Genomic DNA, 235,959 nt, shown 5'->3' on the forward strand with positions numbered 1-235,959 from the left:
TATGATCAGTGTCAGACTGATGGACCTGCAGTTCCCTGGCTCTGATTTGTCCCCTTTTTTTGAAAATCTGAACTACCTGAGCTATCTAAGGGAACAATGCCTGACTCTATTGAGCTATTGAAGATACAAGCAAGGGGCTCACATCCGTCCCATCTCTTTACATCCTCGGGTGGATGTCATCTAGACCTGGAGTCCGATCTATTTTGAGATTTCCTATTCTATCCAAGATTATATACCTATCTATTCTAATATTTATATTATCTATAGCACATCCCAAAGCTGGAATCTGAGCATCATCCATAGGAGTGTAGTTGATGTGAAATCATCATTTAACAGCTCTGCCATAGCCTGGGAATCTGTCCGGAACAGTCTTTTAGTTTGAATCTATTCTCAACTGTCTTTCAGTGTCTTAATGTGGCATATCATTCCAGTGGTCCACAGAATTACTGTGGGATTGCAGCCCTACTTGTAATTTTAAAACATGTTTAGTTACTAGCTTAGGCTGCTGATTTTTTTTAAAAAAAGAAACATTTTTAAATAAACTTTTTGCATCTTTCATTGCCTCCCTCTTTCTTCCCTCTACCCACCCCAAATGAGTCTTTTCATTCCATTTTATACACAGATGTGAAGCCTTCAGCATGTTGGCTAGCCGCTCTCCAGAGGTTAAGCGGAAGGCAATTTTTGTCCCCATTTGCAAGAGATTTCCTCTTTATAAATGTATTTGCATCCATCTCCACTTTAATGCACACTGAGTGAAACTCAGCAATACTACTATACAGTGTCTCCACAGCAATGGTATGCACTCATCAGTTACTGATTTTTAAAAAATTACAATGTATGATTTATGGAAACAGACCAAAGTCCAAAGTCTTATCCAATTTAAGACAGCAGAGTGTGGTACCTAACAACTTGGAATTTGCAGCATATTTAAAAGTTAATTCAATCCACTTCCAACTACTGTCTTAAGCAGAGTCTGTAATCCACCAGAATAAATGATTTACCACCATTTTAAAATTCAAGTCCACCTAAAGTAGCTTTAACATAGAATGCAAGTCTATGCTTGGACATAAATTAGTGACAGCCACTATATCGCCTCAAGGTTTAAAGTTTGATTATGAATATGCAGCATAGTTTTAGTCTCCTTGTAGGAGTTTTAATAACATCTCAACAGAATTGGGATGTGAGCTTGGTAACCCTCATTGGGCTACAGGGGTCAACCCTCCCCCACCTTCAAAACACCCTCTACATGAATGCATTAATGACAACAGGGTAAAAGAGCATCATGCTGAAGGCTTCACATCTGTGAATGAAATGGATTGAAGACTCGCTTCTGGGAGGTGGGGGCAAGGGAGTAAGGTGCAATACTGGAGGGCAAGAGCCAATCCTGATTGAGCAACGTGCATTAGCTCTGAAAGTTAACTAATGTATGCATTTTTAGATGATGCATAAATGTCAACTAAAAGAAAGTACATAATCTCATTATAGATTACCTGTAACTCATTTTGAAAGAATTTTTCACTAGCATGAGCCGAAATACATGAAGATCTGAGCAAGTGAATTGAATTTCAATAGGAAATCTGTAGTTCGCTATCTATAACCAAAGACACTCTTATCTCCACACCCATCTCAAATTGTACAGCACAAAAACAGCCTATTTTTCCTCAACATCCAATAATCACAGACAAATGCATGGCCATGTAGAAAACCACAATTAACATTTGAGCATTCATACTCAAAATTTTATTTCAGCAACAGATGCAATGCATCACATACAACAGGGTACGCCAACAAACAAGTGTTGCATCACACCAGTTAGTAGCAACTGTATTATATACTATCACAGTACACAGAAGTTAAAGGAATGCGTTTCTCAAGTTGTACAAAGCAAAGTAACTACAACATAAAAAATGTTTAGATGCTATATACATTTGGGACACAAAAGATGTTGATTTCAGATTTAATGTGGTACAAAAAAGTCCCAAAAGGGAAACAAAGATGCTTTCAGGTTTAACATTTCCTCTTGACATGCTCTTCTGCTACACTGATGTTTATACCTCCGTTTCTCCACCTAGGAGAGAGTACAAATGTTTTAGAACAGGAAAGAAGTTCACAAAGTTTCACACAAGATTATAACACACACTGGCCAATACTTCAAGGTGCTGCACTGGAAAGCATTTTACTGCAGCAGATCTAGTGACATCAGACCTGGTTTTATCAAGTCTGACACATTTAACCCAGTCAAACCAAAATATACTACAGCTTGCTTGATGTTGTTTGGTTATCATTTGTAGTTTTCACTACTGAGCAACAAAGAAAAAAAAAACAAGCATTAACATTTAACTTTTTAAGTAAAAAAATTACCACACTGAAGATCCATAACTGAAATACAAGATGTTACCAAATAAAGAATACTGAATTAATTATGCAGTAAGAAGTCATTATACATTAAAAAACAAATGCCTGTAAGAAATGTTTATCCAATGTTATATATATATGCAAAGATGATTGAAGACAAAGGCTGAAGTTTTCCAGTTTATCTTTAACGTTGATACATGATGTTGGAAGAGACCATACCACAGGGCAGCATTTTCACGAGCACACCTCACGTTCTGTCCGCAATGCGCGGCCCCAAGAGAATCGTGTGGTCAGGGTGACACGTGTCCTGCAATGAAGTTCCCGCTGGCGGGTACAAACAAGGTATAATGTCAGAGTTAGAAGGCAACTTTTTCTTTCGTCTTGCTGGGTCCTTTATTTGCACCCATTAGCAGTACTTTACCTGTTAAATTTACAGACTTGTTAAAAAGTGTTAATCCCTCAGACCTTTAACACCTCCTGTTACAAAAAGCTGCAAATCACTTGAAGTGAAAACTCTAAGGTTACCTGATGTTCAGTGCTTAAAGCAAAATTTAAAATTACAAAATCTGGCATTTTACATTATTAAAAACATACACTGGCAAATTATTTAAGTGTTTTTTCCTCCATTAGCTGCAACAAGATTTGTTACATACCTGCAGTGAAATAACTATATCAATTTTTCTTTAGTATGGTTGGTAGTTATTCTGGTGACTGCCTGCACCTCTAGATGCCTTTCCATAGCTGCTCTGCTGACCTGTCAAAGCGATTGGATTTTACAAGTTTAACATGCAATTTGTATATCTACATATACACAAAATTACAAAACATACCAACAAAGTGGCCCATTTACAAATTTAATCATTACATCTTTGGCCTAACTTAGTAATACCTGGACAAAAATAAGAGTTCCAGTACCAAAATTTGATTCTCTGCAGGTTGCAGAAAATGGGCAAAAGCTCATTTTGATTTACGGCTTATCCTATTCTCTTCTTTCACCCCTATAATTTTACCCACCTGGCCACTTGCCTCTAAACAGCCTCCTTCAGCAGAGAGGGTGAGGCAGTCCAGGCCGCAGACTTCTCCACGACCATCAATGCCGCTCCTTGATTGACCATCAGGAGGCACATTTGCTACGAGGAGATATGAGTAATGTTAGTTTTTCCTCCTCTCCAAGATGGAACGCTCTGTTACCTGGACAAAAGCTGGCTAAACACTCCCCTTATCACGGGTAATAACAAAAAGCCTCCAAACATAAAACAAGCTGGTTCCACTACCTTAATCCTTTACAGAAGTTTAGGTCCAAAAGTTTTCTGGCCAATTCAATCTATCTATAGATGAAGCACCTTGAAGGACACCAATGTGGTGTCATCAGAAATAACATGCAGACTTCATGTAGTTAAATAAACAGCAAAGCTAAAATGGTGCTTAACTAACAGCACCGAGGGAAACAGAAGAGACATCAGAGGGGCTACAAAGCTTTAACACCCCTCCCACAAAAGTTTTCTTCTTTAAAATCTTTGTTACAATACTTTCAGCAAATAAATACACCTTCTGAGGCCTTTCGGCAGTTTACTAACATGTCTCCGAAACCTTACCGCTTCACAAAAAGTGTATTACCAGCCAATTAGCCAAATGCTGCAACTTACTATTGTAGGTATCATATTCTGGAGCATATCCGTAGTTGTTGTAGTTATACCCAGAGTAATCATAACCTCCATATCCATTGTAACCTGGATTGCTATAGCCATTGTTGTAACTACTATAACCTTGATTCCAGTAGCTGTTGTATCCCTGGTTCCAGTTCTGATTTTGTCCTAAGAAAAGATAGCAATACAAACAACTTTGGAGTTTGTTCTAAGGCACGCCATAACCCAGAATGTCTGCAAGAGGAAACCTGAGACCAAGAACCATCACAAGTGAAAGAAAGCCTACATCACACTACTCATTATATCCTATGCTAAAACCCAGAAAACCTGCTGGAGATTTCTACTGTATCATACACAGAAATAGAAAGCTTGTGTATAAAAATCCAATGCTACCACATGGTTTGTGTACGCAATAAATCCAGTTTACACTACAACTAGTTCACATAACAGTGCCACTTGTCAATGCCAAGATGTTTAAATATGAAGGCGTACTTCCATACTTCCTACAAGAGCCTCTCAAACATTTATAGAACTACATAGCCAGCTTCTATTTAGGGAGAATGTTAGAGGATACATTACAAAAATCTAGGTACCTACTTGAGAAATAGTGAAACCATTTCAATTCCAGCAACATTTTTGGTAAATCTGTATTTGAAACTTGTATAGTGACCATAAAGTGTTTTAATTATAATCTGACAGATGAATGCATCTTGGAATTGTGGAAAATACTTGTTTCTTTTATTAAAAGGGAGAGAGTTCCCACCTTTTCTTCTGATGTAATTTTACTCTACTATTATGAAAAAGTAACCCCGCTAAGTTACTATGCAGGTTCAAGATCGTTACAATTATATTCCACTGTTAGGTTAATCTACTTCCCATCACCAACTAACCCTAAACCAGAGTATTAAAAAAAAGAAAAAGAGCAGAGACAGCCTTGGGTTATGTAGAGAAAAACTGTGCGAGGATCATTGCCGTGCGTCGGGTCAATAATCAATGGGCATAACAATTACCTGAAGTACCACTCACTGCCCAGTGATTCAAGTCTTTTCCATTACTGCAATTTTACATAAGATGGGGAAAAGGGAATTCCAATGTGATGGCCTTTTATTTGTCCTGTTCCTTGTATACAGGAGCCTTGCAAGACAGATTTGGTGTACAGACAATACCTTTTAGCATACTCCTCCAATAACTAGAACTTTTGTGAACAAAGTGCTGTATACATTACCTGATATGGATTCTTCATATTGTTAAATTTTCTATTTAAAATTCAGCTTAAAAAGGATATGGATCAAGACCTCTTCGTAGCCATATTATTTAACCATTGTTTAATGCCACACCATTCTTCCTCAAGACCATGCATATTAACCCTTTCCCACCCAACAGTCAGAACCAGACTGAATCCCCCATTGAACAAGTGGGAAAAGGTTAACCGGATAAACCGATAATTACCTAGCCATGCATTCCTTTACTTTTCCAGTAAAGAAACCATTTCATGTTCAAAACCCACTCGTCAGGAAATTAACTTACCCCCTCTACCACGACCTCTTCCACCAAACCCACCTCCACCTCTGCCTCCTCGTTGCTGTTGTTGCCTGTAGACTTCCTTGGGTTGTGCCACTTTGATTTCACACTGTTAAAAGTGCAAAAGTATTAGGTTAAAAGAATTCACAAAGTAAATGTTACTAAAACGTAAGTCACAGTAAAATGCTTACATACAGTACATTTTAAGCAGTAGGGAATACAAGAGATAAACATACATCCTCAAGCACGTGCAAGGATTTCAAACAGAATTAACTACATAAATGGTATGGTTCTTATAGTATACCTGCCACATGTGTCAGTTACATTTAACACAGAAAATTTAAGGCAAGGACAAACAGGCCCTACATCATTAAAGAGGCAGGCCATTTCAGAAAAATGCATGATTTATTAAAAACATTTAATACTGGGTGACAGTCATATATACATAGAAATTACAACATGGAAACAGACAATTTGATCCAATCAGACCATATCAGTGCTTATCCTCCACAGGTGCAAATAGTTCTAATCACATTTACTATGTTCCAAATCTCTTGCAATTAATCCTGTAACTATGGCCCAGCAACTACCGGAAACAGCCTGCTTCTATCTTCCCTGTCCCGTCCGTTCATAATTTTAAACATTTCTGATAATAGAACGCCGTAATCTGTATTGTTCTAATGAAGAGGCCCTATTTTTCAAGTCTTTGTATTTTTATTTCCTCACACCAGGCAGCATCCCAGCGAATCTGTGTCATAACCTCAATAAACCCTCAATATCGTTCCTATCGCATGGAACCCCAAAGGCTTTACATAGGCTTATCGTTGGTTTTTATATTCTATTGGTTCTTTTTTTAAAACAAATATATCGTCATATCAACATTAGGTGTTGCCTTTAATATTCTGTGAACCTGTACCCCAAATCCTTCTGCTCTTCCACAGCACCGAGGGTGTTTCCATTCAGAGTATAATTACTGTTATTTTTTTTAACCAAAATGCATCTCACACTTAGACACTGAATTTCATCTGCCACTTTTTAAGCCCGTTCCCTTCTTATTACTATCCCATTTCAGTTTCCTTTGGTCTTCTAAAGAATTAACCTCCTACTTTGATACCATCTGCAAATTTCAACACCACTCCCTCTAGGCCTATATCCAAATCACTGATATACACAGTAAACATAAGTGACCACAGAACTGAAGCCTGAAGGAAATCACTATCCACTGCTAACCACTGGGGGGGGGGGGGGGGTTAGGGGAGCAGGAAGAGACTATACCGAGACTCATTCTAACTGATTGCAGTTAGGACCCTCACAGTCAGCAGAGAAAGTAGATTCTCAACCCAGCAGTCTTGGTTTTGGCACCTGGGATCTAGTGCCAAAAGGTCCTGTGTCTAACTCAATGCACCATCTAGCCAATCACCTATCTCACCCTCTAATCAGTGAGAAGCTAAGTCAAACAGACCATGTCTGTTCTGAATTAGCTAATGGAAACTGGTCCAGGAGCAGGGTCACCACAATTTGCCTCAGCAACGTTGCACACATGAGGACACAGGGTGAGGATCAGGCTTGGCTGTGATATCTCCAGTGACCAAATAGCTTCCCAACACTCACACTGAAGGCTCATATGAATTGCCACTTGAGTGAGCTATCAGAGGTTGTCTGTGGAATCATACCTCAAATAGCAAACATCTTAAGAGGAGAAACCTGACCTGGGGCAAAAACCCCAGAAGACAACGCAGGGAAAGCACCTAAATGGAACACCAATGATGTAAGTAAAAACAGGAAGTGTAAGTATTATAAATAATTATTCTGTGAGGCATTGAAATATTGTACACATAAAGTGATAGAAGAGATAATATTTGTGTCATGCCTCTTCTTTAAAAAAAAGCAAGAAAATCAGGCACAACTGTGGCTTTTTAAGAGGCATTGGCTGCAACTCAATTATTTTTTCTTAAGCCTGTAATACTGCCCAGGACGATCATCTTCTGTTCTTCTCACCAGAGAAGACCTTGGGAGGCAGGAAAAGGGGGTGGGGAGGCAGAAAATAAAGAACTTGCATTTATATGGTGCCTTTCATGACCTCAGGACTTCCAAAGCACTTCATTATCATTAAGCACTTTTGAATTGTAGTCAGTGTTATAATTTAGGAAATGCAGCAGCCAATTTATGCACAGCAAAAGTCCCAGGAACAGCAATGAGATAAATAATCTGTTTTGGTAGTATTGGTTGAGGGATAAATGTTGGTCAGGACTCTGGGAGAACTCCCCTGCTCTTTTGATTAACGCCATAGGATCTTGTAAATCCAGCTGAAAGGACAGACGGGTCCTCAGTTTAACATCTCATCCAAAGGATGGCACCTACTGCACTGAAGTGTCAGTCTAGATTATGTGCTCAAGTGTCTAGAGTGGGGCTTGAAACAATTACCCTCTAACTCTGATGCAAGAGTGCTTCCACTATGCCAAGGCTGACATCAAAGATCTAAAATCCCCTGACGTTACAGTTTGTGGTGGTCTATAACTCTGCTGTTGCTGATGACTCAAAGCTCCTCATTGGCTGCCTAGTTCTAGGCTGCTAGATCGGGCAGATAAGTGGAGTTGAGGTCGAAGATGAGCCATGATCTTATTAAATGGCAGAGCAGGCTCAAGGGGTGATCTACTCCTGCTCCTATTTCTTATGTTCCTTAACAGAGCATTAGTGCCATGATAAATAACAGGCTTAGCTCAGCAACCTCACCTCTGAGTAGGTTCACTAAAAAATTAAAACCCATGCTTCTAATGATCTCTGATAACAATGTTCATTTTTATTTGTCTTCACAGGCATACAAATCAGAACCATGGAGTCTTAGGAGCCATGTCTAAAGTTTGAATCCATACTTCCAGTTATTTGCATGTACCTCAAGTTGCTGATACCAACAGTCCCTGGTGTTTTGATATAAAAGTTAACCACTAATGGAGGCACTGCCAAATCACCAGGCCTACAAAATGCACGCAAGACAATCCAACACAAGAATTATAAATGCAAATATGACTGAGTTTCCTTGGCTTCTGAGGCCGAGTGGTCAGGGCTCCGGGCTATATGCAGCACATAAGCCACACGTTGGACATCTCTAAGCTACGGAAAGACTGGAAAAAAAACACTGCATATGATTCTGGAATGAGATTGATGGCAACATGCAGTACCACTGCTTCACTAAACAAACAGAAAAGGGCTCCACAGATGTGCCCTAAAATAGGATTAAAGATTTAAAAAAAAAATTTTGGAGATCTAGGATGTATTAACATTTACATTATTCTGCAACAAACAAAATGTCCCAGAATCAATTCCCAGTCTGTACTGAGTTAGCTACAGTGGCAGTAGGGTATGCTACAATCACCTCAGCACTCTGGGCTAAGGAGGTGAAACTCAGCAAGGATTCCAAATTGAACAAGGACAGGACTCAGGTGTGATGCCATCTAGCCTCAAAAAACTTGCCAACAGACAGCATCTAGACTCGCGCATGAAGAATGGTCACTCAGACCCCAGTCAATGACTTCAAGAGAAGGGGGAAAATTGGGAAAGAACATTCATTTTATTTCTCCAAACTTTTTTTTAATGCAAAGACACTCAATGAAATATGCACAAGAATTCTACTGCCTAGTTAACAAAGAGGGGTGAAACTGCATGGACTATTTCTTCAAAAGGAAAAGCACGGCAAGAGGCTAGATAAACAGATTTCATGAAAGCTCCAAGATATGGGCAGCATTACAAACTTCACAAAAGTTGTACTAAGTTATGTGGACACAGGGTTGCCTGCAGGGTGGACCCTTAAATCATCCCAACTTATCAATCATCAGCATGGCCTTGAGTTATCATATCAATGAAATTGCTGAGCTAGCATTAGACCTCAGAAGTAGGTCATCGGGGATCAGAACCAAAGAGGCATAGAAACATAGAAAATAGGAGCAGGAGTAGGCCATTCGGCCCTTCGAGCCTGCTCCGCCATTCAATATGATCATGGCTGATCCTCTATCTCAATACTATATTCCCGCTCTCTCTCTCCATACCCCTTGATGCCTTTTGTGTCTAGAAATCTATCTAGCTCCTTCTTAAATATATTCAGGTATAGGGTTGCCAAGGAACAGAGATAATAAGGGAAACCAAGGAAATGGGATATTGGACAAATAATGATCAGAAAAAGTAGCAGGAAAGGCAAGAAAGCTTGTGAAGATATTCAGATTACAAAAACAAATATCAGGCATGTCAAATAATGCCAATGAAAACAAAGGTCACAGAAGAAGAGGTAGCTAAAGAGAGAATATACCTGGTATAAATGAGCAGATTGGAGATTAGTCAGAACTCTTCAGGAAAGTGGAATGTGTCGTACTGATAGTATCTATAGAATGGCAAGTTGTCCAGCTGCAGCTAAAGGAGTACTTATGAAAGGTTAGAAGGGACACCAAAGAGTACATAGAGACCCAGTGGTAGTAGTCCGCATATGAAACAATATGGACAGACCTTAAAAGCCACATATGCAAGAACTGCCTCAAAGACAACAGATGCAAAATAATGTTCTCTAGTATACTTCCGTTTGCAAAAGGAGGGGTGTTCACCAAGAAAATTGAGGATGGAAATAAGTGGCTGGCAATCTGGTGTGGAAATATCAACACTAAACGCAGACATACATGAACCAGAGACAGCACAGGTAGATTCTGTGGGGCCAAAGGAAGCAAATCTACAATAAGTATATACATATAAACACTCCAGGCATTAGGAATAAAATGCAAGAATTGGGGGCTGTTGTGGCAGTAGGGAACTACGATGTAGTATGAATGTCAAAAGCATAGCTGATGGCATGACTAGAACATACAAGGTATAATGGGTTCAGAAAATAGAAGTGGATAGAAAGGGACACCTGGGAGATTAATGAAGTTAATACTGTGGGATGTGGAAAATTACACAATGAACCATTTGGTTAAATATATTTAATGCAAAAAGGACAAAACTAACACTCAGCATTTGCTATAGATTATCAGGAGGATGACTATTTGCTTTAGAAGGGTACGTGATAACGGGCAATTTCAACCAACCAAATATAAATTGGGAATACCCAAGTAGTTTGCAATTTGTGTAATGTATGACCCAGTGTGTCTGGGAGAGGCAATGCAGATCTTGTTTTGGTTATTGTTAAGTGACTCAGACAATATATAGGAAATGAAAGTCACGGGGATTGTGACCACAGAATGATCAAGTCTGACATGACCTGAGATTCAGAAATAGAGGACCAGGAGCCAGGTATAAACGGCCTAACTTCAAAGAAATGAGAGCCGCTTAAGCAAATTGATTAATGGTTTTGTTCAACAACACCTGAGTAGGTGATAATCTGAGCATGTCAAAATGCTGAGTGTGCATGAGAAATAATTAGAATCAGCAAGTGTGGACTAAACAAGCGTGAATTAACAAATTAAAATCAAAAATAAATAAGAAGGAAGAACTCCACAAATCCTGCAGGGACAATGGGGATGGGGTGATGAATACAGGAACATATAGAAATAAGTTAAAAGGTTTGTCAGAGAAGCAGAAACCTGGGAAAAAAACCATACTAGCACACAAAAACAAATTCTCAGTTCTTTAAGATGAGAAGGTGAAGATCTTAAATGTTTTCAACCAGGACTGGAACAGAGGATAATTAATATACAATAATTATTTTATCCAAGTATTCACAAAGTAAGATGACAAACATGTCCTCCCCTAAATAGAAATAATATAAGTAGCATTAAGAGAGCTCTGAAAAAATTAACCCCCAGGAAGGGTAGTATTTATCCCAGAGTTCTAAGAGAAACTAGGGAGATTTGTACAGCACTGACAGACATAATGAGGGAGTTACTGGATGCTGGAGGTACCAGTAGATTGGGCATCACATTAGCCTGTTCCCATTTTGAAAAAGGGTGACAGAGATCCATTATCATAATTCATTTATAAGGGAGAAAACAGAATGAGAGTAAACTAGCAAGAAATATAAAAACAGATTGTAAGAGCTTCTACAACTATGTAAAAAGGAAGAAATTAGCAAAAGTAAACGTGGGTCCCTTAGAGGCTGAGACAGGAGAAATTATAATGGGGAATAAGGAAATGGCAGAGACATTAAACAAATATTTTTTTATCTGTCTTCACAGTAGAAGACAGATACAAAAAGCATACCAAAAATAGTGGGGAACCAAGGGACAAATGAGTGATGAACTTAAAACAATTAATATCAGTAGAGAAAAAGTACTAGACAAACTAATGGGACGAAAAGCTGACCTGATGGCCTACATCCTAGGGTTCTAAAAGAGGTGGTTGCAGAGATAGTGGATGCATTGGTTGAGATCTTCCAAAATTCCCTAGATTCTAGAACGGACCCTGTTGATTGGAAGGTAGCAAATGTAACACTGCTATTCAAGAAAGGAGGGAAGAGAGAAAACAGGGAACTACAGGCCAGTTAGCCTGACATCAGTAGTTGGAAAAATGCTGGAATCCATTATTAAGGAAGTTGCAACAAGGCACTTAGAGAATCATAATATGATTAGGCAGAGTCAACGCGGTTTTATGAAAGAGAAATTCTGTTTGTCAAATTTATTAAGAGTTCTTTGAGGATGTAACTAGCAGGGTAGATAAAGCGGAAACAGTGGATGTAGTGTTTTTAGATTTCCAAAATGCATTCGATAAGGTGCCACACAAAAGGATGCTATGCAAGATATGGGCTCATGGGATTGGGAGTAATATATTAGTATGGATAGAGGATTGATTAACGGACAGAAAAGAGTAGGGATAAACAGGTCATTTTCACGTTGGCAGGCTGTAACTAGTGGGGTGCCACAAGGATCAGTGCTAGGGCTTCAGTTACTTACAATCTACATTAATGACTTAGGTGAAGGGACCGAGTGGAACGTATCCAAGTTTGCTGACGATATAAAAAGGTAGGTGGGAAAGTAAGCTGTGAGGACAGAGAGTCTGCAAAGGGATATAGACAGGTGAAGTGAGTGGGCAAGAACGTGGCAGATGGAGTATAATGTAGGGAAATGTGAAGTTATTCACTTAGGTAGGAAGAATAGAAAAACAGAATATTTTTGAAATGGTGAGAAACTATTGAATGTTGGTGTTCAGAGAGATCTGGGAGTCCTCATACAAGAGACAATGAAAGTTAGCATGCAGCTACAGCAAGCAATTAGGAAGGTAAATGGCATGTTGGCCTTTATTACAAGGGGGTTGGAGTACAAGAGTAAGGAAGTCTTGCTACAATTTTTACAGGGCTTTAGTAAGACCACACCTGGAGTACTGTGTACAGTTTTGGTCTCCTTATCTAAGGAAGGATGTACTTGCCTTGGAGGCGGTACAACAAAGATTCACTAGATTGATTCCTGGGATGTGAGGGTTGTCCTATGAGGAGAGATTAAGTAGAATGGGCCTATATTCTCTGGAGTTTAGAAGAATGAGAGGTGATCTCATTGAAACATACAAGATTCTGAGGGGCTTGACAGGGCAGATGCTGAGAGGTTGTTTCACCTGGCTGGCGAGTCCAGAAGTAGGGGGCATAGTCTCAGGATAAGGGGTCGGCCATTTAAGACTGAGATGAGGAGGCATTTCTTCACTCAAAGGGGTGTGAATCTTTGGAATTCTCTACCCCCGAGGGCTGTGGGTGCTGAGTCATTGAGTATAGTCAAGACAGAGAGAGATAGATTTTTGGACTCTAAGGGAATCAAGGGATATGGGGATCGAGTTGGAAAATGGAGTTGAGGCCAAAAATCAGCCATGATCTTAGTGAACGGCGGAGCAGGCTCGAATAGCTGTATGGCCTACTCTTGCTCCTATTTCTTATGTTCATATGTCTTATGTTCAATACCATGTAAAATATTGCAATTGATGCAAAGCATTGGTACACTGACATAGTAAACAGCAATCTACATGGATTCTGATGGGGAAGATCCTGCCTGACCAAGCTCAGTGACTTCTACGAGAAAATGACAATCCAAGTGGGCTATGGTATGCCCTACAACATGATGTACATTGACGTCCAAAATTTCCACACAAAAGGCTATCTGTTAAGCTCAAAGCAGTGGGGATTCAAGGTAAATCTTGGGAATGGATACGAAACTAACAAACGGGTACTTGTTAGGAGTCACGACAGGAGAGGGTTGTGGAGAGTTCCGGGTGGTCAAAGGAAACACTAGTTTATAATTTAGATGAATTAAGATCCAGAAACTCAGTGCAAACCAGTTGATACCAAACTAGAAGAACCAGTGGAATCTGAAGCAGCTCAGAAAATACAAAACAAGTTGGATAAAATATGCAAGTGGCAGATGAAATTTAATGCAGACAGGTATAAAGAATTGCACATTGCAAGAACAAATTGACAACATACATACTCCAAGAATGGTGTTGAGAGAGACCCAGGAGTAGATTTGATACGTCCAACCACTACATTAACAGCATCAACAAAGCAAATAAAATGCTGAATTATATAGCCAAAGTAGCAGAAAACAAGTCAGAGGGAGTCATAGAAAATTTACGGCACAGAAGGAAGCTATTCAGCCCATCGTGTCTGTGCCAGTCAACATAGAGCAACCCAGCCGAATCCCACTTTCCAGCATTTGGTCTGTAGCCTTGGATATGCACTTGAAGTGCCATAACCTACAAGTACTTTTTAAAATGTGATGAGGGCTTCTGCCTCTACCACCCTTTCAGGTAGTGAGTTCCAGACCCCTACCACCTTTCTGGGTGAAAAAATTGTTCCTCAGCTCCCCTCTAATCCTTCTACCAATTACTTTAAATCTATGCCCCCTGGTTATTGACTTCTCTGCTAAGGGAAATAGGTCCTTCCTGTCCACTCCGTCTAGGCCCCTCATAATTTTATACACCTCGATTAAATCACCCCTTAGCCTCCTCTGTTCTAATGAAAACAACCCCAGCCTATTCAATCTTTCCTCATAGCTAAAATTTTCCAGTCCTGGCAACATCCTTGTAAATCTCATCTGCATCCTCTCTAGTGCGATCACATCTTTCCTGTAATGTGGTGACCAGAACTGTACACAGTACTCAAGCTGTGGCCTAACTAGTGTTTTATACAGTTCTAGCATAACCTCCCTGCTCTTATATTCTAAGCCTCAGCTATCCAATATGCCTTCATAACCACCTTATTTACCTGTCCTGCTACCTTCAGGGATCCGGACATACATGCCAAGGTTCCTCACTTCTTCTACACCTCTCAGTATCCTCCCATTTATTGTGTATTCCCTTGCCTTGTTTGACCTCCTCAAATGCATTACCTCTCACTTTTCTGGATTGAATTCCATTTGCCACTTTTCTGCCCACCTGACCAGTCCATTGATAGCTTCCTGCAGTCTACAGCTTTCCTCCTCACTATCAACCACACAGCCAATTTTTGTATCATCTGCAAAACTGAAGTCAATGGGAATCAGGGGGAAAACTCTCCAGTGGCTGGAGTCATACCTAACAGAAAGGAAGATGGTAGTGGTTGTTGGAGGCCAATCATCTCAGCCCCAGGACATTGCTGCAGGAGTTCCTCAGGGCAGTGTTCTAGGCCCAACCATCTTCAGCTGCTTCATCAATGACCTTCCCTCCATCATAAGATCAGAAATGGGGATGTTCGCTGATGATTGCGCAGTGTTCAGTTCCATTCGCAACCCCTCAAATAATGAAGCAGTCCGAGCCCACATGCAGCAAGACCTGGACAACATCCAGGCTTGGGCTCATAAGTGGCAAGTAACATTCGCGCCAGGCAATGACCATCTCCAACAAGAGAGAGTCTAACCACCTCCCCTTGACATTCAACGGCATTACCATCGCCGAATCTCCCACCATCAACATCCTGGGGGTCACCATTGACCAGAAACTTAACTGGACCAGCCATATAAATACTGTGGCTATGAGAGCAGGTCAGAGGCTGGGTATTCTGCGGCGAGTGATTCACCTCCCGACTCCCCAAAGCCTTTCCACCATCTACAAGGCACAAGTAAGGAGTGTGATGGAATACTCTCCACTTGCTTGGATGAGTGCAGCTCCAACAACACTCAAGAAGCTCGACACCATCCAAGATAAAGCAGCCCGCTTGATTGGCACCCCATCCACCACCCTAAACATTCACTCCCTTCACCACCGGTGCACAGTGGCTGCAGTATGTACCATCCACAGGATGCACTGCAGCAACTCGCCAAGGCTTCTTCGACAGCACCTCCCAAACCCGCGACCTCTACCACCTAGAAGGACAAGAGCAGCAGGCAAATGGGAACAACACCACCTGCACGTTCCCCTCCAAGTCACACACCATCCCGACTTGGAAATTTATCGCCGTTCCTTCATTGTCGCTGGGTCAAAATCCTGGAACTCCCTTCCTAACAGCACTGTGGGAGAACAGTCACCACACGGACTGCAGCGGTTCAAGGCGGCGGCTCACCACCACCTTCTGAAGGGCAATTAGGGATGGGCAATAAATGTCGGCCTCGCCAGCGACGCCCACATCCCATGAACGAAAAAAAGTGTTAATCATGCCCTCCACCTTTAAGTCTAAATCATTAATATACATCACAAAAAGCAAGGGACCTAGTACTGAGCCCTGCGGAACCCTACTGGAAACCTCATGATCAAACTGTATATAGTGTTCTGGTCAGACCACACTGAGTACTGGGTCCAGTTCTGGTCAGAGACACAGGGAAGACAGTCAAATGTTGAAAACTGTTCAGTGAAGAGTCACAAAGCTAATCTCTAGTGCTAGAGGTCAACGCTATGCAGAAAGACTGGTAGAACTTAGGAGACAACTAAGAGGTGATCTTATTGAGATATACAAAATAGTAAATCGATATGGCAAATGTAAATCCAGAAAATTACTTCAAACTAAGTTTGAGTAGGAAATGGGGACACTGGTTCAAACTAGTAAAAGGAACATTTAGGACAGATACAAGGAAGCTGTTCTTCACACATGGGATGGTGAAAATCCTGCAATTATTTAAGAAACAGTTGGATGCTACAATGGGAGGACTGTGGGGTCTCTGGATGTATGAACTAAAATGGGCTGAATGGCCTTCCACATCTATCTTTATCTTGTGATTGGGTGTATTTCTAATTAGAAATATCAGGAGTTGCCATATGTCAGACACAACTGGTCCTTCCCCAAGATTCTGTGTTAACTATCAAATAGTGTTTAAAGGGTTTGGTCTTGTATTTGGCAAACTAGTTGAAGTGACATAGCACTGAGCCCACCATATGGATTTCCTTCTCAGTTCTGTCCCCATGTAAAAATGGAAGAGCTATTTTTAACTGGGCTTTTCTTCTTTCCTGAGGTGACATTCGCTTGTGGAGAATCTTGGGCCATTCAGCCTCGAGAAGAGGCCACTAAGGAGGTGATCTTAGAGGTTTATGAAATAGCAAACAGTATGGGAAAAAGAAAATACTTCTTTTGAAAAACCCTCAACATTGCAAAGTTGTCTTTTTTTAAAAAAAAGGAGGCACTCTGCATTGTTCAAGTGAAAAGGTTCCTGAAAAGACAATTTAAGCAAGAATGGTATGAATCTTCAAACTATGCAGTCTCCATAAACTTCAGCTCATCTAAAACTCTGCTGCCTGTATCCTATTCCAACTGTCCCACTCACCCCAGTTCACACTGATTCACATTGCTAGATTGGCTCTCAGCCCTTCCCCAAAGCCTCAAATTTAAAATTACATACAATGTACAGCACAGAAACAGGCCATTTGGCCCAACAGGTCCATGTCGGTGTTTACGCAAGCCTCCTCCCACTCAAATCAACATAACCTTCTATTCAATTCCCTCATGTGTTTTATCTAGCTTTCTCTTAAATGCTGTTCACCTCAACTGTTCCTTGTGGTAGTGAGTTCCACATTCTAACCACTCTGGGTAAAGAAGTTTCTCCTGAATTCCCTATTGGATTTATTGGCCTCCATTACAACTAGGGATTTATTGGCCCCTAGTTCTGGTCTCCCCCACAAGTGGAAACATTTTCCTTAAGTCTACCCTATCAAACCCTTTCATAATCTTAAAGACCTCCATCAGGTCACCCCTCAGCTTTCTCTTTTCTAGAGAAAAGAGACTTTCCTGATAGGTATAACCTCTCAGTTCTGGTATCATCCTTGTAAATCTTTTTTACACCTTCTCCAGTACCTCTATATCCTTTTTATAATATGGAGACCAGAACTGTTCACAGTACTCCAAGTGTGGTCTAACCAAGGTACTATATAAGTTTAACATAACTTCTCTGCTTTTCAATCCTATCCCTCCAGAAATTAACCCCAGTGCTTTGTTTTGCTTTTCTTATGGCCTCATAAGCCTGTGTTGCTACTTTTAGTGATTGGGGTATCTGTACCCCTAGATCCCTCTGCTCCTCTATCTCATTTAGATTCTTATTTTCCAAGAAGTATGTGGTCTCCTTATTCTTCCTACCAAAATGCACCACCTCACACTTAACTATATTGAAATTCATTTGCCTATTACACACCCATTCTACAAGTTTATTAATGTCTTCTTGTAATTTGTCAGTCTTCCTCAGTGTTAACTACACCCCCCCCAATTTCGTGTCATCCGCAAATTTTGCAATTGTTCTTCCGATTCCTGAATCCGAATTGTAAATACAATTCCTGTGGAATACCACTTCCCACCCTTTGCCAGTCTGAGTAGCTACCCTTAACCCGTAGTCTCTGTTTTTATTTTTGTAGCCAGCTTGCTATCCATTTTGCTACTTGTCCCAACTCCACATGTACTGACCTTAGTCAGGAGTCTACTATGCGGTACCTTATCGAAGACCGTTTTAAAATCCAAATATATTACATCGACTGCATTACCCTTGTCTACTCTTTCTGTTACTTCTTCAAAGAACTCAATAAGGTTGGTCAAGCATGACCTTCCCTTTTAAAATCAGTGCTGACTATTCTTTATTATATTTTCGGTTTCTGGATGTTTTCCATTTACATCTAAAGATCCTCTTATCTTTCCTACCACCAATGTTAAGCTAATTAAATAGTTCCCTCCTTTTTAAATATAGGAATCACATTGGCTGTCCGCCAGTCCTCTGGCACTATTTCCTTTTCTAATGAATATATAAAGATATATACGTAATAGTGCCCCTGCTATCTCCTCCCTGTTTTTGAGCAGAATATATTTCTTCTGGACGCTATTGATCATTTTAAATATTTCGTCCTGTTGTTCTCTCTCAGTTGTGTCAATTTTTTCCCCCAGTTTATTTTCCCTAGTTCTATTCTCATCCCCTCAAAATCAGCTTTTCTCCAATCTATTATTTTGGTGTTTGACTTACTTATGTCAGTGTCAATTTTTATCTTTAACCGTATCATGTTATGATCACTATTACCTAGTTATTCCCCTACTCTTACTTCCCTTATCTGCTCTGGTTCATTTCCCATTACTAGATCCAGCAGCGATTCCTCGGTTGCTGGACTTTTAACATACTGGGTAAGAAAGGAGTCCTGTACACACTAACAACTGTATTCTCTTTTTCCCTTTACCTATTTAAAATTCTCATCCTGGTGTTTAAATCCTTCCATGGACTCACCCTTCTCCATTTCTGTAAACTCCTCCAGCACTCGCCCAAACTGTCCGTTCCTGACTCTAGCCTATTGTGCTCACCCCCTTCTCTCTTCACCCCCCCCATTGGCTACTGTGCATGCAGCCATATATACCACATTCTCTGGAATTTCCATTCTAATGCCTTCTGCCTCTCTACTTTCTTCTCCTCCCTTAACACCCTCCTTAAAATGCACTTCTGACCAAGATTTTGGTCACCCCTTCCAACATCTCCTGTGGCTCAGCATCCTTTTCTCCCTCAGATTACTCCCCTGTGAAGCACTATGTGACTTTCTCCATGTTAAAGGCGCTATATAAATGCATGTTATTGTTGTTGGAAAACAAGTGTTTCACTCCCAAATGCATTACCTTTGAATTGTATTTAAAAACTTTTACTGGACATACCTTGCTAGATCCTATGTTATGATACTTGTTCTCTAACAGCCTTTTTACTGGTTCTTCCTCCTTGAATGTGATGAAGCAGAATCCTCTCCGTTCATTTGTCTTGTTGTCAATGGGAAGTTCAATGCCTTCAATCTACAAGGGAACCAGTTCAGGTACATTTCAAGTCTTTGTGCACAGTCCTGTTCCGTTCACTCGTTAAAGAAACAACTACAGTTTATTCCTAATAATTTGAAGTTGTTTTTTCCATTACAAAAATTGAATCAAACAATTCAAATTAAGCACCATAACATAGCAAAGTGATAATTTAGTGCTTAAAGATATTTGAATTATCAAATCATTTGAATTAAGCAACTTCACAATGAACATTTCATCCCGACCCCACAATAAAATTGGGAACATGAGAATTTTCCTTCCACACTAGAGAAGAAATGACGTCACTATGTACGTGTTTTTAAATGCTGACCTACTGACGAATTTTGAAGCAGGCTAGTGACATCTCAAAGCAGGACATATCTGTAATAATAGTCTTGTGTATAGCATGTATTTCATGTCCACATTACCTTTATTTCCAGTGTCACAATTTGAGTAAAGCTTCAATATTTACAAAGGAAAAATCCTAGGTCAACATTTCCCCAATGCATTTTAATACACAAAATATAACATTGCAGATTCCAGACCTGCACCCCTCCCCATTTTCTGCAACCTGCAGAACTCACATCTGCATAATATGTAAGGTAATGGCATAGCCCCATACATCGGGGAGGCCTGGGAGGTAAATGAAGCTGATCTAATAGAAGCAGAAAGCTATAATATAAATTACTCATTAGATGTCTCTAATGTAAACAATATCCAAGCTAATACTTGAGGTATGCTACAGATCACCAGATCAGCATAAGGGTGAGTTTGCTCTATGAAGAGATAGGAAGGGTATGCAAAACAGAAAGTTGACACAGTGTTCATCTTGACCTGGTATTAGTAAGTGACCTAGAAACATATTGGCCCATAATTTGCTGTTGAAATAACGACAAGACTAAATGTGCAAATGCTGCAGCTACTTCAGGCGAGGGCAGATGTGCAATTAAACATGGAAATCCAAAAGATGCTGTCAGAGATACGCCGTTCCACCGTTAGCTTTGCAAAAACAGCACCTCGCTGTCTGGCTCACCAGTGACATGCATTGAGCGGCGAGAAGTTGATGTAGTTGCACAGTAGATATGAATTAAACTCGCCAGAGAAAGTCAGAACTGGACTGAAGTGATGCAAGGTGCCTGTTTTGGAGCCATTTAAGCTCTGTGCATATTTAATTAAGCCTGGATTAACTGTCAGGGATTCTTTAAAAGATGTTCTAATTGTTCATTACTCCCAATGAACCTTTCTGGCACTGTAAATTAACTATTACAAGTGTGGAGTCTCATTCCTTCAGGCTTTATTGTTGGATATTTAAAAAATGTGAAATTTAAAAAATTTTTCCTTTGTCTTTTATCCTCTCAATTCAATCTCTTTATTTCTCTTTCTGTACTTGATTTGGCATTGAATTCACTCACTAAAATTTACACTTCCCTCTCCGTCCTTGTGCTGTTTATTTCACAATCCTTCAATTTGATTAGTTATGGAGATATACAGTTAATTGCCCCGTTCATTCAGTTCCCAGTTGTCCAGTTTCTCTCGCTGTGAATTTTTCAGCTTGCACTTCCAGCAACTTGCAGCGCAAAATATCATCGAGATTAAACAGGCAAGGGCAAGTCTAACTAACGGCAGACACCATTAGATTCTCTCCTATAGCAAATTATGGACCAATATAAAATGGAAGTCGTGACACACCTGGGGAACAGTGACCACCAAATGATCGCTGAGTAATGCTACGAGAGAAAGATATAGAACTGGTGTTTGCTAAAATCTGAAGTTTTAAAATTTATTGTATGTGCAGAGATATATATGCCTGTGAATGTCAGCAAAGTAGTATCCTTCTAAGTTACAGTGTTGGTTTATGACAGGCCTAAAAATAGAAGCTAGCTATATTTAGTACAAATGGTGGCTGTTTACAACAAAATCTTTCTGCGAATGAGGTTATGAATCACAACTTGCCTCTCCATATGCTCCAAAGTAGTCCTTAACCATTTCTTCTGGTACATCAGGACTTAGACCACCAACAAATACTTTCTTAGCTGGCTCCTTGCCTTTTATTGCCTTTGCTCTTTTAGGGTCAATGAGCCTCCCATCCAGCTTGTGTTCCTTCAGTTCCAATACCTAAAAGAGTTTAAGAACAGTTTCTGTACTAAAATTACAATTTTCAGAAGCTATACATAGGCATTCAATATCAAAATAAGAACTGACTCTGTATCTTATTTAAAAACTTTCAGGGATTGTTTGCTAATATTTTTGATAACAAAATGACAAGTAGAGGGGGAAAATGAACACTCAACCTCTGAAGCTGCAAGTTCTTCTATTCTGTTTAAGTCCTGGTTGTGAGTTCAGTGCACACTCGTCTATAGCAACACAAGCAGAAATACTGTCTGCGTTACTCCCCTAGCTCCAAAAGCATTTCTACAAAATCAAGGCTCCTTATGAAATGTAATATTTTATTAGCTCTTGACCAAATTATACTTTCTGGTAAGTTCATTGTTATTTAAGTGTACCCCAATCACATTAAGTAGGAACCAAAATAGTCACCTGATTTAAATACATTTCTGGTACCATAAGCTATGAAGATATTCAAACTTCTGCAGCAGAGGTCAAATTCAGGTGCACAGGAGAAGCTCCTACCTCAATCCAATATATTTTTCCCAGCGGGGATCAATATCAGAAAGCACATTTGTGTACTTAAAATGATCACATCCGCTCTTTACTCACCTAGCTTCCTGCCAATTAGAGTCATGACCTGGGGTGAAAAGCAGAGGTCAGTGCCACAAGAACACAAACTGCACGCTTCTTGGTATCATTCCCTGCTGACAACAAATATCTTCAAAAATGGATTGAGTTTTGAACAAAAATTCTCACAAGTAAACTATAGTTCATATATGCACAACATGGAAAAATTTAGGTATAAATCACTGCATTTTAACACTCATTTGAAGTAGCATTCTCCAAGTGAACATCCAAGGCAGCTTTCTGCAAGATAACTCTTGCATAGCCCCTACTAAAAACTCATTATAAAGTGATTTGTAATATGTAAAGCCCCCCGCCACCATCCCCCAACATGATAATCATGGACCACCCCTCAAGAAACAAAACAAATGAGGCAAATGAGACACCCCTCTTCCCCCCCCCCAATGGATGGGTTAACACTGTTGAGGTTACTTACACAAGGACATGAATCAAGCACCAGACTGATAGCACAGCTGAACTAGGACTTAGCAAATACTTATGAAAATAAACTACTGATTCCACTAAACACCAACCAAAAGAGGGAAACCAATTTCTACAACTCAGTAAGGTTGGTATTTTTAAATGTCACAACTGGATATTCAGATTTTCCAAGAGTTGATACCCATTTGTAACATGCTATTGTGAACATTTCCCATTACAACTTTTATCCACAGTGATCCATTTTGATGTGATTTGTAGCAGTATTAGAATTTTGATTTAATTTACCCTGTCCACGCTTGCAGGTTCTCTGAATAGTACAAAACCAAATCCTCTTGACCGCCCCGTCACTGCGTCCATCTTTATGGTACAGTCCACTACTTCACCAAACCTGGACAAGTAATCTGTCAAATCCTTCTTGCTTGTATCCCAGCTAAGACCCCCAATGAACATTTTTCTGTGAACAATAATACGTATAGAGTGAGCTTGGCAATGTTGGTGTTGTTTCAATGCAATGTTTATAATTAAACAGAAATACAATGCAAAAGTTATTAAACAATAAGTTATAACAGGATTTCATGCCTTGTAGTTACTCGTTTATATGTCTCTTTTGGGGAAGGCGTATTTTCATTTTTTAATGCTATATATTACTATTGCGTTAATATCTTATTAGAAAATGCAATACGTCTGCTTGGTTTCCCCGCCAAATATTTTCCCAAAATAAGTATCAAAATGAGGACACAGCTTTTTGTAACCATTTGAAAAATCACTTCCACGGGGTGAATAAATTAATCGACAGTCAAGATCTCGGGGAAGGCGATTAAAGAAAACCCCGCCCAGTTCAGTGGTGAAGCATCGAGGTCACATTTGTTCATTAATATTCTTCCACTGCAAGAAAAACCGAATCGCAAACAGAAACCAGACCGACTTGTAGAAACGGGGGAGGGAAGAGAGAGATACCGAAACTAGGTCACACACAGCATGGCGCCGAGTCATTGCGCCACGTATGGAGCCAAACAAACAACAAAAAAAGGAAAACCCAGAACAGATGTTGTTTAAAAAAAATAACAACCAGACCGAGGGCGCGAATCCGGGGCGGGTCTGTGATTTTCACACGCACACAAAAAAAAGCAAATTCAACGAAAACAAGGGGCGGGGCTTGCACCTGGACCTCGCGCTCCGGGCCCGGTATTCGGAGCACGCGGACAGTCTCGCACCGGGGCGGGGGAGGCGCCCCTCCCCCCTCGGCTCTTATTAACGGGGTGTCCGTCCTCCCTCCCCTGGTATTTAACGGGTCTTTGTCTGACAGGTTAATGGATGGTGCCCGGGGTGGTGGTGGTGGTGGTGGTGGTAGTAGGAGTTTGGGGACATGAAGACCGACTCCAGGCCGCAAGGACTCGCTCACCCTTCGTCCTCCTCGTTTTTGCTGGCGTTTATTTTGGCTCCTTCGGGGAACTCCTCGGACGCAGCCATGGTCTGCTCCATGAGGCCGGCAGACGGCGGGTTGTAACTATACTGGGGGTCCATCTGTGGGATCGATTCCTTTCGAGGTGCTGCGCCTGTCGGTCCCGCGGGCTGACGGCTGAAGGGTGGGGAAGAGGAGGAGGAGGAGGAGGATTATTGTTAATTATTATTATTACTGGACACGAACGCTGACGGCTCTGGCACGCTGCTGGGACCGAACTGGTGGCGCCGCCGCCGCGGCTGCTGCTCCTCTCACGCTACAAAATGGCGGTCGCAAAGAAAGGGGAAAAATCCGGGAACCCGGCCGGCGGCCTCTTATACCGAGCACGTGACCGCCCGCCGCCCAATCGCGCGAGACCCAGGCTCGGAGCCGCCGGCCTCCCTCCCCCTCTGTCCGTCTCCTGGGCGCCGAATGTGAGAGGGGCTCCGTCTGTCCGCTCGGCCCAGTAATCCTCTTCGCGGGGGGCGGGGGGGGGGAAGAGAGAGAGAGAGACACCAGTGGCTGCGAATCATAAGGCTCGAGGCCGGCTGTGGGCAACGACACCCGGTGGGTGGGGGGGTGGGGAGGAATGACACGCAAGCAACTGCGCAGACTCGACCCGACCCGACCGGGACCGGGGAAATAGAGCGAACAATCGAAGGTTCGACCGGTGGAATCCTGCCCCCGAGCCCGGCGGGGGTCAGGGGGCGGGGCGGGGCAGGGCAGGGTGGGACCCGGCAGTGGGTGGCGGAGGGCACCAGGTCAGTCAGGTCAACGGGCTTCTTGCAGGGGGTATACCTATTAATGGAGTGAGACAGGCTGTGGGCACCCGCTCGATTGGGTGCCCCAGTCGGTGGGGTGAGACAAGCTGGTTGGGGCGGTTCTGTGCCCGTCTGGTGGGGTGAGATGGGCTGAGGGAGCCTCTCTGGGGAGAAAGGTGTGCTGGGGCTTGGGGTAAGATGGTTTGAGTGCAGGGAGCCCCTGCCCTTTGGATGCGACAGGTTGGATAAGGGGGTTCCTCTTAATGGGGATTAGGTGTTGGGAGCGCACGATCCTTGGGTAAGGCGGACTGGCTGCAGAGGGGGCGGGACTGTTAGTGGAGTGAGGCGGAGAGTGGGTACACTTGTCCCGTATCACGAATGAGCGATGGGATGTGTGCTGAGTCCATAAATGAAAAAGACTTCCATTGAAATAGCCCTATCAAGTTTCAAAACCTTCACAGATGAAGCACAATGAGATCCCATAGGTAATAACAGGATGAGTGTGGAACAAGTATGGATATTTGGTGTGGTGTGCAGGGAGTGTGCGTGGGATATGTGCTTGGTGGAGTAAAGAAGTTGTATTTGGGAGTCATACAAAATGATTCTGCAGGAGGCTTTGTGTGAGACACACTGCATTATGTGAATTATGGAATTTGCACAATGCAGTGTGTGGACTGAAATACAAGAGGCATTCGGGTCTGTATAGAGTAGTACATTGGGTGATGTGACCTGGGTACATTTGGGGTTGTATACAATGACCATATGTGGAAACTTGTACACAGCAATATGTGGATGCACAATTTTTCCACTTTAGAAGCAATAGACATTTGTCCATTCATGCTACCTTCAGCTTATTAAATCCATTGTGGCACTAGGTGCACACTTGAGAGTCTGTTGTTAAAAAAGAGAAACTTTCCAGTATTCACTGTTATTGGTGTCAAGGGAAAAACACTACCATGCTTCATGTGTGATAACCTTAATTCATTACCTCAAATTGCACCCAGCACAATTACAAACGTAACTTCTAGTATTTCACCCCATCGTAGAATTTTACAGCACAGAAGGAAATCATTTGGCCTGTTATGCATGCAGCAACTCTGAGCCATCTATTTAGTCCTATTTCCCTGCCCTTTCCCCATACCTTTTATTGTTTTCAATATTTATCCATTACCCTTTTAAAAGATGTGGATTCTGCTTCTGCCCCTGTTTAAGGTTTAGGGCATTTATGTCCTAACAAGCCTCCATGTTTGTACAAAAAAATCCTAATCTCTCCCTTTTTGTTTTGATTATCTTAAATTTATGCCCTCTGTTACCAACCCACTGACCTATGGAAATAATTTTTCCCTCTTTACCTTATTAAAATCTCTTTCAGATCTCCTCTGAACCTTCTACATTCTAGTGAAAAGAGCCACAGTTTTCCAGTCTCTTGTAACTAAAGCCTCTCATCCCTGTTATCTTAATAAATCTCTTTTGTACCCTCTCCATGGCCTTGACATCTGGCCTAAAGTAGGGCACCCATAATGACACGATATTCCTGTCTGCCTATTTATAAAGCCTAGGATCTTAAAGTTTTTGCCGCCTTCTCAACGTGTGTTGTCACTTTGAAAGATTTGTGTATCTGACCTCCTGCCCCCCTAATTTTCTCTGCTTTTATCTTTTTAAAGTTTTATTCTTCCCAAAATATATCATCTCACATTCCTCTGCTTTGAATTTCATATTGACATCTATTTGCCTAAAATAAAAACAAAATGCTGGAAATACCCTGCAGGTCAGACAGCATCTGAGGAGAGAGAAAGTGGGTGAAGGGGTGATTTGGGGGGGAGGAAAGAACAAAAGGGAAGGTCTGTGATAGGGTGGAGGGCAGGACTCATTAAATGACAAAAGGAATGATGGTGCAAGGCAAAAGGGGTGGTAATGGGTCAAGTAAAGAAACAAAAGCTGGGTCTAGAGGAGCTGTAAATGGCAACAACAGAACCATTACCAGCACCCTCTGTCCAAAAAAATGGGAGCAGTGATTATGATCTGAAGTTGTTGAACTCAGTGTTGAGTCCAGCAGGTTGTAAAGTGCTGAACTGAAAGACGAGGTGCTGTTCCTCAAGCTTCTGTTGAGCTTCATTGGAACAGTGTAGGAGGATGAGGAGAGAGAATTTAAATGGCAAGCGACACAAGCTCAGTCCCGCTTGTGGACTGAGTGGAGGTGTTCAGCAAAGCAATCACCCAATCTGCATTTGGTCTCCCCAGTGTAGTGGAGACTGCGTCATAGGCAGCAAATACAGTATACTAAATTGAAAGAAGTAAAAGTAAATCGCTGTTTCACCTTGAAGGAGTATTTAGGGCCCTGGACGATAGGAAGAAAGGAAGTGAAGGGATAGGTGTTGCATCTCCTGCGCTTGCATGGGGTGGGGTACGGGTGTTGGGGATGATGGAAGAGTGGACCAGGATGTCGCGGAGGGAACGGTCCCTTTAGAATACTGAAAGGGGAGGGGAAGATGTGTTTGATGGTGGCATCGTGTTGGAAGTGGCGGAAATAGCTGAGGTTGATCCGTTGGATACGGAGGCTGGTGGGGTGGAAGGTGAGGATAAGGGGGACTCTATCGTGGTTCTGGGAGGGAGGGAAAGGGATGAGGGCAGAAGTGCAGGAAATGGGACAGACACAGTCGAGGGCCCTGTCAACCACAGTGGAGGGGAATCCTCGTTTGAAGAAAAAGGAAGACATATCACTGTTTACATCCCTCCTCGCTGAAGAACATCCATTAACCACCAGTTTCTGTTTTCTGTAATTCAGCCAACTTCCTATCCTTGCTGCCACATTTCTTTTAATAGCTTATATCACCTCAATTTTATCAGCAACTCTCCTATGCAACACCTGATCAAATGCCTTTTGAAAATCCATATACTAGCATCCACCACATTTCCTTTATCAGTACACTGCTATTTCTGAAAGAACACTATTAAATTTGTCAGACGTGACTTACCTTTTACAAATCCATGCTTGCTGTCCTTTAATTATCTTGCGTTAGCACTAAGCTTATTTATTTGGTAGAGGAGCTTTATAGGTGACAACGAGCGGAATTTTTTTACATTTGTACAGCACAGTAACAGGCCATTTGGCCCATCAGATCCATGCTGGTGTTTATGCTCCACACGAGCCTCCTCCTTAACCTTATTAGCATATCCTTTTATTCCTTTCTCCCTCTAGCTTCCCCTTAAGTGCATCTGTGCTAGTCGCCTCAACTACTTGACTACTTTTAGCATGTCAGTCTGGGTTTGATTCAAGTCCAGGCACAGAGGTATAATGCCAGTGTGTTAAACTGGTGTGCCACATTGCCTGTCTTCACTTTTAATCTGAAATTTACTATTGGCATACATACTACTTTGAAAGGAAAAAAAACACTACTTTTTGATTTGAATAATAACTCCCAAAAACAGAAAGGTACTGTACTTCATTATATCTGTGCTGCAAGTTTTAGATATGCTAAATATCACTTGATGTGAAATGTTTTATATTGTTCTTGCCATCTTTCTGAGAATGTCCAAAATTTCACTTTTTTCTCAATTTATTTTTTCACTGAGGTCATTAACTTGCACTGGAATAAGTATTATGGGCACAGATAATCTCTCATACTTTGCCCCAGTGGCCTTTCTTCATGTGTGATTCCAGATGGAGATTGTTGGAATGTAGTTTTGTGGGAAGGGCACCAAAGGCAATTAGATTTTGAACATTTTCAGAGAAATGGTAACAATATCTAGCAAAGCACTATGCTGGAAGCTTCACCTTGCAAAGTTACCTCTTTGTGGCATATATGGACACACATTGGTTTGCAGGGAGCAAGGGCTCACTTATGGGTCCTTGGCACTGATTATGAGAGAAATATCTATTGATGCCCTCAGAAGTTGTAGCGACTACCTCTAGCTGTAAAAGAACTTCTGACAAGCAATTTAATGAGCTTATCTATATGATAGTTCTTCTACATGTCCCAAATGATTGGGTATCTTTAATGTTAGTGGTGGTGAGAGCAGAGATGAAGTGTGTATCAATTCAAAGCACTATGTCCTCAAACATAATCATTAGCCACTTTCTGCCCTGCTGTCCTGTAAATTTAACTCCTGATTAGTGAAAGTGAAACTACTCACTGATTCTGGATGCAAAAGGTTTATGGATGTTATATTAGATGAAGAATTGTGCCTACACCACTTGAAAGATACAGATGGTTTGGCATTAGAATCTCCCCAGTTTCTGAGGAATTTCAGAGAAGGCTTTAAATCTGGAGGGAGTCGCTGTTGAGGTGGATGTCATTTTTTGTGTATGGTGTAGTATCACGATCGTAAATTGGAATCCCGACGCAGTGATGTTATCAAAAAGGTATCATACGGGACAAGAATAAAATTCAAGGAATGAGAAGGGAAATCCGTAAGTCATTGAATATCTGAAGATGTGACTAAAACTAGATCCTGCTAAAGTTGAAACAGTGCTTAAGAGGCTTTCTCCCACTGACAAATAAGATATCCAGAGAATTCTTGGAATAATGAATTATCTGCATCAGCTTGCTAAATTGTCAGCGATAACTGCTTCTTCATAAACTAGCAAAGAAAGAACACAACACGGGACTGTCATCATAAGTAAATGTCTGGATGAGGTAAAACATAGCAGCTCCAATTTTAATATAACCCGCCCGGCAGGATCAGGGTGGGTTTGGGTTGGATGTCTGTTAACACCCCATCCGATTTTGCTAAATCGGGCGGGCTGTAAAACGGGTGTCCAACCCTAACCCACCACATTCCTGCCAACAGGTTAGTTTAAAATCGGGGCTATCATCTCTGAAGGACCAGTTCTAAAGTACTTTGACATCAGTCAGGATGCGTACACATGTGTGCAATGTGACGCACCCGAAAGAGGTGCCCCTTCAAGCATGCCTTATGCAAGAAAGTCAGCCTTATGGTTTGAGATTTCTAAATGAAGTTCAGAGAAATTCTACTTGGCCATTGTTTTTGGCTTGGAGAAATGTGAGCAGTATGTCTTTGGGAAGAAAATTACTATGGAAAGTGATCACAAATTGCTTGAAGCATTTTTAAGAGTCTAATTAGTGTGCGCAAATGGGTCCAGAGAATGGTGTTACAGTTTTAAAAATATGAATATGATGCATTTCCGAATTTGGGTTCAGTGACATCAGTCATCCCCTTAAGTAGTCCGAGTATATTACTTTTATGGGATTGATGTGTACTGCCCTATATCTACTTGTACAATAGCATAATCTGGGGATGTAAAAATAGCATCCCCTTGTGATGTGCACTGAATGCTCAAGTCTTTTGCATGTGTATTTCATCAATTTCTCCCAACAGCAGACTGCATTAGCACTAGGTGAGGTGAAACTTGATATGAATCTTTAAGCTGCTTTATTTCACAGTATGATGGATATACAGAGTAATAATTATGATCAGAATCACTTATTTATTTTCACATGATATAAAAATAATGAACATGCTACCCCACATCAGTGGGTTGGCTTACTCAAACAGAATAACTCCTCTGCATTCTGTCCTATAGCTCAGCACAGAACTGCCTCTCCCTACAGTCTCTTGTTTTTAACTGAGTCTACCTTTTACTGCTTGACTGCCGGCACAACATTCTGTTTCTTTCAAAAGTTGACTGTCAACTTTTACGCAAACTGACTACCCCAGCCCCGAGAAGAATCTACTAACCTAACTTGCAATGATCCCCCGCTAAACTCAAATTAATAGTCATTGCAGGAGAAATTAGGGTGAATGATCATAAGAACATAATAGGAGCAGGAGTAGGCCTTCTGGCCCCTCGAGCCTGCTCCGCCATTCAATAAGATCATGGCTGATCTTCTGTCTCAACTCCACTTTCCTGCCCTTTCCCCATAGATGTGTTACTTTGACTGTATTCGTGTGATGTTACATGGATCTAACTGCAGGCGATTTAGTTTGACACTGGAATGTCAAGCTATCTTTCATTGTCTTAGGATGCTGGTTCGGACACACCATTTGAAAGCTAATCTACACCTACCAGCCCTGCTGTCCTGTGAATGTAACCCCTTGAGAACTAAGTTTAGCTCAGTGGTAGCATTTTTAACATTTATTATATTAAGGTTCCCCCCACCCTCATGAAGGCATAGTCTGAAATCCTGAAATGTGATAGATGTCTACAAGAAAATCATGAAGCTGTTTGAGTAGAGAATGCTTACCTAACATGGCCAGAAAGGTTGAAAATGAAGTCATCAATTGCACATTTCCAGAAGCATAAAAAAGACAGAAGACATCAATTTGCTGCAATATACCCCTGTTTGAGGATGGATTGACATGCAGAAGGCTAAAGGAATAGATGAAACCCTGAAATTGTTAAGAATGACAATATGCAAAATTTGGTCTCAGACACAAGTAGCGCTACCCCTAAATTGCTAAGTATTTCAATATTATAGAGGAACCGAGCATACTGGATGGATTGTTTTTTTTAATGATTCCAGCACAGAAGGAGGCCATTCGGCCCGTCAAGTCCGTGCAGCTCTCTGCAAGAGCAATCCAGCTAGTCCCACACCCCCATCCTTTCCCCATAGCCCTGCAATTTTTTTTCTTTCAAGTAGTTATCCAGTTCCCTTTTGAAAGCCACGATTGAATCTGCAACCTCTACTCTTTCAAGCAGTGTATTCCAGATCATAACCACTTGCTGCATAGAAATTTTTTTTCTCATGTCGCCTTTGTTTTTTTTGCCAATCACCTTAAATCTGTGTCCTCTGGTTCTCAACCCTTCCGCCAATGGGAACAGTTTCTTTCTATCCTGTCTAGACCCCTCATGATTTTGAACACCTCAATCAAATCTCCTCTCGGCCTTCTCTGCTCTAAGGAGAACAACCCCAGCTTCTCCAGTCTATGCACGTAACTGAAGTCCCTCATCCCTGGAATCTTTCTAGTAAATCTTTTCTGCACACTCTCCAAGGCCTTCACATCCTTCCTAAAGTACGGTGCCCAGAATTGGGCACAATACTCCAGTGTTTTATAAAGGTTCATCATAACCTCCTTGCTTTTGTACTCTATGCCTCTGTTTATAAAGCCCAAGATCGCATATGCTTTTTTAACTGCTTTCTCAACCTGCCCTGCCACCTTCAATGACCTATGCACATTTACCCCCAGTCTCCCTGTTCCTGCACCCCCTTTAGAATTGTACCCTTCAGTTTATATTGCCTCTCCTCATTCTTCCTACCAAAATCACTTGGCACTTCTCTGCATTAAATTTCATCTGCTGTGTGTCCACCCATTCCACCAGCCTGTCAATGTCCTCTTGAAATCTATCACTATCCTCCTCACTGTTCACTACACATCCAAGTTTTGTGTCATCTGCAAATTTTGAAATTGTGCCCTGTACACCCAAGTCCAAGTCAATATATATCAAAAAAAGCAGTGGTCCTAGTACCGACCCCTGGGGAACATCACACCTTCCTCTAGTCCGAAAAACAACCGTTCGCCACTACTCTGTTTCCTGTCTCTTAGCCAATTTCATATCCATGCTGCCACTGCCCCTTTTGTTCCATAGGCTTCAACTTTGCTGACAAGCCTATTATGTGGCACTTTATCAAATGCCTTCTGGAAGTCCATATACACCATATCAAACGCATTGCCCTCATCAAACCTCTCTATTACCTCATCAAAAAACTCAATCAGGTTAGTTAAACACGATTTGCCTTTAATTAATCTACGCTTGCCCATGTGACTGTTAATTTTGTCCTGGATTATTGTTTCTAAAAGCTTCCCCACCACCGAGGTTAAACTGACTGTCCTGTAGTTGCTGGGTTTACCTTTACACCCTTTTTTAAACAAGGGTAACATTTGCAATTCTCCAGTCCTCTGGCACCACCCCCATATCTAAGGATGATTGGAAGATTATGGCAAGTAGCTCTGCAATTTCCAACTTTACTTCCCTACAACCTAGGATGCATCCCATCCAGATCTGGGGACTTATCTACTTTAAGTACAGCCAGCCTTTCTAGTACCTTTATCAATTTTTAGCCCATCCAGTTTCTCAACTACCTCCTCTTTTACTGTGACTTTGGCAGCATCTTCTTCCTCAGTAAAGACAAATGCAAAGTACTCATTTAGTACTCCAGCCATGCCTTCTGCCTCCATGAGTAGGTCTCCATTTTGGTCCCTAATTGGCCCCACCCCTCCTCTTACTACCCATTTACTATTTATATATCTATAGGAGACTTTTGGGTTCCCTTTTATAATAATTGCCAGTCTATTCTCACACACTGTCTTTGCCCTTCTTATTTCCTTTTTCACTTTCTCTCTGAACTTTCTATATTCAGTCTGGTTCTCTCTTGTGTTATCAACCTGTCATTTGTCATACGTCCCCTTTTTCTGTTTCATTTTACTCTCTATCTCTTTCATCATCTAGCGAGCTCTGGCTTTAGTTGCCCTACCTTTCCCCCTCGTGGGAATCTACCTAGACTGTACCCGAACCATCTCCTCTTTAAAGGCTGCCCATTGTTCGATTACAGTTTTGCCTGCCAATCCTTGATTCCAATTTACCCGGGCCAGATCCGGGAGATTCAAGGGTGATCAAATAGTTATATTGGTTCTAATGAGAGAAGGTGTCTTTGGAGAGGTGAAGAAATGATTCGTTGGCTTCTGGTGGACAAAGGCAGGTGTGATATCACAAGCAGTTCCGATACGAACAGCAAACGTAACTGCTTGCTAGCCAGAAAGGCTTTGGGAGAAAATTGGGTATGATCTGTTTGAAGCAAATTGTAGAATTTATATCATATGTTCTATAACTCTGATTTCTTTGAAAGTGACAGACTGACTAATAAAAAAGGGAACGAAATCCTAGCCAAGATGAAAACTCATTTTGCATGTCACAGTATTCCATATAAGGTTATATCAGACAATGAAGTACCATTGGATTTGAAGGAATTACCACCAGTTTACCAAGGTATCCCTAGTTAAATAGCAAGGTGAGAACACTTAACATTTCAAAGACACTCCTGGAAAAAAGCAAACAAGGCTGACACTTGACTTTAACCTGCCCTCAACTAGTACAATATGCCGAGTATGATGCTGGAGAACTCATCATCTAAAAGTCTATCTGGCAGATAAACCAAGACACTCTTCCCCTACAGCTGGCTGACTTGTGAAACTGAGTGATATAAAAGAGAAGCTACACCTGAGAAAAACTAAACTGGCCCAACTCTACAATAATGGTACCTGAATTTGGTACACTTAGAGAAGGAAAAATTGTCAGAATTTAGCCAAGAGGAAAATGTTTGCTAGCAAAACTGCAACAGCAAGTAGATGTCAGATTTTACCACATCATTACATAGAAATAACAGCACAGAAACAGGCTGTTCAGTTTATGCTGGTTATGATCCACACAAGCCTCCTCCCACTCTATTACTTCATCTTACCCCATTGACATAACCTATTCCTTTCTCCCTTATGTACTTATCTGGTTTCCCCTTAAATGCATCTATGCTATTCGTCTCAACCTCACAATATGGTAATGAGTTCCACATTCTTACCACTCTCTGAGTAAAGATGTTTCTCCTGAATTCCTTATTAGATTTATTTGTGACCATCTTATATTTATGGCCCCTAGTTTTGGACTCCCCACAAGTGGAAACATCCTCTCTACGACTATCCTATCGAAACCCTTCATAATTTTAAAGACCTCTATCAGGCCACCTCTCAGTCTTCTTTTCTAGAGAAAAGAGCCCCAGGCTGTTTAGTCTTTCCTGATAGTTGTACCCTCTCAGTTCTGATATCATCCTTGTAAATCTTTTTTGCACCTTCTTCAGTGCCTCTATATCCTTTTTATGATATGGAGACCAGAACTATGTGCAGTGCTCCAAGTGTGGTCTAACCAAGGTTCTATATAAGTTTAACATAACTTCTCTGCTTTTGAAATCTATTCCTCTATAAATGAACATTATTGCTTATTTTCCAAGTAGTATGTGGCCTCCTTGTTCTTCCTACCAAAATATACCACCACACTCTTATCTATATTGAAATTCAGTTGCCAATTACATGCCCATTCTGCAATGTCTTCCTGTATTTTGTCGCAACCCTCCTCAGTATTAACTGTACACCGCAATTTGATGTTGTGCACTAATTTTAGAATTATACTTCTGATTCCCGAGTCCAACTCGTTTCTGTAAATGGTGAACAACAGTGGTCCCAGCACCCATCGTTTTGGAACACCACTTCCCATCTTTTGCCAGTCTGATTAACTGCTTTTAACCCCTACTTTCTTTTCTGTTTTGTAGCCAGCTTGCTATCCATTCTGCTACTTGTCCCCTGACTCCACATGCTCTGACCTTAGTCATTAGTCTACCATGTGGTACTTTATCAAAGGCCTCTTGAAAATCTAAATATATTACATCTCGAGTAAGGATTCCAATATCTTACCACTGATGTTAAACTAATTGGTATATAGTTCCCTAGATTTGTTCTTTCTCCCTTTTTAAATATAAAAATAACATTAGCTGTCCTCCAGTCCTCTGGCACTATTCCTTTTTCTGATGTATTTTTATATGAATGTAATAGTGCCTCTGCTATCTCTTCCCTAGGTTCTTTTAATATGCGTGGATGTAATCCATCCGGACCAGGGGCTTTATCCTCTCTAAATTTGATTAGTTTATTAATTATCTTTCCCCTTTCTATTTTAAATGTCTTTATATCTTTTTTGATCTCCTCCTCTAATGTCATGCCCACCACGTTACATTGAGTTACACTGAGTTTACAGCACAGAAACAGGCTATTCGGCCCAACTGATCTATGCCGGCATTTATGCTCCACACGAGCCTTATCCCTTCCTAATTCATCTACCCCTTCAACATACCCTTCTATTCCTTTCTCCTTCATGTGCTTATCTAGCTTCCCCTTAAATGCATCTATGCTATTTGCCTCAGCTACTCCTTGTGGTAGCGCATTCCACATTCTTACCACTCTTTGGGTAAAGACATTTCTCCTGAATTCCCTGTTGGATTTATTGGTGACTATCTTATATTTGTGACCTCTAGTTTTGGACTCCTCCACAAATGGAAACATTTTCTCTGCATCTGCCCTTTCATTATCTTAAAGATATCAGGTCACCCCTCAGCCTTCTCTTTTATAAGAACATAAGAAATAGGAGCAGGAGTAGGCTGACCTTCTACCTCAATGCCATTTTCCTTCACTATCCCCATATCCCTTGATGCCTTTAATATCTAGAAATCTATCGATCCCTCTTTTGAATGTACTCAATGACTAAGCCTCCACAGTCCTCTGGGGTAGAGCATTCCAAAGATTCACCACCCTCTGAGTGAAGAAATTTATCCTCATCTCAGTCCTGAATGGCCTACCCCTTATTCTGAGACTGTGGCCCCTGGTTCTAGACTCCTCAGCCAGGGGAAACATCCTCCCTGCATCTACCCTGTCGAGCTCTATAAGATTTTTGTAAGTTTCAATGAGATCACCTCTCATTCTTCTAAACTCTAGAGAATACAGGCCTAGTCTACTCAATCTCTCCTCATACAACAATCCTGCCAATCCCAGGAATCAGTCTGGTGAACCTTGGTTACACTCCCTCTATGGCAAGTATATCCTTTCTTAGGTAAAGAGACCAAAATTGTACACAATACACCAGGTGCAGTCTCACCAAGGTCCTATATTATTTCAGTAAGACATCTTTACTCCTGTACTCAAAACCTCTTGTAATAAAGGCCAACATACCATTTGCCTTCATAATTACTTGCTGCATCTGCGTGTTAGCTTTCAGTGACTCATTAACAAGGACACCCAGGTCCCTTTGAACATCAACATTTCCCAATCTCTCACCATTTAAAAAATACTTTCCTGTTTATCCTACCAAAGTGGATAACTTCACATTTTCCATTTTATATTCCATCTGCCATGTTCTTGCCCACTCACTTAGCCTGTCTATATCCCCTTGAAGCCTCTTTGCATCCTCCTCACAACTAACATTCCCACCTAGTTTTGTGTCATCAGCAAACATGGAAATATTACATTTGGTCCCCTCATCCAAATCACTGATATAGATTGTGAATAGCTGGGGCCCAAGCACCGATCCCTGCGGTACCCCACTAGTCACAGTCTGCTAACCTGAAAAAGACATGTTTATTCCTACTCTCTGTTTTCTCTCTGTTAACCAATTCTCAATCAATGCCAGTATATTACCCCCAATTCCATCTGCTCTAACTTTGTTCACCAACCTCCTGTGTGGGACCTTATCGAAAGCCTTCTGAAAATCCAAATACACCTCATCCATGGTTCTCCCTTATCTATTCTACTAGTTATACCCTCAAAGAACTCCAATACATTTGTCAAACATGATTTCTCTTTCATAAATCCATGTTGACTCTGCCAAATCCTATTATTATTTTCTAAGTGTCCTGTTATCACATCCTTTATAATAGATTCTAGCATCTTCCCTATTACTAACAGGTCTGTTTTCTCTCTCCCTCCTTTCTTAAATAGTGGGGTTACATTTGCTACCCTCCAATCTGCAGGACCCATTCCAGAATCTATAGAAGCTTGGAAGATGACAACAAATACATCCACTATATAGTCACCTCTTTCAAAACCTTGGGATGTAGATCATCAGATCCTTGGGATTTATCGACTTTCAGTCCCATTAATTTCTCTAGTACTATTTTTTTTACTAATACTAATTTCTTTCAATTCCTCATTCTCGCCAGACCCTTGATTCTCTAGTATTTCTGGGAGGTTTTTTGTGTCTTCTTCTGTGAAGACAGACACAAAGCATTTGTTTAATTTCTCTGCCATTTCCCTTATTCCACATTATAAATTCTTCCCTCTCTGTCTGCAAGGGATCCACACTTGCCTTTGCCAGTCTTTTCCTTTTTACATATCTATAGAAGCTTTTACAGTCCATTTATATGTTTCTCGCTAGTTTACTCTTATATTCTATTTTCCTTTTCTTTATCAATTTCTTGGTCCTCCTTTGCTGAATTCTAAAATGCTCCCAATCCTTAGGCTTACTGCTTTTTCTCGCAACTTTATATGCCTCTTCCTTTGATTTAATACTATCTATAATTCCTCTTATTAGCCACGGTTGGACCACTTTTCCTGTTAGGTTTCTGTGCCTTAAAGGAATATACATTTGTTGCAAATTATGTAGTAATTCTTTAAATGCTAGCCATTGCCTGTCTACTGTAATACCTTTTATTGTAGTTCCCCAATCAACCACAGCCAACTTGTGCCTCATACCTTCGTAGTTTCCTTTGTTTAGATTTAAGACCCTAGTTTTGGATTGAACTACGTCACTTTCAAACTTAATGAAGAATTCTGTCACATTATGGTCACTCTTCCCTAAGGGCTCCTTTGCAACAAGATTATTAATTAACCCCTTCTTATTGCACAATACTAGATCTAAAATAGCCTGTTCCCTAGTTGGTTCCTCAACATAATGATCTAGAAAACCATCTTGTATACATTCCAGGAATTTGTCCTCCACAGTATTAGTACTAATTTGGTTTGCCCAATCTATATGTAGATTAAAGTCCCCCATGATTTACTGTATTATCCTTGTTACATGCACTTCTAATTTTCTGCTTTATACCGTGCCTTACATTACCACTACTATTTGGTGGCCTGGAAACAACTCCCACCAATGTTTTCTGCCCCTTACTGTTTCTTAGCTGCACCCAAACTGATTCTACGGGGGTGATTTTAAACCCCAAGAACGGTGGGTTAGGGGTGGGTGGGAGTTGAAAGTAGTTGTTCTTTGGGTCGCGACCGCAACCCGGCTTTATTTCTGGGTTTAACATCAGCGCGTAAAATTACAGGCTTCCCACTGGGAATGCAAAGTCCGAAAATTTTGTGGTTGCAACCCAAAAAAACAACTATTTTCAACTCCCACCCGTTCTTGAGGTTTAAAATGACCCCCAACATCTTGATCTTCTGAGTCAAGATCCTTTCTCACTATTGTACTGATCACATCCTTTATTAACAGCGCTAACCCACCTCCTTTTTCTTTTTGCCTGTCCTTCCTAAACATCAAATATTCTTGAATATTCAGTTCCCAGCCTTGGTCACGTCTCCGTAATGGCAATTAGATCATACCCATTTACTTCTATTTGTGCCGTCAATTCATCTATCTTGTTGCGAATGCTGCTTGCATTCAGATAAATTGCCTTTAATTTTGCCTTTTTTTACATTTTTTCCTATTCTGACCTTATTTGCTGTTGGCCTTTGTTTCCGCTGCCTTCCAATTTCACTTACTACTTTTCGGCCTTCCATTTCCAGCTTTGTTACTTTCCCTTCTGAAATTCCTCTCAGGTTCCCATCCCCCTGCCAAGTTAGTTTAAACCCTCCCCAACAGCACTAGCAAATCTCTCTGCAAGGATATTATTCCCGGTCCTGTTGAGGTGCAACCCATCCGGCTTGTACATGTCCCACCTCCCCCAGAACTGGTCCCAATGCCCCAGGAATCTAAAGCCCTCCCTCCTGCACCATCTCTCCAGCCACACATTCATCTGCTCTATCCTCTTATTTCTATACTCACTAGCGCGAGGCACTGAGAGTAATCCGGAGATTACTATCCTAGTGAAAAGCGTGCTTAGTCTTTGCTGATAAGTATATCCTCTCAGATCTGGTATCATCCTTGCGAATCTTTTTTGCACCTTCTCCAATGCCTCTATATCCTTTTTATAATATGGAGACCAGAACTGTGCACAGTACTCCAAGTGCAGTCCAACCAAGGTTCTATACAAGTTTAACATAACTTCTCTGCTTTTCAATTCTATTCCTCGCTACTTTTAATGATTTGTGTATCTGTACCCTGAGATCACTTTACTCCTCTAACCCATTTAGACTTTTATTATCCAAGCAATATATGGCCTCCATATTCTTCCTACCAAAATGCACCACCTCATACTTATCTATATTGAAATTCAGTTGCCAATTACACGCCCATTCAGCAAGTTTATTAATGTCTTCTTTGCATTTTAACACATTCTTCCTTTGTATTAACTACACCCCCCAATTTCATGTCATCCACAAATTTTGAAATTGTACTTACGATTCCTGAGTCCAAATCGTTGATGTAAATTGTGAACAACAGTGGTCCCAGCACGATCCCTGTGGAACACCACTTCCCATCTTTTGCCTGTCTGAGTACCTATCCTTAATCCCAACTCTCTGTTTTGTAGCCAGCTTGCTATCCATTCTGCTACTTGTCCCCTGACTCCACATGCTCTAACCATAGTCATGAGTCTACAATGCAGTACCTTATCAAAGGCCTTTTGAAAATCCAAATATATTACATCTACTACATTACCCTTGTCTACTCTTTCTGTTACTTCTTCAAAGAATTCAATAAAGTTGGTCAAGCATGACTCTCTTCTGAAATCTGTGCTGACTACTCTATTTTCATTTTCTAGATGTTTTCCTATTACATCTTTGAGTAAGGGTTCCATTATCTTTCCTACCACTGACGTTACGCTAACTGGTCTATAGTTCCCTGGACTGGTTCTATCTCCCCTTTTAAATATAGGAATAACATTAGCTGTCCGCCTGTCTTCTGGCACTATTTCCTTTTCAAATGAATTTTTATATATTTGTAATAGTGCCTCTGCTAACTCCTCACTAATTTCTTTTAATATTCATGGATGCAATCCATCCGCACCAGGAGTTTTATCCTCCCTAAGTTTGATTAGTTTATCAATTATCTCCCCCTTTCTATTTTAAATGTCTTTATATCTTTTTTGATCTCTTCTTCTAATGTCATACCCACCTTGTTAGTCTCCCTGGTAAATATTGAGGCAAAGTATCAATTCAATACATAGAAACATAGAAAATAGGAACAGGAGTAGGCCATTCAGCCCTTCGAGCCTGCTCCGCCATTCAATATGATCATGGCTGATCCTCTATCTCAATACCGTGTTCCCGCTCTCTCCCCAAACCCCTTGATGCCTTTTGTGTCTAGAAATCTATCTAGCTCCTTAAATATATTCTGTGGTAGAGAATTCCACAGGTTTATCACCCTCTGAGTGAAGAAATTTCTCCTCATCTCAGTCCTAAATGTCCTACCCCATATCCTGAGACTGTGACCCCTCGTTCTGGACCATCCAGCCAGGGGAAACATCCTCCCTGCATCCAATCTGTCTAGCCTTGTCAGAATTTTATATGTTTCAATGAGATCCCCTCTCATTCTTCTAACCTCGAGTGAATACAAGCCAAGTCGACCCAATCTCTCCTCATACGACAATTCTGCCATCCCAGAAATCAGTCTGGTGAACCTTCGCTGCACTCCCTCTATGGCAAGTATATCCTTTCTTAGGTAAGGAGACCAAAACTGCACACAATACTCCAGGTGTGGTCTCACCAAGGCCCTGTATAACTGCAGTAAGACATTCTTGCTCCTATACTCAAATCCTCTTGCAATGAAGGCCAACATACCATTTGCCTTCCTAACTGCTTGCTGCATCTGCATGTTTGCTTTCAGTGACTGGTGTACAAGGACACCCAGGTCCCTTTGTACATCAACATTCCCCAATCTATCACCATTTAAATAATACTCTGCCTTTTTGTTTTTCCTTCTGAAGTGGATAACTTTATCCACATTTTACTGCATCTGCCATGTATTTGCCCACTCACTCAACTTGTCTAAATCGCCTTGCAGCCTCTTTGCATCCTCTTCACAACTCACAATCCCATCTAGTTTTGTGTCATCAGCAAACTTGGAAATATTACATTTGGTTCCCTCATCCAAATCATTGATATATATTGTGAATAGCTGGGGCCCAAGCACTGATTCCTGCGGTACCCCATTAGTCACCGCATGTCACCCCAAAAAAGACCCATTTATTCCTACTCTGTTTTCTGTCTGTTAACCAATTTTCAATCCATGCCAGTATATTACCCCCATTCCCATGTGTTTTAATTTTGTACACTAACCTCTTATGTGGGACTTTATCAAAGGCCTTCTGAAAATCCAAATAAACCACATCCACTGGTTCTCCCTTATCTATTCTACCAGTTACATCCTCAAAAAACTCCAGTAGGTTTGTCAAACATGATTTTCCTTTCATAAATCCATGTTGACTTTGTCTAATCCCGTTGATATTTTCTAAGTGTCCTGTTATCACATCCTTTATAATAGACTCTAGCATTTTCCCTACTACTGATATTAGGCTAACCGGTCTGTAATTCCCTGTTTTCTCTCTCCCTCCTTTTTTAAATAGTGGGGTTACATTTGCCACCCTCCAATCTGCAGGAACTGTTTCATAATCTATAGACTTTTGGAAGATGACAACTAATGCATCCACTATTTCCATGGCTACCTCTTTTAGTACGCTGGGATGCAGATTATCAGGTCCTGGGGATTTATCGGCTTTCAGTCCCATTAATTTCTCCAGCACTTTTTTTTTACTAATACTAATTCCCTTTAATTCCTCCTTCTCACTAGTCCGTTGGTTCCCTAGCATTTCTGGGAAGTTATACTTCTGCCATTTCGCTGTCATTACCTGCGAGTTTATCTTGTGCATCCCTTAGTGGCCCTATCCCTATCCTAATTTTTCTTTTGTTATTTATGTGTCTGTGGAATACTTTACTATTTCTTTTTATATTCCTTGATAATTTAATCTCGTAGTTCCGCTTTGCTTTCCTAATTTTTTTTCACATCCTTCCTAACCGCTTCATATTCCCCTTTGTCATCCCCTCCTTTATTGTCTATGTATTTAGTGTATGCCTTTTTTTAGTTTCAATTTTACCCTTACCTCTTTATTCATCCATGGTGTTTCATTACTGACTAGTTTGTTCTTGTTTTTTAGTGGTATATATTTCTCCTGGACTCTATTGATCACCGTTTCAAATATTTACCACTGCTGTTCTATCTCTGTCAATTTTTTTCCAGTTTACCTTCCCTATTTCCATGCTCATTCCCTCAAAATTAGCTTTTTACCAATCTATTACTTTGGTCTTTGTCTTACTTATGTCCTTCTCAATCATTATTTTAAACCTTATTATGTTATGATCGCTATTGCCTAGATGTTCCTCTACACTTACTGCTCTTACCTTCTTTGTTCATTTCCCATTACTAGATCCAGCAGTGATTCCTGTCTTGTTGGGCTTCTCACATACTGGGTAAAAAAGGAGTCATATATACACTGTAAAAACTCCATTCCCTTTTCCCTTTTGCCTACCTCTTCTTGCCAGTTAATTTGTGGTTAGTTGAAATCTCCCATGATTATTATTCAATTTTTAAAAACTCATTTCAAAGATTTGACTACACCTTTCTTCCTCCACTTCCCTTCCACTATTAGTTGATCTGTACAATAAGCCTATTGATGTGATCGATCCCTTCTTATCCTTTGTCTCAATCCATATGGATTGTTTCTATCTTAATATTACTTATGTCCCTTTTTTCTATTGCCATTATATTGTCTCTAATCTATAGAGCTACCCCACCCCTCATCTTCCTTCCTTATCCTTTCTAAATATGTTATATCCTGCAATATTTAACTGCCAGTCTTGTTCTTTATGTAATCATGTTTCAGTTCTCCTTACTACATCTGGCTCCTCACATGTTAGTCTCTATAGTAAATACTGAGGCAAAGTAATTATTTAATATTTCTGCCATTTAGCTGTCATTACCTGTGAGTTTATCGTGTGTATCCCTTAGTGGCCCCATCCCTATCCTGATTTTTCTTTTATTATTTGTGTCTGTTTTAATTTAATTTCTCTTTGCTTTCCTAATTTTTTTTACTTCTTTTCTAATCTTTTCGTACTCCCTTTTGTCTTCCTCTTCTTTGTTGTCCTACTTAGCGTATGCCTTTTTGTTTAATTTCAATTTTGCCCTTTTTTCTTTATTCATGCATGGTGTGTCATTACTGGGTAGTTTGTTTATGTTTTTTTAGTGGCATGTAATTCTCCTAGACTCTGTTGATCACCGTTTTAAATGTTTCCCACTGCTGTTCTATTTCTTTGTTTGTCAGTAAAATTTTCCAGTTTATTTTTCCCAGTTTCATTCTCATCCCCTTAAGATCAACTTTTTTTCCAATTTATGACTTTGGTCTTTGACATATTTATGTACATCTCAATCTTTATCATAAATCTTATTATGTTGCGATTGCTATTGCCTAGATGTTCCCTTACACTTACTTCTCTTAGCTGTTCTGGTTCATTTCCCATTACTAGATCCAGCAGTACTTCCTTTCTTGTTGGGCTTTTTACATACTGGGTAAATGAGGAGTCCTGCACACATTGTCAAAACTGCATTTCACGTTCCCCTTTGCCTACCTCTTCTTGCCAATTTATTTGGGGGTAGTTAAAATCTCCCATGAGAGTTATTCTATGTCCTTTACTCATTTCACATATTTGCCTAGATATTTCTTCCTTCACCTCCATTCTGCTATTAGGTGGTCTGTAGTATACCCCTATTAGCGTGATCGATCCCTTCTTATCTTTTATTTCAATCCAAATGGATTCTGTTTCTATCCTTCTGTTATGTCCCTCTTTTCTATTGCCATTATGTTATCTCTAATTAGTACAGCTACTCGACCCCCCTCTTCCTTCCTTATTCTTTTTGATTGTTATGGCCTGCAACATTTAGTTGCCAGCCCTGTTCTTTATGTAGCCATGTTTCAGTTATTCCTACTACATCTGATTCCTCGCTACAGATTACTGGCTGCACTACGGTTTTGATAGAGTAAGTAAGGAGAAATTGTTTCCGGTGGCAGAAGGGTTGGTAACCAGAGGACACAGATTTGAGGTAATTGGCATGGACTGTTTAATGGGGGAGGGTCTTCACCTTTTATATTGACAGTGCGTCCGATTACGTCACTTGCCGCGCATGCGCCGGGCTTTCCGACAAATCAACTCGCTGCCGTTCATGCTCACCTGGGTGAGCCAAGTCCAACGGGGGTCCTCTCTCTCCCCCCCCCCCCTCTTTCCATGACTACCTGTATCGGCTGCATTTTTGGCGCTTGGCCATCGGCCTCCGGTCCGCGCTTTTAGTGACCGGTAGCGATGGCAGTTGGTGACCTATAATGCGCATGCGCTCAACGGACTTTGGCCGCTATGGTGGTAACGGTGCTCCCTCCGGCCATCGGCGTGTTTTTGGTGGATATCGAGGGGACCACGACACCCATCTCCTTTGTAAAGGTAAAGGGGAGAAAGCCGGGGCAGCGGGCAACAGAGGCGTCCGTTTTTCGGGATATTTTCCCCGCTGTGAAGAGGCGCACGTCGGACATGATTTACTGAGCTGGAGCTGGAGCTGGAGCTCGAGTCGTTCCTCAGCTCCCCATCGTGTGCTGTTACAGCAAGGATTGGAGTCTGTCATCAAAAGCAAAATACTGCGGATGCTGGAAATCGTTCTGTTCTGTCGAATCGACCTGAAACGTTAACTCAGTTTCTCTCTCCACAGATGCTGCCTGGCCTGATGAGTGTTTCCAGCATTTTCTGTTTTCACTTCAGATTTCCAGCATCTGCAGTATTTTGCTCTTGTCTATCGTGGATTGCGTTGACAGCTACCGGTAATTGAAATTGTTAAAATAACTGAGGTTAACATCCCTAAAGATGAAGTTCCGGGGCAATAGTCAGAGGATATCCATAGTCCATGTGATGCAGTGCTACAGTGCCTTATAGGAGTCAAAGAAAAACAACTGCTGCATTTGCACTCTTAAAATTTGTGCAGATCTAATCAGTTTTTTCCCCTTTTTTCTAAGCTCCTAAATCTTGTGATTTTTTAAGGATTCCTGGTACCTTAGCTTAAATTCTACAGGATGTTAGTCACTTTCCCCTTTTCTCCGTTGTTGCTTATTAATCGAACAACGTGATTCTTTCCACTGCCAACCGCGGAGACCTGCCCGTGTTCACATTCCCTGTTGATTTTAACCCTGTATCAGGAATTGGGTGCATTCTAACTTGTCAAGAGATTTGGGTGTCCTGGTGGTGTATTTACCTGCCTTTTTGGCTACTAGTATTCCTAAATACCGACTGGACAAGGATCATTTTGTGGTAATATTAAAGAACAATAATTATATTTGTACACTGGCTGGAAGTGAGAATCAATTACTGTATCTCAAGTTACAGTTACTGGTTGAGCGCTCTGTCTACTACAGTACAGTTAACTTCATGGGACATATATATCCTTAAACTTTACAAGATGATCTTGTTCTGAACCCTCTAGATTCAGACAACGTAGAGTTCTAAATTATTTGAAGTTTGTGAGGGATAAAAGGATTGATGAGGGTTTTAGCAGAAGAGGGGCTTAGGTAAGTACATAAGCGAGCATTGTTCTGGAGATGGACAAAGGGGAACTTGGTGATAACCCATATGTGGAGTAGGAAGCTCCACTGAAGATTAAAGAATGCTGAGGTTGCACATCAGATTATTGTAAAATTCTGATTTCTGTAGTGTGCAGTGATTTGTAACTAAATCACTTTGTGAGTCATGACTGAAATTATTAAATCTCTTATTTATTTCTGTGTAAACTGGTATTCCTTGTGGTGTTTAAACTCATATCAATTGTATGTATTTTTAAAAATAGGATGTTTTGTTTACTTATGTCAAAGAAAATGTGAAGGAATACCTCCATGCACACTGGGAGGAGAAGGAGTGTCAGGAAGATGTGGAGCTTTTGAGAAAACAGGTAAATCTGATCAGTCAGATTGTTGCTTCTTAGCTTCCTGTTGTTTGAGCAAAAGTTTTGGCGGACTGAATAGGACAATGGTGAAATGTGTTGAGAATCTGGTGGATATGTTTCCAGTAATGCCCATTTTGTAATTTAAAAAATTACTTGATCTATGTACTAACAGGAGTGACTGCTTGACATTTTCAGCACTGTATCAATGTGAAAGTTGTACCCTTTGTGAGTTCAGAATTGTATTTGTATAGAGAATAAATGGATATTCCAGAGTGCTTACGAATCAGTAATCTCTGCTCGGGGTTTAGGTGCTACAATAGACTAGAATCATAGAATGATACAGCATAAAAAGAGGCCATTTGACCCATCGTGTCTGTGCCGGCTCTTTGGAAGAGCTCTCCAATTAGTCCCACTCCCCTGCTATTTCTCCATAGCACTTTAATTTTTTCCTCCAAGTATTTATCCAATCCGTTTTGAAAGTTATTATTGAATCTGCTTGCACCACTCTTTCAAGCAGTGCCTTCCAGATCATAACAATTTGCTGCGTAAAAATTATTTTCCCTTGTGTCGCCTCTGGTTCTTTTGCCAATCACCTTAAATCTGTGTCCTCTGGTTACCGACCCTTCTGCCACTGGAAACAGTTTCTCCTCATTTACTCTATCAAAACCCTTCATGATTTTGAACACCTCTATCAAGTCTTCCCATAACCTTCTCTGCTCAAAGGAAAGCAACCCCAGTTTCTCTGGTCTCTCCACATAACTTAACTCTTTCATCCCTAGTTCCATTCCAGCTAAACAAATAGTTTTAAATAATTGTTAGCTAACATGACAGGACAGCTGAGGCCCGTCGCATGCACATTCTGTGTCATATGGGAACTTGAGAACACTTTTTGTGTGTCCTGGAAAACCACATATGCAGGAAGTGCCACCAACTGCTTGAGCTCAATTTCTGAGCTTGAGGGGTGCCTGGCGTCACTACAGTGCAGATGAGAAACTGAGAGTTTTGTTGATAGCATGTTTGAGGAGGTGGTCACCCTGCGGCTATGTAGAGTTCAGGAAGAGAGGGGATGGGTGACCACCAGGCAGACTAGGAGGAGCAGGCAGTGCAGAAATCCCCTGGGAGTGTGGCACTCACAAACCGTATTCAGTGACGAATACCAGTTAGGGTGATGACACCTCGGGGGAGTCCAGTCAGAAGAAAATCCACGGCACCATGGGAGACTCGGCTGCACGGGGGGGGGGGCACAAGAAAGTGTAGAAATGCAGTTGTTCAATAGTCAGGGGGATAGACAGGCTTTTCTGCAACCACAGATGAGATCTGATTGTGTGTTGCATCCCTGGTGCCAAGGTAAAGGATATCACTGAATGGGTGCAGGACATTCTGCAAGGGGAAGGTGAACAGCCTGAAGTAGTGGTCCATGTTGCAACCAATGACATAAGTGGGAAAAGGGTTGTGGTCCTACAGGCAGAGTTTCAGGAGCTGGGAAAAAGATTAAAGAACAGGACCTCAAAGGTGGTAACCTCTGGATTACTCCCAGATCAATGTGCTAGTGAGTACAGAAACAGGAAGACAGTGCTGGCGAATGCATGGCTGGAAAATTGGTGCAGGAGGGAGGGCTTCAGATTTCTGGGGCAGTGGGACCAGTTCTGAGGCAAGAGGGGCCCATACAAGCTGGACGGTTTGCACCTGAACAGGGCTGGGACCAGTGTTCTTGCGGGGAGGATAACTGGTGCCGTGGGGGAGGTTTTAAACTAATTTGGCAGGGATGGGGAACCAGGACCCAGCAGCAGAGAGGAGAGACAAGGTGACTAGAAAACCAGGAGGGACAGACAGCAACAGAATAAAGAAAGAGCAGGAATTAGATGGAGGAATAAAGCAAAGTAGACCAGCACATTTTTGGAATGCATGTCTGTTAATGTGAGGAGTATTACAAATAAGGTTGATGAGCTGTAGGCACAAGTTGCCACATGGGGTTATGATATAGTGGCTATAATGGAGACCTGGCTTAAATATGGGCAGGAATGGGAGCTAAACATTCCTGGCGACAATGTATTCAGGAGGTACGGGGCGGGGGGTGGTTGGCAGTATTGATCAACGAACAGAAGAGGAGTGTTACATTGCTGAGTGTTTACTATAGACCCCCAAATAGTGAGAAGGCGATAGAGGAGCATAAGAAGCAGGAGTAGGCCATATGGCCCCTGGAGCCTGCTGCGCCATTCAGTATGATCGTGGATGATCTTCTACCTCAACTCTACTTTTCCTCCCATCCCCATATCCCTTGGTTGCCTTAGTCTCCAAAAATCTATCGATCTCAGTTTTTTTTTACTCAACAACTGAGCATCCACAGCCCTCTGGGGTAGAGAATTCCAAAGATTCACAACCATGAATGAAGAAATTTTTCCTCATCTCCGTCCAAAATGGCCAATGCCTTATCTTGAGACTATGACCCCTAGTTCTAGACTCTCCAACCAGGGGAAACAGCCTCTCAGCATCTACCCTGTCAAGCCCTCTAAGAATTTTATATGTTTCAATGAGATCTAAACAAATCTGTAGATAAATTTCAGAGAAATGTAAAAATAATAGAGCAGTAATAGTAGGGGACTTCAATTACCCTAATATAGATTGCGGAAAAAACAATGTAAAGAGCAAGGAGGGTGAAGAATTCCTAAAATGTGTACAGGAAAACTTTCTTAATCAGTATGTTTCTAACCCAACGAGGAAGGAAGCAGAGCTGGATCTAGTTCTAGGGAATGAAGTAGGGCAAGCGGAGTGTATTTCAGTGATAGAAACATCTGGGTAATAATGATCATAATATAATTAGGTTTAAAATAGTAATGGAAAGGGACAAAGAAAAATCAACAGTGAAAATACCCAACTGGAAGAGAGCCAGTTATGGTGATTTGAGAAGGGATCTAGCGCAGGTGGACTGGAAACCAAGATTGGCCAAAAAAACAGTAAATGAGCAATGGTAGGCCTTCAGGGTGGAGATAGTTTGGGTACAAACCAAGCATATTCCCATAAGGAGGAAAGAAAGGGCATCCAAAGCTAGAGCTCCCTGGATGACAAAGAAAATAGAGATTAAAATAAAACAGAAAAAGGAGGTTTATTGCAAATGTTAGGTACAGAATACAGTAGAAAACCAGGCAGAATACGGAGAGCGCAGGGGGAAATTGAAAAAGGATGTAAGAAGGGCAAAGCGAGGATGTGAGAAAAGATTAGTGGGTAACATAAAAGGGAACCCAGATATATTTTATAAACGTATTAAAAAGTAAAAGGATAGTTAACGGAATGGTGGGGCCGATTAGGGACATCTTGGGGAAGCAAAGAGCACGACTGAGGTACTGAATGAGTACTTTGCATCTGTCTTCACAATAACCTCATGGCCCGGCATATTCCTCACTCCACCATTACCAACAAGCCAGGGGATCAACCCTGGTTCAATGAGGAGTGTAGAAGAGCATGCCAGGAGCAGCACCAGGCGTACCGAAAAATGAGGTGCCAACCTGGTGAAGCTACAACTCGGGACTAAATGCATGCTAAACAGCGGAAGCAACATGCTATAGACAGAGCTAAGCGATTCCACAACCAGCGGATCAGATCAAAGCTCTGCAGTCCTGCCACATCCAGATGTGAATGGTGGTGGACAATTAAACAACAAATGGGAGGTGGAGGCTCTGTAAACATCCCCATCCTCAACGATGGCAGAGTCCAGTACGTGAGTGCAAAAGACAAGGCTGAAGCGTTTGCAACCATCTTCAGCCAGAAGTGCCGAGTGGATGATCGTTCTCGGCCTCCTCCCGATATCCCCACCATTACAGAAGCCAGTCTTCAGCCAATTCGATTCACTCCACGTGATATCCAGGCTTGGGCTCATAAGTGGCAAGTAACATTCGCGCCAGACAAGTGCCAGGCAATGACCATCTCCAACAAGAGAGAATCTGACCACCTCCCCTTGACATTCAATGGCATTACCATCGCCGAATCCCCCACCATCAACATCTTGGGGGTCACCATTGACCAGAAACTTAACTGGACCAGCCATATAAATACTGTGGCTACAAAAGCAGGGCAGAGGCTGGGTATTCTGCGACGAGTGATTCACCTCCTGACTCCCCAAAGCCTTTCCACCATCTACAAGGCACAAGTCAGGAGTGTGATGGAATACTCTCCACTTGCCTGGATGAGTGCAGCTCCAACAACACTCAAGAAGCTCGCCACCATTCAGGACAAAGCAGCCCGCTTGATTGGCACCCCATCCACCACCCTAAACATTCACTCCCTTCACTACCGGCGCACAGTGGCTGCAGTGTGTACCATCCACAGGATGCACTGCAGCAACTCGCCAAGGCTTCTTCGACAGCACCTCCCAAACCCGCGACCTCTACCACCTAGAAGGACAAGAGCAGCAGGTACATGGGAACAACACCACCTGCACGTTCCCCTCCAAGTCACACACCATCCCGACTTGGAAATATATCGCTGTTCCTTCATCGTCGCTGGGTCAAAATCCTGGAACTCCCTTCCTAACAGCACTGTGGGAGAACCTTCACCACACGGACTGCAGCGGTTCAAGAAGGCGGCTCACCACCACCTTCTCGAGGGCAATTAGGAATGGGCAATAAATGCCGGCCTCGCCAGCGACGCCCACATCCCATGAACGAATATTTTTTAAAAATCGAAGAGAATAAAGTTAATGTTGCAGTAGAGGAGGAGGGAGTAGAGATATTGGATAGGATAAAAATAGATATAAAGGAGGTGCTAAATAGGTTGGCATCACTCAAAGTTAATAAGTCACCTGGTCCAGATGGGATGCTGAGGGAAGCAAGGACGAAGCTCTGACCACAATTTTTCAGTCCTCCTTAGATATGGGAGTGGTGCCGGAGGACTGGAGGATTGTAATGGTTACACCCCTATTCAAAAAAGAGGGAGAGGGATAAACCTGGTAACTACAGGCCAGTCAGTCTAATGTCAGTGGTGAGAAAACTACTAGAGACCATTGTCAAGGACAAAATTAATTCTCACTTGGAGAAGCATGTGTTAAAAAGGGATAGCCAGCACGGATTTGTTAAAGGCAAGTCGTGTCTGACTAACCAGATTGAGTTCTTTGATGAGGTAACAGAGAGGGCTTATGAAGGTAATGCAGTAGATGTTGTATATATGGACTTTCAAAAGACATTTGATAAAGTACCACATAGCAGACTTATTCAGAAAATAGAAGCACATGGGATTAAAGGGATGGTGGTAACTTGGTTACATAATTGGCTAAGGGATAGGAGGCAGAGAGTGGTGGTGAACGGATGATTTTCTGACTGGAGAGAAGTTTGTAGTGGAGTCCCCCAGGGATCAGTATTGGGACCATTGCTTTTCTTGTCCTATATAAATGACCTGAACTTGGGTATAGGAAGTATAATTTCGAAGTTTGCGGATGATACAAAACTTGACAACGTAGTAAATAGTGGGGAGGATAGTAGCAGACCTCAGGAGGGAATGGGCAGACACATGGCAGATGCAATTTAATGCAGATAAGTGCGAAGTGATGCACTTTGGGAGGAACAACATGGAGAGGCAGTATAATCTAAATGGTACTATTTTGAAGGGGTGCAAGAGCAGAGGAACCTGGGGGTGCATATTCACAAATCTTTGAAGGTGGCAGGGCAAATTGATAAGGCAGTTAAGAAAGCATATGGGATATTTGGCTTTGTAAATAGGAGCATTGACTACAATAACAAGGAAGTTGTGCTAAACATTTACAAATCACTGGTTAGGCTTCAGCTGGAGTGTACAATTCTGGGCACCACATTTTGGGAAGGATGTCAAGGCCTTGGAGATTTACCAGGATGATACCAGGGATGAGGAACTTTAGTTATGTGGAGAGATTGGAGAAGCTGGGATTGTTCTCCTTAGAGCAGAGAAGGTTAAAGGGAGACCTAATAGAGGTATTCAGAATTGGGGGTTTTGATTGAGCAAGTAGGGAGAAACTCTTTCTTCCGGCAAGCGGATTGGTAACCAGCGGTCACAGATTTAAAATAATTGGCAACAGAACTAGAGGGAAAATCAGGAGAAATGTTTTCACACAGGGTTGTTAAGATCTGGAACACTCACTACCTGAAAGGGTGGTTGAAGCAGATTCCATAGGAACTTTCAAAAGGCAATTGGACATGTACTTGAAGAGGACTTAATTTGCAGGGTTATGGGGGAAAATCTGGGGTGTGAAACTAAATTGGACAGCTCTTTCAAAGAGCCGGCACAGGTACTACAGGCCAAACGGCCTCCTTCTGTGCTGTAAGATTCTATGACTCTATAAATCTCCACTGCACCCGCTCTAAGGCCTTGACATCCTTCCTAAAGTGTGGTGCCCAGAATTGGCCACAATACTCCAGCTGTGGCCTAACTTGTGTTTTATAAAGGTTTAGCATAACTTCCTTGCTTTTGTACTCTTTGCTTCTATTTATAAAGCGAAGGATCCCTTATGCCTTTTTAACAGCCTTCTCAACTTGAAGTTTGAGACTACCTGGAAACTACCCCCACATATCCATTTTTGTTTATAATACATACTACGGATTTAGTTTTGATAGTATGCAGATTTAGATTTTGCACCTTTTATTTTCAGTGGCAGGTATCATGGCGGTTATCAATGGTTAGGGAACTCCATACATTTGGTTTATGATGTCCTCACTGAAGGATTAATAACTGTGACATTAGGACACAAATTTAACAAGTTTTACTGCAACTGGAAAAAAGATGATAACACACTCTGTATATATTAGTTCTATTAGAGTAGCTGCATGCCTTATTTCTGGTTGAAGACTGGAATATTATTTTGAAAATTAGCTAATTTGTATAGCTGATTCTTAAAGATCTGCCATTTAAAAACTTTTGTGAATTTTGTACTCATCACAGTGTGGGATGTTGCTGCTGCTGTTGCAGGGGCGGAATGAGGCGTCAGCATCTGGTGCACTCAGGTCAGATACAGCATGTTAGATAGAAATGGTGAATAATCTGAATAAAGATCTTTCTGCTCAGCTCCAACAATTGCCTCAGCCTCAATCTCAAGAGTACCCCTAGTGCAGCAGTGTGACATTTTTCCATTTCTTACACAAGCTATCCTGTAGTGTCCTTGGGTGAAATTGACAATTTAGTCCTAAATTAGGGGCAGTTTTGTGATTGGGGCCCATGACCAAAAGGAACTATGATGTGGAGATGCCGGTGATGGACTGGGGTTGACAATTGTAAACAATTTTACAACACCAAGTTATAGTCCAGCAATTTTATTTTAAATTCACAAGCTTTCGGAGGCTACCTCCTTCCTCAGGTGAACGATGTGGAAATGAAATCCTCGAAATGAAGTCGCATTTAATGTTTTATGTTTCGATAATTGAGATCAATTATGTTTCAGCATTTTTTTATATGGATCAGTATTAGATAGCAGGTGTCCATGATAGAAGACAGTGACTTTAAACAACCATACCTAACCTTGGAGTGCCTGCAATGGAAAATTATTCCACTTCCAAGCAGTAACTTCTTCATAAACAAAAAAATAATGAAAACATATTAAATGCAATCCACTTCAATGAATAAGAAATGTAATAGGGCAGAAATCAGTATTCAGAGTATTGTGCAATTGGGTGAATTTTTGAAGTTTATTTGTTAATTCATTAAGGCAAAAGATGACAAGGAATTAGATGGAGCAGTGCTAATTCCAGAATCGTGCTCGGGAGACAATGCTGACAAGGAACAAGCAATCCAAACTGTGACAAACAACATCTTGTGGCAGATGTCCTGGGACAGGAAAACAACAGCTTTGAAACAGCTACAGGGTCACATGTGGAGGGAAGCCTATGAGCGTGGTGAAATAAAAGGAGAGTAAGTGATTTAAAATGTGTATATATCATGTACCAAAATGCATTTGATTCCACAATTAAATTCAGAATGTCCAAATTCATTGGTGTGAAGGCGAGTTGTATGGACCAAGGAAGTCCCAGTTTCTAGTCCGGGTTAGCTAATTTCAGCTCTGGCATTGGTAATACATTACAATTAATCTCAGTGCCTTGGGCTAAGGAAGGGAAACATAACTAGGACCCCTGCTATCCAGTGATTCCAGGAGGAAATGGTGTGTGTGTGTACATATGTATTTGGTGAGTACTGGATCATGCCTGGCTATGAAAACCTACCAGCTCTTGCTCTCTGGGATTGCAGATGAGGAAATGGCCACTTGGGCAAGGTACCAGAAGGCTGCCAGCACCCATGAAACCAGAAACCAGAACCCTGCAAGACTCAATGTCTTCAGGAGAAAGAAAATTGAATAGGAAAAAAAATCAGAAGAAAACAATGTCTTTTTTTATACATGTGGCAACCTAATAATAGTTGAGGTGAATTACCCTCATGTTTCAACATTTTTTTTACCGCGGGTCAGAGTATATGAAGATGTTGTTCCAGCTATTAAAGAATGGAGGAAGGCTTGCAAGAAGGTGTACATCTATTCCTCAGGCAGCGTGGAGGCTCAGAAACTGCTGTTTGAATATTCTGTTGAAGGAGACCTGTTGGAGGTAGGAAGCCATTGTTCGCTATGCCTGCCCATTTATGAACTGTTTATGAAAACCTCGGTTTCAGTAATGTAAAAATGTGCTTGCCTTGTTCGTACTGGAGACTGAGCCTGAAATCTGCTGAAATTCAGGCATTATGAGCCCTACTAACTCAATGGATAAATGTACTAGATGTGACACTGAGGCATATGGACTAGAAAGATCCCAGGTTCAATCCCTGGTCTGTGCTGAGAAAAGCTTGCACAGAGAGTTTACACTGTAGCACATTCGGGGAGCATAAAATCTTGTGGTGATAGCAGAAAAATGGACTAATTTGTTAAAAGTCTCACTGGAGACATGCGGCCAACACTGTCTTTATGATGCGGTAGAGTTGGAGGTGGTGCTGCTGCAGGAAATGCACCAAGGAGGATGTACTAAGTCAACGCAATTACCCAGGTCCCTCGTACTTTACTGGAAATAAGGAAAAGGGTTGCTGGTATTGGGAGAAAGGCAAAGGAGAGTGTTCTGTTCACTTTTCACAATTTTTGTGGGGCCCATGAAGCCACACCTTTTGGGAGGTACCATTTGAAACATTGTGTACAATCTTTGTACTTTTGCATGCACACTTGTTATGGCCAAGCTACATGACACACTCTTCTTAAAGGTGGAGGTGACAGCTGAAGAATGGCAAATAGATGTTGAAATATCCAGGTGGAGCTGCTCCTCAGCTATAAGGAGATTTCTCAGTGAGCTCAGTAGCCATGGATATAGCAGCTAGTCCTGTTCTCCAGTGTTTCCAAATACCACCTGAACATTAATTGAGTGCGCACCCTTAATCTTTGTGAAGGTCATGAGCTGATATGAAGAGCTCTGATATGCATATGGGTACCATGCGCAAAGCTGTCCACTTCAGTGAACCCTGCCACCCAGTGAAAGTTGTGCATTGTGTTCGGCTGATACCTCCATTGCACAGGAAAAGTGATGCTGTTTCCCTTGTAAAATAGTGCTTGCTTGATACATGTGTGTAGTGTAGATTTCCCTGATGTGGTAGATGTCTCCTTGGGTGGCTTGGAAGGATTCATGAGTATGAGAGCTTCCGGCTGTGGTAACCTTCATTTCTGTGGGAAGAGTTGTTCTTTTTCAGTTGTTGTACAGGTCCATTAGCAGAGGCAGTGAAGACAATTTTTCTGACACATGAAGGTATATATGGAAAGGTCTGTAAAGCAGGCTCTTAGGTAGTCAGGGCTGTAGCTGAAATGCTTCGGGTTATTGCACCTGCACTTGTTTGCCATCAAACTCCCCTTCTTCATTTCAGTTATGTAGCATGTTTATGTAGCAAATTTGTCCTGGGACCCTTTTCCATGGCATTTACATATTAAAAAAAAGAGCCCCGCATGCGCCCCCAAAAGCTCTGCAAATCAATTGCCTAATTGTCCAGCATTGCCGCAACTGATGGGGCGCTGGAGCTTCCATCAAAAATCTGCTGAAAGTTGACCTCTAACGATTAGGTGTGTAAACTCCGCATACTTCCAGTTTGTCTTGGTTATTACTTCAACTAAATGCAGGTGTATGGTTATGTGCGTGAGCTAGTGCTACAAACAGGGCAATAACACTCAAAATTGTAACTCATTTATTAATTTGGTATAGTTTTTTTAAAAAAAGAACTTGTTCTCCAATGGCTCAGTTGATAAAAGTTGCTTAATAAAGATTCTATGGCACTATTTCAAAGAAGAGCAGGGGAGTTGTGCTGGCTAATATTTATCTCTCAACCAGTACCTTTTGTAAAAAAACATTATCTGGTCATTATCACATTGCTGTTTGTGGGACCTTGCTGTGCACAAATTCCTGCCGCATTTCCTACATAACAACAGTGACTACACTTTTGAAGTACTTAATTGGCTGTAAAGTGTTTTGGGGCATCCTGAGGTCGTGAAAGGTGCTATGTAAAATAAGTCTGTCTTCCTTTTTAGTCATACTGATTCAATTCCGGATTCAATTCCCAATCTAGGATCAGTTAGCTCATCTCAGCTAGGGCAACGGTTGGAGTTCTCGGCACCCCTGGTTTAGGCAAGAGGAAATTGTTCAGGGGTTCTGACTCCTGAATACTAACCTGCAGCCTCGGCTGGGAGTCTGTGTTTGTGGACAACAGGTGAGGACTGGATCAGTGCCCAAGGAACAGTACCCCAGCAGGTGTCAATGCCCTCGAGAGAGAGGAGTAGAATAATCTGGCAAAAAAAAATCTCTCTGTTCCCCAATGCTATCATGACTGGTAGTGGCAGTAAGTTTATAAATTAAATGTAAAACAACACAACTGGGATCTGTGTTGTTTGGGAATGCAATAAGTCATTGATGTTCAATGGCATAGAGTGGTAGTGGGTTCAAAGTCTGAACTAAGTGTATGTACTGTGCAATGTCTGAAGGTGAAGGCGATGCACCTGTGTAAAATAGAAACTTGTTTACCCTCTCAGCTTTTTGATGGACATTTTGACACCAAGATTGGATACAAAGTAGAAATGGAAAGCTACAGAAGAATTGCTCAAAACATTGGTTGTTCCACGGAAAACATACTTTTCCTAACAGATGTGACTAAAGGTACAAATTTATTGAAATATTAATGGACTATTCATGCACCACAGTATTTCTGTGGGGGAAAAACAAGAGGATAAGAGATGCCTTAGAGTGTGATGATCTTGCCGAGGTACTGTCGAAGCAAAACTCGAGCGTTAAGGGAGCTCAAAGTGGCAGTCTTGGAATCAATCAAGACTACCTATTATTTTGTAATGATGGATTCTGGTAGTGACTTTAAAAAAGAGCTGGCCAAATATCTGGTTAGAGACTGGATTTTGGGCTAAAAGTAACATATGGAGTCAATGCACCACCTGGTGAGGTACAGAGCCATAGAGGCCTGGAATGTCTCCGGTTTGATCCAGTCCGCACCGATCTCCGCTGCAGTACCAGGAGAAGGAGTACTGTAACTGGCTTTGATGTCTAGGGTAGGGGCAAGAAAAATATGAAGCACTCCTGCTCCTGATGACTATTCATGTAGCAGTGCTGAGCACTAGGGCCAACAGAGATGACATTATCTTCTAGTCTGACCTCTTTATGTAGCATCTACATGGCTGAGGACCACAAGGTGCCCACCCCACTCTGGCAAAATTTTACAACACAAAAAGAAACGGGGTGGAGACCTAATGTAACTTTTCTTTTTAGTTTAAACTAGTCTTTTATTTTTTTGCAGCCTTCTGATCCTCTTCTAATTTCTGTGATCTGCACCTATTTTTAAATTAAATGTACTAGAATGTGGAATACAAGCTCACAACCCATTTCAAGCCATAAAATCCAATATATAATGTAAAATCAGCTCGCAGAAAGACACTCCAATAATTTTGGTTAAATTGTAAGCCAAATAATCCATTCAGTGTCTCAGAATCTCAATTCAGACACAGCTTGGAAATGGCATAACCATTGAGGAGGCTAGCTGTCCTGAGATATTTTAAATATTCTATAACAAGGATTTCAGAGTTTAAAAAAAATACACAAGAGTATATTTTGATCAGGAACATTTGAGGCTTTATTCTGAGCTACTTAACAGCAGTGTCATACTCCAAGGTCTCCACTAGTATCTCTCTCTATAGTCAATTACTCGGAGGTGCATAGGAGTGGCCTGGGGTGATGAACCCTCTAATGATCTCCTCTCTTCTGATGGGAAGCACGTGGCCTCCACTTGTGACCTTTCATTATTGGCATGGTCAAGACCAATAGCTCAGCGTTTGAAGAAATGGGATAGATTGTTAACTATGCATAGTGCAAGTGATTTGGCACATTGGAACCTCCCATGACAAACCGACAGATCAGATCAAAGCTCTGCAGTCCTGCCACATCCAGTCGTGAATGGTGGTGGACAGTTAAACAACTAACGGGAGGAGGAGGCTCTGTAAACATCCCCATCCTCAATACAGCACCTGAGTGCAAAAGACAAGGCTGAAGCGTTTGCAACTATCTTCAGCCAGAAGTGCCGAGTAGATGATCCATCTCGGCCTCCTCCCGATATCCCCACCATCACAGAAGTCTATGGGCCCCGACAACATCCCAGCTGTAGTGCTGAAGACTTGTGCTCCAGAACTAGCCGCGTCTCTAGCCAAACTGTTCCAGTACAGCTACAACATTGGCATCTACCCGACAATGTGGAAAATTGCCCAGGTATGTCCTGTCCACAAAAAGCAGGACAAATCCAATCCGGCCAATTACCACCCCATCAATCTACTCTCAATCATCAGCAAAGTGATGGAAGGTATCGTTGACAGTGCTATCAAGCAGCACTTACTCGCCAATAACCTGCTTACCGGTGCTCAGTTTGGGTTCCGCCAGGACCACTCGGCTCCAGACCTCATTACAGCCTTGGTCCAAACATGGACAAAAGAGCTGAATTCCAGAGGTGAGGTGAGGTGAGAGTGACTGCCCTTGACATCAAGGCAGCATTTGACCGAGTGTGGCACCAAGGAGCCCCAGTAAAATTGAAGTCAATGGGAATCAGGGGGAAAACTCTCCAGTGGTTGGAGTCATACCTGGCACAAAGGAAGATGGTTGTGGTTGTTGGAGGCCAATCATATCAGCCCCAGGACATTGCTGCAGGAGTTCCTCAGGGCGGTGTCCTAGGCCCAACCATCTTCAGCTGCTTCATCAATAACCTTCCCTCCATCATAAGGTCAGAAATGGGGATGTTCGCTGATGATTGCACAGTGTTCAGTTCCATTCGCAACCCCTCAGATAATGAAGCAGTCCGAGCCCGCATGCAACAAGACCTGGACAACAACCAGGCTTGGGCTCATAAGTGGCAAATAACATTTGCGCCAGACAAGTGCCAGGCATTGACCATCTCCAACAAGAGAGAATCTAACCACCTCCCCTTGACATTCAACGGCATTACCATCGCTGAATCCCCCACCATCAACATCTTGGGGGTCACCTTTGACCAGAAACTTAACTGGACCAGCCACATAAATACTGTGGCTAGAAGAGCAGGTCAGAGGCTGGGTATTCTGCAGCGAGTGACTCACCTCCTGACTCCCCAAAGCCATTCCACCATCTACAAGGCACAAGTCAGGAGTGTGATGGAATACTCTCCACTTGCCTGGATGAGTGCAGCTCCAACAACACTCAAGAACCATCCAGGACAAAGCAGCCCGCTTGATTGGCACCCCATCCACCACCCTAAACATTCACTCCCTCCACCACCGGCGCACAGTGGCTGCAGTGTGTACCATCCACAGGATGCACTGCAGCAACTCACCAAGGCTTCTTTGACAGCACCTCCCAAACCCGCGACGAGGACAGGGACAAGGGCAGCAAGCACGTGGGAACAACACCACCTGCACGTTCCCCTCCAAGTCACACACCATCCCGACTTGGAAATATATCGCCGTTCCTTCATCGTCGCTGGGTCAAAATCCTGGAACTCCCTTCCTAACAGCACTGTGGGAGAACCTTCACCACACGGACTGCAGCGGTTCAAGGAGGCAGCTCACCACCACCTTCTCAAGGGCAATTAGGGATGGGCAATAAATGCTGGCCTTGCCCATTGATGCCCACATACCATGAACGAATAAAATAAAAATATTAATAATTTCTACAGTTACCATGTAGAACATGATTTGCTATCCAATTGCCACATCTTACATTTATAAAGTCCTGGAGGCAGTGGAAATACTAGTTTCTGAGTCGATCTGAGTGATTTACAAATTAATCAGTAAACCATCTGATTCGGAAAGTTGTGGATTCAAGCCCCACTCCAGGATTTCGGGACATAATCTAGATTAACGCTCCAGTACAATACCTCAGTGAGTACTGCATCCTTCAGACGATGTTAAACCAAAGCGTTCTTTTTCTGTTCTGGTGGTTCAGATGGACAGTTAAGGGTATAACTATATAATTTCAAAGTTTGCAGATGACACAAAAGCCGGAAATGTAGTAAGCAATGTGGGGGATAATAACAGACTTCAGGAGGACATTGACAGCAAACTGGTGAAATGGACAGGCACACGGCCGATGAAATTTAACGCAGAGAAGTGTGAAGTGATGCGTTTTGATAAGAAGAATGAGGAGAGGCAATACAAACTAAATGGTACCATTTTAAAGGGGGTGCAGGAACAGGGAGACCTTGGGGTGCACATACACAAATCTTTGAAGGTGGCAGGACAAGTTGAGAAGGCTGCTTTTTTTAAAAAAAAGCATATGGGATTCTGGGCTTTATCAATAGAAGCATAGAGTACAAAAGTGCAGAAGTTACGCTAAACCTTTATAAAAACACTGGTTAGGCGTCAGCTGGAGTATTATTCAATTCTGGGCACCACACTTCAGGAAGGATGTCAAGGCATTAGAGAAGGTGCAGAAGAGATTTACTAGGATGGTGCCAGGGATGAGGGACTTTAGATATGTGGAGAAGCCGGGGTTGTTCTCCTTAGAACAGAGAAGGTTAAGGGGAGATTTGATAGAGGTGTTCAAAATTATGAATGGTTTTGACAGAGTAAATAAGGAGAAACTGTTTCCAGTGGCAGGTGGGTCGGTAACCAGAGGACACAGATTTAAGGTGATTGACAAAAGAGCCAGTGGCGACATGAGGAAACATTTTTTTACGCAGCGAGTTGTTATGATCTGGAATGCATTGCCTGAAAAGGTAGTGGAAGCAAATTCAATAATAACTTTCAAAAGCAAATTGGATAAATACTTGAAGAGAAAAAAATTGCAGGGCTATGGTGAAAGAGCAGGGGAATGGGACTAATTGGATAAATCTTTCAAAGAGCCAACACAGGCACGATGGGCTAAATGGCCGCCTCCTGTACTTACAGAGACATGGTTGCAAGGTGACCAAGGTTGGGAATTAAATCTTCCAGGGTACTTGATGTTTCAGAAAGACAGGCAGAATGGAAAAGGAGGGGAGGTTGCCCTGATAAAGGATGACATACCGACAGTTGTGAGAAAGGACCTTGGCACGTAAGATCAGGAAGTAGAATCTGTATGGGTGGAGATAATAAATAAGGGGCAGAAAACACTAATCGGAGTAGTTTATAGGCCCCCTCACAGTAGCTATACCGTTGGACAGAGTATTAATCAAGAAATATTAGGAGTTTGTAACAATGGTAATGCAATAATTGTGGGGGACTTTAATCTTCATATAGACGGGGCAAATCAAATTGGCAAAGGTAGTCTGGAGGACGAGTTTGTGGATTGCATTTGAGATAGTTTCCTAGAAAAATACGTTGTGGAACCAACCAGGGAGCAGGCTATTTTAGATCTCGTATTGTGTAATGAGACAGAGTCGATTAGTAATCTCATACTAAAGGATCCTCTGGGGAAGAGTGATCATAATATGATAGAATTTCACATTGAGTTTGAGTGTGACATACTTGAGTCCGAAACTAGAGTCTTAAACTTAAAGCCAATTACATAGGTATGAGGGGCGTGTTGGCTAAGGTAGATTGGGAAATTAGATTAAAAGGTATGACGGTAGATAAACAGTGGTAGACATTTAAAGAAATATTTCAAAATTCTCAACGAATATACATTCCATTGAGAAATAAAAACTCCACTGAAAAAGTGATCCATCTGTGCCCAGTCCATCACCGGCATCTCCACATCCTAACTAAAGAAGTTAAGGATAGTCTCAGAAATGATGAAAGATCTTCAACCTGAAACGTTAACAACATTTTTTCTTTCTCCACAGATGCTGCCTCCCTTACTGAGCTTTTCCAGCATTTTCTGTTCTTATTTCAGATTTCCAGCATCCGCAGTATTTTGCTTTTAAGTTAAGGATAGTATTAGATAAAAAGAGGCGTATAATGTTGCGAAGAATAGTAGTAAGCCTGAGGATTGGGAGAGTTTTAGAAACCAGCAAAGGATGACAAAAAAATTGATAAAAAGGGAGAAATTAGAATGAGAATAAACTAGCAAGAAATATAAAAACAGATTGTAAGAGCTTCTACAAGTATGTAAAGAGAAAGGGAGTAGCAAGAACATAAGAAATAGGAACATGAGTAGGCCATACGGACCCTCGAGCCTGCTCCGCCATTCAGTCAGATCATGGCTGATTTTCAACCTCAACTCCACTTACCTGCCTGATCCCCAGATCCCTTAATTCCCCTAGAGCCCAAACATCTATCTATCTCAGCCTTGAATATACTCAACGACTCAGCATCCACAGCCCTCTGGGGTAGAGAATTCCAAAGATTCACAACCCTCTGAGTGAAGAAATTCCTCCTCATCTCAGTCTTAAATGGCTGACCCCTTATCCTGCGACTACGCCAAAGTAAACGTTGGTCCCTTTAGAGGCTGAGACAGGAGAAATTATAATGGGGAATAAGGAAATGGCAGACACATTAAACAAATATTTTGTATCTGTCTTCACAGTAGACACAAAAAGCATACCAAAAATAGTGGGGAACCAATGGGATAGTGAGAGTGAGGAACTTAAAGCAATTAATATCAGTAGGGAAAAAGTACTAGAGAAACTAATGGGACCAAAAGCCGACAAATCCCCTGGAACTGATGGCTCTAAAAGAGGTGGCTGCAGAGATAGTGGATGCATTGGTTATGATCTTCCAGAATTCCCTAGATTCTAGAACGGTCCCAGTAGATTGGAAGGTAGCAAATGTAACTCTGTTATTCTAGAAAGGATGAGAGCGAAAACACAGAATTTTTTTTTTATTCGTCCATGGGATGTGGGCATCACTGGCGAGGCCAGCATTTATTGCCCATCCCTAATTGCCCTCGAGAAGGTGGTGGTGAGCCTTGAACTGCTGCAGTCCGTGTGGTGAAGGTTCTCCCACAGTGCTGTTAGGAAGGGAGTTCCAGGATTTTGAGCCAGCGACGATGAAGGAACGGCGATATATTTCCAAGTCAGGATGATGTGTGACTTGGAGGGGAACGTGCAGGTGATGGTGTTCCCATGTGCCTGCTGCTTTTGTCCTTCTAGGTGGTAGAGGTCGCAGGTTTGGGAGGTGCTGTCAAAGAAGCTTTGGCGAGTTGCTGCAGTGCATCCTGTGGATGGTACACACTGCAGCCATGGTGCGCCGGTGGTGAAGGGAGTGAACGTTTAGGGTGGTGGATGGGGTGCCAACCAAGCGGGATGCTTTGTCCTGGACGCTGTCGAGCTTCTTGAGTGTTGTTGGAGCTGCACTCATCCAGGCAAGTGGAGAATATTTCATCTCACTCCTGACTTGTGCCTTGTAGATGGTGGAAAGGCTTTGAGGAGTCAGGAGGTGAGTCACTGGCCGCAGAATGCCCAGCCTCTGACCTGCTCTTGTAGCCACAGTATTTATATGGCTGGTCCAGTTAAGTTTCTAGTCAATGGTGACCCCCAGGATGTTGATGGTGGGGGATTCGGCGATGTTAGCCTGACATCAGTCATTGGGAAAATGCTGGAATCCATTATTAAGGAAGTGATAACAGTGCATTTAGAAAATCATAATATGATTAGGTAGAGTCAACATGGTTTTATGAAACGGAAATTGTGTTTAACAAATTTATTAGAGTCGTTTGAGGATGTAACTAGCAGGGTAGATAAAGGGGAACCAGTCGATGTAGAATATTTGGTTTTTCAAAAGGCATTCGATAAGGTGCCACATAAAAGGTTGTTACGCAAGGTAAGGGCTCATGGGGTTGGGGGTAATATATTAGCATGGATAGAGGATTGGTCAGTGGATAGAAAACAGAGAGTAGAGGTGAATGGGTCATTTTCAGATTGGCAGGCTGTAACTAGTGGGATGCCTTAAGGATCGGTGCATGGGCCTCAGCTATTTACAGTCTATATTAATGACTTAGACGAAGGGACCGAGTGTAATATATCCAAGTTTGCTGACGATATAAATCTAGGTGGGAAAGTAAGCTGTGAGGAGGACACAAGGAGTCTGCAAAGGGATATAGTCAGGTTAAACGAGTGGGTAAGAAGGTGGCAGATGGAGTATACTGTGGGGAAATGTGAGGTTATTCACTTAGGTAGGAAGAATAGAAAAACAGAATATTTTTTAAATGGTGAGAAAGTATTAAATGTTGGTGTTGAGAGAGATCTGGGAGTCCTCATACAAGTAACACAGAAAGTTAGCATGCTGGTACAGCAAGCAATTAGGAAGGCAGATAGCATGTTGGCCTTTATTGCAAGGGGGTTGGAGTACAAGAGTAAGGGAATCTTGCTACAACTGTACAGGGCTTTGGTGAGACCACACCAGGAGTATTGTGCACAGTTCTGGTCTCCTCATCTAAGGAAGGATGTACTTGCTTTAGAGGCAGTCCAACGAAGGTTCACTAGATTAATTCCTGGGATGAGAGCGTTGTCCTATGAGGAGAGAGTGAGTAAAATGGGCCTATATTCTGTGCAGTTTAGAAGAATGAGAGGTGATCTCATTGAAACACACAAGATTCTGAGGGGGCTTGACAGGGTTGATGCTGAGAGGTTGTTTCCCCTGGCTGGAGAGACTAAAACTAGGGGGCATAGTCTCAGGATAAGGGGTTGGTCATTTAAGACTGATATAGAGAGGAATTTCTTCACTGAGGGTTATGAATCTTTGGAATTCTCTTCCCCAGAGGGCTGTGGCTGCTGAGTCATTGAGTATATTCAAGGCTGAGATAGATAGATTTTTGGACTCTAGGGGAATCCAGGGATATGGGGATCGGGTAGGAAAGTGGAGTTGAGGTCAAAGATCAGCCATGATCTCATTGAATGGCGGAGCAGGCTCGAGGGGCCGTATGGCCTACTCCTGCTCCTATTTCTTATGCTTCTTACCTATTATGAACTATCCATTGGCAATATTTGAAGTGCAGGGATTTCTTTGTGTCCTGCCCAACATCTTTCCCTCAACTAGAACCACCAAAAACAGATTAACCGCTCATTCATTTCATTGCTGTTTGTGGGATCTTTGTGTGCAAAGTGGCCATCATGTTTGCCTACATAACAGTTACTGCACTTCAAGAATCATTCATTGTATGTGATGTGGTGATATGTAAATTCAAGCCTTTCATTTCACTTGCAACAACAAATTGCTTGTTCTAAGTATACAATCAACAGGCCACACTCTATTTTAACTTTTGTTTAGTGAATGGTGATGATAGTTGTGATTTTTTTGCACAATTACAAAATTGTATTTGTCTTGCAGTTTCAAGGCAGAAAGGCTTCATCAGGAACCTTCTGGAATATCATTCACTTCATGCACTAAAGATTAAAGGGATATTCTCATTATTGAGGAGTGATGGCAAATCTTTTTTTTGTGTTTACAAACAAAATACTGGTGACCTTATCTGCAACTTTGACATCCTTCTCATGTCATTGCTTTGCATCTTGTCCTCTCATGCCCTGTGGCTCATTGCAATTATGTGCATTTATTTGCAAACATATGAAAAAGTTTGTCATCATTTTTCCATGAAGACAGTGCCCTGTTTATTATTTTTTTTGTAATCAGACTTGCCCTGTAACTTTTTTCCTTTTTTAAAATTCTATCAGAGGCAAGAGCTGCAGAACAGGCAGGAGTTCAGGTGACTATTGTGGTGAGGCCTGGAAATGCAGAGCTGACAGAAGAAGAAAGATCTCATTCTATCACCTCCTTCAGTGAACTGTTACTGTCTGGTCATAAATGAAAACTGAACAGCTTCAAAAAGCAAGAGCAGATGCAACAAACCAAACTGTTTTTCTGTAGTCGAATTTACTAAAGTCACTTTCCCACAAGGATTTTCAATAAATACGTTGTAATCATGAGCTGGTGTTCACAGCAAGTTGTTTTGCACCAAGGTACTTCACCAAGCACCAGTGAGACGTGGATTTATTTTGAACTTTCTCTTGCATATTAAGTTCCTGATCTCAATCCTGGTGCCATGGAAAGGTGCTGACCAGAAGCCGGGAACTTACTCAAGTGAACAAGAAAATTCAGAGTGGCAGTCATCCCAGGCTGCTATCACTCAACTTTTAGAAGCCAGTTTGTGTGGCATTGGTATGGAACTAGATCACCTGCCCTCTCTGCCATACATGGGGCAGTCACTAGGAATTTAGGTCATGTTCAATGGTGGGAAGTGTGAAATTTGCATAGCCACTTGAACTGTGAACACCTAGTTATACAATCAGATTTTGTACTTTTAAACTTAGTTGTGGCTGGAAAAGGCATTTTGAGCTGTATAATAGGGTGAAGCTCCAGTGATTACAGGCCTTTCACTAGTAGTGGTTGTCGTGGGAATAATTTAATATACTGAACTAAGTATGACACTTTGCCCTACAGTATTTTGGAAGAAAATATATTTAATTAAACTCTTGTTTTTAGCAAAGTGCATTTAAATTATTTTACTTTAATAAGTCAGCTCTCCGCTCTTTTCCCCCCGGCTTCAGGCAGGTCATGCCATGAACCTCACCATGCGCCAAATCACTTCACCTTTATATTGAATAACACAAGATGTACTTTGCAGTTCAGGACAGGATAAATCTTATTTTGTTAGTGTCAGCCTTGGCTCAGTATTAGCACTCTCTGAGTTAGAAGGTGTGGTTTCAAGCCCCATTCCAGAGACTTCAGCACATAATCCAGGCTAACATTTCAGTCCAGTGATGTTGGAAGTGCTGCCTTTCAGATAAAGCTTTAAACCAAGGCTTCTCTCAGGTGAAGGTAATAGAACCTATGGCACTATTTCAAAGAAGAGCAGTGGAGTTCTCAGTGTCCTGGCCAATATTTAACCACCAACCATTATATCACTAAAAGCAGATTATCTGGTCGTTTGTTTCACTGCTGTTTGTGGGACCTTACTATGTGCAAACTGGCTGCTGTGTGCCTTCGATTAGAAGAGGTGAGTACACTTCAGAAGTACTTAGTTGGCTGTGAAGTGCATTGGAACATCCTGAGATTGTGAAATGTGTTAGATAAATGCAAGTTTTCTTGCCAAAGCAAATTGCTTTGAGGAGCTCCACCTTGTGGCCTAATGAAGTTGCAACAGAAGTCCCTAAGAATATACTGTAAATCCGGAAATCATAGTGCGACATTTAACAGAGGTAAACTTAAATGAGCGAATATAACAAAACTTTTGTGAACATTTTACATTTATTTATATTTATATATACATATATGTATAATTTTTTTGAAGAAAATAATTCTCAGCTCCCTGCAGTGTTCATGGATGGTGGCCTAGAAATTGGATTGCGCCTGAATCGGGGTGCGATCCCGGTGCTGCGCATGCCTAAAGCGGCCAATGGCAGGACCACAGGAGATTGGTACACTGGCTTAATTTGTTCATTACCTGCTGCAGGTGCCAATCGCAGCCCCAGAGGCAACTTGCCAGTCCCTGGAAGTACATAAGGATGGTGTGTGGGGAGGCAATTGGGGAAGGGGAACAAGTGGTGGCGAACTTAACGTGGAGCTGGGAGGGTAACAACTGCTCCTTCTGGCTCCACAATAAGGTAAGTATAAAAATTAAAACTTTCCTAACTTTTCAGAGACAGCCTCCCGCAGACCTTTAAGGTCTGCTGGTTCAGCTGCTGAGCGCCTGAAAAAACTGACCGCAGGATGCATAGCGCTAAAGGGATCAAGGGATATGGGGAAAAAGCGGGAACAGGGTACTGAGTTAGACGATGGCGGAGCAGGCCCGAAGGGCCGAATAGCCTACTCTTGCTCCTATTTTCTATGTTTCTATGCATGCTGTGGTCAGTCGCAAATGAATTTTGCAAAGGTAGCCTCAAACAGGCGCTAGGCCCTTTGCATTTGCAAATAGGAGGCCTAACACCTGTTTCAGGTGCACGTGCTGGGTGCCCATGCAGAAACCTTTACCAATATGGCGCGGTATGAGTGCACAAACGCTGCCCGCCATACTGATCTTTAGGCGCCCATTTTATGCTTGTAAAACAGATGTGCAATTCGATTTCTAAGCCGATGACTTTTACCCGAGTCATAGGAATGTCCCTGGTTCAATTCCTCGTGTGTACTGAGTTTGCAGATTTTAGCTGGCACCGTCAGTAGGGGCACTCCAATTGGCCACAGCTTATACAGTGTGTGAAAGCAATAGCCCATTAATCTAAATGGCCACCTGTTAGAGTTCCATTCAGGGAAGGGGAAATAAGTAGAGGATCCAATGGGCTCCCTAAGTATGGCAAATCAACTCGTCAAGTTACAATACAAAACCTTTAGCCAATTAGCGATTAGGTCTTTTTTCCAGACATTTCATTATGTTAATTGAGCTTATTGTGCATAGCGAGGGCTTTGAACAGGTAAGAAAAAGATGTTTCACATAAATCTGATATCAACTAATTCTCCAAAAGCCCCACAAGGAATACTTCAGTAAGAATGGTGACCATTTTGGTGCCTTTTTTTTTTCCTTAACAAACAACTTGGCAGCTTCTGCACTCAGATTTGTTGCCACAAATAAGTATCCACCATCCTCCATCTCTAATCCCCTTCCCTCTTTTTTCATCACTGCCTACCCATAGTGACAGTAGGTGGAGCTCACACTTACAGCATGCCTAGTACATGCACTGCACAAACTCATGAAACCAGGTAATTCAGTATAGAACAGTTAGGTTGTAACCTCACTGAATGGTTGACATGTTGTTCTGCTGTCCTGTTAGTGAACATAAGAACAGGAGTAGGCCATTCAGCCCCTCAAGCCTGTTCCACTATTCTATTAGATCATGCCTGGAATGTACCTCAACTCCATTTACCCATCTTGGTGTCATCTCCCTTGATACCTAATGAAAATCTATCTATCGCTTGAAAATTTCAATTGACCCAGCATATACTTTTGGGTTGGCCCATTAATAGCCTGTGCTGCAATGGCTGATTTACCACTCATCTGAAGGAGGTTGCAGGTAAAAGACCAAAGTGGTGATGTGGAGGCAAAAGAAAACACAATTTAAAACAAAACTCTTTTTGCACAGTGAAAAACTGATAATCCATTGGAAATTCAGATTTAATGTAATTGCACTGCTACAACCAGAAGATCAAGAAGCAGCTGTCCCCATTTGGAGTTTCTGGCCAAACAGCTCTCTGGCTGAAAATGGTTAGTTGTGAAGTGCAACTTTCTTCAATAAAGCAGAAATGTCGTCATAATGTGCCAAATAAAGGGCCTAAGAAACACAAGGATAGAAATTCCAGTCTGCACAGGTGATCTGCAGCATAATCCTGGCAGGACCAGGATCCATTGGGTTTCTGCCCTCACAACTTGCTTCCCAGCAAATTGCACTCGGGGTGGGAGGAGGGGAGGCAAGCACTGTGCATAACACTGCACTTGTCCACAGTAAATGACATCTGTCCATTTACCTAACTTGTTTAAGTTGACCTGCCCCATATTGATTTGGTTGGAATTGCATTTTTGTATCAACAAAATTAAGAATGATTCTATGAAGCCCTTTTCTAAATCATTGATGAAAATGATGACAACCTTGATCTCAATACAGAACCTTGTGGAACTCCACTTGTGACCAGGCACCAATTAGATCCACTCCCATTCACATTCATTATGTGTTGGCTCAGTGATAGCATTCTCGACTCTGCCTTAGAAGGTTGTGGGTTCACTGCAGAAAATGGGTAACATAATTTAGGCTGACATTTCAGTGCAGTACTAAAACGGTACCTCAGTACTAAGAGACTGAACGTGTCATCTTTCAACTGAGATGGTAAAGCAAGACCCTGCCTTCCCTCTCAGATAGAGGTAAATGATCCCATGGCACAATTCAAAGAAGAGCTGGTGTCCTGGCCAATATTTATCCCACAACCAACACCACCAAAGCAGATTATCTAGTTATTTATCTCATTGTTATTTGTGGGATTTAATATGTGTGAATTGGCTGCTGCATTTCCCTACAACAGTGACTCACTTCAAAAGTACTTAATTTACTGTGAAGCACTTTGGGACAGCCTGAGGTCATGAAAGGCTCTATGTAAATGCAAGCTCTTTTTTTCTCATTAATTAGTTTAAAGCTCTGTAACTCACTCCCAGAGCTACTTTTCTCTACATCACAAAGGACTACATAGATTACCTATAATATATTAAAAATGCTGAGGGGGTGAAAATTCTAATGAAAATGCACCAGAAGGTTGCACCATAAGTGCACAATCACGTGACAAACTGATTACAAGTGGGTCAGATCTAACGTTATGTGACGCCCACCATGCAAACAGCCAAGAACAATCGCCACCCACTTGGATAAAAATCCCAACCTGTAGCTGCTGTCTTTTTCCCCTAGTCACCCCCACCCCCAGCCCATACCAAACAATATTTTGGAAAATTAACCAGACCTCAACCCCAGTGAGCATAATTTTGGCCTTAACTCCTCCCCATTGAGCAGCATTTTACCCCAAGGCCCCCCTCACTGAGCAACATTTCGACCCTTCACCCCATCACCAAGCAAGATTTCACCTCTCCCTGATTAACAAGATTTTGCCCACCTGCCCCTAATGAGCAAGATTTTGGCATCTTCCCCCTCCCCACTGACTGCATTTACAATTCCAATTCACCCACTGGTTGCCAAACCTCTCTATGCCAACCCCCCACTGGGTGCAGTTGAATAACCTCCCCCTTAACTGCATTTCCCATCCAGAGCACTCCCCCCCCCCCCCCCCCACCCCTCCAGTGGATGGCCATATCATACCACAATTCCCCCTACCCTGCTGATCTGAATTCGCCTTAGCATTCCCTTCCTCACCCCTCCTCCTTTCCTCCTCTCTCCCTCTTATTTGCCCCTCTTTCCCTTTCCTTCCTCCCTGTTACCCCACATTGGTTCCATTATCCCCCACCTGCCAACTCTGCTTGACCTAAACAAAAATTTTAATTGGTTTTGACTACCCAGGTGCAACACCACAGGGGATTGAGTAGTGACTGTATTTACTGAAAATTACACTCCTGAAATTGGTATGTTCATGTATCACAAAGCACAGGCTGATTTTTCTGCGAATGTTACTTTCAACATTAGATGCCGTGTTTATCTTTTGTGACCCAAAGAAGGATGAACAGTGTTGATTACACAATACACAGAACAGTGTCAGGGGATGAATGAGATCTGTAGGAGTCCATGACTGGACTTTGGGCTTGTACACTTGGGTCTCAGGATCACGTTCCTGGCTATCATTCATCCACGGATTATCTGTTCCGTACATATTGCAACTTTCTGCACTGGATTAACTCATTTTATATGGTTTCAAATTTCAAGGCCCAGTTCAACAATAATAAGGTGTAAAGCCACCACTAGATTCAGTGATAAGGTACCAAAGGGCAGTCTCACCCAGAAAAGCAGTTAAACATTAAAAGAAGTAATTTCACAGAAATATTGTACAAACTGAACAGTTTTAAAACATTAAATTTACATTCAAAGTAAAAGTTAGGAATGTATCCATTAATATTCTGGACTATTGGAATGACAGTGTCATTAATACTCTTTTCTACAACTGATCTGTTTGGAACGCAGAGATGATGTTGGAGGCATTTTCTGAAAGACTTGTTACATTTTCTTGTCTCTCTATGCAATGGATCTCAAATTCAGAATGTCGAAATTCTATTGCAAGTGTCCCTACGAAGAAGATGAAAATCATGACCAAAACCCATTGGGTTTTTGCTCCATGCATAAAGTTCTGTTGAGCTACCAGAACAAAATCTATATGCAACTTAGTTAAGGAACTCAGCAAGTAATTTTCAAGCATTGCTTTTGGCATAAATATGTTTTTAAATTTTTTTTTAAAATAACGAACAGTGACTGACCAATAGCATTAACATCATTGTGATCAACTTGTGAATGTGTGACCATCATAAAACGATGGACTGTCATGCATGAATTTGTGATAATTGGGTTTCAAATCAAACCAATAAATACAAATTTAAAAGTCTGCATTAACTTACAAGCTATATACCGGCAAAAAAGTTAGAAGAAAATGCCATTAATGGAAGCACAAAAGACCTTTGAATTTGGAAAAGAATGAAAGAAAAACTGAGAGAACTTTAGATTTAAAAAAATGCTCAAAATGCACAGCCGGTCAGTCAGCATGTGAAAGGAAAAGATACTGAAACCAACTGTAGCATTCTTACTGTTTTCTTGGATGTTGCTGGCTAACTCAGCATGTTCCAGGGATCAAAACATGGACCTTCCTGGTCTGTATGGCTATAGATGGCCGCACCATGCAGTGCATTTACCCACTGAACCAACTATCGGGTATCTAGTCAAACACCCAGTAAAACTCAATAAAATTGGAGTGACAGGCCGCCACTGGACCTCCAACAATCAATAGTTTGTTTTTTCTGATGCATTATTCCCATCTCTACTCAACATACACACAGGCCAAAAGATACATAAGATGACGCACACAGTTATTGCCACTGAAAGCAAAATACGGAGTATTCCAACTTTTCGGCCTTCATTCTTTATATTTGTCTGGAAAGTCAGAAGAGCGTGGATCCAGCAGGCCACAATTCCAAAACCAAAGGTCAAGGCTGTGCCCGTATGATGTACATCATCATCGTTAGATAGCTGGGAGCATGGAACATCAAAAAACACACTTCTATTGCTGCAAGTACAATGTCGTTGACAGTGCAGAGACCCATAATAGAGTATGTTAAGGTTAAAGATTTTTTTTTACTAAAACCGTTGTTATAAACCTCCTAACTTTAGCATCAGAACAAAATATACTGCCAAATGGTTTGGGACTAACCCTGCAAGCATTTAGGGTTTTTTAATTCAAGATCCTCACTTTTAGATGCCCACTCGCAGATGTTTCAGCTTATAGCTACAAGGACAAAGCCACTTCCTCTGCAGAACAGCGACTGAAAATAGTGCTGCAGTCAGAGTTTGCTAACACTGTTCTTACCACCTGCACATAAATCTACTCGGGGCCACTGAAAAAATCATCAAAAAATACTGAGGTCAAAAGGAGATCGACACTTAAATGGATCTTCAAATAAGGTAATGGAGGCAAAAACCAAGCAATCATTTAAAACTCATTTGGATGTTGCGGTGTGAGAACTGTCAGATTATTTTTCGATGGATTAGCTAAAATGGGAAGGATGGCCTTTGTCATCTGTATCCAACATGTGATTCAAAGAAATAGAAATAAAAAAACTGTCTTTGAAGAGTTGAAAAAAATCATTGCATTGCACTGCTGAAAATCAAGGAACAATGCAAGACAAATGCCTTATGCAGATAGTTAAAAAGTTTGATCAAGACAATGGGGTGGAATTTCTGCAGGGGCTCCCTGATCTGGCCCGGTAACTTTGGCGAAAGAAACCCCAGAGAAATGGCCGTTTATGCTGTTTTCTTTGGGGTTTCCGCCAATCTCCCACCGCAATTACGATGGGCCACCGGAAGAGCCCCTGCGGAAATTCCAGGTGTGACACTTTGCCCCCATTTTTAAAAGTATTTTTCCTCCCTCTTTGGTTCCAAACCCCTCTCCCCCTACATGTGCATCATTCTCTGGCCTAGTGGGCAGCCCTTGCCCATCATGTTCGGCATCTGTCCACTAGATGGTATAGAACAGTGGTCTCAAATAGCCCACCTCAGTGGCCCAGGTGTGTTCACACTGCATTTCCTTGATTGCACAGTAAATTTCTAGAATTCACCCACCGCACGAGGTAGTTGCCGAGACAAAGTTGTGTCTTACACACACTATGACGAGATGACTGTTTCAAAAGCTGGTATGTACTGTGAAGTACTTCACTCTAATAGAGGCGATATCCAGTGAAAGATGATGTATTAAACAATACCTGAGAATTTGAAGTTATACCTGAAAATTGGCCACTAAAGTCATTCCAAAAGATGACAGGCTTTGTGCTATCAGTGCAAAGATATTCAACCATGGTTTCTTCACTTTCGACTTAAGCTGTGAAAAACGGAGTACAGCAACGACAAGCACTGTTGGAGGGAGAAACAAACAGAAGTGTGTGATAGATCAGTTTCAGTGATAATGACCAACATCTACTCATAACCGCAATGTTCACTTCTAAGATACCTGTTAGCAATGAGACAGCAATTGATCCTTAACTTATTAAACTTTTTAAAGACTAAAATAACATTGAAATATTGTACCCAGAAATTAGAAGACTGTTCATTCATATAGTGCAACATTACTGACCTATCCACAGGCGCTAATTGTCATATCAAATTAACATTACATGCGTTTTTAAAAGAGCTGCATGCAGCTATTAACAAATAGCTATAGTGTACAGACATGCTGGTTACAAGCAGTGATAGATATTCTGCAGCTAATTAAAGCATAAAGTGACCAGCCCCCCTCTCCAAAAGCAGCACTATAGCCATAATAATAGATTTAAAGGTCAGGGTTTACTAATTGTGCAAAAAAGCAAGAAGAAAATGCAGAAGCTGGAAATCTGAAACAAAAACAAAACATGCTGGAAAAACTCAGCAGGTCAGTCAGTACCTGTGGAGAGAGAAACAGAATTAATGTTTCAGGTTTGACAAAGGGCCCACGCCTGAAATATTAAATCAGTGCTCTCCACAGAAGCTGCCTGACCTGCTGTATGTTTCCAACGGTTTCTGTTTTTTCCAATTGTGCGCCTACCAGCCCGAAACTTTAGTCCCATTCATTTTGAAGGACAGGAAAATCACGGGCTGGCCAGCACAGAGTGGAAAACCCCGGCTCAAAGTCCTTTTCTTCAGAAGCAGCTACATAGAAACAGTCTGTGTATCCTATGCTTTATTTTCATGGGGTTCTGGATTTTTAAAAAAATTCGAAACAATTTTAACAGCAAATTCATTGCTATTTGTGGGACCTTGCTGGGTGCAAGTTGGCTGCTGCGTTTCCCTACATTACAACAGTGACTACACTTTAAAAAGTACTTCATTGGCTGTAAAGCGCTTTGGGACGTCCTGAGGTCATGAAAGGCGCTGTGTAAATGCAAGTCCTTCTTTTTCTTTTTACCATCTTCAAAGGATTGAACAACAACAACAACTTGCATTTATATAGCGCCATTAATATTGTAAAATGTCTCAAGGCACTATCAAACAAAATTTGACACCGAGCCATATAAGAAGATATTAGGACAGGTGAGCAAAAGCTTCATCAAAGAAGTAGGTTTTAAGGAGCGCCTTAAAAGAGGAGAGATAGAGAGGCGGAGAGGTTTGGGGAGGGAATTCCAGAGCTTAGGTCCTAGGCAGCTGACAGCATGGCCACCAATTGTGGAGCGATTAAAATTGGGCATGCGCAAGAGGCAAGAATTGGAGGAGTGCAGAGATCTCGGAGGGTTGTAAGGTTGGAGGAGGTTACAGAGATAGGGAGTGGCAAGGCCGTGGAGGGATTTGAAAACAAGAATGAGAATTTTAAAATCGAGGCGGCCCCGGACCGGGAGCCAATTTAGATCAGCAAGTACAATGGTGATGGGAGAACGGGACTTGGTGTGAGTTAGGATACGGGCAGCAGAGTTTTGGATGAGCTCAGGTTTATGGAGGGTGGAAGATGGGAGGCTGGCCAGGAGAGCATTGGAATAGTCAAGTCTAGAGGTAACAAAGGTATGGATGAGGGTTTCAGCAGCAGATGAGCTGAGGCAGGGGCGGAGATGGGCAATGTTACGAAGGTGGAAGTAGGCGGTCTTGGTGATGGAGCGGATATGTGGTCAGAAGCTCATCTCAGACTCAGATTGGACGCCACGGTCGCCAAGGGTCTGGTTCAGCCTCAGACAGCAGCCAGGGAGAGGGATGGTGTTTGTGGCGGGGACCGAAAACAATGGCTTCGGTCTTCCCAATGAAGTTGAAAAATCAGCAAGATTTAGTCACAAACACATTTTATCAATGAAATTCTAGATTCAAAATGTTTAATCAGTTGATGTGAGATACTACCAAGTCAGCAGAAGAGAAGGAGATTTTAACTGTCTCTGCATTTTCTAAGGTTTACTGGGTACCTTGAGGTTACTGACTACTTAATGTGAAGATTATTTAAACATTTCAGTTCATACGTGCGCAGGAAATCCACAAAATAACTCACTGCTTACTTATAAGTAGTCCCTGTCTATTTAGTAGCTGCAGCCACTAATTTTGCTTACAGGTCACAGTGGAATTTCTACTGTCCATTTACAAACACAGCTTTTTGAAATGAATGGCATTTTCAGCGCAGATCAAACCTCAGGATTGTTAAAACACATCACAATAAATTTAACCAAAGCTAGCTTTCAGTCACTCTTCCTTTCCTACTAAAGAAAAACGGTAGCAATTTCAAACAGGCTGAAATTATTAAAACAAAAAGAAACTGAAGATATTTTCTGTTATGCAACTCCCATATGTAGGGAAAACATCCAATACTGCTCATCCCTTCCTACCTAGAGATGCTGCCATATTCAGTACTTGGCTGAAAACACAGCTTGCAGGAGGGAAGTCGCCTGCAACACTTTAAAGGAAAAAGGTTATTGAATTTGCATCCCATTAGCTCAAAGTGTGAATAAATGTGCGTAGGATAGAGGGAGACCAACTGTACCTTATAAAAGGAGCACGTAAATTACAGTGCCATGTCCTAGATTTAACAACAAACAAGAAAAGATGATTTTTAAAAAATTCATGTACATTGTATTTTGTGTTTTTTTTAAATTAAATTTACATTTGCCATCATTTTCTACCGTTGGTGCCACAACCGCCCCACACAAACCTCCAATTCCAACTGTACAGGGCCCCTGTTTCTCCCCAGCCCTTCAGTGGAAGGCCTCTCTACTGTGCAGGACTTCAGTTGCTGAGCAGCAGAGAAAGAACTCACTTGGATCTGAGAGGAGCAGCGTTACACGGCAGGCATTCCCATTCTTGAGCTTGTAACCTCCAGGGTGGGAGTCAGGCTCTGAACTGCTGCAGGTTTGGTATCATCTCTCTTAAATCAGTTTCTTTAAATGATTGTGGAAGCTCTCACACATTCAGTATTCTATTACACCTTCTGAGTGCTTAAGGAAATCAGGATATGTGAAATCAGATTTAATTATCAAAGTGATTAAAATGGAGTTATTTCAGTTCTGAAATAATCTGAATCCGACCCAATTTAAACAGGTAAAGCCTGTTTCTTTTAAAATGGTGGTACAGGAGCGCAGAGAAGCAAAATGTTTGTGTAAGTGCAACCTTTGGGTGCAAGGGCACAAGTCATCATGGTAGCTGGCAGTTGCTACAAAGTTTGGTACCCTCCCCCTTTCCAAAAAAAAATAATTTACTTATGGGCTCAACAGAAAGCCATCTGGCACTAACTCATGCTAACATGAGTCATGATGGAACAGGCTCGAGGGGCTGAATGGCCTACTCCTGTTCCTATGACAGTTCCAAGTGGCTAATCTATATGTGTAAGCCAAGATACTGAGTATAAGGAGGCTGTTAAACCACAAGCATCACAGCTGAGCCAGATCCAGTCCTAATCCAACAGCCACTAGCACATACCTTCCAGCAACTGTCACTGGATGCTAATCAGGAGCAGGAACCCTGGCAGATGTTGCCTTCCATAGTCTGGTGATGCTTGCCTGGAATTTCTGCCGGGGTTTTCCCAGTCTCCCACTATGGATGATCAGCAGAACTCCCAGAGAAATGGTGTGAATGGCTAAAAATGGCCATTTTACCCATTTCTCCAGGGTTTCTGCTGAGGTGATGGCGGGTGTTTGGGAGAACCCCACAGAAAGTCTCCTTCACTGAGCTAAATTAGTGCACCCCCCCTACCCCCCCAACAACCATCGCTGCTTTGGCTGAGACGAACGCAATCCAGATCAAACCATAGACCTTCTGGTCTGTCCAGATCGTCCTGGTCTACAAGGCAATGCATCGCACCACCTGATCTATTTAACCACTAAGATGCAAGAAGATCTTGAAAATGATTTTAACCGTACTTTATATAACTGAGGCTAACTAATAAAGTAACATTGAACAAAAGAAACACTTGGGAGAAGCACTAGTCTTTCATGCAACATATCTGTACAAGTAGCAGTGTTCACTGTACATCCAACACAATCTTGACTTCGGTTCTAACTCCAAAATATTTCCCAGTTTTCCCACAGTTCTGAAGGTGGCAACAGTGAACATGTACCACCAGTGTGCGCCTAACAGGGATGTATAGAAAACAACTGTACATTTCATGAGTGGCTGCTAATCACTAATGAAACAGATGAATGCTGAGAGTGGGTCAGGCTTTCTACATCTTTGTTACCTGCACAGTATCAAGCAAGTTCAAGGGTTTATCTCTTTTAAACAAATTCTCTATAATAAGGTGCCGTGAAGCTAATACTCACCATCAACAACTTCAAAGCTATGAGAAATCCAGGTTAGAATGTGCTCGATAAACAAGGGGTCTACAACTTTAGAGTGACACGGGATCCAAGGTGAGGTAGCCAATTGGATACAAAATTGGATTGACGGCAGAAGACAGAGGGTGGTTGTAGAGGGTTGTTTTTCAAACTGGAGGCCTGTGACCAGCGGTGTGCCTCAGGGATCGGTGCTGGGTCCGCTGTTATTTGTTATTTATATTAATGATTTGGATGAGAATTTAGGAGGCATGGTTAGTAAGTTTGCAGATGACACCAAGATTGGTGGCATCGTGGACAGTGAAGAAGGTTATCTAGGATTGCAACAGGGTCTTGATAAATTGGGTCAGTGGGCCGATGAATGGCAGATGGAGTTTAATTTAGATAAATGTGAGGTGATGCATTTTGGTAGATCAAATCGGGCCAGGAACTACTCCGTTAATGATAGGGCGTTGGAGAGAGTTATAGAACAAAGAGATCTAGGAGTACAGGTTCATAGCTCCTTGAAAGTGGATAGGGTGGTGAAGAAGGCATTCAGCATGCTTGGTTTCATTGGTCAGAACATTGAATACAGGAGTTGGGATGTCTTGTTGAAGTTGTACAAGACATTAGTTAGGCCACACTTGGAATTAGACTGAGACTTTTTTCCTAGACTGAGACTTTTTTCCCTGGAGAGTAGGAGGTTTAGGGGTGATCTTATAGAAGTCTATAAAATAATGAGGGGCATAGATAAGGTAGATAGTCAAAATCTTTTCCCAAAGGTAGGGGAGTCTATAACGAGGGGGCATAGATTTAAGGTGAGAGGGGAGAGATACAAAAGGTTCCAGAGGGGCAATTTTTTCACTCAAAGGGTGGTGAGTGTCTGGAACGAGCTGCCAGAGGCAGTAGTAGAGGCGGGTACAATTTTGTCTTTTAAAAAGCATTTGGACAGTTACATGGGTAAGATGGGTATAGAGGGATATGGGCCAAGTGCAGGCAAGTGGGACTAGCTTAGTGGTATAAACTGGGCGACATGGACATGTTGGGCCGAAGGGCCTGTTTCCATGTTGTAAACTTCTATGATTCTAACGCTGGCACCCCTCTCAGATGTTTGTACCCGTTCAGTGCTATTTTTACAGTTGGTCACCAATAGTGCAATTTGTCTTACTTATGTAAGGTCCAAGTATAATTTCAAGTCCATGTTCAGGCATAAGTATTGTTAAACTTTTATGAAATCAAAAAGGTTACTCACCAGTCTAATAAATCAAGCCTACACATTTTTCCATCCTCAACTGCAATTATATACCTGTTTACAATAAAACAATTATTTTATAAACATCCAAGAAAACCTCCAAATATAAAATCCCAAAACACATGAAGGTAATAGCTACCCAGTAGATTATTTACCATCTTGGTAACCAGGTGGTGCAGGGGGTTAAAAACGAGCCTTTCAATTTTGGGACCTGGGTTAAAGCCAGCCCAGACCGATGGGATGAAAGTCTCCTCTCTGCTGACTATAAGGGTCCTTCGTGAACTAAGTTTGAGCAGTCTCAGTTCAATTCATAGTGGGGCCCCTAGCACAAAATTGCCCCTAATTCAGCACTAATAAGCAATCTCATTCAAAGGCCTCAGAGTGGCTGGCTATGGCAATAAGAAAATGTCATATAGTGCAGTCGAGGTGCTCTTTTGAGGCTGGGGCAGAGTATCATGGTAGGTACAGAACAGGAGGAGGCCATTCAGCCCATCGTGCCTGTGCCGGTTCTTTGAAAGAGCTATCCAATCAACCCATTCCCCTGCTCTTTCCCCCTAGCTCTGTAAATTTCTTCCCTTCAAGTATTTATCTAATTCCCTTTTTAAAGTATAGAAGGCTTTACTCCAAAGCACTGATTCCATGATCCAGCACTTGCAGTGGGGAGCATCACTCTCAGGAAGCATATCATGACTTTCCATCCCAAGATAAATTTCCCATAAACATTGCTTTCCACTGAGAGTTCCAGATCGCAGAGTCATCCCTTATGTCTAACCTTACCTGGGAGTGTTTGATGTTGACACTCGGCATTTGAAGAGGGAAGTGTTCAATTCCCCAGCACTAACAATTCTTATATTAACACAAAAAAGCTTTTTATTTAAAAAACAAACAAAATCTATAAACATCCACTTTAAAAATTACCAACCTTCAGTATGGCCTTCCTCATTCTTTGAATGGAAGTCACTCATTCTCCACGTCCAAAATCTGTGGGCTATTATCGAAAGGGGGGAGGGATAATCCTTGCAATACCCACACCAGTGACATGAACCAACCTAGCCTACTTGTTCTCGATTCACACCTTATCTCTATGGTTGAGGCAACAGCAAAACTGGATGAATTGCCCAACGAGGCAAATATACGCACAGATATGGTAAAAGCACCAAGTTCTCCAAATCAGAAAGGTATAGAAGTGTAGAAGGAGAGGACCTCTGGAGGTGGCTCGATCATGTTTAGTACTATCATGCCTATCTCTCCTCAGCCAACTACTCCTACTCACCCTCCAGGATATTCCTGGATTAGAACAACTTGAGGTTCTTTTTCTCCACGACCAACCACCTCTTCAAACCTACTTTTGCACCCCCTCCATCCTCACCTCTGATATAAAGTGCAAAGGGCCCATGAATTTCTTCACCTCTAAGATTGAGACTGTCCTGGGCCGCCACATTCCCCTCCCCACTCCTGACCACCCTTCAATCCCCTACTCACCGTAACTCCAATCCTCTGGTCCCCATACCATCTCCCCCCCCCACTCTCTTCAAGCTCATCTCATCCATGAAACTCACCTCCGGCTCGGTCAATCCCCTCCCCACTCAACTCCTGACAACTCAATGACCTTTCCAGGCCCCATTGCTTGCTGGCATAGTAAATGGCACCTCCTGCACAAGAAGACAACCCTTAACCAATCCATCATCTCCTACTATCATTCTCTCTATAAAGGCCGGGGGGTGGGGGTGGGAAGGGCACCAGGATGAAACATTAGAGAGGAGAAACAAGGTGCACAGAGGACTGGGAGAGGCAAATAGCACTACAGTAAAGAACAGTTCAGAAATTGGAGGGATCAGACGGAGAAAATGCAAGGCAGTCTAAGATGAGTTTGGAGTGCATGTGTGTAAATGCACGTGGCATAGTAAATAAGATTGGTGAGCTGCAGGCTCAAGTCGCCACATAGGACTATGATATAGTGGCAATAACAGAGACCTGGCTCAAAGAAGGGGAGGGTTGGGAACTTAATAATCCTGGTTACAAGATATTCAGGAAAGATAGGGAAGGGAAGGAAAGAAAGGAGGGGGTTGGCAGTATTGATCAAAGAAACTATTATAGCACTAGAAAGGAATGATGTAGTTGAGGGGCCAAAGACAGAATCTATTTGGTTAGAATGAAGGAACAATAGAGGAGCTATTACACTACCAGGTGCACACTATAGGCAACCAAATAGTGGGAAGGAGATAGAGGAGCAAATTTGCAGGCAAATTACAGAAAGATGCAAAAACTATAGAGCAGCGATAAGGGAGGACAACAATTATCCCAATATAGGCTGCAATAGTAACAGTGTAAAGGGCAAAGTGGGGGAGGAATTCCTGAAACGTGTACTAGAGAAATTTCGTGATCAGTGTGTTTCCAACCCAACGAAGAAGGAACAGTGCTGAATCTAGTTCTAGGGAATGAAATGGGGCAGGTGGAGCATGTTTCAGTGGGGGAACATTCAGGGAAAAGTGATCATGATATCAGGTTTAGAACAGTTATGGAAAAGGACAAGGAACAATCAAGCGTAAAAATATTTAACTGGAGGAGGGCTAATTTCAGTGAGTTAAAAAGGGATCTTGCCCAGGTGGATTGGAATCAAAAATTGGTAGGCAAAACAGTAATTGAAGAATGGGATACCTTTAATGAGGAGATGGTTCAGGTACAGAGTAAACACATTCCCATGAGGGGAAAAGGAAGGGCTTCCAAAGATGGAGCTCTCTGGATGACTAAAGATATAGAGATTAAAATGAAACAGAATGGGCAGACACATGGCAGATGAAATTTAATGCAGAGAAGTGTAAAGTGATATATTTTGGTAGGAAGAACGAAGAGGGGTAATATAAACTAAATGGTACAATTTTAGAGGGAGTGCAGGAATAAAGAGACCTTGGGGTGCATTTACACAAATCTTTGAAGGTAGCAGGACAAGTTGAGAAGGCTGTTAAAAAAGCATAAGGGATCCTGGGCTTTATTAATAGAGCGATAGAGTATAAAAGCAAGGAAGTTATGCTAAACCTTTATAAGACACTGGTTAGGCCTCAGCTGGAGTATTGTATTCAATACTGGGCAACACACTTTAGGAAGGATGTCAAGGCCTTAGAGAAGGTGCAGAAGAGATTTAGTAGAATGGTACCAGGGATGAGAGACTTCAGTTATGTGGAGAGAGTGAAGAAGCTGGGGTTGTTCTCCTTGGAGCAGAGAAGGTCAAGAGGAGATTTGATAGAGGTATTCAAAATCATGAACGGTTTTGTTACAGTAAGGAAAAACTGTTTCCAGTGGCAGAAGGGTCGGTAACCGGAGGACACAGATTTATGGTGATTGGCAAAAGAACCAGAGGCGACATGAGGAAACATTTTTTTACGCAACGAGTTGTAATGATCTGGAATGCACTGCCTGAAAGGTTGGTGGAAGTAGATTCAATAATAACTTTCAAAAGGGAATTGGATAAATACTTGAAGGGAAAAAAATGGGACTAATTGGTTAGCTCTTTCAAAGAGCCGGCACAGGCATGATGGGCCGAATGGCCTCCTTTTGTGCTGTACAATGCTATGAAACAATGAACGTCCCTTTCCTCTCTAAACATGTCTGTTGCCTCTAAGCTCCATGTTCGTCCCTGAATCAAGTCCCTCCAGTCCAACTTCTGCCCTGCTCACAGTACTGAGACTGCCCTGACCAAAGTCACAAATGATATCCTGTATGACCACAGGACAATATTCCTGCTTGTCCTCCTCAACCTCTCCGTAGCATTTGATCTGATCGACCACATTATCCTCATCAATTGCTTCTCCTTTGTTATCCAGCTCTGTGGCGCTGCCTTAGTGTGGATCCACTCTTACCTGCCCAAAAGCATCTTCCTGTCCCACATAATTACGTCCAGTGTCCAACAAGAGCTATCCTCAGCCCCCTCCTCCACGTAGCGCCCCTTGGTAACATTGTCGCAGGTAACTGGTTCAGCTTCCATACATATACTGATGGCACCCAGTTTTCACCCTCCCTCACTTCTATTAACCACTTCTATGCTAAGAGACTGCCTACCTGACATTAAATTGTGGATGAGTCAAAATTTACTCCAACTGAACATCTGGAAGACCGAAATCTTTTTTGGCCACTGCCCATATTCTCTGCTCCCTTGCCACTCGATCTGGCAGTGTGAAATCTTGTCAACCCGTTCAAACTAGCGCTGAGCTTCAAAACCCACATCTTATCCTTCACCAATACCACTTACTTCCACCTTGCCTCTGTCCCTACCCTTATAGTTTTGTCACCTCTGGACTTGATCTTTCCAGCATCTTCCTCATTTCCCTTCCACTGTCCATAAACTCCAACTTGTCCAAAAACAAAGCATTGATAATCAATTTCATTATGAAGTCTCGCTCACCCATTACACTCCTCCTCGCTTACATACAGCGGCTTCCTGTTCCCCAACACACTGAAATTAAAATCTTCATCTTCAGATCCCTATCCTATCCCTGCAACATCCTCTAGTCTTCCTGCACCCATCAGTCCTCTGACTGTAGCTTTCTGTACATCACCCCCCACTCCCCCAATACCCTACAATTTATGGCAAAGCATTCAGAGTCTTGGCCAGATTCTCTGGAACCCCCTCCTTATACCTGTCAGCCTCTTCACTCCTCACTCCACCTTTAAAAGCCTTCTTAAAACAGATCAAACTTTTGATCTCCCACCATGCTTCCATGTCTGATCCCTTTATTTGTTTTTCTTTCCCTCCGTAAAGTGCCTTGGGACATTTTCAATGTTAAAAGATATATAAAAAATACAAGTTGTTGTGGTCAATGGTCTGTAGTGAAACAAAATGAGAAAGACTATAGATTATACTATTATACTGAGGACAGATAATCCAAGATTTTTCCTCTTTTGTTCACCCTTTACATTAAAATGAATTAGATCATTGATTTAGAAAAATAGAGTTGGGTAACTTGATGATTTAATTTTGAGGCCAGCCTGAAACACAAAAGCACCAAAGAGCTTGAGATAAGCTGTAAGATCAACACAGCAACGCTTCATAAAAGAATGCATATTTTCCTTATAATCATCTTGCAAATAGAGTCAAGAGAAACTTTTGCGTATTGCCCAATGAGGTACCGATAGCATTTATCTTGCCTGGTGGATCTGATGGAACAAACATTCTAAAACCCATTTAGCCATACAGCTTGGTAATGTGTTCACCTAAAGTTTTGTTAGCAAACAAAACAAGTAACTGCCTACACTGATAGGTGTTTTTGGTTCTATCTACATAAAAAATCCAAAGCTCCATAATGAACAACAGCTAAATGGTACTTTGTCTCCAGAAAGGAACAATGCAGTGATACATAAAAGTTAAGCAAGGTAATCTCTTGAAATAAATGAAACTCAAACAATCTAAGGTAAAAGCTCTCATCATGGCTTTATGACTCCCTTAACTGAATGTCAAGGACAATAGACTGTAGGCACATGATCAGGGCAGTTCTGCCCATGGAGAGCCAGATCTAATCAGCTTTTACATTGGTCCACTTTATTTCTATTTGGCACAACCTGCTGACTAAGGTAGCGGTCAAAAAGTGAGACATTCAGATTGTCGAGAGAGTGGAATAAAGATAAGTGCTATTTTTGATGAAGACATCTTTCTAAACAAATTGAAGATTGTTCTGGATTCCCAAAAGGTAAGTCACATCTTTAAGACTGGAGACCCAACATTTCTTTGTCAAGGAAACTAACATTTTTACACCAAATTAGCTATTAAGTGGCATTACTTTCCAAACATAAATGCACAAATCACATCCCAGAAGATATTAGGATTAAATTCAATGAAAGATGTGTGGATCAGAGATTATGATAACGGTTACTCTGTACATTCACTTGCAGTCTGTAAAATAAAAGCAGGTTAACAATTTATATCCGGCCTTGTCTCACCAAAGTGTTGTCAGTCAGCCTACTGAAAGATTGGACGAGCACACCAGGGCAAAAGAGGCAATATCCAGTTTTTTTTTTATTCGTTCATGGGATGTGGGCGTCACTGGTGAGGCCAGCATTTATTGCCCATCCCTAATTGCCCTTGAGATCACAAGGGGGTACCATTGCTACACCCCCTCCCTCCATTATGTTTAGCCATTGGGCAGTACAGGCACACTGCTGAATGTTGGATGCGGAGGCCACTTATGGGAGTGAGCTGCATCGCTGAACCGGAGAGGGTATCGAAGGCAAACCCAAAATTTGTAACAGTGCTAAAGCAACACAGTGCCCATAATAAGTCAACCTGTCCTACTGGATGCTGTTCTAATAATGCTGAAAAATTCTGCAGGGATTGTCATAACCCTAGAACTTCTGGTCAATCAAGGTGTAATCTTGGCAGTTGGTAGATTTTAAGACCTATTCTGGTTTTGAGTACATAATCTAGACTAACTGGATGTTAAAGTTACCGTGGCACTATTCGATGAAGAACAGGGAACTTTCCTGGTGCACTGGGCAACATTCTTCAACACCATCAAAAACAAATGAATTGAATATTCACCTTATTGCTGTTTGTGGGACCCTGCTATACACAAAACGACAGCCATTCATTGTGTGTGAAATACTTTGGGACATTCTGAGAGGCATCATAAAGTACTATAAAAATGTAAGTTTTCCTTTCTTTCAATTAGTCTTGCTTCTTTTAGTCCTTGCCCATGAGTAGAATGGCTTAGTCCCAGCGTTGATTCAATAATTAGTGCCCCTAACTCCTAAATACAGGATGTGGAGATGCCGGTGATGGACTGGGGTGGACAAATGTAAGAAGTCTTACAACACCAGGTTATAGTCCAACAGTTTTATTTGAAATCACAAGCTTTCGGAGGCTTCCTCCTTCGTCAGGTGAATGTAGGATTCCATAAAGGTATAGCATATATAGTCAGAGAACAATGCCTGGTGATTACAGATAATCTTTCCAACTGCCCGTTATCAAAGCAATCAAAGGAGTTGAATGGTGTTCAGACAGGGAAACATTACATACAAGACTACCGAACACACAAACGGTCACAACACAAAAGACAGAGAGAGAGAGAGAGAGAGAGACACCCGAAAGGCAGAGAAAGAGATAGAATGACCAGTTGTATTAAAAACAGATAACTTTTTTTTCCCTGGTGGGGTTACATGTACTGTGACATGAACCCAAGATCCCGGTTGAGGCCGTCCTCATGGGTGCGGAACTTGGCTATCAATTTCTGCTCGACGATTTTGCGTTGTCGTGTGTCTCGAAGGCCACCTTGGAGAATGCTTACCCGAAGATCGGAGGTTGAATGTCCTTGACTGCTGAAGTGTTCCCCGACTGGGAGGGAACCCTCATGTCTGGCGATTGTTGCGCGGTGTCCGTTCATCCGTTGTCGCAGTGTCTGCATGGTCTCGCCGATCTGGCATGTCTACACAACCCTGCCACAGCAACCTCTGCAAGACATGCCAGATCATCGACACAGATACCACCATCACACGAGAGGACACCACCCACCAGGTACATGGTTCATACTCCTGTGACTCGGCCAACGTTGTCTACCTCATACGTTGCAGGAAAGGATGCCCCGGAGCATGGTACATTGGCGAGACCATGCAGACACTGCAACAACGGATGAACGGACACCGCACAACAATCGCCAAACAGGAGGGTTCCCTCCCAGTTGGGGAACACTTCAGCAGTCAAGGACATTCAGCCTCCGATCTTCGGTTAAGCGTTCTCCAAGGCGGCCTTCGAGACACACGACAACGCAAAATCGTTGAGCAGAAATTGATAGCCAAGTTCCGCACCCATGAGGACGGCCTCAACCGGGATCTTGGGTTCATGTCACGCTACATGTAACCCCACCAGGGAAAAAAAAGTTATCTGTTTTTAATACAACTGATCATTCTATCTCTTTCTCTGCCTTTTGGGTGTGTCTGTCTCTCTGTCTCTCTCTCTCTGTCTTTGTGTTGTGACCGTTTGTGTATTCGGTAGTCTTGTATGTAATGTTTCCCTGTCTGAACACCATTCAACTCCTTTGATTGCTTTGATAACGGGCAGTTGGAAAGATTATCTGTAATCACCAGGCATTGTTCTCTGACTATATATGCTATACCTTTATGGAATCCTACACTCACCTGACGAAGAAGGAAGCCTCCGAAAGCTTGTGATTTCAAATAAAACTGTTGGACTATAACCTGGTGTTGTAAGACTCCTTACATTTGTCCTAAATACAGAACTGAGCGGGCGCTTGCTAAGGTTTTGGAATGACAACTCACAGTCTAAAGTGGAACAAGGGAGAGGGAAAGGGAGAAACTTCACAGCAATATATGTCAGACGTTCTTGTATCATGAATCATGTTAGTAAAATAACCACATCAGAATTAAGGTACGACTTTGTAAGTACTTGCTTAGAATTAAAACTTGAAAAAGGTAACTGAAGATTTGTCACTAACATAAAATTGATGATCTATCAGTTAATTTAATACATGCATGATTTTAATTCCAATTAGTTTACTCAAAGGGGCATTTATTCACCTCGATCTACTATTATACAGATAAAGGCCTACAAATTCAAGCACGTCCAAAAATGGGTGCAGGATGGATAGGCTCAAAGCACACCCGATATTGGGCCTTGGGCCTCATTATCATTGAGCCTGCAAGGTGCGGACACCTAATGGGTGTCCCCAGGCAGCTCACTAGAAAAGAGGACTCGAAGATCAGACTGCTACGACGGAAGCAGGGACCCTCAAGTAAGTCCTTAAAGGGAGAGGGGCGATCGAGAAGGGTGGGTGGCGATTGGGATCGGAGAGAATAGAGGCCGGGATTGGGTGGTGGAGGGAGGAGTTGGCGGCGGTCTAGGTCGCAATGTAGGGGGGGGGAAGAGGGTAATGGAAGCAGTGGTGATTGGAGCGGGGGAGCTCCGGCTGGCAGCAGCCCGTGTGGTTTTAATGCAGAGTCAGGAGGAGCACTCCAGCTCATGCCGGCTCCACACTGAGGTAAGTATATTTTAAACACTTACCTTGAGGGCCCTTTAAGGACCGCCTGTTAGGTCGCATATAGACATGGTTTCCTTGAGTGCAGCCTGCATCAGCGCAAGCTGCGTTCAGGGCAACCCAATATTGAAGAAGGGGCCTCAAACAGCTGTTAGACCCTTTACTTGAATATGCAAAGGACTTAACCCCTGTTTTAGATGTGGGCTCGGGACGCCCACTATTCTTGCCTACACCAATATAGCGGGCAGCGCACTTCTGGCTCATGATGAACGTGCACTTCCTGCTCGCCACATTGGTGGCTTAAGAGTCCGTTTAGCATCCAAAAAATTGGCATTGTGCAGTCGAATTTCTAGGCCAAAACATTTAGAGGGTCAATAACATCCTCCACCTTTCCAAAATAAGACAAGGAAAGAAAAGTCAAAAATCCACTTCAATTGTAATTATTGCCTATTTAAAAAAAATGCTATTTACACAATAAAATGAAAAAAATTAGTAAGGTGGACTTACACAACCCAGAGTCCAACTGTTGTAAAGAGAGTAAATATAATGGGCAAAAACATCCAGATACTGTACTTCTTCATTCTTAACTTATAATTTGTTTCTTCCTTCTGAAACACAGGAGATAAGAATTTAAAAAAATCTAAAAAGACTATTTGGTATTGTTGTAACATCCACACATCTCACCACATTTAAGATCATAAGAAACAGGAGCAGGAGTAGGAGTAGGTCATATGGCCCCTCGAGCCTGCTCTGCCATTCAATAAGATTACCTTCGCCCTCAACTCCACTTTCCTGCCCGATCTCCATATCGCTTGATTCCCCTAGAGTCCAAAAATCTATCGATCACAGTCTTGAATACACTCAATGACTGAGCATCCCCAGCCCTCTGGGATAGAGAATTCCAAATATTCACAACCCTCTAAGTGAAGAAATTTTTCCTCATCTTGGCCCCTTATCTTGAAACTATGACCCCTTGTTCTAAATTCCCCAACCAGGGGAAACAGCCTCTCAGCATCTACCCTGTCAAGCCCTCTAAGAATTTTATACATTTCAATGAGATCACCTCTCATGCTTCTAAACTCCAGAGAGTATAGGCCCATTCTACTCAATCTCTCCTAATAGGACAACCCTCTCATCCCAGGAATCAATCTAGTAAACCTTTGTTGCACCCCCTCTAAGGCAAGATTATCCTTCCTTAGGTAAGGAGACCAAAATTGTACACAGTACTCCTACTGTAACTGCTGACAAGTCACATTATCCACATTATCCGCAACTGATAATATCTGCAGTATTGGATGATGAGTTTTAGACACTCTTCTTTTACCTCAGAGAACCTGGGTTTAACTCCATCCCAGAAAAATGGACACGAAAGCTCCCTTCTTTGCTAGCTTTAAGGATGCCAAGTAAAATGATCATCCTGGAGGACAAGGATACCAATGGAACAAAAATAAGTTAAGGTTCTATATTGGGCCAGGTTACCGCCCAGGCAGTGAAGTTGAAAATGACGCCCAATGCCTCTAGACTTCCACCAGTCTCCCATCCCACACTATTCATAAACTCCAAATCTCCAAAACTCAGGTGCCCTTATGCCATCCTGCACTTTGTCCTGCTGGTCATCATCCCTTATCCTCGCTGACTTACAGTGGCTCCCAGCCCCCCAATATCTTAAATTTAAAATCCTCATCTTCATCTTCAGATCCCTCCATGGCCTCACCCCACCCTATCTCTGCAACCTCTTCCAGTCCACATCCCCTTGGTCTTCCAGCTCTTGACCTTTTGTGCAGCTCCTACCTCTCTCTGCTCAACTACTGGTGACAAGAGTCTTTAGACACTTTGGCCCTAATCTCTGGAACTCACTCCCTAAACACCTCCATTTCTCTCTCTACCTTTAAAAGCCTTCTTAAAATCCCATTTTCGAAAAGCTTTCAGTCACCCCTTCTAATCTTCCCCTCTACTGCTTGGCATTCGTTCCATTTTCTATTTTTTTTCTCGTCCCTTAGTATAGTACCCTGGGACTGTTTGTTTATATTAAAAGCGTAATATAAATACTGGTTGTCAATACTGGAGCAGAGTAGTGGAAGCTTGGTCTGCAGGGTTGTGCTATTACGTGAACTGGGTATCTACGATGCTCACATCAGATTGCCAAAGTGGAGAAGTATAATGTAAATAATAGCATAACAGTCAGGCTTTAAAATTACAGAAGAATGGGGCCCTAGATGGTTGAGTGGTTGAGACACATTATCATTTTATCTCAAAGATCCAGCTTCAAATCCAACCCAGACAGGATGAAAGTTTCCTTTCTGCTGGCTGCGAGGATCCTAAGTGAAGTGAGTTTAACAGTCTCAAACCAATTCCAACAGAACAAAGGCCAGGCAGCAAAACTCCCCACAATTTAGCATGCATTATCAACCTTGTATGGGAATGATTTACGCTATTCACTATTTATAGCATAAGTGTAAAGAAGTGTATAAACAATTAATTTACAATTTTGCTATATGCAGCAAACATCACTGGCACTGTAAGGATCTTTTGACCATGTTTCCACAAACAGGTTTTAGAAAAATAGTTACCTTAAAATGTGGTGTTTTATAGAATAGCGTATTCACACCAGTGAAAATAGGGCTTTGAGAACAGTATGTAATTAAGATGCTTATGAGCTATCATCGATGTTGTTTCCCCATATAAGCAATTCATTAGCTTGTCTCAGTAATCAATAAACACCTCACATCCATTGTGTTGGAAAGTCTCAGGTCCCGAGGTTCAGCAGGGGTTGTCTAGCCGGCTTTCTTTTTGAGCTGTGGGCAGAGGGAGATAAGACACAGAGACAGGAACACAGACAGACAGTCAGGTTTTTGAAACAGAAAACTGCAAGATACTCCGACCTAGCAAAGGCCAAGACTAATAGGTTAGAAATGCTGAAAAACGGTTAGAAGTCATCTTACTTAAATCAAGTAAGAGGACTCACTGATGTGGGGAAGTGTGGCATTTTCTTTATTTTGTATTATCAACAATAAGTTATACTAACTGAAATACATGGATCCAATCATCATCTGTTAATCTGTTTGTTCACATACTGTGAAATAAAGTAGTTTAACAACCTTGTCTCACCAAGTATTTACTCAGTCGGTTTTTAAAGATTAAATAAGCACGGGGATACTACTGTTGCACTCCTGGATTACACTATTATATAGTTAAATATTGGGTGGTCTGGGAACACCTCTAAATGCAAGACACTCAGACCACTTACAGGGGGGACTGGCACCCCTGCACCCTGAAAGAATATCTAAGGCAAGGCTCTGAACTTGTAACAACCATAATTTTTCCCTATTGAGCCCTCAAAAAATGTTGGTGTAGAATATTTAAAAAATGACATTCATGCCGGTATGCTCTTCTGAGGTTAAAATCGAGGTACATTGTTGGAATACAGCAGAGAAAGTTTTACTAAACCAGACCAACTCAGTCACCGAAAAAGACACAGATATACTCAAACTTCGCAACGTTATCACTGACAATGATTTACAGTTGCAACGCAGATTAACTCATCAACTGTACAGGTCCCATCGACGGCAACACACAGATGGAAACAGTGGCTCAGCCAACAGGACCTGCACGTCCAAACTTGACCGATTCTCTTAATGGTGACAACGGATCCAAATTTAGGATGAGTGGCACAAACAGAATACGCCTCAGGTAAACCGTAGATTATATAAAAAATAAACCACGGCTGATATGACTCATTCGCTTCTGTGATACCCGGGTTACGTGGGCCATACCACTCACGTTATTTACCGTAATCCGATCCCCTTTGGCTTGTTATCCCTCACATAACTACAAAAAAAAAAGTCTGTGACTGGGAACTTGGCCTCACATCAAGAGGCACACCAACTCTCCATTCATTGCCGCAAATGAATCAGACTTTTTAAAAACGCAGTCGCGCACTATAAAGCCACCTGTTACTGTATTTAGGAACATAGTCCATCAGTCTTCAATCGGGTGACAAACTTAAAAATAAAAGCAGCGTTGTTTGGTTGTGGATAGCTATGGGACTAGTGGTGGTCACTGTCCTGAGTGCAGGGGAATGAGTGAAGCGCAGTGCAGTGAGTGCCGTGCCGTGCCGCGCCGCACTGTCAGACGCTGCTCGCAACTCCCTGCACCCAGCCACAGCGCGCGCTGCTCCTACCTGACAACCAATGAGTGACAGCTCCCGAGACACCCACAGACTCTCGCACGCGCTCCCCCCCCCCCCCCCCCCCCCCCCCGGGGAGTGCCGACTCTTGATTGACACCTCAGGTCAATCCGAACCCGATCCCGGGGCGCAGCCGCGCCGTGACTGACAGCTCATAGAACAATGGAATAATCGAGGGGCAGGGCTTAACAATTGAGAAGTGTCAGCCAATCCGAGCGCCGTGGGAGAGGGGGGGGGGGGCGGTACCTTTCAGTCTGTCGTTCTTTGCCCTCAGTGTAGCCCGGGGCAACTCAGTGCCACCCCCTACTGGTCCAATTAAATAGACCCTCAGTGTAGCCCGGGGCAACTCAGTGCCACCCCCTACTGGTCCAATTAAATAGACCCTCAGTGTAGCAGGGGCAACTCAGTGCCACCCCCTACTGGTCCAATTAAATAGACCCTCAGTGTAGCAGGGGCAACTCAGTGCCACCCCCTACTGGTCCAATTAAATAGACCCTCAGTGTAGCAGGGGCAACTCAGTGCCACCCCCTACTGGTCCAATTAAATAGACCCTCAGTGTAGCAGGGGCAACTCAGTGCCACCCCCTACTGGTCCAATTAAATAGACCCTCAGTGTAGCAGGGGCAACTCAGTGCCACCCCCTACTGGTCCAATTAAATAGACCCTCAGTGTAGCAGGGGCAACTCAGTGCCACCCCCTACTGGTCCAATTAAATAGACCCTCAGTGTAGCAGGGGCAACTCAGTGCCACCCCCTACTGGTCCAATTAAATAGGCCCTCAGTGTAGCAGGGGCAACTCAGTGACACCCCCTACTGGTCCAATTAAATAGATCCTCTGTAGCAGGGGCAACTCAGTGCCACCCCCTACTGGTCCAATTAAATAGACCCTCAGTGTAGCAGGGGCAACTCAGTGCCACCCCCTACTGGTCCAATTAAATAGACCCTCAGTGTAGCAGGGGCAACTCAGTGCCAACCCCTACTGGTCCAATTAAATAGGTCCTCTGTAGCAGGGGCAACTCAGTGACACCCCCTACTGGTCCAATTAAATAGATCCTCTGTAGCAGGGGCAACTCAGTGCCAACCCCTACTGGTCCAATTAAATAGGTCCTCTGTAGCAGGCAATCTATTAGAAGGAAGAACAGAAGGAAGCATTGGCTGGAAAGTAAATCAGGAATCATAAAGTCATGGCTGATTTGACCAAAGACCTTGATGTATAAGGATCAGACAGCTGTCCAACGGGAGGTTAAATGTCCTGGATTCAGATCCTGACTAAATGCTTGTGCATTTCGAGGATTTTCTATTGTTATTTCACTTGCTGTGTAGATTTTAAAACAATCGCAGAAAACGTAACTTTCCTGTGGCATCTGTGTCCTTAACAGTGTACACATATCCACAAACCTGGAGAAAGATGGAAACATTGTAGAGTTGTTTTGATTCAAGGTTATTGTATAACATATTCTAAGTACAAAACAAGAAAGGACAATAACAGCATGCATTTATATAATGCCTTTTAACATAGAAAACATCACTAGTCACTTTACAGAGAGAGTAGAGAAAATAAATAAAATAGATAAAGGAACAAATGCTGAACCATGCTGGGAGAGGTGAGCAAAAGCATGGTCAAAAAGATAGGTTTTGAGAAGGTTTTAAAATGCAGAGAGACAAGATGGAGAGGCAGAGGGGTTTAGGCAGGGAGTTCCAGAGTATAGGGTCAAGGCAGCTGAAGATCAGCCACCAAAGGGAGAGTGGAGTGCACAAAGGGTCAGAATCAGAGAACCGATGGGCACAGGAGGAAATTTAAGGCTGGAGGAAGTTGCAGTGATAGGTCACCACACAGAAGTTCTAGCTCTCCATTCTTAGCTCCAACTCAATATTATTAAACTTGCTGACAAGGATGGTGCTATTGTTGTGCACCACAAGGGCCTCTTCCTGACTGAATTCAAACAGAAACTGTCTGATTCCTCTTCATATAGGAAAAAAGAAAGAACTTGCATTTATGTAGCACCTTTTATGGCCTCAGGATGTCCCAAAACACTTCACACAAGTGTAATTGTTTTATGTAGGCAAACACGACAGTCAATTTGCACACAGCAGGGAGATAAATAACCACTTAATCTGTTTTTGGTGATGTTGGTTGAAGGATAAATGTGATCAGGACATTGGGACAACATCCTTCTCTTTTTCAAATAGTACAATGGGTTTTTTTACGTCCATCTTAGCAGGACCTCTGTTACCATCTCATCTGAAAGATAGCTCCTCTGGTAATGCAACACTCCTTCAGTACTGCGATGAAGGGTCAGCCTAAATTGTATGTTCAAGTCCAGAATGGAGCTTGAACCCACAACCTTCTTGCTCAGAGGTGAGAATGCTTCATCTGAGCCGCGATAAGACTATTTCCCTCGTGACCATACCCCACTATCTAACACTACACCATGATCTACCAGTCCATCACTGATTTAATATCTTCCAGCCATTTCATCACTCCCCAACTCCTCAAGATTCAAAAACAGGACTATCTTGGAAAACCCATTGCTTCAGCTTGCTCCTGTCCTACCAAACCTATTTTCTTTTATCTTAACTCAATTTATTCTCCCCTTGTTCAGTCTCTATCCATCTACATCTCTGACTCTCTTTTATATTCTTTGCCACTTTCATGTTTTCAGCCTCAATTGTCTTCTTTTCAATATGGATATCCAGTTGCATTACACCTCCATCCCTCAATAAGATGGTCTCCAGGCCCTCTGATTCTTCATTTGTTTCAAACCAGGGAGCTATAATTTGCTTCAGTGCCTTGGGCTTGGGAGGAGAAAAATCAGCAATTCTTCCGGATCCTGATCAGTATCCAGTGATTCCTTGCTGGGAAGTTTATATATGTGTGAATGCGGATCAGGACAGGATCAAAATTGGCTGTGATATCCTCCATATTTGAATAGCTTGCTGACACTCACTTCCTATGCTCATGGGTGAGAGCTGTCATGCCAGTGGAACGATACTTCAGCAAGGAATCAATGTCTTTAGAAGAGGAGGGGGGAATTTGAAAAAAACAGGATATAGCAAAGAGGATAGGATGAACAATTAGTGTATTGCATTGAAGCTCTAATACATTATTTAGTGAAGTGGAAAGACACAGTTTCGCTCTTACAATTCCCCACAGTGAATTACCAATTTCAGGCATGGCAATGTGGGGAGGTCTGAAAGGACGGTTCCTGCAGGGAGAGAGAAGAAATTGGAAGGAGTTTTTTTAAAAATCCATTCTCAGGATATGGGCATCACTGGCAAGGCCAGAATTTATTGCCCATCCCTAGTTGCCCTTGAGAAGGTGATGGTGAACCACCTTCTTGAACTGCTGCAGTCCTTGTGGTGAAAGTGCCCACAGTGCTGTTAGGTAGGAAGTTCTATGATTTTAATCCAGCTACGGTGAAGGAATGGTCATATATGTTCAAGTCTAGATGGTGTGTGACTTGGAGGGGAACTTGGAGGTGATGGTGTTCCATGCACCTGCTGCCCTTATCCTTCAGATGGTGCAGGTCGTGGGTTTGGGAGGTGCTATCGAAGAAGCCTTGGTGAGTTGTTGCACTGCATTTTGTAATAGTACACACTGCAGCCACGGTGCACTGGTGGTGGATGGAGTGAATGTTTAAGGTGGTGGATGGACTACTGTTCAAGCAGACAGCTTAGTCCTGGATGGTGTCGAGCACCTTGAGTGTTGTTGCAGCTGCACTCATCCAGGCAAGTGGAGAGTTTTTTTTATTCATTCATGGGATGTGGGCGTCACTGGCAATGCCAGCGTTTATTCCCCATCTCTAATTGCCCTTGAGAAGGTGGTGGTGAGTTGCCTTCTCGAACTGATACAGTCCGTGTGGTGAAGGTTCTCCCACATTGCTGTTAGGAAGGGAGTTCCAGGATTTTGACCCAGCGACGATGAAGGAACGGCGATATATTTCCAAGTCGGGATGGTGTGTGACTTGGGGGGGAATGTGCAGGTGGTGTTGTTCCCATGTGCCTGCTGCCCATGTCCTTCTAGGTGGTAGAGGTCGCGGGTTTGGGAGGTGCTGCCGAAGAAGCCTTGGCGAGTTGCTGCAGTGCATCTTGTAGATGGTACACACTGCAGCCACGGTGTGCCGGTGGTGGAGGGAGTGAATGTTTAAGGTGGTGGATGAGGTGCCAATCAAGCGGGCTGCTTTGTCCTGGATGGTGTCGAGCTTTTTGAGTGTTGTTGGAGCTGGACTCATCCAGGCAAGTGGAGAGTATTCCATCACATTCCTGACTTGTGCCTTGTAGATGGTGGAAAGGCTTTGGGCAGTCAGGTGTGCCACTCGCTGCAGAATACCCAACCTCTGACCTGTTCTTGTAGCCACAGTATTTATGTGGCTGGTCCAGTTGAGTTTCTGGCTAGTGGTGACCCCCAGGATGATGATGGAGGGGGATTTGGCGATAGTAATGCCGTTGAATGTCAAAGGGAGGTGATTAGGCTCTCTATTATTGGAGATGGTCATTGGCTGGCACTTATGTGGCGCGAATGTTACTTGCCGCTTATCAGTCCAAGCCCGAATGTTGTCCAGGTTTGACTGTATGTGACCATGGACTGCTTCATTATCTAAGGAATTGCGAATGGAACGGAGCACTGCAAACATCAGCGAACATCCCCACTTCTGACCTTATGATGAAGGGAAGGTCATTGATGAAGCAGCTGAAGGTGGTTGGGCCTAGGAAGTTACCCTGAGGAACTCCTGCAGTGATGTCCTGGAGCTGAGATGATTGGCCTCCAACAATCACAGCCATCTGCCTGTTATGCACCTCTTACTGGCAATTGATAATATGACATAAGGAAAGACCTCAAATAGTTGTTTCATTTCCTCTTTCTCGTCTGGGGTGGCATGCCGAGACCACAAAAAGAAAACGCAGTGAAATAAAATTGTTTGATAAAAGTCATATAAAACCATGAGTGTATCCGATGAGTACCTACACTATACAGACTAGGAAGGTTCCAGGTTCAATCCATAGTTTGTGCTGTGTTAGGTAAATTTCAACTAAGGCAGCAGTATAGGGTAATACAATTGGTTTCTGTGCCTCTGGGCTGTAGAGGGAAACACTGAACAGGCTTCCTTCTCCTAATTGGCATCCAACAGGAATTAACCACGCGTGTGGGTGTCTGGTGAGGGCAGCATTGGGCTCGGCTGTGATAACCCCCACAGTTAAACAACCGTCATTGCTAAATGTCGGGACTCACACTTCAATAGTGGCCACTTGAGCAAGTTACAGGAAGGTGACTGGTGCCTTTGGAACCATTAGCACAGCAAGGAGTCAACATCGTCAGGAGACGGAGAGAAAACGGGCAGATAAAAATTAAGCAAAAAATATAGCGGAGAGAAAGCGAAAATAAAGTAAAACTGAATGGGTAAATGCATTGGCTGGTGTGGTACCGATTCATACAAATCAGAAAGGTCTCAGGTTTGATCTTTGATCTTGGTGAGTCAGTTGATCTCAATTAGATCAGTATCTCTAGACAAGACAGGGAACTAAAAATCAGCTGGAGTTGTAACATATGATACAATCTAGCAGCCCCTGTTGGAAGGGTGTTCATCAATGATGCAACCTGTGGTCAAATAGCCTACCAACATTCACTATTTAGAGTAACGCATAAAGAATGGCCACTTGGGTGAGATAACAAAGGGCTGCTGGCATCCAGATCCCAGCATGAATCAGGCCTCAGGGGAGTTGGGAGAAAATTGGCTGTAAAACAAAATAAACAAAACCAAAGGGAACTAATGACAGAAATATGTGGCAACTGCTGAATAATTTATTTCTCACCTCCCAAACAATATCTCCAGACAGCAACTGCTTTTAAAAAAATTGTTAATGCATGCATTAAATACATTGTTATAAATGTAGAGGCCCTTGAGTTGTAACTGAATAAGGTGGCAGAGTACAGTTAGGGTCTTCCTCATAGCCATTAACCAGTCAGTTCTCCTTCCCTAAGCCACCTGTCTTAAGAGCACTATTGCTGGCAGGATAAATGCCCCAGCTAGTTTAAAAGCCTTTTGTTACCACAATAGGCTTAGAGAGCTGTTTTTTTTTACTCTAGATAAGCAAAGGCTTTGGGGTACTTTAATTGAAGTGTTTAAAATGATGAAGGGACTAGTCTATTTTCATTTGGATAAACTGTATGAATTAGATAGGTTAGGGAGATCCACAAGACATGCATATAAGTTATGTAAGCACAGGTTAGATATCAGGAGGTCTTTATTTCATGGAGGGTCGTTGACCTATGGTACAAGTTGCTGGCTCATGCAGTGTGCGGATTCGTTGCAAGCGTTGAAAAGCGAGCTGGCCGAGTACCTGACTGTGGCTCATATCACTGTGCACAAAAGGTAGCTGTGATATTGGCCGATGTGCCTCATGGTCTCCGGGAACTTGTTTTGACTGGCTCTGTGGGGTCAGAGAGGAATTTCCCAGGATTTATCTTTCCATGAATTAGCCTAGAGTTTTATTTAATCTGGATTTAATCTGGATTTTTGCCTCTCCCAGGAGATGATATGGCTGCAGGTGAGTGGGAGGGAGAGGGATCATGGTCCTCAGTTGCAAAATGACTGTACGGGACAGGCTCGATGGACCAGAAGGTCTTTTCCTGTCCGTCATTTTCATATGTTTGCAAATCCTGGCATCCTCCCCAACTTTCATAGAATGTGAAGTCTTTCCCGTTACTGCTGGCACATGGCAGGTTCACAGATGGCCACATAAGTAAAGTCAGGAGGTTGAGGAGTCAGAATGACAAAGAGTTTATTTTTGGTTCTCTGCAGGGATGCTGAGAAGCTGAAAAAGTGAAGTGTCCTCCTGAACAAAGTAATGGGGAAACCGGTGAAATCGACACAAGTGGAGCACAATGTTCTCCAAGGGGCCAAGTGTCCAATACATGTTTGCACTTTAATGCAGATCTTAGGCACGATATCTGAATATTTAACCTGCTCATTGGTTGAATATCCAAAATATTGAGCCTGGCACATTAAGGGGGTAAAACTCTACTTAGCACATAGTGCATGAACAGGTTTTAAATTATTTGCCTTTTTAAGCATTCTGTCAGGAGCACACAAGTTTGGTGCTTTCTGGTACTATGTATTAGGGTGTGCTAAAATTATTCAATTAATTAAATTCAATTAATTAAATAAAATCTGGAATTAAAATACTAGTATCAGTAATGGTGGCCATGAAACTACCAGATTGTCGTAAAAACCCATCTGGTTCACTAATGTCCTTTCGGGAAGGAAATCTGCCGTCCTTACCCAGTCTGGCCTATATGTGACTCCAGACCCACAGCCATGTGGTTGACTCTTAATTGCCCTTTGAAATGGCCTAGCAAGCCACTCAGTTGTAAAATCTCGCTAAAAAAAGTCACAATAAGAATAAAACCGGACGGACCACCCGGCACCAGACCACGAGGCATCGGACACGACAAAGGCAAACCGAGCCCAGTCGACCCTGAAAAGTCCTCCTCACTAACATCTGGGGACTTGTGCCAAAATTGGGAGAGCTGTCCCACAGACTAGTCAAGCAACAGCCTGACATAGCCATACTCACAGAATCATACCTTTCAGCCAACGTCCCAGACTCTTCCATCACCATCCCTGGGTATGTCCTGTCCCACCGGCAGGACAGACCCACCAGAGGTGGTGGTACAGTGATATACAGTCAGGAGGGAGTGGCCCTGGGAGTCCGCAACATTGACTCTGGACCCCATGAAATCTCATGGCATCAGGTCAAACATGGGCAAGGAAACCTCCTGCTGATTACCACCTACTGCCCTCCCTCAGCTGATGAATCAGTCCACCTCCATGTTGAACACCACTTGGAGGAAGCACTGAGGCTAGCAAGGGCACAGAATGTACTCTGGGTGGGGGACTTCAATGTCCATCACCAAGAGTGGTTCGGTAGTACCACTACTGACCGAGCGGGCCCAGTCCGGAAGGACATAGCTGCCAAACTAGGCCTGCGGCAGGTAGTGAGCGAACCAACACGAGGGAAAAACCCACTTGACCTCATCCTCACCAATCTACCTGTCGCAAATGCATCTGTCCATGACAGTATTGGTAGGAGTGACCACCGCACAGTCCTCGTGGAGACGAAGTCCCGTCTTTGCACTGAGGACACCATCCAACGTGTTGTGTGGCACTACCACCGTGCTAAATGGGATAGATTCAGAACCGAGCTAGCAGCTCAAAACTGGCAGAATTTTATTCCAGCACAATCTGTAACCTCATGGCCCGGCATATTCCTCACTCTACCATTACCAACAAGCCAGGGGATCAACCCTGGTTCAATGAGGAGTGTAGAAGAGCATGCCAGGAGCAGCACCAGGCGTACCTAAAAATGAGGTGCCAACCGTGATGCTACAACTCAGGACTACATGCATGCTAAACAGCGGAAGCAACATGCTATAGACAGAGCTAAGCGATTCCACAACCAACGGATCAGATCAAAGCTCTGCAGTCGTGCCACATCCAGTCGTGAATGGTGGTGGATAATTAAACAACTAACAGGAGGAGGAGGCTCTGTAAACATCCCCATCCTCAATGATGGCGGAGTCCAGCACGTGAGTGCAAAAGACAAGGCTGAAGCGTTTGCAACCATCTTCAGCTAGAAGTGCCGAGTGGATGATCCATCTCGGCCTCCTCCCGATATCCCCATCATCACAGAAGCCAGTCTTCAGCCAATTCAATTCACTCCACGTGATATCAAGAAACGGCTGAGTGCACTGGATACAGCAAAGACTATGGGCCCCGACAACATCCCGGCTGTAGTGCTGAAGACTTGTGCTCCAGAACTAGCAGTGCCTCTAGCCAAGCTGTTCCAGTACAGCTACAACACTGGCATCTACCCAACAATGTGGAAAATTGCCCAGGTATGTCCTGTCCACAAAAAGCAGGACAAATCCAATCCGACCAATTACCACCCCATCAGTCTACTCTCAATCATCAGCAAAGTGATGGAAGGTGTCGTCGACAGTGCTATCAAGCGGCACTTACTCACCAATAACCTGCTCACCGATGCTCAGTTTGGGTTCCGCCAGGGCCACTCGGCTCCAGACCTCATTACAGCCTTGGTCCAAACATGGACAAAAGAGCTGAATTCCAGAGGTGAGGTGAGTGTGACTGCCCTTGACATCAAGGCAGTATTTAACCGAGTGTGGCACCAAGGAGCCCCAGTAAAATTGAAGTCAATGGGAATCAGGGGGAAAACTCTCCAGTGGCTGGAGTCATACCTAGCACAAAGGAAGATGGTAGTGGCTGTTGGAGGCCAATCATCTCAGCCCCAGGGCATTGTTGCAGGAGTTCCTCAGGGCAGTGTCCTAGGCCCAACCATCTTCAGCTACTTCAACAATGACCTTCCCTCCATCATAAGGTCAGAAATGGGGATGTTCGCTGATGATTGCACAGTGTTCAGTTCCATTCGCAACCCCTCAAATAATGAAGCAGTGCGAGCCCGCATGCAGCAAGACCTGGACAACATCCAGGCTTGGGCTGATAAGCGGCAAGTAACATTCGCACCAGACTAATGCCAGGCAATGACCATCTCCAACAAGAGAGAGTCTAACCACCTCCCCTTGACATTCAACAGCATTACCATCACCGAATCCCCCACGATCAACATCCTGGGGGTCACCATTGACCAGAAACTTAACTGGACCAGCCATATACTGTGGCTATGAGAGCAGGTCAGAGGCTGGGTATTCTGTGACGAGTGACTCACCTCCTGACTCCCCAAAGCCTTTCCACCATCTACAAGGCACAAGTCAGGAGTGTGATGGAATACTCTCCACTTGCCTGGATGAGTGCAGCTCCAACAACACTCAAGAAGCTCGACACCATCCAAGACAAAGCAGCCCGCTTGATTGGCACCCCATCCACCACCCTAAACATTCACTCCCTTCACCACCGGCGCACCGTGGCTGCAGTGTGTACCATCCACAGGATGCACTGCAGCAACTCGCCAAGGCTTCTTCGACAGCACCTCCCAAACCCGCGACCTCTACCATCTAGAAGAACAAGAGCAGTAGGCACATGGGAACAACACCACCTGCACGTTCCCCGTTTCTTCATCGTCGCTGGGTCAAAATCCTGGAACTCCCTTCCTAACAGCACTGTGGGAGAACCTTCACCACACGGACTGCAGCGGTTCAAGAAGGCGGCTCACCACCACCTTCTCAAGGGCAATTAGGGATGGGCAATAAATGCCGGCCTCGCCAGCGAAGCCCACATCCCATGAACGAATAAAAAAAAGCAATGCACCTTCCAGTGGTACATCACTTAGAAATAGTAAACCAGAAGGACCACATCACACTACTATAGAAAGCACACGGGGAAGGCAGAGTGGCACATTATGTTAACCATACATTTATTATATATTAAAAGCACTGAGTGGGTCATAGCGTACCATTTCAAAAGACACAAAAACCCCTGTGTCAACCTCCCATTTTAAGAGTTCACATTTACCCGCAACACCTCACACACCACTAGGTGGCACTGTGATAGGTGGTTTCAATGCTAAATGTCATATACGGTTCGGTGTTAAGAATAAAATAATCGCTGCTACTGTATACTGTAGTTTCAGTCTGATTGCAATTCCACAACCAGGTTCTTCATCAACGATATGCACAAAACCCATTTCTGAATATAAGTTGTATAACTCTTGTTGGAATTGTACTTTTACGTATTATGCAATTATTTTTAATAATTTACACTGGCCCACCTGACTGAAGTTAAGCTCCCCTTCTACACTCCTGGTCTACTAGTACTATTTACATTGGCTGCCCTGGCCAAAATCAGAGTCTCCTCACCATCCCATAGCTCACCCCCCACAACCTAAGATGCCAGAACTTACCCAGTGGTACTGCATCCCGATGTTGCACTCTCCTCCTGCCAATGGTTGTTCTCCAGCGGGTTGAAGCTGTGGACCTGGCTCCTGGTAAGATCATCCCAGCCGATACACCCTCTTTGAGATTTATTACCCTGCCCTATTTGTTGCCCTCGCCACACGCCCATATCATAGTAGGTCCAGCACAGGAGGAGGCCATTCGGCCCCTCATGATTGTGCCGGCTCTTTGAAAGAGCTATCCAATTAGTCCCATTCACTGCTCTTTCCCCATAGCCCTGTAATTTTTTTCCTTCAAGTATTTATCCAATTCCCTTTTAAACGTTACTATTGAATCTACTTCCACCACCCTTTCAGGCAGTGCATTCCAGATCACAACAACTCACTGCGGAAAAAATGTTTCCTCATGTCGCCTCTGGTTCTTTTGTCGATCACCTTAAATCTGTGTCCTCTGGTTACCGACTCTTTGGCAACTGGAAACAGTTTCTCCTTATTTACTCTATCAAAACTGTTCATGATTTTGAACACCTCTATCTGATCTCCCCTTAACCTTTTCTGTTCTAAGGAGAATAACCCCAGCTTCTCCAGTCTCCACAGAAACAAAGTCCCTGATACCATTCTAATAAATCTCTTCTGCAACCTTTCTAAGGCCTTCATATCTTTCCTAAAATGTGGTGCCCAGAATTGAACACAATACTCCAGCTGCAGCCTAACCTGTGTTTCATAAAAGTTTAGCATAACTTCCTTGCTTTTGTATTCTATGTCTCTATTAATAAAGCACAGGATCGCATATGCTTTTTTAACAGCCTTCTCGACATCCTGCCACCTTCAAAGATTTGTGTATGAGCACCCCCAGGTCTCTCCATTCCTGCACTCTCTTTAAAATTGTACCATTTAGTTTATATTGCCTCATCTCATTCTTCCTACCAAAATGTATCACTTCTCTGCGTTAAATTTCATGTGGACGCCCATTCCACCAGTGTATTTATGTCCTCCTGAAGTCTGTTACTATCCTGCACATTGTTTACTCTATTTCCAAGTTTTGTTCATCTGCAAACTTTGAAATTAATCCCTCTATACCAAGTCCACAGCTTTCTGTCCATTAGCCAATTTTGTATCCATGCTGCTAATGTCCCTCTAATCCCCTGGGCTTTAATTTTGCTAACAAGTCTATTATGTAGTACTTTATCAAATGCCTTTTGAAAGTCCATATACACATCAACTGCACTACCCTCATCAACCCTCTCCATTACTTCATAAAATAACTCAATCAAGTTAGTCAAACACGATTTTCCTTTAACAAATTCATCCTGACTTTCATTTATTAGCCTATACTTTTCCAAGTGGCAATTAAGTTTATCTAGTTTATTGTCTCTAAAGGTTTCCCCACCACCGACGTTAGGCTGACAGGCCTGTAATTGCTGGGTTTATTACTCTCCACTTTTTTGAACAGGGGTGTATCATTTGCAATCCTCCAGTCCTCTGGCACTGTCCCCATTTCTAAGGAGAATTGGAAGATTGTGGCCAGAGCCTCCTCAATTTCCACCCTTACTTCCTTCAGTAACCAGGTTGCATCCTATCTGGATCAGGTGACTTTCTACTTTGAGTCCTGCCAATCTTTTAAGTACCTCCTCTTTATCTATTTTTATCCTGTCCAATTTCGCTACTACCTCCTCCTTTACTGCTACAATGGCAGCATCCTCTTCTCTAGTGAAGACCAATGCAAAGTATTCATTTAGTACCTCTGCCTCCACAAGAAGATTTCCTTTATTGTCCTGAATCGGTCCCACCCTTCCTTTGACTACCCGTTTACTATTTATGTGTTTATAAAAGACTTTTGGGTTCCATTTTATGTTAGCTGCTAATCTATTCTCATACTCTCTCTTTGCACCTCTTATTTCCTTTTTTAGATCTTCTCTCTACTTTCTGTATTCAGCTTGGTTCGATACTGTTTTATGAACCTTACATTTGTCATAAGCCTCCTTTTACTGTTTCATTTTAATCTCTATGTCTTTAGTCAACCAGGGAGCTCTAGCTTTAGATGCCCTTCCTTTCCCCCTCGTGGGAATGTGTCTACTCTGTACTTGAACCAACTCCTCCTTGAAGGTATCCCATTCTTCAATTACTGTTTTACCTGCCAATTTTTGATTCCAATCCACCTGGGCAAGATCCCTTTTTAACTCACTGAAATTAGCCCTCCTCCAGTTAAGTATTTTTACGCTTGATTGTTCATTGTTCTTTTCCATAACTATTCTAAACCTGATATCATGATCACTTTTCCCTGAATGTTCCCCCACTGAAACATGCTCCACCTGCCCCATTTCATTCCCCAGAACTAGATTCAGCACTGCTTCCTTCCTCATTGGGCTGGAAACACACTGTTCAAGAAAATTCTCTTGTACACATTTCAGGAAATCCTCCCCCTCTTTGCCCTTTACACTGTTACTGTCCCAGTCTATATTGGGATAATTGAAGTCCCCCATTATCACCACTCTATAGCTCTTGCATCTTTCTGTAATTTGCCTGAAAATTTGCTCCTCTATCTCCTTCCCACTATTTGGTGGCCTATAATATACACCCAGTAGTGTAATAGCTCCTCTGTTGTTCCTTAATTCTAACCAAATAGATTCTGTATTTGACCCCTCAACTACATCATTCCTTTCTAGTGCTATAATAGTTTCTTTGATCAATACTGCCACCACCATTCCCCTCCTCCCACTCCTTACTTTCCTTCCCTATCTTTCCTGAATACCTTGTAGCCAGGAATATTAAGTACCCAATCCTTCCTCCTACCCACTGAGGTGTTCTCCTTGCTCCCAGCCAGGAACCTACCCAACCCACCCACCCCATATAGATGGTTTCCTGAGCCCGCCCACTCCCTGCTGACACAGTTTGCCACCGTGGCCCTCCACCCTCCAACCTCCCCCTCTAAGATAGTTGGCCCTCCTTGCTGCCGATGGAGTTTGCCAGCCTGCCCCCTTCACACAGAGGCACATTCCCTGCCCCCTCTCCCCATCCTTCTCCTTTGTCCCACTCTTCTTTCCATCTCCCCGTACCCATCCTCCTTCTCTCTTCGTTTCCCCAACCCCTACACCTCCACCTGTCCCCTGTTCTCCGTCTCTGTTAGTACTTTATATACCTCAATGAAGTGCCCCACCCTCAAACCTTCTATTCTCTAGACTGTAGAATTTAAGTTTATCTAATCTTTCCTCATAATTTATCGCTTTTACATGTGGCATTGTTCTTGTTGCTCTTCACTGGGACTCTCTCAAAGATATGTTTGCTCCTTTTAAAATGTGATTGGACGCAATGTATTATAAAGCCTCAGTATAAGAATAATTACCCTCCGCTATGCTGTCCAATTATCTCAACGGTCTATTTGATTTCTTAATTGTCTCTCTAGATTGGCCCTGAATTTCCTCGGGGCCTGCAGGCTGTCATACAATGGGAGGGTGGGATTTCTGGCCCCAACCATGCCCCGAACCCATCAGAATTCTTGGGGCCAGGACACTTACATACACGGGCAGGTGCCTGCAGCAATATCGGCACAACTATGGTGGCCACCTCAGAAAATTACAGTGGGCTAGCCCATAGAAATGCGCAATAACAAAAATCCAACCTTTTCTCAATAGGCCTTCAACAGCTTCTAATGCCCTTAGCAACGCTGAATGACGGGGATGTACAGACATCCCTGGCACTCGGTATTGCTCAGTGCATAAATGTGGGAATTATGTCGCTGATGTTATTCCCACATTTGGATGTGGCTGCCCACCCACAAATACCCCAGAAATTCCAACAAGGGAAACAGGTATGGGGACCCAGCATAATCGGGTCTCACCCCAATTTTCACCCTTGCTAGGCCCCTTGCTCCCAGATATGCTGTTTTAATGCCAGAAAGGCTGAGAAAATTCAGACCCAATGGGGTAGATCTTGACTTTGTTCCGTCAACACATTGAAGTAATGGAAATAAAAATCAGGAGAGATGTAAAATGGGCTGCCGACTCACTATCACCCATTTTGCACTATCGCAGTCTTAAGATCCACCACAGTGTCTTGATGTTGAAATTAAAAATCCTCCTGTCACTCCCAGGTGCCATTTCCCTTTTCTTGATTGTCCCTCTATCATAGTATCATAGTAGGTACAGCCCAGGAGGAGCCCATTCGGCTCATCGAGCCTGTGCCGGCTCTTTGAAAGAGCGATCCAATTAGTCCCATTCCCCTGTTCTTTCCCCATAGCCCTGTATATACTTTCCCCTTCAAGTATTTATTCAATTCCCTTTTGAAAGTTACTATTGAATCTGCTTCCACCACCCTTTCAGGCAGCACATTCCAGACCATTACAACTCGCTGCGTAACAAAATGTTACTTCATGTCTCCTTTGGCTCTTTTGCCGATCAACTTAATTCTGTGTCCTCTGGTTACTAACCCGTCAGCCGCTGGGAACAGTATCTCCTTGTTTACTCTGTCAAAACCGTTCATGATTTTGAACACCTCTATCAAATCTCCCCTTAACCCTCTCTGTTCTAAGGAGGAAAACCCCAGCTTCTCCAGTCTCTCCACAAAACTGAAGGCCCTCATCCCTGCCACCATTCTAGTAAATCTATTCTGCACTCTCTCTAAGGCTTTGACATCCTTCCTAAACTGTGGTGCCCAGAATTGAACACAATACTCTAGCTGAGGCTAAACCAGTGTTTTATAAAGGTTTAGATTAACTTCCTCACTTTTGTACTCTATGCCTCTATTAATAAAGCCCAGGATCCCACATGCTTTTTTAACAGCCTTCTCAACTTGTCCTGCCACCTTCAAAGATTTGTGTATGTGCACCCCCAGGTCTCTCTGTTCCTGCACCCGCTTTAAAATGGTACCATTTAGTTTATATTGCCTCTCCTCATTCTTCCTACGAAAATGAATCATTTCACACTTCTCTGCGTTAAATTTCATCTGCCATATGTCTGCCCATTTCACCAATCTGTCCACGTCCTTCTGAAGTCTGTTATTATCCTCCACATTGTTTACTCTATTTCTGAGTTTTGTGTCATCTACAAACTTTGAGATTATACCCTCTATACCCAAGTCCAGGTCATTAATATATATCAAAAAGAGCAATGGTACTAATACTGACCCCTGAGGAATACCACTGTATACTTCCCTCCAGTCTGAAAAACAACCGTTCTCCACTACTCTCTGCTTTCTGTCCATTAGTCAATTCTGTATCCACGAAGTCTATTATATGATACTTTATCAAATGCCTTCTGAAAGTCCATATACACAACATCAACCGCACTGCCCTCATCAACCATCGCCATTACTTCATAAAAAAAAATCAATCAAGTTAGTCAAACACGATTTTCCTTTAACAAATCCATCCTCACTTTCATTTATTAGCCCATACTTTTCCAAGTGCCAATTAATTTTATCCCGGTTTATTGTCTCCAAAGGTTTCCCCACTACCAATGTTAGGCTGACTGGCCTGTAATTGCTGGGTTTATTACTCTCCCCTTTTTTGAACAGGGATGTAACATTTACAATCCTCCAATCCTCTGGCACTGTCCCCATATCTAAGGAGAATTGGAAGATTGTGGCCAGAGCCTCCGCAATTTCCACCCTTCCTTCCGTCAGCAACCTAGGATGTATCCCATCTGGACTGGCTGACTTTTCTACTTTGAGTACTGCCAAACTTTTAAGTACCTCCTCTTTATCTATTTTTACCCTGTCCAATATCACTACTACCTTCTCCTTTACTGCTACAATGGCAGCATCCTCTTCTCTAGTGAAGACCGATGAGAAGTATTCATTTAGTACCTCTGCCTCCACAAGAAGATTTCCTTTTTCATCCCAAATTGGTCCCACCCTTCCTTTGACTACCCATTTACTATCTATAAAAGACTTTTGGGTTCCATTTTATGTTAGTCGCTAATCTATTCTCATACTCTCTCTTTGCACCTCTTATTTCCTTTTTTAGATCTCTCTACATTCTGTATTCAGCTTGGTTCGATACTGTTTTATGAACCTTACATTTCTCATATGCCTCCTTTTACTGTTTCATTTTAATCTCTATATCTTTAGTCAACCAGGGAGCTCTAGCTTTAGATGCACTTCCTTTCCCCCTCATGGGAATGTGTCTACTCTGTACTTGAACCAACTCCTCCTTGAAGGCCATTGTTCAATTGCTGTTTGGCCTAACAGTTTTTGATTCAAATCCACCTGGTGGGTGGTGTCCTCTCGTGTGATGGCGGTATCTGTGTCGATGATCTGGCATGTCTTGCATAGGTTGCCGTGGCAGGGTTGTGTGGTGTCGTGGATGCTGTTTTCCTGAAAGCTAGGTAGTTTGCTGCGAACGATGGTCTGTTTGAGGTTAGGTGGCTGTTTGAAAGCGAGTAGTAGAGGCGTGGGGATGGCCTTAGCGAGGTGTTCGTCGTCATCGATGACATGTTGAAGGCTTCCCCGGAGCGGACAAACTACGCCATGTTCTTCGCAGCCTTCAACGACACCACACAACCCTGCCACAGCAACCTCTGCAAGACACGCCAGATCATCGACACAGATACCACCATCACATGAGAGGACATCACCCACCAGGTACATGGTTCATACTCCTGTGACTCGGCCAACGTTGTCGACCTCATACGTTGCAGGAAAGGATGCCCCGGAGCATGGTACATTGGCGAGACCATGCAGACACTGCGACAATGCATGAACGGACACCGCGCAACAATCGCCAAACAGGAGGGTTCCCTCCCAGTCGGGGAACACTTCAGCACTCAAGGACATTCAGCCTCCGATCTTCGGGTAAGTGTTCTCCAAAGCGGCCTTCGAGACAAACAACAACGCAAAATCGTTGAGCAGAAATTGATAGCCAAGTTCCGCACCCATGAGGATGGCCTCAACCGGGATCTTGGGTTCGTGTCACACTACACGTAACTCCACCAGGGAAAAAAAAGTTATCTGTTTTTAATACAACTGGTCATTCTATCTCTTTCTCTGCCTTTCGGGTGTGTGTGTCTCTCTCGCTCTCTCTGTCTTTGTGTTGTGACCATTTGTGTATTCGGTAGTCTTGCATGTAATGTTTCCCTGTCTGAACACCATTCAACTCCTTTGATTGCTTTGATAACGGGCAGTTGGAAAGATTATCTGTAATCACCAGGCATTGTTCTCTGACTATATATGCTATACCTTTATGGAATCCTACACTCACCTGACGAAGGAGGAAGCCTCCTAAAACTTGTGATTTCAAATAAAACTGTTGGACTATAACCTGGTGTTGTAAGACTCCTTACATGATGTCATAGGGATGGCCTTGCCTCTTCCATTCCTTTCCCCGGCATATTCTCACACGCACACACATCCACATACACGCACACACCTAGTTTCCACATTTTCAATTTGTATTCACTTTTGATCATGGATGGAAATTAAATTGTAATAAAGCACAGAGTCATACATTATGAACAGATTATGTTTTCCACCTGTCTGAATCCTAGTCAATGAGTCCACTCATTTGTCTGATTACTCAGGAACATTTTCTGTGTGTCCTTGACTAAAGCCTATTAAATCTCAGACCTGTGACCAATGCAATTTTTGAACATTGGTTATATGTTACCCACTAACCATCCACTAGCTATACAATATATTTACCCTACGCACCCAACAGTAACATGTTGCATACTGTTGCCGCAGAGCTATTCCCCGCCACAGCTCACTGAGGGTTCAACTCCTGCACCACTGCACCCGTCCGTACCTTGATGTCAGTTTCTATGGGTGGTAAGTTTTACCAATGATCAGGACCAGCAGAACTATAAGAGGTTCCTATAGTCTGCAGAGCGAGTGTATTCCAAGTCACAGTAAAAACCTGTAGTTCTTATAGTTCAGTTAACAGATTATTTGTTGCGAACTGTTAGGTGGATAAAATAGATGGTATTAAAAAAACTGGTAAATTATCACATTAGAGCACAGATGGAATAATCATCTTACACAGAGGCCTGTGACAATTCACAAAGGAGACTGGGATTCCTATTCTGGACTCGTGGCTTAACATTTTGCTACATTGTCTCCTGTAGTTGTAAAGACATGAAAATGGCCACATGAAGGTCTATGTAGGATGAGGGAGTGGGAGGGTCACATGATTTCAACTCTAAGCCTTTAAGTGATTTTTCTTGTTGACACACATGATTTGCCCAAGAAATGAAGAAACACAATTTAATCTGAAGTATGAGTATTGCACCAAAACTTAATTTTGCATTATGTAAGATTCCATCCTACAGTGCAACTCCTCCTGATGTTAACAGTTAGTCTCCTGGAAGGCTGCTGATTGTGGTCTGATTCATAATAAAATGTTGTCATGGAAAACATGAGTCATTATAAAGGAGAAGTATAATTTAGGACATATCAGGTGGATATGGTAATTTTTTAAAGCGTGTTGATTAATATGGACAATTCAGTATTAATGGATGATGCAGCTTTTCTCCTGAAAGATGCATTGATAGACATCTTACTGCCCAGGATCAGCTTCAGAATGGCATGTTTTATGGAGAACAGCATTAGTTGGCAGTTTGCTCAAACTTATATTCATATTAAAAACACAGGCATATTGAAAAGTGTGATCACCTTACTTTTGAAACTGCTGAATTTGGATTCATTTCAATGTTTCAAAACTCGAAATGGTGAATGAACGATGAAGATTTCTTCTGTACGCCAGACGGAGATTCTCCATCACCTTTCTCTTCCCCTGCCAAGGAGATGCCTGGCGTCCACTCAGTGCCATCCCATTGTAGTGCAGTTCAGACCAGGAACGATGGAATGGGCAATGAACCAGTCCAGGCCATTATGTGCCAGTTCAACACACAGCATCTCTATTCCCCACACCCCCATCCATCCAATGGAAAAGAAACACAATATAATAAGGTTTTCTCCCAATGGCAGTTTAAAAAAAACTGTACAAATAAGGTCCTTTGGGAAATTTCTGAGAAACATCTACATATTCTGATGCAACTCCCCACCACAATGGGACAATTAGAATTCTCTATAACCTCCTCCAGCCCTACAACCCTCCAAGAACTCTGTGTTCCTCCAAACCTGGACTCTTGCGCATCCCCGATTTCCTTCGCCCCACCATTGGTGGCTGTGCTTTCAGCTGCCTAGGCCCTAAGCTCTGGAATTCCCTCCCTAAACCTCTCCACCTCTCTCCCCTCCTTTAAGACTCTCCTTAAAACCTACCTCTTTGCAAGCTTTTGGTCACCTGACCTAATATCTCCTCATGTGGCTCAGTGTCAAATTTTGTCAGATAACACTCCTGTGAAGCACCTTGGAACATTTACCACATTAAAGGAGCTATATAAATGCAAGTTGTTGTTGTTTCATTGAGAATACTGCTACCAGGCAGTGCCACATCAAACAACAATTGTTTGTTTTCAGTCCTCAGCATATCCATTATGAATATCACACAGTACAATTACAACCTCAGTGAGTGTCAGCAGCCTGAGCGACTATCCTAGCCTGGGACATTAAGGCCAGCAGTCCTGCCCTCACCATGGCCCCTGCTGACATTAGGTAACTCAGCGCAAACCAAGGATCAAACATATGGCCTCCGTGGTGTGTACATCTAAGTCTCACTCGGGGTGTTGTTCTTGCCCACTGGATCACCTGGAAATCACTGTTTGTGGTGGAATACAAAGGGGTGGAAGTAATGTTACAGCTGTACAGAGCTCTGGTCAAACCCCATCTGGAGTACTGCATTCAGTTCTGGGCACTGCACCTCAGGAAAGATATATTGGCCTTGGAGAGGGTGTAACCCATTTCCCCAGAATGATACCAGGGCTAAAAGAGTTAAATTATGAGGCCAGGTTGCTTGGACTAGGCTTGCATTCCCTTGAATATAGACGGTTAAGGGGTGATCTAACTGAGGTGCTTAAGATGATCAAAGGAATTGATAGGGCACATAGAGAGAAATTATTTCCTCTGGTGGGGGAATCCAGAACAAGGGGATATAACCTTAAAATTAGATCTGGGCCATTCAGGGGTGATGTCAGGAAGTACTTCTTCACACAAAGGGTAGTGGAAATCTGGAAAACTCTCCCCCTAAAAGCTGTTGAGGCTAGGTCAATTGAAAATTTCAAAACTGAGATTGATAGATTTTTGTTCGGCAAGGGTTACGGAACCAAGGTGGGTAGATGGAGTTAAGCTACAGATCGGTCATGATCTAATTGAATGGCAGAACAGGCACGAGGGGCTGAATGGCCTACACCTGTTCCTATGGTTAGCATACGAATATTTAACTGATTTGTGCAACACCCCTCTGGTCACTAAAAGAAATACTTGCATTTATATAGCGCCTTTCATGACCTCAGAATATCTCAAAGTACTTTACAGCCAATGAAGTTCTTTTGAAGTGGAGTTGCTGTTGTAATATAGGAAACGCAACAACCAATTTACACACAGCAAGGTCCCACAAACAGCAATGAGATAAATAACCAGATCATCTATTTTAGATGTTGGTTGAGGGATAAGCATTAATAGGGCACCGGGGAAAACTCCCCTGTTCTTCAAAGTGTGGTTTGTGATCTTTTACGTCCACCTGAGAGGGCAGACAGGGCTTCAGTTTAACATCACATCCGAAAGACGACACCTCCGACAGTGCAGCACTGGAGTGTCAGCCTAGCATTATGTGCTCAAATCTCTGGAGTGATACTTGAACCCACAGTCTTCTGAGTCAGAGGCGAGAGTGCTATCACTGAACCTGGGCTGACACCTTCTAATGAGGGCACTAACTTATTTGAATTAAATGGTTTAAGAGCTCCATTATAATAATGGACAAAAGAATGTTACACGAATGCATTAAGTATTCCTACACTAATTATCACAACAGTAATTTTCAAGCTGTAAACTCTACTGAGTCAACCCAGGGGTTCTAGCTGTTTCCTGACAGGGATGTGGAGATACTTGCTACTTGCTTCATGTCATCTGCATTAATACCCACTGTCTTGTACCAAGCACTGATCTGCAGAGAGTTCAAATTAATGTAGGGAGGAGTCACTCAGAGCTGAACCTGTTTGCTTCCAAAGGGCCAGTCATAAAGAGATATTGGCAAAGATATGGGAACAGGTTACCTGCATCCTGTACCAGCCACAAGTAGAGAGTTAATGCACTAGAGGGATGAACTTCGATGAATTCAGTTATCTTTTCCCATCCCTAACTTTCCTTATTAGCACCATACCACCTGAGAATGCTACAATATCTCTGCTGGGCACCCTCCTTAACCTCACAATGGAGCAACCAACAACGGACTATTACTAATCCCCACTACACTCAGCTCAAACACATATTTGTTTTTCTTGGCATGACATCCAGTTCCAAATAAGGCAACATGGGTTGATGGTAGCACCACAAGTTGGAGCAGCTGTGTCACAGATTGCTTGGAGATGGTTCGTACCCACACAAGCCCTTACATGGTGAATTCCCAAGCACAACCATGCCATTGGGTGAGTTGGAGGTATATCACTTGTATTCCACAGCTGGACAGATATCTGGACAGTGCCAGCAGGATTGGAACCTCAATATTCCATACAGCACTTTTATCATCTGCATCCGTGTCCTCGCTCACCCTTACATTGTTCGTTACTATTCTTTATGAGACTTTTACAGCAACTTTTAAATCATTGATATTGAACTTTCACCTGAGGTCAATGCCAACAATATACAAATGCACAATTAGGTGTTGCAACTGAACAACAATTGCAACCAAAGTAACTACATCTTTTAATTTTAAAAATCAATTGCTTCTTTCTCCAGCTCAAATTAATGTATTAACCTGATGTGTCCCCCTGTATTTTGATAAAGGAGCCATGATAGCACTGTAATCACGATGAGATGTTTATTGTAAGTCTGTGATTTTAGCCCCTTTTAGACAAATTAAGTAACATACAATGGACCATTATAAGCTATGGATGGATGTGTAACTAACTCAGATTTGTGAACATCTCCAGCTTTCTGAAAATGATTGAAAAAATTGGCTTTTGAAGAACTAGTTTGGGGGGTGTAGTTAATACAAAAGAAGAATGTGTCAAAATGCAAGAGGACATTAATAAACTTGCAGAATGGACGTGTAATTGGCAAATGAATTTCAATATAGAAAAGTATGAGGAAGTGCATTTTGGTAGGAAGAATAAGGAGGCCACATACTGCGTGGATAATAAGTCCAAATGGGGTAAAAAAGCAAAGGGATCTCGGGGTACAGATAGTCAAATCACTAAAAGTAGCAACATAGATTAATAAGGCCATAAAAAAGGCAAATCAAGCACTAGGATTCATTTCTTGAGGGATAGAATTGAAAAGCAGAGAAGTTAAGTTAAACTTGAATAGAACCTTGCTTAGACCACACTTGGAGTTCTGTGAACAGTTCTGGTCTCCATATTATAAAAAGGATATAGAGGCATTGGAGAAGGTGCAAAAACGATTCACAAGAATGATACCAGAATTGAGAGGATATACTTATTAGGAAAGGATGAATAAGCTGGTCTCTTTTCTCTAGAAAAGTGAAGGCTGAGGGGTGACCTGATAGAGGTCTTTAAGATAAGGAAAGGGTTTGATAGGGTAAATGTAGACATAATTGGCTCGACTTTACAATGGTGGCGGGGCGGGGGGGGGGGGGGGGGGGGGGGTTGGTGGAGGTGGGGTGAAGGTGCGCGTGGCAAGCCTGCATGAACAAAACTTACCGTTTCCGACGCAATCGCATGTTGATGATGATTAACGTCCTCTCCGGGTTTCGCGGCCGGCAGCCAGCCTGATTGACAGGCAGGGTGCAAAGGTAGGTTCATTTAGTGTTTTCACTTCGTTCCATGGCTTTGTATTTAATTCATTTAGTTTCTTGTTCCTTGATCTGGAACCAGGCGTGAATCAGAAGTGGTGGGTAAGCAGCCCAGGTAAGTTAAAAATCTTTCTAAGTACTTAATCTTTAATTGCCGGTGGGACTTCCGTCTTCCGGTCGCCCGCGCACACACAGGTTGGTCCCTGGGAAACTCAGAAGTCGGCGAGTTGGAGCCAGCTTCTGAACCCGAATGGGATTTCCGCGATTTATGAAGCCCCCCCCCGGCCCCAACACAATGGCAATTGCCTCCTAAAATCACCACCAATGTTTCCACTTGTGGGGAAGTCCAAAACTAGAAGTCATAAATATAAGGTATTCACTAATAAATCCAATAGGGAATTCAGGAGAAACTTCTTTACCCAAAGAGTGGTAAGAATGTGGAATGCGCTACCACAAGGAGTAGTTGAGGCAAATAACATAGATGCATTTAAAGGGAAGCTAGATAAGCACATGAGAGAGAAAGGAATAGAAGGGTATCTTGATAGGGTTAGATGAAGTAGGGAGGGAGGAGGCTAATGTGGAGCATAAACGCTGGCATAAACCAGTTGGAACGAATGGCCTGTTTCTATGCTGTAGACTCGATGTAACTCAATGTAACAAGACACTTAGAAAATATCAACGGGATTAGACAAAGTCAACATAGATTTATGAAAGGGAAAATATGTTTGACAAACCTACTGGAGTTTTTTGAGGATGTAACTGGTAGAATAGATAAGGGAGAACCAGTGGATGTGGTTTATTTGGATTTTCAGAAGGCCTTTGATAAAGTCTCACATAAGAGGTTAGTGTGCAAAATTAAAGCACACGGGATTGGGGGTGATATACTGGTATGGATTGAAAATTGGTTAACAGACAGGAAACAGAGAGTAGGAATAAATGGGTCTTTTTCGGGGTGGCAGGCAGTGACTAGTGGGGTACCACAGGGATCAGTGCTTGGGCCCCAGCTATTCACAATATATATCAATGATTTGGATGAGGGAACCAAATGTAATATTTCCAAGTTTGCTGACGACACAAAACTAGGTGGGACTGGGAGTTGTGAGGAGGATGCAAAGAGGCTTCAAGGCGATTTGGATAAGTTGAGTGAGTGGGCAAATACATGGCAGATGCAGCATAATGTTGATAAATGTGAAGTTATCCACTTCGAAAGGAAAAACAGAAAGGCAGAGTATTATTTAAATGGTGATAGATTGAGAAATGTTGATGTACAAAGGGACCTGGGTGTCCTTGTACACCAGTCACTGAAAGTAAACATGCAGGTGGTATGTTGGCCTTCATTGCAAGTGGATTTGAGTACAGGAGCAAGGATGTCTTACTGCAGTTATACAGGGCCTTGGTGAGACCACACCTGGAGTATTGTGTGCAGTTTTGGTCTCCTTATGTAAGAAAGGATATACTTGTCATAGAGGGAGTACAGCAAAGGTTCACCTGACTGATTCCTGGGATGGCATGATTGTCGTATGAGGAGAGATTGGGTCGACTCGGCCTGTATTCACTCGAGTTTACAAGGATGAGAGGGGATCTCATTGAAACTGGGGGGTCCAGAACGAGGGGTCACAGTCTCAGGATACGGGGTAGGACATTTAGGACTGAGATGAAGAGAAATTTCTTCCCTTAGAGGGTGGTGAACCTGTAGAATTCTCTACCACAGAAGTCTGTGGAGGCCAAGTCACTGAATATATTTAAGGAGCTAGATAGATTTCTAGACACAAAAGGCATCAAGGGGTACGGGGAGAGAGCGGGAATATGGTATTGAGCTAGAGGATCAGCCATGATCATATTGAATGGCGGAGCAGGATCGAAGGGCCGAGTGGCCTACTCCTGCTGTTATTTTCTATGTTTCTACGTAGTTGCTGAGTGTCAGAGCATGGCAATACTTTGAAAAAGCACATGAAGCTGACAGCTATGATGAGCCTGCCCTGCCTTCGCCAACCTTTTGCTGCCAACTTTGCCTCCAACCTCGCCTTCTCTTACAGGCTCCCTGTGCATCTGCACAATTTGGAGATTCCACTTCCTGCGGATTCTGAGTCTTCCATCATGATGGTCGTTTGCCTCGGTCGTATTTCTCTGCGCTGGTAATATGTCAGATTTTCCTTTGGAGGGTCAGAGGGCAAAGTTACAGGTCTGTGAGTGGCAGGGATACTTTCCTCCAAATGAGTGCATGCATCCCATATGATGATAAGAATTGGAGATAGATTGTCGCTTTACATGAAGTGTCCTTGAAGACTAGCAGTAGCCCTTGTGGCAGGCAAAGTAAGTCGAGAGATCGGCAGATGAGTATAGATTATGGTTGAGTGCTTGGAGAGGTTTCCCTTTGCATTAGTGAGTTCCATTGACATCCTGATGCTGAGAGAGCACCAGAGGTGAGTGAAGGCTCTATTAGTGGTCGAGGATCTGTGTTGCCACGAGTGCCTCAACTTACCTTGGCCACCTTTATATCATTGAACCTTTTTCGGCACCATGTAGCAGTTCTTGGGGTGGTGACGGGCACGCTGACTCTGTCACCTCTGCCACCTCGCTCCAGATAGCCTGTCCCATCCTCTGACGGGGCTTCCTGCCCTTGGTGCCCATGAAACGGTCCCACCTTCCCCTGACTTTTGTCAGCAGCACCTCCTTACACATCTGAAAATTTTGGTGCCCTTGTTGGTACTTCCTCACCCGAGCCTGCTGCTCCCTCAGCCATCGTGTAGTATCTGGAGCCGTAAATGCAAGGTCCCCCTTTAACTGACTGCAGCCTTTAGAAGGAAGCACCACAAAATACATTTGTCTCCTTCCCAGAGGCAGTAAGCCAATTAAGGGCGGCTTTCTGCCCTCCAAACTGCCTTGCATAGTAATGAGGGTGCTGGAAGGAAATGGCTGCAGTTGCCCACCTCGCCAGAAACTCGGCAATGGAAGGAGAATCCAGGCCCACATCTTCAGCCACACATGTACCTCCTTAGTCTAGCTGTTACTACACTGGATAAGGCACAATACTGAAAGTCCTGCTCCTTAGTCTACCTCCTAACTCCTAGAGTCTTCTTGCAAGACCTCAATCCTATTCCTCCTTATGGTATTAGTTCTGACATGAACCACTACTTCCAGCTTATCCTCCTCCCTTTCCAAGGGTTTCTGCACCTGGGTATGACCCTTACCCTGGCACCTGGGAGGCAACACACCATTACAGATGTATCTCTGTAATAAAGAAATGCTCTGATAATGATTTAAAACATTTTTATTTAAAAAATCTTTCTTTTCCACTTGAGCTGTTATTCCGGCAGCTTGTATCAAGAAAATAGAGTGGCTGCTCGCTCCATTGCTCATTGGGTAAATGCCCTACAGTGACTGAGAAGGTCCCAAGTTTATTCCCCAGCCGGTGCTGAATTGGCTGATCTCAACTGGGGCTGCAGAAGGGTTGCTACATTTAGCCTCAGGCACCTTGAGCAAGGCAGGAAAACAAAATCAACCAGGATTCCCATCACTAATCATTATCCCAAGTTCTCTGCTGGAAAGTGCATGCATGTGGACATCAATTTGGCTGCGATGCCCTCCAAGGTCAAATAACCTCAATGTTAATATACATCGTTAAGGCTCAGGCGTGAAGAATAGCTGCTTGGATGAGGTACTGGAGGGCTGTTGTTGTCCGTGGAGCCAAACTCCAGCAACAGGCAGCGCTTCCAGGACTCAAGGAGAGAATGTGAGTAAAACAAACTTCATTATTACAATGGTCAGAAAGTAAGTTGACACAATTACAAGGAACACAAACGATAGAGACAAGGCAAACTTAGCAGCATTTATTTTAAATGATTTCAAACTCTACATTTAACTTAATGAGAGAGCATTAAACTCCATAATATGCAAACAATATTTGCTTCAATAAATGGTTCAACAGGATAGACATTTTTTTCTGGCCTTTTTTCCCATTACATGTCATTTCTATTTTCATGGGCCAAATTCCAAATCTCTTTAAAAAAATAGATTGCCTTAAAAGTGCACTAATGTCTTCCATGAGCTATGTGAGCCTAATGCAGTGATTATGGTGATAAACAAATACGCCAATACAGGATCTGGTATTCTGCGGAGTCATACGAGAAGGCTACTTCTGATTTTACTGGGAGCTTGGAAAGGTTACTTCACCAATGAGGCAACACCACATGATTCAGCTCAAGTGAGGCAGGAACAGCGGCACTCCCGACACTACACGTAGTGGGGGGGTGCAGTAGGCAATTCAGCAAAATGAACAGCTGGGAATCCTTTTCAAGCTGTTTCTATATTTTACATGGGCTTGGTTTTGTTTTACAGAAAATCTAAAAAGGTTAATGCGTCTGTGGTACTTGGTAGATTTGTGGGCTTTTTTTTCCCCCATCTGGGAATCAGAAGAGATAATACTTAACTACTGAAGTAGAAACACTAATTAAATGAATCAAACCTGACACTGGCATGGAGTGATTTGCTAAATTGCTTTTTAATTCTATTAGTGTATATATTTTCTGTAAGGTTGAGTATAGTGATGTGTTTGGAGCTGCTCCATACCCTACTCAGGGTGCAAATTTGTTTTCATTTATCTTTGCCTCCTCTCTGTTAGTTATTTTGGCAAATGGTGTTTAGTGGGAAATACAGTGAAAATATTAATGCTCCAAGAATGCCTAGCAAGTGTGGACTTATTGCTGAGATCTAACATAAGGAGCTCTCATCAAGGTTAAAATAGATTGGTCTCCTTAATGAATTATTTATGCAAAGCACAATTATTTATAGACGATATACTTTTAATTATCTATTGGCTGCTGTAAATTGGGTTGGGTATGAGTCCACGTAATGAGTTTGTATGGGACTCTTCCCCAAATGCATGTGGCACATTACTCATGAGGACAGTACCATCATTTATAAGCAAAATAAAACCAACACTGCAAAATTCAAACATGTTCACAGTTCATTTAGTAAATACTGCAAATGGAGAATGTTCTATAGTATCTACATTTCTCAGAGTGTACAGTACAATCCAGCATTAGTTGCCAACAAAAGTTAGTTTTGCAGAAATACATATGAAGGAAAACTTGCATTTAAAAAATTCGTCTTCCTTTCCACAATTCATTATCATACATGCCATTATCGCACTTACTATCTCCAGGGAGAAGGAATGGTCTCGGATATAAAGTATTCTGCAATTGGTGTTATTTGTCCACTATCTATATTACCTCCAGCTCGAATAAAGCTGTTCACCATATATACTTCCTACTATCAAGACAACAGCAGGAACTGAGATATACTACTCCATGACTGCCATTACTGGTCACCATGTATAGTACCTCCAACCAAGACAGCAGGTTGGCTTTGTCATGTGCTAGGATCGCTATATTACCAGAAAGGTGATGGCAGGGTTCAAGTCAATTGTTAGTGTCCTCGCCAAATTCACTCAACTAAGCCAAGTGAGTTTAATAGCATGCAGCTCTAAGAGCTTTCTGTTTGCTCAACCACACTCACCGTAAAACCAGCAAAAAAAGGCATGTGGTACTTCAAGGACTCAGTATATTCAACTATATTTTGTTGATATCCTATGTCAACCCAAAATGTCTGATATGTTGAGGGTGGCCAGAGATGGTGAACAGACAAAAGAAGCTGATATTAGTGTTCAATGAGCTAACAAACACATCAGACCTTAAATAAAGGAAATTATGCGTCCCATAGTTGAAAGTGGGCAGAAGCGGCTGACTGACAAGGCATTTGAATAGTTTAGATAATTTGCTGCTGGAAACATGTGTTAGCCTTGTTAGTGAATGCTGTGGGCTATTTGACCATGGGAGCATCACAGTGGAGGCCAAACCTATCTTCACCCGATGACCACTTATGCGCACCTTCAGCAGGGGTCACAGGATAGCAATTGGGAGCAGGAACCCTGGGTTGATTTTCTCTTCCCTAATGCAGAGACACTGAGGTCAACTGAAGCCCTCTTACTGCACTCATTTTGGTTGAAAACAGCTAACTCAGCACAGACTGGAGTTCAAACCTGGGACCTTCCTAGCCTGTATGGTTCAGCTACTCACTGGATAAACTCACTGAGCCACTGGGGGAAGCAGCCACTATTTATTCAATTTATTTTCTCCTTCCTTCCCCTTTACGAGTTTCCCAGGTCAGGCACCAACTGCAGCTGAAAGGGAAAGCAAGAATCTTGTTCCCAGCCTCCGTCCATGTGCTGTTCTTGTATTGGCCACTTGGTGGTGCAGAAGAATGGCCCAGTAACCACTCTCCCAATAGTCCCATGGGAAGGCATTTGGTCTCCACTTGGTTGGCAGGTTATTTAGCAGTGTGAAGGTTACTGCTGCTGACCCACACAGATCACCTTTTGACTAATCTGTCATCATGCAATATTACATGTTAAACATTACAATTACATGTACTTGACTCATGCTAATTTTAAACTTTTAAAAGTATGTTTCATTTCATAATTATTTTTTTCTTTAAATTTGAGTTGATGACTTTTTCTCTACTCATCTCAGTATTGTAATCTCAGTTTTAATTTACTGAACTGTGGCCAAATCCATATGTTATTGCCAGGTCAGACTCCTAGTTTATTCAGATAATATTAACAGAAAATATACTGTGCAATCTCCTTTCTTATCATTAATAAAGTACACATTAGAGAACAGTGGTAACAACCCTTAACCTACAAATTAGACCATTTAACCTACAAACGAGGAAGACCTGATTGCCCCAGAGTAATACTGTCACAATATAAAGGATAAATGGGTTATATAAGGTCTTCTAATAGAATGAACTCATAATCTTGCTGTTTTGACATAGTGCACTGTTTTCTATCACAGGGAAAGGATATAAACTCATTTTACAGTTAATATTTTTCTACTCGATGAAATGGTTCAATGATGAGGGCAGTTACATTGCTTTTATGAGGTCACCAGAAAGATATTTGGTGGGGGGCGGGGGCGGGGGCAAGACACTGAGTTGCTGTGACATTGTAAAATATTACTGCATGACTTACTACACATTATCACATGCTTGTGTCCCTTGCATCTCCTCCTGCTCCCCCCCCCCACCTCGTCTCTCACACACATATAGTATGAATCGCAGCCATCTCATATCTCATGTGTTAACAAAACAGCAGAACTTTCCTTTAAAGAGTTTTAACAGTAGAGGCACAAATTGAATTGTGATAATCATTTGCACCAATTGCCCGGAACTCTCTCTCAACAGTGACATAAGTGTTGTGTCTTATGTGGGCATATCACTCCCTAGAGAGTTTTCACTGTGATTCTGAAAGTAATATCCAGCACACCTAGCTAGACTGCTGATGCCCCTCAAGAATATTTAACCATTGTGATTTTCAATTTTCACATATCTAATATATAATTGCTCCCAACCATACCCGGATAAATAAAAAAATATCATTTCAATAAGCAAGAAGGGATAGAGCAGCCAAAAGGTTAGAAGACTTTAGTTTAATTAGGAAACATTCTACTAAGAACCTCATCTTATTTAAGTTTTTTTCAATGTGTCTCACATATTCTGCAGTTTGTATCCTGCGTTTACTCCTTGCCAGTGAGAAAAGCAGTCTTCTGCTGACCGTGATTCATATGTCCACACATGCATGAGGCCCACTTCTACCTATTGAAAATCTAATCCCTCATCAAACATGAGATTTACATTGTCAATATAAAGGTAATATAAATATGATTTACATTTTATATGATTTGGTCTCAAAGATTAATAGCTATCAGTATCTTCCCTAAACACAATATGTGCCACATCTGATGAACCTTATAAAAAAGATTCCTTTTTTTTCTCCAACAATTCTCCTTTGTCACACCAGAGGCATCTAAGAAGCACAGCAATCTTCCATCCCACCGCTGCACCAGAATTAAATAAAACTGTTTGGTTTCAAATTTGACAAAGATTCTTAATAACCATTTACACATACAGACATCAAAGTTTCAAGACCCTTCACTTTCTCCTCAGTGACTACTTTCTATTACAAAGTTGACATGGGTTTGAATAAACTGAAAATATATGAAATATCAACATCACTGGCATCAACAATCAAACAAAATCATGTAGTTTAACCCTTTCAAGCCCACGACATTGAATATTTTTTGTTGCAAGACTACTACTTCAGCTTTCTAGAGTGGGAATCATTTCACAAGCCTGTCTCATTAATCCATTATATTGATGACTTAATTAAATCTAAAGTCTCCTGAGGTCAATGCAAACTTGATTGATATACAGTGTACCTTTTAAACATTGCAGGATAGTATGGGACATTTGCTGTCACTTATTACATCAGACCACTAGAGGCAGCCTAAGTAGGCCTTTTTGCAATCTGTAAAATATAGTCAACACACTCAAGGATGACTTTGACCTGCATGGACTGGAAAGAGTTAAGCGAAAAAAAAACTGCAATAAAGCTAGATGCATTGTCGTTGTCACAAGCTTGAAATGCAATGACTATATTTCCAAGTTAAAATAACAGCAAATTTAAACGTGTGAAATCTTCGTATGGAATCTTGAGACTTTTCTCGTGTTTCTTTTAAGTACTCCCGTCCCCAGTCCTCAATTTGCGTGCTTCAATCATCTGTTTAGAGGCTCGCTTTCGGTCACTTGCCAGGCCAAGCCAACACATGAAATCAATAAAGCATGTCGTTGGGTTCAGCCGGAGGCCAAACTCGCTTGTTGAGTAGTCGAATGGAAATGTGTGGTGATAGTTGTGGAATCCTTCCCCTGTAAGAAATGCAGCAAGTTTATTATTCATCCAAAATATTCCCTGTAACTGCATTCGGGGCTGTCACAAGGACTGTCACTGTGTCTGACTTGGTCTCGCTGTCTATCAGGCTATGTTATATACATCCCCCCCGCCCCACCTCCACCTTCCGTCAGTGTATCGATCAGACTTAAACCGAGGTTCAGTTTCTGTAACTATTAATCCTCTTTTTTTGTTAAATCTCTTTAAAATGTACAATTAGTAATCTGTTAATAGTGCCCAATTCAATTATTTTTTTGATTATATATAAATCACTCAGTTAATTCGGAATATGCTGTAATTTGCATTCTTTAAAACTTAAAAATTGGCCGTTTAAAAAAGTGATACAGCAATAAACTGTTTAAAAAAAGATAAGGTGCTTGTTAAAAATCCATTCTCACTTGAATGTATTTACACTAAAAGCTGCTGCCAAAAGTAAAATAAACTGTGCCAAGCCCAATTATTTAGCTGATCAAGCTATCTTTGTTATAATCACTTCACAATGATTAAAATCTAAAGCATTTTGTACTTTAGGAGTCAATGTACACACAGCTTGACTAGACTCTGATATGAACAATTCTCTTCTGTTGAAGTGAAAGTCTGTGTACTGTATTTATAAAATCAAATGCCATTGAGTTAATTGATCCCAGCCAGAGCAGTAACGATGCACTACAACTGGTTTAAGTGAACCCAGAGCTGTGGGAGGGAAGGCCGAAAAGCATCAAAGCTCCTATTCCTAATCACTATCCAGTGGTGACCAGAAAGTGCGTATGTTTGGACACAGGTGCCTGGAATTGGCGTGGGGTTTCTCCCCATCTACTGTCGTAACTGCAGCAGATATTTGGTGGAATCCCTGCAAAAATGGTGTAAATGGCTAAAAACTGCTGCTTACTCTTTCTCCAGTGGTTCCGCCAGTCTTCTGCCAAGCTGTGGCAGAAGATCAGGAGAATCCCTGCAGAATTTCAAGGGCCAGGGTGAGGACAGGATTAGCCTCAGCTGTGTTGAGCAACCACAAAGTGGGAACTGGAAGCTGCAAGAGGGTGATTGTGAGACAATGACAGAGTGAGCTTCTGCTGAGAGAAAGTAAGGTTAATGAGTTCGGCCTGAAGAAGTGTTGATGGTGGCGACTGTAAGTGAGGCTGTGTGAAGAAGGTGCTAATTGGATTGTTCTTTCAATTAAAAACAGAAAATGCTGGAAGCGACTGGAAAGGTATCTGGGAAGTGAGGGGGAGGATCCAGTTGTTGTGGTACATGTTGGGACCAATGACATAGGACGGAGTAGGCAAGAGGTCATGCAAAGGCAGTATCAAGAGTAAGGAGCTAAATTAAAATGCAGGACCTCAAGGGTGGTAATCTCAGGATTATTACCTGAGCCATGTGCAAACTGACATAGGGACAAACAGAGCAGGAAGGTGAACATGTGGCTAAAGGAATGGTATAGGAAGGAGGGGTTCCATTTCATGCGATACTGGCACCAGTACTGGGATAGGAGGGAGTTGTACCGTTGGAACAGGCCATACCTCAACCAGGCTGGGACCAAGGTCCTAGCGGAAAGGATTAATAGGGTGGTAAAAAGTACTTTAAACTAATCAGTCGGGGGGGGGCAGGGGGAGGAGGCTCAGTAAAAAAATAGTAAAAATCATAGTTTAAAGATAAAAAAAAACGATAAGAGCAGAGTTCAAGCCACAAACAGTGATTATAGATACTCCAGGTGAAAGGAATACTAAAATAACTAAAGTAGTTACAGCAGGAGTGATAAATAAGAAATGTGTTAAGTTAAACGATGTGAAAAAGACAGTATTAGGGCAGAACAACAGGTTAGGGACTGTTGCCCAAATAAGAGTTTTATATGCTAACGCACGGAGTATAAGAAATAAATTGAGTGAATTTGAGGCTCAAATACAGCTTAGTGGCCATTACTGAGACATGGATGCATGCTGATTATGATTGGGAGTTAAATATTCCGGGTTATGAGGTCTTTAGAAAGGATAGGGTAACAAGAAGAGGAGGCGGGGCAGCCTTATTGATTAAAGATACTATTACAACATTAGTGAGAGCATATAGGTAAGGGAAAGCAATCAGCGGAGACTCCATGGTTAGAATTGAGGAATAAGAGAGGACTTAAAACTGTAATGGGAGCTGTCTGGTAGCAGCAATTAAGTAGCAGAATGTATTAATTCAGAGATTTGAGAGGCTTGTAGCAAAAGCAGAGTTGTTTTAATGGGAGACTTTAATTTTCATATAGATTGGGAAGAGCTGAGTAGCTCAAGTCATGAAAGTTAGTGAATTTCTTGAGTGCATTCAATATAGTTTTCTGGAGCAATATGTTCCAGAACATACAAGAGGGTAGGCCATACTAGATTTAGTAATGAGTAATGAGCCAGACTTAATTAATAATCTAATAGTAAGGGAACATTTATCTAACAGTGATTATAATATGATCAAATTCAATTTTAGGTTTGAAAAGGAGAAACGTTACTAGGATTCTAGATTTTGGTACGGCTAACTTCAACGAGATGAGATACAGACGGACAACAGCAAGCTAGTCATAATTGTTTTCGGGTGAAACTACAGATGAACAGTGGGAGGTGTTCAAAAAAGAATTTAGCTTAATACAGAACCAGTATATACCCCTAAGGGGCAAGAGTTCTACTTACCAAATAAAACAGCCATGAGGTGAGAGGTAACATAAAACTAAAGGAAAGAGCATGCAAAAGTGCAAAGAATAGTGTAAATCCAGGGGACTGGGAGAGATATAAAGAACAGCAAAGGAAGACAAAAAAGATAGTAAGAGCTGCAAAAAGGGAATTCAAAAAGAAACTAGTGAGGAATAACAAGATTAACACAAAAAGTTTATACAATTATATTAGAAGAAAAAGGGTAGTCAAGGGTATTGTGGGCTCTTTAAAAACAGATACGGGTAATATTGCAAATGAAAATAAGGAAATGGCAGACTTGTTGAATAATCACTGTGTCAGTTTTTGCAGTAGAGGAAGAGGATAATATATCTGACATTCCAGGGAAACTAATAATGAATGGGACTCACTAAAGTTTGAGCTGATTGAGCAGTTGTGACTGCTGTTCTCAAAAGGTGTATAAAGTAGAAGGTTATCTGCTGAAGCACAGAGCTGGTATCGCGAACAGAGTGGGAACTTGAGAATTTGGTGAGAGTGGAAAAATAAAATTTAATTTAGAACTTTAACAGAAAGTGCAAGTCAGTGGCAGTTAACAGTCAATAGTCAATTGCCTGAATAGAGGGTAATTACTGTGAACTGGAAGCTGAGTGAGCAGTTGTAACTGCTGTTCTCAAAAGGAGTATAAAGTAGAAGGTTATCTGCTGAAACACAGAGAGCCTCATGGACAGAGTGGATTGTGAACCGAATGGGAACTTGAGAATTTGGTGCTAAATTTAAACAAAAGAAGTGGGAAAAAAAACCTAAACAGACTAAAAAGTAATTATCTATAAATAAGTATATAATTTAGTAGCGAGAAGTGGTGCTGAGCACCCGGGGGAGGAGCCCAGGTATCAGTATGGGAGCAGGAGTGGAGTTGAGCAGAGTGGTGCTGATCACAGGGGGAGGAGCCCGGGTATCAGTATGGGAGCGGGCTGGAGTTGAGTGAAGTGGTGCTGATCACAGGGGGAGGAGCCCGGGTATCAGTAAGGGAGCGGGCTGGAGTTGAGTGAAGTGGTGCTGAGCACAGGGGGAGGAGCCCGGGTATCAGTAAGGGAGCAGACTGGAGTTGAGCGAAGTGGTGCTGATCACAGGGGGAGGAGCCCGGGTATCAGTATGGGAGCGGACTGGAGTTGAGCGAAGTGGTGCTGATCACGGGGAGGAGCCCGGGTATCAGTAAGGGAGCGGACTGGAGTTGAGTGAAGTGGTGCTGAGCACAGGGGGAGGAGCCCGGGTATCAGTATGGGAGCGGGCTGGAGTTGAGTGAAGTGGTGCTGATCACAGGGGGAGGAGCCCAGGTATCAGTAAGGGAGCGGGCTGGAGTGGAGTGAAGTGGTGCTGATCATTGGGGGAGGAGCCCAGGTATCAGTAAGGGAGCGGACTGGAGTTGAGCGAAGTGGTGCTGATCACAGGGGGAGGAGCCCGGGTATCAGTAAGGGAGCGGGCTGGAGTTGAGCGAAGTGGTGCTGATCACTGGGGGAGGAGCCCGGGTATCAGTAAGGGAGCGGGCTGGAGTTGAGCGAAGTGGTGCTGATCACAGGGGGAGGAGCCCGGGTATCAGTAAGGGAGCGGACTGGAGTTGAGTGAAGTGGTGCTGAGCACAGGGGGAGGAGCCCGGGTATCAGTATGGGAGCGGGCTGGAGTTGAGTGAAGTGGTGCTGATCACAGGGGGAGGAGCCCAGGTATCAGTAAGGGAGCGGACTGGAGTTGAGCGAAGTGGTGCTGATCACAGGGGGAGGAGCCCGGGTATCAGTAAGGGAGCGGGCTGGAGTTGAGCGAAGTGGTGCTGATCACTGGGGGAGGAGCCCGGGTATCAGTAAGGGAGCGGGCTGGAGTTGAGCGAAGTGGTGCTGATCACAGGGGGAGGAGCCCGGGTATCAGTAAGGGAGCGGGCTGGAGTTGAGTGAAGTGGTGCTGATCACTGGGGGAGGAGCCCGGGTATCAGTAAGGGAGCGGGCTGGAGTTGAGCGAAGTGGTGCTGATCACAGGGGGAGGAGCCCGGGTATCAGTAAGGGAGCGGACTGGAGTTGAGTGAAGTGGTGCTGATCACAGGGGGAGGAGCCCGGGTATCAGTAAGGGAGCGGGCTGGAGTTGAGTGAAGTGGTGCTGATCACTGGGGGAGGAGCCCGGGTATCAGTAAGGGAGCGGGCTGGAGTTGAGCGAAGTGGTGCTGATCACAGGGGGAGGAGCCCGGGTATCAGTAAGGGAGCGGGCTGGAGTTGAGTGAAGTGGTGCTGATCACAGGGGGAGGAGCCCGGGTATCAGTATGGGAGCGGACTGGAGTTGAGTGAAGTGGTGCTGATCACAGGGGGAGGAGCCCGGGTATCAGTAAGGGAGCGGGCTGGAGTTGAGTGAAGTGGTGCTGATCACAGGGGGAGGAGCCCGGGTATCAGTAAGGGAGCGGGCTGGAGTTGAGTGAAGTGGTGCTGATCACTGGGGGAGGAGCCCGGGTATCAGTAAGGGAGCGGGCTGGAGTTGAGTGAAGTGGTGCTGATCACAGGGGGAGGAGCCCGGGTATCAGTATGGGAGCGGACTGGAGTTGAGTGAAGTGGTGCTGATCACTGGGGGAGGAGCCCGGGTATCAGTATGGGAGCGGACTGGAGTTGAGTGAAGTGGTGCTGATCACTGGGGGAGGAGCCCGGGTATCAGTAAGGGAGCGGACTGGAGTTGAGTGAAGTGGTGCTGATCACAGGGGGAGGAGCCCGGGTATCAGTATGGGAGCGGGCTGGAGTGGAGTGAAGTGGTGCTGATCACAGGGGGAGGAGCCCGGGTATCAGTAAGGGAGCGGACTGGAGTTGAGCGAAGTGGTGCTGATCACAGGGGGAGGAGCCCGGGTATCAGTATGGGAGCGGGCTGGAGTTGAGTGAAGTGGTGCTGATCACAGGGGGAGGAGCCCGGGTATCAGTATGGGAGCGGACTGGAGTTGAGTGAAGTGGTGCTGATCACAGGGGGAGGAGCCCGGGTATCAGTAAGGGAGCGGACTGGAGTTGAGCGAAGTGGTGCTGATCACAGGGGGAGGAGCCCGGGTATCAGTATGGGAGCGGACTGGAGTTGAGCGAAGTGGTGCTGATCACAGGGGGAGGAGCCCGGGTATCAGTAAGGGAGCGGACTGGAGTTGAGCGAAGTGGTGCTGATCACAGGGGGAGGAGCCCGGGTATCAGTAAGGGAGCGGGCTGGAGTTGAGTGAAGTGGTGCTGATCACAGGGGGAGGAGCCCGGGTATCAGTAAGGGAGCGGACTGGAGTTGAGTGAAGTGGTGCTGATCACAGGGGGAGGAGCCCAGGTATCAGTAAGGGAGCGGACTGGAGTTGAGTGAAGTGGTGCTGATCACAGGGGGAGGAGCCCGGGTATCAGTAAGGGAGCGGGCTGGAGTTGAGTGAAGTGGTGCTGATCACAGGGGGAGGAGCCCGGGTATCAGTATGGGAGCGGGCTGGAGTTGAGTGAAGTGGTGCTGATCACAGGGGGAGGAGCCCGGGTATCAGTATGGGAGCGGGCTGGAGTTGAGTGAAGTGGTGCTGATCACAGGGGGAGGAGCCCGGGTATCAGTAAGGGAGCGGGCTGGAGTTGAGTGAAGTGGTGCTGATCATTGGGGGAGGAGCCCGGGTATCAGTAAGGGAGCGGGCTGGAGTTGAGTGAAGTGGTGCTGATCACAGGGGGAGGAGCCCGGGTATCAGTAAGGGAGCGGACTGGAGTTCAGTGAAGTGGTGCTGATCACAGGGGGAGGAGCCCGGGTATCAGTATGGGAGCGGGCTGGAGTTGAGTGAAGTGGTGCTGATCACAGGGGGAGGAGCCCGGGTATCAGTAAGGGAGCGGACTGGAGTTGAGTGAAGTGGTGCTGATCACAGGGGGAGGAGCCCGGGTATCAGTATGGGAGCGGGCTGGAGTTGAGTGAAGTGGTGCTGATCACAGGGGGAGGAGCCCGGGTATCAGTAAGGGAGCGGGCTGGAGTTGAGCGAAGTGGTGCTGATCACAGGGGGAGGAGCCCGGGTATCAGTAAGGGAGCGGGCTGGAGTTGAGTGAAGTGGTGCTGATCACTGGGGGAGGAGCCCGGGTATCAGTAAGGGAGCGGGCTGGAGTTGAGCGAAGTGGTGCTGATCACAGCGGGAGGAGCCCGGGTATCAGTAAGGGAGCGGACTGGAGTTGAGCGAAGTGGTGCTGATCACAGGGGGAGGAGCCCGGGTATCAGTAAGGGAGCGGACTGGAGTTGAGTGAAGTGGTGCTGATCACAGGGGGAGGAGCCCGGGTATCAGTAAGGGAGCGGACTGGAGTTGAGCGAAGTGGTGCTGATCACAGGGGGAGGAGCCCGGGTATCAGTATGGGAGCGGGCTGGAGTTGAGCGAAGTGGTGCTGATCACTGGGGGAGGAGCCCGGGTATCAGTATGGGAGCGGGCTGGAGTTGAGTGAAGTGGTGCTGATCACAGGGGGAGGAGCCCGGGTATCAGTATGGGAGCGGACTGGAGTTGAGCGAAGTGGTGCTGATCACTGGGGGAGGAGCCCGGGTATCAGTATGGGAGCGGGCTGGAGTTGAGTGAAGTGGTGCTGATCACAGGGGGAGGAGCCCGGGTATCAGTAAGGGAGCGGGCTGGAGTTGAGCGAAGTGGTGCTGATCACAGTGGGAGGAGCCCGGGTATCAGTAAGGGAGCGGGCTGGAGTTGAGCGAAGTGGTGCTGATCACAGGGGGAGGAGCCCAGGTATCAGTAAGGGAGCGGGCTGGAGTTGAGCGAAGTGGTGCTGATCACAGGGGGAGGAGCCCGGGTATCAGTATGGGAGCGGACTGGAGTTGAGCGAAGTGGTGCTGATCACAGGGGGAGGAGCCCGGGTATCAGTATGGGAGCGGACTGGAGTTGAGCGAAGTGGTGCTGATCACTGGGGGAGGAGCCCGGGTATCAGTAAGGGAGCGGACTGGAGTTGAGTGAAGTGGTGCTGATCACAGGGGGAGGAGCCCGGGTATCAGTATGGGAGCGGACTGGAGTTGAGCGAAGTGGTGCTGATCACTGGGGGAGGAGCCCGGGTATCAGTATGGGAGCGGGCTGGAGTTGAGTGAAGTGGTGCTGATCACAGGGGGAGGAGCCCGGGTATCAGTAAGGGAGCGGACTGGAGTTGAGTGAAGTGGTGCTGATCACTGGGGGAGGAGCCCGGGTATCAGTAAGGGAGCGGACTGGAGTTGAGTGAAGTGGTGCTGATCACAGGGGGAGGAGCCCGGGTATCAGTATGGGAGCGGGCTGGAGTTGAGCGAAGTGGTGCTGATCACTGGGGGAGGAGCCCAGGTATCAGTAAGGGAGCGGGCTGGAGTTGAGTGAAGTGGTGCTGATCACTGGGGGAGGAGCCCGGGTATCAGTATGGGAGCGGGCTGGAGTTGAGTGAAGTGGTGCTGATCACTGGGGGAGGAGCCCGGGTATCAGTAAGGGAGCGGACTGGAGTTGAGCGAAGTGGTGCTGATCACAGGGGGAGGAGCCCGGGTATCAGTAAGGGAGCGGGCTGGAGTTGAGTGAAGTGGTGCTGATCACTGGGGGAGGAGCCCGGGTATCAGTAAGGGAGCGGACTGGAGTTGAGCGAAGTGGTGCTGATCACAGGGGGAGGAGCCCGGGTATCAGTATGGGAGCGGGCTGGAGTTGAGCGAAGTGGTGCTGATCACAGGGGGAGGAGCCCAGGTATCAGTATGGGAGCGAGCTGGAGTTGAGTGAAGTGGTGCTGATCACAGGGGGAGGAGCCCGGGTATCAGTATGGGAGCGGGCTGGAGTTGAGTGAAGTGGTGCTGATCACTGGGGGAGGAGCCCGGGTATCAGTAAGGGAGCGGGCTGGAGTTGAGCGAAGTGGTGCTGATCACAGGGGGAGGAGCCCGGGTATCAGTATGGGAGCGGGCTGGAGTTGAGCGAAGTGGTGCTGATCACTGGGGGAGGAGCCCGGGTATCAGTATGGGAGCGGGCTGGAGTTGAGTGAAGTGGTGCTGATCACTGGGGGAGGAGCCCGGGTATCAGTATGGGAGCGGACTGGAGTTGAGTGAAGTGGTGCTGATCACAGGGGGAGGAGCCCGGGTATCAGTAAGGGAGCGGGCTGGAGTTGAGCGAAGTGGTGCTGATCACAGGGGGAGGAGCCCGGGTATCAGTATGGGAGCGGACTGGAGTTGAGCGAAGTGGTGCTGATCACAGGGGGAGGAGCCCGGGTATCAGTAAGGGAGCGGACTGGAGTTGAGTGAAGTGGTGCTGATCACAGGGGGAGGAGCCCGGGTATCAGTAAGGGAGCGGGCTGGAGTTGAGCGAAGTGGTGCTGATCACAGGGGGAGGAGCCCGGGTATCAGTAAGGGAGCGGGCTGGAGTTGAGCGAAGTGGTGCTGATCACAGGGGGAGGAGCCCGGGTATCAGTATGGGAGCGGGCTGGAGTTGAGTGAAGTGGTGCTGATCACTGGGGGAGGAGCCCGGGTATCAGTAAGGGAGCGGACTGGAGTTGAGCGAAGTGGTGCTGATCACAGGGGGAGGAGCCCGGGTATCAGTATGGGAGCGGGCTGGAGTTGAGTGAAGTGGTGCTGATCACAGGGGGAGGAGCCCGGGTATCAGTATGGGAGCGGGCTGGAGTTGAGTGAAGTGGTGCTGATCACAGGGGGAGGAGCCCGGGTATCAGTAAGGGAGCGGGCTGGAGTTGAGTGAAGTGGTGCTGATCACAGGGGGAGGAGCCCGGGTATCAGTAAGGGAGCGGGCTGGAGTTGAGCGAAGTGGTGCTGATCACAGGGGGAGGAGCCCGGGTATCAGTAAGGGAGCGGACTGGAGTTGAGCGAAGTGGTGCTGATCACTGGGGGAGGAGCCCGGGTATCAGTATGGGAGCGGACTGGAGTTGAGCGAAGTGGTGCTGAGCACAGGGGGAGGAGCCCGGGTATCAGTAAGGGAGCGGGCTGGAGTTGAGCGAAGTGGTGCTGATCACTGGGGGAGGAGCCCGGGTATCAGTATGGGAGCGGACTGGAGTTGAGCGAAGTGGTGCTGAGCACAGGGGGAGGAGCCCGGGTATCAGTAAGGGAGCGGACTGGAGTTGAGCGAAGTGGTGCTGATCACAGGGGGAGGAGCCCGGGTATCAGTATGGGAGCGGACTGGAGTTGAGTGAAGTGGTGCTGATCACTGGGGGAGGAGCCCGGGTATCAGTAAGGGAGCGGACTGGAGTTGAGCGAAGTGGTGCTGATCACAGGGGGAGGAGCCCGGGTATCAGTAAGGGAGCGGGCTGGAGTTGAGTGAAGTGGTGCTGATCACAGGGGGAGGAGCCCGGGTATCAGTACGGGAGTAGACTGGAGTTGAGTGAAGTGGTGCTGATCACAGGGGGAGGAGCCCAGGTATCAGTAAGGGAGCGGGCTGGAGTTGAGTGAAGTGGTGCTGATCACAGGGGGAGGAGCCCGGGTATCAGTATGGGAGCGGGCTGGAGTTGAGCGAAGTGGTGCTGATCACAGGGGGAGGAGCCCGGGTATCAGTAAGGGAGCGGGCTGGAGTTGAGTGAAGTGGTGCTGATCACAGGGGGAGGAGCCCGGGTATCAGTAAGGGAGCGGGCTGGAGTTGAGTGAAGTGGTGCTGATCACAGGGGGAGGAGCCCGGGTATCAGTATGGGAGCGGACTGGAGTTGAGCGAAGTGGTGCTGATCACAGGGGGAGGAGCCCGGGTATCAGTAAGGGAGCGGACTGGAGTTGAGTGAAGTGGTGCTGATCACTGGGGGAGGAGCCCGGGTATCAGTAAGGGAGCGGACTGGAGTTGAGTGAAGTGGTGCTGATCACTGGGGGAGGAGCCCGGGTATCAGTAAGGGAGCGGACTGGAGTTGAGTGAAGTGGTGCTGATCACTGGGGGAGGAGCCCGGGTATCAGTAAGGGAGCGGACTGGAGTTGAGTGAAGTGGTGCTGATCACTGGGGGAGGAGCCCGGGTATCAGTAAGGGAGCGGACTGGAGTTGAGTGAAGTGGTGCTGATGACAGGGGGAGGAGCCCGGGTATCAGTAAGGGAGCGGACTGGAGTTGAGTGAAGTGGTGCTGATCACTGGGGGAGGAGCCCGGGTATCAGTAAGGGAGCGGACTGGAGTTGAGTGAAGTGGTGCTGATGACAGGGGGAGGAGCCCGGGTATCAGTACGGGAGCGGGCTGGAGTTGAGTGAAGTGGTGCTGATCACTGGGGGAGGAGCCCGGGTATCAGTAAGGGAGCGGGCTGGAGTTGAGTGAAGTGGTGCTGATCACTGGGGGAGGAGCCCGGGTATCAGTATGGGAGCGGGCTGGAGTTGAGCGAAGTGGTGCTGATCACTGGGGGAGGAGCCCGGGTATCAGTAAGGGAGCGGGCTGGAGTTGAGTGAAGTGGTGCTGATCACAGGGGGAGGAGCCCGGGTATCAGTATGGGAGCGGGCTGGAGTTGAGTGAAGTGGTGCTGATCACTGGGGGAGGAGCCCGTGTATCAGTAAGGGAGCGGACTGGAGTTGAGCGAAGTGGTGCTGATCACAGGGGGCGGAGCCCGGGTATCAGTAAGGGAGCGGACTGGAGTTGAGTGAAGTGGTGCTGATCACTGGGGGAGGAGCCCGGGTATCAGTAAGGGAGCGGGCTGGAGTTGAGTGAAGTGGTGCTGATCACTGGGGGAGGAGCCCGGGTATCAGTAAGGGAGCGGGCTGGAGTTGAGTGAAGTGGTGCTGATCACTGGGGGAGGAGCCCGGGTATCAGTATGGGAGCGGGCTGGAGTTGAGCGAAGTGGTGCTGATCACAGGGGGAGGAGCCCGGGTATCAGTATGGGAGCGGGCTGGAGTTGAGTGAAGTGGTGCTGATCACTGGGGGAGGAGCCCGGGTATCAGTAAGGGAGCGGGCTGGAGTTGAGCGAAGTGGTGCTGATCACAGGGGGAGGAGCCCAGGTATCAGTAAGGGAGCGGGCTGGAGTTGAGTGAAGTGGTGCTGATCACAGGGGGAGGAGCCCGGGTATCAGTAAGGGAGCGGGCTGGAGTTGAGCGAAGTGGTGCTGATCACAGGGGGAGGAGCCCGGGTATCAGTATGGGAGCGGGCTGGAGTTGAGCGAAGTGGTGCTGATCACTGGGGGAGGAGCCCGGGTATCAGTAAGGGAGCGGGCTGGAGTTGAGTGAAGTGGTGCTGATCACTGGGGGAGGAGCCCGGGTATCAGTATGGGAGCGGACTGGAGTTGAGCGAAGTGGTGCTGATCACAGGGGGAGGAGCCCGGGTATCAGTAAGGGAGCGGACTGGAGTTGAGCGAAGTGGTGCTGATCACAGGGGGAGGAGCCCGGGTATCAGTAAGGGAGCGGGCTGGAGTTGAGTGAAGTGGTGCTGATCACAGGGGGAGGAGCCCGGGTATCAGTAAGGGAGCGGGCTGGAGTTGAGCGAAGTGGTGCTGATCACTGGGGGAGGAGCCCGGGTATCAGTAAGGGAGCGGGCTGGAGTTGAATGAAGTGGTGCTGATCACAGGGGGAGGAGCCCGGGTATCAGTATGGGAGCGGACTGGAGTTGAGCGAAGTGGTGCTGATCACAGGGGGAGGAGCCCAGGTATCAGTATGGGAGCGGACTGGAGTTGAGTGAAGTGGTGCTGATCACTGGGGGAGGAGCCCGGGTATCAGTAAGGGAGCGGACTGGAGTTGAGTGAAGTGGTGCTGATCACAGCGGGAGGAGCCCAGGTATCAGTACGGGAGCGGACTGGAGTTGAGCGAAGTGGTGCTGATCACAGCGGGAGGAGCCCAGGTGTCAGTATGGGAGCGGACTGGAGTTGAGTGAAGTGGTGCTGATCACAGGGGGAGGAGCCCGGGTATCAGTAAGGGAGCGGGCTGGAGTTGAGCGAAGTGGTGCTGATCACAGGGGGAGGAGCCCGGGTATCAGTAAGGGAGCGGACTGGAGTTGAGTGAAGTGGTGCTGATCACTGGGGGAGGAGCCCGGGTATCAGTAAGGGAGCGGACTGGAGTTGAGCGAAGTGGTGCTGATCACAGGGGGAGGAGCCCGGGTATCAGTATGGGAGCGGGCTGGAGTTGAGCGAAGTGGTGCTGATCACAGGGGGAGGAGCCCAGGTATCAGTATGGGAGCGGGCTGGAGTTGAGTGAAGTGGTGCTGATCACAGGGGGAGGAGCCCGGGTATCAGTAAGGGAGCGGGCTGGAGTTGAGTGAAGTGGTGCTGATCACTGGGGGAGGAGCCCGGGTATCAGTAAGGGAGCGGGCTGGAGTTGAGCGAAGTGGTGCTGATCACAGGGGGAGGAGCCCGGGTATCAGTATGGGAGCGGGCTGGAGTTGAGCGAAGTGGTGCTGATCACTGGGGGAGGAGCCCGGGTATCAGTATGGGAGCGGGCTGGAGTTGAGTGAAGTGGTGCTGATCACTGGGGGAGGAGCCCGGGTATCAGTATGGGAGCGGACTGGAGTTGAGTGAAGTGGTGCTGATCACAGGGGGAGGAGCCCGGGTATCAGTAAGGGAGCGGGCTGGAGTTGAGCGAAGTGGTGCTGATCACAGGGGGAGGAGCCCGGGTATCAGTATGGGAGCGGGCTGGAGTTGAGCGAAGTGGTGCTGATCACTGGGGGAGGAGCCCGGGTATCAGTATGGGAGCGGACTGGAGTTGAGCGAAGTGGTGCTGATCACAGGGGGAGGAGCCCGGGTATCAGTAAGGGAGCGGACTGGAGTTGAGTGAAATGGTGCTGATCACAGGGGGAGGAGCCCGGGTATCAGTAAGGGAGCGGGCTGGAGTTGAGCGAAGTGGTGCTGATCACAGGGGGAGGAGCCCGGGTATCAGTAAGGGAGCGGGCTGGAGTTGAGCGAAGTGGTGCTGATCACAGGGGGAGGAGCCCGGGTATCAGTATGGGAGCGGGCTGGAGTTGAGTGAAGTGGTGCTGATCACTGGGGGAGGAGCCCGGGTATCAGTAAGGGAGCGGACTGGAGTTGAGCGAAGTGGTGCTGATCACAGGGGGAGGAGCCCGGGTATCAGTATGGGAGCGGGCTGGAGTTGAGTGAAGTGGTGCTGATCACAGGGGGAGGAGCCCGGGTATCAGTATGGGAGCGGGCTGGAGTTGAGTGAAGTGGTGCTGATCACAGGGGGAGGAGCCCGGGTATCAGTAAGGGAGCGGGCTGGAGTTGAGCGAAGTGGTGCTGATCACAGGGGGAGGAGCCCGGGTATCAGTAAGGGAGCGGGCTGGAGTTGAGCGAAGTGGTGCTGATCACAGGGGGAGGAGCCCGGGTATCAGTAAGGGAGCGGACTGGAGTTGAGCGAAGTGGTGCTGATCACTGGGGGAGGAGCCCGGGTATCAGTATGGGAGCGGACTGGAGTTGAGCGAAATGGTGCTGTGCACAGGGGGAGGAGCCCGGGTATCAGTAAGGGAGCGGGCTGGAGTTGAGCGAAGTGGTGCTGATCACTGGGGGAGGAGCCCGGGTATCAGTATGGGAGCGGACTGGAGTTGAGCGAAGTGGTGCTGATCACTGGGGGAGGAGCCCGGGTATCAGTAAGGGAGCGGACTGGAGTTGAGCGAAGTGGTGCTGATCACAGGGGGAGGAGCCCGGGTATCAGTAAGGGAGCGGGCTGGAGTTGAGTGAAGTGGTGCTGATCACAGGGGGAGGAGCCCGGGTATCAGTACGGGAGTAGACTGGAGTTGAGTGAAGTGGTGCTGATCACAGGGGGAGGAGCCCAGGTATCAGTAAGGGAGCGGGCTGGAGTTGAGTGAAGTGGTGCTGATCACAGGGGGAGGAGCCCGGGTATCAGTATGGGAGCGGGCTGGAGTTGAGCGAAGTGGTGCTGATCACAGGGGGAGGAGCCCGGGTATCAGTAAGGGAGCGGGCTGGAGTTGAGTGAAGTGGTGCTGATCACAGGGGGAGGAGCCCGGGTATCAGTAAGGGAGCGGGCTGGAGTTGAGTGAAGTGGTGCTGATCACAGGGGGAGGAGCCCGGGTATCAGTATGGGAGCGGACTGGAGTTGAGCGAAGTGGTGCTGATCACAGGGGGAGGAGCCCGGGTATCAGTAAGGGAGCGGACTGGAGTTGAGTGAAGTGGTGCTGATCACTGGGGGAGGAGCCCGGGTATCAGTAAGGGAGCGGACTGGAGTTGAGTGAAGTGGTGCTGATCACTGGGGGAGGAGCCCGGGTATCAGTAAGGGAGCGGACTGGAGTTGAGTGAAGTGGTGCTGATCACTGGGGGAGGAGCCCGGGTATCAGTAAGGGAGCGGACTGGAGTTGAGTGAAGTGGTGCTGATCACTGGGGGAGGAGCCCGGGTATCAGTAAGGGAGCGGACTGGAGTTGAGTGAAGTGGTGCTGATGACAGGGGGAGGAGCCCGGGTATCAGTAAGGGAGCGGACTGGAGTTGAGTGAAGTGGTGCTGATCACTGGGGGAGGAGCCCGGGTATCAGTAAGGGAGCGGACTGGAGTTGAGTGAAGTGGTGCTGATGACAGGGGGAGGAGCCCGGGTATCAGTACGGGAGCGGGCTGGAGTTGAGTGAAGTGGTGCTGATCACTGGGGGAGGAGCCCGGGTATCAGTAAGGGAGCGGGCTGGAGTTGAGTGAAGTGGTGCTGATCACAGGGGGAGGAGCCCGGGTATCAGTATGGGAGCGGGCTGGAGTTGAGCGAAGTGGTGCTGATCACTGGGGGAGGAGCCCGGGTATCAGTAAGGGAGCGGGCTGGAGTTGAGTGAAGTGGTGCTGATCACAGGGGGAGGAGCCCGGGTATCAGTATGGGAGCGGGCTGGAGTTGAGTGAAGTGGTGCTGATCACTGGGGGAGGAGCCCGGGTATCAGTAAGGGAGCGGACTGGAGTTGAGCGAAGTGGTGCTGATCACAGGGGGAGGAGCCCGGGTATCAGTAAGGGAGCGGACTGGAGTTGAGTGAAGTGGTGCTGATCACTGGGGGAGGAGCCCGGGTATCAGTAAGGGAGCGGGCTGGAGTTGAGTGAAGTGGTGCTGATCACTGGGGGAGGAGCCCGGGTATCAGTAAGGGAGCGGGCTGGAGTTGAGTGAAGTGGTGCTGATCACTGGGGGAGGAGCCCGGGTATCAGTATGGGAGCGGGCTGGAGTTGAGCGAAGTGGTGCTGATCACTGGGGGAGGAGCCCGGGTATCAGTATGGGAGCGGGCTGGAGTTGAGTGAAGTGGTGCTGATCACTGGGGGAGGAGCCCGGGTATCAGTAAGGGAGCGGGCTGGAGTTGAGCGAAGTGGTGCTGATCACAGGGGGAGGAGCCCAGGTATCAGTAAGGGAGCGGGCTGGAGTTGAGTGAAGTGGTGCTGATCACAGGGGGAGGAGCCCGGGTATCAGTATGGGAGCGGGCTGGAGTTGAGCGAAGTGGTGCTGATCACTGGGGGAGGAGCCCGGGTATCAGTAAGGGAGCGGGCTGGAGTTGAGTGAAGTGGTGCTGATCACTGGGGGAGGAGCCCGGGTATCAGTATGGGAGCGGACTGGAGTTGAGCGAAGTGGTGCTGATCACAGGGGGAGGAGCCCGGGTATCAGTAAGGGAGCGGACTGGAGTTGAGCGAAGTGGTGCTGATCACAGGGGGAGGAGCCCGGGTATCAGTAAGGGAGCGGGCTGGAGTTGAGTGAAGTGGTGCTGATCACAGGGGGAGGAGCCCGGGTATCAGTAAGGGAGCGGGCTGGAGTTGAGCGAAGTGGTGCTGATCACTGGGGGAGGAGCCCAGGTATCAGTAAGGGAGTGGGCTGGAGTTGAGTGAAGTGGTGCTGATCACTGGGGGAGGAGCCCGGGTATCAGGAAGGGAGCGGGCTGGAGTTGAATGAAGTGGTGCTGATCACAGGGGGAGGAGCCCGGGTATCAGTAAGGGAGCAGGCTGGAGTTGAGCGAAGTGGTGCTGATCACAGGGGGAGGAGCCCGGGTATCAGTATGGGAGCGGACTGGAGTTGAGCGAAGTGGTGCTGATCACAGGGGGAGGAGCCCAGGTATCAGTATGGGAGCGGACTGGAGTTGAGTGAAGTGGTGCTGATCACTGGGGGAGGAGCCCGGGTATCAGTAAGGGAGCGGGCTGGAGTTGAGCGAAGTGGTGCTGATCACAGGGGGAGGAGCCCGGGTATCAGTAAGGGAGCGGACTGGAGTTGAGTGAAGTGGTGCTGATCACTGGGGGAGGAGCCCGGGTATCAGTAAGGGAGCGGACTGGAGTTGAGCGAAGTGGTGCTGATCACAGGGGGAGGAGCCCGGGTATCAGTAAGGGAGCGGGCTGGAGTTGAGCGAAGTGGTGCTGATCACAGGGGGAGGAGCCCGGGTATCAGTAAGGGAGCGGACTGGAGTTGAGCGAAGTGGTGCTGATCACTGGGGGAGGAGCCCGGGTATCAGTAAGGGAGCGGGCTGGAGTTGAGCGAAGTGGTGCTGATCACTGGGGGAGGAGCCCGGGTATCAGTAAGGGAGCGGGCTGGAGTTGAGCGAAGTGGTGCTGATCACAGGGGGAGGAGCCCGGGTATCAGTATGGGAGCGGGCTGGAGTTGAGTGAAGTGGTGCTGATCACAGGGGGAGGAGCCCGGGTATCAGTATGGGAGCGGGCTGGAGTTGAGTGAAGTGGTGCTGATCACAGGGGGAGGAGCCCAGGTATCAGTAAGGGAGCGGACTGGAGTTGAGTGAAGTGGTGCTGATCACAGGGGGAGGAGCCCGGGTATCAGTATGGGAGCGGACTGGAGTTGAGCGAAGTGGTGCTGATCACAGGGGGAGGAGCCCGGGTATCAGTGTGGGAGCGGGCTGGAGTTGAGTGAAGTGGTGCTGATCACAGGGGGAGGAGCCCGGGTATCAGTAAGGGAGCGGACTGGAGTTGAGCGAAGTGGTGCTGATCACTGGGGGAGGAGCCCAGGTATCAGTATGGGAGCGGGCTGGAGTTGAGCGAAGTGGTGCTGATCACAGGGGGAGGAGCCCGGGTATCAGTAAGGGAGCGGGCTGGAGTTGAGTGAAGTGGTGCTGATCACTGGGGGAGGAGCCCGGGTATCAGTATGGGAGCGGGCTGGAGTTGAGCGAAGTGGTGCTGATCACGGGGGGAGGAGCCCGGGTATCAGTATGGGAGCGGGCTGGAGTTGAGTGAAGTGGTGCTGATCACTGGGGGAGGAGCCCGGGTATCAGTATGGGAGCGGACTGGAGTTGAGTGAAGTGGTGCTGATCACTGGGGGAGGAGCCCGGGTATCAGTATGGGAGCGGACTGGAGTTGAGTGAAGTGGTGCTGATCACTGGGGGAGGAGCCCGGGTATCAGTATGGGAGTGGACTGGAGTTGAATGAAGTGGTGCTGATCACAGGGGGAGGAGCCCGGGTATCAGTAAGGGAGCGGGCTGGAGTTGAGCGAAGTGGTGCTGATCACAGGGGGAGGAGCCCGGGTATCAGTAAGGGAGCGGGCTGGAGTTGAGTGAAGTGGTGCTGATCACTGGGGGAGGAGCCCGGGTATCAGTAAGGGAGCGGGCTGGAGTTGAGCGAAGTGGTGCTGATCACAGGGGGAGGAGCCCGGGTATCAGTAAGGGAGCGGGCTGGAGTTGAGCGAAGTGGTGCTGATCACAGGGGGAGGAGCCCGGGTATCAGTAAGGGAGCGGGCTGGAGTTGAGTGAAGTGGTGCTGATCACTGGGGGAGGAGCCCGGGTATCAGTATGGGAGCGGGCTGGAGTTGAGTGAAGTGGTGCTGATCACAGGGGGAGGAGCCCGGGTATCAGTAAGGGAGCGGGCTGGAGTTGAGTGAAGTGGTGCTGATCACAGGGGGAGGAGCCCGGGTATCAGTAAGGGAGCGGGCTGGAGTTGAGTGAAGTGGTGCTGATCACAGGGGGAGGAGCCCAGGTATCAGTATGGGAGCGGACTGGAGTTGACCGAAGTGGTGCTGATCACTGGGGGAGGAGCCCGGGTATCAGTATGGGAGCGGGAGTGGAGTGGAGTGGAGTGGTGCTGATCACAGGGGGAGGAGCCCGGGTATCAGTATGGGAGCGGGCTGGAGTTGAGTGAAGTGGTGCTGATCACAGGGGGAGGAGCCCGGGTATCAGTAAGGGAGCGGGCTGGAGTTGAGCGAAGTGGTGCTGATCACAGTGGGAGGAGCCCGGGTATCAGTAAGGGAGCGGGCTGGAGTTGAGCGAAGTGGTGCTGATCACAGGGGGAGGAGCCCAGGTATCAGTAAGGGAGCGGGCTGGAGTTGAGCGAAGTGGTGCTGATCACAGGGGGAGGAGCCCGGGTATCAGTATGGGAGCGGACTGGAGTTGAGCGAAGTGGTGCTGATCACAGGGGGAGGAGCCCGGGTATCAGTATGGGAGCGGACTGGAGTTGAGCGAAGTGGTGCTGATCACTGGGGGAGGAGCCCGGGTATCAGTAAGGGAGCGGACTGGAGTTGAGTGAAGTGGTGCTGATCACAGGGGGAGGAGCCCGGGTATCAGTATGGGAGCGGACTGGAGTTGAGCGAAGTGGTGCTGATCACTGGGGGAGGAGCCCGGGTATCAGTATGGGAGCGGGCTGGAGTTGAGTGAAGTGGTGCTGATCACAGGGGGAGGAGCCCGGGTATCAGTAAGGGAGCGGACTGGAGTTGAGTGAAGTGGTGCTGATCACTGGGGGAGGAGCCCGGGTATCAGTAAGGGAGCGGACTGGAGTTGAGTGAAGTGGTGCTGATCACAGGGGGAGGAGCCCGGGTATCAGTATGGGAGCGGGCTGGAGTTGAGCGAAGTGGTGCTGATCACTGGGGGAGGAGCCCAGGTATCAGTAAGGGAGCGGGCTGGAGTTGAGTGAAGTGGTGCTGATCACTGGGGGAGGAGCCCGGGTATCAGTATGGGAGCGGGCTGGAGTTGAGTGAAGTGGTGCTGATCACTGGGGGAGGAGCCCGGGTATCAGTAAGGGAGCGGACTGGAGTTGAGCGAAGTGGTGCTGATCACAGGGGGAGGAGCCCGGGTATCAGTAAGGGAGCGGGCTGGAGTTGAGTGAAGTGGTGCTGATCACTGGGGGAGGAGCCCGGGTATCAGTAAGGGAGCGGACTGGAGTTGAGCGAAGTGGTGCTGATCACAGGGGGAGGAGCCCGGGTATCAGTATGGGAGCGGGCTGGAGTTGAGCGAAGTGGTGCTGATCACAGGGGGAGGAGCCCAGGTATCAGTATGGGAGCGAGCTGGAGTTGAGTGAAGTGGTGCTGATCACAGGGGGAGGAGCCCGGGTATCAGTATGGGAGCGGGCTGGAGTTGAGTGAAGTGGTGCTGATCACTGGGGGAGGAGCCCGGGTATCAGTAAGGGAGCGGGCTGGAGTTGAGCGAAGTGGTGCTGATCACAGGGGGAGGAGCCCGGGTATCAGTATGGGAGCGGGCTGGAGTTGAGCGAAGTGGTGCTGATCACTGGGGGAGGAGCCCGGGTATCAGTATGGGAGCGGGCTGGAGTTGAGTGAAGTGGTGCTGATCACTGGGGGAGGAGCCCGGGTATCAGTATGGGAGCGGACTGGAGTTGAGTGAAGTGGTGCTGATCACAGGGGGAGGAGCCCGGGTATCAGTAAGGGAGCGGGCTGGAGTTGAGCGAAGTGGTGCTGATCACAGGGGGAGGAGCCCGGGTATCAGTATGGGAGCGGGCTGGAGTTGAGCGAAGTGGTGCTGATCACTGGGGGAGGAGCCCGGGTATCAGTATGGGAGCGGACTGGAGTTGAGCGAAGTGGTGCTGATCACAGGGGGAGGAGCCCGGGTATCAGTAAGGGAGCGGACTGGAGTTGAGTGAAGTGGTGCTGATCACAGGGGGAGGAGCCCGGGTATCAGTAAGGGAGCGGGCTGGAGTTGAGCGAAGTGGTGCTGATCACAGGGGGAGGAGCCCGGGTATCAGTAAGGGAGCGGGCTGGAGTTGAGCGAAGTGGTGCTGATCACAGGGGGAGGAGCCCGGGTATCAGTATGGGAGCGGGCTGGAGTTGAGTGAAGTGGTGCTGATCACTGGGGGAGGAGCCCGGGTATCAGTAAGGGAGCGGACTGGAGTTGAGCGAAGTGGTGCTGATCACAGGGGGAGGAGCCCGGGTATCAGTATGGGAGCGGGCTGGAGTTGAGTGAAGTGGTGCTGATCACAGGGGGAGGAGCCCGGGTATCAGTATGGGAGCGGGCTGGAGTTGAGTGAAGTGGTGCTGATCACAGGGGGAGGAGCCCGGGTATCAGTAAGGGAGCGGGCTGGAGTTGAGTGAAGTGGTGCTGATCACAGGGGGAGGAGCCCGGGTATCAGTAAGGGAGCGGGCTGGAGTTGAGCGAAGTGGTGCTGATCACAGGGGGAGGAGCCCGGGTATCAGTAAGGGAGCGGACTGGAGTTGAGCGAAGTGGTGCTGATCACTGGGGGAGGAGCCCGGGTATCAGTATGGGAGCGGACTGGAGTTGAGCGAAGTGGTGCTGAGCACAGGGGGAGGAGCCCGGGTATCAGTAAGGGAGCGGGCTGGAGTTGAGCGAAGTGGTGCTGATCACTGGGGGAGGAGCCCGGGTATCAGTATGGGAGCGGACTGGAGTTGAGCGAAGTGGTGCTGAGCACAGGGGGAGGAGCCCGGGTATCAGTAAGGGAGCGGACTGGAGTTGAGCAAAGTGGTGCTGATCACAGGGGGAGGAGCCCGGGTATCAGTATGGGAGCGGACTGGAGTTGAGTGAAGTGGTGCTGATCACTGGGGGAGGAGCCCGGGTATCAGTAAGGGAGCGGACTGGAGTTGAGCGAAGTGGTGCTGATCACAGGGGGAGGAGCCCGGGTATCAGTAAGGGAGCGGGCTGGAGTTGAGTGAAGTGGTGCTGATCACAGGGGGAGGAGCCCGGGTATCAGTACGGGAGTCGACTGGAGTTGAGTGAAGTGGTGCTGATCACAGGGGGAGGAGCCCAGGTATCAGTAAGGGAGCGGGCTGGAGTTGAGTGAAGTGGTGCTGATCACAGGGGGAGGAGCCCGGGTATCAGTATGGGAGCGGGCTGGAGTTGAGCGAAGTGGTGCTGATCACAGGGGGAGGAGCCCGGGTATCAGTAAGGGAGCGGGCTGGAGTTGAGTGAAGTGGTGCTGATCACAGGGGGAGGAGCCCGGGTATCAGTAAGGGAGCGGGCTGGAGTTGAGTGAAGTGGTGCTGATCACAGGGGGAGGAGCCCGGGTATCAGTATGGGAGCGGACTGGAGTTGAGCGAAGTGGTGCTGATCACAGGGGGAGGAGCCCGGGTATCAGTAAGGGAGCGGACTGGAGTTGAGTGAAGTGGTGCTGATCACTGGGGGAGGAGCCCGGGTATCAGTAAGGGAGCGGACTGGAGTTGAGTGAAGTGGTGCTGATCACTGGGGGAGGAGCCCGGGTATCAGTAAGGGAGCGGACTGGAGTTGAGTGAAGTGGTGCTGATCACTGGGGGAGGAGCCCGGGTATCAGTAAGGGAGCGGACTGGAGTTGAGTGAAGTGGTGCTGATCACTGGGGGAGGAGCCCGGGTATCAGTAAGGGAGCGGACTGGAGTTGAGTGAAGTGGTGCTGATGACAGGGGGAGGAGCCCGGGTATCAGTAAGGGAGCGGACTGGAGTTGAGTGAAGTGGTGCTGATCACTGGGGGAGGAGCCCGGGTATCAGTCAGGGAGCGGACTGGAGTTGAGTGAAGTGGTGCTGATGACAGGGGGAGGAGCCCGGGTATCAGTACGGGAGCGGGCTGGAGTTGAGTGAAGTGGTGCTGATCACTGGGGGAGGAGCCCGGGTATCAGTAAGGGAGCGGGCTGGAGTTGAGTGAAGTGGTGCTGATCACTGGGGGAGGAGCCCGGGTATCAGTATGGGAGCGGGCTGGAGTTGAGCGAAGTGGTGCTGATCACTGGGGGAGGAGCCCGGGTATCAGTAAGGGAGCGGGCTGGAGTTGAGTGAAGTGGTGCTGATCACAGGGGGAGGAGCCCGGGTATCAGTATGGGAGCGGGCTGGAGTTGAGTGAAGTGGTGCTGATCACTGGGGGAGGAGCCCGGGTATCAGTAAGGGAGCGGACTGGAGTTGAGCGAAGTGGTGCTGATCACAGGGGGAGGAGCCCGGGTATCAGTAAGGGAGCGGACTGGAGTTGAGTGAAGTGGTGCTGATCACTGGGGGAGGAGCCCGGGTATCAGTAAGGGAGCGGGCTGGAGTTGAGTGAAGTGGTGCTGATCACTGGGGGAGGAGCCCGGGTATCAGTAAGGGAGCGGGCTGGAGTTGAGTGAAGTGGTGCTGATCACTGGGGGAGGAGCCCGGGTATCAGTATGGGAGCGGGCTGGAGTTGAGCGAAGTGGTGCTGATCACAGGGGGAGGAGCCCGGGTATCAGTAAGGGAGCGGGCTGGAGTTGAGTGAAGTGGTGCTGATCACAGAGGGAGGAGCCCGGGTATAAGTAAGGGAGCGGGCTGGAGTTGAGCGAAGTGGTGCTGATCACAGGGGGAGGAGCCCGGGTATCAGTATGGGAGCGGGCTGGAGTTGAGCGAAGTGGTGCTGATCACTGGGGGAGGAGCCCGGGTATCAGTAAGGGAGCGGGCTGGAGTTGAGTGAAGTGGTGCTGATCACTGGGGGAGGAGCCCGGGTATCAGTATGGGAGCGGACTGGAGTTGAGCGAAGTGGTGCTGATCACAGGGGGAGGAGCCCGGGTATCAGTAAGGGAGCGGACTGGAGTTGAGCGAAGTGGTGCTGATCACAGGGGGAGGAGCCCGGGTATCAGTAAGGGAGCGGGCTGGAGTTGAGTGAAGTGGTGCTGATCACAGGGGGAGGAGCCCGGGTATCAGTAAGGGAGCGGGCTGGAGTTGAGCGAAGTGGTGCTGATCACTGGGGGAGGAGCCCGGGTATCAGTAAGGGAGCGGGCTGGAGTTGAATGAAGTGGTGCTGATCACAGGGGGAGGAGCCCGGGTATCAGTAAGGGAGCAGGCTGGAGTTGAGCGAAGTGGTGCTGATCACAGGGGGAGGAGCCCGGGTATCAGTATGGGAGCGGACTGGAGTTGAGCGAAGTGGTGCTGATCACAGGGGGAGGAGCCCAGGTATCAGTATGGGAGCGGACTGGAGTTGAGTGAAGTGGTGCTGATCACTGGGGGAGGAGCCCGGGTATCAGTAAGGGAGCGGACTGGAGTTGAGTGAAGTGGTGCTGATCACAGGGGGAGGAGCCCGGGTATCAGTAAGGGAGCGGGCTGGAGTTGAGCGAAGTGGTGCTGATCACAGGGGGAGGAGCCCGGGTATCAGTAAGGGAGCGGGCTGGAGTTGAGTGAAGTGGTGCTGATCACAGGGGGAGGAGCCCGGGTATCAGTAAGGGAGCGGACTGGAGTTGAGTGAAGTGGTGCTGATCACAGCGGGAGGAGCCCAGGTATCAGTACGGGAGCGGACTGGAGTTGAGCGAAGTGGTGCTGATCACAGCGGGAGGAGCCCAGGTGTCAGTATGGGAGCGGACTGGAGTTGAGTGAAGTGGTGCTGATCACAGGGGGAGGAGCCCGGGTATCAGTAAGGGAGCGGGCTGGAGTTGAGCGAAGTGGTGCTGATCACAGGGGGAGGAGCCCGGGTATCAGTAAGGGAGCGGACTGGAGTTGAGTGAAGTGGTGCTGATCACTGGGGGAGGAGCCCGGGTATCAGTAAGGGAGCGGACTGGAGTTGAGCGAAGTGGTGCTGATCACAGGGGGAGGAGCCCGGGTATCAGTAAGGGAGCGGGCTGGAGTTGAGCGAAGTGGTGCTGATCACAGGGGGAGGAGCCCGGGTATCAGTATGGGAGCGGGCTGGAGTTGAGCGAAGTGGTGCTGATCACAGGGGGAGGAGCCCAGGTATCAGTATGGGAGCGGGCTGGAGTTGAGTGAAGTGGTGCTGATCACAGGGGGAGGAGCCCGGGTATCAGTAAGGGAGCGGGCTGGAGTTGAGTGAAGTGGTGCTGATCACTGGGGGAGGAGCCCGGGTATCAGTCAGGGAGCGGGCTGGAGTTGAGCGAAGTGGTGCTGATCACAGGGGGAGGAGCCCGGGTATCAGTATGGGAGCGGGCTGGAGTTGAGCGAAGTGGTGCTGATCACTGGGGGAGGAGCCCGGGTATCAGTATGGGAGCGGGCTGGAGTTGAGTGAAGTGGTGCTGATCACTGGGGGAGGAGCCCGGGTATCAGTATGGGAGCGGACTGGAGTTGAGTGAAGTGGTGCTGATCACAGGGGGAGGAGCCCGGGTATCAGTAAGGGAGCGGGCTGGAGTTGAGCGAAGTGGTGCTGATCACAGGGGGAGGAGCCCGGGTATCAGTATGGGAGCGGGCTGGAGTTGAGCGAAGTGGTGCTGATCACTGGGGGAGGAGCCCGGGTATCAGTATGGGAGCGGACTGGAGTTGAGCGAAGTGGTGCTGATCACAGGGGGAGGAGCCCGGGTATCAGTAAGGGAGCGGACTGGAGTTGAGTGAAGTGGTGCTGATCACAGGGGGAGGAGCCCGGGTATCAGTAAGGGAGCGGGCTGGAGTTGAGCGAAGTGGTGCTGATCACAGGGGGAGGAGCCCGGGTATCAGTAAGGGAGCGGGCTGGAGTTGAGCGAAGTGGTGCTGATCACAGGGGGAGGAGCCCGGGTATCAGTATGGGAGCGGGCTGGAGTTGAGTGAAGTGGTGCTGATCACTGGGGGAGGAGCCCGGGTATCAGTAAGGGAGCGGACTGGAGTTGAGCGAAGTGGTGCTGATCACAGGGGGAGGAGCCCGGGTATCAGTATGGGAGCGGGCTGGAGTTGAGTGAAGTGGTGCTGATCACAGGGGGAGGAGCCCGGGTATCAGTATGGGAGCGGGCTGGAGTTGAGTGAAGTGGTGCTGATCACAGGGGGAGGAGCCCGGGTATCAGTAAGGGAGCGGGCTGGAGTTGAGCGAAGTGGTGCTGATCACAGGGGGAGGAGCCCGGGTATCAGTAAGGGAGCGGGCTGGAGTTGAGCGAAGTGGTGCTGATCACAGGGGGAGGAGCCCGGGTATCAGTAAGGGAGCGGACTGGAGTTGAGCGAAGTGGTGCTGATCACTGGGGGAGGAGCCCGGGTATCAGTATGGGAGCGGACTGGAGTTGAGCGAAGTGGTGCTGAGCACAGGGGGAGGAGCCCGGGTATCAGTAAGGGAGCGGGCTGGAGTTGAGCGAAGTGGTGCTGATCACTGGGGGAGGAGCCCGGGTATCAGTATGGGAGCGGACTGGAGTTGAGCGAAGTGGTGCTGAGCACAGGGGGAGGAGCCCGGGTATCAGTAAGAGAGCGGACTGGAGTTGAGCGAAGTGGTGCTGATCACAGGGGGAGGAGCCCGGGTATCAGTATGGGAGCGGACTGGAGTTGAGTGAAGTGGTGCTGATCACTGGGGGAGGAGCCCGGGTATCAGTAAGGGAGCGGACTGGAGTTGAGCGAAGTGGTGCTGATCACAGGGGGAGGAGCCCGGGTATCAGTAAGGGAGCGGGCTGGAGTTGAGTGAAGTGGTGCTGATCACAGGGGGAGGAGCCCGGGTATCAGTACGGGAGTAGACTGGAGTTGAGTGAAGTGGTGCTGATCACAGGGGGAGGAGCCCAGGTATCAGTAAGGGAGCGGGCTGGAGTTGAGTGAAGTGGTGCTGATCACAGGGGGAGGAGCCCGGGTATCAGTATGGGAGCGGGCTGGAGTTGAGCGAAGTGGTGCTGATCACAGGGGGAGGAGCCCGGGTATCAGTAAGGGAGCGGGCTGGAGTTGAGTGAAGTGGTGCTGATCACAGGGGGAGGAGCCCGGGTATCAGTAAGGGAGCGGGCTGGAGTTGAGTGAAGTGGTGCTGATCACAGGGGGAGGAGCCCGGGTATCAGTATGGGAGCGGACTGGAGTTGAGCGAAGTGGTGCTGATCACAGGGGGAGGAGCCCGGGTATCAGTAAGGGAGCGGACTGGAGTTGAGTGAAGTGGTGCTGATCACTGGGGGAGGAGCCCGGGTATCAGTAAGGGAGCGGACTGGAGTTGAGTGAAGTGGTGCTGATCACTGGGGGAGGAGCCCGGGTATCAGTAAGGGAGCGGACTGGAGTTGAGTGAAGTGGTGCTGATCACAGGGGGAGGAGCCCGGGTATCAGTAAGGGAGCGGGCTGGAGTTGAGTGAAGTGGTGCTGATCACTGGGGGAGGAGCCCGGGTATCAGTAAGGGAGCGGACTGGAGTTGAGTGAAGTGGTGCTGATCACTGGGGGAGGAGCCCGGGTATCAGTAAGGGAGCGGACTGGAGTTGAGTGAAGTGGTGCTGATGACAGGGGGAGGAGCCCGGGTATCAGTAAGGGAGCGGACTGGAGTTGAGTGAAGTGGTGCTGATCACTGGGGGAGGAGCCCGGGTATCAGTAAGGGAGCGGACTGGAGTTGAGTGAAGTGGTGCTGATGACAGGGGGAGGAGCCCGGGTATCAGTACGGGAGCGGGCTGGAGTTGAGTGAAGTGGTGCTGATCACTGGGGGAGGAGCCCGGGTATCAGTAAGGGAGCGGGCTGGAGTTGAGTGAAGTGGTGCTGATCACTGGGGGAGGAGCCCGGGTATCAGTATGGGAGCGGGCTGGAGTTGAGCGAAGTGGTGCTGATCACTGGGGGAGGAGCCCGGGTATCAGTAAGGGAGCGGGCTGGAGTTGAGTGAAGTGGTGCTGATCACAGGGGGAGGAGCCCGGGTATCAGTATGGGAGCGGGCTCGAGTTGAGTGAAGTGGTGCTGATCACTGGGGGAGGAGCCCGGGTATCAGTAAGGGAGCGGACTGGAGTTGAGCGAAGTGGTGCTGATCACAGGGGGAGGAGCCCGGGTATCAGTAAGGGAGCGGACTGGAGTTGAGTGAAGTGGTGCTGATCACTGGGGGAGGAGCCCGGGTATCAGTAAGGGAGCGGGCTGGAGTTGAGTGAAGTGGTGCTGATCACTGGGGGAGGAGCCCGGGTATCAGTAAGGGAGCGGGCTGGAGTTGAGTGAAGTGGTGCTGATCACTGGGGGAGGAGCCCGGGTATCAGTATGGGAGCGGGCTGGAGTTGAGCGAAGTGGTGCTGATCACTGGGGGAGGAGCCCGGGTATCAGTATGGGAGCGGGCTGGAGTTGAGTGAAGTGGTGCTGATCACTGGGGGAGGAGCCCGGGTATCAGTAAGGGAGCGGGCTGGAGTTGAGCGAAGTGGTGCTGATCACAGGGGGAGGAGCCCAGGTATCAGTAAGGGAGCGGGCTGGAGTTGAGTGAAGTGGTGCTGATCACAGGGGGAGGAGCCCGGGTATCAGTATGGGAGCGGGCTGGAGTTGAGCGAAGTGGTGCTGATCACTGGGGGAGGAGCCCGGGTATCAGTAAGGGAGCGGGCTGGAGTTGAGTGAAGTGGTGCTGATCACTGGGGGAGGAGCCCGGGTATCAGTATGGGAGCGGACTGGAGTTGAGCGAAGTGGTGCTGATCACAGGGGGAGGAGCCCGGGTATCAGTAAGGGAGCGGACTGGAGTTGAGCGAAGTGGTGCTGATCACAGGGGGAGGAGCCCGGGTATCAGTAAGGGAGCGGGCTGGAGTTGAGTGAAGTGGTGCTGATCACAGGGGGAGGAGCCCGGGTATCAGTAAGGGAGCGGGCTGGAGTTGAGCGAAGTGGTGCTGATCACTGGGGGAGGAGCCCAGGTATCAGTAAGGGAGTGGGCTGGAGTTGAGTGAAGTGGTGCTGATCACTGGGGGAGGAGCCCGGGTATCAGTAAGGGAGCGGGCTGGAGTTGAATGAAGTGGTGCTGATCACAGGGGGAGGAGCCCGGGTATCAGTAAGGGAGCAGGCTGGAGTTGAGCGAAGTGGTGCTGATCACAGGGGGAGGAGCCCGGGTATCAGTATGGGAGCGGACTGGAGTTGAGCGAAGTGGTGCTGATCACAGGGGGAGGAGCCCAGGTATCAGTATGGGAGCGGACTGGAGTTGAGTGAAGTGGTGCTGATCACTGGGGGAGGAGCCCGGGTATCAGTAAGGGAGCGGGCTGGAGTTGAGCGAAGTGGTGCTGATCACAGGGGGAGGAGCCCGGGTATCAGTAAGGGAGCGGACTGGAGTTGAGTGAAGTGGTGCTGATCACTGGGGGAGGAGCCCGGGTATCAGTAAGGGAGCGGACTGGAGTTGAGCGAAGTGGTGCTGATCACAGGGGGAGGAGCCCGGGTATCAGTAAGGGAGCGGGCTGGAGTTGAGCGAAGTGGTGCTGATCACAGGGGGAGGAGCCCGGGTATCAGTAAGGGAGCGGGCTGGAGTTGAGCGAAGTGGTGCTGATCACAGGGGGAGGAGCCCGGGTATCAGTATGGGAGCGGGCTGGAGTTGAGTGAAGTGGTGCTGATCACAGGGGGAGGAGCCCGGGTATCAGTATGGGAGCGGGCTGGAGTTGAGTGAAGTGGTGCTGATCACAGGGGGAGTAGCCCAGGTATCAGTAAGGGAGCGGACTGGAGTTGAGTGAAGTGGTGCTGATCACAGGGGGAGGAGCCCGGGTATCAGTATGGGAGCGGACTGGAGTTGAGCGAAGTGGTGCTGATCACAGGGGGAGGAGCCCGGGTATCAGTGTGGGAGCGGGCTGGAGTTGAGTGAAGTGGTGCTGATCACAGGGGGAGGAGCCCGGGTATCAGTAAGGGAGCGGACTGGAGTTGAGCGAAGTGGTGCTGATCACTGGGGGAGGAGCCCAGGTATCAGTATGGGAGCGGGCTGGAGTTGAGCGAAGTGGTGCTGATCACAGGGGGAGGAGCCCGGGTATCAGTAAGGGAGCGGGCTGGAGTTGAGTGAAGTGGTGCTGATCACTGGGGGAGGAGCCCGGGTATCAGTATGGGAGCGGGCTGGAGTTGAGCGAAGTGGTGCTGATCACGGGGGGAGGAGCCCGGGTATCAGTATGGGAGCGGGCTGGAGTTGAGTGAAGTGGTGCTGATCACTGGGGGAGGAGCCCGGGTATCAGTATGGGAGCGGACTGGAGTTGAGTGAAGTGGTGCTGATCACTGGGGGAGGAGCCCGGGTATCAGTATGGGAGCGGACTGGAGTTGAGTGAAGTGGTGCTGATCACTGGGGGAGGAGCCCGGGTATCAGTATGGGAGTGGACTGGAGTTGAATGAAGTGGTGCTGATCACAGGGGGAGGAGCCCGGGTATCAGTAAGGGAGCGGGCTGGAGTTGAGCGAAGTGGTGCTGATCACAGGGGGAGGAGCCCGGGTATCAGTAAGGGAGCGGGCTGGAGTTGAGTGAAGTGGTGCTGATCACTGGGGGAGGAGCCCGGGTATCAGTAAGGGAGCGGGCTGGAGTTGAGCGAAGTGGTGCTGATCACAGGGGGAGGAGCCCGGGTATCAGTAAGGGAGCGGGCTGGAGTTGAGCGAAGTGGTGCTGATCACAGGGGGAGGAGCCCGGGTATCAGTAAGGGAGCGGGCTGGAGTTGAGTGAAGTGGTGCTGATCACTGGGGGAGGAGCCCGGGTATCAGTATGGGAGCGGGCTGGAGTTGAGTGAAGTGGTGCTGATCACAGGGGGAGGAGCCCGGGTATCAGTAAGGGAGCGGGCTGGAGTTGAGTGAAGTGGTGCTGATCACAGGGGGAGGAGCCCGGGTATCAGTAAGGGAGCGGGCTGGAGTTGAGTGAAGTGGTGCTGATCACAGGGGGAGGAGCCCAGGTATCAGTATAGGAGCGGACTGGAGTTGACCGAAGTGGTGCTGATCACTGGGGGAGGAGCCCGGGTATCAGTATGGGAGCGGGAGTGGAGTGGAGTGGAGTGGTGCTGATCACAGGGGGAGGAGCCCGGGTATCAGTATGGGAGCGGGCTGGAGTTGAGCGAAGTGGTGCTGATCACAGGGGGAGGAGCCCGGGTATCAGTAAGGGAGCGGGCTGGAGTTGAGTGAAGTGGTGCTGATCACAGGGGGAGGAGCCCGGGTATCAGTATGGGAGCGGACTGGAGTTGAGTGAAGTGGTGCTGATCACAGGGGGAGGAGCCCGGGTATCAGTAAGGGAGCGGGCTGGAGTTGAGTGAAGTGGTGCTGATCACAGGGGGAGGAGCCCGGGTATCAGTAAGGGAGCGGACTGGAGTTGAGTGAAGTGGTGCTGATCACAGGGGGAGGAGCCCGGGTATCAGTAAGGGAGCGGGCTGGAGTTGAGTGAAGTGGTGCTGATCACAGGGGGAGGAGCCCGGGTATCAGTAAGGGAGCGGACTGGAGTTGAGTGAAGTGGTGCTGATCACTGGGGGAGGAGCCCGGGTATCAGTAAGGGAGCGGGCTGGAGTTGAGTGAAGTGGTGCTGATCACAGGGGGAGGAGCCCGGGTATCAGTAAGGGAGCGGACTGGAGTTGAGTGAAGTGGTGCTGATCACAGGGGGAGGAGCACGGGTATCAGTATGGGAGCGGGCTGGAGTTGAGTGAAGTTGTGCTGATCACAGGGGGAGGAGCCCGGGTATCAGTATGGGAGCGGGAGTGGAGTTGAGTGAAGTGGTGCTGATCACAGGGGGAGGAGCCCAGGTATCAGTAAGGGAGCGGGCTGGAGTTGAGTGAAGTGGTGCTGATCACAGGGGGAGGAGCCCGGGTATCAGTATGGGAGCGGGAGTGGAGTTGAGTGAAGTGGTGCTGATCACAGGGGGAGGAGCCCAGGTATCAGTATGGGAGCGGACTGGAGTTGAGTGAAGTGGTGCTGATCACTGGGGGAGGAGCCCGGGTATCAGTATGGGAGCGGACTGGAGTTGAGAGAAGTGGTGCTGATCACTGGGGGAGGAGCCCGGGTATCAGTAAGGGAGCGGGCTGGAGTTGAGCGAAGTGGTGCTGATCACTGGGGGAGGAGCCCGGGTATCAGTAAGGGAGCGGACTGGAGTTGAGAGAAGTGGTGCTGATCACAGGGGGAGGAGCCCAGGTATCAGTATGGGAGCGGACTGGAGTTGAGTGAAGTGGTGCTGATCACTGGGGGAGGAGCCCGGGTATCAGTAAGGGAGCGGGCTGGAGTTGAGTGAAGTGGTGCTGATCACTGGGGGAGGAGCCCGGGTATCAGTAAGGGAGCGGGCTGGAGTTGAGCGAAGTGGTGCTGATCACAGGGGGAGGAGCCCGGGTATCAGTAAGGGAGCGGACTGGAGTTGAGAGAAGTGGTGCTGATCACCGGGGGAGGAGCCCAGGTATCAGTATGGGAGCGGACTGGAGTTGAGAGAAGTGGTGCTGATCACCGGGGGAGGAGCCCAGGTATCAGTATGGGAGCGGACTGGAGTTGAGTGAAGTGGTGCTGATCACTGGGGGAGGAGCCCGGGTATCAGTAAGGGAGCGGGCTGGAGTTGAGTGAAGTGGTGCTGATCACTGGGGGAGGAGCCCGGGTATCAGTAAGGGAGCGGGCTGGAGTTGAGTGAAGTGGTGCTGATCACTGGGGGAGGAGCCCGGGTATCAGTATGGGAGCGGGCTGGAGTTGAGCGAAGTGGTGCTGATCACAGGGGGAGGAGCCCGGGTATCAGTCAGGGAGCGGGCTGGAGTTGAGCGAAGTGGTGCTGATCACAGGGGGAGGAGCCCGGGTATCAGTAAGGGAGCGGGCTGGAGTTGAGTGAAGTGGTGCTGATCACTGGGGGAGGAGCCCGGGTATCAGTAAGGGAGCGGGCTGGAGTTGAGTGAAGTGGTGCTGATCACTGGGGGAGGAGCCCGGGTATCAGTAAGGGAGCGGACTGGAGTTGAGCGAAGTGGTGCTGATCACAGGGGGAGGAGCCCGGGTATCAGTATGGGAGCGGGCTGGAGTTGAGTGAAGTGGTGCTGATCACTGGGGGAGGAGCCCGGGTATCAGTATGGGAGCGGGCTGGAGTTGAGTGAAGTGGTGCTGATCACTGGGGGAGGAGCCCGGGTATCAGTAAGGGAGCGGGCTGGAGTTGAGTGAAGTGGTGCTGATCACAGGGGGTGGAGCCCGGGTATCAGTAAGGGAGCGGGCTGGAGTTGAGTGAAGTGGTGCTGATCACTGGGGGAGGAGCCCGGGTATCAGTAAGGGAGCGGGCTGGAGTTGAGTGAAGTGGTGCTGAGCACTGGGGGAGGAGCCCGGGTATCAGTATGGGAGCGGGCTGGAGTTGAGTGAAGTGGTGCTGAGCACTGGGGGAGGAGCCCGGGTATCAGTAAGGGAGCGGGCTGGAGTTGAGCGAAGTGGTGCTGATCACAGGGGGAGGAGCCCGGGTATCAGTATGGGAGCGGGCTGGAGTTGAGCGAAGTGGTGCTGATCACAGGGGGAGGAGCCCGGGTATCAGTATGGGAGCGGGCTGGAGTTGAGTGAAGTGGTGCTGATCACTGGGGGAGGAGCCCGGGTATCAGTATGGGAGCGGGCTGGAGTTGAGCGAAGTGGTGCTGATCACAGGGGGAGGAGCCCGGGTATCAGTAAGGGAGCGGGCTGGAGTTGAGCGAAGTGGTGCTGAGCACTGGGGGAGGAGCCCGGGTATCAGTAAGGGAGCGGGCTGGAGTTGAGCGAAGTGGTGCTGATCACTGGGGGAGGAGCCCAGGTATCAGTATGGGAGCGGACTGGAGTTGAGTGAAGTGGTGCTGATCACTGGGGGAGGAGCCCGGGTATCAGTAAGGGAGCGGGCTGGAGTTGAGTGAAGTGGTGCTGATCACTGGGGGAGGAGCCCGGGTATCAGTAAGGGAGCGGGCTGGAGTTGAGCGAAGTGGTGCTGATCACAGGGGGAGGAGCCCGGGTATCAGTAAGGGAGCGGACTGGAGTTGAGAGAAGTGGTGCTGATCACCGGGGGAGGAGCCCAGGTATCAGTATGGGAGCGGACTGGAGTTGAGAGAAGTGGTGCTGATCACCGGGGGAGGAGCCCAGGTATCAGTATGGGAGCGGACTGGAGTTGAGTGAAGTGGTGCTGATCACTGGGGGAGGAGCCCGGGTATCAGTAAGGGAGCGGGCTGGAGTTGAGTGAAGTGGTGCTGATCACTGGGGGAGGAGCCCGGGTATCAGTAAGGGAGCGGGCTGGAGTTGAGTGAAGTGGTGCTGATCACTGGGGGAGGAGCCCGGGTATCAGTATGGGAGCGGGCTGGAGTTGAGCGAAGTGGTGCTGATCACAGGGGGAGGAGCCCGGGTATCAGTCAGGGAGCGGGCTGGAGTTGAGCGAAGTGGTGCTGATCACAGGGGGAGGAGCCCGGGTATCAGTAAGGGAGCGGGCTGGAGTTGAGTGAAGTGGTGCTGATCACTGGGGGAGGAGCCCGGGTATCAGTAAGGGAGCGGGCTGGAGTTGAGTGAAGTGGTGCTGATCACTGGGGGAGGAGCCCGGGTATCAGTAAGGGAGCGGACTGGAGTTGAGCGAAGTGGTGCTGATCACAGGGGGAGGAGCCCGGGTATCAGTATGGGAGCGGGCTGGAGTTGAGTGAAGTGGTGCTGATCACTGGGGGAGGAGCCCGGGTATCAGTATGGGAGCGGGCTGGAGTTGAGTGAAGTGGTGCTGATCACTGGGGGAGGAGCCCGGGTATCAGTAAGGGAGCGGGCTGGAGTTGAGTGAAGTGGTGCTGATCACAGGGGGTGGAGCCCGGGTATCAGTAAGGGAGCGGGCTGGAGTTGAGTGAAGTGGTGCTGATCACTGGGGGAGGAGCCCGGGTATCAGTAAGGGAGCGGGCTGGAGTTGAGTGAAGTGGTGCTGAGCACTGGGGGAGGAGCCCGGGTATCAGTATGGGAGCGGGCTGGAGTTGAGTGAAGTGGTGCTGAGCACTGGGGGAGGAGCCCGGGTATCAGTAAGGGAGCGGGCTGGAGTTGAGCGAAGTGGTGCTGATCACAGGGGGAGGAGCCCGGGTATCAGTATGGGAGCGGGCTGGAGTTGAGCGAAGTGGTGCTGATCACAGGGGGAGGAGCCCGGGTATCAGTATGGGAGCGGGCTGGAGTTGAGTGAAGTGGTGCTGATCACTGGGGGAGGAGCCCGGGTATCAGTATGGGAGCGGGCTGGAGTTGAGCGAAGTGGTGCTGATCACAGGGGGAGGAGCCCGGGTATCAGTAAGGGAGCGGGCTGGAGTTGAGCGAAGTGGTGCTGAGCACTGGGGGAGGAGCCCGGGTATCAGTAAGGGAGCGGGCTGGAGTTGAGCGAAGTGGTGCTGATCACTGGGGGAGGAGCCCAGGTATCAGTATGGGAGCGGACTGGAGTTGAGTGAAGTGGTGCTGATCACTGGGGGAGGAGCCCGGGTATCAGTAAGGGAGCGGGCTGGAGTTGAGTGAAGTGGTGCTGATCACAGGGGGAGGAGCCCGGGTATCAGTAAGGGAGCGGGCTGGAGTTGAGTGAAGTGGTGCTGATCACAGGGGGAGGAGCCCGGGTATCAGTAAGGGAGCGGACTGGAGTTGAGTGAAGTGGTGCTGATCACTGGGGGAGGAGCCCGGGTATCAGTAAGGGAGCGGGCTGGAGTTGAGTGAAGTGGTGCTGATCACAGGGGGAGGAGCCCGGGTATCAGTAAGGGAGCGGGCTGGAGTTGAGTGAAGTGGTGCTGATCACAGGGGGAGGAGCCCGGGTATCAGTAAGGGAGCGGGCTGGAGTTGAGTGAAGTGGTGCTGATCACAGGGGGAGGAGCCCGGGTATCAGTAAGGGAGCGGGCTGGAGTTGAGTGAAGTGGTGCTGATCACTGGGGGAGGAGCCCGGGCATCAGTATGGGAGCGGGCTGGAGTTGAGTGAAGTGGTGCTGATCACAGGGGGAGGAGCCCGGGTATCAGTATGGGAGCGGGCTGGAGTTGAGTGAAGTGGTGCTGATCACAGGGGGAGGAGCCCGGGTATCAGTATGGGAGCGGGCTGGAGTTGAGTGAAGTGGTGCTGATCACAGGGGGAGGAGCCCGGGTATCAGTATGGGAGCGGGCTGGAGTTGAGCGAAGTGGTGCTGATCACAGGGGGAGGAGCCCGGGTATCAGTATGGGAGCGGGCTGGAGTTGAGTGAAGTGGTGCTGATCACAGGGGGAGGAGCCCGGGTATCAGTCAGGGAGCGGGCTGGAGTTGAGTGAAGTGGTGCTGATCACTGGGGGAGGAGCCCGGGTATCAGTAAGGGAGCGGGCTGGAGTTGAGTGAAGTGGTGCTGATCACAGGGGGAGGAGCCCAGGTATCAGTAAGGGAGCGGACTGGAGTTGAGTGAAGTGGTGCTGATCACTGGGGGAGGAGCCCGGGTATCAGTAAGGGAGCGGACTGGAGTTGAGTGAAGTGGTGCTGATCACTGGGGGAGGAGCCCGGGTATCAGTATGGGAGCGGACTGGAGTTGAGTGAAGTGGTGCTGATCACAGGGGGAGGAGCCCAGGTATCAGTATGGGAGCGGACTGGAGTTGAGTGAAGTGGTGCTGAGCACAGGGGGAGGAGCCCTTTCCCCATTCACTAAGAACAGAGAGAGTGACATCACAGTGAACAGAGGAGGAGCTCATCCATTTTGGACCAAAAAACAATCTGAGTATTTTTTAAATGGTGAAAAGGTAGGAACAGTGGAGGTCCAAAAGAGATTTAGGGGTCCATGTACTAAAATGTAGTGGTCAGGTACAAAAAATAATCGAAAAAGCTAATGGAATGTTGGCCTTTATCTCTAGAGGGCCAAAATATAAAGGGGAGGAAGTTTTGCTACAGCTAAACAAAACCCTGGTTAGATCACATCTGGAGAGCAGTTCTGGGCACTGCTCCTTAGAAAGGATATATTGGCCTTGGAAGGAGTGCAGCGCAGATTCACCACAATGTTACCAGGGCTCCAAGGGTTAAATTATGAGGAGAGATTACATAAACTAGGCTTGTATTCCCTGGAATATTGACGCTTAAGGGGAGATTTCACTGATGTTCTTAGGATTTTGAAAGGAATTGGTAGGGTAGATGGAGAAACGTTTTCTGCTTATGGGGGAGTCTCGGATAAGGGGACATAACCTTAAAATCAGAGCCAGGCCATTCAGGAGAGAAGTTAGGAAACAATTCTTCATACAAAGGGTGGTAGAAATGCAGAACCCTCTCCCACAAAAAGCAGTAGATGCTAGCTCAATTAATAATTTTAAATCTGAGATCGACAGATTTTTGCTAGCCAAGGGTATTAAGGGATATGGAGCCAAGGCGGGTGGATGGAGTTGGGATACAGGTCAGCCATGATCTAGTTGAGTGTCAGAACAGGCTTGAGGGGCTGAATGGCCTACTCCTATGAGACACTCAGCAGGTTAGGCTGTATCAGTGGAGAGAGAAACAAAGTTAATGGGGATGATTTTAAACCCCAAGAACGGGTGGGTTGGGGGCGATGGGAGTTGAAAATAGTTGTTTTTTGGGTCTCGACCGCGACCCGGTTTTATTTCCGGGTTTAACGTCGGCGTGTAAAAGTACAGGCTTCCCACTGGGAATGCAAAGTCCGAAAATATTGCGGTTGCGACCCAAAAAAAACAACTATTTTCATCTCCCACCCGCCCCCAACCCACCCGTTCTTGGGGTTTAAAATCACCGCCAATGTTTCAGATCGATGACTTTTCATCACCCTGCTCACCCCCGGCTGATCTCTCCAGGCTCTCTCACCTCCCGCCCCCCCCCCCCCCCCCCAATCTCTCCAGGCTCTCTCACCTCCCGCCCCCCCCACCCCACCCAATCTCTCCAGGCTCTCTCACCTCCCGCCCCCCCCCCCCACCCAATCTCTCCAGGCTCTCTCACCTCCCGTCCCCCCCCCACACCTAATCTCTCCAGGCTCTCTCACCTCCCGCCCCCCCCCCCCACCCAATCTCTCCAGGCTCTCTCACCTCCCGCCCCCCCCCCCCCCCCACCCAATCTCTCCAGGCTCTCTCGCCTCCCGTCCGCCCCCCCCCACCCAATCTCTCCAGGCTCTCTCACCTCTCACCTCCCGCCCCCCCCCCCCCCACCCAATCTCTCCAGGCTCTCTCACCTCCCGCCCCCCCCCCCCCCCCCACCCAATCTCTCCAGGCTCTCTCGCCTCCCGTCCGCCCCCCCCCACCCAATCTCTCCAGGCTCTCTCACCTCCCGCCCCCCCCCCCCACCCAATCTCTCCAGGCTCTCTCACCTCCCGTCCCCCCCCCACACCTAATCTCTCCAGGCTATCTCACCTCCCGCCGCCCCCCCCCACCCAATCTCTCCAGGCTATCTCACCTCCCGCCCCCCCCATCCCAATCTCTCCAGGCTCTCTTACCTCCCGCCCCCCCCCCACCCAATCTCTCCAGGCTATCTCATCTCCCGCACCCCCCCCACCCCAATCTCTCCAGGCTCTCTCACCTCCCGCCCCCCCCACCCCAATTTCTCCAGGCTCTCTCTCCTCCTGCCCCCCCACCCCAATCTCTCCAGGCTCTCTCTCCTCCTGCCCCCCCACCCCAATCTCTCCAGGCTCTCTCACCTCCCGCCCCCCCCACCCCAATTTCTCCAGGCTCTCTCTCCTCCTGCCCCCCCACCCCAATCTCTCCAGGCTCTCTCTCCTCCTGCCCCCCCACCCCAATCTCACCAGGCTCTCTCTCCTCCCGCCCCCCCACCCTGATCTCCCTCTTCTCTTCCCCTGCGCCACTCCCCCCCCCCCCCCCCACCATAAAAAATCTCTTTGAGCAAACAGGAGGTGCACAATCTATTTGTGTGTGAAGACCACCGTCCATTAAAAGTATTTAGCACCTGCATAGAGGGAGGTTGCCAACCCAGTTAATGTAGTCATACTTGGCTGCAAATGGGGCAGAAGTGTACTGCTTATGGGGAGCTACACGAAGGTGAATGTGCTTCTCACTTTTGCATATATTTCTTGTGGAGCCCATCAAGCATGGCACAAACCTAATTTGGGAAATGCCTCACCCTATGGGCGGTACCAATGTAAGCACTGTACACAGCCAACACCCTTTCATACACACACTTTTATTATGCCTGGTGTCAGCTATGGCTCTGTGGTAGCACTCTCGCCTCTGAGTCAGAAGCGTTTGGGTTCAAGTCCCACTCCAGAGCTCGAGCATAAAATCTAGGCTGACACTTCAATGCAGTACTGAGGGAGTGCTGCACTGTTGGAGGTGCCACCTTTAGCCCTGTCTGCCCTCTCAGGTGGATGTAAAAGATCCTACAACACTATTTTGAAGAAGTGCAGAGGAGTTCTCTCCGGTGACCTGGCCAATATTTATCCTTCAACATAGGGATACATCACTAAAAAAATATTATCTGGTCGTTATCACATTGCTGTTTGTGGGACCTTGCTGTACACAAATTGGCTGCCGTGTTTCCTACATCACACAGTGACTACACTTCTAAAGCCAACTTCATTGGCTCTAAAGCACTTTGGGACGTCCTGAGGTTAAAGGTGCTATATAAATGTAAGTCTTTCTTTCATAGCACACTTTTTGTGAAAGTGCAGATGGCAGCCGAAGAACAGGAAACAGATGGTCAGATGTCCATGCCAAGGTGCTGCTTTGTTGTTGGGGTTTCTCAATGGGGTCAGCAGCTATGGCTACAGAGGATAGCCCAGTTCTCCTAAAGAGCTATCCGCCCAACGTTTCTTCTCTTCCAAATAACGTGGGCACCATGAAATGCTGTACAAGGAGGGTATCATGGCTGCTTTCCGGATTATGGCTACTGATATACACTAGAACACCAGGTTGGATTAGGGCAGACTTTATAGAAAGATAAGGAAAGAGCTAGCTGAGGTGGGGTTGAAAGAGAAATTGCCACACAGGACTGTACTGCAACAGGGGGATATTTTTTAAAAAGGGATTGTAAACGTACAAAGTAAGTGTATTTCGTTAAAGGAAACTACTATAGTTTCAGGATGCCGTGGATAAATAAACAGGTTAGAAAGCAATTAAAATCGAAGGTGAGAGGACATAAGGACTATAGTAATAACAATAATGGAAATACTAAAGAAGTAAATGAGGAAATAAAAGAGTGGAAGGAGAAAAGCTGATAAGGGATATGAGGAAAAAGCAACAGTAAAAGTATTTTACAAGTATATCAGAAAAAGAGAATTTATTGGCCTGGTTCAATGAGATCCTGGCTGATCTGTATCCTAACTCCATCACACTTCTTGGCTCCATATCCCATTGATACCTGTGGTTAGCAAAAATCTATCGTTCTCAGAAAAATTTGCACCAGGCAAATTATTCACCTGGTTAGGAGATTGGTTGGGTGGTAGAAGATAGAAAATAGGGATAATGGGAATGTACTCGAATTGGAAGGAAGTGACTAGTGGTGTCCCACAAGGACCTGTACTGGGGCCTCAACTATTCACTATATTTATTAATGACTTAGTTAACACAATAGAGAGCCATATATCCAAGTTTGTCAATGATACAAAGATTGATGGTATAGTAAGTAGTGTAGGCGGGAGCATAAAATTACAAAGACATTGATAGATTAAGTGAATGGGCAAAACTGTGACAGATGGATTTCAACATAGGAAGTGTGAGGTCATCCATTTTGAACCACAAAAGGTTAGATGAGTATTTTTTAAATGGTGAAAAGCTAGGAATAGTGGAAGTTCAAAGAGATTTAGGGGTCCATGTATACAGATCACTATAATTTTTTTTTTATTCGTTCACGGGATGTGGGCGTCGCTGGCAAGGCCGGCATTTATTGCCCATCCCTAATTGCCCTCGAGAAGGTGGTGGTGAGCCGCCTTCTTGAACCGCTGCAGTCCGTGTGGTGACGGTTCTCCCACAGTGCTGTTAGGTAGGGAGTTCCAGGATTTTGACCCAGCGACAATGAAGGAACGGCGATATATTTCCAAGTCGGGATGGTGTGTGACTTGGAGGGGAACGTGCAGGTGGTGTTGTTCCCATGCGCCTGCTGCCCTTGTCCTTCTAGGTGGTAGAGGTCGCGGGTTTGGGAGGTGCTGTCGAAGAAGCCTTGGCGAGTTGCTGCAGTGCATCCTGTGGATGGTACACACTGCAGCCACAGTGCGCCGGTGGTGAAGGGAGTGAATGTTTAGGGTGGTGGATGGGGTGCCAATCAAGCGGGCTGCTTTATCTTGGATGGTGTCGAGCTTCTTGAGTGTTGTTGGAGCTGCACTCATCCAGGCAAGTGGAGAGTATTCCATCACACTCCTGACTTGTGCCTTGTAGATGGTGGAAAGGCTTTGGGGAGTCAGGAGGTGAGTCACTCGCCGCAGAATACCCAGCCTCTGACCTGCTCTCGTAGCCACAGTATTTATATGGCTGGTCCAGTTAAGTTTCTGGTCAATGGTGACCCCCAGGATGTTGATGGTGGGGGATTCGGCGATGGTAATGCCGTTGAATGTCAAGGGGAGGTGGTTAGACTCTCTCTTGTTGGAGATGGTCATTGCCTGGCACTTATCTGGCGCGAATGTTACTTGCCACTTATCAGCCCAAGCCTGGATGTTGTCCAGGTCTTGCTGCATGCAGGCTCGGACTGCTTCATTATCTGAGGGGTTGCGAATGGAACCCCTCAGATAATGAAGCAGTATGCTACCGGGTACGGTAGAATAGTGGTTATGTTACTGGGCTAGTAATCCAGAGGCCTGGACTAAAATCCAGAGTCATGAGTTCAAATCCCGCCACGGCAGCTGGCGAATTTAAATTCAATTAATTAAATAAAAATCTGGAATTAAAATACTAGTATCAGTGGCCATGAAACTACCGGATTGTCGTAAAAACCCATCTGGTTAACTAATGTCCTTTAGGGAAGGAAGCCTGCCGCCCTTACCCATCTGGCCTATATGTGACTCCAGACCCACAGCAATGTGGTTGATTCTTAATTGCCCTCTGAAATGGCCTAGCAAGCCACTCAGTTGTAAAATCTCGCTACTATAATGTAGTAGTCAGGTACAAAAAAATCAAAACGGCTAATGGAATGTTAGTCTTTATAACTAGAGGGCTAGAATATAAAGGGAAGTTTTACTATAACTATACAAAACCCTGGTTAGACCACATCTGGAGTACTGTGTACAATTCTGGGCATCGTACCTTAGAAAAGATATACTGGCCTTGGAAGGAGTGTAGTGCAGATTCACCAGAATGTTACCAGGGCTCCAAGGGTTAAATTATGGGGAGATATTACATAAACTCAGCTTGTATTCCCTGGAAGGTTAGGGGTGATTTGATTGAGGTTTTAGGATTTTGAAAGGAATTGATAAGGTAGAGAGCGACTTTTTCCGCTGGTGGGGGAGTCTAGGACAAAGGGACATAACCTTAAAATCAGACCCAGGCCACTCAGGAGAGAGGTTAAGAAACACTTCTTCAAGCAAAGGGTGGTAGAAGTGTGGAACCTTCTCCCACGAAAAGCAGTAGATACTAGCTCAATTAATAATTTTAAATCTGATAGATGGATTTTTGCTAGCCAAGTGTATTAAAGGATATGGGCGGGTGGATGGATTTGGGATACAGATCAGCCATGATCCATCTCACTGAATGGCGGAACAGGCTCGAAGGGCTGACTGGCCTACTCCTGTTCCTATGTTCCCAATTGTTTAAAAGTGGGGTGGGCCCGAGAGGACAGAATTGATGATGATCAAAAAATGGTGGAGGTATTTAATAAACACTTAGCAGTGATCTTTAGTAAAGAGAAGGATATTGGAGAGGAGCTGAATCCTGAAGTGGTGAGGCCCTAAAAAAGATTGCCAGGAATTTCCTTGGTGTTTCTCCCAATCAGCTGCTGCAACTCCGGTGGAAACTCTGGATACACGTTTATCTGGAGTTTCCGCCGATATTGCGCTAAATGTTATGGCAGCTGATCGGGAGAAACCTCAAGGAAATTTCCAACATATATTTCAGGGGTCTATTGAGTGTAAATGTGTGCCGGAGGACTAGAGAGTGGCCAATGTAGTACCTATGTTTAAAAAGGTAGACAGAGCTATTCCAGCCAGTTTTGCTTAACGTCTGTGCTGGAGAAAATTTTAGTCCTTAATTAAGGATGAAATTACCACATATCCAGATAAAGAGAAAATAGAAGCAGTCAGCACAGATTTCAAAGGCGATGATTGTGCTTGATAAACCTCATAGAATTGTGTGTGGAGGCAACAGACATGATATATGGGGGAAATGCAGTGGATATAATGTACATGGATTTTAGGAAAGCCTCTGGCAAGGTTTACTATCCTCCTCCTAATTCCATACTCCTTAATCTCCTCTAAAAATCTCCTAAGGAGTATGACAGTAAACTGGATTAAAAATTAAAGGCTTTTAAAAAAAAAAGTGATTGGAAGTGGGTCATGGAGTTCCACAGGGCTCTGTTCTAAAGCCACTTCTCTTCCCTGTATATATCTATGATTTGGATATAGGCCTAGAGGGAATGGTGTCGAAATTTGCAAATGTTACCAAATTAGGAGGTATATTAAATATATATTTTTTAAAAAAGACCAAAGGAAGCGGCAAAGAGATATTGATAAGATGGGGTAATGAGCTAAAAAGTGGCAGTAATGGAAGTAGGCTGGGTACTTTGAAAGAGTAGAGGGATTTGGGGGTACAGGTTCACCGCATATTAAAGGCAGCACCTCCGGTTGATAAGGCCATTTAAAAAAAAACTAATAGAACCCTAGGGGGTTAATTTTAACCTAACTGCCTGGCAAGAAACTGATCGAATCGGCCACTCATTTCACACAATGCCCGATTTTACTTTCCACTTAAGTCAATAGACCATATAATCGGGCGGGGCGTAAGACGGGCAGCAGATCTGATCTCGTCAATTTCCTGCTGGGTAGGTTAGGTTAGGTTAAGTTAAAATTACCCCCCAATGTTTTATTACAAGAGGTATGGAATATAAAAGCCAAGGTCTAATGGTAATCCTATATAAAACCTTAACAAGGCCTTTGTGTGCTGCTATTGGGTTCCTCCACACTACAGGAAGGATACTGAAGCTTTAGAAAGGGTTCAACACAGATTCACTAAGATGCTACCTGGTATGAGAAAACACAATTATGGAGAAAGACTTGAAAAATTGTGTCTTTTGTCCTCAGAGTAATTCAGATTACACAGCAATATAGTATCATAGTAGGTACAGGACAGGAAATCATTCGGCCCAAGGTGCCTGTGCTGGCTCTTTGAACGAGCTATCCAATTAGTCTCATTCCCTTGCTCTTTCCCCATAGCCATGTAAATATTTTCCCTTCAAGTATTTATCCAATTCCCCTTTGAAAGTTACTACTGAATCTGCTTCCACCACCCTTTCAGGCAGTGCATTCCAGATCATTACAGCTCGCTGCGTAACAAAATGTTTCCTCACGGCGCCTCTGACTATTTTGCCGATCACCTTAAATCTGCGTTCTCTGGTTACCGACCCTTCTGCCATTGGAAACAGTATCTCCTTATTTACTCTGTCAAAACTGTTCATGATTTTGAACACCTCTATCAAATCTCCCTTTAACCTTGTCTATTCTGAAAATCCCAGCGTCTCCAGTCTCTCCGCATAACTGAAGTCCCTCATCCCTGGCACCATTCTAGTAAATCTCTTCTGCACCCTCTCTAAAGCCTTGACATCCTTCCTAAAGTGTGGTGCCCAGAATTGAACACAATACTCCAGCTGAGGCCTACCTTGTGTTTTATAACAGTTTAGCATAACTTTCTTGCTTTTGTACTCTATGCCTCTATTAATAAAGCCCAGAATCCCATATGCTTTTTAACAGCCTTCTCAACTTGTCCTGCCACCTTCAAAGATTTGTGTATGTACCCCCAGGTTTCTCTGTTCCTGCACCACCTTTAAAATTGTACCATTTAGTTTATGTTGCCTCACCTCATTCTTCCTACCAAAATGCATCACTCCACACTTCTCCGCCATGTATCTGCCCATTTCACCAGTCTGCCTATGTCCTCCTGAAGTCTGTTACTATATTACTATGTTTCCTTCCTGGTTGTGCTGGAAACACACTGTTCCAGAAAGTTCTCAAACACATTTCAGGAAAACCTCCCCCTCTTTGCCCTTTACACTGTCACTGTCCCATTCTATTTTGGGATAACTGAAGTCCCCCATTATCACTACTCTATAGTTCTTTCTGTAATTTGCCTGCAAATGTTCTCCTCGATCTCCTTCCCACTATTTGGTGGCCTGTAGTATACACACATTAGCATAATAGCTCCTCTATTATTTCTTAATTCTAACCAAATAGATTCTGTCTTTGACCCCACAACTACATCTACATCATCCCTTTCCAGTATTATAATAGTTTCTTTGATCAATACTGCCAGCCCCATCCTTTCTTTTCTTCCTTATCTTTCCTGAATACCTTGTAACCAGGAATATTAAGTTCCCTATCCTCCGCTTCTTTGAGCCAGGTCTGTTATTGCCACTATATCATAGTCCCATGTGGCGACTTGAGCCTGCAGCTCACCAACCTTATTTACCATGCTGTGTGTATTTATGCACATGCATTACAATCTCATCGTAGACTGCCTCGCATTTACTCCTGTTTGATCCCTCCTATTTCTGAACTCTTCTCTACTCTAGTGCTACTTGTCCCTCCTAGTCCTTTATGCACCTCATTTCTCCTCTCTAATGTTTCATCCTGGTGCCCATCCCTCTGCCAAATTAGTTTACACCCTCCCCCACAGCACAAGGATATTGGTCCCAGCTCTGTTGAGGTGCAACCCGCCCATCTTGAACAGATCCCTCCTGCCCCAGAACTGGTCCCAATGTCCCAGGAATCTGAAGCCCTCCCTCCTGCACCATTGCTCCAGCCACGCAAAAACCTGTCTTATCCTACTATTCCTATACTCACTAGCGCATGACATAGAGTAATCTAGAGATTACTACCTTTGAGGTCCTGCTTTTTAACTTCCCTGCTAGCTCCTGAAACTCTGACTGCAGGATCTCGACCCTCTTCCTTCCGGTCATTGGTTCTCATATGGAACATGACTTCTGGCTGTTCCCCTTTCCACCCCCCCCCCCCCCACTCAAAAAGTTCTGCATCCTCTCAGTGATATCCTTTACCCTGGCACCAGGGAGCAACACACCATACAGGACTCATGTTTGCAGTTTAATGGATGGTAAACACTGACATGGACTGGTTGGACCAAATGGTTTGTTTCTGTGTTGTAACTTCTATGTAATTCTGTGATGTTTCTGTGGTGAGATACCACCTGAACATTATTGAGTGCAAATCTTTTCTCTTCATGAAGACTACAGAGTTCATATGAAGAGCCCTAATGCCCACATGGGTACCCTTTACACTCAAGAAAACCCTGCCAGTAGGAAAAAGCTGCATGTCCTGTTCATCTGATGCCTCATTTCCACAGCAAAAGTGATGGCCCTTTCAAACAATGCAGTTGTCACTTCCCTGATAAATGTCTGTACTGCAGACTGCCTAGTATAGCAGGTATCTCCTGGAATGATCTGGTCACGTGCAAGTTTCATGCTGTGGTAACCTTCACCCTGTATGGAAACAGACATCCCTGACCCAGATGTTGTATACAGGCCATTGTGCAGCTGGCAGCACAGCTCTCTGGCAGCCTGTTTAATGAAGCAGAGATGGTGAAGACAGGTTTCCTCTGACATGTCAAAGTGCAGGTCACAGGGTACTGATGAGTGAGGCCAAAACATCTGAGAGATTGTTGCATCTACATAAATTGGCCCCTCAAGTGCCCGATTCTAAAACCTCCACCCCTGCATGCGAGATCTTGCTACTGGAGTGGGGCCTCACGAAATCGGAGCTATTGTCTTCAGGAGAAGAGGGGCATAAAGCAAAGAGAATTGAACCTTTTTTAAATTTCATCACTAAAATCCCAGATGCTTGAGTCAATGTGAAATTAGCTGCATCCCCGAGCCCTAATCATAGGAACAGGAGTAGGCCATTCAGCCCCTCGTGCCTGCTCCGCCATTTGATAAGATCATGGCTGATCTGTGATCCAACTCCATATACCTGTCTTTGGCCCATTTCCCTTAATACCTTTGGTTGCCAAAAAGCTATCTATCTCAGATTTAAATTTAGCAATTGAGCTAGTATCAATTGCCGTTTGCGGAAGAGAGTTCCAAACTTCTACAACCCTTTGTGTGTAGAAATGTTTTCTAATCTCACTCCTGAAAGGTCTGGCTCTAATTTTTACACTGTGTCCCCTACTCCTAGAATCCCCAACCAGTGGAAATAGTTTCTCTCTATCCACCCTATCTGTTCCCCTTAATATCTTATAAACTTCGATCAAATCAACCCTTAACCTTCGAAACTCCAGAGAATACAACCCCAATTTGTGTAATCTCTCCTCGTATCTTAACCCTTGAAGTCCGGGTATCATTCTAGTAAACCTACGCTGCACTCCCTCCAAGGCCAATACGTCCTTCCGAAGGTGCGGTGCCCAGAACTGTTCACTGTACTCCAGGTGCGGTTTAACCAGGGTTTTGTATAGCTGCAGCATAACATCTGCCCCCTTGTACTCCAGTCCTCTAGATATAAAGGCCTGCATTCCATTAGCCTTATTGATTATTTTCTGCACCTGTTCATGACACTTCAATGATCTATGTACCTGAACCCCTAAGTCCCTTTGGACCTCCACTGTTTTTAACTTTTTACCATTTAGAAAGTACTCTGTTCTATCCTTTTTTGATCCAAAGTGGATGACCTCACATTTGCCTACATTGAATTCCATTTGCCACAGTTTTGCCCATTCACCTAATCTATCAATATCGCTTTGTAATTTTATGTTTTCATCTACACTGCTTACAATGCCACCAATCTTTGTGTCATCGGCAAACTTAGATATGAGACTTTCTATGCCTTCATCTAAGTCGTTAATAAATATTGTGAATAATTGAGGCCCCAAGACAGATCCCTGCAGGACTCCACTAGTCACATCCTGCCAATGTGAGTATTTACCCATTATCCCTACTCTCTGTCACCTTTCGCTCAGTCAATTTCCTAACCAAGTCCGTACTTTTCCCTCGATTCCATGGGCTTCTATCTTAGCTAACAGTCTCTTATGTGGGACCTTAACAAATGCCTTCTGGAAGTCCATATAAATAACATCCATTGACATTCCCCTGTCCACTGCTTTAGTCACCTCTTCAAAAAATTCAATAAGGTTTGTCAGGCACGACCTACCTTTCACAACTCCGTGCTGGCTCTCTCTGATTAACTGAAAATTCTCGAGGTGTTCAGTCACCCTATCCTTAATTATAGACTCCAGCATTTTCCCCACAACAGATGTTAGGCTAACTGGTCTATAATTCCTCGGTTTCCCTCTCTCTCCATTCTTAAAAAGCGGAGTGACATGCGCAATTTTCCAATCTAGAGGGACAGTTCCTGAATCTAGAGAACTTTGAAAGATTATAGTTAGGGCATCTGCAATGTGCTCACCTACTTCCTTTAAAACCCTGGGATGGAAACCATCTGGTCCTGGGGATTTGTCACTCTTTAGTGCTATTATTTTCTTCATTACTGTTGCTTTACTTATGTTAATTTTATTGAGTCCCTGTCCCCGGTTCAATATTAGTTTTCTTGGGATTTCCGACATGCTATCCTCTTTTTCTACTGCAAATACTGACGCAAAGTAATCATTCAACATGTCCGCCATTTCCCCATTGTCAATGACAATAACCCCACTTTCAGTTTTTAAGGGGCCAACACTGCTCCTGACCACCCTCTTTTTTCCTAATATAACTATAAAAGTTCTTCGTATTGGTTTTGATATCCCTTGCAAGCTTCTTTTCATACTCTCTTTTTGTAGCTCTTACTATCTGTTTTGTGACCCTTTGTTGATCTTTGTATCTTTCCTATTTGCCAGGATCTGTGCCATTTTTTTCCTTTTTGTATGCCCTTTCCTTATGTCTTATACTGTCCCTTACCTCTTTCGTTGTCCATGGCTGTTTTTTATGGCAAGTAGAGTTCTTGCCCCTCAGGGGTATAAACCGGTTCTGTATCTTGTTAAATGTTTTTTTAAACATTTCCCACTGATCATCAGTCGTTTTACCCATTAACAGATTTGCCCAGTTTACTGTGGACAGTCTCTGTCTCATCCCATTGAAGTCGGCCTTACCCAAGTCTGGAATCTTAGCAGCTGACTCACTTTTTTTCCCTTTCAAACACTACATTGAACTCGATCATGTTATGATCGCTATTGGATAGATGTTCACGCACAGTTAAGCTGTTAACTGTGCGTGAACATCTATCCAATTCAATCCCCTACTGCTATCAAATATCGTATGTTTAAGAACACAACCTAATTCACAGAATAATAACAGCTTAAACCGGCTTCCGACTCACCAATTGCTCCGAAAGTAACTAATCTGTTTTCTCTAGGACTGATGTACTTGTCGTAGGGTCTGTTTCCGTACATGTGAGCAGCGCTGTTCACCAACCACGTGACATTCAGAGATACGGTATATCGAAGGATGGAAGCCAGGAAGTATGAATTCCACAGGCTCTCTCCCCAGAAGTACCAGGGGATAAAAGTTGGCATTAAGAAACACATGATTAAAACGGAGGTCTTGTAGTACCTACGAAAGAGAGCAGATCTTATTTAGACACAAATCACCAGCACAATTCCCTTAAAAAGCTTGATAATCAGTACATGTGCATGAGATGAAAACAGATAATAAAACCGCTAACATTCTGGTAAACCTTTCAGTAGCTGGTTAAAAGAGCATTGTTTCCCCTTTATTTGAACTGACAGGTAGGAAGACAGTTTTAATTAAGACCAAATGGTTTTTCTAGAATCTATAATAATTATCTACAATGTACATGTCAGTTTTGGTTACCCTTCTTCAAAAGGATATCATGTTATTGGAGAAAGTTCAGTGGAGGTCTGTAAGGTTAATACCAGATCTTTCCATACCATAATATGAAGGGCGACTGTATACCCAGGGATTTTGTTGGGATACTTATGATTTTTTTAAGATTATGAAGGCATGTAATATGTTTATCTGATGTATACAATGATCCAGAACCAGGGAGCATAGATTCAAGACAAGGTAAACTAAAGTGAATAATGCAAATCAAACAGAAACTCCATGAATTTCTTCAAGGGGTTCTCCCGATTGGTCCTCGTAACTTTGGCGGAAACTCCAGATAGATGCATAAACGGGGGTTCCAGCAATCTTTCAATGAGGTTATGGTAGCCAATTGGGAGAACCCCTATGGAAATTCCTGGTGAATTTCTTTAGCAAAAAGACGATCAACAGAAGGAACAAACTGCCAGTTCAAGTGGTCAAACGGGAAACTTTTTCAATCAGGGGTTCATCAGAACATAAGAAATAGGAGCAGGAATAGGCCATAAGGCCCCTCGAGCCTGCTCCGCCATTCAATAAGATCATGGCTGATCTTCGATCTCAACTCCACTTTCCCGCCCAGTCCCCATATCCCTTGATTTTCCTAGAGTTCAAAAATATAAATCGATCTCAACCTTGAATATACTCAACAACTGAGCATCCACAGCCCTCTGGGGTAGAGAATTCCAAAGATTCACATCTGAGTGAAGAAATTTCTCCTCATCTCAGTTTTAAATGTCTGACTCCTTATCCTGAGAATATGTCCCCCATTTCTAGACTCTCAGCATCTAGCCTGTCAAGCCCCCTCAAAATCTTATATGTTTCAATGCGATCACCCCTCATTCTTCTAAACTCCAAAGAGTACAGGCCCATTCTACTCAATCTCTCCTCATAGGACAACCCTCTCATCCCAGGAAGGAAGCAGACAAGTTCTTTGCATCCGAATGGTTTCACGACCATTACATTTTTACAAATGACACAGAGCAATCTCACAGGAAAGAAAAGGGTTATTGGACAGACATGCCAGAGGTATCAATAGTCTTCTCCTGCCTAAAGTACTTTACTTTGCTATAGTGGATAGTATATTTTTCTATAGAATATTTTTCTGCAGCTTAAATAGAGTATTTTTCTTACGCTGTATTGTATACATACACGTTCCTACAGGATTTTCCTACGTACCCTTTCCTGTAATTGCTCCCCTCTTCCTCCAGTTTTCTCCCCTTACTCCTCCAGCTCCAAACATGAGTCCAGTGACTCATGTTTGGCTCTGGCTCTGGCTCTGGCTCCACAGGCTGAATGGCTACAGTTCATGACAATGAATACTGGCATCGTGGCTGAGCCCAACCTGCACTTCAAGTAGGAAATCACAGGCTAACAGTGGGGATCCTGGCTGATTCTTCCCATTCAATTAAAATAGGATTATTAAAAAAGTAAAACAATAATTTGGGGGGTTGGGGGGGGGGGGGTGAGCTATAAATTCTAAAGAACAAATGTCTGTCATTTATATTTGTGCAGGCAGAGAGGGACTGGGTGACCGCCAGACAGACTAGGAGGACCAGGCAGGTAGTGCAGGAGTCCCCTGAGTGCATCTCACTCTCTAACCAGCATTCAGTTCTGAATACTTGCGAGGGAGGGGGTTCCTCTACAAAGTGCAGCCAGAGCCAAGTCCAAGTCCACAGCACCATGGATGGCTCAGCTATACCGGGGGTAGGGGAGGGGTGGGAGGAGAAAGGTCAGGAGAATAATAGTGTTAGGGGATTCCAAAGTTAAGGGAGCAGACAGGCGTTTCTGCGGCCGCAGACGTGATTCCAGGATGATATTTTGCCTCCCTGGTGCCAGGGTCAAGGATGTCACTGAGCGGCTGCAGAATATTCTGGGTGGGGGGGGGGGTGGGGGAGAGGGAGAGGGAAAGAGGGTGAACAGCCAGAGGTCGTAGTCCATATTGGTACCAAAGACATAGGTAGAAAGAGGGATGATGAGGTCCTGCAGACAGATCTTAAGGAGTTAGGAAAGAGATTAAGAAGCAGGACCTCAAAAGATAGTAATCTCAGGTTACTCCCAGTGCCATGCGCTAGTGAGTATAGAACAGATGAATGGGTGGCTAGAGAGATGGTGCAGGAGGGAGGGCTTTAGATTCCTGGAGCATTGGGACCAGTTCTAGGGAAGGTGGGAACCTTTACAGGCCGGATGGGTTGCATCTCAATGGAGCTGGGACCATTATCCTCGCGGGGAGGTTCACTAGTGCTGTGGGGGAAGGTTTAATCTAATTTGGCAGGGGGATGGGCACCAGGATGTAGCAATGGAAAGGAGAAACAAGGGGCACAAAGGATTGGAGGAGAAAGGTAGCACTAGAGCAAGTAATAGTACAGTATTAAGTGGGATCAGACGAAGAGAGAGTACAAGTCTAAGACTGGTTTGCAGTGCATGTGTGTAAACACACGAAGCATGGTAAACAAGGTTGGTGAGCTGCTGGCACAAATAGCTACATGGGAATATGATGTTGTGGCGATAACGGAGACCTGGCTCAAAAAAGGGCAGGATTGGGTACTAAATATTCCTGGATACAAGGTGTTCAGGAAAGATAGGGAAGGAAAGAAATGAGGCAGGGGGGTGGCAGTATTGATTAAGGAGAATATTGCAGTATTGGAGACAGAGGATGTCCTGGAGGGGTCAAGGACAGAATCTATTTGGTTAGAGTTAAGAAACAATAGAGGTGCCATTAAACTACTGGGTGTTTCTATAGGCCACCAACTAGAGGGAAGGAAATAGAGGAGCAAATTTGCAGGGAAATTACAGAGAGGTCCAAAAGCTATAGAGTTGTGATAACTGAGGACTTCAACTATCCTAACATAGACTGGGATAACAATAATAATAAGGGGCACAGAGGGGGAAGAATTTTTGAAATGTGTTCAGGATAACTTTCTTAACCAGTACGTTTCCGGCCCAATGAGGAAGGAGGCTTTACTGGACTTGGATCTAGGGAATGAGGTGGGCCAAGTGGAGCAAGTGCCAGTGGGAGAGCATTTAGGGAGCAGCGATCATAGTATCATAAGGTTTAGAATAGCTATGGAAAAGGACATGGATCACTCTAAAGTAAAAATACTCAATTGGAGGAGGGCCAATTTCAATGGGATGAGAACAGCTCTGGCCCGGGTAAATTGGAATTAAAGATTGGCAGGCAAAACTGTAATTGAACAGTGGGCAGCCTTTAAAGAGGAGATGGTTTGGGTACAGTCTAGGCACATTCCCACAAGGCAGAAAGGTAAGGCAACTAAAGCCAGAGCTCCCTGGATAACAAAAGAGATAGTGAGTAAGATGAAATGGAAAAAAAGGGCGTATGACAGATGTCAGGTTGATAACACAAGTGAGAACCAGGCAGAATGTAGAAAGTTCAGAGGAGGAGTGAAAAAGGAAATATGAGGGGCAAAGACAGAGTATGAAAATAGACTGGCGGCCAACATAAAAGGGAATCCAAAAGTCTTATACAGCATGTAAACAGTAAACGGGTTGTAAGAGGGGTGGGGCCAATTAGGGACCATAAAGGAGATCTACTCATGGAGGCAGAGGGGATGGCCAAGGTACTAAATGAATACTTTGCATCTGTCTTTACCAAGGAAAAAGATGCTGCCAGAGTGTCAGTAAAGGAAGATATAGTTGAGATAATGGATGGGCTAAAAATTGATAGAGATACTTGAAAAGCTAGCTGTATTTAAAGTAGATAAGTCACCTGGCCCGGATGGGATGCATCCTAGGTTGCTGAGAGAAGTAAGAGTGGAAATTGTGGAGGTGCTGGCCATAATCTTCCAAACATCTGTAGATATGGGGGTGGTGTCAGAGGACTGGAGAATTGCAAATGTTACACCCTTGTTCAAAAAAAGGGTGTAAGGATAAACCCAGCAACTATAGGCCAGTTAGTTTAACCTCAGTGGTGGGGAAACCTTTAGAAACAATAATCCGGGACAGAATTAACAGTCACTTGGACAAGTGTGGATTGATTAGGGAAAGCCAGCACGGATTTGTTAAAGGCAAATCGTGTTTAACTAACCTGATAGAGTATTTTGATGAGGCAACAGAGCGGATAGATGAGGGCAATGCAGTTGATGTGGTGCATATGGACTTTCAAAAGGCGTTTGATAAAGTTCCGCACAGTAGGCTTATCATCAAGATTGCGGCCCATGGACTAAGTGGGTTGTAGCAACATGGATACAGAGTTGGCTAAGGGACAAAAAACAGTAGTGGTGAACAGTTGTTTTTCGGACTGGAGGGATGTGTACAGTGGTGTTTCCTGCGGTCAGTGCTGGGACCACTGCTTTTCTTGATATATATTAAAGATTTGGACTTGGGTGTACAGGGCACAATTTCAAAATTTGCAGATGACACAAAACTTGGAAGGGTAGTGAACAGTGAGGAGGATAGTGATAGACTTCAAGAAGATATAGACAGGCTGGTGCCATAGGCGGACACCTGGCAGATGAAATTTAACGCAGAAAAATGCGAAGTGATACATTTCGGTAGGAAGAATGAAGAGAGGCAATATAAAATAGAAGGCACAACTCTAAAAGGGTTACAGGAACAGAGAAACCTGGGGGTATATGTGCACAAATCATTGAAGGTGGCAGGTCAGGTTGAGAAAGCGGTTAAAAAAGCATCCTGGATCCTGGGCTTTATAAATAGAGGCATAAAGTACAAAAGTATGGAAGTCATGATGAACCTTTATAAAACACTGGTTCGGCCACAACTGGAGTATTGTATCCAGTTCTGGGCACCACACTTTATGAAAGATGTGAAAGCCTTAGAGAGGATGCAGAAGAGATTTACTAGAATGATTCCAGGGATGAGGGACTTTAGTTACGTGGATAGACTGGAGAAGCTGGGGTTGTTCTCCTTGGAACAGAGACAGTTGCGAAGAGATTTGATAGAGGTATTCAAAATCATGAAGAGTATAGACAGAGTAGATAGAGAGAAACTGTTCCCATTGGCGGAAGGGTTAAGAACCAGAGGACATAGATTTAAGGTGATTGGTTCTTTTGCCAAAGGTGACATGAGGAAAAACTTTTTTTTTAATACACAGCTAGTGGTTATGATCTGGAATGCACTGCCTGAAAAGGCCTTCAAAAGGGAACGTGAAAGGGAAAAATTTGCAGGGCTATGGGAAAAGGGCGCGGCAGAGCTGGATTACTCTTGCATAGAGCCAGCACGGACTCAATGGGCCGAATGGCCTCCTTCCGTGCTGTAACCTATGATTTTTAAGGCAGTTTTTGAATAGTTGAGTAGAATAGAGGGTTAAACTGGTGACACACCACTGTAAAGATGACTAGTGAACATTGGCAAGTTATTCAACCACAGAGGGCATCATATCCAAACCTGATCCTATCTTCATCAAACATCCACTCTCCAGCAGAGGGTCACTGGATAGTGATCAGCAGCAGGAACCCTGGCTGATTTTATTTTCTTTCCCTAGATCAAGGGCATTGAAGCCAATTCTAACATCCCAAACTGCTACCCTAACTGAGAATAGTCAGAGATTGGAGACTGGGGCCTTCTGGCTAGTATGACTTATTACTGCACCAGGTAGTGCCTTACCCACTGGGGCACTGGGGAGCCTAAAGGTGAACCTTTGACACAATTACAGCTTCCTTCTAAGGTATGTGGTTTCAATTCCTAAGTCATTAGGGTTACATATTTAACATCACAACCCAATGCAGCACAGTCAAAGTCAACGGCTAAGAATTGTGCACAGTCAACATGCAGCAAGTTGTCTGTGAAAGATACAATGCAAATGCAGTATTTGGACATGATTCAAGTAGAACTTACAGGCTTGAAATAACCAATTCATTTGGAGGTCTGTTGGCTTTTCATTAAAAATGCACGAGAACCTTGGCACAGTTTTTACTGTACTCCTATATGAACACCTTGGTGTTATGGAACACAAGATCACTTGTGCAATTTAGGTAATCGATCTTTTCCTTATTTATGAGGTAAAGATATCTCAAAAGATGGAAGATGAACATGTTTCTTAATGCATTCTGACAGCAGATGGTTATGATAAAGTGGTTCAATGTGCATTCTTTGAAAACTATTGACATTTCTAATTGTGGGCAACAATGTTTGAAATAATTTGTAAACAGACAACATGGCACTTTTCTCTTACAGCCTCAGTCGCATAACTGGCAGGGTAATCCCCTGCTCAACATTGATTTGATTCCCAACTCTCTTAGGTAAATATTTAAAAATTGTTTCCACCATTTGGTGAGCAAATAACAACAGGAAACAGACAATGGACATTGGAATTTATAATGAAAAAAAGGTTAACACAAAAGTGAGACCAAAACATGACAACTGGAAGTAAAATTTTGTAGAGAAGAAGTGCATGCAGATGTAAGATTTTTAATATATGGTATCATAGATGGGAAAAGGGCAGTGAAACAGGATTAGAGTGGATGGGGGTAATTTTAACTTTGGGTGATTTCGAATTAACCGCCCATTATACACTACGCTTGATTTTCCTTTCCATTGAAGTGAATGGAAGGGAAAACCAGGCGGGACATATAATGGGCACCCAATTCACACTATCCCCAGAGTTACTATTACCCCGATATCTCCAGTTGAAGAGCTGGCACCAATACAGGTGCGATGGCTGAATGAGCAGTCAAGTCTAGTTTAATAGGTTTTCAGTGGTAAAGTAACTGACTCTGAACCATACAGTGTAGAAACATCTCACATTCGGTCTTCAGTTTGTGCTGAGTTATCTAATCCCAATCAGAGCAACAAAGGGCGTTACCAGTCTGGTACAGTGCTCCTAGGGCAGGGGAAGAAAAATCAGCCAGAGTTCCCGGTCCTGGCCACTATCCAGTGACTCCATTTGGTAATGCAGGTGAGTGGACATCAGGTGAGGATGGAATTAGGCTTGCCTGTGATGCCCTCCACAGTCAGATAGCCTGCCAACATTCCTGGTCAAGTCTCACACATGAACAATGAACATGAGCGCAAGCTACTGGAGGAAAGTCAGTGCCTTTGGAATCATACCCTAGTGCAGGTCGTTCTGTGAGGAGACAGGTACAAACAAATCAAAAGAGAAGATCTGGCCAATACAGGAGAGGAAGGGAGGATAGGGGGAAAAATGGAGGAAAAGAAATCTGGTTTTGTTCACTGTGAACACACAGGGAGAAGATTTGCTCTGTATGTTACGTTTATAAAGGCAGGGATATGATTTTGTTATATATTATGCCGAAAGGAAAACTTCCTCAACAGCAGCAGAGGCAAACAAAAAGGTTTTTTTGTTCACTTCCAACAGCAAGCAGCAAACAGTGATTGGTGGTTAGGAAGGACCAGCATCCAAACTTTTGGACTCAAGATTTTGGAAAGCACTGCTCCCAAGAGGCAAGAGCACAGCTAAGCAAACACTGCCGTGTTTGTAGGAGTATAAACAAATACGAGTCATTCCCCTTTATTGAAATTGATTTGATGAGCTAGCTTTGTTACAATGTAATGCAGTTAGCTGGCTTAAATTTTTAATAAGACTGAAACAAAAGAAATCCAATTATCCTCATGTCAGAATAGCTGGTGTTTTCAGCTTGATACAGTCAAGCAGTTTTTTTATCTCTCCCAAATGTCACAATATCTAAAAAAAATTAAAGGAACAGTATTACATGCTTTTTAAAGTTGAAATGAGATTAAATTTCAACTTCATTTACACATGCATGGCTTGTCACACTATATCAGCTGTCAGTCAGTGTCCCACATCCCACCTAGGGGATGGGGTCAGACTGTGGGGGGGGTTACCAGCCCAGCTGCCATCTGTACAGGCCACCTACATACAAGACAAAACACTGCCGTGAGTGCTAATCTACAAGAAATTATTTATTTAGCTTTTTTAAAAAAATACAAATTACCAACTATTTACTGCCACTTTGTTGATGGTGGCTTAATAATATTAGGGACGCTACCATTGACAATGCCAATAAGGAACACTACTCCTTCGATTTGGGCAGGGAAACACTTAGTGAGCCCATGCTGCAGATGATGGTGATAATCCAAATAAACCTTGTTACTTTTTGACTCCATTGGAATAAAATCTCCAAAAAAGAATCCCTTTCAATATTTATTATTAGCAATAGTGAACAAGTATTGCAAATTATCATAGTAGATACAGCACAGGAGGAGGCCATTCCACCCATCGTGCCTGTGCCGGCTCTTTGAAAGAGCGAGCCATTTAGTCCCATTCCCCTGCTCTTTCCCCATAGCCCTGTAAATATTTTCCCTTCACTTATTTATACAATTCCCTTTTCAAAGTTACTATTGAATCTGCTTCCACCACCCTTTCAGGCAATGCATTCCAGATCATTACAACTCGCTGCGTTAAAAAAACGTTTCCTCATGTCGCCTCTGGCTCTTTTGCCGATCACCTTAAATCTGTGTCCTCTGGCTACTAACCCTTCTGCCACTGGGAACAGTTTCTCCTATCTACTTTGTCATGATTTTGAACACCTCTATCAAATCTCCCCTTAACCGTCTCTGCTCTAAGGAGAACAAACCCAGCTTCTCCAGTCTCTCCACATAACTGAAGTCCCTCATCCCTGGCACCATTCTAGTAAATCTATTCTGCAGCCTCTCTAAGGCCTTGACATCCTTCCTAAAGTGCGGTGCCCAGAATTGAACACAATACTCCAGCTGAGGCCTAACCTGCGTTTTATAAACATTTAGCATAAATTCCTTGCTGTTGTACACTAAATCTCTATTGATAAAGTCCAGGATCCCATATGTGTTTTTAAACAGCCTTCTCAACTTGTCCTGCCTCCTTCGAAGATCCTTCAAGAGACCCCCAGGTTTCTCTGTTCCTGTACCTCCTTTAAAATTGTACAATTTAGTTTATATTGCCTCACCTCATTCTTCCTACCAAAATGCATCACTTCACACTTCTCTGTTAAATTTCACCCACCGTGTGTCTGCCCATTTCACTAGTCTGTCTATGTCCTCCTGAAGTCTGTTACTATCCTCCTCATTGTTTACTGCATTTCTGAGTTTCGCATCAACTACAAACTTTGAAACTATACCCAAGGCGAGGTTATTAATATATCAAAAAGAGCACTGGTCCTAATACCGACCCCTGGGGAACATCACTCTGTACTTCCATCCAGTCTGAAAAACAACCGGTCACCACTACTCTCAGCTTTCTGTCCCCTAGCCAATTTTGTATCCAAGCTGCCAATGTCCCTTTAATCCAGTGGGCTTTAATTTTGCTAACAAATCTATTATGTGGTACTTTATCAAATGCCTTTTGAAAGCCCATATACACATCAACACACTACCCTCATCAACATTCTCCATTACTTCATTAAAGAACTCAATCAAGTTAATCAAACATGATTTTCCTTTAACAAGTCCGTGCTGACTTTCATTTATTTGCCCATATTTTTCCAAGTGCCAATTTATTTTGTCCCAGATTATTGTGTCTCAAAGTTTCCCCACTACTGACTGGCCGGTAATTGTCGGGTTTATCCCTCTCCCCTTTTTTGAACAGGGGTGTAACATTTGCAATTCTCCAGTCCTCTGGCACCACTCCCATATCTAAGGAGGATTGGAAGATTGTGGCCAGAATCTCTCTAATTTTCATCCTTACTTCCCTCACTAACCTAGAAAGCATCCCATCTGGACCAGGTGACTTTTCTACTTTCAGTACTGCCAATGTTAAGCACCTCCTCTTTATCTATTTTTATCCTATCCAATAATGCTACTACCTCCTCCTTTACTGCTACAATGGCAGCATCCTCGTCCCGAAGTATTCCCAAAGTTTTATCTCACTCAGTAGTGCTTACTTTCTCTGGAACACAACAACGGGGTCAGAAAGGAGGTCACTGACATCCAGCTTCTTTCCTTTCTCCGTCACATCCGGGTGTTTCCGAACAAACAGCCAGCCGATATGAGAAAAGAAGAATCCACGCTTGGCATTATGGGGGTCGGCGTCAGACTCCGAGTATTTGTGATGTACCCGGTGATCCCGGGACCATTCGTAGATGTCATTCTGTGAGGAGAAAGGTGCAAACAGGTTAAGAGAGATCTGGCCATTAAGTCACCTTATGAAAAATCCTATGCCTCCTGATCTAGTTCATCTTGCAAACACGGTGTAACTCTGACAAACCCACTCCCAGCCCAAGTGGGGATTCAGGGCCTGACATAAAAAGGGTCATCAAAGGCTGTCACGGTTTTCATTAATAAAGCAGTGATTAAATCCCTCCTGAGCCAAATTTCAGATTGGTTGGAATGATACTCTGCAACATCTACAGATCAAGCACCTTCAATTTGACTAAGCTAATTGGGCCAGTCACTTGGAAATTCACAGCCCTGGAAACTTTCCTCATATCCAATGAAAGCACAGCCAAGCAAGTTTCACCAGGAAATTCAATCCTTATTGTTCCCTTGTGCTCAATCTATATATAGATCGGCTGGGAGAAAGATCTTGACCGAATCTTATCAGAAGTTTGGAATTCATGTGAGGTAGGAAATACAGTATCCACCTGCAACAAATTAAAAGGGCAAATTAAAATCAGCCTTTTATGTAATCCACTGCCTAACTATTGCACAAATAGGACTTGAGGTTCACTTGCTTTCGCTCTGCATCATTATCATGTACACTGAACCACGCCTTGACAATGTATAAACAACGGATGTATATTGCAATATATTGTGCAATGTATATTTTTAAAACAATTACATAATTTCAAAATGGTCTTGTAAAATCTTCAAGGAATAATAAAAAGTGAAAGGATTATATGATACCGTAAGGCAAATTCCTATCAGCGTAGCATGCAAGTCAATGGAAATGAAAATCAGGAGAGATGTAAAACGGGCTGCAGATTTGCTATCGCCCATTCCACACTATCGTACAAAGTCAAAATGACCCCCATTGTGTGTTGGAATTGCAATGGGCTGCAGTGCAAGGAAGATTTGTTCTCCCCAAATCAACACACAGTGAAGCTCTGATCTCAACTATGCTGCTGCAAGGAGGTCCCAAGCAGGTGTAGGGCACTTCCTGCAAAGAGGGAGGAGAAACAAAATCAGAGAGAGTCACTTAGACCAGGTCACCCTTGCAACCTTTAGTGACTAGTTACAGAGTAGCAACTAGCTGAGGTTTGCAAGAATTTCTCCCATTCTGTTTCTCTATCAAGGCTGATGTGTGTCATCAGGAAGTAGAAAAGGAAAAGAAAAAAAATGACTTACAAGTTTATTTTATTTTCCATCCTTTCCACTCTCTGAGGTCTCCCTGAGCCACATGACGTGACCCAGCAAAGAGAGCAGGGTCTCTCGTAAATGCTGTACAGCTCTGAAAATCATTGTTATGAAGTGCACGAGAGCAGCCCAGGGTGACTTCTTCCAATTTTGCCTCTTACCCCATCAGCCCTGGCTTCTGCTTAATGCTCTCTGCAACAGACATCTTGGATACTCCAGCAAACAGTCAACAACTTTGGAGAGGGGGAGGAAAGGAGAGAAAATTGCCAGAAAAAAAGTCATAGGAACAGGATTGGGCCAGTCATCTCCATGAACCTGTTCTGTCTTTCAATTAGATCATGGTTGACCTGGCCTCAATTCAATTTTCCTGCCTTTTCCCCATATCCCTTGATACTCTTATTTAATCTAGCGATCTCAACCTTTAAAATTTCAATTGACCCAGCATCCTTAGACTTTTGGAAGACAGCATTCTAAATCTCCACTATCATTTGTGTGAAAAAATGCTTCCTGATTTCACTCCGAAATTGCCTACCTCTGATTTTAAGATTATACAGTCTTCTTCTGGATTCTCCCACCAGAGGAAATAATTTCTCTATCTACCCTATCACATCCCTTTATCATTTTAAACACCTCAATTAGATCCACCCTCATCCTTCTGAACTCAAGGGAATACAAACCAAATTTATACAGCCTGGCCTCATAATTTAACCCTTTAAGCCCTGGTGTCATTTTGGTGAATCTAAGCTGTACACACCTTCAAGGCCAATATATCCTTCCTGAGGTTCAATGCCCAAAACTGAACGCAGCACTCCAGATGGGGAATTGACCAAGGCTCTGTGCAATTAAAGCATAAAATCCTCTTTGTATTCCAACCCCCTTGAGATAAAGGCCAACATACCACTGGCGTTTTAGTGATGTGTGTATCTGGATACCTAAATCCCTTTGTTCCTCCACAGCTCCTAGTCTCTCACCATTAAGAAAATATTGTGATTTTTCTTTCTAAGATCCAACATGGACACACACACACACACACACACACACTTTTTAAAATTGTGGATAGGACTCAGCTGCTGTTTCTTTGGGCAAGTAGCTCTGAAAAGAACTGTTTATTCTGTGCAGCTTTCCTGTATGACTTGCTGTTTCCAAAGCATATAGCTATAATGAGCTCTCAACAATCCTATCCAACAGCTTGCACTGCTTCACAATGTCATGGCAATGAAGAACACAGCATTACACTGCATTGTATATGGGCCAAAATAGACCTGGGAGCACCTCAAGCTGATTATTAGCGAAGAGGGTCACACTTATCCAGAAAAAAGGGCCTGATTTTCAATAGCTTATCTCTACAACAAATATCTTTCATGTATTTTATAAATTCAGCTCAGAACACATTTTTTAAAAAGCACCTATAGTAGCATTAGATATCTCAGGAGGGGATTTGGTTGGAAAATAATAAACAGCATCTTCCCATGACAGGGAAAAAAGTATTAGTACTGAAAATATAATATCTCATTGAACAAGCAGATGCAGGCCCAGGTGCAGTGGTCAGACACGCAGACGAGATGTTAAAACAAGTGGGGTTTATTGCAGCAATGAACTCAACAATAAGAATATAACCGGACGGACGACCCGGCATCTGGCCACTAGGCACCGGACACGACAAAGGCAAACCAAGCCCAGTCGACCCTGAAAAGTCCTCCTCACTAACATCTGGGGACTTGTGCCAAAATTGGGAAAGCTGTCCCACAGACTAGTCAAGCAACAGCCTGACATAGCCATACTCACAGAATCATACCTTTCAGCCAATGTCCCAGACTCTTCCATCACCATCCCTGGGTATGTCCTGTCCCACCGGCAGGACAGACCCACCAGAGGTGGCGGTACAGTGATATACAGTCAGGAGGGAGTGGCTCTGGGAGTCCTCAACATTGACTATGGACCCCATGAAATCTCATGGCATCAGGTCAAACATGGGCAAGGAAACCTCCTGCTGATTACCACCGACTGCCCTCCCTCAGCTGATGAATCAGTCCTCCTCCATGTTGAGCACCACTTGGAGGAAGCACTGAGGGTAACAAGGACACAGAATGTACTCTGGGTGGGGGACTTCAATGTTCATCACCAAGAGTGGCTCGGTAGCACCACTACTGACCGAGCTGGCCGTGTCCTGAAGGACATAGCTGCCAGACTGTGCCTGCGGCGGGTGGTGAGCAAACCAACACGAGGGAAAAATCTACTTGACTTCGTCCTCACAAATCTACCTGTCGCAGATGCATCTGTCCATGACAGCATTGGTAGGAGTGACCACCGCACAGTCCTTGTGGAGATGAAGTCCCGTCTTCGCACTGAGGACACCATCCAACGTGTTGTGTGGCACTACCACCATGCTAAATGGGATAGATTCAGAACAGATCTAGCAGCTCAAAACTGGGCATCTATGAGGCGCTGTGGGCCATCAGCAGCAGCAGAATTGTATTCCAGCACAATCTGTAACCTCATGGCCCAGCATATTCCTCACTCTACCATTACCAACAAGCCAGGGGATCAACTCTGGTTCAATGAGGAGTGTAGAAGAGCATGCCAGGAGCAGCACCAGGCATACCTAAAAATGAGGTGCCAACCTGGTGAAGCTACAACTCAGGACTACATGCATGCTAAACAGCGGAAGCAACATGCTATAGACAGAGCTAAGCGATTCCACAACCAACGGATCAGATCAAAGCTCTGCAGTCCTGCCACATCCAGTCATGAATGGTGGTGGACAATTAAACAACTAACGGGAGGAAGAGGCCCTCTAAACATCCCCATCCACAACGATGGTGGAGTCCAGCACGTGAGTGCAAAAGACAAGGCTGAAGCGTTTGCAACCATCTTCAGCCAGAAGTGCCGAGTGGATAATCCATCTCAGCCTCCTCCCGATATCCCCACCATCACGGAAGCCAGTCTTCGGCCAATTCAATTCACTCCACGTGATGTCAAGAAACGGCTGAGTGCACTGGATACAGCAAAGGCTATGGGCACCCGGCTGTAGTGCTGAAGACTAGTGCTCCAGAACTAGCTGCACCTCTAGCCAAGCTGTTCCAGTACAGCTACAACACTGGCATCTACCTGACAATGTGGAAAATTGCCCAGGTATGTCCTGTCCACAAAAAGCAGGACAAATCCATTCCGGCCAATTACCGCCCCATTAGTCTACTCTCGATTATCAGCAAAGTGATGGAAGGTGTCGTCAACAGTGCTATCAAGCGGCACTTACTCACCAATAACCTGCTCACCGATGCTCAGTTTGGGTTCCGCCAGGACCACTCGGCTCCAGACCTCATTACAGCCTTGGTCCAAACATGGACAAAAGAGCTGAATTCCAGAGGTGAGGTGAGAGTGACTGCCCTTGACATTAAGGCAGCATTTGACCGAGTGTGGCACCAAGGAGCCCTAGTAAAATTGAAGTCAATGGGAATCAGGGGGAAATCTCTATAGTGGTTGGAGTCATACCTAGCACAATGGAAGATGGTAGTGGTTGTTGGAGGCCAATCATCTCAGCCCCAGGACATTGCTGCAGGAGTTCCTCAAGGCAGTGTCCTAGGCCCAACCATCTTCAGCTGCTTCATCAATGACCTTCCCTCCATCATAAGGTCAGAAATGGGGATGTTCGCTGATGATTGCAGTGTTCAGTTCCATTCGCAACCCCTCAGATAATGAAGCAGTCCGAGCCCGCGTGCAGCAAGACCTGGACAACATCCAGGCTTGGGCTGATAAGTGGCAAGTAACATTCGCGCCAGATAAGTGCCAGGCAATGACCATCTCCAACAAGAGAGAGTCTAACCACCTCCCCATGACATTCAACAGCATTACCATCGCCGAATCCCCCACCATCAACATCCTGGGGGTCACCATTGACCAGAAACTTAACTGGACCAGCCATATAAATACTGTGGCTACAAGAGCAGGTCTGTGGCTGGGTATTCTGTGGCGAGTGACTCACCTCCTGACTCCCCAAAGCCTTTCCACCATCTACAAGGCACAAGTCAGGAGTGTGATGGAATACTCTCCACTTGCCTGGATGAGTGCAGCTCCAACAACACTCAAGAAGCTCGACACCATCCAGGACAAAGCAGCCCGCTTGATTGGCACCCCATCCACCACCCGAAACATTCACTCCCTTCACCACCGGCGCACAGTGGCTGCAATGTGTACCATCCACAGGATGCACTGCAGCAACTCGCCAAGGCTTCTTCGACAGCACCTCCCAAACCCGTGACCTCTACCACCTAGAAGGACAAGGGCAGCAGGTACATGGGAACAACACCACCTGCATGTTCCCCTCCAAGTCACACACCATCCCGACTTGGAAATAGATTGCCGTTCCTTCATCGTCGCTGGGTCAAAATCCTGGAACTCCCTTCCTAACAGCACTGTGGGAGAACCTTCACCACATGGACTGCAGCAGTTCAAGGCGGCGGCTCACCACCACCTTCTCAAGGGCAATTAGGGATGGGCAATAAATGCTGGCCTCGCCAGCGATGCCCACATCCCATGAACGAATAAAAAAAAACGAATAAAAAAGTAATACCTTATTCCTTCCCCTCACCAACTGATCCATTTCCATGCCTTTTATTCTTAAAAGCTGGACGTTGTTCCTGATTAAAGTCAATTAAGGTCAACAATTTCTTCAAGCTATACTACTTTTTATATAATTTCTTAATGTCGTATCCCTATCTCAGATACAGAGCTCTCAATATTCTATGGTTTACATATCATCCCTCTCTCACTTGTTACACTCATGTTTTGTTAGATTATACATAGCTGTATGTAACAAAGCTTGTTTCAGGTGAAGACGTTATCCTTTCATAAAATACTGAATCTAATATCTTTCCGCTATACCTTTAACACCCATCTGAACAGGCAAACAGGATCACAGTTTAACAGTTTATTTGAGGGACAACTCCTCTGACAATGCAGCACTCCCATAGTACTGTGCTGGAGTGTACCCCAGTTGTAGGACTCAAATCCACTATCATCTGCCTCAGAGGGAAGAATGATGCCAAGCTGGCAAAGTTCTATTATACATAATAACTTAAATCAGTGGGACCAAATCCTTATTTTAAAATATTTGTATGGTGCCATTCATCATTTCTGTTTGTTTCCAAGCCCCCATCACTAAACTACAAGTATAAGCTAAGCACGAATTCTGTCTGTTCTTGATTTTCTCTTAGGATTAGAATTTCCACAAAGATTCTCCCATTCATCCCCGCTGTAATTTCAGCGCAAGATCAGCAGAAACCCCGGAAGAATCACATTCCTCCGGAGATTCTGTCAAAGTTACAGCTGAAGATCATGAGAACCCCCACAGAAATTCCAGACATTAATTCCAGGCAGTAACTTTTCAAGTTACTATACTGAGTTCCTTCTCCCATGATACGTTGAGTCTTTATACAGACCAATCAAGAACCTGATTTGTTCCACTTTCTTTCTTCAAGTCTCCAAGTAAGTATACAACACTTCAATAAAGATTTAGTTGACACCAAAGCCCTCCCCAAAAGTCCACAGCTGGCCTAAAATTAGTGTTTAAGGATACTGAGCACATTAACACTAATGATAGTGAGTGGACTCACTGGAACGACGTAGGACAAAGGGACCTTAGAGTCATAGAGTTATACAGCACGGATAGAGGCCCTTCGGCCCATCGTGTCCGCACCGGCCATCAGCCCTGTCTACTCTAATCCCATATTCCAGCATTTGGTCCGTAGCCTTGTATGCTATGGCATTTCAAGTGCTCATCCAAATGCTTCTTGAATGTTGTGAGGGTTCCTGCCTCCACAACCCTTTCAGACAGTGAGTTCCAGACTCCAACCACCCTCTGGGTGAAAAAGTTCTTTCTCAAATCCCCTCTAAACCTCCCGCCTTTTACCTTGAATCTATGTCCCCTTGTTATAGAACCCTCAACGAAGGGAAAAAGCTCCTTAGTATCCATCCTATCTGTGCCCCTCATAATTTTGTACACCTCAATCATGTCCCCCCTCAGCCTCCTCTGCTCCAAGGAAAACAAACCCAATCTTCCCAGTCTCTCTTCATAGCTGAAGCGCTCCAGCCCTGGTAACATCCTGGTGAATCTCCTCTGCACCCTCTCCAAAGCGATCACATCCTTCCTGTAGACCTTGTATCAGCACACCCACTCCAGCCTCTCAGTCACAAATTACAGGAATTCAGAAAGAAATGCTAGAAACTTGAGCCCCGAAATTCCATGGTTTTGAGGGTGGAGGGGTAATTCTAGCACAGTGGGGGTGGAGGGGCAGAAATATGGGATATACTCGATATCCAAAAGGATTCTGCCCCTTTATGACATCACTCAGAATTCCAACGAGGGGCGGGCGCTTCTTCTGCCCATCCCCTCTCCATCATATCATAATTTCTGGAAGCAGAGCTGGTGAGTCCCCCCAGAAACCTCGCTAGTTCCGCCTATTGCATAAAGCAGATGTACTTGCTGTGCAAGGGCCATAAGTGGGCCCCAAAATGCAGCATCCAAATGACAACTGATGCAAGAGAGGTCGATTGCCGTTAGTATTTCAGCAACTCGTCAAGGGAGCAGCAGTCAATGAAAATTGGTTCCCATGTATGCTTGGGTCAGACAGGCCATTCATCGGCCCCTCAACGGAGCGGGAAGGTGCTGCTCTGGAATTCTGCTGGCTCCATGGGGTGGGTTACCCGATAGTGAAACTAATGACATGAAGAGCAGCCCTTAATATTCAAACAACCCCAACCCTAGGATTTGGCACAGGGTCAAAGCAAGGACAAACGGGCAGGCAGCCACACTTCCACTGACAGAGTTGGGCTTCCAAAATTTTAACCAGTGATATATATTTTTTTAAACTTTATACTTATTAACAAAGCAATCCCTTGTAGGAGGTTTCCAGATTGACAATTAGAGCCCTGATAGAACTTACCTTTTCCTTTAAAAGAGATCTGATCAAATCTCAAGAACAGTCCACCTACAAATGTTACTCATTGGCAGTAACAGTTATTCACTTTGGTTTAAAAATGTGACCGACGGGGCTCCTCTGATGGTTCAGCACGTTCACCTAGTGAATAGTTAAGCCAGACAGACAAGGAAAGTCCCTGGTTTGATCCCCAGTCTACGCTAATTTATCTGCTCTCTGCTGAGGTGGAGATAGGGTGCTAAAATCTACCTCAGCACACTGGATTAGGCAGAGGAAAATCAATCAAAGATCCTGCTTCTGAATGCTATCCAGCAATCCCTGATGGAAGTGCACATGGTTGGATGTTGAGTGCGGGGAGTATTGGGCTTGATCGTGATGCCTCTGTGATTGAACAGCCAATTGCCTTTCACTGGCAAGGCTCATGCATGAAGAATCGCTACTTGGCCGAGGTATCGTCGAGTCACTGATGCCCATGGAATCTCACTCCAGTAAGGAGTTAACACCTTGGAGCAGGGAATTATCAAGGAAATGATTGCGACCTATATTGGTGCACATCACTCCGAAGAATACACTTCCATATGTTTAAATACATTTACAATCTATCTCACTCCCGCTGATCATAAATCTCATGCCAAACGAAGTTGACAGCACTGCCTATTTTTAGTCTGCAACTCCAAGCTGCTTTTCCTCCTTTGGGCAATTATAACAACTCCAAATCTATCCAGAACTCTTTAAATAAGGGCAAGAGAAACAGGTGACACTAATCAAGCAATTTGAGAGAATTAATTTAAAAATACAATCAAGTAGACAGAAAAATTAGGCCTCAGACATAAACTGATGTGAAATTTGACCCCTGGTCTGACAGCACAAGTGAAGAATAGGCACTTGGGCAAGGTACCAGAGGGCAGCTGTCATCTAAGAAACCCTGCCTCGGCATCAGTTTTGAATTAGAATCATACACCATAGAAGGAGGCCATTCAGCTCACCATGTCTGTGCTGGCTCTTGGTAAGAGCTATCCAATTAGTCCCATTCCCCTGCTCTTTCTCCATAGCCCTGCAATATACAAGTATTTATCCAATTCCCTTCTGAAAGTTACTATTGAATCTGCTTCCACCACCCTTTCAGGCAGTGCATTCTAGATTATAACAACTCACTGTATAAATAAATTTCTCCTCATCTCCCTGCTGGTTCTTTTGCCAATTACCTTAAAATGGTCTCCTCTGGTTACTGTCCCTCCTGCTGAATTCTACTAGCAATGGGCATTTTTGCTGCCATTAACTATCCATCAGTATATAGTAAATGCACTAACAGGTCTAAAAATAGAGACGGCCAAATAGCAAATTGGAGGAACTCCCTTTTGTCTGATTGTTGTTGTTGTTATTTGTTGATGTTCTTGTTTTGCTTATTGTTGTGTTTATGTTGCAAATCCAGAAGCATGTGGAAGAGACACTCAGAGTTATTGTTTCACTCTCACTGACAATGATTCAAAGTCATGGATAGAAGTCTGTGTAAAGGGTTTCTGCCACTGGAGGCTGAATCAGTGAGGCCCCAGTTTAATTGCTTTCTGTGTCAGGCTGCTCCAACTCAGTGTTGGCATTCAATGCTTTCCATCACTGAACAATCTGTCTTCTGCATGGGTCTTAGCTTTATTTCCCTATGCCCCCACCTCAACGAAATCCAAACTCGATACAATGGTGTGCTTTTCTATCACCTTCACCTTACTTTTTTGACCAGGAGGCTTCCCATCCCACTATGAATCTGATTTCTTCTCCTTTCTCCAGCCTTTTTTCAATCTTTTCATCAAGAACTGCCATTGTGACACTGGCCGTCCAATTTCTCCACTCTCCTTATTCACTCTAATCTACCTCCCTCTGAACTTGCAGCTCTCCATTCTCAGTTCCAAACCTGACATCATCAATCCTGCTAATAGAGGTTGCCCTGTTGTCATATGGTGGAAGGACCACATCCTGGTTGAAGCTGAACACCAACTATCTGACTTCTCTTCCTACCTTCCTCTGGACCATGAGCCACTACTGAACACCAAGCCATAATTTCCCAGGATGGTACCAATGTCATTTCTTCCAGATATCTTCCCAAATCCACCCCTCCCCCCCCCACCCCGCCCCATGCTTCCAACCTTATCGTTCCCCCAGTGCTGCCCAGCCTGTTTCTATTTCCTCCCCCATGATACACAAATAGAACTGCCCAGCAGACAGACTGTTTCAGCCTATTCCTGTCCCACCAAACTAGTTTCCTCTTACCTTGACTCTTGTCCAATCTTTACCCACCTACATCTGTGATGCTTCTGATTCCCTCTGCCACTTTCATGATTTTGCGTTCTCTCGCCCTAATCATCCCCTTTTCACCATGTCCCTCTAAAACTCCAACTCTCTCCAAACCTGTTGATTCTTCCTTGAACAGTGGTCCAATCAGTCCCCGATCACTACCACTCTCCTCCACCTGGCTAAACTTGTTCTCACCCTGAACATATCTTTTTAACTCCACTCAATTTTCTCCAGCTAAAAGGTTTTGCCTTGGGAACATGGCCGCAAGCTTTACCTGTCTTTTTGCTGGATATCTGGAACACTCGTCACAATCCAACTCAGCACACCCATTGCTCCCCCCCACCACCCCCCACCCCATTCACCCGATCATTTCCTCAATTACACTGACAATTTTGTTGGTGACAATTTGTGCTCTCATTTGAAAATCTAATTAACTGCACTTCGAATTTCCACCAATGTCTCAGGTTTATGTGGTTCATGTCTTCCCTTCCCTTCCTGGACTTCTCTATCTATATCTGGCAATTTCTACACACATCTATTTCAAACCCACAAACTCCCACAAGTACTTGGATAATGCTTCTTCCCACCCCACTTCCTAGTTCCATCCCTAGCTGTCACATCTGCTTTGTTGACTCCACTTGCCAAACCAGAGCTTTTGAAATGTCATCCTTTTTCCTCAACCAAGGTCTCTCCTGGACAACCCTAAACCTTTGGTTGTATCTGTCCCATTTCCTGTGGCTCTGCTCTCACCTCCTTCCCCTCCTTTTACAATAACAGCGTCTCCCTTGTCCTCACTCTACCAGCTTCTATACTTGCCAGATCATCTGCCATCATTTGAGCCACCTACAACATAATTCCCACCAAACAGATTTTTCACTCCCATCTCCACTTTTCAAAGGCACTATTCCCTCAAGAATATTCTTATTCATTCTTCCACTACCCCTACTCCCAGCTGCTATTCCCCTGGCACTTTCCTGTACAATTGTAACAAATGCAACACCTATTAATTCACCTTTTCCCACATCACTGTTCAGGGCCCAAAACACTGCTTCCATGGGAGACAACTATTGATGTGCACATCCTCCAATCTAGTGTGCTGTATTCACTACTTAGGGTACTGTCTGCTGTACACTGGACAGCCCAAACGCAGATTGGGTGACTGCTTAGCCGAATACTTGAGTTCTGACCTCCATCTGGCTCAATCTTACCATACCCATTCTGATGTCTCCACCTACTACACTGCTCCAACCAAGCTTCAGGAAAACCATCTCATCTTTCTCCCCTGGTCATCAAATCTGAACATTGACTTTAGTATCTTCAGACCTCAGCTGTATCCCTCATTTTCTTTTCTACCTGGCAATGTGGAGTGGGTCTGGCATCATGTGCGGGAGGGGGGCGCAGGTTGATGCTTTGGGTGTAGACCTGTTGTCAAGGCACAGCTCTGGCAAAGGGGATCTATACTACTTTTCTCTCTTTTTGGGATTGGTGTTTCAACTATTTCAGGCTGTAGGCTTCCCAGCATTTCAGATTTTCATTTCAGACACAGGAGCATAGGAATAGGAGTAGGCCATTCAGCCCTTTCAGCCTGTTCCACCATTCAATTAGATCATTGCTGATCTGTACGTCAACTCCATTTACCCACCTTTACCATGCTTTTCACATTCCTCTGTTCTTCTAATGGCTTTTCATTGCTTCGTTTAACAGGTTTTTCTATGTTTTACAACATTTAACAGGTTCTTGCTTCTCTTTTAAACAATTTTCAGGTCATTCAGCCCATTGAATTGTTCTCAGTGTGTCAGTTGTTTCTTCAGAGTGTCTGTTGTTTCTTTTTCTTCCTCCTTTCTTCCTTCCCCTTTCTTCTCGTGCACCCTACAAGGGAGCTGGCTTACCTTTAAGATGTGATGAAAGGTACACATCCGAAACATTAACCTGTCTTTTGTCTTCATAGATGCTGAGTGACCTGCAGTGTATTTTCAGCAATTTATTTTTATTTCAGATTTCTAGGTTGTTTCATGTTTAAAGAGCAGGCCTCAGATTGTTTTCACTTTCAGTGATAAGTGAAGTTTGTTCAAGTTCTAGCAATACAGCCATTGCCCTTCAATTCATAATAACTGGAAAAAGAGCTGGCTGTCGCTTTCTATACCGGACCTGGGAGTGCTTGATGTTGACATCAGCAGCATGAAATTTAAAAAATGTTCCATTCCCCAGCACCAACATCTCCAACCTTAATGACTAAAAATACTTCGGTAAGAAAAAATAAGAATCGGGGCCTTCTATAGAACAAAACACAAAGTACCCTATTGTGGATTCTATCCCACTAATCTAATCTCCTGAGGGAAAGCTCTTGAAAAATTTCTTTCTGTCTCCCAAGGACAATCATGTAAAACTCCAGGACATTTATCTCAATTTACACCTCCATTAGTCTACTCTGGCCGGCTCCTTTCCACTTACGACAATTTTATGGTCACAGCAGCACGGGAACCATAGTCCATGCAGTATTTAATCATTTGAATCAATATTTATGCCTATAATCATCAATCCCATTCCTAACCAGGTATAACTTATTCAGTTCATAAAAGAACAAAACGCTGGCTTCACACTGGTATTTTCTGCCCTTTTCTCTGAGTGATCAGAACTGAATTACCGAGATGTATGTTTCACCAACTGGAGGTTAACAGCCCAATTAAAATTGCAGACAAAGGAATTTCATACAAATAAGTTCAGCATTAATAATATCACATATTGCAATTTCACCCAACAGATCTTATTCCCCATCATTTGTACCTCCTTTACCACCGACCAGGGATTTTGATTTTTAGTTCCTCATCGTAATTGCTCCAGTCCACACTGTGTACAGCTATAGATTATAGATTTCAGATTGCAACAGTCAATTCTTTTTCCAATTGCTACGAATTGAAATGAAATTGCTGCATTGGTGGAGAGTTTGAACAAACTCACTTGCCACTGATGTTGCTTCAGCAGCAATAGGAGACTTTTTTGGTGCTCTTCTTCAGACTGCCATTGTTATTAGCTGGCCCTGTCTATTAAACTGACAATCACGAGAAGTTGGCACTCTTCAATATCATCTTCTTACAGAGGGAGCATTATAACTGTCTACAGTTTCAGGATTTTTTTCCTAAGAGTCTTTGTAGGACAAGTGGATACAGGCCAAAAACGTCACACTTGATATGGTTGTCACAGATGCCAGTGAAAGCTGTGCTTGAAGGTGACCATGACTACAGCAAGATTTATACTGCTTTGCACATACATTAACTCTTGTTGGACGAATCGCTTCAGGAACCAGCATTCAAGTGCCAACAGCATTAGCATTGTTGATGGGATGTGTGGGTGTGCTTCTTGTTCCATAGAAGCTAGAAAATAACAAGACAGTTCCAAAAAGGCTCAGAAAGTGCCAAAACACATACTGAACATTTCAATACTTGACCTCCACCTTTTTCATGCTCCAACATGCTGTTGCAGATTGATTGTAGTTACAATGGGCTAGAATTTCCTCAAAGTGAGTTAAAAAAAAATTGCACCTGCCTGCAGAGGGAGTTACATTCACATTTCCTGGGTCTGTTCATTTGCATATCCATAGGTGCAGTCATTGGTGTAAAAGGCGTGTAAAATGGGTGTAAGCAGCTCAACTACCTGGAAACTTCTGTGCAGCCTTTAGAAAAACAGTTTAGCCTGAACTCTTCAGCAGCAGACTGGAGGACAAACAGATCAGAGAGGAACAGTGTACGGCTCTTTCACTTCACTCTCTAATAATTTCATTGCATGTCTTAATATTTTTTATTATACTTGTACATAATTATGATCACTCAAGGACCATCTGGACCCAGATGGCAGCAAGGCATGGCACAAAGCCAGAGAAGAATGCACAACTTCACTCATTCAGACCTCCAAGCACTCCTGCAAGGCAATGAAGGCAGGTGGAACAGACTTCTGGGTGTAGCTGCCACCAAGTCACCCAGAATGGTCACTCATACTACCTGGAGGGAGTTGGCACTGGCCTGAAGTGCCAACTCCCTTGTCAGTACCAGTTCCCTCACCCTTGGGACTGCACAACAGTGCCACAGAGAGTTCCATATCCTCAGCAGGGCAAAAGGCAAAGTAACACACTACACACCTCTCCCTTTTATTCCTTGCCCACCCCAGGCACCAGCACACCCTTCACCCTCTTAAAGCAATACTTCTACAACTAACCCTTCACAGTGCCCTCTGCTTAAGGGGGCTCTAACATGGCATCTTGTACTATGGCTACCCAGCTCCCCTCACAGCAATTACAACGACAAAACCCCTTCCTCCCACTTGCCACATACTCCTCAAATGTTAGCCTCACCCTCATTCACTATCTTCTTGCAGAATAAAAGGACACACAATCCCCACCAAAAGCATGCCAGTTGAGGTCCTGAGAAAGATTGAGGAAGGGTTGTGTGTAACTGGTATCCTATTAACTCAATATAAATGAAGGAGCCAAACACACAGTTGCAATAGCTGCCACATGGCAGACAACTGGTAGTAAACTAACATTTTATGAGGAGCTTGACTATGATAGTCTGAACTGACAGATGTATAGTCTTTCCAGCAATTTCTGTGGAAAACATCCATTTTAATGCCAACCTCAGTTTGCTTTGGTTTAGTTCTGCTTCCATGTTTGGATTTGTTTTGTTTGAACCAAACTAAATAGTTGAATTGCAGCAAGTTTTCTTACTAACAGTGAGAGCAGAGCTCAGTGTGCCCTCATAACAGTCAAAATTGACAAAACTATTGGTGAAGGTTTGAATAAAACATTTAGATAACAATTTTAAGTACTCCTGGTTGCATGTGCTCTAAGACAACCCATTCTACAGATACATTAAGCCAGTATTATCCATGCAACAATAAGTGCCCAATTCAGTCTACGTGAAGTTGGATACAGTAGTGGTGTGGTTATGATACTGGACTAGGAACCCAGAGGTTGTGAGCTCAAATCCCATGATGACAAGTTGTGAAATTGAATTTAATTAAAATAGCCCTGAAAGTTGCAGAACTGTTGTAAAAACTCAACTGGTTCACTAATGCCTTTCAGGGAAGGGAGCCTGCCACCCCCACCCTGTCTGGCCTACATGTGAATCCAATCCCACACTGTGTGATTGACTATTAATATCCTCTGAAGTGGCCTGGCAAGCCACTCAGTTGTAAACAATCGCTACAAAATTCAAAAATAAGGAATAAGATCAGACAGGCCATATTAGCAACCCAAGCATCGCATCAGGACAAGACTCAAGCAATCTCTGCCCAATCAACCCTGAAAAGTCCTCCTGACTAATATCTGAGGACTGGTACTGAATTTGGGGAACTATTCCACAGACTAGTCAAACAAAAGCTCACAGAATCATATCCATCAGCCAGCATCCCAAATTCCTCCATCCCCATCCCTGGGTATGTCCTGTTCCATTAGCAGGATAGGCCCATCAGTGGTGAGGGCGCAGTGGTTTACAGTTGAGTGGGAGTAGCCCTAGGGATCCTCAACACTGATTCTGGACCCCACAAAATCTTATGGCTTCAGGTCAAACAAGGCCAAGGAAACCTTCTGTTAATCACCACCTTTGCCTCTTTCAATTGATGAATTAATACTCCTCCATGTTGAACATCATTTGGAGGAAGCTCTGAGGGAAGTACAGGCAAAGAATATACTCTAGACTGAATTGGTTAAGTCCTGAAGGACATATCTGCATTAGGTAGTGAGGAAATTGATGCAAGCGAGTAACCTACTTGAACTTGTCCTCAGCAGCCTACCTGCTGCAGACAAGTCTGTCCAAAATAGCATTGGTAAAAGCAACAACCACACAGTCCTTGTGAACACAAAGGGCTGGATTTTCCTCACAGAGGAAAATGTAACAAAACCAGGTGGCCAGGCTTACTGCCACCTCCCTACCCCAAGCGCCATTTCCCTCCTTCAGGCCCGATGGCCGCCCTCCCTGACCCCATTTCCCTCCCGACTGCCCTCCTTAACACCACTCTGTGGGACCAGCTGATCAAAGGCAGCAGAACGCATGCGGTAGCGGTGGTACGGCCCTAAATTTTTCAAATGGAGGGAGATGGCCTACTAGAAACCTCCTCTCCCTCTGTTTTGACCCCAAAGCCTTACCTTTTAGGCTTATGCTTGCCTAGGCACTAGTTCATGAAATATCTTATCATCTCTCCTTTTATCAAGCTCGTTCACCCTGCTCATCAACCAGGTTTCTTAATTTTCCCGCTGCCAAGTGATTTTGCTCACACAACGGCAGGCTCCCCCTTGGCAGCAGGTGGCATTTCACATGACTCCCAGCACTGGCAAATAGATAGGGGTTACGGCATGGCAGGAGGGACGGGAAAAAGTTCCACCCCACTGCTGCCCTCTCAAAAAAAGAGAAATCTTGCCCAATGGCCCGTCTCCTCAGTGACTACACCCTCCATTGTGTAGTGTGGCACTACCTCCACTAAAAGGGAAACAGGCAAAGGATAGATTTAGCAGCTCAAACCTGGGTACCTGTAAGTCACTGTGGGTCATCTGCAGCAGAACTGTATACCAGCTCAATCTGTAACCTTATGGCCTAGCACATTCCTCACTCCTCAATCACCATCAAGCTGGAAAACCAACCCTGTTTCAATGCAATGTGTAGAAGTGCATGCCAGGAGCAGCACCAGACATACCTTAGAATGAGGCAACAAACCTAGTGAGGCAGCTACACAGGACTACCTGCATGCTAAATAGCTAAGTGGTCCCACAACCAATGGATCAGAGCAAAAGCTCTGTAGCTCTACCACATTCAGTTGAGAATGGCAGTGGACAACCAGGTAACTATCAAGAGGATGAGGCTCCATCAACATTCCCGTCCTTAACCATGGCGGCGCTCAGAATGAGGGCAAGAGTCGCATCTTATGCGTTCAGCTTTGCAAGTGTCTTTAGCCAAAAGCGCCGAGTGATTATCACACTCGGCCTCCTCCCGAGATTCCCACCATCATAGATTCCAGTGTCCAGCCAATTCAGTTAATTCCACATGACATTAAGTGACTGAATGCACTGGGCACAACAAAGGCTATGTGCCCTAACAGCATCCTGCCTGTAGTACTTAAGATCTGTGCACCAGAGTGAACCACGCACCATTGGCTCAGTAGTAACACTTGCACCTCTGAGGCAGAAGGTTGGGTGTTCAAGTCCCACTCCAGAGACTTGAGCACATAATCTAGGCTAACACTCCAGTGCATTACTGAGGGAACGCTGCACTGTTGGAGGTTCTGACTTTTGGATGAGATGTTAAACAGAGCCCCTGTCTGCCTCCCAAATGGATGTAAAAGATCCTATGGCACTATCTGAACAGCAGGAAGGGAGTTCTCCCAATGTCCTGGCCAACATTTATCTCTCAACCGACATCACAAGAACAGATTAACTGGTCATTTATCTCAATGCTGTTTGTGGCATCTTGCTGTTGGCTGCTGTGTTTGCCTACATTACAATTGTAACTACACTTCAAACATATTTCATTGGTTTTGAGACGTCCTGAGGTCGTGATAGTCTCTATATAAATGCAAGTTCTTTCTTATCCAAGGTGTTTCAGTACAGCTAAGATACAGGCGTTTACCCAACAATGTGAAACATTGCTCAGTATGTTCTACCCACAAAAAAAAAGGATAAATCTAACCAAGTCAATTACTGCCATATCAGCCTCTTCCTAATAATCACTAAAGTGATGGAAGGAATCATCAATAGTGCCATCAGACACATTGGTGTTCGGTTGTGGTGCTGACAGAAGCAGTTGGCTCCAGACCTTATCACAGCCTTAATCCATGTATTGACGCAAGATATGAGTGCCAGAGGAGGGGTGAGAGTCTTTTACATAAAGGCAGCATTGGACTAAGCATGCACCAAGGCACCCTAGCAAAACTGAGGCAAATGGAGTTCAAAGGGAGACTCCTCCAGGGGCTGGAATCATACCTGATAAAGAGGAGGATGGTTTTGGGTGTCAAGAGGCCAATTATGCAGCCCCAGGTCATCGCTGTTACAGTTCCTTAGGAAAGCACCCTCAGCCCAACCATCTTTTGCTGTTTTGATAATGACCTAGACTCCATCAGTGGGGCTGTTCACAAACAATCCCAGTGTTCAGCTCCATTCACAATTCCCCCTGTAATGAAGCAGCCCATGGCAGCCTAAAGCTGGACTTGGACAACATCAAGGCATGGGCTGACAAATGGCAGGTAACATTTGCATCACCTAATTGCCAAGTAATGGCTATCTTGAACAATAGAAAGCCCAGCCATCTTCCCTGATCTTCAATGACACCACCATCCGAGTCGCCCTCCATCGACAGCCTGGGGTCACCAATGATCAGAAGCTGAACTAGACAGCCACATCAATACCGTAGCTACAAGAGCAGGACAGGGGCTGGGTACTCCACAAAGAGTGGGTCACCTCCTGACCTCTCAAAGCCTCTGCACAATCTACAAGGTCCAAATCAGGAATGTGATGGAATACTCACCACTCACCTGGATGGATGCAACTGCAAAACCACTCAAGAATCATCCAGGACAGAGCGGTTTGCTTGATTGCTACTCCTGCCATTGGACTCAGAAGGGTGGGCTTCTGCGGGGTTTCCTATGATCTTCCACTGAAATTACGGCGGGAGATTGAGAATCCCCGCGGAAATTCCAGGCGTAACAATTTTTGAGCCAACTGTACAAATGCTACTCAAATCCTTTACCTACACTACAGTGCTAATGTAATCATGGAACGATATCCTCAAGGGACTTTCTGCGACTAAGCACTATCCTCTCTCAGACAGTGATTCCGTAAGTTGTTTGTTTAGTTACAATTCCTGCTTCCTTTTGCCCAACCGCTGCAGTGCTTCAACACGACGAGTTACATCAAAACTACAGCACAGGAATAGGCTGTGCTGGCTTCAGTGCTTCACACGAGCCTCCCCCCTCCCTACTTCATCTAACCCTATCAGGATACCTTCTATTCCTTTCTCCCTCATGTGCCTATCTAACTTCCCTTTAATTGCACCTGTGCTATTTGCCTCAATTATTCCTTGCAGTTATGCGTTCCACATTCTTACCACTCTTTGGGTAAAGAGTTTCTCCTGAATTCCCTATTGGATTTATCAGTGACTATTTTATATTTATGACCTCCAGTTTTGGACTCCCCCACAAGTGGAAACATTTTCTCGACATCTACCCTATTATTATCTTAAACACCTCTATCAGGTCACTCCTTAGCCTTCTCTTTTTTTTGTAGAGAAAAGAGCCCCAGTCCATTCAGCCTTTCCTAATAAGGATATCCACAGTTCTGGTGTCATCCTTGTGAATCCTTTTTACACCCTCCCCAATGCCTCTATATCCTTTCTATAATATGGAAGTGGAATGACCACCAGCAAAGAAGCTTCACAAAACCAGCTGTGGAGAGGCTGTGTGCCTATATATGGTATTGAAGGCTCTGTGCTAACCTGCTGTGGTGCTCCCATACATAGGTAGTTGCATGAAAAGAAAAGCTCTTTTGTTGGGTTCTAGTATGAGGAGATATATGATGCAGTGGAACAACTGAAATTATCTCACCCTGGCACAAGTAAGGGCCAACCAATCTCCCAAGTGAGCTCAAGACAAGAGAGGAGATGAAGACAAGGGCATGTGCCTCCAGTGAAACTGTCCCTGGTCTTTGCTCTGAGTCACTCCATTGCACTAAATTAGCACCAGCCTTCTGGTAAGTAGGAAATTATGCAATCATTAAGATACAAGAGGTGAAATCATTCTTAACAATTTCTGTGAATACAATTTTATTAGCGTATCCTTCATTTTTTGCCCCAATTTTTCACAGAAATTGCACATTTTAAACAAAAGTTCCCATTATTTTGTTAGTACGTCATTGATTACGAGAAACAATGGACGTTCTCTTGTTTTTCATTAAAAGAGGACATCATACTTCAGGGACTAACCAGGAACAATTCTATCTCTAAGACTTCGTGCTAAAGAACACAACACACCATTTAGGATCCCTGGGGCCTAAGCCTAATTACATTTACTTTATTTTTATTTCACTAGTGTAGTTTCATCAATGTAAAACCTTTCTTGTGGCAGTACCTGCTGCAAATTGATTCTTTTCTGCAGCAAAAATACGGGCCAGAAATTGTTCGGAGTGGTGAACCAACAGTGCTCACCACTCCATAGATTTAGACTCACCCACTAACTTACTTTACTTCAGGCACTTCCTGTAATAGGAAATGGAGAAAAGTCCAGCATTAACTCCAGTGGAGCTCGGACCCATGGGACAAATGAGATGGTCATTCTCTCCCCTCGACCAATCAGATTACAACATTTTTGACAAACTGTGAACATTTTCTTCAAGCTGGAATGTAAAATCCAGGAAGTGAAAGGTATAACATTAAAATCATGTGTGAAAACAGTCATAGACAGTGAAAAAGGAGAGGGTAAGAAATAATCGAATTAAATAAAAGAGACAGAAGGGAAACATAGGATGACCAAAAACTATTAAAATAAGGAGTAATGAGACTCCATATTTTTAAGTTAATTTTTAGTTGTTTGGCAGTCATTAGAATTTACCGCGCTGTTAAAACTTAGTTTAGACCTGGTATTTTTAAGCGATCCTGTTTTGTGGCAATATTAGTTACTTTCCTGCTGAGCAGATGAACAAGTTGGCGCTGGTCCATTGTTTCCACTGATTCCAGCCAGCGATATCCCTTTAATTCGAAGCTGTTATATCGCCGGCGAACCAGGAGGAGCAAGTTCCTGATTTCTACGTTTCACTGCGCTTGTGTGAATGCCGGAACTTGTTCCTTGATTTCCCCACTAACAACGGTGAGCGCTGTTGAGCTCTCTGTTCTTTTTCAATCAATTTCTGGGCTATTAAATCCACATTTATTCACACAGCAAATCCCAAGAACCAAGCATTGGCAAAGTATTTCCCCATAGTAAGGGAGAGAGATTTCAAAAGGCAAGTCACTCTGGGGTGCTCTCCTGCAGTGACTAGAACCATAAATGTGTCACTCCACCATTCGGTCTGAGCCCAATTCCTGATTGCCACTTTCGAAGCCTCTGTTTAAAGGATTCCTTTAGCCATATTTAGTTTCTTCTACATTTTTACAGGTAATCTAAAACTACTATCACTGTGTCTGCTCGTGCACATATTGGCCACTGCTCCAGACCTCAGATCCTTGTACCTCCCTGCAGGCTGCCTCCCATGCCACACCGCTCCCACTTCATCTTCTGTCTTTTCCCTGCATCAGTTTCTGTCACTCAAGCTCCCATTCCCACCTGTCTCTCACCCCATAAGTTTGACCTCTGCAACGTGCCTCTCTCAGTCACCACCCACAACAACCCCTTAAATTTGCTATGAAGCAAGGCCTCACCAACTCCAAAGTTTCAATCCTTGACACTTCTGATTACTTCCCTGTTCCCTTCATCATCTAACTCCTCCTTCCCACCTCCAATCCCACTACACTGACCCTTTGCCCTGTAGGAAACTTCCTCTTAGCTCACTCATCATCGCACTCTCTAATTCCCAATTCCTTTTCCTTCAGCTCTCTATTTGTTATCACACTGGTGCCTCTGTCAACTAGCTTAACAGTCTCCTTCGTTCTACCTTATATTTCCTACTCCGTATAAAATAACTCAGTGTCTTCCATTCCAGCCAATCGTTTGGTACAGTTCCCATCTCTTAAGTCTGAAGTCCACAGACTCAAACATTTGGCGGTGGGGTTGGCGGGGGGGGGGGGGGAAGAGGCGGCGGCCGGGGGGAGAGACGGCCTCCTGTGTGACTATGGTAAACTCTTTTTCCTTATCCCCCTTGACTTGTCTGCAGCCTTTGACAGGATTGACCACACCATCCTCCTCCAATGCCTTTCCTCCATTGTCCAGCTGGGTGGGACTGCGCTCACCTGGTTCCATTCTTATCTATCCAGTCGTAGCCAGACAATCACCTGCAATGGCTTCTCTTCCCGCTCCTACACTGTTACCAGTCCCCCAAGGATCTATCCTTGGCCCATTTCTATTTCTCATCTACATGCTGCCCCTCATCCGAAAACATAACATCAGATTCCACATGTACGTTGATGACACCCAGTTTTACCTCACCACCACCTCTCTCAATCCCTCCACTGTCTCTGATTTGTCACACTGCTTGTCCGATGAGCAAAAATTTCCTCCAACTAAATATTGGGAAGACTGAAGCCATTGTCTTCGGTCCCCGCCACAAACTCTGTTCCCTAGCCACCAACTCCATCCCTCTCCCTGGTCACTGTCTGAGGTTGAACCAGACTGTTCATAACCTTGCTGTCCTATTTGACCGAGATGAGCTTCCGACCACATATCCACTTCCTCACCAAGACTGCCTACTTCCATTTCCATAACATTGCGCGTCTCCGTCCCGCCTCAGCTCAGCTCATCTGCTGCTGAAAACCTCAGCTATGTCTTTGTTACCTCCAGACTTGACTATTCCAATGCTCTCCTGGCCGGCCTCCCATCTTCCACCCTCCATAAACTTGAGCTCATCCAAAGCTCTGCTGCCTGTATCCTAACTCACACCAAGTCCCGTTCACCCATCACCCCTGTGCTCACTGACCTACATTGGCTCACGGTCCAGCGATGTCTCGATTTTAAAATTCTCATCCTTGTTTTCAAATTCCTTTATGGCCTTGCCCCTCCCTACCTCTGCAACCTCCTCCAGCCCTAAAATCCTCCAAGATCTCTGCACTCCTCCAATTCTTGCCTTTTGCACATCCCCGTGCCTTCAGCTGCCTAGGCCCTAAGCTCTGGAATTCCCTCCCTAAACCTCTCTACCTCTCTCGCCTCTTTTAAGATGCTCCTTAAAACTTACCTCTTTGATCAAGCTTTTGGTCACATGTCCTAATATCTCTTTGTGGCTCGGTGTCAAATTTTGTTTGAAAACACTCCTGTGAAGTGCTTGGGATGTTTTGCTACGTTAAAGGTGCCTCTGGAGAGTGGGTTAATCACCCGCCCCCCCCAAACTGCCTCCGTTAAAACAGGAAGAGGACGCATTTGCATTTTTAACCCCAATCCCGCCCATCTTGGGGGGTTAAAAATCCCCCATGGTCTCTGCTTCAAAGTCTAATTTGAGTAGTCGATTCCACAGCCTCACAACCTTCTGTGTAAAAAAAAAACTTTCACTTGCTCTCTGTCCTAAATCACTTACAGTTAATCTTGTATCTATGTCCCCTTGTTCTAGACTCCTCAATCACTGAAACAGTCTGTTTCTATCTACTCTGTCCCATTCCATCATAATTTTTAAACTCCTCTGTTTTAACAAAAACAGCCCTAATTTTTCCAAGTCTTTCTTTGTATTTGTATTTTCTTATACCAGGCAGCATCCTCGCGAATCTGCGCTGTATCCTCTCTACTGCCTCCAACCATGGTCTTAAGGTTTTATATAGATTCGACATTACAGTTTACATAGAGTTACATAGAGTCTACAGCTCAGAAACAGGCCTTTCGGCCCAATTTGGCTATGCCGGCATTTTTGCTGCACACGATCTTCCATCAATGTTACGGCAGGAGATCGGGATAACCCCTGCGAAAACTCTACTCCCGTATCTCTATAAAACAAGAGCACAACACTAGATGGCATGCTAGAAAAATCCAAAAGTGCATGTACTCATGCATGTCTGCGTTATCTCAGAGCATATGATCTGTCGGCAGGCAGTTTACAGAGCAGTGAGACTTCCAAATGAAAATATATTCAAATTGGATCAACCCAATATCAGGTCCCTACAGGAACATTTCAGGTCAACTTCATAAAATACAAACCAACCAATCAGGTTGCCAACTAAATGCAAGATCACAAGATAATTACAGATGAAGAAGGCTAGTCGACCCGTCGTCATTCATCCATCCAGAGATCCCAACATCACCATTGTAGCATCCAATTGATTCTTAAATAATTACAGGGGTTTTGCTAACATTACTCTATCTGGAAGTTTATTCCACGTGTTAATCGCTCTTTGCAGTGGGAAGAATTTCCTGCCTTCAGTCCTAAAATGATGTTTTATTTGTTTGAACTTGATTCCTCTAGTTCTACTATCACAATTTAATTTGAAGTAATATTCTGGATGAACTTGTTCTATAACCTTGACAATCTTGTATACTTCTATAAGATCACCATCTTTCTGAGCTGAAAACCCAAGTTTCCCTAGCCTTTCTTCGTCAAGAACTCAAAACCGATATAATGCCAACATCGTTAACTGCATAACACAAGATTGTGCAAAGACTTGAACACAAAATCTAGGCTGACACTCCAGTGTAGTACTGAGGGAGTGCTGCACTGTCAGAGGTGTCGTCTTTCAGATGAGACGTTAAACCAAGACCCCGTCTACCCTCTCCGGTGGACATAAAAGATCCCACAAGGATGTCAAAAAAACAATTAGGAAAGCAAAGAGGAACTACGATATTAAATTATTAAGCAACATAAAAAAGAAATTGTAAAGTATTTTATAGACACATAAATAACAAATGAAAAATCAGGATAGGGATAGGGCCACTAAGGGATGTACAAGATAAACTCACAAGTAATGACAGCTCAATGGCAGAAATAGTGAATAGTTACTTTGCCTCAGTATATACCAGGGAGACTAACAAGGTGGGTATGACATTAGAAAAGGAGATCCAAAAAGATATAAAGACATTTAAGATTGAAAAGGGGGGGGAAATAATTGATAAACTAATCAAAGTTAGAGAGGATAAAACTCCTGGTCCAGATGGATTGCATCAGCGCATAGTAAAAAAATAATGAAGAGATAGCAGAGGCACTATTACATGTGTATAAAAAGTCATCAGAAAAGGGAATAGTGCTAGAGGACTGGCAGACAGCTAATGTTATTCCTATATTTAAAAGGGATTTTAGAAACAGTCCAGGGAACTATAGACCTGTTAGCTTAACGTTGGTGACAGGAAAGATAATGAAATTCTTACTCAAAGATGTAACAGAAAAACATCTAGAAAACGAAAATATAATAAAGAGTAGGCAGCACGGATTTCAGAAGGGAAAGTCATGCTTGATCAACCTTAATGAATTCATTGAAAAAGTAACAGAAAGAGTAGACTGTTCAGTTTTTGAACAGTGTGTTTCCAGCGCAACCAGGAAGGAAACAGTGATGAATCTAGTTCTGTGGAATGAAGTGGGCAGGTGGAGCGTGTATCAGTGGGGGAGCAATTAGGGAACAGTGATCATAATAGAATTAGGTTCAGAATAGTTATGGAAAAGGACAATAAACAATCAAATGTGAAAATACTCAACTGGAGGACGGCGAATTTCAGTGAGTTAAAAAGAGATATTGCCCAGGTGGATTGGAATAAGAAATTGGCTGGGAAAACAGTAAATGAACAATGGGAGGCCTTCAAGGGGGAGATGGTTCGCATACAGAGTAGACACATTCCTACAAGAGAGAAAGGAAGGGCATCCAATGCTAGAGCTCCCTGGATGACTAAAGATATAGAGATTAAAATGAAATAGAAAAAGAAGGCTTATGAAAATGTAAGGTTCATAATACAGTAGAGAACCAGGTTGAATACAAAAAGTTCAGAGGCGATCTAAAAAAGGGAAGGAGGACAAAAAGAGAGTATGAGAATAGATTAGCAGCTAGCAGCTAACTTAAAAGGGAACCCAAAAGTCTTTTATAAAGATATAAATAGTAAAAGGGTAGTCAAAGGAGGGGTTGGACCGATTAGGGATAAAAAAGGAGATCTTCTTGTGGAGGCAGAGGGCATGGCTGAGGTACTAAATGAATACTTCGCATCCGTCTTCACGAGAGAGGATGCTGCCAATGTAGCAGTAAAAGAGGAGGTAGTTGCAATATTGGATAGGATAAAAATAAAGAGGAGGCACTTAAAAGATTGGCAGTACTCAAAGTAGAAAAGTCACTCAGGCCAGATGGGATGCATTCTAGGTTACTGAGGGAAGTAAGGGTGGAAATTGCAGTGGTTAATAGATGAAAGTCAGCACAAATTTGTTAAAGGAAAATCGAGTTTGACTAACATGATTAAGTTCTTTGATGAAGTAACAGTGAGGGTTGATGAGGGTAGTGCGGTTGATGTGGTGTAGATGGACTTTCAAAAGGCATTTGATAAAGTACCATATAATAGACTTGTTAGCAAAATTAAAGCCCATGGAATTAAAGGAACAGTGGCAGCATGGATACAAAATTGGCTAAGGGACAGAAAGCAGAGAGTAGTGGTGAACAGTTGTTTTTCAGACTGGAGGGAAGTATACAGTGGTGTTCCCAGGACCACTGCTCTTTTTGATTATTAATGACCTGGACTTGGGTATACAGGGTATAATCTCAAAGTCTGCAGACAACACAAAATTCGGAAATGTAGTAAACAATGTGGACCACAAAAAGCAGGACAATCCAATCCGGCCAATTACCGCCCCATCAGTCTACTCTCAATCATCAGCAAAGTGATGGAAGGTGTCATCGACAGTGCTATCAAGCGGCACTTACTCACCAATAACCTGCTCACCGATGCTCAGTTTGGGTTCCGCCAGAACCACTCGGCTCCAGACCTCATCACAGCCTTGGTCCAAACATGGAAAAAAGAGCTGAATTCCAGAGGTGAGGTGAGAGTGACTGCCCTGGACATCAAGGCAGCATTTGACAGAGTGTGGCACCAAGGAGCCCCAATAAAATTGAAATCAATGGGAATCAGGGGGAAAACTCTCCAGTGGCTGGAGTCATACCTAGCACAAAGGAAGATGGTAGTGGTTGTTGGAGGCCAATCACCTCAGCCCCCGGACATTGATGCAGGAGTTCCTCAAGGCAGTGTCTTAGGCACAACCATCTTCAGCTGCTTCATCAATGACCTTCCCTCCATCATAAGGTCAGAAATGGGGATGTTCGCTGATGATTGCACAGTATTCAGTTCCATTCGCAACCGCTCAGATAATGAAGCAGTCCTAGCCCGCATGCAGCAAGACCTGGACAACATCCAGGCTTGGGCTCATAAGTGGCAAGTAACATTCGTGCCAGAAAAGTGCCAGGCACTCCCTCCAAGGCCAATATATCCTTCCTAAGGTGCGGTGTCCAGCACTGAACACAGTAGTGTCTAACCAGGGCTTTGTATAGCTGCAGCATAAGATCTACTGTGTTCAATTCTGCACACCACACTTTAAGAAGGATGTCAAGGCCTAGAGAGGCTGCAGAAAAGATTCACTAGAATAGTATACGGGATGAGGATTTCAGTTATGTGCAGAGATTGGAAAAGCCAAGGTTTTTGTTCTTAGAACAGAGAAGGTTAAGAGGAGATTTGATAGGAGGTGTTGAAAATCGTCAACGGTTTTGTTACAGTAAATAAGGAGAAACTGTTTCCAGTGGCAGAAGGGTCGGTAACCAGAGGACACAGATTCAAGGTGATCGGCAAAAGAGTCAGAAGCAATATGAGAAAACATTTTTTTACACAACGAGTTGTAATCATGAAGAAGGCACTGCCTGAAAGGGTGGTAGAAGCAGATTCAATAGTAACTTTCAAAAGGGAACTGGATAAATATTTGAAGGGAAAAAATTTAAAGGGCTATGGGGAAACAGCAGAGTGCAGGACTAATTGGATCGCTCTTTAAAAAGAGCCAGCACAGGCACATTGGGCCGAATGGCCACCTCTTGTGCTGTACCTACTATGATAGTGTGAGGTGCTGCATTTTGTTAAGAATAAGGAGGCCACAGCATTTGCAATCATCTTCAGCCAGAAGTGCCGAGTGGATGATCCATCTCAGCCTCCTCCCGATATCCCCACCATGTCAGAAGCAAATCTTCAGCCAATTTGATTCACTCCACATGATATCAAGAAATGGCGGAGTGCACTGGATACAGCAAAAACTATGGGCCCCGACAACATCCCGGCTGTAGTTCTGAAGACTAGTGCTCTAGAACTAGCCGTGCCTCCAGCCAAACTGTTCCAGTACAGCTACAACACTGGCATCTACCCAACAATGTAGAAAATTGCCCAGGTACGTCCTGTCCACAAAAGACAGGACAAATCCAAACCGGCCAATTAACGCCCATCAGTCTACTCTCAATCATCAGCAAAGTGATGGAAGGTGTCGTCTATAGTGCTATCAAGCGGCACTCACTTACCAATAACCTGCTCACCGATGCTCAGTTTGGGTTCTGCCAGGACCAGTCAGCTCCAGACCTCATTACAGCCTTGGTCCAAACATGGACTAAAGAGCTAAATTCCAGAGGTGAGGGAAGAGTGACTGCCCTTCACATCAAGGCAGCATTTAACCGAGTGTGGCACCAAGGAGCCCTAGTAAAATTGAAGTCAATGGGAATCAGGGGGAAAACTCTCCAGTGGCTGGAGTCATACCTGGCACAAAGGAAGATGGTAGTGGTTGTTGGAAGCCAATCATCTCAGCCCCAAGACATTGCTGCAGGAGTTCCTCAGGGCAGTGTCCTAGGCCCAACCATCTTCAGCTGCTTCATCAATGACCTTCCCTCCATCCCCCCATAAGGTCAGAAATGGGGATGTTTGCTGATGCTTGCAGAGTGTTTAGTTCCATTTGCAACCCCTCGGATAATGAAGCAGTCCGTGCCCACATGCAGCAAGACCTGGACAACATCCAGGCTTGGGCTCATAAGTGGCAAGTAACATTCACGTCAGACAAGTGCCAGGCAATGACCATCTCCAACAAGAGAGAGTCTAACCACCTCCCCATGACATTCAACAGCATTACCATCGCCGAATCCCCCACCATCAACATCCTGGGGGTCTCCATTGACCAGAAACTAAACTGGACCAGCCACAAATACTGTGGCTACAAGAGCAAGTCAGAGGCTGGGTATTCTGCGGTGAGTGACTCATCTCCTGACTCCCTAAAGCCTTTCCACCATCTACAAGGCACAAGTCAGGAGTGTGATGGAATACTCTCCACTTGCCTGGATGAGTGCAGCTCCAACAACACTCAAGAAGCTCGACACCATCCAGGACAAAGCAGCCCACTTGATTGGCACTCCATCCATCGCCCTAAACATTCACTCCCTTCATCACCGGCGCACAGTGGCTGCAGTGTGTACCATCCACAGGATGCATTGCAGCAACTCGCCAAGGCTTCTTCGACAGCAGCTCCCAAACCCGCGACCTCTACCACCTAGAAGGACAAGAGCAGCAGGCACATGGGAACAACACCACCTGCACGTTCCCCTCCAAGTCACACACCATCCCGACTTGGAAATATATCGCTGTTCCTTCATCGTTGCTGGGTCAAAATTCCGGAACTCCCTACCTAACAGCACTGTGGGAGAACCTTCATCACACGAACTGCAGCGGTTCAAGAAGGCGGCTCACCACCACCTTCTCGAGGGCAATTAGGAATGGGCAATAAATGTTGGCCTTGCCAGCGTTGCCCACATCCCATGAACGAATAAAAAAAAACATATTGCTTGGATAACAATGGGTGGAGAGGAGCAAAGGGATCCACGGATACAGATACACAAATCACTAAAAGTAGTGACGCAGATTAATAAGGTCATAAAAAAGGCAAACCAAATACTGGGGTTCATTTCTAGAGGGATAGAATTGAAAAGAAGAGAAGTTATGTTAAACCCGAATATAGCCTTGGTTAGACCACGCTTGGAGTATGGTGCACAGTTCTGGTCTTCATATTATAAAAAGGATTTAGAGGCATTGGAGAAGATGCAAAAAAGATTGACAAGGATGATAACAGAACTGAGAGGATATACTTATCAGGAAAGACTAAGGCTTTTTTTCCCTAGAAAAGCGAAGGCTGAGGGGTGACCTGATGGAGGTCTTTAAGATAACGAAAGGGCTTGATGGGGTAGACATAGATAAAATGTTTCCATTTGTGGGGGAGTCCAAAACTAGAGGTGATCAATATAAGATAGTCACTAATAAATCAAATAGGGAATTCAGGAGAAACTTCTTTACCCAAAAAGTGGTAAGAATATGGAATGCGCTACCACAAGGAGTAGTCGAGGCAAATAACACAGATACATTTAAGGGGAAGTTAGATAAGCACACGAAAGAGAAAGGAATAGAAGGGTATGCTGATCGGGTTAGATGAAGTAGAGAGGGAGGAGGCTTGTGTGGAGTTTAAATGCTGACATAGATCAGTTTGGCCGAATGACCTGTTTCAGTGCTGTGGACTCAATGTAACCTCCTTTCTGAGCTGAAAAGCCCAGGTTTCTCTAGTCTTTCCTCCTCAAGAACTCAAAACCGATATTATGCCAACATCATTAACTGCTTAACACAAGATTGTGCTTGTGATTTAGAGAAGTGCATGTTATTTTATGGACTACACAATTTTTTTTTAAAACTTAGGGCAATTTGTTAAGGCCTGAGACAGAGTTTCTTTATTTCCCTATCATTAGTTCGGCCTTTACCATTCTGTGTATTCTGCAGATAGGTCTCTGCCAATACTGATTTAAAATGGGCAATTAAGAGTTATGTGAGACCAGCAGGCGTGCCTCACCTGGTTATTTTATCCCTTTCTCCCGGCAGTAAAGCAGCTTGCCTCTGCTCTGCACTTGCTCACCTCGCTCATTGTATGGGAAAATCACAGCCTCATATCAGTATATCTGCCCGCTGATCACAGATATGTGTGTGATGGTCCACAACCACTAAAGAACTTACAATAAGTCAGATCCTTCTTTGCACATTTTTAAAATTGAAAACTAAAAATTGCCCTTCACCATCACAGTTCCCTCTAGCTACCAGTAAACAAACAGTTGACCAGAATGTTTACACAAAGCAATAACCTATAAAACAATTTTTTTAAATGAGTGGGACTGAATATTCAGTGTATAGCATTTTATTGTATTAACTTTAATATGTAGGTCCATGAGTGACCCAGGACTACATACTGTTGTGTATGAAACGGGATGCTCTGCCCAGTGTGCAGCTGTGTTATGGAGCATTGTACTCTAACTGTAACATTGCAAATTACTGCCAACTAGACATTGACACTCGGGCCTAGAAACTCGATCACACCCGAAAATGGGCGCGCAGGGGGCAGGCGCTCACTGCGTGTGCTTGTTCACGTGGTCCCTGGGGGGCAAGCGCTCACTGCGTGTGCTTGTTCACGTGGTCCCTGGGGGGCAGGCGCTCACTGCGTGTGCTTGTTCACGTGGTCCCTGGGAGGCAGGCGCTCACTGCGTGTGCTTGTTCACGTGGTCCCTGGGGGGCAGGCGCTCTGGCTACTGACATTAAGAATCATTTCTGAAGAAAGAAATGGCTCCAAGACCCGCAAATCGGGCCTTCAGGTTCTCCGATGTCGCGTTGGAAGCCTTCGTCCAAGCGGTGGACAGGAGGAAGGAGATCCCGTTCCCCCCAGCGGAGCAGAAAGCCCTCCAGGCGACACCTTTGTCACTAGTGGGAAGAGGTCATGATGCGCTGCCTGTGGTCACAAACAAGCAGAGCATTCTGTTTGTGAGCAAACTACTGAATGACATAATGGTTAAAAAAAGGTCTGAGTTCTCCTCCTCATGACAGTCCCTAAACCGTAATTTCACAAATAGCTCTACCTCAGAGCATTCTATAATTATACCTCACATGGTGTTCAAGCCATGGGTACAAAATAGTCACGTTTCATGGAGCTAACATCCCAGTCGAGAACAAAGCAGTTGTCAGTGACGCCACCGAAAGCAGTCTGCAATACAGTTCATGTGACATTCATCACTTCTGCCTCTAAATTTTATCATTTCAATTCTTCAGCTAGTGTGCTATAAACAAAGACTGTAATGAACAGCCATTATATACAACTTATATCCCACTCACAGCATTAACTGTGACTCACTGCTTATTAAGTCCGGTCTCATGTGGGATATAAACTGGATCCCATGCCTTTGTTATATATCCTCTATATATCTTAAAGAAAAATGTGTTCACAGCTGATCTTATTCCATCACCATGGGGTAGGAGTGTTAATATGTCTCAGATTCACAGCTTGCAGCATCCTGTATAGGTTAAAGGTTATCTTTTAGTTGCATTTCACAGTCTGCAGCTCTCAGATATTAAACCCTATTCAAACTTGAATATCAATAAAAATACAAAACAAACTCAGTGAAAATGTATATTTCACTCACCAATTAAATTGGAACAAAATCTATTTTATAAAGCTTGAATTCTATTGTTGACAACCTCAAATTAATTTCATAGAATCATAGAAATTTATTTCACAGAAGGAGGCCATTCAGCCCATTATGTCTGCGCTGGCCGAAAAAAAGCTATCCAGCCTAATTCCACTTTCCAGCTCTTGGTCCGTATCCTTGCAGGTTATGGCACTACAAGTGCATATACAAGTACTTTTTAAATGCGATGAGGGTTTCTGCCTCTACTACCCTTTCAGGCAGTGAGTTCAGACGCCCACCACCCTCTGGGTGAAAAAAATTCTCCTCAACTCCCCTCTCATCCTTCTACCAGTTACTTTAAATCTACGCCCCCTGGTTATTGACACCTCTGCTAATTTCAGCGCAATCAATATGCAAATAAATAAATGCACAGCCCACTGAATAAGACATAAGTGCTAGTTTCAAAACATATTTGATAGTCATAAAAATCACCTGAAAAGCCATGGAGTTGGCAGCAGCCAGGAACATCCGCAGAGGCAGTTTTGCTTTGTAAGATCGGTGGCTCCATAAACGGTGCGCACCAGCTGTCACTCCGAGAGCCGTTACTATGAAACAAAGATAAGCTGTGGAAAAACACAATAGCCTGGGATTAGTACCATGGCACATCACTTTCTGCATTGCTGTCTGGTGCAGCAAAACAAGGCCAGTGATGGGAGTGATTTCTATACCTTCACAGTCATTCGTCCCTTTTACCAAAGTAATTGTTCCCTCACTTCGTAACCTCTGCACTAGCATACTGTGTTAAGCAAACAGAAGCATCTGTGGCCCCGAGAGATAATTGCCACGTGAGTAAAGAGAGTTACTGAGATGGTGGTAGGGTCAGAACTATATTGCAAACAGGGAAAAAGTCTGGACAAGAAATATAGGTTCAGGTCACCAAAATAAAAATAAAAAACATTGGAAAAACACAGCACGTCAGTTAGCACCTGAAAAGAAAAAGAGGTTAATGTTTCAAGTGTTGTGTCAAAAGGTCTACACCTGAAATATTAACCTGTCTTTTGTCATTACAGATGCTGCCTCACCTGCTGTGCATTTCCAGCATTTTCTGTTTTTATTTTAGATTTCCAGCATTTGCATCTCCTGTCCCCCCCACGACACTGAATTCACTTTAATAATACTAATCAGTGCATTCTGATGCTAGAGGATACCCCACCGATATAAACTTTGAAACTCATGAGATATTGGCAAGAAATCTCAAAATATTTATTTTTAAAGTATCTTTTAAAAGATCCAGTGAAATAACAGAGGACAATTTTGAAAATACTGGGATCCAGAAATTGTTGATGAGGTACTCCTTCAAATGGCTGAATGTAGCTCATTAGCTGACGATGGAGTGAAACTGGTCTCAGGAAGGAGCGTTAAACGGACGATGGCAAATCGAGAGTCCGTTTTACACCCAGCTTCAATGGAAAAAAAAAGTCGGGCGCAGTGTAAAATGGGCTGCCGATTCAATAGGAGTCTGTTTCATGCTACCACTGAAGTTGAATTTCACCAACACCGCCCCCCCCCCCACCCCTCCCCGATGTGTCTAGCACAAGGAGACATGTTCCAGGAGCTGTCCAGCTAAGAATTACAATCTTATTGTTAACAACACATTAAAATGGAGCAGAACTCGCTTGCAAAGTAACGGTGAGCTCAACAGCGCAGTGAAATGCGGAAATCCAGAATTTGCTCCTGCTGGTTCTCCGGTGACATGACAGCTTCGAATTAAAGGGATATCGCTGGCTGCAATCAGTGAAATCATTGAAAAAGCGCCAACTTGCTCATCTGCCTAGCTGGAAAGTAACTAATATCGCCACAAAACAGGTACGCTTAAAAATACCAGGTCTAAACTAAGTTTTAAAACCCCGGTAAGTCTTAGTGACTGCCAAACAACTAAAAATTAACTTTTTAAAATGTGGAGTCGCATTACTCCATATTTTAATAGTTTTTGGTCATTTAAACAAAAAATTAAATTAAAAATTATTTTTAAAAAACTTTTCCTATCTCTTTTATTTAATTCAATTATTTCTTACCCTCTCTTTATTTTCATTTTCTATAACTGTTTTTATAATGATTTTAATGTTGTGCCTTTCACTTCCTGGTTTTCATGTGGGAAGCCTGCAGAGACTGCGAACGCAGCTTGTCAAAAATACTGCAATCTGATCGGTCAAGGGAAAAGAAAGAGAGAGTGATCCTCTCACTTCTCCCACAGGTTCTCACTTCGCTTGAACTAACACTGGGCTCTTCTCCACGTCCTATTCAAGGAAGTGCCCGAAGTTAGTGGGTTAGTATAAATCTATGGAACGGCGAGCACTATTGGTTCGCCACTCCAAGCAATTTCTGCCCCAATACTTTTGCATTTAGGGATGACAGGATATTTTTCCTGCTTTTTAAAATGTACGTTTAACGCCATCTTTTGCACCCTCTGTATGCATGTCATTGCCTGGTTAAAAGGCCAAGCATGTGGATCTGACAGTGCCATTCTGTAATTGGCAGCTAGTAGAGGTGCATCTGTGCAAGTACAGCCCAAGATAATTCACCCTCCAGTTCCTCCTCCCTCCCTGTGGTGATATGAATAGTTTCCACTTAAAATCTCCCCCCTCCCAAATCAAATAAATTGGTGGGGTGGGGGGGTGGTGAGGTTTACAATTTTAAATAAAAACCTTATGGTAAATTTTGGCCTTCAGGGAGGAGACACAAATTGGTGGGAAAAAAACAAAATATGTTTTGCTAATTTTGATTACAAAAGTCAAAGCTTAGATTGAGTGAAACCAATGGCAAGCCTAATTCACGCTCAATAATGTGTACATCAGACCTCAGACAGTGTTGGGTTCTTACTGTAACCATCTATTAGATACCTCATCAATGAGAGAACAATGAAATGTTTACATAGTGAAACACAGTTTGCTATAATACAATTACACTGGTCTGGAATTTCCTGGATCACAATTACACGGTAAGTACACCAAAATTTACACTGGTTTCTACACCAATCTTGCCAACCGGACTTTATGTCCAAATTTCCTGCAGAGTTCATTTGCCTACATGGAATGTAAAAACCCGCATGAAACAAGCACAAATGCAGGACCAGCAATTGGGTAATATTGAGTGGGCTGCTGCCTTCTGCCATGGTGCCTTACTCTGAGCCTTTTGCCTCTGCTGCTCCTCTTCCTCTACCATTATTATGCAGAGCAGCAACATGCTCATTGGGAAGGCCATTCCAGCTGCTTAGTCCTGAACACTTGCGGGGTGAGAGCAGGGGAGGGGTGGTGGGGAGATGGTGCAGTAGTCAAAAAAAAAATTCAGGTGCACTGAGACTGACAGCACTTTTGTCAGGAATAATGCAAGTCTCAGTAAGACAAAGTCAAAGAAAAAAAAATCACAATGAAAATTGCAATCAAACTCCAAAAATCTCAGTTATGCCGATATCTGGTGACTTCCGGCTGTGCTGCGCCTAAATCTTTGGGCATAAATCTAAGTCAGCGCACTATTGGCATAAATTCAGGAAATTCACATGAGCCATGCTTTTGCATGGGCTGTTTGAGGTACGTAAATGAGCGACAGAGAGTTTTGGCAGATGTATCTCGGAAGCAGCGCAAGCAATCGAGGGATTTCGCACACAACGATGTGTTTCAGCTTAAAAACCAGCGCAAGTCAGTTGCGCAGGAATTTCCTCAGAAAAAAAATGGTGCACGCCGCTCTCACGCTGAAAATTTCCAGGAAGTTCCAGGCCACTATGTCAGAAGTTTTACAATATCAGGGCTGGCTGATTTGAGCATCACTTACTGACAGTTTACAACATGGGGCACAAGTTCATGTTCAGTAACTTCGGGCATTCAGCTCAGCTTGAATTTGCTCTGCTCTTTGCATTGATTCAGAGAATGTCCTCTTTAAAGCAAGTTTTCTATACTCTGCCTCTCCAGAATGTCAGTCTGATTTGAAGCAGACGGCATTGGAAGAAAAACATTTGGTAATCCTAAGATGTGTAGCTGAACTTCAATATACACTTTTTATTAAGGAGTTTAATTAAGAAAATCAGGCTTGGAGAATGATTTATGACTGGAGACACTGCTTCTATTGATTGGTTATGACACAATGCTTGTTATGGGCTAAACAATGGAAGATCAGCACCCAGATTTTACCTATATTTTCATAACAGAACCATCACTCCACTGAATTACTTGGTAAATAACGAGTTGGAATCTTTTCACTATTATCAAAGTTTCACTATATGTGAATTCACTATAAAGGGTTCCACTGTTCAAATCCGCAGAACTGTCATCATTACAATTGAGGGCTTTTGTAATTTGTGTACATACATGACTACTTTTGCCCCCATTTACACATGCAGATTGCAAAAGCCTGCATGTACCAATTCTGGGCTAGTCATGTTGCCCTTGCAATACACTTTTATGGACAGGAGTCCACATACCCCCTATGGTTGGTGCACCAAGTGCAAAATCAAGACAAACTGCCACTTACCCCACCTCACCGTCAATGCAACATTCTTCCCGCGTGCAAATGATTAAATGATCAAACTAAACTTTTCAAATTGGTTATATCTAAGTACATGTTCCACGCAGGAGAAACAGAAATTTTGTGTACAATTTCACACATTAGACACAAACTTATTCCACTCAGGTTTATCTGTGTAAACCCCTGATCTGACTTTGTGTATAAGATAAAAGCTATTGTCACCGGTCTCATTTTGAATGTGTCTAGTTTTTGAGTGGAATGTCTAGAAATTTCTAAAATGTAAAAGGGAAGGCTGATTTTTAAAATATATGCCCATTTTCCCATTTACTTCTGTATCCAATGAGTAGAGGCGATTGTTTTTAAAATTACTAAGATTTTCAATTAATTTTGATCAACACATATCAGGATGCAACCTCTGATCATATCCATTCCCTGCCTTTATCTGGTTTTAGTTATGGTAAAAAATGGTGACTGCAGCTGTTGCCATCTTTCCAAATGGTGCAAGGACAGACACATTTTAAACTTTGAATACTGTGAACTACAAAGATATGGAATAATGGAGGGACACATTTCTTGCATAATGCTGCACCCTTCTATTGAACTTTGGATCAATGTATACCAGGATTGGGCCTCTGAAAAGTGACCTTGGGCAACATAGCAGTCAGTTAAGAGCTGGATCAGATAAAGCTTGAATACCAAGCAAAACGAGTATAAGAAAATCAAAGCAACCCACTAACCGCACAAGTAGTAAAGCCATGAGTTCAAGCCCTGTAGGCAAGTAGAGTAGTTTCTCATTATAACTATCTGAAATATCAGGTGCCCTCTAACATATTTTTATGGCTTCTTGATTAACAGACAAAAAAGTGCGTAATTTGTTAAATGAGGTCCCTCCTTGCTATATACAGTCTGCTCTTAGATAATTTGAATTAAGCAACTTTGAACTAATAATCCACATTTTAAGCATTAAATTCCCACTTTGCTGTGTTATCAACATTGCTTAATATAAATTATTGAATAATTTATTTTTAGTGCAAACAATGACTTTGAATTATCAGTCAACTGTAAAGCCATGTGGTATACCTCCTAAATAATGCATTCTAGAAATAAATTGTTATATTATTTACCCAGGCCTTGGATCCAAACAGTCAAGCATTATAGATCAACCACTGTTTCAGGTTGGTGTTCTCAGTTGTATCTGTCTTCAGTGATTAAAAATTAAATGTCCTGAAGGATACTGAGTGACCGTCAGTATATTACACAGTGGTGGACTAACTGAGGGGTTCCTATGATGTCATAAACTATTGAAGAGAAGCTCTGAGCAGTGTGCCAGCTAAACTCAGAGCCTGGAGTTCTGCTTGTAAATAACTTGACAGCTATGTACTAGTTATATTATATGGACAATATTGGAATTTTGATTTTTTTTTTGTTTACCAAAAATTGCTACTCTCAATTGTGTTTTCAGCAGTGATAGCTTTGCCATTGCATCATTGGTGGACAGTTCATCCAAAGTAGTGCCACTGCACACAATATAGCATCTCACAGCATTTGGATTCATTACACAGGAAGCTATAATTTTTTTTTGTGAAGATGAATTGTACATTCACTATTGTCAAAAACAAAACAACTATTATTGGTAGAAAACCTGTCAACACCAAACTGGGCTTTTTGGGCCATATTTTGCTACATGAATTTTCCTTTCCTCAATAACCTTAACAGCTTCTGTGTATACCTAGATTCTTTAGCAATCATCTATATTAATCTTAATACTGGTACAATAACAACTCTAATGCACCCATGTATGTCCAACTTGTTTAGATCCAATCTGTATTAATCTTAATACTACACACAGTAAATCTTGGTAGATTTGCTGCATATCCAAATTGCTTATGCCAATCCTTAATACTTTTAATAGTACTACTACAATAAATTTTAATGGATTCTTTATGAAAGTCTTTTGGAATCGATGAACATAATCTTGTAGCCACAGTAATCTTCACAATTTCCATGGATATCCAAATGGTTTACAATCTGTAGCAAACTGATTTATTTACAATTACATCTGTACCATGGAACCTGGGTTCATTTCCTCATTTTAAGATTAAGGGTTTATCTATAAAAGCCATATTTCAATAGATCATAAATCAATCTCAGTGCATCTTATGTGCACATTCCAACTTTGTGTGCCTAGAATTCAACATGATAGCACTAAATCGGGAGTGTTTTTTGTTTTGTTCGGAGGGCCAGGAGATGTTTTGTTTGTAGACCCTTAACAATATTAAATTAAAACTTTTTACTTATTCTTGAAGAATATATTTGGAACTTTTGAGGTTAGGGTTGTTTCAACAGATCATACATAATAACCACATAATAAACAAACATAAATATATACTTTCCTTTTCAAGATAGGATATGATTGTAATGGCCTCATACAACATGGAACTCTTTTTGATCATAATTGGTAAATAGTAAGCCCAGACTGAATTATTGATTACTCGAATGTCTAATTTACAGAAAGGACAAAAACGGACGAATGAAAGAAATCCAAGATAATTCTATTACAGATCAACCCAAACCCTTTCTGCCCGAAGTATGTCCAAATAATTTGACCACAATGTGATTCCCTGGGGAGATTATAGCAAGAGGATGGACGTAACAGAAAGTTAATTGAAATCTCTTTTAAAACATCACCTCTAATTTTATACCCCTTTGCTCAGAAAAAAAAAATCACGATTTTTCAGGTGACTGGTATAGCGGGAGACCTGAAACTAGTTAACGACCTCGGATTGAAAGGGCGTCACAGATATTCAGTGTCCACCTTTTGCAGGGGACGGAAGTAATAGCACCAAGAACACTTAACTGAGTAACAGCCGTTCAATTATTCACATGGTACCGTACGAAGGACTAATGTGTCCCTATTCCCTGCCCAGACATTGACACCTACTGTATGGGAATCAAACATGATGCGTCATTCTGTGAATATAATCTCCCTGAACCATTGGAGACTCTTTACAGCCTGCACTGTGGGGTCTGATTATATATGTCTGTGCTCCTATAATGAACGGCATCGGTGCTCATCAAGATATCCCAGAAGATTAATTTATTGTGACTAATAATCACTCATCTTTGCTGCTTTATTTATTCATTCACTGAGGCGAATCCGCGCCGCCTGCACTGTCGAATAGAGAGGGCTTCATGTGAAACCCTGGAGCCCCAGGCGGTGGCCGTGCCTGCCCTGGAATAACACAAACCACAATATCACAACCTGCCCCCTTTCAATGCAAATGTCGCATTTTCCCCCCCTCACTCATGGGGGTCTTTTTTAAACAAATTCTGCTGCGAACCCAAGTCATTGGGTTGACAGTCCCGCTCCTTTGGGGGTTTTTTTTTTAAAAGAAGAGTGGATGGAAGGAGCTGCGCAATCAGTGCGGACACATCGCAACTTACCCCACAGCCATGTTAGCGGGTGAGCTTGCGGGAGGAGGCAGAGGGAGTACGCGGCGCCGAGGTGCAGCAGGCTCATCAGGGCGACGTTTCTCCAGACCATTTTCAGCTTAAGCCTGGCTCCCGGCTGCCTGTTGTCCGCATCCGCCCTGTGGGCTCCTTCAGCCGGCTCCTCCACCACCTCCACCTCCTCCTCCTCCTCACCCTCGATTTTGTCCTCGTTCTCCATGTTCACCACCTTTCAGTATCGCCGGCTGAGTAAACCCGGGACAACAGTCGCTTCGATCGCTGGCCGGCCGCTTTATCAATGCCGATCTTCTCCTTCCAAAAACCTGCAAGTGCGCGATGGAGAGGAGCGATCACCGGGAGAGGAGAGAGAGGAGCGATCACCGGGAGAGGAGAGCAGCGATCACCGGCAGCGCGGGCATCTTGCACCAGTGAGCAACCCTCTCCAGCAGGGCAGCCTGAGGCAGCAGCCAGCCAATCAGAGCACCTGCTTCAGAGAGGCTCATCCTGTAGGGACTGACTGCAGCAACACCTTCACCAAAAAAAACACATCCAGATCATCCAGATCACAGCAACCAAAACAATCAGATCACAGCATCCAGATCATCCAGATCACAGCAACCAAAACAATCAGATCACAGCATCCAGATCACAGCAACCAAAACAATCAGATCACAGCATCCAGATCATCCAGATCACAGCAACCAAAACAATCAGATCACAGCATCCAGATCACAGCAACCAAAACAATCAGATCACAGCAACCAGATCATCCAGATCACAGCAACCAGATCATCCAGATCACAGCAACCAAAACAATCAGATCACAGCAACCAGATCACAGCATCCAGATCACAGCAACCAGATCATCCAGATCACAACAACCAAAACAATCATATCACAGCAACCAGATCACAGCAACCAAAACAACCAGATCACAGCAACCAAAACAACCAGATCACAGCAACCAGATCACAACAACCAGATCACAACAAAACAAACAGATCACAGAAACCAGATCACAGCAACAAAACAATCAGATCACAACACCAAAACAATCAGATCACGGCAACAAAACAAACAGATCACAGAAACCAGATCACTGCACCAAAACAACCAGATCACAGCCAGCTAAAAGAATGGAGAAGGGGAACCAAACAAATTGCTCCAATTATTTTGTTGAAATGCCTTTTGGTTGCCATCTTGGTTTCAGCATTAACCGGAGAACTTACTAATGGAAATAAAATTTGTAACATAATAAAAATCATAAAAGTTATTAAGAAAATGATTACATTTTCTTACACTTTTATAGCATTTATTATGTTTCAAATGCCTGTTACAATGTTTTCTGTTGAAGGTCTGTGCCTATGTCTAAGTCTGAGCCTTGGCTTCATGAAGCTTCTCAGATCTAACACTGAGTTGAAAAGACTCAAGCTAGCAGGCTATAGTTTCTCACATACAGCTGTGTTCACAACTTCTAGAAAATGCTATGATTGACAGCAAGACTGGCCATACACAAAGCATGCCAGTACTTGTAGTTTGTAAGCTCCAATCCATCCTCCACTTTAGTGCATCAATGGAAAATTACTAAGAACGAAAACACCCAGGTAAACCATATTTGCAATAGTAAAAGTAGCTGCAATTATGTTTCTTTTGCATTAAACATCAAAAATAGACTAAAGCATGGACTCTTCAACTTTTTCTACGGTAAGTTTTCTGGAAAAAAAATCTAGGTTACTATATTAAGGAGGTTGTTTACAGCATGTCACATATTTGTCAAATGAAACTTTAAACAATGCCAAATTTCAAAGTGGTATCTTTGTGTTCCATAATGTATTCTAAATGCTTACAACAGTAGTCCTTTTTTATTTATGCTTATATTGAGCAATCCGAAAACAATTGTTCATATAAACAAGGAGTAAGTTCTGATAATATTATACCATTGTGCAAGTTTGGGAGGAGGGGTCTGAATAAATATCCAGAATTTAAAAAGGTAGAAATTCTTGAAATCATTTGAGGGGTGAGGGGGGATGGGGAACTGTTACGCAATATCGTTGGGTGGGGATGCAATTCGGGCCAGATTTCCACGCACATTGAAGACAAATGGAGAAATTGTGCTGGGGTTGGGGAACGCTTCTCAGGACTGCTCTTCGTAATGTCACAGAGCAATTTTGTGGGAATATCTGGAGGTGTGCCTGGGCTACCCTGAGAGTTCTGCCTAGTTCACTCCTGATAGAACCAGCATGACCTATGCCTGCTGAGAGCAGGCATGGGTTCCATTGTGGGCTTGCTGAAGGCCCCATCAAAGGATGAAACAGAGTAATTGATCTGCCACTTCTGGCATGGGTGTCCACCCCAAAGGTTTCAATGACCCCATCCTCCAGGAATTGGGATGAGGTCAGTTGCAGGGTAACGCAGCAGGCATAAGTCTTGCCTACCGCATTTCCACCAGTCTCAAAAGGCTATTTAAAAAAAAAGAATGGGGCAGAAATTGCTTGCAGAAATAACGGTGAGCTCAACAGCACTCACCGTTAGTGGTGAAATGGAGGAGCAAGTTCTGGGGTTCGCACAGTGAAACGCGGAAATCTGGAACTTGCTCCTACTGGTTCGCTGGCGATATGACAGCTTTGAACTAAAGGTATATCACCGGCTGCAATCAGTGAAATCATTGAATCAGCGCCAACTTGCTCATCTACCCCATTGGAAAGTAAGTAATATCGCCACAAAACAGGTACGCTTAAAATACCAGGTTTAAACTAGGTTTTAACAGTAAGTCTTAATGACTGTCAAACAACTAAAAATTAACTTCTAAAAATGTGGAATCTTATTACTCCTTATTTTAATAGTTTTTGGTTATTAAAAAAAAAATTACTTTTCCCTTCTGTCTCTTTTATTTAATTAAATTATTTCTTACCCTCTTTCTTTCACTGTCTATAACTGCTTTTACAAAGATTTTAATGTTGTACCTTTCACTTCCTGGTTTAAAGCTCCAAGCCTGCAGACACAGTGAACGCAGCTTGTGTTCTGATTGGTCGAGGGGAGAGATCGCTCCTCTCAATTCTCCTAGGGCCCTAGCTTTGCTTGAACTGACGCTGGGCTCTTCTCCGCTTCCTATTCGAGGAAGTGCCCGAAGAAAAGGCCACGGTAAGTTTGTGAGTTAGTATAAATCTATGGAGTGGCGAGGAGTGCCGATTCACCGCTCCAAGCAATTTCTGCCCAAATGTATTTCTTGCCCCTCCCTTATAAAAGCCATACTGTAAACAGATAAACAGTAAAGGTAAATAGTTGATCCCTCACCCCATTACATGTAGAAATGTTTTTATTTATATGTATGGTATATGAGAAGGATTTATTTAGTTATCTAGCTGCAGCTGGTAAGTTTCCAATCAAAAACACTTACCTTGTTATCTTTGGAAGATCTCTTACAAACTTCTTTCCACCTTCCCCCACTTGTCATGCCCCAATAACTCCTCCCCTTGCAAAAAAAAATAAAGTCTGACACCCCAGAGCAACACCACATTTTGTCCAACACATCATACCTCAGGCACCACGACTGTATATTTGCAGATTTCTTGGACCTAATTGGTTCAAATCTCATATTCATGAAACAACAGCAAATCAAAGCTGAAGACTCAGGGAACATATGAATGAAAAGTGAGAAAAGCAGCTAGAAACACAAGCAGTGAGGAACAATTTTTTGGAAGCTTCCAATTCTGAACTAACATGTAACAAAAAATACCAATTCCAAACTGGCAACTCAGGAAATGGCCAATCAAATCAGTAGTTAGTTTGACCTGCCACATTGAACTTTCCCTCAGTCAAATATTTACCGGTACAAATATTTATAACATATGAAACCCATAAAAATAAGCCAATGATGATTAAAATGCATACTTTTACTCAAGGAGTTGCCTGAACACTGTAAATTCATGGAAACATTTCCTCAGAAAGCCCTTCCTCTGTATTGGGAGCTTTAAACTCAAATTGAAATACTGGGCTGAAGCTTCAATTGTTGAGCTGGCTTTTGTTGACCGTGTTTTTCAGAAAATTCCATTGTTCTTCCTGATTGACTTCAGTATATGTCAATCAGGGAAGCTACTCCCTGTTCATGTTGGCTCCAGAATGTACTTTAAGGATCCCTCCTGCCTGTCTTCTGAATGAACTCTATTACATTTTGGAACAGGAGGGAAACATGTCCTCAGTGCTTCCAGCCCCCATCTCCCCTTAGTGATCCCAGCCAGCATTTCCCCCCTCAGTGCTTCCAGAATCTACTTCTCCCCCTCCATGCTATTAGACCCCCCTCAATACTCTCAATCCTCATTTCCCTCTCAGTGCTGCCTGCTCTCTTCTCAGTGCTTCCATAACCCAGTTGCTCTCCAGTGCACCCGTACTTCAGCCCACTCCATTTCTCCCATGCCCCAGTCCTTCCAGTCCCCCAACTCCCACATGCCCATAGATCCCATCTTCTCTCCAATTCTCCAGACTCAATCTTACTGCACCCAGCTCCGAGAACTCCCAGGCACCCGAACCCTCCTCCTCAAAGCCTATTCCATGAATATTCTCATGCATCAGCCTCTCCTAATGCCCTAGACTGTAATTCCCAAACCCCAGCACTCCCACACTCCATCCTCCACTATTACTTCTAGGTCCAGCCTCCCCCACTCCCTCCCAGGCTGTGGACCTCTCCCTGCTCCTGCCTATGCTCAAACCTCCAACCCTTACCTCCTCCTAGCTGCAGCAATCTCTCCCAGTCCTTCCTCAACCCCATTTTCCCTCTTATTTGCCCATGTTGCAGCACCTCTTCAATAGCCTCTCTCCAAACCCCTACCATCTCCAGCACATGTATACTGCCTCTCATCCTCCCGCATACCCAGACCTTGAAGATGAGAAAGACAAATCCCACCATGGCAGTTTACGAATTCAAATTCTGTTTGAAAGTTAAAAAAAATGTGGAAATAAAAAGCTGGTGTTAGTAAAAGTGACCGTGAAGTTGTCGGATTGCCGTAAAAACCCAACTGGTTCACTAATGTCCTTTAGGGAAGGAAACCTGCTGTCCTTACCCAGTCTGGCCTATATGTGACTCCAGTCCCACACCAACGAGGTTGACTCTTAACTGCCCTCTGAAGTGGCCTAGCAAGTCACTCAGTTGTATCAAACCATCAAGCCAGGGCAACTAGGGATGGGCAATAACTGCCGGCCTTGCCAGCGATGCCCACATCCCGAGAATTTTTTAAAAAGGTCCTTTCCATATAAAACAATATATCCTCCGTGGGCAATGCCACAAAAGATCTGCTAATCTGAAATTAAATGGAAAATGCTGGAAAAAAAAACAAGAGAGCCCACCAGCATCTGAAAAGAGAGGATAGATTAACGTTTCAGGTGTAAACCCTTCATCAGAACTGAGAGTTCTTGAGTTTTGACAAAGAATCTGCACCCAAAACATTAACCTGTCTTTTCCCCTTTTCATTGCTAGTGAACCTGCTGTGTATTTTTTAGCATTTTCTGTTTTTACTTCCTACTAGAGAGAGAGAGAGATTGACAATAGATATTCAGTTCTTTCCTTATTCTGTTTATTCTACAATTGTACATTTAGTTCAGGCTGTGCTGTTTCGTGTCACCCATTACTGAGGTTGGCCATACGATCATACAAGTATTGGTCATTTGGCAAATGAACCTGAATCACACGTGAAGGTTTAAAGAAGGAACCTCACCACCGGCACCTTCGTTATACTCAGTTACAGTCTAAGGTTTTATTTAAAACTCTCTTTACTCTTTAATTTAATACAGAGGTACGATCAACTAAGACTTTCAACTTTTCTAACAATTGGTTTTCTTGACATTAAAACACAGCAGATGCTTACAACCTAGTGAATAGTACAACTCGAAACTCAGAATGGTCAAATTCTTCTGCGTCATGAGACTGAGTGATTAATTCCTTGTTAACATCCTTCTTGGTGTTCTTCTGGTCTGTCTCATCTACATGCAGCCCCTCGGCAACATCATCTGAAAACATAACGTCAAATTCAACATGTATCCTGACGACACGCAGCTCTACCTCACCACCACCTCTCTCGACACCTCCACTGTCTCTCATTTGTCACACTGCTTGTCCGACATTCAGTACTGGAAGAGCAAAAATTTCCTCCAACTAAATATTAGGAAGATCAAAGCCATTGTCTTTGGTCCCCGATGTCCCTGGTCCCCGACTCCATCCCTCTCTCTGGCCACTGTCTGAGGCTAAACCAGAACGTTCGCGACCTTGGTGTCCTTTTTGACCCTGAGATGAGCTTCCGACCACATATCCGCTCCATCACCAAGACTGCTTACTTCCACCATTGAAACATTACCTGTCTCCGCCCTTGCCTCAGGTCATCTGTTGCTGAAATCCTCATCCGTGCCTTTGTTACCTCTAGACTCGACTATTCCATTGCTCTCCTGGCCGGCCTCCCATCTTCCACCCTCCATAAACTTGAGCTCATCCAAAACTCTGCTACCCATATCCTAACTTGCACCATGTCCCGTTCTCCCATCACCCCTGTGCTCGCTGATCTACGTTGGCTCCCAGTCCGGGAACGCCTTGATTTTAAAATTCTCATCCTTGTTCTCAAATCCCTCCATGGCCTTGCTCCTCCCTATCTCTGTAACCTCCTTCAGCCCTACAACTCTCCGAGATCTTTGCGCTCCTCCAATTCTTGCCTCTTGTGCATCCCCAATTTTAATCGCTCTACCGTAGGCGGCCATGCCTTCAGCTGCCTAGGCCCTAAGCTCTGGAATTCCCTCCTTAAATTTCTCCGCCTCTCTACCTCTCGCTCCTCCTTTAAGACGCTCCTGAAAATCTACCTCTTTGAACAAGCTTTTGGTCACCTGTCCTAATATCTCCTTATGTGGCTCGATGTCAAATTTTGTTTGATAACACTTCTGTGAAGCGCATTGGGACATTTTACTATGTTAAAGGCGCTATATAAATGCAAATTGTTGTTGTCTTCAGTCTGCCTCTGGTCTCAGTTAGCCTTCAACAGTCTGAAGCAATAATACCTTTCAAACTTGGTCAACTTTCCCAGCATGCTTTCTAAACAGCAACAGTTCTGTGTTCTGTCATTTGTTGTTAATACTTTTAACCAAATTCTCCCCTTTGAGCAATCCAGGGTTTCTAGCCCATCCTTTTAGTTTTCTTTAAAAGTCCAAAATCCTTCAAGAGATTTACATTCTTTTGCTCCGTTGTATATTTTATTTAGGCAGCATTTGCTAATGACTTTGGTGGTAGTGGGTTGGAAACCTTACTAAGCCTGACAGTGTGAAGGAGTTGAATTATCTTACACAGTTGATGATGATTCATCCCTGGGTTTATGACAGTCACTCTATTAATGATAATTCAGCTGCCTCACAGTCGGGCTCAGGTTCTTCCATGTTTCACAAGGAGAATTCTATTACAACTAAGGTTTTCTGCACCAACAAGAGAAGAGGTTTCCTATGGTCAATATGTGTTAGTGACAGGATAAATATAGTGGGGTCATCAAATTTTATTATTGATCAGTGACCCCCTTCCATTGTGACAGATAATGGAGATTGTACTGTATACGGCACAGGGTATTCTAAGGTAATCTCTTCACCATTTGTTTCAGGGGTTCTTCCTGCTATTGGTTATATTTTAGAATCACAATGGACATTGACCTGGGTTCACAAATAGGTATACCCCTTCTTAGAGATGTTATTGGTGCACATTGATTAGAAATTAATTTATAATAGATTTTAGGGAAATCCCACATGTAATATATATGCTATCTCATTGTGCATATGCCAACACCAGCAACCGTCCAAGAGAAAATCTGAAATCCCAGCCACCATTAAAGTAAGAAACAAAAATAATTAAATCAAATTATAAGAAAAGTTACAAGGTCAATTTTTTTGCGATTAGAATAGAGAAACCCGGATCAACATCACAACAAAAGCAAAATCTCCAAAGAGAAAAAGCAATCAAAGTAACTCCACAAAAAAGAGCTGACTACAAAGAAAAACGGTGACAGTGAAGAATTACAACCCAGGCTGTGATGATGAGTCATGCATTTCATCACCAGACAGACTCGCACCTCCACCTGTCAATCAGAGTTTGGTCTGGGACTTTCAAGAATGCAGCTACAAAATGGGAGAAATCAGAAAATGTGTCAGGTGAAAGACCCAATTTGGCCCATTAAACCTGCTAGCAGCCCATGTACAACTTGCACTGTCATGAACACTCCCCCAATGACTTAATGCCCTGAAAAAGGTGAATGACCACACGTTCTAAGATAAAAATCTGTGAAATGCCTCACTGAAATGCTTCATCTATATGAAGGTAATTGAACAGAAATGTTGACTATCAGTCTAACATCCTACATAGGAACATAGGAATATGGGAACAGGAGTAGGCCATTCAGCCCCTCGTGCCTGCTCCGCCATTTCATAAGATCATGGCTGATCTGTGATCTAACTCCATATATCTGCCTTTGGCCCATATCCCTTAATACCTTTGGTTGCCAAAAAGCTATCTATCTCAGATTTAAATTTAGCAATTGAGCTAGTATCAATTGCCGTTTGCGGAAGAGAGTTCCAAACTTCTACCACCCTTTGTGTGTAGAAATGTTTTCTAATCTCACTCCTGAAAGGTCTGGCTCTAATTTTTAGACTGTGCCCCCTACTCCTAGAATCCTCAAACAGCGGAAATAGTTTCTCTCTATCCACCTTACAATCTGCATCGTGCAACTTTGACTAGCTGCATTGCACAGATGATTTTTTTCATTGTCCCAGCAGTATTAGGATCAGTGTCTCACAGAATATTTCACCCTCCGTGTGCATTTTTCCTTATAATCTTCATTTCCATTTTTAACAATATATTGAGCCAGATCCTTTTAAAGGCATTAATCAAAATAACATCAAGGGATGAAATTGGTCTTGGGCAATTGGGCGATAGTCATTTGGTAGCCTGTTTATACTCTGCCTGATTTTCTTTTACATCCCAATGTTTTGACAGAATCATATACTTTGTGGGGAAAAAGCACTTCTAGTGTCTATTCCTGATTAACACTTGCCTATTTTGTACTCATGGGCTCCAGTTCTGTGTTCTCAGTTTAAGCAAGTCTGCTTCCAGTTAGGTTATTTATTCCTTTCAGCATGATTTGACATGGAATGTGTCTCTATCACACTTTTTTTTTTGAATGAAAACAGGTTCAGTTCTCTGAGTTTCTATTGGAATCATCCTGTTGCTCTTCTGTAAACACTCCCCAATGCATCAATGCCTTTTAAAATAGAGGGTTGAGATTCTTGCTGGTCCTTGTGCTGGGGTGGGACCTCCAGCTGCCAGTCTGCCCTGGCCTTGATCCTGCCCCAAATCTTGGGGATGAGGTATTTAGGTATTTGCATAAAGGAAGCAGATACCTGTGTTATTTATGGTGTTCCCTTGGCATCCTCCCTGTGGGTGGCCAGGAACTTGAGAGCAGCATTTTGCTGTTTCGTTGGCGGTGGGGGGGGGGGGGGGGGGTGGTGGGGGGACCATTCCAACCAAAGATTAGAGAATTGTTTTAAAAAGTTTCCATTTGGCAACAACTCTTTTCCTAAAAGCAATCAATTGTTCTGCAGAAACGAGTACTGTTTGCCCCACTTCTGTCAGTGGAATGCAAATACACCTGTATCATGCAGATTTACCTTGTGTTCAAAGCAAAGGAGGCGGAACAGAGAGGATTTCAGGTAACATGATTTCACTAGTCTACTTCCTTTTCTTATGATGTGGAGATGCCGGTGATGGACTGGGGTTGACAATTGTAAACAATTTTACAACACCAAGTTATAGTCCAACAAATTTATTTTAAATTTCACAAGCTTTCGGAGGCTTCCTCCTTCCTCAGGTGAATGTTGTGGAATGTTGTCCTTTTCTTATGTCAGCATTGGGGTGGGCAGATGGAAGAAGGGAACACCAGCCCCTGTCCTGTTTCCTCATGCAAATAAAGGGGCTGATACTTGGCAGAACCAAAATTCCAGGCCCAGGTATTTTGGGCAAACTATATACAATATTCCAAATGTGGACTTACCAATGAGGTCTGTGGGGTTATAATACCCAATTTCAGGTGAGCTTTGGGTCTCCAGCTTCTGGCCTGAGCTCCCAGTGCACCGCCTATTTCAGGCCCTAAAAGAAGCTGAAATGAATTTCCTCCCCTCCTTATGCAAAACTGAGTCATTTGAGTTTTTTTTCTTTTAAACGTGCATTGGTGTGACGTACAGCAGCCATCCAGCTAAATAGCAATCATAGAGTCATAGAGTCATAGAGTTATACAGCACGGATAGAGGCCCTTCGGCCCATCGTGTCCGCGCCGGCCATCAAGCCCAGTCTAATCTAATCCCATATTCCAGCATTTGG

At 45.3% G+C, this 235,959-nt stretch overlaps 4 protein-coding genes across 11 annotated transcripts; 1 reads left to right on the forward strand and 3 right to left on the reverse strand.

Moving 5' to 3' along the window:
* Positions 1 to 1,711: 1,711 nt before the first annotated feature.
* Positions 1,712 to 24,671, reverse strand: hnrnpdl (heterogeneous nuclear ribonucleoprotein D-like). Of its 6 annotated transcripts, XR_010963801.1 has the most exons (10): positions 24,197 to 24,671; positions 23,080 to 23,248; positions 21,574 to 21,735; positions 19,489 to 19,620; positions 5,529 to 5,631; positions 4,002 to 4,169; positions 3,370 to 3,485; positions 3,009 to 3,109; positions 2,575 to 2,679; positions 1,712 to 2,068 (listed from the first exon to the last, which is right to left on the reverse strand). XR_010963801.1 is itself a non-coding variant. In XM_067989759.1 (9 exons), exons 1-8 carry the CDS (start codon positions 24,316 to 24,318, stop codon positions 3,023 to 3,025), a joined length of 1,059 nt encoding a protein of 352 aa, XP_067845860.1. In that variant the 5' UTR covers positions 24,319 to 24,671; the 3' UTR covers positions 1,712 to 2,068; positions 3,009 to 3,022. The 6 variants fall into 6 exon arrangements, 4 of the variants coding, with proteins under 4 accessions (XP_067845860.1, XP_067845870.1, XP_067845875.1 ...); XR_010963810.1 differs by lacking the exon at positions 3,370 to 3,485 and having other exon boundaries at positions 24,197 to 24,667; XM_067989759.1 differs by lacking the exon at positions 2,575 to 2,679.
* Positions 24,672 to 44,828: 20,157 nt separating this feature from the next.
* On the forward strand, positions 44,829 to 66,880 carry enoph1 (enolase-phosphatase 1). 3 transcript variants are annotated; one of them, XM_067989798.1, is made up of 6 exons: positions 44,829 to 45,135; positions 46,548 to 46,624; positions 54,279 to 54,481; positions 55,032 to 55,164; positions 57,609 to 57,732; positions 66,629 to 66,880. In XM_067989798.1, the coding sequence occupies exons 1-6, from the start codon at positions 45,021 to 45,023 to the stop codon at positions 66,760 to 66,762; spliced, it is 786 nt and encodes a 261-aa protein (XP_067845899.1). In that variant the 5' UTR covers positions 44,829 to 45,020; the 3' UTR covers positions 66,763 to 66,880. The 3 variants fall into 3 exon arrangements, with proteins under 3 accessions (XP_067845899.1, XP_067845908.1, XP_067845917.1); XM_067989807.1 differs by having other exon boundaries at positions 44,831 to 45,135; positions 46,523 to 46,624; XM_067989816.1 differs by lacking the exon at positions 44,829 to 45,135 and adding an exon at positions 45,239 to 45,506.
* A 5,093-nt stretch (positions 66,881 to 71,973) lies between these two features.
* Positions 71,974 to 104,621, reverse strand: tmem150c (transmembrane protein 150C). Its single transcript, XM_067978102.1, has 7 exons — positions 104,607 to 104,621; positions 90,055 to 90,155; positions 80,570 to 80,623; positions 77,401 to 77,468; positions 74,856 to 74,983; positions 73,429 to 73,606; positions 71,974 to 72,739 (listed from the first exon to the last, which is right to left on the reverse strand). The coding sequence occupies exons 1-7, from the start codon at positions 104,619 to 104,621 to the stop codon at positions 72,528 to 72,530; spliced, it is 756 nt and encodes a 251-aa protein (XP_067834203.1). The 3' UTR covers positions 71,974 to 72,527.
* A 16,590-nt stretch (positions 104,622 to 121,211) lies between these two features.
* On the reverse strand, positions 121,212 to 226,019 carry LOC137325104 (stearoyl-CoA desaturase 5-like). Its single transcript, XM_067989826.1, has 5 exons — positions 225,570 to 226,019; positions 218,100 to 218,230; positions 184,909 to 185,114; positions 174,591 to 174,823; positions 121,212 to 126,159 (listed from the first exon to the last, which is right to left on the reverse strand). Exons 1-5 carry the CDS (start codon positions 225,793 to 225,795, stop codon positions 125,969 to 125,971), a joined length of 987 nt encoding a protein of 328 aa, XP_067845927.1. The 5' UTR covers positions 225,796 to 226,019; the 3' UTR covers positions 121,212 to 125,968.
* Between the last annotated feature and the right edge of the window lie 9,940 nt (positions 226,020 to 235,959).

The sequence above is a fragment of the Heptranchias perlo genome, chromosome 1 (assembly GCF_035084215.1).
Source record: "Heptranchias perlo isolate sHepPer1 chromosome 1, sHepPer1.hap1, whole genome shotgun sequence".
In the NCBI taxonomy this organism is placed as follows: domain Eukaryota; kingdom Metazoa; phylum Chordata; class Chondrichthyes; order Hexanchiformes; family Hexanchidae; genus Heptranchias; species Heptranchias perlo.

Coding starts and splice junctions, on each gene's coding strand:
- enoph1 (XM_067989798.1), top strand. CDS start 45,021: ATGCGCATGCGCTCAACGGACTTTGGCCGCTATGGTGGTAACGGTGCT. Junction 45,136..46,547: donor CACCCATCTCCTTTGTAAAG/GTAAAGGGGAGA, acceptor CTTATGTCAAAG/AAAATGTGAAGGAATACCTC. Junction 54,482..55,031: donor CGTGGTGAAATAAAAGGAGA/GTAAGTGATTTA, acceptor ACCGCGGGTCAG/AGTATATGAAGATGTTGTTC.
- hnrnpdl (XM_067989759.1), bottom strand. CDS start 24,318: ATGGACCCCCAGTATAGTTACAACCCGCCGTCTGCCGGCCTCATGGAG. Junction 23,249..24,196: donor AAAAACGAGGAGGACGAAGG/GTGAGCGAGTCC, acceptor TATTGTTCACAG/AAAAATGTTCATTGGGGGTC. Junction 3,486..4,001: donor AGAATATGATACCTACAATA/GTAAGTTGCAGC, acceptor ATCTCCTCGTAG/CAAATGTGCCTCCTGATGGT.
- tmem150c (XM_067978102.1), bottom strand. Junction 74,984..77,400: donor GAATATGGCAGCATCTCTAG/GTAGGAAGGGAT, acceptor TCCCTCCAACAG/TGCTTGTCGTTGCTGTACTC. Junction 72,740..73,428: donor AACTGTGTGCGTCATCTTAT/GTATCTTTTGGC, acceptor AGTTGCATATAG/ATTTTGTTCTGGTAGCTCAA.
- LOC137325104 (XM_067989826.1), bottom strand. CDS start 225,795: ATGGAGAACGAGGACAAAATCGAGGGTGAGGAGGAGGAGGAGGTGGAG. Junction 185,115..218,099: donor CCAACTCCATGGCTTTTCAG/GTGATTTTTATG, acceptor TTCTCCTCACAG/AATGACATCTACGAATGGTC. Junction 174,824..184,908: donor GTTGTTGTGTTCCAGAGAAA/GTAAGCACTACT, acceptor TCTCTTTCGTAG/GTACTACAAGACCTCCGTTT.